The following is a 288,358-nucleotide window of genomic DNA, read 5'->3' as shown; positions in this document are numbered from 1 at the left end:
GGCAGTGCCACCAAGAAGAAAAACAACATGAACTACGTGTACGGTTTCAAGCATTTTAAAAGCCACATTAGAAGCAGAAAAGAAACTGGTGAAATTGAATTTCATAATCCACTTTATTTAGTTCACTCTTTGTAAACGTGATTCATAAAACGTGATCCATAAAAAAAAAAATTGAGATAGTTTCCACTCTTTGTTTGCTTTATGATGCTGTCATCGAGCCTGGTGTGCACTTCCCACTTGTCAGCGGTTCCCAGATCAGATTAGTTACACTCCCATTGCTCAGTGGCAGTGGCCAAGCATAGCAAGTGTCTCAGGTTGGACAATGTGGCTCCATTGCATGTCTCTCTTAGGAAGGGTGTTAGGTTGTGAAAGGCAATGCTGTTTCCCTTTCCTTTGCGGCGAGACGGTGTAGGGAGGCTGTCTATACACCCTCCTGACATTGTAACTTCAGTCTGTATTATTTCTCCCTCTAGAATAAACTGTCAAATCAACAAGGTCCGTGGAAGTGAGGTGATTAGAATAGTAATGTGAAGAAAAAGCCAAGCCATACATGAATCAAATATTGCAGGTTTGTTTCTTCTTACTTATCTTTAAATGGCAGGACAGGTAATTTTTAACTTAGAAAACGAGAAGGGGTTTTTATGCATTTTTTTAATTATACCACATGGTGAGCAATCCATGATAGTGATTCTAAAATTGAATTACTGAAGGAGGCATCCAATTCCACCTGAATTATAATATGCCAATCTGTTTGCCTCTGCTCCTTTAAAATAACATTTTTTTTTAGTTTTATAGGTTTATATTTCTCCCAGGCACACATGTAGCATAAAAATTCATTAAGATATTTGACAGGCAGAAACCACAACATTCAGTGATGGATTTCCCAAGTTCAAGTCCCAAAACTTAACATTTGCTGTGAGCAGCATTGAGCCAGCTACTTTTCTATTTTGGCCTCAGTTTCTACTTCTCTGTAATAGGGATATCTATTCTGGGTTATAGTAAGACATACATAAGACATGTTGGAATTTGGCTTAGTGTTCATTTTATAATCAGTGCCTAGTTAATGGCAAGTTTTCTATTAATAAGTATAAAGATAATGATAAAGCAAGCTGTTGAGTGGAGCTTACCTTCAACATTTCTCAATCCACTAGGAAAGAAATTTCTGTGTAGAACCACAAGTTATTATGCATACCACTAAATGATACCATATTCAGAAATGTCCCACTAAATTGTTCATAAAAATCCATAGACTCAAAGCAACCTGGCCAGAAAGTGTTTCTTTTCTTTTGTCTTTTTGTCTCTTAATTCCTACACTGTGGCCTGATTCCCCTGGTGGCTGAAATTAGCGCTCTAATTTCCATATTATCTCTTTTATATTACAGATGAATAATGTGCTAGAATAAAGAAGGGGATCTTAGGGAGAATTACCAAAGAGGGAAAAAAATGTATTAAGTTTCTTTATGAACAGCCTTTTACATTCTGCATGAACTTTAACAGTGGAAGGAGCATGTGTCCCTACCCATTCAGCACAGGGACAAATCAACAGTTCTTCCTCTGAGAGACAGCCTTAGACAACCAGCTGGCATTGTCATCCTCTGCTCACTGCCTACTGTAAATCATGTGGTTTGAGTACAATGGTTTCTGCTCACAGATGGTTTGGCTTCCACAGTGGAATCAATAATAACAGGTAGACATATCGAATGCTGCCTGAGGGGGCAGGTATTGTGCTGTGAATTTCATATACATTAAGTCATTCATTCAAGCTACTGAGAGGCAATACCAATTTAAAAACTGAAGCACAAACCCTTAGCAACTAGCCACAGATTATTAGTATGTGCTGGAGTCAAGATGGCCACACCCAATCATAGTGTCCCTGATAACGGAGGACCAACTCATTATCCACCAACACATCCATTAGCTCTACCTTTTAAACCTATTTTCAGGACCAATTATTTTCTCCATCTTCACCAGTATCCCACCCCCTTCTCTAGGGAGTTAAAATGGCTCCCAATGGGCATCTACTTGCATTTTGCAATCCCCCTCCCCCACAGCTACTCCACACAGTGGCCAAATCGAATTTTAAAATAGAAGCCCGACTTTCCTCTATTTCTGTGCCAGTGTAGAAAGCCTTCCACTGGCTTCTCCATCACTCTCCGGATAAATCCTAAGTCCTTCCTGAGGTTTCTGAGAACACACAGTTTGGGTGCTCTTTATCCCTGTTCCTTAACTCCCCCTCCTTCACACTCTTCTTGCTTTTCTGTAAGAAAGTTCCCGCATTTGACAGACTTTCCTCAATTCTTTATGTAGCTGTCTACGTGTGACACTCAGGCCTAAAGCTCAAAGGTATTCTGAGGAGGATTTTTTCCACATCGCTTAAGAGAAAGCTCACCACTGCTTTCCCTATATGTTCTTAACATTTATCTCTATTTCCAGGTGCTTTTTGTTTGTTTTGTTTTGTTTGTTTTATCATCACCCGCTATGCTGTCTTTTTCTCTACGTTCTTAGCCGAATGAAAGGCTCCATAAGGCACTTAGTGTCTTCTCTGTTGCTGTGATAAAACACTGACCAAAAGCAAGTTGGAGAAAGAAGGGTGTGTTTGACTTACAGGTAACAGTCCGCCATCAAGGAAAGCCATGGCAGAAACTGAAGCAGAGACCATGGAAGAAAGCTACTTGCTGGCTTGTTCCTCACAACCATCTCAGCTTGCTTTCCTGCACAACCCAAGACTACCTGCCCAGGGATGGCTCCCTCCACTGTGGTCTGGGCCCTCCCACATTAATCACCAAATCAAGCAAATGTCCCACAAACTTGCCCATAGGCCAATCTGATGGAGGCAGTTCCTCTGCTGAGGCTCCCTTTCCCCAGCTAATGCTAATCTGTATCAAAATGGCGAAACCTAACCCACACAGGTAGAGATCTTGACTCCTGTATTCACTGGGCCTCGAATATCACCTGAGACGTAATAGACAATTATTCAATAAAAGTTGTATTGAATAAAGAGATGAATAAATTAATTAGTGAGGAGACAAAAATAGTCTCCTTTAAGCACATGTTTCCCTCGAGCCCTCTTATTAATGTCAGGGAGGTAAAATTAGACATGGGATATAGCAGGAGTGTACAGAGAAACTACCGATGATTAGCACGAAAGCAGAAGATAATCTATGTTGTTGACTTTTTCCAGGCCTCCTGTTACTTCTCTACCTGTGATACTTTGTCAGTGTTGTTCTTATTTCTCTTAAATTAAAAAAAAAAATTAAGATCTTACACAAAAGACACTGTTCTAGGAACTTGGTTAAGGATGGTTTTGTGTGTTTACACTAATAATAATGGAAATACACTTCTTTGTGGTGTGTAGTCAGTATTTCTACACAATGGGATGTGAAGCAATTACTAAGCAGAGCCCATACATCCAGCACAGTAGCCTGTTCCCATAGCTATTTGGACAAATGAGGAAACAGGGTCCATTGAGTCTAGAGTTTATTTATAACCAACTTGCTCAAAACCCAAACCAGAACAAGAGCTTTGAAATAAATTGCTAGATTTTAAATAGAAGAGAGAGATTTCCAAGAAGAATATGGAATATTACAAACACTGTAAGAAAACAACACATGAGAAATTAGTATGTTTTAACAAAGGAAATTACTAACAGTATTTACTTCCAGTTTATGGAATTACAAATCACCCTAACCCTATCCCTAACCCTAACCCCCTAACCCTAACCCTAACCTCACTTTTTGTCTAAATTTATCAGCCTCAGTTTAGCTCTGCTTCAGGAAGAAAACAATCCCAAACTTCTTTGTCTTTCATCTTCATGTCCACATGTGGCTGGCTGCAGCTCTCCTCCAAGGACTTTTCTTTCTTCTCCATGTGCATACCACTTCCGTCCAGTTTCATTTGTCTCAGCAAGCCTTAGGCCAACTTCCTTGGGAAGGAAATGTTGACCTTTTAAAGGACAGTCCTCAAATATTTAAACAGTCTACCCAAATTGTTATATGCAATGGAGGTGTGTGTGTGTGTGTGTGTGTGTGTGTGTGTGTGTGTGTGTGTGTATTATTTGCTAGAAAATGAGTATCTAAGATATGGGGTTTTATTTTTCTTTAGTCATAAATGCATGTACCTGGAAATAGTAGAAAACTTGACTTTTAGTGACAAAAAACAAAGATGTATTTTTTTCACAAAATAATAAATATGAGGGTAAATGGCCTTAGGCCTTATTTAGTCACTCAGTCATGTTAGAGTCCAACTTTTTATTTCTTTTCTTGTTCTCCCCCTAGTTTTTACAGCTCATCGTCACAGAGACTGCCACTGCCATGGATGTAATTTATACATGGAAGGAAAGAAGAAAGTATGGCAGCCCTAATGGTTGACCAAGATGACAAAGGTCTCCCATGAGTTCCTCATGAGACTGGCCCTGTCCCTCAAGGAGCTTAGGAAACAAGATCATTATACTTGGAGTAGGACACTCATGCACTGACCTTTCTACAGCTTGACATACAGGGTTTTAAATAAAGTCTTTGTTATATTGGAAACCAGAAGTCAGGGACTATGGAACCACTATGTGCATGCCTCAGAAGCCAGGAGAGTGCGTCCCAATTAGTGAGCCTGGTGGGCATTTTACTGGATCTAGAAAAAATAAAATTGTGCTTCAGTGTGGGAAGTAGAGTTTTAACCAGGGTGTTGTGTGTCAGGGAGTCAGTCTCTGAGGGCATATGGTCAGATGTGGATAAAATGGTTTCCATTTATTGACTCTGTATTATAGGTCAAATGATTTTACTCTAATCATTTCAACTAATTTCTTCACAGCTCTGATGTGACCAATACTATTGTTCCCCCATTTGATGAAGAGGCTGACACTTTCAGAGATTCAGTAACCTGGTCAAAGTCACTTGGCCCATGAATAGTGGAGCTAGGACTGAAGCTGATTTACACTTCAGTGTCCCAGAATCAGATCTGGGAGCCCACACCTTCTGCTTTCTTCATTTATACCACAGTTCTTGCTCCAATCTCTCCTACGATGATCCCCAGGAAGTCCCTTTGTGACCATGGACATAACTCAAAGGGTCCTTTGGAGTAGAATGCACATATGGACAGGAACTATGAAGGGCCAGGAAGTAGGAATACCAAATGCTTCTTCCTGTTTCTGTATCTCAAGTTGGATCAGAACCCTGTTCCTGCCTCTAGTTAATTTACATAATCTGACCAAAGCAGGGAAGCCCATAGCAAACTGGGTTATAACTCACCCACTTCTAGAAGGATGAGCTTATCAAGGCCACTTCCCAGAAACATCTCTCAAAAGCTGGCCAGCTTCTTAGAAACTATTGCCTGAAATACTAATAAATACTGGAAACCCACATAATTTTACACTAGTTTTAAGTGGGATGCAAGGTGGGGAGGGGGGGGACTTCTAGAATCTAATCTAATACAGTTTATCATAATGTAACTTTTTACTCACTTTGGAGTGTGGCCATTTTCCTTACCTTCCACTTCATCAATACCCCCCCCAAAAAAAATTGCTTATATACAAATATAAGGTCTTCATCAGTCCTACTTTTTAAATGGCACTGGAGAAAATCTATAAAATGATAAATACAAGAATATTCTCATCTGTACTTCCAAATTCTAAATGATTCCATGCTCCTTAAATTTATCTTAGTGTTGTGTGGGTCAGTGTTGCTTTTTTTAAATATAACATAACACCTTTACTCTTTGATAATTTCATACATGTATACAATGTATTTTGATCACCTTCATCCCTCTCCTCCTCCATCTTCTCCTCCCCCACCTCCTCCTCTTCTTTAAAAAAAAAAAAAAAAGTTCAGGGTCCAATATGCCAATATTCTCAAGGGTATGGGGCCATCCATTAGAGCACAGTCAACCTGTCAGGACCACACCCTTAAAGGAAATTGGGGTGAGTGCTTCTTAACTGGTCACTGCTGTGTGGATGAATCACTCATTATGCCAGGATATGCAAAACATCCCCAGATACATGGTGTTCTTTCACACTAATAGCATTCCCTAAGCTTTCTTAAAAATCAGCTGTTAAATGTTCACCTTCATTTCCAAGTATGCATCCCAGAGGCAATTTCCCCCTTCTGAGTCCCCTTACTGTCTTGAGAAGCACAGGTTCAGACAATACAGTTAGAAAAAAAAAATCAGTTTTCCATTCACAGGAGATCGATCAATTTTAATATCTGTAAAATGAAGAAATAATAGCATTTATGCTATTGCATGGATGAAATGAAATATAAGAAGGTGCATGAACCATTCCAGGTGAATCTGCTGAGTGATACCAAACACAGCCCTGTAGCTTCCTTTGTTGACAAGTGCTTAGGCAGAATTTTAATTGTTTCTCTTTGTGCACCATGCCAATCTTGTTTTTAGTCATCCAAGAAGGCAGTAAACTTGAAGCAGTGCTCTCAGAAACCAAGACAGCTTGTCAATAAAGGGCTTGCTATGTGATCTAGTCAGGGTTCTGCTGCTGTGATAAAACACCATGATCGGAAGCAATTCGGGAAGAACATGTTTATATCAGCTTTCAGTTAGAATCTATCATGAAGGGAAGTCAGGGCAGGGGCTCAAGCAGGATGTGAATGCAGGAACCGAAGCAGAGGCCATGGGGGAATCTTGTTCTCCACGCTTTTGTTCAGCTTACTTTATACAACCCAGCACCACCTGCCCAGAGTTGGCACTACCCCACAGTGAGCTGTGCGCCTTACATCAACCATCAATCAAGAAAATGCCCCCACAGGCTTGCCTGCCAGCCTATCTGATGGAAGCATATTCTCAGTTGAGAGTATCTCTTCTCAGATGACTCTAACTTGTGTCAAGTGGACAGTGACAAAAACAAAACAAAACATCTTAAGTATCACACTATGCAAACAGGAGGGCCTGTCTGGGAACCCACTTTAAAAGGCAGATATGATGTCATGCTCTTATAATCCCAGCACTGAGAAGGTGTGGACAAGAGTATCCTTGGTTTCCTTGGCAGGCCAGCCTAGCCTGAGCATCAACAAGCCCTGAGTTCCAGTGAGAAACACTGTCTCAAAAATACAAAGTGGATAGCTCCTGAAGAAAGGCATTCAGTGTTGATCGCTGGCCTCTGTGCACAGGTGCATTGCATGCATGAAAACATACCACCTTTGCTCACAGACACCTGCAAGCAAACTCAGTATAGATAAATGGTTGTTAAAATGAAATACTAGAAAAAGAACTCAAGAGATAAAACAAACAAACAAAAAGCAGGAGCAATAAAATTTACAGATAATGGTTTTACAGAATCCCCCAAAGTTCCTCAATTTATAGACTTGTGGATTAGAAAATGAATTCAGTCTGGAAAGGGAATTTTTGAATGAACAGAAGAGTGAGCCACATTGCAAAAGGAACCACACTTTCAGACTCTGAATCTTAAGTGAGTCTAACTATGCTCAAAGACATCTTTATTAATCAAAATGGGAACCACAACCAACAACATATTTTTGCCAATGAGAAGCAAGTTTGTTTGTTCCTGTAGTGCAAAAGTTGTGTTTTGGGACTTGACAAACTCTTGGAAAGCATTTTGTGCGTCCTGCTGGCAGTGGAAGCATTTTCTCTGCCAGAAGTTGGCGGGATGCATGAAGAAGGGGAAGAAGGTTGGCGAGAGGCCAGGTGAATGTGGTGGATTAGGCAGAACTTCACAGAACAACATGTTCAACCTCTGAAGTACTAGCTTTGTGACATGCTACTGGGCGTTGTGGAATGGAACTGTGCCATTCCTATTGGTCAATGACAACAGCAGGCCTTGTAGTTTCTGATATGTCCCATGAAGTTGCTAAGTACACTTCTTCAGGGGTAATGGTTTCATAAGATTCAGAAAGCTGTACTGACTCAGGTCAGAAGCAAACCACTAAATAATGACCATGACCTTTGGGAGGGCAGGTCTGGCTTTGGAGAGTGCATTGGGCCTTCTTTTTCACCCAACCAATAAGCTAGTCATAACTGGTTGCTGTAGACAATCCACTTCCAGTTACATGTCACAAGCCAATCAAGAAACAGTTCCTTGTAGTTGGGCAGAATAAGATGATGGTGACAGCTCAAAGCAACATGTTTTAAAAAAAAAAAAAAAAAAAAAAAAAGATCCAATTCATTAGATATCCACTTATCAAGGTTTTTTCACCCTTTCAATTTACCCCAAATGTCAGGGAGTTGAGTGGTTCACATTGAGTCCTTTAGCAATTTCTCATGTAGATGTAAAAGACCGGCTTTCCCATGACTGGTATGAGAGAAGGCTGCAATCAATGGTGGAGCAGGTCTTTGCCCAGAGTGGTTTGGAAAATGTGTTTTTTTTTTTTTTTTTTTTAAATCTTAAATCTCATTTTTTAAATTCTCTTTGAGAAATGGAGGCTACCAGGGTGGAGGGTGGAATGACTTGGGAATGAGTGAGATTGGGGTGCATGATAAAATCTCCAAAGAGTCAATAAAAAGTGTGTTATAAAGAAAGAAGAGCAGCTTTCACAATTGTTCTGTTTGGAGAGTTGCTGTGAGCTGCCCTGGACAGCACTCTGTCCCTCATTGTCAAGGCTTTGTCCCCTTTGAAAGCGTTCTTGAATCACCAGTGCACTGTGCATTCCTTAGCAGTTCTTGGACCAAAAGTGTTGTTGATGCTTCAAGTTGTCTTAATTGCTTTGTTATTCACTTTGAATTTGAATAAGAAAAGAAACTGGAGCAAGCAAGATGGTTCAGTGGGTAAAAACTCGCCATGCAAGCCTAAGTTCCTGAGTTCAGTGGGGCCTACACAAAGCAGGAAAGAAAGAACTGATTCCATAAAGCCCTTTGATTTCCATATGCATGCCCACTACACATATCACACACACACACACACACACACACACACACACACACACACACACACACACACAAATAGACGGAGCTGAACTAATAACCAAAGAAGAAAGCATATGAACATGTACAAATTATAATTACAATAAACTTACAAATTTTAAAAAATCACTTGAATTTTTTCCCTATCATAATTTCAATAACATAAAAGAAACAGCATGTAATGCCATTATCAAAAAAACATAAGGCAAGAAATGGGCATTAAAATAATGTATGATCTAGTCACACTTATTAAGTATGTACTCCAATATCAAACAGCAAATTTCAACAACATAAAAAAACACAATTACTTTTGTACCAGCCTATCATTATGTTTCTTATAACTGTGACAGGATTTGTTTTACCTCAAGGTTTCAGAGTTTTAGCTTAGAGTCCTAAGTCTAATGACTTCTAGGTTCCTGATCAGACAGAATAGTACAGTGATGAGAGCAGAGAATGTGGCAATAGCTATTCACCTCAAAGGTAGGAAAGATGAAGAAAAAGAACCAGAGAAGTGTGCAGGACAAGATGTAGCCCCCAAGAGAACACCCCAAGAAATCTACCTCTTGGAGACAGGCCCCCACCTCCTAACATTTGCATAATCTTACAAAATAGTACTAATGGGTACAGATCAAGTCTTTAATGCATGAGCCTTTTTGAGACATGTATTTCTCATCGGTGTCATACCATCTGCCTCTGACCACATCTATGTCATAATGCAAACGTGAATTCAGCTCCTCTCTGATAATGCTATAGTCTCAGTCATTTCATCACTGGTCAGGTACCAAGATCAGAGGCTTCCTGAGATCCAAGGCTCTTTTAAAGAGTCTGTGAGCCCATACAGAACGAAGGACTTACACATTCCCCAAATACAGTGGCAGTGAGCAAACATTTCCATCCCAAATGGGTGAATAACAAAGTAAAGACAGAATCAACCCATGCCTGAAATCCATCGGATATAAGAAATCTTGTAGCTTCTTGTCTAGATCTATGGTGGCATGATGTGCACTCCAAAGAGCTTGAGCATTCCCACCCCTATGACTACACCAAATGAAGCCTAGATGCCCTCACTCTTGATTTGACTTTGCTGGCTACATGCAGTATTCCTCAGCAGATGTTGCATATTTCTGGAAACTTTGCATTCCTTGTCTTGTTCATTTAGTCTGTGGCTTGGCCCCTGCAATAGCTTCATGCATTGTCTTCCCAAGAGCTGCCTTTGGGGAACTTGGCACTTTGACAAGTTGTCTGGCTTCCCAGGCCTTCTTTGGAGGTGTGAGTGGAAACCTCCATAACCTTGTGACTCTTGCATGCTACATGCCTCCAAAACCAGCATAGAATGGATGACAGGAAGATTTGTACCAATTTACATGGTCGTCGGACCCTCTTAGACCACCTGCAATGATCTGGTCAATGGAGTAACAATGGCCCAGGTGGCCTTGTGGGAGTGCCCCAAAGGTACTTCCTTCTGTAGGGAAACCAGCTGCATTTACTCTTCCATATCCTAGACCACCACAGGTATTGTCTAATTCCTAATGTGCCATCAAGGTGAGTACTTGACTTCTTTCCTAGTTACTCTAAGCTCTGACAACCACACATCCGCATTCACAGCTTGACCCATGCTCCTTTTCTCAGAAAACGGAAAACTTTTCAGATTTTTCTGTTCTGCTTTTCCTTCCCAGTTCATATTAAAACCAACCACCAGTAACTGTCATATCCTGAAGGCTGGGCAGCTCTGAATTTTCCTGCCAGTTGAGTTGGTCATCTTTAAACTTTGACTTCCTCAGAGCCTTGGGCATGAACAAAATGTAACCAGATTCTTTGTAGAGCATGAATGGTCTGTAGTCCAACTCCTGAGAAAGTTCTCATTTCCAGATAAGTCCCCATGAGTATACTGTGGTGTCTAGTGGCACTCCAGTATCGAACCTGACTGGGGAGGCAAGAGAGTAAAGAAAAGAATAGACAGATGGACACATGGACTCACAGAAACCTTAGTGCCCCAGAAACTCAGAGAGTTTAGTATTTAGAGTTGAACAGAGCTGTGAGGTTAGTGCATAAGCTAAATGGAGATGTATATATATGGAGGCAGGGTTTCTGATATACAGCCAGAGCAGTAGAACGGTTCAGCTAATCTTGGTAGGAGCAGTGTCTGGGAGAGCAGTCTTCAGGCCATAGATATGTGAAGAGAGAAAGCTATGGTGGACGTTTTCTAGATACTCAGTCAATGCTCTTCCTCAGTCCCTCAGGAAGTCTTTGTCTGATATCAGAGCCCAGGCAGGCTATGGGATCCTTGCCTTGGCTGTGCCCATATCAATAGCATGTATTCACTCAGGACTTTGCTTTTGTCTACTCCCTACTGTTTGGTCTGCTGTCAGCATTCTTGTCATGTTCCATTCTTCTGAGCTCCCACCACAATCAGTCATTAGTCTAATCCAGCTTGATTCTTCAATCAGCTTTAAAATTCCCCCTGAAAACAGTCTTAAAGGTTTAAGGATACACATGGCCAGATTTAGTCACAACAATGAGCTTGCTCTTCTGATACCAATTTTCTATGTTAGCTATTTTCTCATCACTGACAGATACCTAAAGAAAATAATGTGTAGGTAAGGATTACTTTACTCACAGCTTCAGAGATTTCACTACACAGCCCTTAGCTCATTGACCTAGGCCCAATGCAGCAGCATGAGTCAGGGAATACTTACCTCATGGTATATAGCAAAGAAAGGGGGGAGGGGAGTGGAGAAAGAGGGAGGAAAGGGGGAAGAGGGAGGGAGGAAGAGAGGCAGGGAGTGAGGAAGGAAGAGAGAGAGGAGGAAGGATGTGAGACAGCACACACAGGATCAGATACAGACCTCCAAACATCATGCTGTCAATGACCTACTCTGATACTTCTGCTCGACTCTGTCTCCTAACATCTCCAATGAGTTCTTAAATAGCTCTACCAGCTTGGGATCAAGTCTTTATAGGTCTGTTTAATTTTATGTGTATGAGCACTTTTGCTCACATGTTTATATGTGTACCATATGTATACCTGGTACCTGTGGAGGCCAAAAGAGGACACTGGATACCATGGAATTACATATGATTGTGGGTACTGGGAACTGAACCTGGGTCCTTTGCCAGAGTATCAAGTGCTCTTAACTGCTGAACCATCTCTTCAGCCCCAAGGGACCAACTTATTAATGCACTCGCCTTTGTGAAGGGAATACTTTATGTCCAAACCATAGCACCACATAATCCAAGGCATCCATTCAATCGCTTAAATTCTACAAAACATCTATGATGAACGCAACTGACCCATAGCATTAAAGTGGCTTTTGGTTAGTGTAGCCTATAGCATTCCTACAAGTGTTGTGACAACTGTGCACAGTAATGTAAAGTTACATCGCTGCTCCCAAGTCAGCAACAGCCTGGAAGCAAAATGTGCCTTTCCTTTAATATTCACGTCTGTAGACTCACAGACATTCTTTGTCATTAGACTTAACTAAAATCGGCGTGTTGAAGCCTTTATAGAAGTTCACCTGCTTTCCCAAAGGAAAATGAAGAGGGATAAGCACACAGCTATCTTAAGATCTTCATCCCCTCATATATTTATAGTGTTTTTTGAGAACTGTCTTTGATAGCAATATTAACTGGCATGGCTGCATCACTGTAAGTGAGGAACATTTTAAGGTCAGTCAGTTCAGAACTAGAAAAGTATATCTGTAAATAAACTGTTTAAAGTGAGTTCACCCTAACACTTGTACTCAATTCTTTTCAACTAGAACTTCTCTTTTCAATCTTTAATGTGGTTGCTAACTCAGTATAGACATAGTTTTTTAAAAAAAAAAAAAAAACATTTTTGATAACACTGATTTATCGTTGGATTTCAGTTTTGTACAAAATGTCTGATTTCAGAAGAAATTTGTTTCCTAAAGTAGAAAAACTGATTCTGTGTGATACTCCCTGCTCCCTCCAAGCTCCAGATCCCTTGCAAAGCTCTCCAGCAGAGCTCTGACTCTCTGGCTTGTGCTCAGCTTTAACTGGCAGAAGAGACCTCATGGCTAGAGGGCCAGGTGTGACAATAAATACCAAGATAAAATGGGGACTGGAGAGGTGCCTCAGTGAGCATGAGCATTTGCAAGCACGAGGACTGCAGTTCAGACCCCATCAACCACATAAGAAGGCAGACAGCTTGTGTATGCCTGCTACCCCAGAACCAAGCTGCTTTTAGGAAGATCATTGGAACTTACAGGCTACCCTTGCTGGCAAGGCAGATCTCCCGAGAAAATTGGGAGCATGGGGAGAGGGCAGAGGGAGTTAGGAGAAAGAGAAGGGGAGAAGAGGAGAGGAGAAGAGCAGGAAGATTGAGTCAGGCAAAGGACAGAGGAGAGCAAGAAAAGAGATACCATAATAGATGGAGCCATTATAGGTTTAAAGAAAAATCTGGCACTAGGGAAATGTCCAGAGATCTACAAGGACGACCCCAACTAACAATCTAAGCAATAGTGGAGAGGCTACCTTAAATGCCCTTCTCCAGTTATGAGATTGATGACTACCTTAGATGCTACCCTAGAGCCTTTATCCAGTAGCTGATGGAAGCAGAAGCAGACACCCACAGCTAAATACTAGCTGAACTCCTGGAATCCAGTTGCAAACAGGGAGCAGTGATGAGCTAAGGGGTCAAGACCAGGCTGGAGAAACATACAGAAACTGCTGACCTGGACAAGAGGGAGTTCATGGACTCCAGTCTGATAGCTGGGAAACCAGCATAGGACTGACCCAGCACCCCTGAATGTGGGTGTTAGTTAGGAGGACTGGGCAGTCTATGGGGCCTCTGGTGGTGGATCAGTATGTATCTCTAATATATAAATAGACTTTGGGAGCCCATTCCACATAGAGGGATACTCTCTCAGCCTAGACATATGGCAGAGGCCCTAGGCCCTGCTCCAAATGATATGATGGACTTTGAAGATCTCCCCCTCCCCACCATGGAAGGCTTCACCATCCCTGGGGAGCAGAAAGGAGATAGAATGGGGGTTGGGAGGGGGACAGGAGAAGAAGGGAGGGTGAGGGAACTGGGATTGACATGTAGAACAAGCTTGTTTCAAATTTAAATAAAAATATATTATCATAAAAAAGAAACCTCTTTTTCATTTGACAATACCCCAGCTCCATACACTTTGTTGCAGCTACATAAAATTGGCAAAGAAAGTATCAGAAGAGGAGCAAACAGACAGGAAATGTGCAGGTGGTACTTCTTCCCCTGGCTCCCACATTGCATGGTCATGGCAGTCTTGCTTGGCAACATTCCTAAAGCTAAAACTGTGCCTAGTAACTAGTCAGTTTCCAAGGCCCATTTCATGTCCTCATAGTTCAGTATTGTGTTTCTACTCTTACAAGCCTTGGAGCATTACACCATCCCTTTAGGTTGCCCCAAACCCTGAAGTACATGTTAAATACTCAAAATTAGCCAGCTATAGGATGTCATCCATTTTTTGCTGTAATGGTAAAAAATACATTCAGCTCTTGAAAAATCACTGTAAAATCACTCCATACCTTTGCCATCAGGTCAACAATAGCCCCAAGAGCTGGCACAGAGGTTCGAAGGCTTGGGGTGAAATCTGAGCATGATCATTTATACAGCACATGGTCTTTTATTTATTGTTTTTTGAGACAGGAGTTCTCTGTGTAGCGTTGGAGCCTGTCCTGGAACTCATTCTGTAGAGCAGGCTGGCCTTAAACTCAAGAGGGTGGGTCCTCTTGCCTCCCAAGTGCTGGGATTAAAGGTATGCACCACCACCACCCGGGGCATCATGTGGTCGTAAAACAAGTTCTTAACTTCTCTGCCTCTCAGTGAATAATAGTACTAACTGCCTCTTGGTGTAATTTAAAGATTAAAATAGTTTAGAAGGCAGCCTAGCACACTGTAAAGTTTTCATATATTGATGGTTCTTAAGTAAATCTTTATGTAGACTGTACTATTTTTAAATGATTATTTGTCCATACACAGGAAATATATATCCTGAGTCCTGTGTATACATGTTCCTACAGAACTAGAAGAGGGGTAAGATCCCCTGGAAGAGGATGGATGTTGGGAACTGAACCTGGGTCATTGGCAAAATTATTAAGTACTCTTAATCACTGAGTCATCTCTCCAGCCCCAACATGTAATAGTAATATATACTAAACGTGTTTTTTTTTTCTTTATGGGAAATTTATCTAAAGTGGTAAATGGGAACCATTTTGATGCTTCCATTCATCAGCATCTGTTATTGAAAAAAGGCGTGCTAGAATAACTTCCTCTAGATATGATTTTCAATGTCATTGTTCCAAAATCTACCTACAATGGTATACTGAATTATAACTGGTGAAAACAAGTTCACTGGTGATTAAAATGGTGTCGGAGTGAATTTAGAAATTGGTGTCCAGTTATTTTAGAAAACTTTAATTCAGGGAGTATTTGCATGGGAGGAATTCATTACCAGAACATGGAGACTCCCATAGAAATGAGTGTAGAGAGAAGTGCTTGAAAAGAACCTTGGCCTCAGTCAACAGAAACAGACAATCCTGCTTCCCATCTTCAGCCTCCCATTGACACTTCCACTTGATTCTAGGAGGCACAAGGAACCCAACTGTCCAGTCCATAAAGTACAGCTTCCCAGGGATCAGAACAGGGTGCAGGAGGCAGAGGGAATCCTCTGTTTTTCCTATGTTCCCATTTCTATTTTCTTCTGAAGTTCACCATAAGCTTTGATTGTCATCTTATAGAATTTTATGACACTATAATCATGAAAATATAGAAAATGTTACTGTCCAGTATAAGACTGATATTAACAAACATTAACCCTATCAAAACCATGGTAGGTATATAAAATACTTTGTGATGGATTCTGCTCCTGGAGATGATGCTGCTGACGATGACGGTGAACACAACAATAATACTAACCTATGCCACGGGCTTTACACACACACTTTCCACAAACTTTCTTTATTCTTTTTTTTTTTTTTGCATTTATTTCATTAATTTTTTTAACAAAAGTTTATTACAATGTACAACAGGCTCCGAGATAACACTTCATTCTAGCTGTAGGTGGCAAAGATGTTATGGCAGGGAATCCAGATGTTTAAATAGGAATGGAAGAGGGTCACCATCATCTCAGATATGAGGAACAGTTTACTTTTTGCCAGATTTCTTAATTCCACCTGTGGCCAGGGTTCCCTTCCCCGCGGCCTTGGCTTTTAGCTCCTCAAGTTTCTTCTGCTCCTCTTTTTGTTTGTGCTTGAAAGCTTTATTTTCCTCATCCATCTCCTTGGCCTGCTTCTTGGGCAATTTCTGGGGCTTCTTTTTGCCACCTTCTTGGCCCGACATGGTGCCCACAGACAGCCCCTTCCCAAAACCAAACTTTCTCGTTCTTCCCAGAAGGAAAGGCACAATATTTCACTTTATATGTACACATAAAAAGAGGATGTGGCCAGCTAAGAAACACCAAACAACTTGACAAAGCTCACACAGCCAAAGTAATGGTCTCTCAGCAAAACTGCACCACTGTTCAACCAGGCAACTCAAAAGTGAGCTTAAATCCAAAGCACTCACAAATAATAGAATGCTAATGTTAGAGGCACAGACCAGTGAAAAGAAAAACAGAGCAAAAATAAAATGTAGTAATGATGATGAAAGTCCCCCATCCCCATAAATATATGCTATTGTTTATACATATACGTACATACATTTGCTACTGAAGTAATTTTAGTTTCACAAAAATGTTACAGGGATACTATTTTCACATATCTGTCACCCTGCTTTCTCTATATGAGAATCTCTTGCATGACTATAATGTATCACTATTAAACCTAGATTTCAGTTAGATGTCCCCATTTTTTCATTAATATAAACACAAGCATACACATATAGATGATTTACACACACACACACACACACACACACACACACACACACCTCTACCCACAAAGCTCTTGGCACAAATTCCTAAAACCCTTTAACTTTTTAACTTTCCTGCATGGCAGCTTTCTAACACCCTCTTAGAGGGAGATGCCAGGGAATCCTTTGTTCTGATCATTTGGTCTTGATCTCCTATTTCCCAGGGTAGAGTTCCTTCATAATATTTTGTGTGGTGAGAGCTTCTGGCACAGAACTAGCTCTCTTGAAATTTCCTTCATGATATGAGCACCTTTTGTTCGAATGAAGTTACTCTGAGTGGATTGCAGACTGGGTTTTAATTACCAGAAAGAACAAGGCATGGTGTTAAGTGGAGCTTGAATACTTCCTTTAACCCTTTCACTAAAGAAAGGTGTCCAATGGAAGCAGACTTAAATTTGATCATGTTCATATGATGAATCCCCCATAAGAACTCTTAACCACTATGTAGTATTCATAGCTTCCAGGTTTTTGGTCACATCCATATAGTGGGAGGGTTGTGTACCCTAACTCCCTGGAAGCAGAATTTCTTGAACTCAAGAAGTTTCTAGAACTCATCCCTTGTAGCTCTTCATCAAACTGTTGATCTTCATCCTTTACTGCGTACATTATGGGAGTCAAAAAAGTGTAAGTAAAATATTTCCCTGAATTATGTGAGATACCAAAAATGATGGAAACATAGTTTGTAGGAAGTATGGTACAGTCTCAGGACACTGGACAAGAACACAGACTCTGTAAGTATCTCCTGGTGGATAGCATCAGAATTGAATGAATTAAAGAAGACCTAGCAAGTATCCACTAAGAACTGTTAGGTGGAAAACCAGTTCTCATGCATCCAGCTTCAACACTGCTTCCAGTTATGTGTCTAATAAACACAAGTAAATAATCAAAAATTGGAAAAGGTATAAATACAGATGTTTTTCACACAAAAGATAACTGTTTATGAACACTGCAAGTTTAAGCCTCCTTTTAGTTATGTGGAGCCATGTCTGTGTATGGCACTCCAGGTCTGGGCCCTGAGACTTTGGACATGCCTCCTTCAAGCCCTTCCTCCCTATTCCTACAATGCAAACAATAGCCCAAGGAAAAGTAGAATAGTTGCCTAGGCCTCTGAATAACCCAATGGAACCCAATGAAACCCAAGTTGGGATTGGGAATCTGTACCATTCTCACAAGAACTGTTATAAGAAGTAAAAGGCTTTTTTCCACTTATTGACTGTTTTATATATTTACATACATACACACACACACACACACACACACACACACACACACACACACACCATACAGCAACCAGACCTGCTATTTAGAAAAACTCTTGCATTTTGTTCAGATGGTGATGATGTAACATGTTAAATTGTGGTATTTTTTAATCCTACGTTTATTTAATGTGCGTGTGTGCGTGCGTGTGCGTGTGCGTGTGTGTGTGTGTGTGTGTGTGTGTGTGTAGAAAAGTCTGTAAAAGCAGACTTTTGGGAAATGATAAAAAGATGATCTAATAAGAGTCTATACTAAATGTCTACTTGACACCTTTAAAGCAGGGCTAGGGGAATGGCTCATTTGGTAATGTGCTTGCGTTGCAAGCAAAAGGACTTGAGCTGGGACTACAGAACCCATGTGAAGATATCACATGCAATGGTTCACACCCATAATTACAATCTCATTTCTGGGACATAGAAATAAGAAAGGTGCTGGAGCTTGCTGGATAGACAATCCATCCTAATTGGTGAGCTCCAGGCTGATGAGAGGTCATGTCTCAAAGGAGGTTGGTGTCATGTGTCATTCCTGTGGATGACATATGAGGTTGTCCTCTGATCCCTACATCCTCCTATACACACACACCACAGAGAGAGAGTCTGATCCTAGTCAGACAATGTAAAAAAAAAAAACTTCAAAGTAATATGAAAAAGACAGCCCAATAGAAAAATAGGAGATAATTGTGAATAATTAAGTCATAGGCAAATAAAATAAAAATAAATTTATTAGCATATGCAAAACATAGAAAAAGAGATATAGTATACATAACCTGCCACCAGAACTTTTACAGTATCAACTTTTTGTCCTGGTAACTTGAGATTTAAAAAAATATAAACCGATTAAAAACCAAGGTCATTACTGAAAAACATAAGTTCCCTTTGCTCCCTGCCTAGTGTAATTGGTTCCCAGATTTATCTTTGGGCAATAACAGTCACTTTCCTATATGTACATCCCATTCTCTTTTTATTTGTGTTTATATGTAAACATTGTAAGGTTTTAAAAACTTGCTTGGTTAATGGTTTTTCAAAACATAAGGATAGAAGAGCAAGAACCTGGACTTCAATCCAAGAGAGCCTGACTTCAGAGGAACACTTTTCAATCCTGAGTGATGACATGTCATTTCCTAAGACAAAGAGGGCTCAGTGACTCTCAGACCCAGACTGTTACCTCAGCACCCAAAGCTCTGGGGCTTTCTTGACTGTGTAGTGGAATGAGAGGCAGAACAGAGCATAGGTGAACCTTGGCCTCTGACAGCCTGCAGTGTTGCCCTTGTGAAAAACCCTTCAAACAAAATCCAACCCTTAAGATCTGTAAAGACTATGCTTAAACCTGCAACTAATCACAGGCAGGACATAAATTCAGATGGGAAGATCAAGAATTTGGCTTCAATAGATGGTGGTCAGAAGCAGAGCAGCTAAGCTGTCCCTGAGACTCCCGTCTTGCTGGGTGCTGACTGGGGGACTCTGGAGTTTTGTGAATTTATAGACATGTGGGATGAGCAATCCAACTGGCTTAAAGAACCAACATTATTTTCCTCCTGAAATTAATGATTTCTGGCTCCCAAAGTCTTCCCTCTACTCCCTCCTTTTACATCAAGACCAAATAGAAATATATTTTCCCAATCTCATCTACCCAGTTTCTCTTCCTGCAAGGTGGCGGCTAACATGTCGTCTTCATCCAGTGGTAATGACCAGAGCAGAGTGAGTGACAGCCATAATCCCGCCCATTTCTACTGTTTCTCAGTAGTGGGAGAGTGACCATTGGTGTAGGTGTGGACTGTATCAGACTTATAATGAGAAAACAGTAATAATTGCAGAGAACACTACCCAGTAGGACTTTCCTTGGGCCTGGCAAACAGAGGCTTGACTGAGAGAGAGAGGTTCATAGGTGAAAATGGCTTACACAGAGGTTAAAGAACTCGATATAAAAAAAGAAAAAGAAAACAGACAAAAGTCCTAAGAGTATAGTAAAGCGCTTCAGCTTCCATAACCCACCACAATTGTGTCAGCTTAGCTGGGTCAATTAGCTGCCTACTCCATCTTCCTCTGTTGTTAATAATGGGCAATATCCTCTCCCCTGAATGAAGGAATATGAGGGATCTGTGGTTATAGTAAGCTATCATTAAAAGCACATGAATTCCTAAAAGCCTCTGAAAATAAATTAGTCTTCACATTACCATCTGCAACCATTTCACCTTAGCCAGTGATCCCATTAGCCCCTGTGCACTCCAAATAGGAGTGGGCTTGGATATTACTTAAGGAGAGATCTCCAAGGGCAATCAAGTGGTTACAGAGATCAAAATGAGAAATTCCAAAGGTGGCATCGTTACTTCTCTCATCACTCCAGAGCCTGGACCCCTGAGCTCTGAGCCAGCTCTCAAAAGTAAAGACACACTGTACAGGACAACCATCAAGGCTTCAGGATGACTGGAAACCAGCGAGCCAGCACAGTTTGAGGCCAGTGGGAAACTACTTCAGTTCTCTATAGCTCTCTGCTGCCTGATGAATCTCCATAGGTTGGGATAGGCTGGATTTCTCAACCATCATCATTTCAGACTTCATTGTACCCTCTGGGATATTGGTTGGATGATGTCCCCTCAAAGTTCATGTCCCCCTTAGAATGTGATTTTATTTGGTAACAGAATCCTCACCAGAGTAGGATGGGTCCTTAAACCACAATGACTAAGTAGGACACACTGTTATAACAGAGGCAGAGAGTGATTCCAGGCTCTACCAGCCAAAGCATCCCAGGATTGCTGCCACACTGTGAGCTTAGAAGCAGACAGAACTAAGCCTCTGTGTGAACTCCTGAAGAGGAAACAGCCCATTCACATCTTCACTGAGATTTCTGGATTCCTACAGAGAACTTGCTCAAAGGCAGTAACAGTATTTGCTGTGTTTTCTTACCACAGTCTGAGAGGAAACACACACACACACACACACACACACACACACACACACACACACACACACCAACCATTTGGATATGGAAACTATATATTTGGCTTCTGTGTTGCCACATTCTTGGACCCCATACTTTTTCTGACCACTCATCAGCCTGGGCCTTAAAATGATAGAGGGCCTTCAGGCTTGTGCTAAGTATCTTTGACTCACACTGGCTTCCTCTAGGTGGTCTCATTCATTCTCATTACTTTCTTTATACCCCATCACTTCCACACATCACTGTTACAGTAGTTACAGTAACAACATTTCAGATCTCTCCCTTAGTCCTGGTCTGCTAGACCCACAGTGAGATCTCCTGAGTAGTGTTTTCTACAAACTTTATTGTTTTCTTTCCATCATAAGTCTGATACCCTCCATACTTACATCAGTGGAATGGTGGCTCTTCACCACCTAGAAAGTGTAGAGTATTGTCAAGATGTAGCTCCTTCTTTGACTTTATTGCTTCACTTTCTCAAAGTGCCTGAAACGCATGTATACTAAATCATGTGTTTCTCCCAATCTCGTACTTTTCTAGTGTACATACACACCTCCCCCTCAAGTGTGTGTGTGTTCGTGTGTTCTGTTGCCATAACAAAATACCTGAGATTGAATATATTATTTTGAAGAATACAGGTTTATTTGACTCAGAGTTTTGGAGATTGGAAGTCCCAAGAGGATAGTATTGACTCTAATAAGCTCCCCATCCCACCCAGACAGCTGCATTATTTTGGAGATGACATCTTGATGGAAGTCAACAAGTAAAGAAGAGATATTATTGGAAAGCAGGTACCGAGTTTGAGGAGGAATCAGATATAATCTCCCCATAGCCTCACCCTTCAAGGTCCCACTCCATAGTAGCACTGTCATCACACAGAAGACCAAACTTCCAACCCAAGAGCATTTGGTGGACACACAGACAGATTGTACCCATCTGAATCATATGAATCGTAGCAGTGTCTGAGTGAGCTTTCTCTAATACCAGGTGATAGGAGATGTCAGTCTATAAATATGTTTTTCTTACTGGTTAATGAATAAAGCACTGTTGGCCAATAGGGAAGCAAGATAGGTGGGACTGGGAGAGATGGAGGATTGTGGGAAAGGTAGGACAGAGTCTTGATGTGATCTCAGGAACAGAGAATGCACAGCGTTCTTGGTAAGATAAGGCCATGTAGAAATAGTTATATTTGTAATTATGGGTTAATAATTTAGACAGAACTAGCCAATAAGAAATGCCAATAGTAACAGGCCAACAGTTTCATAATCAATACAGTGTCTCTGTGCATTATTTGGGGCTGTGTGGACCAGGCTGGTGAGAAAGTGCTCGTAACAACCAGGTGAAGAAAGCATTTTCTTGGAAGATAGAGATAAGCGACTTAGGTTTTATGAACCAGTGATTGCCACAACTTCTCTAGCCTGCATTTCTAGTATAGAAGAAGTTCTATAAAATGCATAAACCAACAAATATGGATGCATCCACTTGCTAGTTTCCTGACCCATGCTGTAAAAGAATGCCCCCTCACTAGAGGCAATGCCCGTTACAGCAGCCAGAAACCTGTTCTTGCCATCCTTCCTCCCACAATCCCTTGTGATTTCCCCAGTATAGTTTAAGATGTTTCCTGCACAAGCATGAGCCATTAGATTCTTTACCTTAACAGGGTTTCCATGAATAAAGCTAAAGGGGAGTCATCAGGTACCTGTGTAGGAATGACATTCCTGCATACAGCAACCAGACCTGTTATTTTAAATTGTGGCATTTTTTTTTTAATCCTACATTTATTTAAAGCCATGGCAGCTTGGGATGGGGATATAACTAAGTCAGCAAAGTGTTTGCTGTACAAACATGAAGAAGACACACAAAGGAAGGACAGCCAGCCAGTGTTTTGGTCCTTGCGATCCCAAGGCTACAGAGACAGACCCCTGGACCTCATTGGCCAGCCAGGCCAACCTATTTGAGAGTTCCAAGCCAATGAGAGATCATCTTGCATCCATCCAGAGGTTGACATCAGGCTTCTACACACACACACACACACACACACACACACAGAGAGAGAGAGAGAGAGAGAGAGAGAGAGAGAGAGAGAGAGAGGCACGCATGTGAACCTTCATGCATACATTTGTGCATGTGAGCACACACATACACAAATATGGAAGCTGTCATATTGTTTCATTTGTCATGACTTAAAAGGCATCCCAGAGATTGTTTTATTCTGCCATTGAGGCCATAGCTTCCTGAACACTAAACAGCACTAGACAGTTGCAACTGTACAGCATTATTGAGAAAAATCACTCACAAAGACATGGAAATACTGGCTATCATCTGTCCATGATGAGCTAATTTGTCCACTGTGCTTGCTTCAATGCATATTTTCACTGTAATGATGAAATTTAATGCCTATCCTCATTAGATCTTGGAATCACATCAAAATTATGTGTGTTGAGCCTGACAGAGTGGCAAATTCTATTTGAGTTCATTTCTTCTATGTTAAATGTTATACATATGGTGTTTTTAAGAAAGACTGATTTTATATATTTGGAAGGTTGTATAGTGTCCAAGAAAGAGCTTTGAATAGGAACTGGGAGAGTCAGCTTCCACCCCTGCCTCTGCCATTAACTAGGCTGTTGGCCCTATGGTTACCCTCCTGCATCTGTTCTTCACCCAGAATAATGAGAGTAACAGTGTGCTCCTTGGAACCTGGAAGGATTGTTATGAAACTCCAGAAAGATAATATGTGGGAAAGACCTGAAATAGCATTGGAAAAGTTATAGTGCTAGGCAAAGGCAAGGAGTAATTATTGCTATAATTGTTTCACACGATCTGTCTTAGCCTGTTTGTACTGCTATAACAAACTACCATTAATTGGGTGGCTTAGTAACAACAGGAATGTATTTCTCACAGTTCTAGAAGCTGAGCAGCCCAGGGTCAAAGTGGTGTGTGTGTGTGTGTGTGTGTGTGTGTGTGTGTGTGTGTGTGTGTGTGTGTGTGGTTTTTGTTCTTTGGGCTTTTTTGATTTTGTTTGTTTGTTTTGTTTTGTTTTGTTTTCTGAGACAGGGTTTTTCTTTGTAGCTTGAAGCCTGTCCTGGAATAAGCTCTGTAGACCAGGCTGGCCTCGAACTCACAAAGATCTGCCTGCCTCTGCTTCCCGAGTGCTGGGATTAAAGGCATGTGCCACCAACACCCGGCTCTGTGTGTGTGTGTGTGTGTGTGTGTGTGTGTGTGTGTGTGTGTGTATGTATGTATGTATGTGTACATAGTCATAATTTTGGAAGAAATGGGAGGGGGGAAAGAAGGGTGGGAATGACATAAATACAGTACTCATGTTTAAAACTGTAAAAAAATAAAAATTTCAAATATTAAAGTGTCAACTTCACAGAAGAAGCTAAAAGAATTTTTATATGATTTCTATAAAGTCATACTTAGCTTCAACTCTTAAGCTGACACAGACCTACAGTCACCTGGGAAGAACAAACCTCAGTTGATGAACTGCCTCCACCATATTGGCCTGTGGTCATGGCTATGGAACATTTTCTTGATTGGTAATTGATATAGGAGGGCCCACAGGGGGAACCCCCATAGTGGTTAACACCATTCCCAGACAGTCGGCTTTGACTATGCAAGTTGAGCATGACCCTGAAGCAAGCCAGTAAGTAATGTTCCTTCATGGTCTTTGCTTCTGTTCCTGCTTCCAGATTCCCACCGTGAATACCTGCCTTGAATCCCTTCCTTGGCTTCTCTGGAAGATGGACCCATAAGCTCAAATAGATGTTTTCTTCCCAGAATTGCTTTTTGTCATGGCATGTACTACAGCAACAGAAAAGCAAAGTAGACCATATATGGGACATGGATGAATTATATATGGAGAAAAAAAGTGTAAAGGGTACAATGTATTGGTTTATGAAAACAGATTTTTTTAAATATAATTACTTCAAAATAAAATTTAAAACATCCCATCCTTTTTGTGTCTCCGGTAGGTGGAAGCAGATTGCTTACTCAAGATACAGTAATAAGCTTTCTTTTTAAAGTGGGGTGTGACTCCTGCTCTACAATTTCCTGATATGATGGGTTACTTACAAAGTGCCACTTCTATCAGAACAAAGGAGAGAAAAAGGTTGGTCTCATATTTTAAAGGGATCTGGGTTTTGCTATAAGAAAAATTTCTATTTACTATTGAAAAAAAGGAACCTGTCATTGAATCTTCAGAGTGAATTTATAACATGATGTGTGGAATAAGGAAAGAGGCTCACAAAGTTGAACACCGATTTCTTGAAATCTGTGTATCAGGTAAGACAGTGGTTGGGCATGTCCAAAATCAGTTTTCCTTCATCCTGATAAAATTACATTTAAATGCCTTTTTAGTTTTCTGTGTTTAAAATTCTAAAAAAAAAAATAGATGGAAGAGGGAAAATATCTATAAAAACTACCCCTCTGCCCCAGAACATGAAATAATATGATGTGATGATGTGAGTGTTTAGGTCACAATCTGCCACAGCCTGTAATGTCTCTTGAAGCAGAGATGGAAGGATGCATTGACATTCTTGCAGACAAAGCACGGAAGAGTTTTAATATTGCAAAGCTTGTTTGAGATAATCTAGTCTGGGGTAAAGAAATAGGTTTCTATCTCAGATGTCACTTCCAATGTATTGATTGAGTTGCTTGGATGGCTGGACTAGAAGAGATTTAAAAGGCACATCTATGCTGAACACAGTAGTGTGTTGTAATAGATTGCCAGAGTCTGGGCTGGCCATGGCAAGGGAACATGATAAGCAAGGCAAAAATTTGCTGTCCCTGCTCTCTTCCAACTCAGAGATCTACAAGAGAGATGCAAGATGCAGATAATTGAAACTGATTCAGGAGTCTAATAAATCCCAGCTGTGAGACTATCCTTCCATGTCCCATACCTATCAATGCCTGTTCCCTACCAGGTTCACCAAACTCAAAAAACACACCTTCACTCCCCATCATTATCATGTTGTGCATTGTTTGAATCTATATTACATACACACCAGACCCACTGAGGCTCTGCAACAATGGACACTCTTCAGTTATAATGTGTTTGAAACCCTGCCTCCCGCAACCCAGTTTTCTTCTTCCAAGTACTCATTTGGGAAAAGATGGCTCATGATGGATTTGGTGAAAGGAATTATTTGAATAGAAAATCTAATTAAATTGCCTCAACTTGATTGCTGATTTTCAGTCAAGTTTCCCACTTGTTTGTTTTAATTTTGGCTGTCAATCAAAAAAGATTTTATCTTCTTAGGTCACAAGCCCAATACTCGGTCCTTTATATCATTCGTATGTCCTTATATTCCTTCCAATCTCCTTTTGCAAATCCTGACAGTTAATATTAGTTATGTCTTTTTGTTTTTCAGATGAAGACAAACTTCTTCAAAGATTAAAAAAAATTAACTAAGGAAAGGACATTGTGTTTGCAGGAGTTTTGATCTCACTGTGACAGTCTGAGACTGTAAATAAAGTTTACCTTGAGTCGAGGGGCAGAACTATAGTTTAACTGACCAGAACTGGCCATAGAGAAGGCAGCTATTTGGACAGAGAAGATGAACAGAAAGGAAAAGGTAAGGACTTAAATTTGCATATGTTGGTTTTGGGAAGAGTACAGTGAAGAGAAACCTCTGGCCAAAAGGCAAAGTCAGCTGGCTGCTTCCCTGCTTCTCTGATCTAGCAGGTTTTCACCCCCACATCTGACTTCCAAGTCTTTGTTGGTAAACAGAATGATAGAGACTTAGTTTAAACCTACATATCAGAGCCAGGGCTGTGGGACCAGAAGAGTGGCCAGTGGAGCTCTGACTTTGCAGCCATAGGCCACAGATGATAATTAAAATATCAGTAGACTCATGTGCAGTCGCTAAGCCAAAAAAAAAAAAAAATCAAAATCAGTAACATTTTATATGGGTGCTAAAATTCTTAAGGGTAATAGCAGAATCCATATTTAAACAGGAAAAGTGGAAGCCATGTCTCAAAATATTTGCCCAAATTTTGCATCTTTAAATAATCCCAAGTCCTTGTTATTTATCCTGTACTCTGAGTTGGCTGAGGCGCTCATGAAGATTAGCCTCCACTCAAGACAGCAGCCATGACAGACGTAGTATCTTCAAGGTTAAACATACTTCTGTTGAGAAAGGAGGGAATTCTATAAGCTAAAGAGACTTTATTGGGCCAGATCATCAAGGAAAAACTCTTGCTGAGCTACTCTGGTGACCTGAATTTGATCCCTGGAATCCATGGAAAGGTAGAGGGAGAAAACAGACTTTACACAGCTGTCCTCTGACTTTCACACATAGGCTATGGTGTGCGCCCACACACATCACACACTAATGATAATGAAAATAATAATAATACATTGAATTATTCCTTAAAAGAGAATTTTATGAATGGAGTATGAACCTCTGAAAGTACTGTACAAAAAATTGAGAGAAGGGAGAAAAAGAAATGGGTAGGTGGATGAACAGGGGCATTTCAGTTATTAGTGTATGAAAAAAAAATGTATTTCCAGAGATTTGCAAAAATGACAGATATAAAGGGCAAGAAAATGAACCTGAGGTTTCTTAGCAAGAATTTGACCCACAGGAGGTTTTAGCCTGATACAATCACCTCATGTTTAGAGAACATGAAATTCTCACCACTGAACTTCAGATATCACTGAAGGTGAGACACACAGAGTTTCCCTATTTAGAAAAGAAAATACAAAATACCCAGTAAAATTTGAATTGCACACAATCCTGAAATAATAGGTGCCCAGTGTGATACTTGGTACATGCTTTCATAGAAACATTATTCATAATTTGTCTGGCATTCAGATTTCACTGTGGACCCTACATTTTATCTGATAACCTTAGGGTTGGCAAAGGAAAGGAAAAAGGATCTGAGTAGAAATGATTACATCTAACATTCCTAATAGCTCATTATCATAGAACCAGATCCAGACCACCTAACCTCCAGTCTAGTGCACCTCCCGCTTTCCATTTGCCACACTGATTTCTTTTCTTCTGTCTTCTCTTCGTTTCCATTTCTTGGCCTTCAGATTTTTGTGGTGTCAAACACTAGCTCTCCATGTGTCCTTACCATTCTTCGAGTTGATGTGCCAACCTCAAGTACATTGTGACATTATCATTCCTGCCCCACCAACCACATTCATACACTCTTGTGGACCAAGAGAAAACAAAATTGCCAGGTTGTAGAAATAGGGAGAAGAGAGAGCTTCTTCAGTCACATCCTCAAATATACAACACCATGCCACTGCTGGAAGAATATATCCCTAAGCTTTGAAACCGGGGATGAAATCACCATTCATTAAAAACAAATGAGCTGGGCATGGTGGTGCATGCTTGCCATCCCAGCACTTGGGAGGTGAAATCAGGAGGAACAAGGACTTATCAGTGGCCATCCTCACTAATGTAATGAGTCCAGTGCCGAGCTGAGACACATGAGACTCTGACTCAAACAAATAATAGACACATTCGGAGCTGGGGAGCTAGCTCAGTCTATTAAGTGCCTGCTGTGCAAGTGTGAGGGAAAAAACTTGATCACCGGCACTCCCCTAAAAAGCTGAACTGGATTCAGATACTCAAATCTATAATCCCACAGCTGGAGATATGGGACAGAAGGATCCCAAGGGTTGGCTGGCCAGCCACTATAGTTAAATTGGTAAACACTATGTTTAGTGAGAGACTATCTGAAAAGAAAATAATAATGACGATGAGGTGGAAAGTGACAGAGGAGGATAGCAGACATCAACCTATGGTGCTCTACACAGGTACACAAACACGTTCACACACACGAGTGCATCACCACTACCTCACGCCGATGCACTAAATAAATATATGCAAGTGACATATTTAAATGTGTTTAGATCTCATCCTTGGTCGATTATAGAAATCCTCAGGGTTTGTCAGGAAAGCTGCCTCCTTACGAGCAGTGAGTAAATACCAAAATTAAGTATTTAAAGTTGGCTTGCAATGCACCTCAGTGCAGAGCCAATAAATTAATAAAACTTGATACATTTTCAGATCCCTTGAGGGGAAGCGTGCAGCTAGCAAGAAGACAGATTCACAGCAGCATCACAAACAGTGCAAGCTAATTTTTCCATCCTGCATGGAAAGGCCCAGGTGATTTTTCATTGCCAACCCCCACACCCATACCTCTTAAAATATATATATGGTTCTTCAAATATATTTCTTTAGAGATTTTCATGTCATTCTTTTTTTTTAATTGCTTTTGAGAAATTTCAACTTGCAAGCAAGAAGTGCAGATGGCTTATCTTATTTAGTCAAGTGTTTTCTGTGTGTTCAGTAATCAGTGGGGTACGCTTATCCTGATGTTGGGCAGGGAATTGCATACCCAACTCTTATTACCATTCATAAATTATTGTTCCCATTTGCACCATCCTGGAAATGGACCCCAATGGGCTTTCTATAGCCTGTGTGTTCCTGAGGTTGGTGGTGTTAGGAATCTCACCAGAAATCTGGAAAAGGCCAATTAAAAGGCAAATCCTCTCTTCTTGTTCCACTAACCCTGACCAAAGCAACTGAACAGAAGGAGATAAATGTGAATTAGTTTCTATGTTTTGCATAAACATTGCAAATTTTAAAATACATCTTACTGCTGCATGTAACATAATACCCCCAAGAGAGTTCTGTTTACAAATCATTTAAAGACACACTCAGCTCACCCTCATAATTATAATGACCTGTGGTATTGTTTCATTGGGGGAGTCCTGCTTGTTGAGGTTTGAATCAGTACAGAATTGGGTGGGAGCATGGAAATCATCCTATTTTTTTTTTTTAAGAGTACAGATTAGACACTTGATATGGGTAACTGTAGTCAGATCAGGGTTGAAACTCACTCATTTAAAAACAAACAAAAATAAAAATTGTTGCTATATAGTTACTCATGATCCATGATCCAGAGGGAGTCTCTTCAGAAGAGAGGAACCACCACACAGAGGCTCAGGTAAGTGCTCAGGAGGGTGTGTGTATTCAATGCTAGCTTCTGTTTATTGATGTTCTGGGCATTCAAGATTGAATGGGTGCCATCCCTACCCTCCAGGGGCTTCCAATTCAACAAGACAGCTTTAAAGGCATTTAAAAGATGATGTTGCCCAGAGGACAGTAGATCCTTTAGTAATGTGGTCACAGATAGTTCAGCTTTGTTTGCTTCTCATTTTTAAAACTTCAAGCACTGATTTAAATTATTAGAGGAAACATTTCCATTTATTCCCTTTGCTCTATTTATAATCACTGTTCCTTTCTTTCTTTCTTCTTTTCTTTCTTTTCTTCCCACAAAGCTTTCTTTCTGAACAGTCTCTATGAAAACAGCAACCACAAAATAACTTATCCACATAATAATATGCAATAACTAGCTAAATAAAAATACTCTAGCTCTAAAAGAAAAAAAGAAAGAAAAAGACAGAAAAAAATTGTCACACATGGAGGAAAACAAACAAAAATTTCAGTGTTAGCAGCAAACTGTCCTTCTATTGACCTAAAATATGCCATAGACTGGTGAGCAGTTTGTTTATTTGTATAGGTCTATTTTATCTTCATTAGAGACGTTGATGGAGCTTTTGATGTCGCAAAAACACAATGTAGAATGAATCAAACGTCATTTCCACACTCCTGTGTGCAGTGTGGAACTTGAGGCTTTTTACGGTTCAGCCCACCAGTGACCAAGCATTTCCCATTATTATTAACATCATCTCTTCCCAATTTCCCTCCCAGTCTGATACCTCATTCTGATTAATGAACTAGTAGCAGGGACTATTCTAAAAAGAAAAATAAAAATCTGTTTTTGCTTAGAGTACCTATTTAGTTTCAAGAAAACAAATAGTCGCACATATTAAGGAATATGGTGTTTTAGAAACAAAGAGAACAGCCAAGATTACAGGAAAGTTAACTGTTCCCTGGGGAGAAACCCTAGTGTTTAAACTGTTTCATCAGCAACAACTCGGAAATTGTTTTAATAGTGTTTTGAACATCTTATTCTTCTAAAAATAATACCCAACACACAGTGGGTAAGAAATCTAGGCTATACAATGGCGTTTATAAGGTGTGCTTATTTCCATGCCGGTTAAAGCCTTTAGCAGGAAGGCACGGAAGCAGCCTAAAACTGCCATTGTATTGTTGACAGCAGTGAAAACTCTTCAGTCAAGAAACATTCCCCTTTAAGTCCTAAGTTATTGGGCAAAACCCACATCAGAAAGCCTGTTTAGTAGCAGCCAACGGAACATCCCACAGGAGACACAGCCGAAGCCTTCTTACTTGTATAAGGACAAATGTGTGGCTATGGGATTGGCTTTCTATTCCCAGGTAAAAACACATCATTCCTTTCTGTTTTTATAATCTAGGCCTCCATTAAAAAATGGAAGCCCCTAAATATTCGGGAGGAGATGTTCTCCTTACATTCTAAAATCCAGCCTTCCCCTGTGGGACTTGCAGGGAGCCATGAGGAAGAAAGAACTACCCAGCTTTTTTTTTTTTTTTTTTTTTTTTTTTAGAGGCATCAAAAAATTTAATTATGATCATTTTAGTGTGAGAGAAAAGCCTTCTCATAAATTTAAAAAAGAAAAAGAAAATAAGTTGCAGCCACTGAGTGCAGGCTGCCACCAACAGACTGACTGACTATCTTGAAGGAACTTCCAGATTGGCAAAGCATGAAATCTTCACACTGATTCCAGTCTTCCTCCGAGATGCCACCGCCACCACCGTGGAATCTGAGTCTCCCTTCCATGATCTAAACTACCTTCTGTCTTTCCTCGGGATGGTTAATTTGCCTTGGTAAAGCCTGTTTGAACCGGCCTGTGTTTGGAGGCAGAAGTTCTTGGGTAAAACGTCATTATTTATGTGCAAGAAAGGAAACATTGTCTTAGATTAATTAGAATACAGTCTGAAAAGGATTTAAAACAACAACAACAACAACAGCGAAAACAGAAATCGTCAGGGAAAGAGGAAGAGAAGAAAAGGGTTCAAATACAGATCTGATTGTCTGCAGAAAGCCTGCAGCTTCTTTTGTGCCTGACTGAACCATGCCAGGAGCCCTCTTGAATCTCTACAAGAATACAGTTTCAGATCATCTGCATTCAGGGCCAGAGTCATGGCCCTGGAACCGATAATTGCCTCTGACAGGATTTAATTACCTTCTCTAGGACCTTTTCTCTGTTTGATTGGAGACCACCCCCTGCCTCCGATCAAATCAGACAGTAATAACACGCTGAAGCGCAGCAGCCAATCACGAGTCAAGTCTGAACAGTGACCTTGCTGAGCCGAAGCTGATTGGTGGTGTCAGCCTTGTCAACGGTGTCAGTGAACCATCAGACAAGAAAGAGCGAGGGGGGAGCACAGGAGAGCCTGGGAGATAAGAGACCCGCATTAACGCTAATGGAGGCTGTCAGCATTCAAGGCTCCAAGCCGCCTTGCTTGCGGCCTTGCACACACAAAAAAACAAAAATATTGAAGAACTCACACAAGTCTAAAATATTCAGAAGGGAACGAACGCGTTCGTTTCTCCAGTGTGGGGAAATCTAGTCAAGGTATAATTCACATGCAATTCAGATAAAATGACAGATACAGGCACAGTGTGTGACAGAATAATTTTTGTGAAAAGGGAAAAAAAGGTCCCACCAAACAGTTAGATGTATTTGGGAGCTGGTACGGAGCCAGGGTAGGGGAAACTACAGAACATTTTCATTTTTAACTCTAGGACAGAGATGTGGGTGTTTTAAGATGCATTACAAAATTCTGCCTTTAACACCAACCTTAGTTGCTGTATTATTTATGAGTTTTAGTGTGAGATACAAGCCTACCCATAATCTTAAGGAGGGTGAATGCATTCATTAAATGGCCAATCTTTATGTACATATCATTTTAAGATCGTGTATAGTCATGGATAATTCTAATGATTTGTATATATGTATATAGTTCCACCAAGACAACTATTCCTTTTGTAAATCTGGTTAATCCCAGAAAAACACCACCAAGATATCTGTCAGCTCAAATAGACAGAAACTGTTACCAAGCAGCTGAAGTTGGAGGAAGACATTGCATGATTAGGTCTGCACTAATTTAGAGTTTGATTTAATCATTACATTTTTATGTAAATAAAATCATCTTCCTTGTTACATTTATTTTATTTCTGACTACTTTACCTCTGTACAAATACAGCAAGAACTATGAAAACAAATTTACAGGCTTGTGTTTGATTTTTCTTAGAGACTCGAATTCATCTACATTCAGTAGAAATGAAATGTTTACTACTTGTGTGCATCTTTTTTTTTAATATATAAATCTTTTAAGAAAGTTTGGTCCCATCCAATTCTCTCAAAGGGGGTGGGCTTTGTTTTGACTTTGTACTTTAACCAAATGAAGTGGTACTTTAGAAAAATACTGTCAAGCCCCTTAAATGTAAGGCTACCTCTACACTGGTACATTTCTTTGTGTTTTTTCCCTCTTCATGGTAGAATTCCATGGAAACAGCTACTGTGGAAGTTAATTTAGTAGATTTTTTTTAAATCCCTCTTTTATTCTGCCCACCAAGAAAGACATATTTAAATAAAGAATTTCCTTTGCATCTGTGAGTCTCCTCTGTTGTAGCCATGAATGTAAAAGACAGTTTAATTAATGTATAAATAAATCATGTTTTTATACTGGATGCAAGTGTGCAATGGATTTGTTAAGATGCGATGATTATTTTTACTTTTGAGAGCTCTTTTGGAGCAATTCGGAGGGATACAGTGCCACCTTGAAAATGTTCTTTCTTTTCTGGATCTTTTGATTGAAGGTCATCTAGGGGGGAAATATCCCAAACAGGAAATCAGAAACTTTAGAGTCTGGTTCCAGCTCAACCATCGGCAAACTGTCCATGTTGGGTCAAGTTTCTTTGTTTGTATGAGTGTTGCCCTTCTAGGCTTTTTATAACATGCAATTAGAATGAGGTCACCCAAAGAATTGAAAGTATGTACAGTGCCAGCGGCATCACCATGGAAGCCCTCTGACAGTTGTGTTTCTCAGAACCTGTCAGTTGTGAACTTCAAGGCCTCTGCTCCATCAGTCTCATCATGCCACACACTCACACACCACTGGTCAGACCCAAACACACTTGACCAGTATATAAAAGTAGATAACACTTGTCACTCTGGCTGTCGACACTAGAGCCAAACATGCAAATCCCTTAGCTCTTTCTAATCCCTGCATCTTGCCACTTGCCATTAATAAGTTGTGTTCAGATAGGAGCTGAACTGTTACAGCAACAGTATGACAAACTTTTCATTTGTAGACTCTACATATAACCTGTAATGTTAGCCATGTTACATGGGACAAACACTTTCTAAAAACAGGGTCAAACTCAACCTAACTCACATATGATGATTATAATAGATTTCTATGATTTATGTTATTATAATAAAATTAAGTAATAGTCATTTGGGGCCAGAATCTTCAACTCCCAAATATATAGAACTCTGAAAATATAGACAAATTTGGAACTACTTTAGAATTGTTAAAGAGAGAAAATCACACAAGTATGCATTGAAGGCGGCGTTTGAACAGTGATGGACCTGAGCGTTGGTGGCGCACACCTTTAATCCCAGCACTCAGGAGGCAGAGACAGGTGGATCTCTGTGAGTTTGAGGCCAACCTGGTCTACAGGGCTAGTTCCAGAACAGCCTCCAAAGCTACAGAGAAACCCTGTTAGACAAAATACAAACCATTTTTTTTTTTAATCAACATAAAACAGACAATCAACCCTCCTGTCACCTTCATTTATGTTCCCATCTTTTATTTAGGAAAACAAGGAAACAAAATGCTTCTGGCCCTCTGAATTGAACATACTACCAAAAGCTGAGAAATTCAAGAAAAGCCAGGCACCCAGTCTCTGTTGCTGTTTGTCATGATCCTTGCATAACCCAAGTTGCCCAACAGAGTGACTCTAATTGCAAATCCAATCACTCTTTGACTGAGGCTCAGAAATCAATTCCCAGTAAAAATATGACACTCGGTCACTCAAAACAATAGAATAGTCAATATCTTGCCATCAGCAGCCTGGTTAGAACCTATTTCAATACAATAAAAATTCAATTCTTTAACTGGGCCAGGCAGATCTTTCCTATCCTTTGTAGCCCTGCCTACCATTCCCAGTAATCAAAACCATGATGGAAAGTTAAATAAAATCATGAGGATGCCAAGACTTATAGGGAGAATTTCATTCAAACACTTCTAAGTTCAGACTTCTGATCTTTCCCTTAATTTGTATTGATTGTCCGGTTCCCTTGTATCCTTGAGGCTTGGCAATTTAAATTTAGACATAGTTCATTGAAGTGAGAGAGAGAGAGTAATATGGAGCGGAGGGAGGCAGGAGGTGTGTGTGGAGGGATGGGGAGATGGGAAGGCCCTGTATTCAATCAGACAGTCTAGAATCTGAGCAAAGATGGTAGAATCCTGGTTTGTTGTACTTAAAATGAAAGTTGCAACGCTGTTTTCCAGTAAAAACTCCACAGACATCATTTTTCTCTACCAGCAAAAGGAAAAGCAGAACTCAGATGGCAAACTGAAAAACAAAACTAGGAGCATGGAAAATGGTTCAGTGGGTAAGAATGCTTGATCTGTAAGCATGAGGATCTGAGTTTGAATCCCCAGTACTCACAGAAAAAGTCGGCATGGCTGTAAGGGCTTGTAATCTCAGCACACACACCCCCAGGAGGTGAAAGGGAGACATGTGGATCCCCAGAGCGTGCTGGCCTAGCCAAGATGAAAACACAAAAATCAAAGCAAGGAAAACCGGTGAACTTTTGGTTCACTGTGAGAGACCCTGTCTGTTCTAGCTTCATTGTGGTCACGCATGGCCATTCCCACCTGTGCCCACACTGTTTTGCTTGCAGTGCACAGACACAAAGAAAACAAAAACGTCTAGGCAATTGGTTAGATGGATAGTCTTGAAGCATTGGATGGTTCTAAGATTGAAATTTCTTGTACTGATTTTTATTTCTTACTGATTTGCCCAATCAAGATATCTAACTGATGAAAATTTCCATTTTCTTTCTCAGCCTGCACTCTAAGGTATTAAGACATGACTCAAACATTTCAGCTTGAACTTTACCCATTACATACAAAATACCCAAGGTTTATGTCCTTCAGTCACAGAGATTTTGTTGTTATTGTAACAACATTAGAGTTTCCTGTGTGCTTGATAAGGGGTGTGTCTAGAAAGAATACATCTGATTAAGTGCACTGTTTATTTACTTTCAGACCCACACTTTAAAAAGACCTGCATACAAAAGGCTCAGAAATGCTTCCAAAATGAAAAACTCCAGTCAAGTGATTACTTAGCTGGCAAAATGGATATTTCAAGTTGCATAGACAGCTAATTGTGGCCTGCCTCAGGAATGACAGGTCTATAATTTTTAGTTTTGTGTGCATTGAAAGCCAGTCACCTTGACACTCAGTAGTCCATTATCCACTGGCCACCAACCATATGATGATGATCAAGGAGTGACAGGCACTTTCCATTATGGGTGATGAAACATGCCGTGTTTTATTTGGATAAAGCTGCCCTAATTAAAAAAGAGAGAGCCAGGTGCCTACCCTTCCCCATGAGCAACAAGCATCCTGGAACACCTTTCGTTACAAAGGAAGGACTTCTTTGTCCCGCATAATAGCAACCATCAGTTATTCTGGGTGTTGGTTGCCAACATCCGTTAACATGTCAGGATCCAGGCCTTTTAAATATAAATTTTGCCTCTTAATGTCAAGAACTCTCTCCCATTAAATTATATTATATTGAAACTTGAAACCTGGTTAAAGCCTGTGTTTTAATACCTTCTTTTCTTATACATGTGAATGTGTGGTGTACAAATGTGTACGTGTTTGTGCATATGTGTGTATGTAGGGAGCACATTTACATCCATGTGCATGTAGAGGCCACAGATCAACATGAGGCATCATCTTCTGAAAATAATCAACCCTTCTCTCACTGAACATGGGACTTACTGATTTCACTAGTCTGGTTGGCTAATTGGGCCCCAGAAATACATCTGTGTATGTCTCCACAACATTGGGATTACAAGCCTGTGTCACCATGCCCTGTCCAGCTTTTAAGATGGATTCTGGGGATCAGACAAGCACTTTACCAAAGAATGCAGCTCCTCAGCTGCCATCTTTAAAATAAAAAAAGTTATTATTTTAATTGTTCTGAGTACTCATGAAGTAGTGGGATATGATTAAACAAGAGCCAGGAGATGGAATCATAACTTCAGTTGTCAATGAATTGACTTGCTTCAACTTTGAATATTCAGATCATCTTACAGTGCCTCCAGTCATTACCCCAAAAAGGATGAGCCAGACATTTCATTTTCTTCTGCCCCCACTTGCTTCTGTTTCTATATACATATTAAAATTATAGCCATACATTTTTCTGACCAGGAGTGGCACACTAACAATTTTGTTATTTGTCCAGAAGAATGGTGAGGATGCATTCAGCTGCAAACAATGCTACTCAACTGTAGTGTGAATGGAAAGGATTGTTGTCTGTTTCACCCAGAAGGAAACTGGAGGGCATGCATTTCCGGACTCTGTACCAGTGCTACTGAAAACTGAGTCCTTGCAGTCTACAGGGTGAAGGACACTTACTGTCAGCCACTGATCATCAGTCAATGTACCAGCCCCAGCAGAAAAGTTTCCCAAAAATATCCCTGAAAGAAGGAAAGTGATTAGGAAGTAAAACTCACCCATAGTTCTTGTGACAAACTAAGTGATGGCCACCATATCTTAGTCATAGTTTCCAGAACCCATGAATGCCACCTTATATGGCAAAAGGACTTGACTGGTGTCATTCTGCTAAGGATCTTGTGGTGGATAGAGTCTTCTGGAAATACCTCAAGGCCCTAAATAGAATGGCAAGTGTCCTGATAAGAGAGAAACAGTGGGAGGTTGAGCACGTGAGAGAAATAAAGGGGACAATGCTCAAACCAGGAAGCTAGTCTGACAGAAGGAAGGACTCAGGCTAAAAACGCAGGCAGTTCCCAACACCCTGTCACAGGTGGTTACCACCAAGATCCTTGCAGATTTTAAATTTAAAAACCGAGGAGGAAAGTTCAGGCTGGAAAGGGCAAGGACTCTGATTCCCCCATGTTAGCTGCCTAAAAGAACTGTTGTCCAGGCCCTCCACTCTAGCCCTGTAGGACTTATTTGAAGCATCCAGTCTCCAGAGCTGTTAGAGAATAAAACTGCCTCTCTGAGGGGTTAAATTACTCAAATTTTTTATAATAGATGCACAAGAGCTAATATACAACCTCCAGGAACCCTCGCTTACTTCAGATTGGCCAGCTCTATCAGTCACATATCCACTTGCAAGAGAAGCTGGCACACAAAACATGTGTGCCACATAAGATAGCCCTGACTGTAGTAGAACTACTCTGATTTGGCTGAGCAGGTTGCTGGCCTAAGGGGCATTGACAATAAGTGAAGTCAGCCATATGGAAGTTCTAAAAAGTCAATGAACTCTGCAGTCCCTTCCCTTTTGAAACTATGTCCAGTTACAATTCTGCTCAGTAACTAGTCAAATTTCTCTGTCTTTGTGGTCTAACCATTGGTCATCTTTTCAACCTATCTCCATAAGTCTCCAAGAACCCAGCCTTGCCAATCTTTTAGAAAGCTTTCTTCCTCAATCATTTCCCCAATGTGCTTCACTTTCCATGAAAATCACCTCCTCTCATCCTCACTCCATTCTTTCCTATGAATTCATTTTAAAAAGCCATTTCTCAACAGTGTTTTTCCAGCCTGCTCGGGCAATCCTGGGAATACTCATTTAGTATATTTCATGTAACACTCACCAGACTGCAAACTACCTGCTTGGTGGTGTTTTGTCACTCAGCTGAGGCGAAGCCTGGTTGCAATCACAAAAAAGACATCCTCAGAAAGAGGCTAGGCTGGGAAATGAGGTCAGCCCTGATGATGTGTGGGAAGCCCAACACCAGGAAGGCAACACCACCTCCCACGTGATGTGCTATGTGAACACGGATGCTGTCTTGTGTGAAGCCCAACTCTTGACTTCAGTCACCTCCTTTGCCATCATTTTAATCACAGTCCCTAACAGGAAAGCTACTTATTACACTAAGAAAAAGTGTTAGAACTCAGATATGTTGAAAGACTGTCCTAAGAGAAGTGAAAGTGGTGTTGAAGACAGCTCCCTCCACCATAAGTCAAAGCTGCGCTGTCCTGATGGCTATTCTTCACAGCAGGGCCAGACACAAAGTACTTGCCATGGAGATAATTATATTTATTAAACAACAACAGCAAATTAGACAGCAAAGCTGTGCAAGTATATGACAGACATTTTGTCCATAGAACGACCAGACTCATCAAATCACCGAGGAGTATTTCTTGAAATTTGTTCCAAAATCACTTTCAGCATTTGTTTAAACAATATTCTTTCCTTCTTTTTCTTTAGACAGTCTTGGTATAGACTCATGGATGGCCTGGAATTTGTAGTATAGACCAGGCAGACCTGGAACTCTGACATCACCTGCCTCTGCTTTCTAAGTGCTGGGACTAAAGGTGTGCCCCACCATGACTGTCTTAGTAGTATTCTTGAGTTCAATCTTTTACACACACACTTCTTTTCTTAGGGAAAAAACATTCTAGAGGTTTTAGCCAACAAAAGTTCAGTAATTGTTGCAATTACTGAATAAAAAGTAAATTATTACTTTTTTAGCACGTCAGAATTATTTTGTTCTTATTTGTTTGAGTCTAGTCCCTTTACAACTTCACAAACACTGATTCTTCTGTGCACATTAATGCAAGGTTTTCCACACATCTACCAATTATATATTGCATCCACCCAGCAATTCTTTATCTATTCTTTCACACATCTATATAACATACTGTTCACAGCACAGGACATTGGGCATTTGGAGGGTGTGTATTTCATCTAATTTCTCACAAATAATGAACTAATCCTATTGGTTTTAATGGTATTCTCAGGTCCACATTTTGACATAAATTATTTATTCTACTAATTTAATGGCAAACAGTCACCAAGGTGAACTTAAGGCAATAATTTCACAAGTATATTGGGTACAGGTTAATTATTTAGGTGCCTCAAACAGCCTTGCAATAATGAACTCTCCTGGGTAGAGCCCATAAAATACATTCCTTAGCTTTAAAAAGGAGTGAGGTTGGGGGTTGCGGGGGGATGCTTTCAAATTTCTTATGCTGAGGTTTATGGAACTTTCTGAATTATACTGAAATTTTAGGGAAAAGCAGGGAAATGCTTGTGTAAAATAAAACTAAAGGGTTTATTAAAGTGTTTAACCAAAATAAAGGCCAGGAGAATGAGTTTATAAACTAGTGTGTTTATAAAATCTTTAAAAAGAGTCCTAAAAATTAGTAGTTGATATCTTAAGTCATAAATTTGTGAGGCTTGAAATACTAAACTAACAAATTTTAGGGCATGATTTGTCATGTAAAGGGACCTTAAATTCATCCATTTGTAATATATGGACTTAATATCTATAGTAGATTGCACTCAGTTCAAACCATTCATTCATTACAGTAGATTACAGGGCTAAAAATACCCATTCTTATGGAACAATGACTTCCAACCACCGTGAATTGGCACTCCCTGGTATACTGTGTGTTTTCCATAAGAATGTGCCAAAGTTTAGTCTCTTTGAAAACTATATTTACTACAAAGTAGGATGCATACCATAAAACCAAATAAGGAAATAGGCACTCACACACTGTAGCATCCTGTAGGACAAAAACTGGAAGAGCAGCTCAGTTAGAGCTGCTAAGAAAGTTATACATTTTCTGCAAAGCTTTCAATATCAGCTTTCTGCATGTGCATATCAAGACTTTATGATTCTATCTGAAGCAACAGGAAGCTGAAAGGCTTCCCAGTCAATAGTTTGATGTTGTATGTCAACTGCTCTCCTAGGCTCCACCCCAAATCCCTGAAGTTGGAGCTGAGGAGGTGATTTAGTGAGTAAAGTGCTTGTCACTCAAGAATGAGAACTCGAGTTCATATCCCCAAAACCTATGCAAAGCCAGGTGTGGTAGCATGCACTGTAATCCCAGGCTCCTAAGGCAATATGGGAGTCTGAGACAGGAACACATCAGGAATCTCCCTAGCAAGCTATTCTGAAGTACACAGCGGCAAAGAGCAGAGACCAGGACTCAGAGAAAGTGGAAAAGAACTAACACCGGTTCTGCTCTCACCCGTACAAGGGTACCATGGCACCCACACTCATATTCATGTACTTATGAACATACACACACACACAAACACACACACATAGACACACACACACACACACACACACACACACACACACACACACACCACAAATTAGCTAGTCAGTGAAGTCCCCAGAGTTGAGACCCACTGCAATTTGAAGAGTCAGGACTATGGCTACAGTATTTAGGAAAGAGTTAATATTTTAAGTCCTACAGTTCTGTGACCTACGCTACCGTGATTTCCAGAACTTTCACATAAAGATTTTATAAATACACTTCAATTCTCTTCTTGCCCCAGAAGTTTCAGTATTTTTTAGGAAGTTGTTTCAAATGGATATGTACAAGGTGTATGCAGTCAAGAAGGAGGGGGTCATATTCCATTTGGGTTTACAAGTGGAGCATCCCAGCAATTGGTGTTTCATAAAATAACTGAAAATAATGAAGAAAATAATATAATCTCTGGAGATGATTGATTTCTTTTAAGAAGAGTTGAAAATAATAAATGGGGAGTCACTCAGCTCCCCTGAGAAGGAGGGGGATGTTCAATATGCTGAGGAAGATTTTAGCAATTCCATGGAGAGATGGCTCTGTAGCTATGAGCTCTTGCAGGGGCCTGAGTTCAGTTTCCAGCACCCACATGGGGCAGCTCATGACTGTAACGCTAGTTCCAGAGGATCCTGATGCCCTCTTCTGGCTTCCACTGACATGCATACACATATGGTGTATGCATACAGACACACACAGAGGCGTAATATTTTTCCTAACTTTAAATTCAGTTATCTTTTCCCTTCCCCATAAATTGTTTTAAAATCATTTTTGATGCATGCTGTTAAAGATCCAATGCCCCATCTCTCAGGAATCCACATCATTCCCACCTCTGCTTTCTTATGAAAATAATTAGAAATAGATTTCACTGTCTTCTGGATATTTCACTCTTGTCTATTGAGAATAAGATAAACAATGTATGAGACATAAACTATTCTATAAACCATGTCAGTATAAACCCCGATACATCAGCTTCCATCTCTTGCCCAATGGTCTTCAGGGAGTCTTTCTGGTTCTCCTACTCCAGTGACATCATTAATTTCTTTATTGTCCTTTTGTTCCACTTAATACTTAGAAGGAACCTAAGTTCTCCAAAGCCCTCTTTGGAGAGCCCAGCAGACAGCAGAGCCTCCACCCTTTCCACACACAGCCAAAAAAGACGGCTTTTTTTTTTTTTTTTTTAACAAGTCTGCAGCATTCTCATTTGTGAAGAGCATCAGTTGTGCAGCCTGTCTAGAAAAGTGCAGGTTTCACACAGTTGCATCTCATGTGAGTATGTTGTTCACAGGCAAGCTCGTATTTGTCAGGGTGAGGAGAGGGTTAAGTGAAATGAACCGTCATCTCAGAGCTCTGGGTTCCTGAAGCTCTTACCATGACTTGCTATAGAATTAACTACTTAAGATGCCATATTTAATCTTTCTTCCCCCAAAGCAGCACCAATTTCACCTCTTGGTACTTTAAGTGCCATTAAGTGAGTGGCAGGATCACACACGGTTTTAGCATTCTTGCAGCTTTGGATCTGAGATGAATACAATGCTTGATGAGCAATTACTGTTTTCAGAAAATAAAGCCAGCCCAGCTTCTCTATCAGTTTAGAAATCTAGTTTCAGCTTGGGTGATCAGACAAAATGCCTCCAAATGTTCTGCTCTTTGCCTTGTGCAGACTATTCAGACCCTGTAAAGTAGCAGTATTAATGTTTTCATTGAGGTACTCTACTTAACAATATGATAGGAGAAGAAAGGTCATCTGAACTATAGATGTGTACATTTCCTTGGAATGAAATGAAATAATTTCTATTTTCAGACTAAAAAAATATCTTTAGCATGATTTTTTCCTGAGAAATTATTTGCCATTATGGATACTGACCATCCATGTACAAACAATGATCTTGAACTTCTAAAAGTAAATGACTGATATATAGTTTTTGGCTCAGTGTGTAAAGAGATTAGAAGACTTCACACCATCCTAAAAAGTTAAAGATTTATAATGAAAAATCAAGTCTTCCTGGGTCTTATCAATTCAGAGAAGTAAGGTCACAGGACAAACCTCCAACTCATATAAGCATGTGACAGAGGATATTACCTCTCAGAGAAGCAGAAAGCTCCGTGAGATCAAGGCTGGTGAAGAAACCCTGAGCCATACACAATGAGTCAAATATTGGAGCCTCACTGCAGACAAGTCTGAAGAATTAAAGCTCCGATAAGAAGACAGAGGAGGACCATTGCACTTCTGTGGAAAGATTGGCTGCATTTTGTGACTATAACAAGTTACCTCAGACAACAACTTAGGGAAGAAGGATTTCATGTGGACTCATGGTTTCAGGAGTATTACTTTGTAGTTACTCAGCACTATGGCTGCTGGGACAATGTGTTTGGGCAGAACACCATGATAAAGAGCACTGCAGCACAAACATGAGGCAGAGAGAGCAAGACAGAGGGGAAGGGTTGAGGCCAAGTCATACCCACTGACCTATATTCTCCATAGGAGCCTTGCCTCCCAACAGGATAATCAGCTATGAATTCGTCAGCAGACAAGGGATGGAAATACACAATTCCAGGCTTCTCCAACCATATTTTTCAAGGATTAATTAGGAAACATTTGGGAAATTCATCTTAGATTATTGATATATTAAGCCTGCCTCCATGTATGGGCTTATAGATCTATAAGTATAATATACAAGTATACTTGCATGTAAGTAAAATGAACCAAAGTCAACAATGATCTGAGACAGGAAGGAGGAACCAAGACCATTTTGTTATTAGAAAGTGAACTGTTTGTTGTCAGAAGTCATTCTGGTGTGAATTTCCATTCATTTTTAAATTAATTTTTGTAAATGAACCACTAAAAATAATTAATAAAAACAAAACCAATAGTCTGAGGAAGAAGGGAAATGAAACCATATGGCAGAACTTGCGTACAGTTCACCCCAATATACACTGTGCTGTTTGGACCTTGTACCTCTATACACCCCCTTCCTTTACAGGGGAGCCTTCCTCCAGTATTTCATCAGAGTAACCAACCCAGGATATGAGACATATAAAGTATTCAATTAAAATCACAGAATGTAGAAAATTACAGAATGCAAAATAGGAGCCATGAGCAAAGATAAGATACAGGAAACAGGCAGATATGAATCCAACTGCCAGTAATCATGTGAAATATCAACAATCCAAAGATATCAACAAAATGTAATTAGAAAAGTATGTCATACCCACCTATATGTTATCTATAAGAAGTCTAATTTCAGCCAGGTGGTAGTGGTGCATGCCTTTAATCCCAGCACTCAGAATGCACAGGCAAGAGGATCTCTGAGTTGGAGGCCAGCCTGGTCTACAGAAAAAGAAAAAGAAGGAAGGAAGGAAGGAAGGAAGGAAGGAAGGAAGGAAGGAAGGAAGAAAGAAAGAAAGAAAGATGATATCTAATTTCAATTAATTAAAAACGGCTTTAAAGTAAATGGACAAAGGACAGTATACTCTGGTAACACTAATAAAAAGAAAAAAATCTAGAATATTATACTAATTTCAGAGACTGGAGGAAGATGTGAACGGATAGGCACAGAATTTGGGAGGCCTTGAAACTTCCTTGTATGATACTACATACAGTGACCTGCTAGAAATTCATCAAAACCCATTAAGAATACAGCATGAAAGAGTAGATCTTGATGTGAGCTGTGGACTTTAGGGTGACAGTGTACATTCACTAAGCACAACATATGAGCCACTGTGGTGTGGGTTGTTGCTAAAGACCAGCTACGTGTGTGTTTGAAAATAGTTATAGGATCTCTCTTCTCTCACTCAATTTAACCCTGAACTTAAAACTAAAAAAAAAAAAAAATCACATTAATTTTAAGAAAACATTTAAAGATGGAGCTCCCATTCCCTGCCTAGCATTCCCCATTGCATTAGGCACTCACACATCTGCCAGATCATATTTTTGCTTTTTTATCCCAAAAAAAATCAGATGAAATACCTGTCGTATGCACTTGGGAGATACTGATTTCCTCCTTCAAGAGTAAGGCGTAATTTCCAGGTGTTCCTCCAGTTACATCTTGATTAATGCTGCATACATTATTCATGTTGACAAAAGAAGGATTAGATGTTTTATTTCAAGATTTTTTTTTCCCCACAGACCTCTTTTTTAATATTTCAGGGGTATATGATTCAAGTATCCCCTTTCTCTTTTCAGGGTACCTGATATGCCTCCTACAGTACTCATGATCCTCAGCCACTTCAAGTGCAACATCACATGCCAAGACCTGTTCGGTGCCATAAATTTTAATTTTTTGATTATCTGTTTAAGCATAATCTGTATTTCATTAGTATTATTATTTCTCCCCAGAGAAAGAGACAGGCATCTCACATCTGTTTCTCATAGTCTGATCAAAACAATGAAGATAAACCATATGCACAAAAGACAGTATACTCTTTCAAAATATTTTCTACTACGCTCTTGTCAGTTCAAGCGCTCTTTTGTTAAAATTAGCGTTCTGTCTTTTATCCTCTCAATCACAGAGGGAGTGGTGGAAAAATACAGCGAATGAGCATTACTTCCTATTTTCCATACATTGCACACTGTTTGTCTACTGTCAGGAAACAGGTTAGGGAAAAGGTCCAGTGATTCTGATAGTGTTCAGCAGAGTTCTTTCAACCGAAAGTTAAAGGCTTTAAACTATAAAGCAGAAACATTATTACACAGAAACTTAAGAAGAGAAGCTGAATAGAAATCCTAACAGCATCCTGGGCCTAAACACAAGAGAAATGTGAATTCAGGCTAGCTTTTTTGCTTTTGTTTTTTATTTTAAATGAACTGAAACACATTTAATTCCCCATGAGAAATGTGACATGTGTGGTGTTCATGTGTACTTTAAAATCATAGCTTGTAAAATTAAAAAATAAAAGGGAGGAAGTTGGTTTTCTTTTTGATCTCCTCAGGAACTATAGTTTGGCCACAAAGCACCAGCCTGGGGAACCATCTAAGAGTTCTATTATGGAAGAAAAGATGAGCAAAAGCAGTCTTAATGGCTGAACAGTAGACATTGTCTGGATCTTTGCTTGGGGGACTCAGGAAATTAAGAGAAAATGATGAAGAGCAGTTGGTGGCATTTGGGTTTGTTTGATTCAGTTTGTCTTGCTTTGTTAAGAGGGCCTTGATCTGTCAGCTAAGACAATAGTCAGCATAATAGTAGGAGTCAAACAGTTTCATCCATCCATTCATTCAACAAAATACTTATTTGAAGAAATGATAATTAAGCTGAAATCTACAAGATTAGCCCAGGTAAGGGGGAGAGTAAAAAAAACACCACCTGGGTACTAAATAGTGTGAAGGCTCTACAACAGTAAAAGGTTTTGAGGAAAAGACAAGTTGATGCAATTTAATTTAGATAGATAGATAGATAGATAGATAGATAGATAGATAGATGGATGGATGGATTGTTGATAGATGATTGATAGATTCTATATATTCAATATAGATTCTTATTCTGAAAAAAAATAGTACATTGCTGAAAATAGTTTCTACTAAAATCTCATCCATTCAAATTTTTTTCATTGAACTTTAAATTTTGGTGATGTAGACATTTTATTAATGTATTAATAAAATTATTAGCCTATTAATCTTTGTCTTTGAGTAATAGATGGGTCCAAACAGGTTCTCAAAGGGAATGATAACCTTTTTTTGTCTCGTAAAGAACTTGTGGAAAAATATATCTTTTCCTTACAGACATTGTTCCATGTCATAACCAAAGAAAATAGAGGAAATGAATAGAGATAAGACACTAACATTCTACAGTGCACAGGACAATTTCTTTCCTCACTGACAATAAGGAATCCTTCCTAAAATATCTATAATGCCAAGGCCAAGAAACCCAGACTTCAGGGAGGCAACCAAACATACAGGGAACTAGATTAAGGGCCTCTTGTGGTGGTTTAGTTAAGGATGGGCCTTAGGCTGTTGGTGATGAAATGAAAAAGAAGTAGATGGAATGAGTGTGGGTTCTGAGGAGAGACTGACAGAGCAGGATTTTTTTGGGAATTCTTACATTAGGTTATTCAAATCACTGCAAAGCTGAAATAATTTTAAAAACATTTTATAATAATCAAAGGGCTAGCAAACATGTGAGAACTATAGTTGACTAATGTATGAAAAAAAGATGGCAACTCGGAGACACAAGCCAAACACTTTAGGTTATTTTTGCTCAGTATTCACCCACCCAGAAAGTACTCTGAGATGAATTTTGCCTTTAATGTCAATGAGATGTTTTGACACTAAAATCAGAGCTCAAATTTTGGCAGTAGTGACAACACTAAAAATCCTTCTCTACTTTGGCCTCAACCCAGCAGGGTTACATTGCAGAACATAGGTAAGGTAGAGCTCTCTGACTTGCTCAGACAAATCTGGTTTACAGTAATTTGACCCAGAAAAACTGCAAGCCTAGAAAGTGGATTAGAATGATCTTTAATTGTTAACACGTAGAAGCCTACCTAAAAAAAGGTAACACTCTCTAATTTTTTTTCTGAAAATATTTTAATACAACATAAGACCAAATCTTATTAAATACATGAAAAAAAAAAGATAAAACAAAACAAGATAGATGCTGCTAGCAGCATAGATAATGACATATATAAAAGCTGATAGAAATAGACCAACCAGTACAACCAGTATTCTACATCATGGACAGCTGGATCACAGGATGTAAATCAACTACATCTGGAAGTTGAAGATGAATCCTAGTCATTTCAAGAAGGAGCATAAAGACTTTTGCTGTTTTATTCAGACAGAATCTCTCCATGTAGCTCAGGCTGACCTTGCACTCATGATTTTCCCATCGCAGCCTCCTAAATTCTAAGTTCCTGTGCATAAGCCAACATCCCAAAAACCAGAGACTCTAGGGATATGAAAAAAAGAAAAGTAAAAACAAAAAGCAGATATAAGACCTAACTACAAATCCAAGAGGAAACACACCAATATCAAAGCTGAGAGTTCAGTGAATGGCTAACAGAGTTGAAAGGATAATTAATGAGTGAGAAGAAATTCCTTAGAAAGAAGCAAGAAAAGACAAAAGGATAGAATATTCTGAAAAGTTGTACCATAGAGTAGACAGAAAGATTAAATATATATTTAACTTTAGCCTCAGGGATTAATAGAAAAGAGATAATACAGAGATAATACATTTGAAGATAGAAAATGATGATTCATTTTCAAATCTGCTGAAACAAATCAACCCACATATACTGAGACCTGAACTAACCCTAGGATAATGCATGAAAACACTTCACAGCTAGACACATAACCAAAGACAAAAAAGAAAATCCAAATGTCAGAAGAATGTCAGCCATTCCCCAGGAGGAAGAAAACCAGGGAAGAAGAGGGAGCCAGAAGTCCAAGCCTGCAAAGATTATGCAGCTGCACTAGGATATGCTGAAACCCCTTGGCAAATAAGGGTCAAGACCAAAAACCTAAGGAATTTTTTTTTAAACTAAGAGAATGCTACAAGTTAGATTAAATGTCTCTTCTAAATGCTCTCCTGACACTTGAACTCTACTACACAGTGTCACAGCCATCTATTGAATTAATGAACTGTAAACATTTTTAAAGCCAGCATAATGTTTTTATTTGTTATCCATCAGACAGTACTTATGTATAGTACTATACTATAAAAAAATCCAGCTGGGATTTTGACAGTGATGGTGTTGAATTTATAAATTGCTATAAGGAGAAATAGCATCATAATACTGAGTGTCCTCAAGTTCAAGTATAAGAACATGGCATATCTGTCCATTCATCACAGGATATAGCCCAAACTGGCCTTCAGATTGAATTTGGCTCTCAACAGCCTCCACCTCCCAGGTGCTGGGATTGCAAGTTTATAATACCATATGTGTTTTAATCATTGTTGTGTATGGAACCCAAGGCTGTACATGCTAAGCAATAACTATATACCAACAACAAGTCCCCAACCACTTACAGCCTCCTTAATGTCCTTTCTTCACTGTGGGGTTTAAAAAAGTGTTTTAAATGTTTTCATTACATTATTTCCAACCTTTTCTTCCCCATGTATGTTATGCATCATATTGATAAATTGTATGTTTTTTAATTCACTGAGAATCTGGGTCTGAAGTTGGTTCTCACATTTCAAACCCAAGCATGTTTGTTGCAAAGTGTCGTCCAGTACATGCTATCTGGGATGCTCTGCTCCACACCCAAGTGAAGTTCTTGAAAAGATGCTCAAATCATTGGTGTCAGAAGAAGCAGGGAGACACAGTTCCACACCATTACCCTCAGCAACTGCAGAAGCTCTTTTAATCTTTTAAGTACCTCAGTGTAGATAAAGATTAATCCTTGGTCTTGGCATAGAAATGAATTTCAGGATGAATCAAAAGTACACAGGGGAAGGTATGGGCTTCTCAAAAGAAAGTCACAAATGTCTTAGAAATACATGTACAGTATACTCCCCAGAGCTGGAATTAGAGGAGGTTTTGAGTCTCCTGACACTGATGCTAGGAACCAAACTTGGGGTCTCTGCATGTGCAGTACGTGCCTAGTGTCAGGGGCCATAAAGATGGCCCTTCCTCAACTTGCTTCAAGGTCAGAGGGGTCAAAACTGTCCTTAGGAAATCAAAAGACTTAAAAAGGTCTAAGGCTTGGCTGCTGCAGGGTGTTTTGTTCTTGGTAGCAGATGTCTTATCTAAATAACAACAGACTTGAGCTGAGGTGTGTTTACTCCTGATCCTCAAGTCTAGATAACAGGTGTGGTTACCAAATGCTTGGAGGATTAAGGGAAGAAAGTCTGTTTGCTTCTTATACATGATAACAGAAGTCTACTGCCTTTCCCCCATTTCCTCCCCCTACCCTTCCCTCCCCACTCCCCACCCGCCCGCACCCCCGCTTTGGTTGGAGTATTTAAGAAGGTTGAAGAATAAACTTGGGGTATTCAGTATTCACTGGATTGCTCTCCTTATTCTACACTGTGTTTCTGTCTTTTTCTTGGCACCTTTACCTGCCCTTTCTCAATCCACACTCCCTCTCTCTGGTACAAACAAACGGGGCTGGATCCAACTGAAGGCCCACAAAGACTGGTTCCCACACCTGATCTTGAATCCTCAGAACTTTGGTAAAAAGCCAGGTGTGGCTGTGGGTACCTCTAAACCACAGAGCTTGGGAGACAGAAATGCTAGATCTCTGAAGGTCATTGGCCAGTCAGCCTAGATAAAATCAATGAGCTCTGGGTTTGGTGAGAGATCCTGTTTCAAAAAATAAGGTTGAGAACAATTGACGATATACCAGATGTTGACCTCTGGCCTCCATATGTGTACACATATACATGTACACCAAGCACACATGTATATATACACCTGCAATAGCTAGCAAACCACACATGCTCACACACAGACGTACACACACAAACATGCATGCACACACATATGTGCACGCATGCACACATGTGCGCATGCACACACACACAGGGGTAGGGGACTAACACAATACATATAATTAAAAATAAAAAGGATGTGTGGTTGGTGTTAGGCCACTGGGCAGTGGTAAAGTGCTCATCATGAAAGCCCAAGGACCTGAGTTGATCCCCAATCCCCCTGTTAAAAGGTGGAACAGTGGTGCTTATGATTCCAGTGCAGGGGAAGAAAAGAAAAGTGGATCTTTGGGACTCAGTGACCAGCCAATCTTCAAGCTTCAAGTCAGCCGAGACAGGCTCCATTTCAATAAATGAAGGTGCTAGGTATGGTGATGTGTACCTTTAATCCCAGCATCCAGGAGGCAAAGGCAGGAAGACCTCTGTGAGGCCAGGCCAGTCTATATAGCAAGTTTCATGCCAGCAAGAGCTATATATTGAGATCCCATCTCAAAACAAAAACTCAAGGTGGACAGAACTGAGGAATGATGCTTGAGTTTGATCTCTGGCCTCCACATGCATGTATCCACACATTCGTGATCCTCTATATGTACTCCCATACATGCATGTACACCAACTGTGGTAGAATAGAGTGGAGAAACATTGGCAAAGGCAGAAGAGGCTGGCTAAGGAAGATTTCTTAGAATGAACTTTGGATGGGTGGATGAGGAGAAGCAACCAAGAAGCCAAACAGGAGGTTTATTCTAAGTGTCCCCAAAAGCCGCTAACTTGGCATAACTGAGGGATAGGAGTTGGGCTGGTGTGGCTCAAGCTGGAAAAACAGAGGGAGATAGGGCTGGGAAGATGACTCAGTGAGTAAAGCACTTGCCATGCAAGTATGCGGGTGGGGGGGGGAGTACAACTCTCAGAAGCCACGTAAAAGCCAGACACAGTTGCAAGTGTGTATAATGCTAGTGTATATGAGTACATGTAATGCTAGTGTATATAATTATATATAATGTTAGTGTATACATGTATATATAATGCAGGTGTATGTAAGTATATATATATATAGTGGTGTATATAAGCATATATAATGCTGGTATATGTAAGTATATATGATAATAGTGTATATAAATATAGATGATAACAGTGTATATAACTATAGATAACGTTAGTGTATATAAGCATATATAATGCTGGTATATGTAAGTATATATGATAATAGTGTATATAAATATAGATGATAACAGTGTATATAACTATAGATAACGTTAGTGTATATAAGCATATATAATGCTAGTGTATGTAACTATATATGCTAGTGTATATAAATATATATATGTATGTGTATATATATTATATATATATATATGTATTTATACATATATATCGTGTTCCTACAGGGAAATGGGAAGCAGAGACAGGAGGATCCCAGAAGTTTGCAGGCCAAGTGGCCTGATGTACACAGTAGAAAAACAACAAAGCAAAATGTGAGGACCAACAACCAAGGTTGCCATCTGATTTCCTACTCCACTAAGATCCAAGAGTAAAAAAAGGTCAGCAGACAGTAAGAAGGATCTGGATGACATGGGATATCATAGTGAGGAATTTGGGCATTTCCCTGTTCTGTTTAAGAAACCACTGCTTCCCATGGGACCCTGAGATATTCTGGTCAAAGCCTTAAGATTGTCCCAGTAGTCAGAGGCAAGGGTACTGAGGAAAAGGTTCAGCTGATGGTGGGCCAGGTTAGAATTAGTCTGGCTGTTAATGAAGATTTGCATTGATTTAGTTGTTGATCTGTTTTTGATTTGAATTTTTTGAGAAATAGTCTCATGTAGACTAGGCTGGCCTTGAACTCGTGATGTAGCCAAAGATTTTCATTTTCACAAAAATACAGGTATGCATTCTGATACTTCTACCTCTGTCTTCAAGGGCTGGAATTACAGGAATGAAACCCCAACTAGTCAGACTGACTCTTAATGGACTGGGTCTCCAGTCTGAAGGCAAAACTGAAAATAAGTCTAGTTAGCATCGCTTTAGAGTAGACAGAAGCTGCATGGATGGGATGACATCATCAGGACCACCTCCATTACCGCCATCTCTCAGTAATGACCAGCAACCACCTACTTTTATATCAGCACCATTCTGGAGCCTCATCACCTTCTGTCACAGTGGCAGCTGTACCCTGGCTAGTTTTATGTCAGCTTGACACAAGCTAGAGGTCATCTGAGAGGAGGGAACCTCAATTAAGAAAATGCCTCCATAAAATCAGGCTATAGAGAGGCCTGAAGGGCATTTTCCTTTTTTTTTTTTTTTTTTTTTTTTTTTTTGCTTGCATTATGTTTTGTTTTTCAAGACAGGGTTTTTCTGCATTGCCCTGGCTGTCCTAGAACTAGCTCTGTAGACCATACTGGCCTCAAATTCAGATATTTGCCTGCCTCTGCTTCCTGAGGCTGGGATTAAAGGCATCACTGTCCAGTGCATTTTCTTAATTAATAATTGAGAGTGGGCCCAGCCCATTTTGGGTAGTGCCACTCCTGGGCTGGTGGTCCTGGGTGCTATAAAAAAACAGATAGTGCAAGCCATAGAGAGCAATCCAGAAAGCAGCACCCCCTGCTTTCTGGTCTCTACCCCTGCTTCTAGGTTTTTGCCGTGTTTGAGTTCCTGTACTGACTTCCTTTGATGATGAACAGTGATGTGGAAGTATGAGCAGAATGAATCCTTTCCTCCCCCAAGTTGTTTTTGGTCATGTGTTTCATCACAGCAGCAGTAACCCAGACTTAAAACAGGTAGATGGTATGGTGTTCAACAGGTGGTACAGCCATACAAGATAACATCAGCTAAGTATTAGTCCTAGTTTGAGATATTTGAAATATGCTAGATGTAGAACGCATGAAAATGTCTGGTCATGAGAATGACATGTTCAATCTAGGACTGACCTGGCAGCTTTTTTCAGGATGAGCTAGAGTGTAGAGGGACGCACTGGAGTAGAGGGAACACTAGAGGGAAGGCAAGCAACAGCAGGAGATTCTAGGGCAAGCCCGAGAAACACTTAATTCCGCTAACTACCAGGTATGTTACAAAAGTTAACCATATTGCAGTGGAGGAAGGTTGTGAAATCTCTTCCCTCCTTGACATGGAATTGTTGGAACTTTGTTTTGGTATGGAGTGTAGCCAGGGAATAGATCACTGTCTCATACATGTCCTGGGCGTAAAGAACAATGCAACTGTCCTGCTTTCTATTTCTTTAAAAAGGAATCTTCAAACTCTGAGATATGGAGTGGGCTGGATTGAAAGTGAGCCCCTGCAGGCAGACCATCCCATGATAGAATCTTCCCACAAATCTTTGCTTTGATGGCTAACCTGGGAGGCAAAAAAGACTCATGGGTCACAGAAAGAGTATTCGCAATCCCTGACAAATCCAGAGAAGTATTTTCCTAGCTTGCCTGCCTGTTGTTTCTCTTGGGAGCTAGGCACTCGGGGAGCTAGGTACCTTTTCTTTGTTTGCAGTGATCATTTTAGTGAGTTGAATTATTTTCATCCATAGGCAGATCTTTCGGAAAGAAGCATGTCTTCAGCTTTGGCGATGAGTCTCCTTTGGAGACTTAATTCCCCCTGTCTTTTGTTTGCAGGGGATACTTTCAATGCCTCTTGCATTTCCAGAGAGGAGATATTGCCTGAGCTTCCCCTTAAAAATGTGTTGTTTTCAATAAAGAAAATGCTCCAACAATCATGAGACTTTGCATTACCACTTCATGAGGTATATGTTTGGATCTTTGGAATTTTAAAGGTGTCTCTTGTGCCAAACAAATCTTATTTAATGCTTATGAATGTCAGAGGACACTTTACATTCAATTTATTTTCTAGTTTCAAATACAATCAGGGCGTAAAACTCTTCAAACCAAAGCTTCTGCAAACTTGAAAAAAATTTTAGCTCCCGTTTGATGTCCAAATAAAACAATTTTTACTTTGTGGTTTATTAACACCTTATCATATTAGGTTTAACCATGTGAAGTTAACATTTTCTAGATTAGAAACAGATATTGACAGTCTATATTCACATCCAATCCACAAGTTTCTTATGATGTTGACTTCAGATAAAAAATGATTCATATTGATTATTAAATATTATTTTCTCCCCCAATTAAAGCTTACAGAAATAGACCAGGCAGAGTGGTACATGCCTTGAGATCCAACACTCAGGAGGCCAAACCTGGCAAATCTCTGAGTTTGAGGCCAGCATGTTCTCTTCTAAGTCTCAAGTTCCACACTAGCTTGACAGAACAGTAAGCTAGTAACCAACCAAGCTAGTAACCAACTAACCAACCAACCAGACAAACAAACAAAACAACAAAAAGCTTAAAGAAACAGAATGAGAGACACGTGCCTGCCATAGTCCTAGAGTAAATGTAACCTCCTACATAAACTTAAAAAAGATATATTCTCATTTATAGCATTTGAGAGTCAGTTTTGTGTCCTGTCATTCCTAGGTTGACAGAATAGAAACTATTGATCAACATTATCAGAAGAATTTTCTGTAGTGGGTACTCACTTTGGTGTCCTGTATAAATTGCTGGAGTAGCAGAGTACCTTTCCCTTGGACCTAATAATTGTCATTGTCAAATGTGTCAGTTTTGTTAAATGGAAACCTTGCTGAAAAGGTTGAAAGTCCCCCATCGGACAAACTACCTTTCCCATCATTCTTTCCTGAATTAAAATTTCCCATAATCCCCAACATATTGAGGTTAAATAAGGATCAGGATAAACAAATAGGCCGAATAGATGTTTGTTCAGGGAGAAATAACTTACAACCTAGACAGATGAACACCAGCAATTTCCATCGGATGCTCTCCTGTCTGAGTCCCTCCAGCAAGAGCTTTTCCCAGCTCTTCCTCCTACCTCCTTCCACAGGTCACTTCTGCCCATGGCTCCACCCCCCAACGGGTGTGGTCAGTGCCACAGAAGGACTATCTCACTACACCAACAGAAGAAAAGCCACCAATTATATTCTTACTCCCTTTCTTTAACAAGCAGGTATTCTTAATTTAGCATGTGTCATATTTAAGTGCTAAATCTTGAGGGTGTCACATGATGTGATGGAGTATAGATTATCCTAACTGCTCTGGGAAATGCTATTTTCAAAAAATCTGGGAATAATTTTCACAACTGGCCCACTTCTGACACTGAAGTATCTGTGGTCCTCACCCCCCCCCATACACACACAAACACACAAACACACACACACATGACTAGTGTTTCCCTTGCATATTTCTCACTAACGTCCTTAAATATTGTGGTGCTGAGAGCTGGAGTTTTTCTAGAAGCAGCAGGCTACATAGGCTTTCTTTTATCAAACTCTTAACAGCAGATGGAGCATCAGCACCCCAGCACAGCATAGCTGCTCTCACTCTCACCACTACAATGCCAGGCAGTGGAAGGGAAGAAGCGGATACGTGAGTTTATTTACTTATAAAGTTGACATAAGTCATTTATTCCAGGTTCTCCAAACGTGCTCTTTTTGATCAATAAAGGTTTTCTTTTTTCTGGTCAGAAAACCTGTATGCTTCCTGTTGTTACCTAAGGGTCTCAGTTACAGAGGAGAAAGAGGCGGGGAGTCATCTAGAGAAGAGGAATGGAGTAAAGGGAGTGTTGTGGAGGAGAGACAAACTTCTAGAGAAATCCTTATGCCTGGTGAGTACATGTGAGTACTGCCAACCAGCACTGTCCTTATGTGGCTGCTTCAAAGCTGGATGCTGAGGCCACACTGCCCAAGTTAAATTCCTGGATGCTGTTGAGCTCTTAGCTAAGTGGCTTGCCTCTGGGCCCCAAGACACTTGTCAAACTGTGTTTAAAATGGCACTGTGTGGGGTCAGGATGGTATCACAGGTGAAGCACTCTAGCACTGGTTTAGATTAATTATTGACCAATGTCAAGTACAAAAGCGGCAGTCGTACTTCAGTCATTTCTAGCCATCACAGCAAGGCTTTCAGAGACGTTGAAACAAAGTCTCTTCTTGGTAACATCTTCAGAAAAGAGCTCTGAAGACTTAGGAGTTCTGGTGAAGTCAAAGGAATACTCTAACGGAATCACACAGTGACTTAGTGATGACTGCAAAACCACCTTGTCTCACCTCAGAGCCAGGTATGGCAGGTTCTGGTTTTAGCTTTGTGAACCTCAACTCTTCTCAAGGCCTAGTTTTCTGACCTTTAAGATTATCATAGAATAGACAATAATGACTACAAAGCAGCTAGGTACATCATAGGCATTCTATAAAAAGCACTTCTTTCAATTAAGAAGGGCCAGATGATGTAATACAGAATCCCGGAGAGATTAATATACAACAGGATGCATCCAGCAAACTCTCACACTTCCTCTGAAATCAAAATTAGAAAGAAAACTTTATACATAAAGTAACATGTGAAAATTTATTTGAGTTTTTTTTTGTCATCCTTAATTTTTTAAATTTTCATAATTCCAAGAATATGAACATTAAGTTCATATTAAATTTTAAAAGAACCTGCCCCTAGGCTGGGGATATAGCTCAATGGTAGAATACTTGCCTGGCATGCAGAAGGCCTTGGGGGGTCAATCTGGGATATATTGCAGGAAGTTGGGTATCTATCCCCAACTACAGCCCTATAATGGTCTTCTCTATTGAGCTCTTTCTATGCATCTCAGAGGTGAGTCTTCTGCCAAGCCTGAACCAGGAACACTAGTACTCTGAAGATCTCAAACACCACCAATTTACAAAACAAAAGCAACAACTGAGTTTTAGCTAGATAAAACTAAGTTATCCATGAAAATATATTGGAGATATTCTGTAGTTAATTACTAATAAATATTTTTTGGGGTCCAAGTACTGTTCAAAGTATTTCACATGCATTATGTCATATGTTTCCTCAAAGTGTGACCAGTGCTACTGTTCAGGAAGCTGTCATTAACCAGATAGAGTTTTTTTTTCACATTGTAATTTTTGAACATAATTTACCTCATATTTAAAATCCATTCCCTCAGTTTCACAAGTTCAAACTTCAAGTGTTCAATAGTGACTGCTATAATGATTACCTCAAAGAGCTGGACATAGACCATTGTCACAGAGAGTTTATTTAAGCAGTGAGTCTTTAGAGTTTTAAGATTTATGTGTATGTGTGTGTGTGTGTGTAAGAGCGCGCGTGTGTTCACATGACTGAGGATGATCATGGTGGTCAAAGGTGTTAGATCTTCCTGGAGCTAGAGTTGCAGCAAGTTGGGAGCCACCAAAGAAGGGTGCCGGGGAAACAAACTCAAGTCCACTTCAAAAGCAGAACCCACATGGAACCACTGAGCAACTTTCTCATTCCTACTTCTTGGAGTTTAAGTAATTATCTACCATCACCACCATTGATCTGGACTCAAACATTGGGAATATTACTCTCAACATCTCCTCTTACCAGAGACAGAATGCCTCAGTATCCACAGAGATGTTCTTTCAAGTGTCGAATTTTCTTCTTAAGACGATGGGGAGCTTGGTGAGTTACATATATCAGGATGACTTTGTTGGCCAGCTTCCATGACTGTGAGCCAATAGCTAAGACCATTTAATAGAGGAAGTCTTTATTTTGGCTCATAGGTTGAGAGGTTTTAGCCTGTGAATAAGCTGTTGTCCCTGATAGTCAGAACCCTGCGATGAGGCAATACATCACAGTGAGGAGGTCCAGCAGATCAAGCTGCTGTCCTACAATCCCTTTCCTAGATGCTGGGAACCATCTAGAGCACCCAATTAAGCCCCACCTCCTACAGCTTCTAACATTTAGTGGTACTGCACATTTAACACATTAGCCTTTGCAGGACACTCCAGTCCCAAACTCTAGCACTGATAAAACACTCATTCCAAGCAGCAACAATATTGTTAACTTTGAACATTTTCATGTCATTTCTTGTATTTTTCACATTTGTACACACACATTATAATTGTCACATTTATGTAATTGAGTACTTAATTTTTAAAACTTACTCTCATTGAAATTTAAATGTATTAGTTAAAAATATGTTAATAGAGTTATACCCTGAGTGAAGTTTTAAATTTGTAGAAGTAAAAACAGTGAAAATGAAATATTTTCATTTTCATAAAATATATTCTCCTATAGAGGAGAAAGAAAGGAGATGGAGAGGGAGAAAGAGACAGAGAGAATCAGTACTAGGGAGTACTAGGGTGTCAACCACAGTCTATTATCAAACGTGTGTTGATTGCTCTAATTGCAATCATTTGTGGGAAAGTGAAGAGAAAATTCCTTTCTCACAAGGTGAGATGATGATATTCATTCACACAGTATCAAATACAAACTACCATGCACTTACACTTCAACATGCAGACAACAAGCACTTGAGAAAGGAAGTGATTTTCAAAGGACATGCTTCCAGAAAGGGTGCACACATGTCTGTTAAAAGTTCAGGGGAAAGGAGAACAGCAGCTGGGTCGTGTGCCTTTGATCCCAGAACTTGAGAGGCAGAGCCAGTGAGTTTGAGGCCAGTGAGTTTGTCTACATAGCAAGTTCCAGGCCAGCCAGGAGTATAGAGTGAGACCCTGTCTAAAGTAATAAGGAAATAATACTAATAATAAAGAAAAAAAGACTACTTAGGACAAAGGAGCATCATGTGTAATAAAGGGGGAAAGTGGATGAGACCTGGAGGACAATAAGAACTGAAAGACCAAAAAAAAAAAAAAAAAGTAATGTTAATGATGGACTGACCTGGAAACCAATATCTGTTCCTTGGAATTTGCTAACTTCCTCTCACAAGGCCCTGAGATAAGAAGAATTCACACTGCCCCTCCTTTCCTGTGAGTCAACAGGTGGTAAATAGGGTCCTTAGGAAACAAAGAGATAGCTGCAACTCCGGTGTGCCCAGAGAAAAATTAATTAGCACACCCTGAGGCCCTAAAGTCTGTTGACCCTAATAGCAGACCATCCGGCCTCCAAGGGTCACGTACTCAATGGACAGAGGGTCCCACCCCCTCCCTAAGCTTGTGGGTTTGCCTTTAAAAACACCTGGGCCCAGGGGAGGGGGCTTCTCTCTGGCCTGCGTGCTGGAGGAGCCTGTTTGCGCAAACGTTCATTAAAGCCTCTTGTGTTTTGCAGCAACTGGACTGGACATTGAGTTCTTGGGGTATGGACCGAACCTGGAAGACTCCTCATTCTGGGGGTCTTACAGAATGTCAGCATGCTTCGGGCTGGAAAAGAACTTCCGGGAACCTCGGGGAACACGGATGCACTGGTGCCACTGCCGGTCTAGAGGGTGGAGTCAACTCTCACACTGGAGAGAGGTGGAAAGCTGCCCCTTTTCATGTCACTTAGGACACAAAGAGCAATGAGGAACCAGAGAGTGTCACAGGACTGCAATGCTCTAGACGCTATCAAACATGAGGTCAAACCAACGCCACAGTGTCCCTCTGCAACCCTCATCCCTTTCACTAGGCCTAATGTCCAGGCTTTGAGTTATCTCTTCCCCCAGATGTACTCAAAGTTCCTGGATGGATATATATGGCACTGCCTAACCCACTTGTCCTAAATCTGAATGCCTTCCTCAGGCCCGGTTACTGTAGCCATGCACAGTCCCTCTAAACAAAGATGGGTGGTGTGAAAATCCAGGAACCAGGAATGGGGTGTTTGGACTGTCACAGCTGGTGCCACCTGCAGTGTAGAAGGGGACATATTTTTTGTTGTGGCATCTTCAGTGGGGCATGGTCTTAAAATCAAGTACACTGTGGAGACTCTGAAGCCTACTGTCTGGGTATAGACAGCAATCCAACCACCTGGCCTCACTCCTTCCTTATTTAAGAAGTAAGTATTAACAAGGGGATGAGGACACCTGAGTCAATAAACTGCCTGCTGCATAAGCATGAGGACCTGAATTGGTGTCCCAAAATCTATGTAAAAAAGATGATCGTGGAGAAGTCTATAATACCAATGCCAGGAAGGTACAGAGATAAGAGGATCCATAGCGCTCCCTAGACTGACTGAATCTAACTGAATCAGAGAGCTCTAGTTCAGTGAGAGACCTCTGGGACCCCCTCCTGAATACAGTGGAGGGTAATAAGGGAAGAGATTTAACTCTAATCTCTCATGTGTGGGTTCTCATGCCCAAGCTCGTGCATGTTTGCACTTGCATGTGTGTACACACACACATACACACACACACAAACACATGCAATATTAAGTAGGAGGCTTATACCCTCATTGCAATGACTTGTTTGCATGTCCCTCAGTTTTATCTATATTATTAACTAGAAATTTCTATGACCATGTAGAGCAAAATGGTACAAGAAAACGTGTTGTGATTGAGTCTGGGCGACTAGAGTAGCTTCAGATCTTGGTTTATTGAAGAATATAGTAGTATAGTATAGAAGTATACTGTAGTATAGTATAGTATAGAAGAAAGTAGTATAGACTACTTTTTTAAGATGCTTGTTGTTGACCGAAGGTAGAAAGATTCAGAGTGGGATTCTGAGATACAAATGATGGAAAGGAAAGGAACAGACACTAGAGAGACTAAGAACTGATGCATCAAGATCAAGTCAGTCAAATAGAAATCTCAGAGAGGAGGTATAATGATCTTCTGAGATACACTCGTGATTCAACTCTGTGGAAATTCTATTTTTCAAAAAAGTCCATTGCTTCAGGCAAGTGCTTCTTTTCATTTCTTTATCTTTAGTCTCATATTCTGTGCACGAAGGTTTTGCCTGTATGTGTGTATTAGCACCACAGGCTTTCTGGGAGCCCTTGGAGGTCAGAAGAGAGTGCTTGATCCTCTGTGACAATATCTGAAACAACTCAAAAGTATGTCCCAGTCTCAACCTGTACCCGCAGTTATGCTGGCTGTGAGCTGCCATCATGTGCTGAGAATGGAACCCAGATCCTCTGCTAGAGCAGCAAGTGTTTTTGAGCACTGAGCCAAGCCACTAGACCTGGGAAACTGGTTCTCAAAGAGGACATTTAGCTGTATCTTCCATATGTTTGATTATGAACATGGGGGGTTACATTTTTCAAAAGAGTAAATAAGGACTGGAGAGATGGCTTTACAGTTAAGAGCCCTGACTGCTCCCCCCAGAGGCCAGGCCACTCATCCAGATAACTTGGGTTCAATTCCCATCACCCACACAACAGCTCACAACTATCTGTAACTCCACTTCCAGGATACGTGACAAAACACCAATGCACATAAGATAAAAGTAATTTTTTAACTGGCAGTGGTAGTGCACACTCTTAATCCCAGCACCCAGGAGCAGAGGCAGGTGAATCTCTGTAAATTCAAGCCCAGCCTGGTCTACAGGCTGAGTTGCAGGATAGCCAAAGCATTACAGAGAAACCCTGTACTGAAAAACAAAACAAACAATAGTAAATAGAGAATGATGTAGAAATCCCACTTCTGTGTATAAATACCCAAAAAGAATGGAAAACAGAAACTTCCATGGGTATATATGCCCATGTTCACAGCAACATTATCCACAATAACCAATGGAATCAGCTCAAAAGTCCAATGACAGATCAATAGGCATAAACTAAACAGTGAGCAAACATTCAGTGGAATGAAAACTAAGTTAGTATTAACGTAATTGGAAGACTAAGTTAGTATTAACGTAATTGGAAGAAATCATGTTAAGTGAAATAAGCCAAGTACAGGGAGATGAATATCACATGCTTTCCATGTATGCACTTATATGAGGTAGCCAGAAGAGTCAAACTCAGAGATGGAAAATGAAGTGATGGTACCAGGGGGTGGTAGTAGGAAGAAAAGAGAAGGAATTGTTCAATGAGTATAGAGCAGTGATTCTCAACCTGTGGATCTCGACCTTCAGTGGGTCAAGCGACCTTTTCACAGGAGTCACCTAAGACCATCAGAAAACACAGATATTTTTACCTTATGGTTTATAACAGTAGCAAAACTGCAGTTATTAAGTAGCAACAAAAATAATTTCATGGTTAGGAGCCAACCACAAGTTGGGGAACTGTATTAAAGAGCAGTAGCATTAGGAGGGTGGAGAACTAATGGCAGAGAACTTCATGACCTTGTTTGAGAGATTGACAATGGTAAATGTTTTGTAATATGAATGCACTTGGTGCCACTTAATTATGCTCTTAAAATTGCTGAGAAAAAATGAAAACTATATAATTTTTTTAACTTTTGGGAATTTCATACACATGTCTATGCTATGATTTTATATTCTTCCCACTTAACCCTGCCAACTCTTCCTGGGTTCCTTATAAATCTCTCTTCCGACTTCATGGTTTTGCTCTTTTTTTTTTTTTTTTTTTTTTTTTCCCACTGCATCCAAATAAAGCTACCCTTTTGAGCTTGAGTGCAAGCATCCACTGGAGCAAGGTTGTTCTGGTTTGTCTCTGTTGTTGTGATAAAACATGGACAAACAAACAAACAGGAGAAGGAAAGGTTTATCTGGTTTCTAGGTTCCATCAGTGAAGAAAGCCAAAGCAAAAACTTCAGGTGGGAGCTTGAAGCAGAAACCATGAAGGATTGATTCTTGCTATTCTGCTCTCTTTGTGTCGTATAGTGTTCTTATACAACCCAGGGCCCCTACCTAGGGATGGCACTTGGAACAGTGTGCTGGACTCTCTTACATCAAGTAGCAATTAAAAAAAATGGCCCACAGACATTTCTACTAGTCAACCTGATGAAAAACATTCCTCAACTGAAGTGCCTATTTCCCCAGTGATTTAAATGGACAACTAAGATTAGTCATCATAACAGTTAATCAATCCAACAGCAACCACAATACTGAGGATAACTGACTTTCTCTCCCCGAATAGTCCTGGACCTTCAGTAATCCTCAATTCGGGGTGGGGGCTCTTGTGCCCCTTCCCTCTCTGGGTTAGAATTTGACTGAATTGATTGTGTTCACATCAGATCTTGTGCAGGCAACTATAACTTATGGTTCATGAGTGCAAATGTCATAGCCACACACACTGTTTTACTCCAGTCCTTCTCAATCTCTGGCTCTTGTTATCATTCTGCCCCCTCTTCCGTGATGTTCCATAAGCCTTGTGGGGGGTGGTGTGTGATATAGATGTCCCTTATATGATTAAGCACTCTGCAGACTTACTCTCCACACTTTGGCCAGTTGTCTCTATAGTAAGTACTGTCTATTGCACAAAGATACCTCTCTGATGAGATCTGAATCATAACATGTACTTACTTATTATTGTAATGCAATAAAAAGACTAAGACTTCCACCAGAATACAACAGGCAGAGGCCAGAGAGGATGCTGCATACCCTACAATGCTAGGCTGTCCCCAGCAAAGACCTTCAGTTATGATGAGGGTGAGGGGGGGTGGGGGGGACAAAAAACATAAGAGACTGGACAGTATATTTGTCCTTGAACTTTTCACTGGTCTTCCATACTCAAGACAACTTGTAGATTAGTCAAACTATGCTCAGAAGAAGAATAAAAAAAAATGAGAAAGGACGAAAACAATGATGTTCCCAAACAGAATTTTGCAATTTTCAATTTACATGCACACATACATACATACACTCACTGCTCTGCATGAGTGCAGAGATCGTTTTCAGTTCAGTTTACCTTTTGTGGTAAACAAAGCCTAGAGCTATGTTAGAGACCATCTTGGCATGAATTTTTCATGTTTGCTGTGGTTTTAATTCTATTACATATATATTTGAGGAACTGATAATGAACTTTCTAAGCAAGGATACGATGTTTCAGTATGTTCTCAGTCTAAATACACATGATATGATTTAATAAGGTACAAATTCTTAGAAGATTATGAACTTTTTAATGGTTATCTTTTCTATGAAAAAGACAGCACCTTGGAGATCCAAGTTCCTGTACTTAAATTGTACCCTGATAAAAAGCTGAGACAACATTGTGTGAAAGATGAAGACAAAGATTCAGCAGAAAGACATGCTGCTACCACTGTCATTGTCACCACCAAATCACCAGCAGCAAGATGCCCTCCTTTTCTAAGGCCTTTATTTCTCTTTTTAATAGTGCAGAGAAGTCTCAATGATATAGAACCATTCCTTCACAGCTTACATGGTTGTTAAAAATAGGACAATAATTATTGTTAAATAACCACAGCAAATAAAAACTTGAATGAACACTGGCAATAAAGAAAAACTACCCTTAGCATTTGCTGTCCCATGGGGTCACTGAATGAAAGACCATTTGACTCAGTCAGATAAACTTCTGATCCATAACAAAAGCCTGTGATTATTACTATTTACAAGAAATAGAGCATATTCTTTGGTAGGAAATTCTTCAAGTAAGTGTGTGTGTGTGTGTGTGTGTGTGTGTGTGTGTGTGTGTGTATCCACAGCATTTGATGTAGGTTAAACACAAATAATAAGGACTTTTTTTTTTTTTAAAGAAACAATGACCCAGAAGAAAGGGGTTAAGGAGGAAGGAGCCTAATGGCTCTCAAGATCCAATAAATCTTGAAGACTATTTCAATAACTTACTAGCACCATCAGCAGCCAAGTCATATATTTTACTTGCAATTTGTTTTCAAAACTACAATAACTATGGAAATTACTGAAACAAATGCCATCAGAGTGGAATCTTAACACCTTTTCCCCAGCTACAGTCTTTGTCGCTACTGAATGGGGTTGATAGAGTTGAGAAATCCAGGAACTGGAAATACTCTCCTGCTGGAGATTCTCCAGAGCTGCTGCTGCTGCTGCTGCTGTTGGTCATGGCAACAGTATTGATGGCATGTTTTTCTACCAAATCTTTCTCTGCAACTCTCAGAAACACTGTAGAGCCTCAGGGTAGACAGTGTGTTTCTCTTCTATTTGCTTTATAGCCTGGTAGGGCCTTAGTACAGGAGCTTGCATGTCCAGGATCCACTCAAGACTTGAATAAGAGGCAGCCTGACCCCTACAATCTTTAGATAGTTTATCTATCATAGTGATTAAACAGTGACCAGATTATTTAAAGGGGCAGTTCAAGAATTAAAAAGCTCCTTGCTCTCAAAGCAGAAAGCATAGAAATCCTTTCCCCTTCTAAAACCTATCCTCCAAAAGTTTCTGATGCATGTGGGTGGGAGGGAGGGAGTATGATGTGAGGCTTGAGAATGCTAAGTCTGTGTTGTTTCACTGAGCTAAACATATAGTCCTGCACTATTAGATGATACTGTGTATGTGACTAAGGTTCAAGAAGAAAGAACACAAACCAAGCCCCGTACAAAAACAGCCAGTATCACACTGTAAGAAGAACATGGGAGGTAAGCTATATAAGGGTACAATCATTTAGAGAAATGTAATACTTCACTTTAAGCCTTCTTAATTGATACTATATTGTTACTTTCTGTAAACTCCCTGTTGTTGACCTTAGCCAGGGTCAGAGTCTATTATTCAAAAACTAGGGGATCTTATATAATAAAAAGCCTTCTCTATTAATCCCTTCACAATTAAATGCCACTTCAGAGGTGGACTATTTAATTAATATCACCATCAAGAGGCTGCTACTTTCATTCATTAATTTCTAGGCACACCTTCCTGGCTCTGAAGAAGGCTAACCTTCCATGGTAAACAACTATAACCACTTTATCAAGCTTCACTCCATTGCTGCAAAATAGACATGAGCATAAGAAAACAGCTGGGGCAGAGAAAGGCTGCTTGGTTGATCACAGATGGCAATGGAGAGTGTAAGGCTACTAAAAACATACCCAGAAGTTTTCATTCCCTGGGCCAGGCTGGAGCTATTAAATCACATAAAAATACCAGGAAAGATAAGCTACATGAACCAGTGATTGCTAAGCTAAGTACTTGGGTGAGTTCAAAGAGCCCTTAGGGCCTGTTGTTTATTTGGAAAAACTGGGGGTAGGGGATAAGGGATGGGGAGCTGTGAGAGAATGACACAAATAGAAGCCTAGCTACACATTAGTTGATGATCGTCTCTTAACCAGTCATGTCTGAAGAATTTACATCTTGAGGGTGCATAAGTTCATATATGCTTGTGTTGGAGCACATGTATTTTTTTTATCATTCTTTAGTCTTTAAAAAGCTTCATCGTATACATATATACGTACATGCTATCTTTTCAAAAGGCTTCAGTCTATACATGTACACATTTTACATAAAATTTATTTTCTAAAACATATTGTCAGTAAATCATTGCAACACCCCACATAAAAAGAATTTTGACATAAAAAAGCACATGAAAGCAACAACATGAGCTGAAAACAAAGCAATTGCTACAATGCATTGAGTATAACATTGCTTTGTCAAAAATAAAAATATTGAATCATGGAGTGAGAATGTAGATTGGTCATTCTAGGAGTATTCATTCCTTTTTCTGGAACTTATTAGTTGATTTCTCCAAGATGCTAAAAGGTTCCAGAAGATATTTTTAATGTAACTGAGTAATTATCTCCCACAGTCTTTCACTAATGAAGCCCTTAGTAATGAAGAAAAAAAAAAATCAAAGGAAGGAAGGAAAGAAGGAAGAAAGGAAGGAGTACATGCCAGTGATTCCAGTCACTGATATTTTTCAGGATTGAATTTTGACGGTGTAGTGTTTAAATGCAAATTTTCACATATTTTAAATCTCTCTGTAGGTCTGGTTTCTTATCCTCTTTTCAACTTGGTTCTCTCACAGAAGCCAGTGTCCTTGATGACAGACATGCCCCTGGCTGTTCTTCCCGACCACCGGCTGTGTGGTGAGAACTCTTTGGCCTTGCTTTTCTTCACATCTGTCAAAGTGCACTAGGTGCAGAAGACTAAGAGCACAGCCCGCATCCTGGTGCCACAGAGACTGTCCCCAGAATCTCAAGAAAACTTCTAGAGAGATCCAGTTTTCATAAGGCATTTCAGTAATAGGAGATGCACTTCATCTTTAAGATGTTATATTAAAAACACCTTTACAAGACCCAGCTAAAAAGAGAAATCATACAAAGAATTAGAGCCCAGACTGGATTTTATTATCCAGTGTACATAAACCACTATGAAAACCCAAGCACAAAAAACCACACATATTCTTTTCAGAATTTCAAATATCCTAAAACCTTTGCCTTGGAATCCTCTGGCGGTCAAACCCCTTGTGGCCTAAGCATTTTATGCCATTGTGCAGGAAATTCTGTGTGTGGAGATTCTTGTAGGAATTAGTCGCCCACACTTAGTCGCCCACTCCCTGTGAGCAAAGAGATAATTAGGAAGGTCATCAAATCACCTTTCCATGGATTAATTTAGGAACTGTTAGCTCCTTGCTCTTTTTTGTGTGGTTTATTTGTTTTTATTTAGAACTTGCTTCGGAATTCTAATATATTCTCTTTTTGCTACAGCAAGTTGTTTGTTGTTGTTTTTTAAACTTATGCTCCATTATGATAACCCTCAGAAGAAGATACATTTTCACCTCTTGGTACAATGCTGCTGAGCTGAGCAAGGCACATAACTCCATCTATCATCTGCGTTCCCTCTGCTTTAGGTGTCACATTGGCATAAAAATCATAGCCCTGGCTCCAATTTTTCCAGCTGTCCCTGCTGCCCTGTGATCTTTTGGTACACATTTTCTAGCCTGTTTAAAAAGGCAAGCTTCTATCCCCCTTCTTTGATTGTGTTTAGGCAGTTTGCCAGTCCAAGACATGGATTACTATGAACAGAGCCACAGACTTTTTTGAACGAGAGTCATTTATGTGCAGTTAGTAGCATAAACCAGGCAAGAAATAAAGCAGCCAGTCCCTGCCTTTGTCTAGCATCTGGGTAGGTTTTGATTTTGATTTTACTCAGAGTAAGAACAAAGCAGCCACTGACTTTTCCCCCAAACTCAGACCTTGCAGAGTGACTTTTAATGACTTCAGGAACCACTAGTCTTCAGACAACTGGAGCATTTTTTCCCCTTTACTTTTAGTCTCTTTCCTTTTATGACATTTTATGATTATATGTTATGGTACAGTTCTATTTTTGTTCTTCATGTTTTTCTGAGTTCTTGAAGTTGAGAAGGCATTCACCCCCCCCACCCTCCCACCTCCCCCTCCCGCCCCAATCATTTGGTCACCATCAAGTGTGTTTTTATGGTTTGGGGATAATGTGGAGGGAAGCTTTAAGCTCTGTGCCAATCCCAAACATGGCATTCCCTATTGAATGAGCCAATTCCATCTCCCAAGTCTGAATAATTTAGAGGAGACGTGATGTCATTGTCTACTTAGAGATAAATGGAAAGGAGTCTGGGTGTAGAATTTTGGAGTGGTCTTTGTAATGATAGTAATTAAAAGGAACATTACCTCATATATTTAAACTTTTTTTCTGCAAACCATGTGCTTTTCTCATTTTTGCACAGTTTTACTCAGAGAGGGTTCGTATTTCTGTTTCATTATTTTTGAAACGCTGTTTAATGACACTGGTTTAACACTTTCTCACAGTTCATTGCTTCAGTTTTCATCGAATTATAGTTCTTGTTACACTAGACACTTTCATCACCAATTTCCATATGCCTCAAAGCCATGCAAGGACCGGTTTGCCAACAATGGATTCAGATACCAGATCACAAGAGCGGCAGAGTACGATTTTCTCTTTAGCTTGTTCTTTCTTTCCTTTCATTTTCTTAGAAGTATGTCTTAATTGTACTAAGTTTCATTGTGACATTTCCATACATTCATATAATGTACTTTGATCACATTCATTCCCTCTATTACCTTTTCTTATCTTTAATGCCTTAATCTTTTCCAAAACCAAAAGTTTAGAAATCACAGACTATCCAAACCCTTGGAGCCCAGCATCAGATATTTGTGTTCAACTAGATTAATCTGTGCCTTTGGTGAAGGTTTAAGTTTACTGCAGACTGGAATTCTGATACACAAATATTATGATAAATTCAGCCCTAGCCACATATACATTTATTGTCTTCATATCCCGCCTATGGAAAACTAACAGCCATGCAATTTACCAAACAAAATCTCTAGCTTCTAAAGAATCCTAAAATTCCCACCTCTCCTAAATTCTACAGCTTTCCCATGATATTGTATTCACCAATGAAGTTCATGTTTTCACACAATGACACAGATTAAGGCCGATTACAGCTCTAAGTTTGCATATGAGTGTTATATCAACTATTAGTGATACAAATTCATTATCAGTGAGTTGATACTTTTCAACAAACTGTACTTCTCTTGTCTTTGAATCTGAATAGCACAAACAATGATGAACCTATGGTAACTAGAAAAATGTTAAATCCTTAATTTGTTTTTTTTTTTTTTCAAATATCACTAATGTAGCAAAAACAATATACAAAGAAAAAGCCAGGGAATTGGTGTGATTTATGCTAATCTGACAACTAAATGCAAACATTTGTTCTTTAAGTATCAATTCCAGAAACCTGATTATCAGAGTGCTATTAAATTCTGGAGGGGAATCTCATGAGGAAGTCTCTTTGGTGATCATGTATGTAGTGTCCCAGAATGGAATATAACTCTTGAGTGTGTTGATCTCAGATATGCATTGTACTTCTAATGAAAGATTTAGTCTGTACAGGCACAGAAAAATGCTTAATGACATGGGGGAAATGTATACACTGTTTTACTTAACATATCTTTGTATTGAGTTATATATAATACCTTCATATTAATTTTTGTGTGAAGGATTTCCAAGTGGGTTATACAACTATAATTGCTGTGGCTACCCAGCATTATCTAACCTTTTAAAAAAGTATTAATTAATCTAATCCTTATAATAACTCTATGAGGCAGGGTCTTTCTACAAAAACAGAAAACAAGACACAAAGGATTTATGCGACTTGGCCAAGTCACAGGGGCAGTGCTAGGTGTAGATGAGTTCAAACTCTGCCCTCCTAATTCCCAACTGTCCTCTAAGTTTGAAAAATATGCTTGACTAGAAACCTATTTAACAAAAATGTTCATAGTAGTTATTTCTGAGTGAATTAATTTTAATTTAGATTTCTATTTTCTGTTCTGTATTTCCTCAGGATAATTAAGTACTTTAAAAAGGAAAAATAGTGTGTGTGTGTGTGTGTGTGTGTGTTTGTGTGTGTGTGTGTAAGTCCCTTCTGTACTAACTAAAGAATGTATGTTTTAATGTAGTGCTGTGCTGTGACTTAAAACAAAATGAAACAAAACAAAAACTACTTTCTAGTAAATATTGCTTTAATTTGATGCAGCTGGTAAAGTCACATGCCCCAGATCTTGGCTTTTTAACCATTGCCTTAAGTAGAAATCTTACTGGGCTTATAGTTCACTGTGGGGAATCTAGGGAACAAAAGAAGAAACAAATGGAAGTTTCAGAACACACAAATACCGAGAAAGTAGTAAAGTTGGAAAATATTGTTGTCATTGCATTAGTCCTAAATGACTATATTAATTTTTGTTCATTTTTTCTTAGCAGTATGAGCCTCTAAGGAGGAATGGAGTAACATAGCTTGAAGCAAGGACTCCAGCAACTGCACTATTATTCTTACAATAGATTTTTTTTTCAAGACTAATAGGGTCCACATGGAACAAGAGAATAATATTGTTATTTGTAGCCACACTGTCTATATTTCAGCCCTCCTGAAACCATATCTGTTTCATTGAACACTTCTTCACGGGGATTTAGTGTGTGTGTGTGTGTGTGTGTGTGTGTGTGTGTGTGTGTGATACATGTTCAGGTTCCTGCAGTATCTGGTCCCAAAGAGGGCACAGAAGATGAGGTTATAAGTGGTTGTGAACCATCTGACATGGTTACTGAAAACTGAACTTGGGTCCTCTGGAAGAGCAGTGTGTACTTTTACCTGACGAGCCACCTCTGAAGCTCTTTGAAGATTTCAATTTTGAAAAAAAAAAAAAAAACAAAACAAAAAACTTGAATTTGTTAATAACCCCTTAGAATTTTTTGTGTAGTACTGAACGTAAATGAATTAGTTTTGATAAAACCAGACATGGCACTGTTGCACCTATGAAAGTTTTAAAAGAAAAACAGAACTGCATTTGCCTTTCCAGTTATATTTCACAGGGGAAGAGAACAAGTTAGTCAAAACTGAATGGACAGCACTGAATATTTTAAAGCTTGTAAACAAATATCATTTTATGCAACCATTGCACTTAGTGCTGGGGTTCTTCCTGAAATACAACATTCCAAAAGGCACATATGAAATGTAGGGAAGATGGCTAGAAGACACAGTAAGTCTGGATGGGAATGGAATGAGGGGATTAAGGATGATCTCATTGGGTAGAGATCAATGGCTGTGGCTGGGACCACATGCCTGCAGCTTGATTGTCAAGACTGTAGTAAACTTTTATTATCATCATCATCATCATCATCATCATCACCGTCACCATCATCATTATTAAAATGTATTCAAATTTCTTGGATGCATTCTTGCTTTCCGATGTTTTATCTTCTCCATAATAACTCTTTAAAAAGCTGGCATCACTTTCAAAACAATGGCTGCAGAATCCCCCTGTTGGCCTCAGTATGCTCACTCTAGCTTCCTAAAATCCATTCTCCACACTGAGAAAGAGTGACCTTTATAGAACACCAATGTCACCATGTTACCACTTTTTCTATTTAAGATCTTTAAACAGTTTCTGGTTGCCCCCAGGATAAAGTCAAACATTTTGAACAAGGCCTCAGCTATGACCTTCAGATGTCTTTAGCTTGGCCCTGCAGTTCTGGCCACCAATTCTATCAGTTCCAAATCCCTCTCCCAGTGCACAAAACATCACCTTCAGTACCTGGTCACCCCGGCTTCTCTTTTCTGTAATATCATTATGTTCTTTTCTTCCACAGGGAGACTTCACTTAACCCCATGAGACTGTAGAGAGTTAGTCCTTAGTATCTATGGATTCTGCACACTCAGGGTCAATCAAATATAGATATAAATATTCAAAAAGCAATTGCATCTACATAAAGACACACAGCGCTTTTCCTTTTGTCATTGTTCCCAACATTACTAACAACTATTTACATAGTTTGGGGCGGGGTTTTTTTTTTTGCTGAGGGGGCCGTTATATAGGTAGGACAATGCCATTTTATATAAAGTACTTGGCAGATTCAGATTATAGTATTCAAGAGGAAGAGGAGGGGAGCAACTACTTGTGGATATTGAGTAACTACTGTATTTTGTAATGGATGAAAAAAACTTCTCCTTTGGGAGTGAGTAGATCATCAGCATGGTGTAAGAACTGTGTCTGGGACTGGAGATATAGCTCAATGTTTAAGAGTACTGGCTGTTCTTGCAAAGGACCTAGGATCTAAGTTTGATTCTTAGTACACACATGGGAGTTCATAACTTTCTGTAATTCCATTTCCAGGGGAACCAATTCTTCGTTCCATGTTCCTTGGTTACTCCATGCATGAGGTGCGCAGGCACATATGCAAACAAAACACCCATACGTTACGAGTAGTTTTCCAGCCAGCCTGGTCCCATAGCTGCACCAGCCCCAAATAACACACAGATGCTGTATTAGATATAAAGCTGCTGGCCTGTTACTAGCATTTCTTATTGGCTAGCTCTGTCTTAAATATTAACCATTTCTATCAATCTAAGTATTTCCATGTGGTCTTATCTTACTGGAGAGAAGGTTCAGAGTTCTGCTCTCTTGGTCCTACATGTTGAATCTCTTCCTACCTCTCCCTGAATTCTCCTTGTCTCCTAGTCCCACCTATCTTGCTTTCCTATTGGCCAGCAGGGCTTTATTCATTAACCAATAAGGGAAATATATTTGCAGAATGACATCTCCCATCATCCATATGCACTCATTTAATAAATAAATAATTAATACCCTTAGAAAAAGACCTGTGCTGGGCCCAATATAAAGCTTTGGAAGTGTTAGTTGATGGGCCAGCACAATGGCTTAGTGGAGAAAGATGCTTGCCATCAAATCTACGCACCTGAATTTAATCTTCTGCCTCCACATGGATGAGGAGAGAACTGTTAAAACTCAGCCAGTTCTCTGACCACACATGTAACATAGCATTATACCCACTCACTCACATATATATACATGTAGTAAATAAATAATTCTAAGAAAAAATAATTATATATATTCTGGTTGAGTAACTGAACTGTCATGTTAATAAGATAGTGGGGAAATTTTTAGATTCTGTTATTCTCCTAAATTCAGTCTTTAAAGTTGTATCTATTTATTTATTTATATCATGAATTATAATTGGTCTTAATAATAAAATCCCCCGAGTTATCAGGGTAAAGTGCTAAAAGATCAGAGAAGTAAAGGAGCCAGCCACTAGGGAGACTTTTTTTTTTTTTTACCTCTACTGAATCCTCAGACCAAAAGGGGATAAGATCTTGTTTGACTGAACACTGATTCTCCGAAATCTCAAACTGAATGCCAGGAGTTCCTGTTTCCTCCTGCCTTATATTCCTCTTTCTGCCCAGGGATATCACTCTTGTTTCTACCTTCCTAGTGCAGGAATCAAAGGTGTGAGCTTTCTTTTTTGGACTGATTTGATCTCATGTAGCTCAGGGTGGCCTTGAAATAACAGATTTGTTTGCCTCTGTCTCCCAAGTCCTGGGATTAAAGGTGTGAACCACTACTGCCTGGCCTCTATGGCTGACTAGTGTAGCTAGCTCTGTACTCTGGTCTTCAGGCAAGCTTTATTTATTACAGCACAAACAAAATATCACTGCCTTTATTTAATTTTTTTCTGAGAAGGAAAATTATGCTACCTTGTCAAATCGAATTACCTATCTTGAAAAAAACCTCATAGCTATTATTTACCAGATTATATGGTTTTTAGACATTACTCATCTTGTAAGATTATTTTAGCTCTACTTCAGTGAAACTGTATTCCTTCCCCATGATAAGCCTTTCCCAATTAGCTCTAAATTCTACAGCTTTTCCAAAATTGGAGCCATGACATGTGGATAGACTTAGTATAGTACATAAAAACTGATATAAAAAATTATGAGAAACTGTTAAGCTGGATATTAAAACTGAAAACAAACCACACATGCTCAGCATCTATTAAATGTCCCCATTGCAACACTTAGATATAGCCTCATATTCACAAGACTGTAGGTTCAACCCCTGACACCACAAGATAACTAATTATTGTAGAAATATTTGTATAGCTCATTATTATTAAATATAATGTGAATATATGCTATATTATATAATAATATAAATATAATATTCATAGCTACCATATGTAATAGTAAATATAATAGTTTGTCTGATACATGCTAGACATCATTTACTAAAAATGGCAAAAATTAATGTTTTGTACAATTTTAAGATGTTTAAATCTTCCTTGCTTGTTATTACTTCTGCTGCCAGAAGAGCTAAAATCAAATTTACCTTTTCTAGTATACTCATTATGAAACTTACTTCATGAAGTAAAATTTCATCTGTTCTAGTATATCTTCAATCTTTCTCAGCCATGGATATTTTGTTAACCAAAAAGAAATTTTAAACAAAACAAACCTCCAAATTATTCTTATATTTATTTTGAATGTGTCACAAAAAAGATATAGCCAAGAATTGGATTAGTCATATGGGTTTCTTTTGAGAATGTATCTCGACAAACAATCTTTGTAAATATTTAGCACCAGTTTTGCTCAAGTCTCTTTTTATTTTGATATCCTGCCTTATTTAAAAAGAAAAACCTTCAAATGGACAGTCTTCAGTTTCTCACTGAGAAAATAACTTTGTAAAATAGTCTGATATTTCTAGAGACATTTGCAAAACCCTTTAAACTGAACTATTTTTGCTACTTTGAAAGTTCTGATTCCTTTCAAAGCCAGCCTTATGACATCACTTCCTTTCTTGCTGATCTGGCATGGATTTTTCTTCATTGTGTATTTGACTTATTCATTGATGCTTTCTTTCCTTTGTTTTTTTCATTTATTGACTCAGGTAGTCATTTAACAACTATTTCCAAGTGTCTATGTGCACAGTACATAACTGTGGAGGGTAGAGAGAAATATAAGGCATAATTCAGGATACGATAAAAATACCTGGAACAATTTTAAAAAGTGAGATCCATGGGGGTAGAGAGAAATATAAGGCATAGTTCAGGATACGATAAAAATACCTGGAACAATTTTAAAAAGTGAGATCCATGGGGATTCAGGATTTTTAAAAAGTAGTTTATTGGCTGAGTATTTATTTTTATTTTATCCCAGTGGTAGTGATACAGAGCTCTCTCATTTCTAGTGATGTTCATCCTAGACTTGGATGGAAAATGTCTATTAAAAACGTAGTCAGCTTAAAGACAAAAGGAGAGAATATAGCTGTAGTTTTCCTTCATGAGATTTATATAATTTCATGGAAATTATCCAAAGGCATATGATCATTTAATGATTTTATTCCTTTAAAAGAACCACAGGACAGCCCAGGTTTTATTGATAGTTTTAATGATTTTATTCCTGTAAAAGAACCTCAGGACAACCCAGGTTTTATTGATTCCTGTTTCAGAGCCTTTCTTAGGAGGCTGAGCACTTAGTCAAAAAGTACTGGACTTTCTGGGGAGGCATCATTTGCCTCCACCCAATGTTCTCCTGTGTTTCTCTCATTTTCTTTCCTAAGTGCATTCTGAAAAGGTATTTTTTCAGGGTTTTATAGTGAGCATCAGGAAATGGATGTGGTCGGCACCTAGGTGTTTTAAAGTAAGTGTTCAGGGTATGTACCTATATATTTGTGGATAATATCTCAAAATATAAGTTCAAGTCCACATAATTAGAATTACCTGAAAAGTGACTTCCTCTTTCTCCTGGTTTATTTAAATTTGCTTACATTTCTCCAGCTTTTTTGTTTTAGCAGCTCAAAGGAAATCAAAATTTCCAACCCACATACAAATTGCTCATTGTTGGATAATTGGTCTATAAGCAGGTACCCAGTAAGTTTGACTTCTTATATTGAAAATTTTCAGTTTTAAATATTATTTCCCTCAGTTTCCCTTATGGAATAAAATGAGGCAAACTCCCACTAACTTTGTAAAGAAACACACATTTGATTTTTAATCACATTAACTGTCCTGTAAAATGTGCCAGTAAAGCACAACACACTGTTTTTTACAGCCTGTGTGCCCATGTTTAGATTCTAAACCGTGTTCAAACTAGTTTGACTGTTTCAATGGACTGCAGTGTAAGTAGTAGTGGTGCACAGTGATATCAGTCCAAATAGCCTTAGAATTCCAACTATTTACATGAGAGGAGTGCTAACACCCCTGGATACAAAAAACAATACCTTAAAACAACAACAACAACAAACAACATGGTTCCAGTCAGTGTTCATGGTTGGGCTGAAAAACAGGAAAACAAAGCAAAATATAAAAGTGGCCCTTCAGCTCACCTTTGGCACCCTTTAATGTCAGTGTCACTTGCTGTGACTTGTGCTGGCCAAGGGAAGGTACTGTCCTTTCCTCTCAGCACATCAGACAAGCACTGGCACTCAGGGCATGCCGTACAATAAAAGGACATCAGTGAGCACATTCCCTCTTCATTTCTGCCCGAGCAGAAGAGATGGGTTACTTAAAATTCAAGAGTCAGGAAAGTCCATTGTAAAAGGGAAATATTTTCAAGCGAATTCCGTTTGATTTTTTTTTTTTTTTTTTAATAGGGCCTCCTTCCACCCTCTCTCCCTTCCCGACCCTGGAAACCAATTAGTCTCAGCGCAGAGGCGACAGAGCAGGTTGAAATGGCTCCTTTTTAATTTTAGGGGAAATAATTTCAGCCAGGCCGTCTAGTCGGTTGCCACAGAGTATACTAAGCACACGTTTCTTTCTCGTGCACACATATGGGAGTTGCCTTCGGAGAATGCAGATTTTTTTCCCCCCAATATGACTCCTAGAAAGGAATTAGATCTGGTCGCCTTCCAAATCCTTCAGCTCTGACAGTGGCATAACTTCACAAGGCCACTCATCTTTCAGACAACCACGCCAAACAAGCTTTCTAAAAAGCCTTCTGTCCCAGTATTTCAGAGGTTTTCCTCATCCTTACTCGGACCCCCTTTTGCATACAATTCCTAGTGTTCCACCTCCCTTATCCCCAACCCGGGTTTCCAAAGTAGCAGAAAAAATTGGAGTAACTTCGATTTTAAACTGGTGTTTGAAGTGTAGGTTTTTGGGAGAGGGAAAATGTGATGTAAATGGGTGGTGGGGGGGGGAGGAAATAATTAAAGCCTTTGCCTCTCTTCGCTTTCTTATCCCAGTCTGTCTTAATTCTTGAAGGTCAAAAACCTTTGTCTTTGGATTGGCCTTTTCTTTCTCTGGAGCAACATTGCAGAGCCAAAGATGTGTGTGTGTGTGTGTGTGTGTGTGTGTGTGTGTGTGTGTGCGCGCGCGTGCGGTTTTGAGAAGCTTGAGGAGAGGGGAACCTTGATACCCCCACAAGAAAGCCTCAGATCAGCATTGGAGGGACCCGGGGTCGTCTCCCTCTGTGGGATCCTTGTGCTCCAGCCTTTCCTCTTGCCCCTCCAACGAGTTCTGTGCCTTGGAGCTGTGCCAGGACCTCTGACAGAGCCTGGCAGGTTCACGAGTAGGGGGCGGGGGTTTGGTGTTCTCTTTACAGAAGACGCCCATCTGGGGGGGGGCTCCCCTATTTTCCTGGCGCTCCGTGGCCCGCCCCCATCTCCCTGACCCCTATCATTTTAAAGCTGATCACACATGGTGATGAACTTGCATCTCAGCTTCCTGCCGCCTGCTTGACCCAGGAGCACCAGCAGCCTGCGGGCCTCGCCCTCCGCTCTCCCTCCTCTCCTGGAAACCCCGCGGCCTCAGGGCGCGGGTGGGGGGTTCGAGTGGGCCGGAACTATCGCCGGAGCGTGCAGGGCGCGGGGTCCCGGCGGGGAGCTCAGAGAGAGCAGCGCTTGGGCGGCCCAGCTTCCTGGAGCTGTGCTCCTTTGACCCCAGTGGCAGTCCCTGTCACTGCACCGCTCGAGCTCCCTTCGCTCGCCGCGCCCTCGCTGCCTCTCCTCGCCCCCTCGCTCGCTCTCTCCCCACATCGAGGCTGCTCTGGTCCTCTCCATCCCCCCCCCCCCCCGCAGCGACCTCGCGCCCCGATCGCACCGCGCCGCCGCGCCACCTCCCCCCTACCCCCAGGCCCTGGATCGGCGGCGGGGACCTCCGGGGTCGAAGGTTCTGGCCCGCCCGCGCCCCTCGCCCCTGCCGCCCCCAGCACAGTTCCCAGCCGGCTCGGGTGGCTCGGCGATGGCTCGCCCGCACACGGGGCGCTGAAGGCATCCCGGAGACCCGGAGCACAGCCCGGGAAAGGTAATCCGCCCGGGGAAGGGAGGCGGAGGGCGGGGGAGGGGGGAGGAGGCGGCCGGCGGCCGGTGCCGGGCGCGAGAGGAAGGGAAAAAAAATACACACACAAAGCGGAGCCCGGGTGAGAGGTGCCTTGTCAGAGGCGCGTGCGAGGGCGCGGGGGCTGCGCAGCGCGGCGGCCCCGCCGACCCTGAGGTTGGCCGAGTAAGCACTCGAGGACCCGGGGAGGGCAGATTTGCAACCCCCACAGCTAGAACGAATTTCTTTCCATAGCTGTCCTCCCTCCCACTCCCCATCTTGCTCCCTGTTCTCCCTTCCGCCTAGCCCTCCGCCACCGACCTCTCGGGGTCCCCACCTCCCAGTCCCCTCCTTCGCCCCGGTTTCTCGGGACGGGGGAGGGGGAAAGGGTGTCCGGGAAAGCCCGCGGCCGAAGCCCCAAGGCGGGGATGGGGGTGGGGCCGGGGAGTCCGAGATCTGTTTACTAGAAAGTGCCGGGGTCGTGCGCTGCCGCTGCCGCTGCCCCGGCCTAGGCCGGCGTGCATTGTGTCGGCCCGAGCCCGGTGCGCCCGCGGCGGCCCCGGGCCAGGTGCAGTGGCCGGACGGCTCGGTGCAGCTTTGTGCTCCGGGCGCCCGCGCGCGCAGCGCTCCCGCGCGGAGCTCTCAGGCGGTCCCCGCTCCCCGACCTCACTCGGGTCTCGGCGATCGCAGCCTGCAGAGCTAGGGGGCTGGGAGGCGGGGTACGGTAGCGTGGAAAAGTAACCCTGTCCGCCCAATTTCTTTTCTACCTAAGCAAGAGTTAGGTTTTTCTTTCTTTTTAATTTTTTTTTCTATTTACATTTACATGTGGCAAGGTTGTCTTTAAAAAATCTTTCAAATTCCGGGCTTTTGCGGCCTAGGAGGTGAAAGGAACATTTTTTTTTTTTTAACCGAAGGTTCCAGAGGGCGTTGAAATCCCCCAGTAAGAAAAATAGCGTGGAAAGATGATCAGTGGGGTTGATTTATAGCGCACTCCCCCCAACACACGAGGAATTAAGAGCGAATACGGGTCATGAAAAATGTGTAATTGATTTGTGATGGTACAGACACTAACAGGTCAGGGTGGGGAAAAACAAACATAACTTTAACTGGAAAGGAAAGAGGGGGCAAGGCTGTGGCTTCCACACCCCCTCCAGCTTGATGGCCGGGTCCCTTCGCTTTCCAGTCTTTCCGGGGAAGGTGTCTGGCAGCTCCGGGACACAGAGCCAGGGAGAGGCTGTTCGTGGTGCAGACCCGGGCTGTTGTGTGCTCGGAGACGCCAGCGCGCTCGGGAGGCTTGCGTCCCAGACCAAGGGGCTATGTTGCCCCACCGAGGATGGCGCGGCGTCACAGCCCGTGTTCTACGGCGGACCTCAGTAGGTCCCCGGCTGTGAGAGAGGAAGATGGAGTAAGATGCTTAGCCGATCCTAGGGCAGCGATCTAGGGTCCTTAGTGCGGCCGCCGGAGGCGCTGACTGTGGCAGCCGGGTACTCAGCGCCTGAGGAATGAAGAGGGAGTTATGGTCAGGAACAGGCAGTGAGAACTGACAGGGCAGGGCGTGTGTGTGTGTGTGTGTGTGTGTGTGTGTGTGTGTACGCGCGCGCGCGCGCGTGTATGTGCAGTAGCTGTAGCCCCCTCCCCATCTGCCCACCGTAGATTTAAAACAAACAAACCAATCCAAAGTAGAGAATTCTGCGCCCCCCTCTCGCCCCACCATATATAGACTCCACGCTTTGTGAGAGGCTCAGGAGAAAAGTCGTGCCCTCCCTCTCCGAAAGAATGTGCCAGCTGGGTGTCAGCAGTGCTGGAGACAAGTTCAGGTGTAAGTGTGATCGGAAGGGAGGGAGCTTAGTGGACAGAGGCACGTGGAACTTTGTCAGCATCTACAGAAAAATAAACTAGCAGAGCAACGGCGGGGAAGGCATGTGGACATCGCTCCCGCATGTGGGGATGAGTAACTGGAAATGGGCATAAAAGAGTAGAGGCATGAATTAAGAAGGTTCTGAATCCCTGAGGCAGAGGGAGGAGTGAATGAAATTTGGCGGGGTTGGGCTGGAGGCGAGCTCTAAAGTCCTTCCACCCAGTTGGTGGGGTGGCTGTCTTTCTGATTAAAGTGAGCATCCTTATTTAAACAAGGAAAGTGGAATCCAGGGTTCATTTCTCCTGGGCTTGGCTTGGGCGGCGCATGAGTGGAGAGGTCAGAAATTGTTGCTTCGAAAGTTTAGGTAAATCGGACTTCTGATGTCTAGGAGGTGGAGACAGTTATTTAAGCCTTCAGTTTTTAATCCCTTCCTTGCCAGCAGACTTTAAGAGGTTTTCCAAGTGGGTTACTGGAAAAGAAAATTTCCAGTCTTGCAGCTTAAGGGACAGAAGTGATTGCTGTCTAGGAAATGCTCAACAGCTCACGTGGGCTTTTTTTTTTTTTTTTTTAACTGAAACTCTAACACCAATGTGACTGCTTGGCAGTGACAGTCCTGTTTAGATTTTTCTTTAGGCATTTTGGCATCTTGTACTGGGTGCTTTTGTTTGTGGATAAAATGCATTGGAGTATAAAATTAAAAGAAGAAAGCTGCTCCCTTTAACTGTTGTGGGAAGAGGATGTGGTTGGGAGGGTTTTATAGCATGAAGATTTGAGGCAAGGTCATGCAGTTTCTTCGAAGGTTAAGATGGGGTTCCGAATCGTTCAGGTTTTCCCCCTAATCTCGTGAAGTGAAGTGGTTTTGTTCATGGCTTTTTCACGAAGAGCCTCCACCCCCCCCCCAAAAAAAAACCCTCAAATACACCAGTCTTGGGATATGTTCATTTTGAGGTGTGGGTGGAATTGAATATAGCATTTAAAAAAAAAAAAAAAAAAAAAAAAAAAGGCTTTTCTTGACTTGTCTGCAAAGGTACTGTGAAAGTTTTGAAGCTCTCTGCCTCAGTCTGACATTTCCTTCAAAGGACTGCAGATTAAAGACGATAGACCCGGCAGGTGCACTGTTTCGATAAAACATGTGAAAGGGAACAAGGCAAAGATGAATTTAAATGAGATGCCAGCCACCCATTTAGCCCTTCAGAATTGCAGGGGTCTGGGCTTGCTGATGGAGAGATATTGTTTGCCTTGCTGGAGGCAGATGTGCAAAGAGACATAGGTGTTTCCCGACAAAATGAAAACGTGTAGGGTGACTTTTGGATGAAGTGGACCCTTTAGAAGTGGGAATCTGTCATGTAAGTTCTGCCTCATCTTGGCTTCAACTTGAGAGGGTGCCATTCTAGCCTCTATTTAAGTCACTGTAAATACTCAGGGTGTCCTTTATTTCTGGCCTACACTCTCTTAGTTTAATTAGTAAGTTTTCTTTCCAAACATTTAGATTCTTTCTGGGCAAGGGGTACAGATAACTCACTCTGAGGTCGCAGTGGTCTAGACTTGAATTTGATTTCCGGTGCCTCAGAAATGTTCTGTACCTCACACAATAGACATTGATGGAAGGAAAATAAGGATTGCTAAATAATTTTTAAACCACTCTCTAATTTATGCAAACACTAAGTTCTCGTATTCTGAAAATGTGTATTTTCCCCCTCTGTGCTTTGATGGCTAACATTCTTTTTAATGACAGTCATTTCTGTAACAGGAAGATGTTTTCATTTGTATTTACTTTTCAGCACCACGCAATTATGCAGCCCTGAGCTTCAGTTGTGTCTCGGTACTTTGTGTCTCAAAAGAGAATTACAGCACTTAGAACAGGACTGCAATTTGAAGCAGGTGTTGTGTTTTACTGTTATGCAAAATAACAGTAAAATATAATTGTGTAGGAAATTAAGGAAACAGCTGCAAACTTAGTATGAAAACTGCTACATTATGATTCCTAAGCAGCTCTTTATAGATATCTTACAGCAGAGGAGCAGAGCAAGATTTGACTTAGCTAATCCTACTAGCCAGATCCCCTATCAACTGGTGCTTACCAGTGTCACACCCCCCATGAAGTCAGGAAGAAGAGAACCCAAGGAAACATTTTGGTAAAGATGCCAGAACACCAGGGGCTCCTTTCTTGGCTGTGGGAATGTTCTGGGAACACAGGTGGGGGGGGGTAACCTAGCTTGCTTTACTAATGTAAAAGACAAAACAATCATTTGAGTAGAACACTGTGGAATTTCTTAGCCCAGCAAGCATATGGAGGACTACAGGAGCCCCGGGTTGCAAAATAATAAAATAAATGGCCTATGGCAGGCCATCTGCCTTTTGTTCAATATTTTAAGGTGTTCCATGCCAAATTTCAACCTAGTCTTATTATTCTAAATATTTTTATTTGAGATAGCTAAGATTTCTGGAGCTTAATAGTGCACATGGCAAATATGAATTCTGAGCTAGGGTATTTAGAGAAGAGTATAGGTTAGCTGAGGGTTTGCCAAGGAGTGAGTGGTGCCTCCTATTTCCTCCAATTGATCATTGATTTCGACAGCTTCCATGCAATGGCTTGCTTCCCTCCATCTTTGAACATCTGCCACTAAAACAGATAGCTTCATTTCTCTACCTCATGTGGCAGCAAGGACATGAGACCAGCTAGCAAGAATTACATGGCACCAAGAATGAGGCCACAGATATAATAGCTGGCCTCCCTAAGTGCTCCCATCCGAAGGGAAGAGAGAGGTTAGGGTTAAAAAGTTGGGGACCAAACCTTTGAGCCTCTGGCTTTCCCTTGAGTGATTGGAGTACTGAAAGAAAATATGTCATAGCTAGCCAGAGAGAAGTTGGTATGTCTACTAGGCAATGTGTATTTAAGAGAGTGTCTGCAAGTGCATTCTGGTTTTAGGCTCCAGTGTCTGTTAACGAGCACAGAGCCTTGAGTTTGCATTTGTCATTTCGTCCTGTGGGTCATCAAACCATCAAGATTTCAAGTGATTGTATAATGTGATACCAATTTTGTAAGAACCAGATATTTCAATTAGCAGGGAAGGCTTGGTGGAGTCTTCTAGCACAAACCATTTATAGCTAGACACCATGGCAACTGTGGATTTGGCCCTTTTGCAATTCACGTTAAGTGCCATAATTATAATTAGAGAGGAATTCTTAGTTTGAACTCCATTGAGACGATTCACTAGCATCTAGTGATGCCATAAAGGGTATAGAGTCCACTCTGAGGGACATGCAGCAAGGAGTAGGCAACAGTTATATCCACGAGGAAAGAGTATCAGTTCAGATTTTTTTTCTCAGCCAGTAATTATATCTAAATTCCATTCTTAATGTGTTTTAGACCGGCCTTCCTCATTGTTCTTAATTTTTATAAATGTATATACACACACACATATATATGGCTTGTTTTGTTTTTTCTTCTAGAACGCACAAGAGTTGATGAGTAGATCCTTGGACTCAGAGGTTGGCTGAAACACACCATGCCTGCTTCCAGCTTTTGCTCCAGAGAGTTGTGAATTGCTCGTGCCTACAGGGAGGAAGGATGGCACATGGGATTCCTTCTCAAGGCAAAGTTACCATAACGGTGGATGAGTATAGCTCAAACCCCACCCAGGCATTCACACACTACAACATCAACCAGAGCAGATTCCAGCCGCCACATGTACATATGTAAGTATTTCTCTTGAATGTTAAAGAGAAAAAATTAATAATAATCAGGAAAAGAGAAGCAAAACGAAAGAAACTATTCCCTCTGCATTTGCTAGGGAGAGTGGAAGCCAATGATTTCCAAAACAGATGGGTGTCTGTGGTTTCAAATGTAGCATAGGAGAAACCCTTCGTATCTGCGTGACTATTCAAAATTTTACAGCACATTCAGCCACAAAAGTACACTAGGTCTTCAGAACCTCCGAAGGATTAGGATAAGTTGCTTATATTGTATCGATAAGAACTGAGAGGGTAAGCTATTTTCCCAATGCCACACAGTGAATTTTGGCAGGTGTCATCTTACTCTTACTTAGTTCAGTTTGTTTTACCATGTATTGTTTACTCCCGTGATGAAATATTTCTTTAAAATTTCTCCAATGTTTTCTTACACTTCACCCCACTAAGCTTTTACATTCATCTGGGAAATAAGCCTAATTGGGACTAATTGTCTAGCTATAGCTAAATACATCATCTCTCCTGTTGCCAGTGAAACGTTGGGCTGCATTGTGCAAGGCTTGAGCAATATGGGGAACGAAGGGTTAAAGAAGAGTGGGACACTTGGTCTCAGGAATTTAACTTTTCTTTCACTCCTGATACGAAGGAATACATGTCAAGCTTTAGGCTATTTAAGGAGGAAGTATAGGAGAAACCCAGAGGCAAGGACATCAAAGCACCTGGCCACACACCCACTTTCGTCTGGTCCTCTGCTGCAGAAGTGCCAGGCTTTCAGGGGAAGGGGCAGAAGGTCACCATCTCTCTTGTTTATTCAAGGCCTTGTGTCCATTCTTTATGAGGACCCTTCCAATGTCTAACACTGGTCTTTCATGGCAGGACTGAAACCCTTTGAACTCTGTTGTGTAGTTGAGAGGGAAAAAAGGTTAGGATTGAATTGAACTCAGGACATGCCTAAGTCACAGACTCTTCTAGTAATTGTTTTATGTTAATAAAAAATAGTAATAACACACACCTCTAATTCAGAAACATTAACTAAACAAAATGGTGTTTTCCTTGATTGCCTGTGTAAATAGTGGGATGGTGTTTTGTAAGATGTTCTAGAAAGCTACTAAAGTACCTGTGATGAGTTATATGCAAAGTAGGAAAACAAAAATAGCAAACTTGGAAAACAAGCAAACAAAAAAAACAAAAGAAAAGAAAGAAGGAAAAAAATCTTTGCAAATGGTTAGTGCTGAGCTGTTCCTGAGAACTTGCTGCTGGCTTTCCATGAGAATCTGCTCATGATTGTGAGGGACTGCTGACAGAGTACGAGACAGAAGTTTGTAGGGGAATGTGTCTTTGTTAATATGAGAGGTTTTCTGAACAATAAATATGTATATGCAACAAATACTCTTTATTGTTTCCATTTATTCCCTTCAAATCTGTTACAAAATTTGTGCATAGTAGCTTAGCATCCTTTTAGCTTGCTTTGGCAGGCTGTTATTTTTATTGTGGGATCTCAAAGAACTCTGTGGATCCTGTTTCCAGTGAGGCACAGTGAACGCTGTTCTGCCCAGATTCCTTGGGAAATGAGTGGAGCGCTCAGCCATCACTTGGCTACGCGGACATCCTCTTATTTGCTCTTACCCACAGGAGTCCACTGGCAAACAGAATGCTGAGATAGTTTCTAAATCACCTAAACTTATAATTGGTCTTAGATCTGGCTGTGAAAACTTTGAAGGGGCAAAGGGTGTGTGTGTGTGTGTGTGTGTGTGTGTGTGTGTGTGTGTGTGTGTCTTTCTCTTGGGGGAAAAAGAGGAAAGAAAACAACAAAACAAAAGAACTAACATGGGCAACAAAAAAGAGGTTTGTAATGGCAACCTAGACAGCTGTGCAGCCTGACACTGGACTCTGGCCTGGGAATGCCGGGCTCCTCCCAGGTGGCTCCTGTGTGGGTTTTCCCTTTCATCAATCAGCTTGGCTTCCTCTCACCTGAGAGCCCCTGGGCCCTTCTGTGTGAGTGCCTTTGAGCTAGCTATTTCCTACAGTTGTGACATTTTCTGCTCTGGTTATCATATGCTCTGGGCTAGTTTAGTTTCCTGCACCCTCAGGAAGCCTCTTATCTTCTGTCTTGTTACTTCTTTTCCAGTGTAGAACAATTGTCTGCTCCAGGTGACAGCCCTAGTTCCTTCATTTCTTTCGTCCATTTCACAGGGCCTCTATTATTTTCTTTTTCTTTCTTCCTTCTCTTTCCTTTCTCTCTTTCTTCCTTTCTTTCTTCCTTTTCTATTTATATCTAATCTATCATCTGTCTATCTGATCTATCATCTATTACTACGTTTTTGCTATTTGTGTCTAACACGTATCATCCATTATTATTTTTCTACCATCTACCTATCCACCTAGCATCTATTATATTTTATCTACTTATTTTATTATATAATTGTTTATTATTAATCTATATCTATATATCTAAATTTATTATATTAACCTATTTATATATCACTTCTATCTACTTATTGTCTGTTGATATTTTCTATCTGTATTATTATTTTATATATTAACTACCACTATTTTTCTGTCTATCATCTCACCATCTGTCTTTTGTCTACCTACTACTTGCCTCTCTGTCTGATCTACTGATTGGTTCATTACATTTGATTATGTGTTGATAGGATAAACCTGGGTCATTCTGGGTCATTCAGGAATGTAGCTCACCACTGCCTGAGTCTCACCTTGTCGTCTAAGAGCCTGCTGTTTCTTTGAAGGTTGATGGCCTAGCATTATGACTGCCCCTAGTATGTTGTAGGAGCTTGGGTATCTTCCTTGACTGCAACACGTTCTATTTTGATTGCATTAAAAACATTACCCCTTATCTAAATAGAAATTAAAGTAATGGTAAAGTATTTGTGAGATGTTGAGCCTAAAATTTCCTTTGACTTTTGGAAAAATTACAACATGCCATGTCAGTTTTGCTCCATCCCTATAGGGAGTTTGTATTTCCTACTTGAAGCATTACACATTTGTAACGAGTATGGGTTTTTCCGCCCACTGCCTGGTCTTGCCCTGCCGCCGCGCCAGCCCCAATGAACACACTGAGACTCTGTGTTTGATATAATCCTGTTGGCCAGTTACTAGTTTCTTATTGGCTAGCTCTATCTTAATTATTAACCCATTTCTATGTATTTCCACGTGGTCTTACCAGTGAGAGGCGGCTGGTGGTTCTAGTCTCTCCAGACTCTCCATGTTGACTCCTCCTTCCTACTTCCTCTTTCCTCCTTGTCTCCTAGTCCCTCCTATCTTCCTTTCCTATTGGCCAACAGTCTTTTTCATTAACCAGAATGAGAAACATATATACATAATGACATCTCCCATCACATTTATTTTGCTCTGCATTCCCCACCATTCACTTTCTTTCTCCACTTTCATCTAAGGCCTGTGGAGACCAGTGATAAATACTAGGCCCCTTTGTCTTCTTTGTATGAACTACTGGTAGCCCTGGGCATTGTTTCACCATAATTAAGGAATTTTTCCTTTCCCACTTAATGTGCTTAATCTCAGTTTAGCTTTGTGACCAGCTCTTCTCCAGGTACCCCTTCTGACCAACTTCCCTTCCCCAGACATCAGTTTATTCATAGGTAAATAATTGTACCAAATGACTGGTGTTGTCTTTAACCATGACTTACTAAAACTGCAAGTACAACAAAACTTTTTTGTAAGGTGCCAATGTGAGGGGCAAAAATAAGAGAGAGTCAGTTGCCATCATTATGAAGCTCATCTACTTTTGAGCTGGGTTCTCACCAGTTTAACGAGGTTTAGATTTAGTCCTTATCTATAAACCCCAACAAGATTGCTACCAGACTCTCTAAGAAACATCTCTTTGAATTTGCTTCTGACGTAGGGCTTTCTTTTCTTTCCTTTTTAAAAAAGTAATCCTTTCTGACTTTAGAAAAGGAAATCAAAGCACAGCTGGAGTTAGTAGACCAAAATTTAGCCTAGAATGTGAGTCCTTTCTTACTTAGATTCTTGATTATACTGGCAGATGAGATGATTGAAAACTAACAATTAACAGGTCTTCCTCTGTCCACAAAGCCCTTCATCTTTCTTGAACAGAAAGTTGAAAAAGTTGTATTTTTAATGATGATTAGAGAAGGCATTAAAAGAACCATTTTAGGTCTGAAAATGTCATAAAGACTTTGTGTGTTTTTAATGATGGGAAGCCTAATCACATACTCTGGTAAGGCATTTAGCTCAGTCGTGTTTAGTGCTGGAAACCCTGCTTTATGAGGAGCTCCCTGTTCTTTGCAAAACAGGATGGTTGGTCACAGTACTGACGTTAAATTTTTTTAAGGGTTGGCAATGGGGAACTTCAAATTCAAATCTGTCTCTTGTTCTGGCACTTTTCCTTGTTCACACCTTCAGTTACTAAGGCCCCAGAATTTTCTTTCTCCCTTGCTCTTTATCAGAAAGTGGTATCATATAGAGGTGGCCGGCACCAGTGGGATCCTATTTTCTTTTTTTCATCTCTAAGATGAGGTTGATAAAAGGTCGATAAAGTAAAGGGGTGCAGAAAATTCTGGTGGCACCCACTGTATACTCAGTGCCAGCTGTTGAGTGACACCCACTGTATATTCAGTGCCAGCTGTTGAGTGGCACCCACTGTTGACTCAGTGCCAGCTGTTGAGTGGCACCCACTGTATACTCAGTGCCAGCTGTTGAGTGACACCCACTGTATACTCAGTGCCAGCTGTTGAGTGGCACCCACTGTTGACTCAGTGCCAGCTGTTGAGTGGCACCCACTGTATACTCAGTGCCAGCTGTTGAGTGGCACCCACTGTATACTCAGTGCCAGTTGTTACCATGAGTGCTTGTTTCATTGATTCCAGATTTTCTTATTCCAAACCGCCTTCATCTAGTCACTGATCAGTTTTGTCTGGTCTTCTTCAAGGAATCATTGAAGGGCACCATGGAGGTTTTTCCTGGTGGGATTTGGGGCTGAATTTCCTGCATTGTCAGCATCAGCACGTGATTTTGTACCTGTCAAGATCGTAAACAGCCAGGAAGGTCTCTACACTTCTAGTTACCCCATGAGAGTAGTAGTTCCAAGTGAGTGGGAACCCTGTGACATGTAGCTAGCTGTTCAGTGAAGACCACCAAGGTTTTTCTCCTCTTGGGCTGGACCTGACTTCTGGGCCCCTATCAAGTCCTCAAGTTTCTCAACTGCTATCTGTGGTTAAAACAGATGTGTTAAATAGGATTGTCACAGAATACCTTGGCAGGAGCAGGAAGAAGTAACAGCTGAAAATGTGTGGTTGTACTTGTTACTGGCTTGTGGGAAACATTTGAGGTCTCAGTATTGCCATCTGTGAAGTGGAGCTTAATGTCCTAATGCTTGTTAACCCCAAATGAACCCCTTCCGTTGCCCATACCTGTATCAGAGGAGAAATCACACAGGACTGGAAGACAGTACTTGGTACACAGATGTAGTGACAACTGTGGCTTTGTACTAATGATGGGTACAGGGTTAAGATGCTTCTGAACTGCCTGGCCTTATAAAATGTGCCAGGCACAGCTTGTTCTTGTTCCACTGTTGCCTTGGGTAGCATTCGTCCTTGTTGCGTGGCCACTGATAATCAAAAAGGGATCTTCTGAGGTGCCTGATAATCATTTCATGACAAATTAATGCAGTTTTTATAGATGTTTCATTTGCTCTGAAGTTTCATTCCTCCCCTATTCAAGAATGTGGTAGGAAGCACATTAATTTTAGGATTATATTAGGGTATCCAGAGTTCAGAAAAGAAGGAGAGAGAGGTGTGCTGTGAAATGCCCCTCACATGCATGCGTTTGACAACTTGGCTGCAGCTCATGGTGCTCTTTGGGGGTTGTGGATCCTGTGGGATGTGGAGCCTAACTGAAGCAAGTCTGTCACTGGAGATGGAACCTGAGATTTGTAGTTTAGACCATCGTGTACTGCCCTTCTTCCTGATCCCCAATAGGCAGAGATGTGATCAGGCTCTAACATTGTCATGCCCTTCCCCAATCATAGTAGATTGAATCTCATCAAACCATGAGCCAGAACAAATCTTCCCTCTTCTAAGTTGCTTCTTGTCAAATATTTGGTTGTGAGAACAATCAGAGTAACTAATACAATTATTATATAAAAATGATACTTGCTTATGTATATAAAAATGTGGGAAGGACAAAAAACCAGTTTACAAATGATCACTAAGTTAATCACTTGGTGTCAATTATTGGGTAGTGACCTTTATGTTTTACTTATGTATGGTTGGAATTAATTTTATAAAAATGTGGTATTTTTATGCTAATTTTTCTAAAGAATGATAAATCATCTCCCTGTCTTGTGTTAAAAGCTTACTTCAATGTGCATCTCCTTCCATTGGGTCTCACTTAGCGTCCTAGGGTGACACTCTCTTCTAGTTTATGATGCAGTCAAGGAGTAAGCCAAAGGGTGTTCAACTTGTTCCTGTGTAGGAGGATGTTAATCCTTCCTATACCTATCAACAAAAGACTTTAAAAACTTTTTTTTTGCTCTGTGTGTGTGTGTGGGGGGGGGGTGTCAGAGGATAACCTTTAAGAGCTGGTGTTCTCTTTCCATCTTATTCAGAGGGTCTCTGATTTTTCATTCTCCACTGGTCCATGAGCTTCTATGAAAATTTCCTGTCTGCTGAACTTACATGTTCCCCTTGATATGGGTTCCAGAGGTTGAGCTGCTGCTGTTGGGCTTGTGTGACAAGGCAGACATTTTCCCAAGTTGAGCCATCTCATTTACCTAGTAAGGAAACATTTTTAAGAAGGCAGCAGTAAGTATAGTATCAGCAGCTTGCTGTCATGAACACTTGGATTCTGGTCCTGTTGGGGTCACTGATTAACCCTGACCTTTAGGGAGCTCTCTGAACTCTGGGCTGCTCACTAGCTACCAGGCTCTAAGGGCTTGAATAGCCTCTTTTTTTTTTTTTTTTTTTTTTTTTTTTTTTTTGGATTTGTGTTTCTTGCCCCTGCTCCTCTTTTTTGGTCTATTTGAAGTTAAGAACATAAACCCCACACCATTAGTGATATTCTGTGGGGAAAGATTATTAGTGAGACTTTGTAGAGATGCTGTATGGGAAGAGAGAAGTGAGCTTGAACTCTCACATGGCAGGAAAATAGCATCAGTGAACGAATTAATGTCTGGGGTTCAGCAAAATTTCTAACAAGGTAGATGTTTATTCTTTACTGCAGAGATGGACTGTGTTAATACTTCGTACAAAAATCTAAACATACACTTCTTTCAGAAAAACACACTCTCTTTCTTATTACAGATTTATCACTGGTCTGCACATTAGCATGACCATAATTTACAAAGGTATTTTCAATCTGAAGTTTGCCTTGGAGATACTGAATGGCTCTTTTTTTAGTTTGTACTCGAACAAAAACAGTGCCTTTCTTTTCCTTCCCTCTCTTGTTTCTTTTAAAACATACATCCTTTCTCCATACACACCCTCAGGATACCACCACCTTGTGGTCTTTGACAGTTGGGCTTCATTTTCAAGCTAACTTTCCCCCTACTTTGCAGATCTCTTTGTTTGCATTCAAGCATTAAAGAGACAATCTAAGATTAGGTATTTTGTTTATAAGGACTTATTCTTAGAAACCTCACTGAATGATTGTATAACTGGGTAGAAATGTTTTGTCTTTCTTTGGCTACTGGGCTATCAGGAAGGGAAAATAATTTAACAAATAAAACACATTATATCCAAGATTAGATCTGGATTTTTGTATTTGTGTGTATGTGCATATATTTGTGACTATACACATGCAAGTGTTGTTATGTGTGTGCTGGTTCATGCAAGTGTGTGTGCTTGTCTGTGGAGGCCAGAAAAGAACCATGGTTTTGGCTGCCATCATCCGAAACAGTGCCCTCTTCCTTTGACACAGGCCTCTTATTGACCTGACATTTACCAATTAGGCTAAAGTGGTTGACCAGTGAGTCCTAGGAATCCTCCAGTCTCTGTCCTCCCCCCCCTTCCCCCCCCCCCAGTGCTGGGATTACAAGCCTGCATCTCCATCCCTGGAATTTTTACAAGGGTTCTGGGGATCAAATCTAAGCCCTTATGCACACGAGGTAAGGTAAGGTGTTTTGCCACTGAGCCATCCCACTGGCCCTGAATTTGTTAGTTGTATTGTTTTTGTGAGGCAGGCTTGCCATGTGTCTCCCAGACTGACCCTATATTTCCCAGCCTTCTGCTTTAGTCTCAAATTCCAAAGTGCTGAGTGGTACAGTATGTCTGGATTTTTTTCTACATTTTGGAGATAGAGAAAGATGATAAAGGAGACTATCCACAGTTAGTGGACAGACAGGTCCTGCTACTTGAAAGATCTCAGGCCAGCCCCTTCATAGGCGTTCTCTCAACTTCTTTGGCTGAGGTACTCTGATTCAGTGAGAGATGAAGTTAGTATTTATAAGATGGATTTAGCTTTAATTCTGAGATCTTTAGAATATACAAAGGTGAGATTTTAAGATGTATAAGGGGTGCTAATAGCACTCACTTGGAGACAAGATATCCTACCATATCTTGTCTTATACACTGTGTGCCATTCTGAACTGCTTCCTGTAAGAGGCAAAGCTTGTTGTCTCTGTGAGCATGTTTCCCCCTTCTCAGGATTCCCTAGCTCTCTCCTTTGCATGCTGTTTGCCCCTTTTGACTTACATAGCATACTGGTGTGTTTAGGTGCTACCATATCATCATAGACACTTTGTAGACTACCATGCCAGCCTGGCTCTCTCTCTTTTAATGTGAAAAGAACACTTCCAGTGTATATCTGTGGTGCAGTACCAACTAGCGATTTGTTGGTCCTTGCAGTATTTGGGTTCACATATTTGTACTGTTTTGCTCTAGAGATTTTTTTTTCTTTCAGTTTCTACCATTGACAACGAAATGTTGAAATACATATGTATATGAGAAAATGCATTTTTGCAGGGTTTTCAGCTTTTCCTTTCTTACTGTAAATCATAAATATATGCTGTTCTAGTTTATAGTTAATGTTCTGTCTCATTTGGTGTTACATGCTTAAAAGAGTTGAACAAAGGCAAGATGGCTCAGAGGATAAAGGTGCTTGCCACCAAACCACAAGCCTGCTCTGCTATGGCATGGATGCACCCTGTCCCACCCACACTAAATAAATAAATAAGATGTAAGAAGAGATGCAAACTAGCATGAACATTCAATAAGCAAGCATGAGCTTAAAGATCTCAGTGAGAGCATTATTAATGTTCCTGGGTTGGCTTCCTTAACAGACAGCAGGACTCTAGCTTGTAACATGGCCTCTGCTCAAACCCATTTATTTCTTGTGCAGTCAGCCCATGAAACCTTGCAGCTCAAAGATTTGATAATTCTTGGATGAGGCACATGCCTTTTTCGGTCTTGCTGTGGGCTATTTTGGCATTGACACTGACTGGCTTAGAGAGTGGTTTATTCGAGTTTGGTTTTAGAAGTATCACAGTCCTAAGATTCAGGCCTTTCACGTGTTGTGCACATAGTTTAAAATAAAGCTGAAATCAAGAAAAATTAACTTCACTAGCTAAGCAGCCTTACCACGGTTTTCTAATTCTCTGGAAGATTTAGCCTTCGGCTATGTGACATAGACATTTTACCAACTCTGTATAACTCTTGAATTAAAAAAAAAAAAAATTTAAAATCCCCATTTTTGTTTTAGTTGGATTTGCTCTAACATTTAGAGATAAAAGGAAGCCACCACACCATAGTGTGTGTGTGTGTGTGTTTGTGAATGGCAGTATGAGTGAATGTCTGCATTTGTGTGGAGGCTACAGGTCATCTCTACCTTATTTTTGGCAAAGGCAGTCTCTCCCTATACCTGAGACTGAGTGTTTAGACTGGCTGGCCACTCAACTCCAGAGATCTGCCTCAGACATGTGTTGCTGTGCCCACATGGGGAATGTGGCTCAGAGTTCAGATCCACCAGTTTGAGAGGCATATACACTGAGCCATCTATCCACCCTGCATTTTATTTTATAATTACAGAATTCCCCACTGCTCTTACTACCTTGTATTTAACATGTTCTACTTTTAAAAACTTACTCAGTGTTTATTTGTCATGCTTAGATAAATGTCGTGTATGATGTTTAAACATTTGTGTTTCTTCAAGATTTATAAGTGAAATCTAACCTCCAAATCATAACATTAGGGGGTGGAACCCATTGTCGGTGATTTGTTCTTGAGGGTAGAATTTGTAAAATTTGGATCTAAGAGATGCCCTTGCTCTTCCATATGAGGTTGTAGTAGAAAGGTGCTCATCTCTGAGTTGGGACATGGGCCTTCATCAAACATATAGCCTGCCTTGCCCTTGAATTTCCTAGAGAATACAGCAGGTGTATCCAAACATCAGAGCTCTTGTTGGCTACTGGGATGCACTGGCCTTGGCTTTCATAATGGGAAAGAATCAGCATCCATGAACTGCGGTCAGCAAGGAGATGAGACAAAACAGTGCCATGGCTCTCTTGAGTTCACAGCATGACCCAACATACCTGTGAGTCTACAAATGGCCAGGACAGCAATTTTTGGTGGTTGACCTATTTTGATCTCTGAAATGGAATGATTTTTTTTAAAAAATGCCATTTTAGGTGATTCAAAACTTCACATTTGGATTTCATTTCTTTGGAAGTGTATTTGATACATGGTGACCTATGAACTGGCTTTTGAGAAACGTAAGAAGATTTGAAGCTGTTGTGTCCTTAGTTCACGATGTGTTGTATCCAGGAGATGTTGGGGCCCCAGCTCTGATTTCTGCTAGTTAACTGGTTTTCACCTTGTGCTTTAACCTTATGCTGTGGGCATGGCTGGTAGCACTCAATGCTATTTTGAGCTTACAAACCTAGGAAAGAAAAGAATGGGGAGAGGTGAATGTTTGGTGAGACTGGACAAGGAAGAGTTAGTTCTTAAAGAATGTTAATTCCTAACTCTTCTGTACTGCAAGTCTGTCTTCCTATGTGAGACAGGAAGGCAGAGGTGTCCTGCTCTGTGCAAACCCCTGAATCCCAGAGGGAAACAATAATCCCCCGGAGACGGTCTGTTCCACCCCTTGGCCCTTGATGATTGGTCAGGGGTGGCTCCACTCCTACATCTCCATCCCACCAGGATGTTAATGGCCATGGCACGCTTCACTGTTTATCTTGGAATTTGATACCATCATCTTGGCAACCAAACTGGGACCTTTATTGCTTGGATTGTTTGTCATTTGCTGTTAATTATCTGTTTCCATAAATTCTTCACTTTGAGAAAAAAGAGAATGTTTTGAAATATTTCCTCCAGCATGTAAGCAGGGCTTCATTTTCTGTGGACAAAAGAGAGAGCAGAGCCCTTTGGTAACTCAGTGCTCTGGTTTTTTCCCTACAGGCTCATCTAGATCCTGCTAATTCAACCAGGATTTGTGCTGAAAGAGCCTTTGCAAACTCTGCGTTAGCGAGAGGAACCCTGATAGAGGGGGGTGGGGGGGAATAAAAGAACAATTTAACTTTACAGAAGGGCTGAGCTTTGGTTCCAGACTCTTTATATACCAGAACTCTGTTTTGTATGTGCTGGGGTCACTTCCCTTCAGCTGTTCACCGTTCGTGAAGGTTGAAGCTGAACAGCTCAGGGTGAGAGAGGCTTCTGCTTACCTGCCTTTATGGGGTGTTTATTTTGTCAAGTGTGGAATGAAAATGAGTTTTCTGGCTATTAGTGCACATTAGTGGTGAGCTCATGCTCACGGGGAGTGCTCGCCACATTATAAACACCAAGCATACAGGGCAATGCGGTTTCCTGAGGTGCTGGAGCCCAAGCTGCAGGAGCCATGCAGGACTCCTTATCCTAATAAAAGGCTAAGTAGTGGGGGTGTGGGAAAGGGAGCTTGAGTGCTTTTCTTTTTTTTTTTTTTTTTAAACAGTGGGTAGCTTAGGAATGGTGTGTGTGATTGTTGCAAAGCAGAAACATGGGCACAATTAATAGTGTTCGTAAAAATGAAAACATTCGAGTTATTAGAACAAAGTATAGCCAGACTTTAGCCTACCCCTTGCTTGTTCCCTTACATGTGTTCTTCATGTGTATTCTCTGCTACTGAAGACTCAGCTTTATAGAGATCTTTTTACAAATTTTCAAGAGTGGAGGAAGCATGGAGAGAGGGTGTGTATGTGTGTGTGTGTGTGTTTATGGTCACATGGCACTGTTGTGTAGGTCAGAGAACAACTTATGGGAGTCAGTTCTCTCCTTCTACCATGTGGATCCTGGGGGATTGAACTCTGGTCCTTAGGCTTTATAGTAAGTGCCTTCACTTACTGAGTCATCTAAGCCTGCTGTGAGAATCTTAGTGTGCCTCCTTGCCCCTCCCCCACAAATAAGGAGTAACAGGAGCAACAAAATGAGTAAGAACATGTTTGACCAAGCCTGGGACCTGAGTTTGATCTTCCAGCACCTATGTGTGTGCATGCATGTATGCATGCTTGTATGTGTTTGTGTGTGTGTTCATATGCACACCTATACCCACAGATCAATGTATTTTTTTTTTTTTTCTCAAGTATTGCTGAGCAGGTGTGGTGGCTTGTTCCTTTAAGGCCAGCTCTCTGGAGGCAAAGGCAGGTTGATCACTGAGTTAAAGGCCAGCCAGGGCAACAACCCTGTATTTAAAAGAAACCTAGCATTAGGACATAGAGACAAATGAATGGATCTTCAGAGGGAACAAGGTAGCCTGGTTAAATTAAAGTTCAGTTCAGTGAAACACTTTATTTCAAGTCAAGGAGGTGGCCTGCACATGCGTGCTTATGGCTACTAACCCCTCCCTCAATCATGTACATGTAACACACACATTATTTAAAGCAATACATAAAAAATTATAATGTATGTATATATATGTACACACACACACACACACATATATATACACACATTGGTTTTAGAATTCATTAAAATCCTTTTAAAGTAGGTAATGCTGAGGTTCTGTTAGATGATACATAGTTACTAGCAGAGTGTCTAGTATAAATGTAACTTGTATGTGGTTATTGTTATTAATAATGTTATCATGATTGCTTCAGCACACAAACCTAGGTAAGTAGGAGGACACAGTCTGTCATCCCCCATGGCCTTCTTCATGCTGTTACATTTATTGTGTTGAGACATTTTTTAGGGTTGTATCTTCTCCCAAGAGATCCTGAACCAGGAGAGAGGGAGTAAATCTTGTTGAATTTACTGATGGACATGAATACAATCAATACCTTCAACACTTGAACCACTAGCCGTGTGTGTGTGTGTGTGTGTGTGTGTGTGTGTGTGTGTGTGTGTGTGTGTGTGTGTATGGGGGGGTATGTAATTCTCACTGTGTGCCTGTCACTGGATTTGTGGAACTGCTTGGGTAAAGAGGTTCTTCTCAAATTCCTAAGCATTCAAGATCAAGGTCTTGTCCCTGATGTCAAGCAGGGTTTCTAAGCATTTTACTTTCATTATCCTTTTACTTGCTTTGTGTGTTCCTTTTTTTTTTTTTTTTTTTTTAAAGTATCACATATGAAAAACTCTAGGATTGAATAAGTATTCAACAATAGTGAGTTAGCAACTGTTTATTAGGATAGGAGATTGGGGGATAGTGGGAATTGGGGAACAAACACCTTCTGATTGCTCTGGGGGAGGCTGGGAAAAGGATTTAACACTTGAGATTTTTTAGAAGCCATTAAAAGTCTGCCGGGATCAGATTACTTGGCTGCACATCTGAAACATGAGACTCTTGCCCTAAACCGTGCAATTGAGTTAAGCTCAGAATCCAGGGCCTCCCTGTAAGCCTGGCCTCTGGGTGAGCCACATTCTTGATCACAAAATGATTTCCTTTGAGAAGAGCAAGACTACAGAGAGGTTTTCATGGCCAATTTAGTCTGTATGTTGGTGCCAGGCAGACATTTGGCAACAGTTAGTGCCAGCTTTGGTGAGATGTCCACCGACATTTCCCAAGGTCTTCAAAGCTGTCTGGATTTGGTGTTGACATTGAAGGAAAGCTGCGTTGGAACTCCAGTTTCTAGACATTCTTCCTCTATTTCTGCTTCTTTAACTGGAGGTGCAGCAAACTGGTCCTCTGCTCCCATTTGCAGGGCTATGAATGAGCCTGGGGTGCACCTACAACTTTCCACTTTGGCCACCTTTCTAGTATTTAGTTTTTCCCTCTATTTCTTAGATACTTGGAGTGAAGGTTGAGCTGCCATACCTTGTTTGGGTGATAATGAAGATCAAAGCCAGGGCTTAATGTGTACTAAGCAAGAGGTCTACCACCAGAGCAATTTGGCCAACCCTTTTGTCACTTTTTAGGGAACCCTCTACCCTGTCTAGCACCCAGAATGCTGGCAAGTGACACATAAGGCTTTCCCCGTAATTGCACATAACAAAAGTATATTTTCTTTTTTAAAGATTTATTTTGTGTGTGTGTGTGTGTGTGTGTGTGTGTGTGTGTGTGTGTGTGTGTGTGTGTGTCCTCTACAGGAGGACATGGGATCCCTTGCTGCTGGAGTTATAGGAAGTTCTAAATTGTCTGCCATGGATCCTCAGACCAAGCTTGAGTCCTCTGGAAGAGCAGGAAACTCTTTCTAAGCACCAAACCAACTATCTCCAAAGTGGATTTTCCAGTTTGAACTGCCTGCCTCCCACTAGGCTATAATCTGATGATAGCAACTCACTCCATTGATTTTAAGTTTTTGCTTTTTGTTATTTGTATCCCATTTCATGGTCTTAATTGGAGTCTAGACACTCTTCAGATTCCTGTCAAATGAAGTTGGGTTTTCAGGGACTCAAAGGCCTAGTATGTGCTCCTCCAAAAAGTCCCTGCCACCTTGTAATGTCCAGTCACTTTGAGGCCATGTATTTATACTTGACAGTGTACTTGTCTATAAAAGGTAACATGTAATTCTCTCACGTGGTATTTTGGGTGCACCTGAAATATACTCAATATTTGCAGAGTCCCTGCACTAATGTTACTATCTTTTCTACCTTTGGTTTACTCTGGTTTTGATAAGTTTATTTCTAACAAGAAAAGAATATTGAAAATTCACTTTCAACTAGACCAGTAGTTCTTAATCTTCCTAATGGTTCAGCCCTTTAATACAGTCCCTCATGTTGTGGTGGCCCCCAACCTATATAAATATTTTTGTTGTAACTTTGTAACTGTAATTTTGCTACTGTTATAAATAATAATAGAAATATATGATTGCAGGAATCTCAAATGCAACCCCAAAGAGGTGGCTGACCCACAGGTTGAAAACAACTGGTCTAGAACCTAAAGACTTGAGGTTCCTGTGTTATTTTGTAACTTTAAAGAGGAGGCTTTGGAAAGCAACTCCGTTGTTGCTGGTGTATTGATCCTGTTGGAACTCAGTGACTGTGGACTGAGGGCTAGAAGTATGAGATTAATTTAGATCCATTTCAGCCTGCTTCCTAGGTTCTGACTAACAACAATCTGTCATAACGGGAGTCATGTATTTTGTTTAAGGCAAGCCACTTTTATTCTGGATTTTTGTGTTTTTAACAGCTCTGCTGTATTTTTTATTTTGTTTTGTTTTTGAAATAGTACACTCATTCTTTTGTCTCACAACTTTTCTTAGTAAGTTAGTAAACTAATGGATTTCAGTATGACATTTCCATACATATATGCAATTATACTTTGTTCTTTTTCATGTTCCTACCTCCCTTTCCCTGCCTCGTTGGTTCCTTTCTACATCCTTAAAAATATCAAATGTGGATATGGTGGACACACCTTTAATCCCAGCTTTCAGGAGGCAGAGGCAGGCCTAGACAGAGACTGGTCTCTGTGAGTTCAAGGCCAGTTAATGTACAAAAAGAAAAACAAAATGAACAACAACAGAAACTCTTGTAGAGCCACTGTTTTGACAGAGTCTGTGATTTGGGTTAGATGCAGATAAAACTCTGATTACAACTTTGGTGTCCTAGCAACTGGAAAGTCTTTAGGAAATGGACGTTAAGGAAAACCAAATAAAAGTCAGTAGAAATCTAAGTATGAGCCCCTAAACTGTAGACTCCTGTAGTACTGGATGGTGAGAAGAAGAAAAATCCCCAGGGGCAAAAAAAAAAAAAAAAAAAAAAAAAAAAAACAACAACAACAACAACAAAACCCTGTTACAACATCTAGGCCTGAAAAGGAGTTTCACCTGGGGTAGAGATACTCATAGAAGAGAGAAAATAAGAAAGTATAAGCCCTTTGGGTGTAGGAAGTATTTAATATAGGTGACCTACTCCAGGTTTTCTCCTCAGCCTTTCCTGAGGCTGTGGCTGCCTCCAATGGGTTATGAAATTAGCCTTTCTGGAGATGCCCTTTGGCTAAAGGCCTAATTGAGTCTCTGGACTTACAAGCAGGGTTAGGGTTGGTGCAGCTTTCTGCCCTGCAGGTAGAAGCCCTTTGATGGACTTGCCTGTTTGAAAAGCGCCTATAACAACTGACAGTGACATTATTTGGGTAAGGCAGGGTTTAGTAATTGAGGAGTCAGTCCTCTTTAGTATATGGCGGTCTCTAAAATAGAGAAGACACCAAAATCCACATGTGCAATTTAAACCAGCCTGTATTGGGCATTATAAATATGCACTGGATGCCAAGTAGAAAATACCGGAACACTCTCTCAGGATGCTGTTAGGGCCAAGCGGAATCTCATTAGGGACAGCTTCAAAGATCAGTTCCTTGTGTCCATAAAAACAAGTGTAAATTATCTGGTGCGTGCCTGCTGTTAGTGGCCGCCGTGTTGCATTATGCATGATCTGAGATTGCAGAGGGGGTGGGGCCGCTAGGACTTCCGCAATAGATGATTTCTCCACTTTTTTTTTTTTGGGTGCTGATTCTACATTTTGGAAATTTATTGGTGTGTTTCAGCTAATGGAGGATAATGCCATATATAACTGGGTGTCTCCAGTTTTGATGAATTGGAGGCAGTTCAGAGAGGCATGGTAAGGTCTGGATTGCTTATATGAACCACCAATCTGCTCAGATTTATGTATCTTGTTTGCTCACATGTGGAATCGGGTGAGGGCGTAGGAAGGCGGTCCTGGTACACGGAATGTGGTGAGTTTATTTCCCTTGTGCCCTCTCACTGTCTCTGTCTCTCTGTCTGTCTCTTTTAAAGTGAGAGGGTTCAGGAATTTAAGGAAATGTAGTTAAGTTTACACAAAAGGCATATAGTTTTGAAATAGATTTTGAGGTCTAGAAGTAGATTTTCAACTTTATTGCTCAAGGAGTTAGAGAATCAAAAGAATTTAGTGTTTGGCAACATGGACTGTAGCAAGTTTGAGTCATGTTCTGTCAGAGTAAGTATGTGGTGCGGTTCTAGGTATGGGCAGCTAAATGGTAGACTCTAGAATACCAGAGCGTCAGAAGAAGAAAAGGAAGAAAAATCCGCCCCCAGAAGAAACTGTTAAATGTGTATATGTTTCCCAGAAGATGGAGTGACTTTGTTTTGTTTTGTTTTCTTAACTCAGTTATTGTTTATCTATTGAACCTGTTGTGTGCGGTTTGGTGAAGTTAACTTTTCCATTTTCTCATCTGTAAGTAAGGAGAAATAGTTATATTTCTCTAGAGACAGTGGGAAAGCTAAATGAGTTGATTTATATATCACAACTATATTTCCTGGGGTGTAATAACGCTCACAGAAGTGTTTATTTATCTGGATGTTACCACTGATAGCCTCTTAGGAGGTATCAGGTTTCCCTGGTGACCAGGAATGTACTGGTGTGCTATAGCAGTGTGACCAGGGATCTATAGATGTGCACCTGTATAGCCTAATCCCAGCGCGGGTGGGGGAACTCCCTACAGGAAAGAAGAACAAAAGAACAGCTTTACTCATTGTCACATGACTTAACCCCATGCACATTCTAGCACCAGTTACTTTTGGTTTTGAATTTACAACTTGGCAAAAATCTCCACTGATAGTCCTAAATATCAATAGTTCCCTATCTAGAGTAGGAGTTATCTGAGGATAGGATAGATGTTGGTTCATCTTGGATCCCCTCTAGTGCCCTGAACCCACCATTAATAATGCATCTCCTACCTGTCACTTGAGTCTTCATTGCTATTTCCTCTATTCTTTGGCTCATAGCCATTTTTTTCTGACCCCCCCCCACCTGTGCTGAGAATTGCTCCCATATTAATAAGCTCATTTAAGCACTCCTTAATCACTTTCCTTGCTTGCTTTAATTTCTTCCTTATAGTTTTCCCCTTCCATTTCAGGTCACTTGCTCATCAGTATGTTAAGAATGGCTTATTGGCATCTCTCATATGGGACATTAAGTGGCCGGGCTCCATTTGGATGCTGCAGTCCTTTGCCACAACATGAGAAAGAGGAATTGTTTGGCTCCTTGTAGGAGTGATATTGAAAGTGTTACAGTTGATCAGTTGATAAGTACTTATTGAAAGTAGCATGGAGAGCAAAGGTCACAGCTATTTCGTTTATCTATCCCCAGTGCATAAGATAGCACCTAGTACACCAATAAACTGTTATTGATAAATGAATGGGTTTAACAGCAGAATTATGTAGAATCCTAAGCCACCCAGTTTTTGTCAAATATGCTAAAATCATCCATTATTAATACTATAGTACTAGAATATTAAGGTTAGGGGACACACACACACACGCACGCACGCACACACACACACACACACACACACACACACACGGAGAGAGAGAGAGGCAGAGACAGAGAGAGAATTTTACCTGCAGCTTGTTAACAGCTCAGAGAGGTAGAGGGACCCACAGCGAATTGCTGATTTTTAGTACGGTATGTCCCTTTATGACGCTTAATGGGCTTTTGATCCCTGGGGAACCCATACTTAGAGGCAGACCATATATGCTGATTGAGTCAGAGAATCAAGGGAGAATTTCTTTAAGAACACATCTAAAATAAGCCTTTTAAAGGCATCAGACTTAAATCCACTCAATTGCCTTTCTATGTTATTTCCGAAGTCTCTCCTGCAGTCATGTACTCCTAAACCTGAAGGAAGATAGAGAAGGAAGGTGCCCTGTAGGAGGTACCACCCAATGGAAAACTACTTTTTAAATAAGTAGCCATTTTTCTACACTGGAAGAGCATGCTTTGTTTTCATTTTAGAACATTTCCTCCTGTTCCTGCCACTTTGTACCCCTTTCTCCCTCTCTAGTCTGGCAGAATATTCTGGCCCTGTGGGTTCTATAAACCACTGCCATTTCTTATACTGAGATTGTGCACACTTGGATGCCAATTGCATTTTTGCTTGGATGTGGGAGTTGAGGAGTGTGAAGCCATATGCCATGGGCTTGGATGATGACTTACATTCCAAACAAGTTAGTTGCTTTCAGGCCCACTTCTTGTACTGTGTGGAAATGAGCAAACCTGTGTGTTTCTAGGTCTTACTGTTTGGAGGCATGAAGGTAGAAGATTGAATATGTCAACCCAGTACATTTTATGAAGTACCTTGCACGCAGTTTTGAGCCCTGTGTAGGGTAGCATATCCAATATCAAGGGTAACTGGAAAGGACCTTCTCTCTTGAGATATTCCCAAATGTTATTTGAAGTGATGTCTGTACCCGGAAAGTCGTTGCTCAGGAAACTTCTTCTGTCTATAGCTGGTGTTGGCATTCCTTGTAGATTATTGAAATGTTCTTCCTGATTAGGGTTTGAAAAATCCTGTGGCCACAAGTCACTCTCTCTCTAGGGAGTATTTTTAGAAACACGTATAATTTCCTTCTTAAAAATGTGTTGTGGCAAGCTAGGCAGTGGTAGCACAAGCCTTTAATCCCAGCATTCAGGAGGCAGAGGCAGTCGGATCTCTGTGAGTTCGAGGCCAGCCTGGTCTACAGAGTGAGTTCCAGAACAGCCAGAGGAACCCTGGCTCAAAGAAAAATGTATTGTGGTAGGTGGGAGACATCACATGAAGCTTTTTCATGTTAGTTGAGCCCAAGTTGACTCGATAATGGGCCTTTTTGCCTTGGATGCTGAAGGTCTGAGCCAGATGTTGAGAATATGGGTGCTGTGGCTGGTAGCTGGGCATTGGTTTGCTGGCTATGGGAGAAGGAGTAATCCAATTGCAGATGTTCTGTTTTAAGACCTGGCATCATAGGAAATGGGTGGTTTCTGCCAGCCCCCGTGCTCTTTTGGAAAAGTCAGAGGTAGCATGTGGTGGTGACTTTCACATGTAGTTGAAATGGTTGGACATTCCATTCAGTTTGTTGAACTTTATAACAGAAAAATTATAAAAGCTCTCAGTTTTCAGTGATGGTTGAAAATACTATCCAAGGAATGTTCAAGACCCAATTTACTAGAGAGAGCTATTAGAATTTTAGAATATGAGGCATCCAACCACTGAATATATTTGTCACAGCTGTCTTTATTTCACTGTAGGAATTATACATACAAGTATGTGTACGTGTACACTTGCACAGCCACCCAGAGAAGTGAAGGTTTCAGATAAGACACACAAGTAAATGCTTACTGAACAATCTCTTGAGATCTAAAAAAAAAAAATAAAATCAGCATGGGACAGCAGGTTGAACACCTCAGCCAGCGATCGCTCACATAGTTGACCTTTTTTATTGAGGGCAGTAGGAAGCCACCTTATCAAGCACATTGGGCCAGCCCCGATTCACCTTACCATCATTGTCATTTCTCTTTCTGAAAGGTCCTCAGCCAGACTGTTTTCTTTTTGTTCTACACCTAATGGTAGTGGTTGGGGAAAACATGCTGTTTGCATGACTATGGGTCTGCTCTATAAATACGCAAATTCAGGCCTTTGTTTTAAATGTAATCAGCAGGATTGCATTTGCATTGCGTGTAAGTGAATCACATAAGTGAAATTACATCGCCTGCATCTCATTTGGTATCATAAAATGTTATGGGATACAGGCTGTTTTTCTCCAACTAAAGTGTCTGGAGTTAGTATGAGGGTGCTCGCTTTCATTTTCCTTTGTGACCAAATTTGTGGCTTTCTTCAGAGCTGCGGTAGTATTTTCTCTTATGTTGGTTAGGAGAGACATTCTCATTGGTGTCTTCTGGAATGAGCTAAGATATTGGTTCAGTAGGGGGTAAATGGGAGTTTTAAGACTATCTCATGTCGTGTAGCAAGTGATTGCTAATCACTTTCTGTTGTTAGTGACAACTGCTTACTAAGAGTAAATGCCAGTCAGTGTTGGTTGGGAGTATAAAGCAATTTGAAGCTCTTCAGGCAGTTGGCTAACAGAAAGTAGTTTACATGATTAAAAAAAAAAAATATCCAATGTGAGTCAATTACTATGTTCTTAGTGAACACTTTAAAATATATGTTTTTATTGGTTGTTTAAAAGATATCCTTAAGGCATATGATTCAGAAGGAAAAGTCCCACTAATAAGTGAGTATGTCTTCTTTCCTCTCCCTACCTCCTGTTTCCCACCCTTCCCCTTTCAGATGTGGTCTTTTATACAGATAGTTCAGGTTGGCTTCACACTAGCTGTCCTCCTGCCTCAGCTGCCCTTGAGCTGACACCACTGGCATGTGTTTTGAAGGTTTTGTAATTCATGGATTTTAAAGGTGGGAGTCAGTTGAAAGCAAGGTGTGATGTTACTTAGGTAATCTGTTTAAGTATGGTTACTCACAAAACCTCTTCATTAGAGATGTCACTGATTAAAAGCCACCCAGTCTCTACAGCTGAGCCTGAAGAACATTTCAAAAGAAAAGCTAGCCAGCTACAGTGGGTTCCAACCAAAGTAGAGACACTTGGGAGCAAGGGCCATCTTTGGGTTGGAAGAGGTGTTGAAAACATACTTCATGTGTGTCGAACAGTAGAGGGAACTAGGAAGGGTCTGATGTGGAGAGTGAACACTACACTGTTAAAGTATGGTAGCTTTGATTTACTTTTCCTGTCAGAAGAGAAGACTTAAGAATCTCATGTGAAAAAAAAAATCAGCTTTCACCTTCAGTTATTCTCAACAAGACTTAGAAGGTGAGTCAGTTTCCCATTCTTAAGTAGTTTTGAAAAAACTATTCTGGAGAAATGCATTTTATATTGAAGAGGAAGACTGAGTAAAATGTCTTTTTAATTAGTACACTCTTAATTGAAACATAACATGCAAATAGAAAAGTGTCCAAGTTAAATGCCTTCTAGGCAATAAATTCCTACAAAGCAAACTTTTTGTGTGACCAGTTTTGGGTATATATTTAAGGATCATTTTGTTTGTTCTAGTCAGTGAAAATAATATTATAAAGTCATAAGAATTTAAATATTGTTGCTGTCTACATTTTTCTAATTCACAGAATTTGTAAAGACATCTGTTCAATTGCCAACTGGTTCATAAAAAGAGATAACTGTAGGCTTTGAGGTCCCAGTGCTTCCTATAAAATCCCCTAGAGTGGACCTGCTGGGGTGTAGTGTTACCTGACTAAGTACTGTGACTTTTATTTCAGCCTGTCTCCAAGGCGTCCTTTTCATTTGTAGTCACTTACAATTTCCTGAGCATTGCTCACTCTGAGTTGAAAAAAATTTTTTCTCTGGATAGTGTTTCCAAATTGATGGCCTTCTTGAGTTAAAACATTTCTTTTTAGTCTAGCTTTACAGATATCTTTATTTTATATTCCATTCATCACCATTTTCTCATTGAAAAAAATTAACCATGCTTATCCCTCTTCAAATGAGCAGCTGCGCTTTGAAACCAGATCCATCTCTGGGCTGTAATTGGCCCAGTGGCGGAGCCCAGGTTTGCTCCCTCTGGAAAGAGTTGCTTCTGACTGTGCAGCATTCTTATGCTGTCTTCTTTCTTCTTCTTCTTTTTTCCTTCAAAATTTGGAGTCTTCTCAAGCCATGAAATAAAAAGAAAGAAGAAAGGAAAGAAGGAGGGAGAGAAAGAGAAGGGGATTAAAGAAAGAGAAAAAAGGGCCCACTGCAGTATTTGAATACCTGGGGGGCAAGGCACCCCTTTCCCTTCGACCTCAGAGAGGACAACTTGAGACCCAGGCAGGGAGAAGGAAATGGAGCCCCTCTCCCTGGAATCCAGTTAAAGCCCCCACAGAAACCAACAAATCAGCAAGAATTGCAATGCAGTGAACAACTGTTTAAGGTCCTGGTCTCTTCCCAGCTGTAAACCCTGAATTTTCTAGGGATCTCACCAGAAACACACTTACAAGAGGAAAGCATGTACTTTCCTGTGTAGCCCTTATGACTGCTGGTTTCACCACATTAAATTATTATTCTAGCCAAGGCATCTCCAAAACTACCTCACTAGTCAAAAGAGGGGTAAGGAGGAGGGGAAAGGGTTTCTTAGCAACTTTCCGACATGTAACTTTGAGAGCCACCAAAGTGGTGTATATGACTGATGCTTAGCTATTATTTTTGATTGTTCCTTGAGGAGCCAGCATCCACACTTGTATGTCTTACTTTCCACAACTCACATTAAGAAGCTCACATTCCACTCTGCTGTATTATCTGGCTAGTACTGAAATTCTTCTTGGTGTAAATGCCACAAATCCCCATGTGGCTTGAATTGAGCTCCTGAAAAGTCTAGGGGAACTCCTCTGGCCTCTGAGAGAAGTAGTGTGCAATTATGTCTCTGTAGCATCACAGCTGACAGAACCAGGCTTTCTCTGTTTTAAAGTAAACTTAACCAGAATAAATACAGTATGTCCCACATACACCCATGCTGTGTATGTTTGTATTTTTTCTGTTGGGTGTTGCCATTCCTACAGTACTCATGCAACTAAGAGAGCAGAAGCCAGCTCTGTGATAGAACAGGTTTTTAAGAGCAGGTTCATGGGCACATAGAGACTTTCTCTATGTTCCTCAACCCTAGAATCATTTTCGTTCATATTCACTCAAACTGCCTTGGTCCTGGCAAGGCCCTTACAACTCCAGTTCAATATGCCCAAGGAATAAATCTCATGAGTGAGTTTTCTCACTTCACTTTCCCCCTCTGGGGACAAGGGTCTTTAGACTCACCCGGCTAAATGCCTTGGATTGGATCCATAGTGGAAAGTTTTCATTTGCATATTGCCATAGCAACTTTCCCCTTGTTCACAAAGGTACTGGACTGACTACTGGAAAGCTGATCTGGAAGTTGACCCTGATGATGCTCTATAAATGATAAATAGGGTCTATTAGCTTAGAGATAGAGATAATTGCATATTTTGCTGTTAAGAGCACCAAGACAAATAATTTGAAATGCTCACTGATAGGTTATTTAATGAGTACTCATTTCTGAAGAAAGCAGGAAACTAATCACCATAGTAGACTATCTGGCTATGTATATTACACCTCATAGCTACAAAACAGTACTTTCAAGGGAACATGAATTATAGCATTGTTTATTGTATTGGAAACTAATAATTTGTCTTGATCTAGGAGCTGATTTTGGGCTATCAGCAGCCATGAAATAAAAATACTCTTAGAAGTCTAAATGGATGTTATACAGAATGTGCATTATCTGGAAGAAAAAGTTGGAGTTGTTATCTCTAGTTAAGATACATGTTCAAAAAACTTACCTTAGCCTTGTAAATAGAATGATAAATATAACAAGGTAACCATTCCAGTTTTGGTTGGCATTTGCTTGTTTGGTAGAGTCCTTCTTTTATCCATTCACTCATTGAAATATTTATTGAATTCCTGCTATGTTGACAGACAGACGAGTTACAAGTCTGGAGCTTTTTAACAAATTGGAATGGGAATCTCCTACGTTCACTATGGACAGAGTCATTCACTGCACTGCCCTCATACAAGATTTGCCATTGCCTAGAGTTTCGAACTAACACCTAATATTTTGGTTTGTCTTTCTTCATGTTATAATTTTATGCTTGTAAAACACTGCCACTTCTCTGGCTCCTTCAGGACATCTTAAATTTTTGAACTACAGGGCATACATATACACAGTCTAAGTCAGAATAAGGGAACAGCTAAAATGAGGCAGACTAATTAAGAAGCAGATCCCACAGAGGTAGTGTTTTGATGGTGACGATGAAATTTCCACCCCTTTTTGCGCTTAGCCATGTGCTAGTTACCCTAATAAAATAAAATGCTATCATGATTGTCCCCACCTAGCTGGTACTTCCTTTTTTTAGACAAGGAAATTAAGTAAAAGGGGGCTGTAAAGAGCTACCTGGATTTCGTAGTTCTGCAGTGAAACAAAGTATATTGAGTCTATGGGTTATGGGTGCTGCTAGCTCCTTAAGGAGTCCTTGGCATAGATTAAAGATGTAGATTTTGACTGTTTTCTTTTCCAATGTGATTCTCATGATAAAACCACTCGGAACTGAGGTCACACAGAAACGTGAAGGAAATGTAATCCAGATCCACAACCAGAACTTTGGAATGATTCCACTGATGGAGGCACTGGAGAAAAACATGACCTAGGATGACTTCTTCACTATGAAACACAGATATGGAGGGACTCGGGAGGAGGCATGGAGAAAAGCACATTGAATGTAGAACCAAGTAACTTAGGCCTCTTCCCTAGTATAGGCTAGAGCCAGTGGTCTCCAAGGCTCCTTCCACTTTCAGGCATTCTGAGATATCAGGACAGAGTTACTGAGATTTCCTTATGTTAGGTGCTGGACTTTAAAACGCTGCAGGGACTGCCTGAGAATACAGAACAGAAGCCCTGGTGGGAGCGTCATAACCCTAAGTCATGGAATCAAAGAACAGCTACTTCAAACTATTAGTTTATTCAGCCAAACACCCAAACCCAGTAGAATGAAATATGTAGAAAAAGGGAAATATTTTTTCCCAAGCTTGAGATAGTCTTATAAATCTGTGCAGGAAATTTCTCAAGGGCCAATCTGTTACAGAGACATTAGAAATGTGAGGACTGGGCTCTATGGAGGATTGGAATGAAGGACTTGAGATTCGGTGGGAGCATGTCAAAGGTATTTCTGCTTTGGTTCATAAACATATTTGCCACAAAACTATGATCACTGGCCCAAGCAACTTTCAGGGAGCTCCTGCTGTTGGTATTGCTGTTGGTTCACTTTTAATTCCAATACCTGACCCCCATTTTATTTAGCGTGAGAGGTAGAATGGGCCTGGCTGCTTGGTTCTAGAACCCTGAATTAGTTGGTATGGCTTTGATAGCTTGTATTGGGTTTGGAGTATGGATCATGGCTGTAACTGGTTTGAGAAATAGTTTCTGTAGGGAAGATGAAGAAAAGCCCACCATGTACAAAATAATATAGCTGGGTAAAGAACAGGTTGCTGGGGTGGGTTTGGAACAGATGAGGACTCTTCTGTCGTAGAAACTGGCATCTGGGAAATGGGAGGAGACACACTAGTGCAGAATGGCCTTGCTGTGGAACCCTGGAGACTGCCTATGGGGATCGCTGTGAGCTGCCATCTTGAGAGGAGAAGAGGTCACATGGATCTGTGGAATCTTAGAACCCGGGAAACTGAGGACCCTGGGTTCTCTCGAGAAACAGAACCAGTAGAATGAATATTTATTACAAAGAAATATACTAGACTGGCTTGTGAGATATGGGGTGGGTAGCCCAACAATGGCTGTCTGCACACTGGAGAAGCTGACCTTGGGATTTCTCAGTAAGTGAGGCTGGATGCCTCAGCAGTCCCAGCCTGGCACTAGGAGTCCTGCAGAAATTCTGGAGGGCCTCTGGTCTGTAGCCCATGTTGGAAGGCTGAAGAAGCTGGGGTCTGATGGCAGCAAAGTTTGGCAGAGCAGCAGTAGGGTAGATGTGCTCACCAGCAAGAAATGAAAAAGGACAAGGACACACCCCCTGCTCTTCCCTTGCTTCTTCTGTATATCTAGTTGCTGTCAGAAGGTGGAAAGAGTCTTCCTTGTTCAGTTAATCCTGGAAATACCCTCACAGACCATGCCAGATATAATCAAGTGACTAACATTAACCACCATGCTGTGTGTGCAGTGGGTGGCCGGACTCATGAGCACATGCTGGGGCTCCAGGCAGAAGCTTTAAAATCTGAGCCTTTCCTTAAAGGAACAAGGCAAGGACAAACTGACTGTAGTGGAGTCTCACAAATTAGTAACCAACGCCGAAGCCCCTTTTCTAAATGGAAGTGAGGCCAATAGGGAGAGAGGTTGGAGTGGCTTATCCCCCTCACTGTGTGAAGCTTGGATTAGGACTTTTTGAATGCTGCCTACTGTCAAAATTCAGATCAGGAGCCTGGCCTTGAACTGAGTTTAGGGGGCCAGGCTGCCACACTTAGGGTAGGGGATTGATACAGGTTTGTAAATGGAGGCCCTGCTTGCAGTTGGGATGATCAGAGGCCACAGAGAAGGTTCTAAACTGAGGCCATCTAAGGATAACTTGGGGAGGGTGTGCCTTTTCTTCCTCATCCTTTGTCATCTATATAAGATGAAGAATGAACTCTGGTCTTAATTGCTTAATCTCTAGGTCCTTGATGTTATGTTTACAGTCATTTGCTTTCCTAAATTTCCCATGCAGGTTGAGGTGCTGACTGCTTCCTTCTTGCACTGTAGGCTTTTGTTACTGTCTGTACTAACCCTGAAGAACCTTATTCTTTATGGTGTACCTGTTTAATGTCCTGAAGGTGTCTGGCATTCTAGATGCCACATTTAATACCCAAAGAACTTTTACAAAATTATTTATTTGTATTTTATGTACATTGGTGTTTTGCTAGCACAATGCGTCTGTGTGTGTAGGATCCTTTGAAACAGAAGTTACAGACAGTTGGGAGCTGCCATGTGGGTGCTGGGAATTGACTCCCAGTCCTCTGGAAGAACAGCCAGTGCTCTTCACTGCTGAACCATCTCTCCAGCTCTGCACCCTCCCCCCAAAGAACTTTTTGAAGTAACTGTTTAACCCTTCAGTCATGGGGCTCGAATCAGAATTGTCATAGCTTTTCTTGTGACATGGTCCATCCTTTTCCATGAGATCATTCAGACTTTGAACTTAAGTCATGTAGTTCCAGATGCTCATGCTGGTGGTATCAAGAACAATGAAGATTTTTTTTTTTTTTTAAGTTTCAGCTGCCTTGCCTGAAAATTTTAAAATGCTGTCATCTTTTTTGCTTAACTTTCAATTGCTTAAAGTAGTAATCTAGGAGTGTTTGCTTGTTTTAACTATGGAAAAAACAAATGGAGCTTACCTTTTGTTCTGTTTTCCACATTACCAATGGCAAATGGAAAGATTTTGCCTTGAATTTTGATCTTAAAATGAGGATCATGCCTGATAGCACCAGAACTGAGTGAGCCTTGATAATGGCCAGCCTTATATATAATGTGAAGATAAACAATTTCACTGTTGTTTTCTCTACCAAACTCTTATCCTTCTGCCTTCTTTTCACCCCTGAAAGAAAATAAATGAATGTGATGTATTACTTGAAACATGGAATTTTTTATGGTGTACTTGGTTGCCAGTGGTGTTGAGTAGTGATAGAACAGTGACTTCAGAAATAAATAGAAGTAGAGGAGAAAAGAAGTCATTCACATCTGGGCGCTGAATATGGGCTGCAAAGGTGGGAGGTGCTTACCATTCTCCCTGTTCCCACCGTGGGTGGCCAGAGCTGCCAAGAGCATGATTTTATTCATCTTGGAGGAGTTGCTATAATTGTTAACCAGAACTACTTGCATATGGAGCTCACATATCGATGAATGCATGGTCTGTTGGCATTTGAAGAATATAGCCATGGTGTTTCTCACCTCAGAACTTAAGTTGTATACATAACTGGTTCCTCCAGTGGCCTGGCTCACGACCATGGGCATCCTCCAGCATCAGGACTGTACACAGAAAATTGTGTCTGGGCTTCATAGCTTAAATGCCTTGTGGGGAATTCAGCAGAGAGAAGTGGTTAAGAATATTGTGACAAAACCAATGGCTATAATACCCTGCAGCTAGTGCCAATGTTTACAAGGATCCTCTGGGAACATTCAGCATGCTGATGTTATAATGATGGAAGTGGGCCAGAAACACACACAGAAGAAAGGCCAGAATATAACATGTTGAGCACATAATGATCCCAGTTATGGTTAAAAACAAAAACAAAAACAAAAAAATAAAAAAACCAAAACAAAACATAGAAGAAGGAGGAAACGGAAAGATACCAAAATGTTACTAATAGCTATTTCTGGATGAAAGAATTATGGGTCCTTTCTTGCTTTTATACATGTGCACTCTTAATTTTATGAAAGTTAATTCTCTCTAAGTTTAGTAAGTCTGCATTTTTTAAAATTAAAGGAGCAAGCCTTCTTAAAAAAATAGTAAAACATAATTTCCCATATTTTGGGAAAGCTCTCCTTTGTGGACAGGGACATTCACTCATCCCTGGCCTTTCTTCTTTCTCAGGTGACCCCGATTGACTGGATTAACACATTATTGTGTGTAAAATAGCACCCATTTGACAGGAGCTTGAGGTGCCCTAGAAGACTTGACAGTTTTAATAGTACTGGGTGAATAATGAGTGTAAGGGGCTGACTTAGGAGTTACAAGGAAGCCTGATTCCCTGTGAGGGCATGGGTGCTTTGTCAGTCTGTTTATATCAAGACTGTATGTGGAGCAGTTCATTATGGAGAGTGTTCAGGTTCTGTCACCCTGCTTAAATTAGGGCAATCCTGAGGCAGAGATAGCAGAGAAACAGTAGTACTGTAATTAGTGACACGCTGCCTCATGCTCAGTGTCTTCGTTTCTTCTTCACAGTGTCCTTTAGGAAGCAAATGTTTTTTACCTAATTGCCAGTTCCAACTGGAAGTAGGTTTAGCTCTTGCCTGCATTTCAGAGGTCGTCAGTGTGTGTGCATTTGGAATTCAAGCCTGGGCCCGTTTGTCTCCAGAACCTACTGTGCTCATGAAGTTTTGTCAGAAGTCTAGTAAAATTCATGCAAGAATTTATATTAAACGGTTTGCTTTTATTTCAAATGAAATAAGAGATGGAAGTCGGTGACATCTGGACCAGTAAAAACACCTGACAGAAGATAGAAAGTTTTAGTTTTTAAAGTATCTTCTGTTTGGCATTATCAACGTTGTCAAAACTAGAATTTCAGAAGTTTATTAGGTACTTACAAGTAATTTATTTGAAATCTGAAGAAAACTGGTATTTCTCCCACTGAGCATTGGGTTGCTTGGAGGAAGGAATGCGTCAGGGAGGCAGTGTAATGGCAAATAATTCCAGGTGTCAGACAGACTGCTTATATTGAGGCTTCATGCTTTATGGGGGTTCTGACCTTTGGGAAGTTATTTAACTTCATAGCCCAGTATCTCTCATCTGTAAAATGGGATTAATATACCTACCTCATAGGCTTCATGCAATGAATATATGAGGTAATACTCATAAGGTGTCTGGCATGGTGCCTGGCCCATGGTTACAGCTCTCGGTGATGGTGGCTATTATTTTTATTACTGGAGTTGAGAAACTTGGAGCCTGCGCTCAGTTCTACTGTTGACTTTGGCTTTAAGAAATTCACTCAGCCCTCTGGGCCTTAGCTTCCCTGTAGAATAGTAACAGCGTTCTAGAAGGTAAAGATGGGACAGAATTTTGCACGAGGAAGTGATTTCGAAGTGGGTGGGGCTCCACTGAGAATGTGGTAAACATTCTGAGCAGCAGATAGCATAGAGGGGGCGAATCCTTAGTTCTTCCAGGGTTTAAGTCATTATTCTGGCTCTGCCATGGGAGTGCAGTCTGCACCGAACAAGTCAGTGAGTTATAAGCAGTCCCCTGGGTAGGGAAGCTTTCACCCAGAAGTACTGCAATGCCATTCACCCATCTGCTTGATTTGTGGCCTCTCACCAAGGAGGAGCCAGCCCATCTCAGACTGAGCCTGATAGGAGGACTTAATGCATCTTTCCCCAGGCTGTGCCTTCTGGTTAATAGGGGGGAGTCTCCTGACAGGGCTGCTGCTGTCCACACCTCCTCTCAGGGGTGCCTTGCAAGCTGTGTAAGCATGAGGTGGGGTGGGAGGACACCAGGCAGCCACAGTGACTGTGTGTCTGTGTGTAAGCTTGTCTGTGCTCCTGAAATGAAGGGGTTGCCGTCTTTGCTGCCCCCTGAGTTGTCACCAGTAATCAGCAAAGCTTTTCCTTGATAAGCTTGCATCAGAATTCCTGGCTCTTTTTGCTGTTTCCATAGAGTGGGTATTGACTGGTTGTAACCATTCAAGAGTCAGAGCAAACAGAGGGAAATTATATTCTATTCCCACTGCACCTGTGGCCAGACTCTCAGTGTGCTTCTGGCATGGCGATGCAAGAATGAGAAAGACAGTGAGTCCTGTGGAATCAAAGGCTCACTCTTGCTGGGGGACTGCAGTCCTCTCAGAGACTTCTTTCTCGGTTCTCTGCAAGTCTTAGATTCCCATGGGACTTCCATTGTCTCCACAGAAGAGCCCAGGCACTAACCAAACTCCGTCTCAGTCTCAGCAGAGTCTGATTCCCCACATTGTACGTTTGGGAACATCACCTGGTACAATGACTTCTTTTTCATTTTCTTGAAAACTGTTCTGAAGCCTGGTAGGGGAGCCACCATGTATTACCTTGCTAAGACAATAGCAGCAGGAAGTATGCAGACTCAAGCAACATGTCCCTTTAGCTACCCCTCCCCAAAAGATGATTTAAAGCATACAGTGAGCCGCAGAATTTGCAAGACCAACTTTCTCATGGGAAAGAGAAAAATTATTGCAATGCCCTTTAGTTAAGTACACTCACTTTAGCCTTTGTGGATGGTGGCAGTCGCGTGCTCACCTCTTCATGAGGAAGAAAGCTTGAAACTATCACAAGGCAGAATCCAGAGATGCTTCTGGGAGAGTAGCTGATACTGCAGCACAGGCAGTTCCTGGTGAGGGTAGCTTTGTTTTTTTTTTTCTTTCTTCCTAGGAGAGTATGTTCCTACAAAAAAAGGCAGAATGGACTAAGCCCTTTGCATCTTACTCCCTAGTGCTTTAGTAGCAATAGCTGGCATTTCCGAGTCTTAGCAGGGCTGTGGAGAGTACAAGCTATTTGTCTGAATGCACACGTGACAAGTGTGCATCTTGTGCAGTTTAGCATTCACACAAGTACAGAATGAAGGGAAAAGGGAAGTGCTGCTCAGTTATGCAAACAGGGTGGATGAAGATTTCCTAGTAAGTCTTCAGCAAATGTTGACACAGAACTGAGGATTAAGTGAAGTTTGTTTCTCTGGCCAAAGTATCCCAAGCAGTGATTGATTTGGAGTAGAACAGCAAAGATTTGGATGTGAATCCTCATGAGACCAATAAAGTCTGGGAATGACATATGACCAGGCATGGGAAGAAAGCAGATCTTCCCGAGAGTAAAACCAGGGTCTCTCAGGGTTTGTGTGCTCTTTTAATGTGTACACATGTGTGTGTACACATGTGAGCTGGCTTTTGACTTCTATTGTTTGATCTGTATAAACTTTGACCTGTCCTTTGGGTTCAGGAAGTTTCGCTTGAGCATTTCTATTGCTTATAAAGTTTGAATTTAAAAAAACCTACTTTCCCCCTGAAAGGTGCTGAATTAATTGGGTGAGCAGTCTGACTGTAGTAACGATTGGGGCTCAGCTTTTGTGAAAACTGGTATTTGGACAGTCCATTCTGACTGGGCTCTAGTACTCTTGGTGCCGTAGTGAAGATGAGATGCAAGCTATGATAACTGTAGGGAAAAGTCACCTTGCAAATGTGTTCAGTGGAGCACTCTTCTTTGTAAACTTGAGCTTAAGATCTCATCTCCTCTTACCTTTCCATTTTCCCCTTCCAAATTTAAAGACTGTTCCTTTTATGTCAAAGAGACTCCACTGTGGTTCTCCGCTGATTAGCAAATTTTCTGGAGCAGGTCAAAGAAAAGGATCCCTCTTTAGTATAGACCTCCTCATCTCCAAGTAATCTCCTTCGTTCATATTTCCCATGGAAGAACCTCACTTAGCAATGATAGATAAATGAGTGGCTGTGACAGAAATCTCCCATTCTCAGTTTTGTTAGCAAAATTAGGTGTGGGCCTTTTTGCCTGCATGGTCTCAAGGCAGAAAGCAAGAGGGTGAGTTGGAGTGCTAGGAATGGATCCTAGGTTCTCTGGAAGAGCAGCAAGTGCCTTTAAGTACTAAGACTTCTCTCCAGCCCAACAGATATCCAAAGAAAGAGATGGCAGCCCTATTTGCTAATAACTAGGCCTACTTATCATTAGTGCTTATTTACCCAGTGTCTGGGACTTTTGTACATTGTTAATTTCAATCTTCTGAAAACTTTGGGGACACGTTTTTATGTTCTTCAAAGTTTAGTAGTGGTCAAACATGAATCTAGGTGGTTTGATTTGGACCCTGGCCTGTCCAAATTTGTGTGCTTATTTATACTCTGCTATACAGTAGAGTTGCTTGGTGGTATAGAGGAAAATGTAAGGCTTTGAGGCAGTCATGCCTTGAACACAGTGTTCAAGCCTCTGATGCTGTCTGGCCTAGTAGAGACTTGCCTTATTCTTTGGGCTGCTCTAAACCTGTGGCATTTACAGACCACTGAAAGCAACGTAGATGTTTGCCTGTAGAAGCAAATAAGCAGCACTCAGAAGAGGGTCAGCTGGCTCTTGCTCTAATTTTCTGTGTACTTGTAGACCCACTTAATATTTTTTATTCCATATGAGACTGTATAGCTTTCGGGTCTCCATCCCCTATCCTCATCCAATTTACCGTAAGAGTTTGGCCGCATTCATTTTACATCTCTATATAGAAAGTACCACAGGCTATTTCTATCATCTTGAACCCTGACTTTTCATTTAGGAGTTTATACATAAAACATAATCAACATGCCAGAAATTATGTGTGTGTGCGTGTGTGTGTGTGTGCGTGCGTGCGTGCGTGCGTGCGTGCGTGCGTGTGTGTGTGTGTGTGTGTGTGTGTGTGTGTGTGTGTGTAGGAGAAAAAGCAAAGTGATTAAGAGTTCCCTACAGGTGACATTCAAGTCACTTAGAGGATCAAGAACTTGCCTGTGCACCATGGCTCTACCCCTCCCTACTAAAGGGATTAACCTTGTCAACGCCTCAGTTCTTCTGTCTGTAAACTGGGAATGATAATAAGGCTTGCCTCTAAGGCTGAGCACTGTAAACTGGGAGTGATAATAAGGCTTGCCTCTAAGGTTGAGCACAGGCACAGCTACTGCACTGGTATAGTTCCTGTGTGCTCCCCTCAAACTACGTGCATCGTAATCTTGACCCCAAAGCAATGGTGTTTAGAGATGGCACCCTTGCCTACTGATGGGTTAGCAAGACTGTCATCTTTATAGTGATTCTTCACCCAGAGAGTGAGTTTATCCCAAAAGCAAGTTTGGTCACCTCTTTCTTGGTCATTCTTCTCCTCTCACACTCTTGCTTTCTGCCTTGGGACCCTCATCTACGTTCTCTCCAAACTTTTCTCATTTCGCTTAGGAAGGCAGCATATAAATGGCCAAGTCTCATTGCTTTTTAGAGTGTTTTCTTTTCTGTGAGTGAGTGTGTGTGTGTGTGTGTGTGTGTGTGTGTGTGTGAGAGAGACTAATTCTCTAAAGGTCCAGATAGTAAATATTTTAGGCTTTACAGGCCATATGGTATTTGTTGGAACTATAAAACTCTGCCCTAGTGTATTGAAAGCAGTCATAGACAATAGTTAAACAAATGACTGTGGTTATTTGCCAGTAAAATGTTACAGAAAACAGGCATGGGGCTGGATTTCGCCTATGGGTTAAGGTTTGTAACCACTAGACTAATTGAAAAGAGTAGGGAGGACTGACTGCCCAGCATTCTTGTTGGTAGGCCTTCTCAGTGTCCTGCAACAGGAAAACCGAGGCAGAGCCTGGGCAGTGCTAGCAGAAGTTGTAATGTAACATACTAGGTGGCATTGCCTGTGGTATTGTTAGAAGTCAGTTGGGTACTGGGGTTCCAGTCAGACCTACAATGGGGTCTTTTCTCAACACAGTAGATAGCTGACTGGCCCTAAGCCTTCTCTCCACCTTTTCTAACTTGGATCTAATAAGTCACAACACTCTCATGGAGAAGTATGTGCTGTGTAGAACTCTACGTTGGTAGCACACCCCCCCCACACACACACACACAGAGTAAGGAGGTGATCTCCTTGGGTTGTGTGGGTAGATGTCATTTTTGCCACTAATCACTTAGCCATTGCAGCTAGGGGTAAAAATATAGGATAAAAGTCTTTATCATCTCAAGACAGCCTCCAGAGATGTAACTATTAAATGTAAAAAATCATTACATTGGATTATAAAGTAATTAAATGTTAGAACCGTATTAAAGGGTCTTAGAATGGCTCACTTATCTTGAAACATACTTACATGATTTCCCATATTTAGGTAAAAATTGTGTTTTTGCCTTAAGCATGACTAGTTTTGTGACACTATCAACTAATCATAGTTGGGAAAAGAAACCAACAATGACCATTAAAACCTAGTTGACGTGACCCTGCTCTTTTTTTCAAGTGCATTGCATAGTGTTCGGCATCTAAATAAATACTGCCATTCACTGTTCATTGACATCGTCAGGGTGACATTGTCAATGTTCTGTGTTCAGATTATGGTAAGGGCTGTGAGACAGAGCTGCAGGAGACTGCTTAGTCAGCTGCTTATACAGACTCCATGATGGTATGTATGAGCATGAGTGTGATGGGTCTAAGTATGATGTCATCACCCCCCTCCCCCCATTGCCTTCCCTTTGTGTTCTCAGCCCTTCTTTCCCTTTTGATTCAGCTTGTCTCTACCACCACACACATAGGGTTCTGAGCCGGCCTTTCCCTTTTTGCTCTCCCCCTCTCTTCCCTTGGGGAGCCATATCAACTTTCCTAAAATGAAGAGACCATTTGAGGTGTGAGGCCCCAGCCTCACAGTTTGGCTCTCTATGGCTCAGCCTCCCTCCAGTTTTACTTGGGCTTCACACTGTCGCAGGGACACTCTTCCAGCCACACCAGCTTATGCATGAGACCCTAACAGGCTAGGTAACTCCATACTCCCTGGACAATGGTTATCTCTACCTGAGCTCTAAAGTTCTATGTTTATTTTTATCCAAAGTCAAATTCCAACTTTGGGCCTTCTTGGGTCTCATCTTTCTGAGTCCTTAAACTAGACAGGAGCACCCACCCCCTGCCCCGTGCACATAACATTGTCACACTCGCTCGCTGCCCTGTGTTCTGAGCCCATTGTAATGCCCATCCCTACTACCCACACACAGACTGTGCCACCCGTGTTCTCTTTTACCCCACACACTACAAAGACCTCCGTTATAATTCTTGCCTGTGGTTTCCCAAAGCCACAGGGCACATCTCAGTGCTGCCACTTACAGCTACCTCCACCACACCTTATACAACCCATGGGCTATAGGAGATACTCAGTGAGTCCTTGTGAAATAACCAAATGACCAAGGTGCTTGCCAATAGGATTTTTTTTAACAGTGAATTTGCAGATGAGTGCAGAGTCCTTAAAGATTCTGGGCCCTCATAGCACCCTGCATGGTTCCTGGCACATAGATTAAATAAGTGGTTAGGACATGGTGTTGGATGACTTAGCTGACCAGCTGGCTGCATGGAAGAATGTGGACCCTCAGGAAAGTGTCATATGTCCCCTTTTCACAAGTGTAGGGCCGTTATCCAGAATTTTAAGCTAATCAGTATGGCTGTCACATTACAGTAGAGTGAGGCATTTGACCCCGAACAATGTGTTTCCAGCCCGTTACTTATACTTAATGCTGTGCCATCTGAGAGACTTCAGGGCTGATACAGTAGCCAGCCTGATAGGATGCAGACACCTCGAATGTCACCACACTTGTAGGACCGTGAATTCACATCTCGTGCAGTGCTCTATGATTTAAATTGTTACCACTTAATATTCACTGAACGTCTGCACTGTACTTTTGTACTCAGAAAAAAATAGAAGCGGCATGCACTCGTGCAGTGGGCTTTGTTCGCTATAATTAGTTGGTGATAGAACAGTGTTGATACAGCGGTTCAGCAGTTACAGGGAAGCAGTGCCCTCCGAGCAAATGAGAATGTATTTATATACCTGGTTCTGTTCTGCACTCTCCAGCTCTGTGGCAGTTCTGGGGTGTGGTGGCCATGCCAGGAAAGCTTCATCAGCTCATAATTTCAGGAAAAAAAGAGAACAGCTCATTTTGGAAGCACGTTAGTTAGATTGGACTTCTTTTCCTTTTGTTTTGTGTGATCTCTACAATTCTGGCCCTTTTGTTCCCTTTTGCAGCAGAAGCTCCTCGAAGCTAGGCTTGGAGACTGAAGTTGCCATTTCATTGCCCTTCTATAAAGGCTCCATAGTTCTGAGTGGGTCTGGGCTGCGGTTAACTTTGACAGGGAAGCAGAATGTGAAGTTGAAACAAGGAAGATGTTTTAAGAGACCTTAGCACCCAGGCATGATGACACTTGGCCTACAATCCTAGCAGTAGGGAGGAAGAGGAAAGAGGTTTAAGATTCAGCATTAGCTTTGCCTAGAGACACATTTAAGGCAGGTCTGGATCACAGTAGACGCTGTTTGAGAAAGAGACAGACAGACAGGCAGACAGATGGGCAAGGGGTAGAAGATGCTGAATTATTTTGGAACTCTAACTGTGGGAGCTGGCCCTCTTTTTATACACAGGGAAGGTGGGAGAAACTGCCCAGGCTCTCACAGGACAGACATTGTAAGAGCAAGCATTCCTGGTCAGGGTTCGTTTTAAGACTTATCAGCGGAATCAACCCCTCTCCAGAGACCCACATTGAAAATCTCAAGTTTGTGCTTGAGACTTAAAATCTTTGCAAATGAAGGCCACTAATGTCCAGTAATATTTTAAAAATCAAACTTTTATGTTGTTCCTTCCCTTGGTGCATTATAATATGCATGTTAAGATTCTGAGAGACTTGTTATGATGGTAAATTTCATTAGAATTGAGTGTCTCTTTAAATATTGTCTGACAGAATTTAGGGGATTAAATTACTGGCATTTTATCATTAATATTTTTATTATATTTTATTTAGTTAGTTATTTAGTTATTGAGTGTGTGTGTGTGTGTGTATGTGTGTGTGTGTGTGTGTAGGATGTGTGTACATGTGAAGTTCAGAGGACAGCTGTCAGGACTTGGTTCTCTCCTACAATATGTGTGGGTCCCATGAATTGAATTCTAGTTGTCAGGCCTAGCAGCCAGCCACCTTCAACCGAGTCATCTCACTGACCCACATTTTATGATTTTTAAAATCCCTATATATTCCTCGAGTTTGGACAGCTTCCAGAACTAAGTGGACGAGAAGAGAAGTGAATTGTGAGCTCCAAAACCTGGATGTTAGTTCTGGTTCTGATTCCTCAGGGGAATGTGAGTCACTTTACACCCATCAGTGTTTCCCAAAGCGTGAGATACATTATTGTCAGTGTTGGGGGAGATGTGGATAAACCTTAGATAAATGTTTAATTTATTTTAATGTGCAATAGAAAAATATGACAAGTGTGACATCATAAATAATACCCTTCAGATACAAACTAAAAAGTAAATTTCTGTGAGAACTGTAAGACCCTTAAAAAATTAACAATAAAAATGTAGAAGGCATGTGAAGTGGATGCTTGAAAAAGATATAGGCTTGGTTAAGTTGAGTTTTTTTTTTTTTTCCTGGTATAAAAGCTCTATAATTCTTAGCCTAGCCCTTATTTGTTTGCTTTTAAATTATTTTTATGTGTATGGGTGTTTTATTTGTATGTATACTTGGGCTCTATGTGCATGCCTGGTGTTCAAGGAGGCCAGAAGAGGGCATCTGGAGCCCCTAGAACTAGAGTTACAAGTGACTGTGCATGAGCTGCCATGTGGGTGCTGGGAATTGAACCTGGGTCCTCTAGAAGAGCAGCCAGTGCTCTTAACTGCTGAGCCATTTTTCCAGCCCCAACCCTTATGTTTTTTTATTGTTGTGCTTGCAGGTTTTGTATTTGTCTTTATCAAGCAGAATGTCTAGCTCTGGTGGCGTAACAGCACACCTATAATCTTGCTTTCACGGTATCTGAAATATTTTATGTTAAAAATGAAAACTTTAATGCCATATCGGATGGCTTTTGTTGATAAAATCAGCACATTTCATAAGCATGACATGATGGACTTGCAGTGGAACAGGAGATGACAAATAAATGGAGATCCTGTCAAAGTGCTTGATAAGGATGACACTCTACTCTCACACTGATGAGAGCTAATTGTGTTTGCAAGGGTCATATTGTGCTCAAGGTGTAAAAGAATAAATCTATACCACATGGTAAGGACTTTTTCTAAAGATTTATCAATGAAGCTTGCAGTACTGTATGAATTAGTTATTAGGAAAAAAACAGATATGGCCAGAAGAAGACTATAATGAAAGCAGTGGTGTCATGATATTGTTGGGGTAGGGTGGTTTAAAAAAAAAAAAAAAAAAAGCCAAACAAACAAAAACAAACCCCACCAATGTGTCAGGATGAAATAATGGAATACTTCATTTGCTTGAATGTATAGCATTTGGTTAAGCCTCAGAAATAACATTTGAGCCTTGGCATAGGTAAGGGCTGGAGAGCTGCTCAACATGTAAGAGCATTTGCTCCTCTTATAGAGGACCTTGGTTCTGTTCCCAGCACCTATATGGTGGTTCACAGCTACCTGTCACTCTAGCTCCTGGGGATTTGACTTCTTCTACTGGCCTCAGGGGGCACCAGACAGACATGTGGTGGGTGCACAAACATATACAAAGGCAAAACACTCGTGCAAGTGAAACATGACAAAACAAAATGGAGAATCAACTGGAAATGAGTTTGAGATGATCACTTGGACCACCCTGTGGTCTGGCCTAGCACTCATTCTTCAGGAATGCCTCCTTGCTATGTCAACTCACACAGACCTTGAATTTGACATATAAACGGAGGGTTTCCAACCCTGGGGTTTGTACCCCAGGACAGGCTCACCAGGGTTCGGAGGTCACTAGGTTCCCTGGCACTCACAGGGAAACTGGATAAACTGGCCACTCAACCAGAGTAAGGAATACAGGGCATCACAGAAGATGTTGAAGTTGTTTTCAAATATTAGGAGAACTGTTTGGTGGAAAAACAACTAGATTCTTAACTCTGTTATTATTTCAGAATGCAGAATGAGGACCAAAAAGCAGGGACATAAGGAAATAAGTTTTCAGAGTGGGTTCTGTGTCCATTATTGTGTTCCATGCTGTGTGTGAGAGAAATCATTTCATTTTTGTATGTGTGGGCATTGTGTGTACTTATTGTATCATACTATGTATGGTAGTAGGCACTACTGTATTCCTTTTTTCTAGATGAAGGAACCAAGCAAAGGAAACCACTTACTGTGATTTGCTACAATGTGTGGTTTGAATCTAAAATGTCCCACAGGCCATTTGCTCTGGTCAAGGTTAGGTTGCTAGCCTGTGGTGCCGTGGAGAAGTGGTGAGTCTCCAGGAGGTGCAGCCTAGCCGCAGGAAGTGAGACCAAGGGAGGCATATCCCTGAAGCAGTGAGGCCTTGTGCCCTTCTCTCTGTCACTGTTAGTCACCATGATCAGCTTTGGTCTCTGCTGTGATGTTTGGACTCGACACATGGCCAAAGCAACTGAAACCCCTGCAATTGTGAGTTCAAGGAAGCTTTCCCCATTTAAAGGTACTTATCCCAGATACCTTGTGTCTCTCTGAGAATTGGCTGACACGTACTCTCATTCCTGTGAAGTGGGATTCAGAGCTCTGTAGTCTGGCTCTGTAGCCATGCTTACTTTACCCTTGGTATTTTACTTGGGTCTTCAGAGCATGCGCCGTGTGCACGCCCTGTACTGGACAGTTTATATTTTCACAGCAGCACAGCAAATGAGACACTGTTTCTCTCCTTTTAGAGATGGGAAGAAACAAAGCTCAAAGGAATTAAGAAACTCACTGAAAGCGAATGACTCAGTTAGAATTGCAATTCAGTGGCATCCCTGAGCCTCGCTTGCTTTCCCCAGAGATGCAGAATCTGGAGCTAAAAATCTTTTGCGGGGGGGGGGGGGGGGTTAAATATTTTTTTATTCTTTGAACATTCCATAGTTTATACCATGTATATTGTATATATCCATCCAACACTACTTCTCTAGTGCCTTCACCCCTCCCCCTCTCTGCTTACTATCCTTTTTTATTTTTAATTTTTGTTATTAAGAACCCCCAGAGTCCAATTAGTGCTTCCCACATGCACATAGGTGTACGGTCTTTCACTGAAACATAGCAACCTACCAGTGGCCACATCCCCAAAGGAAGGTGGCTCTTTCTTCTTCAGTAGCCATAAATTGCCAGGAGCTCCTCCAGTAGAGTAAGGTCTCTACCATCCATGCTAGAACTTTAACTGGTTTGATCTTAGGCAGGTCTTGTGTGGTTAGTCATAGTTGCTGTGAGGTAATGTGTGCGACAGCCATATCATGTCGGAAGTCAGCATTTCACAGCTCTACACCATCTGCCTGTTCTTAAATTCTTTAAGCTCCCTCTAGCTTGAAGTTCCCTGAGCCTTGGCCGGTAAGGGCTCCAAAGATTTGACCCATCCACAGTTGAGCCCTGAGTTATCTACACTCAGCACACTGACCAGTAATGAGTCCCTGCGTTAACTGCCATCCACTGCAAAAGGAGCTTTGAATGAGCAAAGTTAAGAGCAGTGCATATCTACCGGTAGAATTACTGTTGTCTGGCTGAATGGAACCAAAACTATCTAATGAATAGAACTTCAGCAACCCCTGGCACTGGGAGGAAAGGGGGCTTGAGAGCTCCCTTTCCTGGCAAACTTTGGGATGGAAATTTATGTTAGGAAGGGAATGGGCAGAGGGTATTTAAGCATCTTAGAAAGTATTGAACTAGACACTTCTGTAAGGTTTTGCCCTGCTTTGGGGGTTTGTGATCTGTGTTTTGTTTTGTTTTGTTTTTTCATCTCTTCACATCATCTTATTTTCCCCTGGGACTACTCAGAAGTATGTGCAAATCTTACTCTAATATTTGAATCTGGCCTTGGGGCTTTGATGGCCTTGGTAAAATACTCACTTCCTAAGATACTTGACAGGATGCTCTAGGGAAAATGTTGGGTCATCTGAAAAGTCAGTAGTGAGAGCAGTAAGTGACAGAGGTATTGAGTACAGAGGAAATCGGAGTGTGATTCTTTGCACAGGTGAATGGGTGGATCTGCCTCCAGCAGAGTTCCCCTTGGACGTTCTTTGTAGCAAAAGCTTCTGTCTGTCTTGACTTGCATTTTCAAGGAATTTATCAGATGCCCAGTTGGGAAGTACTAGCTTACCAAAGGGTTGTCTCAACCTTAAGTATCTCCACTGAAAGTTACCTACTGTCCCAGACATCTTATTGTCAATTTTGGAGTTCGTGGGTGGAGATGCCTTCCATCCACTGACTCCCAGGTGGTATTTACCAAGCTGTCCTAGGGTGTGTCTCTGGCGTGGTGCCCTGTTGTCTTCTGCAGCCATCTTGTGCTTTGAACTTTACCTTGTAGGGAAGGACCTGGATGTCTCAAGGTCAGAGTGTGTGTATTCATTTTGTATTTGTTTTGATCTTTCCCACTACCCCAACCCCTTTCTTCAGTAATTCTTACATGTATCTCCCAAATATATGCCGTTTTTCTTTGGTAATATCATGCCCATAACATCCATGGGCGAGGTGTCTCTGCATGTCTGTCTGATTTGGCCTCTTCATCTCATTCTGGCACAAATTGGAGGTGAAGAATTTTCTCTCTTTTTCTTGTCTCCACCCGAATTTTTATTACCTTGGATTCCATGCATTAATCCTGGGCATGTACATGTTTCTCTGAGGATGTGGGAGGGTGCAGAAGAAGGTTGAAGTGACTTAAAAAGTGAGTGGCATTTCCTATAATTTCACCAAGTTCCCTGTCCAACATGTAGTTAAGCCTGGGGAAACATTCTGTACAGTGTTCTGATTGGGTGTTGTCGTGTTTGCAAATTCATAGACTAAAGGTGTCTGTCCACAATGGCATGTGCTACTTTCTGTATACCTAGTTCAAAATGATGACTTTGATGACCCTCTGGTATACTGAAGTGGACTTTCAAGTTTTTTTTTGGTGCAGTAGCCTTGCCTGTATCTTGGCAGAATCACAGAGTAGGGCTGTGTCTATGCTGTAATCAGTGTCTGGATAAACCCTGGAAAAGAAAGATAATGTGCACACCCGTGCACACTCAACAACATCTAACTTGTTCTTATTTTTAATGGTCCAGTAATAAAGTCTCCTTCAAATGTGAGTGGATTGGGTCTGAATGCAGCAGTCTCATTAGAGCGAGCAGCTGAATTTTCTGTCTAGGAGCCATACCTGTCCCTTTTAGGGGGGTTACATAGGCAGTTACTGAGTGGAACATTCACCAATTCCCTAGGAGAGCTACTTTCAGCAGACAGGAAATGTTGATAAGGGGGGGACTACCAAGCCTGAGTGGAATGGTTTCAGTGAGGGAAAGAAGACTTTCCAATGTTAAAAGAGAAAGCATCCTTGAATATATAAAAAGGTCTCACAGGCTAACTGTCGAGATCACTGGGTTAGTGAACTTTCTCTGTCATAGCAGCATATTCACTTAACCGCCTTTGCAGGAAAAATACAGCCTTTCTGGATTTATTTTGTTGAATTTTGTTTGGGGGTTCTAATTAGACTGGCTTCGATTGATAACTGTGTCCCAGCTTCTGACGCCCTCGCACTCACCTTTCTTTTTATTCACCTTTCTTTTTCTTCACTTTGCTCCTTTGACAAAGATGAAAAGATTATGCTCACATGGAAGAAATTTAAGGACTCTTCAGGCTGCATACGAATGTCTTTATTTCCTTACTGCAATTACCTTGTTAACTAGATTGTTTCTTTTAAGACGACTGAGAGAAAAAGACATTAAATAAACCCTGCAGAGACATTCTGCATCAGAAGTTTGCATGTGTTTTCCCGTGTTCTCTGATGCTTGCCAACAATCAAGGGTGGGGTTGTGACATAAAACATGGGGTTCCTTATTTAATGTTTTACACTCCAGCCCCCACAATGCCTAGTTGCTTCTCTGGTGACCTTCTCTTTGCCTTTATAACTGCTGCTTTCTTTCTGTGGTCCAACAATAAGTGCACATAGCTACAAAGAAATGAAAGGAAGCAGTTGTCGGAGAGTTGATACAGTTAAACCATCCTTATCATGGGGACAGACCTCTTAAATAATTAAAAATGTATGCTCTGAGAGTCAGATTTGCATTTCTTTACCAAGTTTATTTAGCACACTTTGTTACACTCAATTAAACAAAAATGTTCTGTTTCATTTTCTTTGCTTCAGGTTGATCACTTTGCCTTTTGTTTCTTATGACCCTCATGTAATTTCACAGTGCTTAGGTCTCTGAAACTATACATGTATTAATGCATACACAGATCCATTAGAAGTCATACTATCTGTACCAAAGAGAATCTTTGCCCAAGGTATCTGAGTGTCCCTTGTAACCTAAGGTGTAACCTTGGCTACAGGAAATTCCTGGAGGTAAAGATGAATCTGACAAAGTTCTCCTAGTATTTTATTAAAGGCCTGTTAGGTGGCATCCTTTTGCCTCCCCATAACTTGGTCAGTAAACCTCCTAGCAAAAATTTGAAGACTCGGGTGTTGAATGAGTGTGGAAATGATACTGAATGTCAAGTGCTGTCTCCACATCTCAGTTGTCAGAGCTTGTGTGGGCTGCTCTTTGAATATTAGTTCATCGCTTTAGCTATGCATGTTTAAGAAGGAATAATTGAGAAATCTACTTCCTAATGAGTGGTAGGATCAGTTGAAACATGGTGAGAGAGAAAAGGCTTCCTTTTGCTTCCTCAGTTAGAGCTCGATGTCCCAAAACTTCAGTATTAATCACTACCAATCACTTAGGCCTTTTCTGACTCCTTTTAATTTTCCTACAAGGTAAGTAACACATTTTGAGTTTTCCTAGTGGGACTGTACATGAGGGATGCTGCTTCTTCACATCCCCCAGGTGTCCCTTTCTACCTTGGGTCCTTCTATCCTTATGTTGGATTGTTTGGGCGTGTGCACGATGACAGTCGATATGTATGTGTGATGAGTATCATGAGGGTTCTAACATATTTAACTGTTACGGGATCTGTTATGTCTACTTTAGGGTCGACCCCATCCCATATGACACTCCAAAACCAGCGGGCCACACGCGGTTTGTCTGCATCTCAGACACACACTCCAGAACAGATGGTATCCAGATGCCTTATGGGGACATCCTTCTCCACACAGGCGATTTCACCGAGCTGGGACTGCCCTCAGAGGTTAAGAAGTTTAATGACTGGTTAGGTAAGGAATGATTGCGTTCTGGCGGCCCCAATTAACCTCCCCCGGTCTGAGTGTCACTCACTGCGTCCTAATTGAATTACAGCACTTGGAAGCCAGCTCAGCCGTTTCTTGTATGATATGCTGTGGTGTCTAGCTTTAATCCAATTTTGTTAATTAAAGATGAATTTTTAGATATTCAATTTTACTGTGCATCCTGTCAGTGCCTGGCCTCAGCAGCTCTGGGCAAAGAGATGGGGAGCTTTGAAACCAATCTCATCTCCCTCATCTTGCTTTAATGAGGACATTCATTGGCATACACAAGGCCTAGAATCACATTTTTAATTCATTGGCTCTAGTCTTTCCAAGGTGTTATGATCAAAGATGTACAAGTGATCTAGCAGTAAGAGAGTAAGGGACAGAGAGGATGTGAAAGTCCCTCTAGGAAGCGCAGTCCCTGCTTAGCTCTCTACTGCCTAGAAGCAGCTTCCCTCAGTGTCCTGCATGCTGGACAGGACTCCTGTCCTGACATAAAATTCCAGAAACAGAACATTAGACTTTCCTGAAACAGAACATTGGACTTTCCTGAGCATGGGGGATGGACCCATAGATTGGTTATTCAACCAAACACTGGGTCCTGGGAGGGTAGCTGCTAGATATTAGCCTTGCAAGGCCACCCTGGAGGTATTCATACCTGTAAGAGAAGAGAGGACTAGGGGCTGGGGTGCAACTCAGTGGTAGAGTACTCTCCTACTACATGTTCGTCTTCAAGTTGTTGAGGTCAATTCCAGTACTAGAAAGGAAATAAAATAAAAATCAAAGAGGGGCAAAGCATTTCTGAAGGCACTAAAGAATTGCATATTTATAAGCAAAAAACCATTCCAGTAGAATGATGTTATGAATGCTATGTGGGCCAATGAAAATGACTCAGGAGATTTAGGCAGAAACTTTATTATCAAACTAAAGCAAGGTATGGGGAAGTTTTAAGTTGTTGATTAGAGATGATGAAAGATGTGTGTTAATTGACAAGTAATGCTCAGTAAAATGGTTAAAATATATTAAGAATAAGCAATAACCTTAGCAATGAATGATTTTGCTTTTTCTTGTGTTCAAGCATGCCTAGCAATTTGTACATAGTTGTCATATAGTACAAATCTCCATCATTCTTGGCTACTTTAATTTGGTACTTTTGGTGAGACTAAACATTTTAGTGTAATTTCCATATTTATTCCTTTGAGGGACAACATAACATATTGGTTATATTTTCATTTGGTAAGACATATATTTACAAACAAACATTTAAATAGCGGTATTGCCTTTGGCAGCAAGGACTGAAATGTACATTTTCTGATGTATATGTCTTTTTGTTTCCATTGACTTATTTCTAAGGATAAAAGATTACTTATGAGTTAAAGTTTCAAGCCAACGCTCCACAGGTCCATGTTTCTGCTGCTGACTTGCTCATTCTTATTTAAAGCAGACATATTTTAGAAGTCATTTAGCATAGTTATCTCATTTTTATAGATGACAGAGATGCAAAGAAGTTAAGAGGATTTTTAGTCTCATTGTGGCAGTTGGGTGTAATCCAAATTGTTTCACTTTTTTTTTTTTGCCTTGGTAAATTTTTCTTTCAAGTATCATCTCTTCATTTTAGCTACACTTTTAAAGTGTGTGTGTGTGTGTGTGTGTGTGTGTGTGTGTGAGAGAGAGAGAGAGAGAGAGAGGGAGAGAGAGAGAGAGAGAATGAATGAATGTGATGGCCTCTGTTCATGGTCAGGGGTGTCAAATTCACTGGAGAAGGAAGTACAGGATTTTGTGAACCATCTAGCTTGGGTTCTAAGAACCACCGGCCCTCTCTGCAAGAGTAGTATGTACTTCTAACCACTGAGCCATCTCTCCAGCCCCCATTTTAGCCACTCTTATCAATATTCTCTTTGCAGCTAAAGTTAGGTGTGGACTATTCTTTTTTTTGTTGTTGTTTGTGTTTGTTTGTTTGTTTGTTTTTCCCTAGAAGGGCACAGCCTGGGGGAGGTGTTCACAGAAATACAGACAGATTAGATCCTGGTTATAACCTTGTGGAGCTACTGACCTTGGGTGTCTGAGTTCACCCCTTTTCCCCTTGGTCTCCCTCTGCAGAACCAAGGATTAATCCTACCTGTCTTTCTGGATTGCTGTGTAGATTAATCAGTAAATGATTGCTGGTAGTGAGTTTTGTGGACCATTAATAATGGAATGGGGAATGTGGTAAGTGAAACATCAACAGATAATTAAAGGGTAAAAACAAGAAGAGGTCAAAGGAGTTATTTAGTAGATTAGAAATAAACACTTGGTGATTTTTATAAGGCAAAGTACTCCATAAATGGAAATGTGCCGTAACTAAGGAAATAAAATGATAAGGAAACCAAAAGCTTAAGTCCAGCTGCACGTCAGTTCCTTTCCCCACTCATCCCTCTAACCCCCACCCTGATCTAGTGAGGCAGGAGGGAGAGGCCTCAGTAAGGGCTGTAGAACAAGAGACCAACGGGAGCCCATGGGAAATGGGTAGAGAAGCTGGGTTCCCATAGAGAAGGCTGAGAATAGCTCACTGTTACCAGGGCAACTCAGGGTGCTCAGAGGGTGAGAGATGGTGTGTGATTACTCTGCCACTTGGCTCAGGCAGGAACCTCTCCCCTGGAAAGGGCGCTTTCAGCCCTTTCTGCCAGGTAAAGGTCAAGGTGATTAGGGCCTTTGCTACAATAGGACATTCAACTCTCACCAGTTTGGGTCATACAAGTCTAGTGACCTCTGACTGATTTTTGCAAACAACATTGCCTTCTCTCATGCTCCATTTCTCTATCGTTGGGTTAACCTGGTTCAGTGATAGACCAGACACTCTACACCTGTTTGCTAATCTTATTTCCATTTTACAGATGACTTCTCCAAAGTCATTCAGTAGATAAGAAAATTCAGAGGAGCTAGTGAGATGACTTAGCAGGTGAGGCCACTTTGCCATAGGTGAGACTACCTTGCCACCAAGCGTGGTGACCTCGGTTCTTTTTCTAGGTCCCACACAGTAAAGGGAGAGAGTTGTCACCTGACTTCCACATGTGCACCCTGGCATATGCATGTACACACACATGTACACCATAAATAAATGTAATAATAAAGCTCCAGAGGTGCCAAGTGATCTATACAAGCCTACTCATTGGATAAATATGGGGCTATGTGACTACTAAGTGTGATTTAAAGAGTTGTTCATGGTAGACCAGGCTGTCCCTGAACTTGCTACATAGCTGATACTGGCATCAAATTGCTGATCCCCCCCCTGCCTCAGCCTTCCAAATGCAGGAATTGCAAGGCATTTTGTGCCTTTCTAGGACAACCAAAATTTTTGTTGTTGTTTCAAGTCTGGTTTTATTTGCTTCTCTGTCAGGTTCATTGTGCGTATCATATTTGTACTCCAGTGACCTGACGGTTCCATGTAACTTTTACATATACACATGAATAGTTTAAATGCCAGCATTTACAGTAATTTGATAAAGTCTTCATAGCCACTCAGTCATAGCCACTCATGGGCTTATGAGCTTGGGAAAAGCTATAACTTAATCACTTAGAAGTTGAGTAACTGTTTGGCCAGATGCTACTATGCACATATTTGAAAGATGGGCGTCAATCCTGCTCATCTTGATTATCAACCTTGACCCACCAGCCACAAAATCTAAGAATTCCCAATGAGCTCCCTGTTGGTTCAGAGGTGGCAGGCCCTCATTATTATGTCCATATGTCACAGGGCAGGGGTAACACAGAGTTATTAATTTGGAGTAATTTATGAAATGAGCTACTGTGGTCCTCAAGATGGAGCTGAAGCTAGTAACAGCCCAAGGATGGAAAAGTGAGATAGCTCGTTGAAGTTATAAGCAGTGGAGGACACCTAGTTTTATATTTACTGTCTTTAATAAATTGTTTAACTTCCTGACTCTTGGGACCCTTTTTTGGTGAGATGGGCAATAATAAAAATATTACTTCATGGTTGTTGTGTGGTGTCTTGGGGTTCCTATTGCTGTGATGAAACACCATGACCAAAAGCAAGCTGGGAGGGAAGGGTTTATTTGGCTTACATTTCCATCATTGAGGGAAGTCAGGACAGGAGGGAAGTCAAACCAGGGCAGGAACCTGGAGGCAGGAGCTGATGCAGAGGCCGTGAAAGGATACTGTTTACTGTCTTGATTAGTCTGCTTTCTTTTAGAACTCTAAGACCACAAGCCCAAGCAAGGATGGAACCACCCACATGGGCTGGGTCCTCTGCCATCAATGGATAATTAAGAAAAGGCCCTACAGTAGGATCTTATGGAAGCATTTTCTCAGCTGAGGTTGCCTCTTTTCAGATAACTCTAGTGTGTGTGTCAAGTTAACATAAGACTAGCCAGTACATGAGAATATACTCCTTGATTCAGCTTATCACATTCTGGTGTGACAGTGTGATGGTTAGTGTTGTTACCTTGACAGAATCTAGAATCACCAGGGAGACATGCCACTGGGCAAGCCCTTGGGGGTTATCTCCACTGCCTTAATGGATGAGGGAAGACCCACCCATCGGGCAGCACCATTTCCTGTCTGGGACCCTGGAATAGTTAAAAAGAGAAAGAGAACAGAATAGCAACGAGCATCCATTGCCTTTTGCTTCCTGATTGTGGACGCAATGCTTCAGGCTCCTGCTGCTTTTGCTTCTCCTCTGTGACGAACTGTACTCCTCATGTATAAGACAGAATACACCCTTCTCCCTTAAGTTGCTTTTGTCAGAGTATTTTAGAACAGCCACAGAAAAGAAACTAAGACTGCTTTCCACAGTTACTGCAGAGGAAGCTAAAAGAACATGCAGCATAAGCTTCAAGATGCAGAAACTCAAAGTGGCTGATGCATGTGTGTAAGAGAGCTCGGAGTGAAACCTCCCTCTCCACAGAGTCTTCAGACTGGTAGAGCCCTTAGACACGTCCCTATTCAATAAAAGGAGAAACTGGAGAAATAAAATGTATTGCCGAGTGTCATCCAATAAATTGCCAAGTTGGGATTAGAATTTGGAAGTGGCAGGCTGTACTAACATGTCTTATCTGTGAGGAGTAAGTTCTGCATGCCTACTCCCATTCATGTATCATTCCAATGCAATTCTCTGAGTAACCTGTTGGGTAGTAAGAACTAAGTTATCCTTAACTAGTTAAGTGCATACATCTAGGAAATGACCTCAGGTTTTGATCTGAATCCATCAGACTCCAAGGTCCAGTTAGCTGGTCACCCTCCCTCTGCTATCTTTACAGAGAAAAGTGCCTCTCACCCTACCTAGCTGCTGTCTTCTAGGGAACCACTCCACGTTTAGAAGGACAAGTGGTTTCTAGGGCCAGGGAATGAATGTAGAATCGTGGGACAGAGACATAGAGGCCTCTTTCTTCCTTAGTTTATAAAAGAAAGAGTGATAGTTAAATAATATATTGTATTTTATTCTGGAAGTGTTGCAAGGATGTGAGGAGCAGGCAGATACTGCCCAGCTGAGCTAGGACCCTGCCACCCAAACACGACATTTCCTTTTTCCACTCTAGCCAAAAAATGGATCCCCAGTCACAGCTTTGAATTGAAATTGTTAACAACAAAGTAACTGTCACTTAAAATGTGATTATTTTTATTGCTTTTTCTTAACTTCTGAACATCAGTGGCTCCTAATACCACCTTCCCTGGAGGCACACTTTATGAGGTTCCTTTTCGTGGTGCTGTCGGCCATGTTTTCTCCCTACCAGTGCCTGTGTGTCTATGCTCGTCACTGTTGACTTGATTTCAGCTGTGCTGGCTTCTCTCTTTCAGAATACAACTGGAAGGCCTCTTGATTATTGTATACGTGCTGGTAGACTCTGTACCAATGGTCTTCAAGGGGTTCTTATGTGATTGCTTATCCCCTTCCTCATAGTTAATGACTCTCACATCGAGTTTCTTCCCACTTCTCACAGGCATCATGCCCCTTCCCACCTCTTTCCATTTGTAAACCCTATTCCTGCTTATTTATAGAACAAGCCTTTTAGGAGAGCTCACTCATCCCTCATGATGGTCCAGTAGTTGCTTCCTGACTTAACACAGTGGCTAGACATGTGTACAGTCCATCCCAAGTGGAATCAGAGTCATTTGCCTGTGTTTCACTCTGCTGGACAATGCTGTACACTTAATGAGGACTCTTCAAACACCCAGTGTACACAGATATTTCTTGAACTGCTGAATTAATAAACATAAAGTATAAGACTTTTTCTGTCTTGTACTTTGCCCCAAGCATTAAAATCACAAAATCGTGCTTCCAGCCTTTGTCTTCTCCTCTTCTCTGTTCCTTTTCTCCTAAAACCTTTTCTAGTATCCAGTTCCTTGTTGCTAGTGACTGGCATACTATGCAGAATTATGTAAGAAGTATTTGCTTCTGCTGCTGTTTGCCTTCTAGCACAAAGAGTTGGGAATACAAAGGTTTTGTGGTCTATTCTTACAGCTGAAAGTTCATACATAATAATTGAGTCAGTCAGAGTGCTCCTTTGACATAGCCCCGATCCCATGGATTCTTAAATAGGGCTTTTCTTTGGTTTGGATTATCACTGAATACTTCTGAGCTCCAGTTTCTCTAGGGCCAAGAAGGAGAATGCAAATGCTTCCAGGACAGTCTTGGGAATGTTCTGTTTGTAGCAGCATCGTGCGAGGGATGGTTTTAACTGTGTGACTGTAACCAGCATTCCAGACGTACACAACAAATCAACTTTGCCCCATTCCAAAAACCATGTTCCCTTTCCTGTGACCTTCCTGTTAGTACAACAGGAAAAGCCTTCACAGCCTTAGATGTTGCCTTCATATATATCTTGTCTGTGTTCACATAGTTCAGAAAACTGAGATCATGGTAGAAAGGAAACAAAATACCTGTGGAGAGATGTAACCATGTGGATTTTATTATGAATCCTTGTGGAATGTTTTCTTTTCCTGCTCTCCTTCTAACACACACACACACACACACACACACACACACACACACACACACACACACACATCTAACTTCTGCAGAAAACACCAGTGCTCTTCTGTAGCTGTTTCTTAACAAAATATGAAGAACTTTCACAACAATCAAGATGCCCTGAATATTTCCCCAAAGAATACTTTGATTGTACGATACATACATGTATGTTAATTTTAGAAGTCCAAATGTGTGAACATGCACAGAGTTGAAAATACACATGTAGCTTCATTCCCATCTCCAGAGTGATTAATATTTGATAAGCACCATCTTGGAAATGTTTCTACTTTCATTTCTGTTTTGAACACCCTTAGTAACAAGACATCTACATTCTCTGAGGATTTTAATGACAATTAAAAAAAAAAACATTTAACAGAGCTGTACATGTTAATTTGCAACTTTAAAAAAAATGTAGCCTGCCATGCTTTGTGTTAGTGTGGCACTCTGCCCAATGAATGCACTGTCATTTTCTAGTTCCATCTCTACCCCTGGATACCTAATATATTCCCCTTCTTTTATTATCTTGGGCACTGCCCTGGTGAGCCTCCTTCTTGCTCTGTCTTTGTAAACATCATTAATTACATCTGTAGGGTTTATTCCTAGATGTAGAATGGCTCCTTCAACTGACACATATTATTAAGAATGATGTTTGTGTTATGTGTTACTGAGTTTCCCCTGTGAAGACTGCTGTGTCTCTTTAATACTCTTGGTAGTATTCGAGAATCTGCGGCAGGTACTTTTGAGTGCTTTTAGGAAGTGATTACACACTCTTTGTTTCTAATTTTGAAAGCTTAGGTGGTTGTAGTTGGAATTTACTTTGGGCTGCAACCAGCTCCCAAATAAAGACATGGAGACTTAGTAATAAGTATGAATGCTCAGCCTTACGTTAGGCTTGTCTCCCTAGCTCTCTTAATTTAACTGATTCTATTCATCTACATTTTGCATTGGCGGCTTTTGAAACTCTCTTTCATTCTGTGTGTCCTACTTTTCTGATTCCTTCGTGTCTGGCTGGCTGGCCGGCCCCTGTCAAGCCCTTGTGTCTCTTTTTCTTTCTTCCTTCAAACCTAAATTCCTCCTCCAACTTACTCTCCATGCCCAGAAATTACACCTATACCACCTGCTCACTATTGGCCATTCAACTTTTTATTTATTAGACAATCAGGTAGGTGCCTCAGGCAAGCAAGATAAAACATATCTTTATATAATTAAGCAAATGCAACACATCTTTACATAGTTAAACACATACTGTGCATCTTTATATAGTTGAACAAATATTCCTTGTTTTTAAAATGTAAAAAAAATGATACAGAAAAAATACTGAGATTGACAGTACATCCTATATCCCACATGTAACTGCTCTGAACAGAAGCTGTGCATACTGTGTTGTGGCATGTGTGCATATATGCCTTGTCATATAAAAAGACAGTATGCTATCAAGAGCAGTGTGAGTACTGAGTGCAGTTTGCCTATGTTTAAATTCTCCTTTAACCTTGTTAATCTTGTCATCTTCAATCCATTCATCTGTAAAAGGAGAAATAGTACTAGTTAGCAAAGCTGTACACAAAGATTGTTATGAGATTAAGATAAAGCATACCCAACATATTGAGGTAATGTACTAGCTTGCCTTCTATTGCTGCGATCAAATATTCTTTCCAAATGCAACTTGAGGGCAAAGCATTTTTGGCTTGTACTTCCATGCCACAATCAGGACAAACCTAGAGGCAGGAACTGACACAGGCTTGCTCTCCATGCTCTGCCTGCTTCTTTATACAACCTAGAACCCTCCCTTCTGAGGGATGGTGCCATCTGCATTGGCCTGAGTCCTCCCACATCAATCACTAGCTAAGAAAATGCCTCATAGACTTACCTACAGGCCAGTCTGATGGAGGAGGAGGAGGCATTTTCTCAATTGAAGTTCCCTCTTCCCAGATAACTCAAGCTGTACCAACTTGACAAACAAACCAGCACAGGTAGAGGATGGTGAAGAAATATAATCTGCCCCTTTGCTGTTTTCCAAAATGTGCTTCATATCCTTCCTACCTGATTGGTACATCTTTCTTGTTCCTTGCGAGGGCATAAAGGGGAGGGACTTGAGGACAACAGGATATCTGGAAAGGTGACCATGTTATGGTCCCTTGTGCCACACTGGCTACTGGCTCACTTCCCCTCTGTAGGACAGAGAAACAATGAGTACTGTGGTCTTGCCTGCCCATCAGAGACCTGCCACCACCTGCTTTGTAAGCATGTCAGACCAAACACACATGGCATCTCAGGTTCTGGTTGATTTCTGACCCTCTCGAAGAGGGGTCTCCTCTCCGTCTCCTGTCATTTGTCATTCCTTTTCTTTTTCTCATCGTTTGCTCTCCCCTCCAGGGTCCCCTAAACCTCCTTCCAGAATGTTCCTTACAATTCCAGCACACCAGACTTCAGCCAGCTTCCCAGGGACAGGGTTCAACTTATGTTTACAATCTTCATATAATACTTTGGAGGAATGACATGATTGTTTAAGGCTTTTGATTATTATTAAACAGCTAAAATTGTTAGGAAGTAGAATTGGTGAACTGAGCAGGTTGCATTCTGCCACTTTGAGGAAAAAGTGGCTCAGTGAGGTCTGCTCACTAGGGAGGCACTTGGCATATCCCAAAGAGGAGAGCCCAAAATGGATGAGTTGTGCAGCCCTGAAACAGTATTCAGTCACATTAGCTTTTTGGCCACTGACTAGTTAAACCTAATAGAGAAGAAAAGGGAGGCAGCTGTAAGATGGGACATGAGTAGTTTTTCCTAGGAACCTAGGCCAGAATCTGTTAGGGGCAGTTTTCCTGCCAGCATGGTCCCAAAGCCGCGTCAGCCCCAAATAACATGCAGAGACTCTGAATTAGATACACATCTCCCATCAAGAGTCCCATGAAACTAGATTCCCTGTTCCTTACGTGAGGTGTTTAATATTTACAACACTCCTCAAATATAGTATTGACCATGTTATTCTTTTCACTTTTTGAGTCATATTTGGTTTTTCTAGTTACCCTCCTAGAATGATAATTTATTATTTCAAGCAATCTTGCCTTTTATTGTGTGTGTGTCTGTGTCTGTCTGTCTGTCTACATGGCTCTGCACATATGTGCACATGCTGTGGAGGTTAGAAGCTGACACTGACTGCTTTTCTCAATCACTATTCAGTGAAGCAGTGTCTCACTTAACCTGGAGCTCACAAGTTCTGGTTAGCTTGTCCTGGAGTTTCCCCATCTCCAAGGCCCCAGAGCCACTATGCCTGCCCAATTTTATATGGGTTCTTGGGATCTGAATTCCAGTTCTCATTCTTGAACAGTGCCATAGATTTGTTTCCTGTTATTGTGGAAAACACACACACACACACACACACACACACACACTAAATAAATAAATAAAAACAAAAAACAAAACAAAAACCCTGATGAAAACAATATAGAACGAGTTTATTCGGTTCATAGTTCCAGGTTACAGCTCATCACTGGGGGAGAGTTGAGGTGGCAGCAACTTTAAACTCCTAGCCATATCACACCCACAGCCAGTGAATTAATGAGTACATACTTCTACTCTGCTCGATTTCTCCATTCTTAACAATCCAGGATCCTCTGCCCAGGAAATGGCGCCACCCATAGTAGGCTAGGTCTTCTCATTCATCAAGACCACCCTACATAACCTTACACACAGGCACTAGTCTGTTTACACAACCCCTCATTGACACTCCCTTCCCAGATGACTCTAGATTCTATCAAATAGTAATTACGACTAACATACTTGGCAAGTACTTTATCCACTGAGCTAGCTGGTCAGGCTGGTTTTGTTGTTGTTGTTGTTTTTGTTTTGTTTTGTTTTCATGGTCTGTAAATCTAGTATTTCATCAGGTTCTCATGATTAGCCTATGTAGTTTATCCTGTGGCCATCATTTACCTTATATTCCTGTCTGTAATAGTATCAGATTAGACTGTTTTGTTGATTCACACTTATTATCTACTTGTCTGTATTATCTAACTTGTCTTTATGAGTCTTTGTTTTAGAAATGAATAAGTTTATGCTTTGTCTAATTCAAATATAGGTACATTTTCTCAGTAAAGACAAAATTAAAGTGTGGTTCAGATTGGGTACAGCATTAAGTTAAATTCCTTGGAAAGAAACTGAAGCCAAACACCTTCTCAAATGAGCAGTTTGTGTTTCATCCCATTAGATGGGATCCTTGGTGAACCAAGGGCATGGTGACAGGCCTTCTATGATCCATGTGAACCTGTCCTTCTGTGTTATGGGTAGCCATTTTCTTAAATTACATTAATTTAATTCCTGTAATTTATATGACAGCTTTTATACAAAGAACCCAAAGTACCTTTGAATGTATTAGCTCATTAATGCTCTATAATAGTCCAGGGAGGTTGATGTGAGCAGACAATATTAGCTCTGTCTTACTGTCAGATGGATGGAGATTCAGAGAGGTGGGAGGACAGCCTGGGGTCACATGGCAGCCAGTGTAAGAGCTGAACAAGAGCAAGTTACTGGACTTCTCTTTCTGTGTCTAGCTCTGGAGTCTAAAGTTAAATGCATTGTCCCTTTTTGAGTACTGTACTCCACAGGCTAAAGACATACATATACTCCTTACTACATCAGCTTAAGAGCAAGCGCTAGGTTGAAGTTTTCCCTGGAAAGGATGAGGTATTAAAGCATTTTACTGTTTTTAAATTGTGTTGTTAAAATAAAAAGGAAACTCCTTAAAGCCACAAACTTTTCCAAACCCAACCAACTTTTCCAAACCAGAAAAGTGGAGTCCCCTTCCATCTAGAGTCTCAATCGTAGAGCATTGTCTTTCTATCAGGAACATGTAGGGATAGTCCAGGCATGGTGACACAGACATGTATTGACAACACTCAGGAGGTGGAGACAGGATTGTGAATTTGAGGCCATCCTGGGCTACAAAGTAAGACCTTGTTAAGGAAAAGGTGGAGGGCAGAATAAGAGAAGGAATAAATGAAAGGATGCGCTGGGCATGGGGCCAGAGTCTCTTGTTCCAGAACTCAAGACACAGGAGGATCATGGTGAGTTCTGGGTGGCATGGAAAAATCTGTTCAAAAAAATAAGCAAATAAAAAATAAAATAACACAAAGAATACTTAATCTTCAGAAAGGTTTTTGCAGGCATTCTAAAGGGGGAGGTGTGGGAGGAGTTGGGGGAGGGGTAAATGGATATTGTACAACATTCTCAAAAGAACTCATAAATTTTAAAGAAGACTGAAGTTTGTCTTGTCCTCCAGCCTTTGTGCGTGCCAGCACCATGCCTAAAGCAGTACTCAGAAACCTGAATGGTAAATATTTGCTCATGTTGGTCCCACTACCTGAATGTCATTTTCATCGTCTTTCTCCTCAGAGCTCTTGTTCATTCTTTCAAGCCTAATTCAAAAGTTCTCTCTGTTATAAAACTCTCCCTGGCCTTCCTAGGTATTCTTTCCCCCATCCTCTGTTCGGATCTCAGGTGAGCACAACTTTGAGGTCTTCTGGGCTCCTCTCTCAGTTGAGTCACTAGTGAGGTCTTTGGGAATTAATAGCCTTTCCATAAATGTCTATTTTTCTTCACCCTCTTCTTATACTTGCCTGAATGGAGTGTGTGGCTTGCCTTTACTACCTCTTCTCTGTGTGAAGGAGAGGGAATCACAGAATTAGATGAAGTTTAAGGACCATCCTTGGGAGATGTTCCATGCAAATATCTGCGATGACTGTCATTTACTTGTTAGCATTCCATCTTATCATTGTCCTACATCAGAGACATCCAGATGCATTTCCAGAATGTGATGAAGTTCTTAGATGGGAACTGAAATCTCACATCCTTTGGTTTGGCTTTGAACTTGCTGATGCTGCATAGATCACTTCCATTTTAATCCCCCTACCTTCCTTCCCCAGTCTGCCTATTGTTTCCAGGAATCTTGATTCCAGCTGTCCCTTGGGTTTTTGAATGACATTTCTCTGGCCTTTCTAGCTCTGTAGACACTCAGCTCTGCTTCTAGGATATCCACTCACTGATTCTTGTCATTTCCCCTCCCAACCTTTGACTGATAAATTTTCATTATTGGTTTTACGTGAACCTCTTCAGGGTTTCACGCTGCCTGACCCCTGTGGTCACTTAGTGATTACATGCGCCAGCTGAGGTAATTCATTCACTTTGTTTTGGTGTGAACATGTCCCATGGGGCTTGTAACTGTTGTAATCACTTGACCCTGGTGACTGGTAAATGCTTTAAACACAGTTATTTTAAATTTATAATTGTTTTCATTAAAAATCCCTTCTAGTAACATAACTGACCTTGCTGTCAGCATGGCGTTATGTGCAGGAGGAAGAAATGAAAATATTATGATGCACATAATACAGTGGTCATCAGAGATGTTTTGCAAATCATTAGCTTATTCTACACATTCTCACTTGGAGTCCTGCAAGGCAGATGAAAGGGAAGGACATAATTACAGCACTCTCCCTGTAATTCAATATGACTATTCCCACATGCAGGCCAGGCTAGCAGCCCGGGGACTGAAAGTGGCATGGATTCTGAGGTAAAGTACCAGAAGAGCCTCATGAGGTCAGGCTCATTGCCTGTGTAGACAGTACTTCTCACTAGTGAGTATGCCTGATGAATGATTTTTTTTTTTAAAAAATCCACATTGTTTTACTTCTCAATTTGAAATATTTCCAAGGGATGATCTTGTAAATTGCAAGAATACTACAGTCAACTCCCATGTGTGCTCCACATGGATTCCCCAGTGTTTTGGTACATTTATTTCTCTCTCACCCTCTCTTGTCTCAATTTCTGAATCTTCCTGTTATAAACAGACATCATGACTATACATACTTCCGTGTTAATTTGCATGAACTTGTTATATCGATCAAAGTCAAGACATACGAATTAATACAATCCCATTATCTCATTTGCACACCTTTTCCAAATATTGATGACTGTATTGCTAATGCTGGTGTGTGTGTGTGTGTGTGTGAGAGAGAGAGAGAACACATCTGTGCTGTGTACTATGTATGTGGAGGTCAGAGGACAGTGGTCCTTGTCTTCCACATTGAGACAGGACCTGTCTAGTTCACTGCTGTGCACTCCAGGGGAGCACACCATGAGTGTCTGAAGCTTCTGCTTTTCCATCTCACCACAGGACACTGGGATTCAAGATGAGCACTGCCATGCCCCATTTCTCTTTGGTTCTGAGGATGTTAACTTGGGTCCTCGTACTTCCTTATCTACTGAACCAACATCCCAGCTCCAATACTGTTCTTTATAGTAACTTTGGTTTTTATTTGCTGTGTCAGAATCCAGTTCAGAATCATGCATTGCAGTTGGCTCTAGAAATCCAACTAAATCAAAATATTGTTTCTCACCTTTTCTTATGGAAAAGACTGTTATAACAGAAAACTTGATCTATGCATTTGTTTTATAGTTTGAAATAGTAGGTTTAAGTATTTCTGGGTAGTAAATGACAAAGATGCTGTGGTTATTTTATGAATATACTTGTGTCGTTTGAACCTCCTAAATACGAAGTAATTCTTGGTCAGTAACTACAGTGGGCGCAATTTTGAGAGGTGACTGTTCTGGGTCTAATGCACAGTGTCTATGCTCCCAATTCTGCACTCTCTAGGTACAGGAAGGATGAGGGTGGGACTCAAGGCTCTGAAGACTAGGGCCAGGTATGATGGAAAGAGGCTATCCTTGTCTCATTCCTGGCTTTTGCTTTGCACTGGGCAAAGATTAGAAAACATGGATGTATTTCAGTTACCTATGTTTTTTGTCTTCCAAAGATGCTTCCTGATATCTCAATTATAAAGTTTGTGAAAATTAGTAACAAAATGTTACACAAAGTTGGAAAGAAGGCTGCCAGACTTCTTGCTGTATGTTAAATTGTGAAAATCAAAAGTCCTTGACAGTGTGTCTGGTGGTTCTGTAATCCTGAACACTCAGATACAGTGTGTGTTCCTGGCCTGGCTAAGTCTGTCCTTGTGGAAATTCGAAGATAATCTAGAGTTGTGAATCAAAAAGACAATACAAAGAAAGTCTCTCTCTCTCTCTCTCTCTCTCTCTCTCTCTCTCTCTCTCTCTCTTCTTTAAAAATAAAACTTTATTGCAGAGAACTTGCAGACAAAAAAAAAATCAGAGCAAGGTTAGCCCGACCCCAAGTCTACACATTTTAATGAATTTCTGTCCAATTAGAACAGCCATGCAAAAGCTCTAGAGCTTCACTCTGGATCTTACAGGTTTATTGAGAATCCCTGAGGAACATTCCCACTTACACTCAAATAGGGGAGAATTTGGTTCAGAACACACAGCTACATTCATATATTTCTTTTTTTTTTTTTTCCTTTTTGTTCTATGAGCAAGCAAAGGAAGCAGAGCAGAGGTAGTTTTGCACATTAGTTTAAAATGCTCTACTGTCTTTCTAATGTTATTCCTGGTCAGAGATGCTGTGGTCTAGAAATTGCCTTTGTACAAAGTGTGAAGGGTCATTATCCCTGGGGCCCTGTGAACCAGTGCTTAGTTCATGGCAGACCGTACCACTAATGCCATGGTGCGCCGAGAACTCTAGTCTTCTCTGTTAATAATGTGTCCCCAGTGAATATGCATTTTGTTTGCTGGTCCGTGACACCACATTTTTTACTGCCTCTGTTTGGTGAATGTTTTTATGCTGGCATTTGCTTTTCTCATCTTACTACCATTTGCGTGTCATTTTCATGTACAGTGTTTTGAAGCAAGGGATATTTAAAGGCATTCTGTTGTTTGTTTTTTTTTTTTTGTTTGTTTTTTTTTAAAGCATTTTAGTAGCCTATAAAGTATGTAAATTTAAAACTATATGAATTTCCTCAATCAAGATGTCTCTAATTTTAGATATTTAGGAGACATTTTGTATGCATCATTTTGGGGAAAAAATAATTGTTGATACTAGTCATATTGCTTGCATGTCTCAACTTTGTTTACATTTGCAGTTTGTATTGGAACAATATTTGCTGCATCCGGGATAAATAATTAAGCAGCTATCACATGCATTATTGATCTACCAGATTTAGATGTTGTTGTGACAAATTTCATATGCATTATGAAACTAAAGCAAACTTTTTCTCTAAGGGTTTTTAAAACTCTGCTCAAATTACAGAATTAGGGAAAAAACTGACCAACCAACCAAAGAACAAACAAATAAAAAACTCCGTTTTTATGTTTTTTTGCCTTTTCATTTCAGAATGCAGTTATATAAGTAAGCTGTGCTGTCTTTCTTCTCCTGGTTGTGTGCATGAATCTCATTTAGCTTTTGTGATTCTCTTCTGGGTTTGGAAATGGGGTAGACAGTTACTCTCTCTTGTTTTGTGGAGATGGCTATAAAGCAGAGGACCTCTGAGCTTGGATTCCTCTATAAAATACCAAGGGTAAAATGGTCTTTGTCCTAGTTTCTGACTCCATTAATGGCATTCCTCATTTGTTTTGGGTTCAGAGTACACTGAGCACTGTGCACGCACTTCCCCCTGTCACTTGAATTTGCAGCTGGTAGCAGTCAACCCATGGCTTAGAGCAGTAGTCTTTGTGGCGGTGATGGTATGGGTAATAATGGCAGTTCACTTTCAGGAACTGAAGTTTAACTAGTCTAAACTTTAGATAGAACAGGAAACCCACAAATAATAACCACATAAATAACAGGATTTTTAACCTGAAGCATGCAGAGGTATGTGCTGTGGAATGTAACTCTCACCTGGGAATGTACATATAGTTTTTAAAGTTCATTCCTGTCTTCCTAGGGCATATCATGTTTGCCATTTTGCTCTTTGGGTTTATTTCTTGGTTAATGGGGCTGCAAAGATGCCCATGAAACAATCAGACCATGGAATCCTATGTTTTTAAGATTTTAAAGTCATTACAACCATATTACATTACTATGCAACCAAGTACATCTAGTATAAGCCAGCTTGGAAAGAATTGGAAATGGTCTGAGGCAACTGTATAAGGAATGTCCGTGCACAGGTGAATACTAAGAGAGAATTCTGATTGTCAACAGTTTGAACATTGTTATTGGACACTGGGACTGTTTCAGAAGGTCTACTGACTCTCATCTAATAGTGTATATTAGATCCAAAATGACCACTTGTATACAGTCTTTATAGCTTTTCTCTATGCACTCTTCATTGCTGGCCATTATCACCTTAGTTTATAGATGTAAGCTTTTAACTTGGCCTTACCTGGGGTGCAGTTCTACGATGATGAACATGATTTTACTGCTCACAAGTCATGTGTATGAGCATGTCTTTGATTCTCATTACCAGACACAATGTAGCTCAGACTAAAACTCCATAGTGTAAGGTGTCAAGATGGAGCTTGTGGGCTGGTGACATGGCTTAGTGTGTAAATCTTTATTTCCTGCCATGCCTGATGACCTGAATTCTATCCCTGGGTCCCACATGCCAGAACGAAAAAATTGACTTCCAAAAGTTGTTCAGTTGCCCTCTGACACACACACACGGGGACACACACACGGGGACACACACACACACACACGGGGACACACACACACACACACACACACACTTTCCTCTTCACAGATAAATAAATGAAAAAGAAAAGAGAGTACCATGCATATTAAGGAGGGTCATGCCTCTCAGTCATACCTCAGATATGGTTGTCCTTGGGCACATGTGCAGACTTCCACTCCTGGAACAGGAGGAAGGAACAAGAAACTTGTTGTGGATGTCCTTGTCTTCCTTTCTTATTTCATATTTTTATCAGAGATGGAGATTCAGGACCGAGATTGCCCCTGCCCTTCAGAGGTCTTTCCTTTCTCATTAATAATCTTTCCATCACCCATAGAGTGTGAAAAACCTACCGACTGGGCAAGGGCACACCCCATGCATACAGGTTCATCTTCCAGCAGGGTTCCTGTCACTTCAGACTTGTAAAATCTGGAGTTTCTGCTGTAGCTGCTTCATTGAACATCAAACATGCAGTGCATAGCATCCATCTTCAAAATTGAGCAGCACACCTTGGTTCTACTTTAGCCTATGCATGTATTTGACTCCATCCTTTTAGGGAAAAATGGTGCTTATAGTATTAGGAAAATATGCCTGGTATTCATAATACTGTTTTCTTATGCTCCAGTGTTGAACCCTACTTCCCCAGGCAGCAGGAATAATGCTTTTGGGGTTGAAGATGAGCTATCTGAAAGAGAAGGTAGGAGGGTGGGCAGAAGGGGGTGGGTCACGGCAGCTCAAGAAGTGAGGAGGGGGCATGCACTGCAAATTTTAGTATAATGCATAATGTTGAAAGACATTTTATCCTATCATAAAGATTAGTAGGCTGTGTAATTCAATTTAAAATTGGTCGGCGTGTCCTGACTATTATAAAGCTCTTCTTTTTTGTTTTATCACCATTGCATTATTTCATGTCGTTGAAATCATACAGAATCTCCTTCCGTGGTCCCACCTCTTGGAGAAATTGTTGATGAACGTTAGAGATTACCTTAAAATGAGTTAAGAAAATGCTTGCTCAATTGAATGCCTCCTTTTTGTTTTGTTTTGTTTTGTTTTGTTTTGTTGTTGTTGTTGTTGTTTTTCCCCCTTTTCTCTCTCCTTTAAATGTAAAATGAATTTCTTCTGAGCAAGCAACCATTAAGAGTGAATTTTTTTAAAGGCATTTGCAGGACACAGGGCTTGGTTTTCAGAATTCCAGCGTTAGCACTCATCTCCAGTATTGTTAGCATTACTATGCTATTGGAAATCCAAATGCAGTAACTTATGTTAATGCAAAACTGACAGACCCACGTCTGGTGGCAATTACCCATACTTGGGGATTAATAAATGTGCTTTGGATTGCTATCTTGATTTTCTTTATTGCAAGAAAAATGGTCTGCTTCCTAGGCCGTGCTTCATGCTTCTTACTAGCATCCTTGATGACTTGTTAGCCAACTGCTTTGGAGCCAGTGTTTCATGAGCTCTTCTCAGTTAAGCATTCTTATTAGAGAAATGCCAAACCCATCTCCCCCCACCTACCTTAAATGAAATTCAGCAAGCAGTGGTGATGAGACTGGATGCAACAGAAGAGGGTTTGGAAATAGGAGCAGACACTACTTTCTCTTCACATTCTCACAACCTTTCCTTTTCTAGTAGGGAGAGATCTGAACCCACTTTTTCATGCCTGTAGATGACTTCAGAGAAATATTGCGGAGTCCATCCCATTGGCTAACTGCCTCACTTTGTTGAGAAGTAGCCTCATCTGCATCCAGACTCAGTAGAAGAGATGTTGTGATTGATTAGCAATACGCACCATGCTATAGGACAGGGGCGCGATTACTCACATACTATGCCTTTACTATGTCTGGTTTAATGTCATTCATCTTAGGTCATATGATGTTAATGATCTCTGACTGGAATAGATAAAAGTTGACAAGCTGAAAAGGTATGTCTGCTTTTTTAATTTTTTTTCTACTTCTTCTCAGAAGGTTCCTGAAGTAGCTGCAAATTTGGCTTAGCGAGATTGTTAAATCTCCTTGACACAGTAATGCATTCATGCACATCGTGTCCCATGTCTATTGGAGGTTCTCAGCATGTCTGTGAGGTAAATCAAGACTAGTGAATAAATAAGGCTGCCAAGAAGATGAGAAAAATAATACAGCTTCTCTGACAGAATATAGGTAGCAAATTAACTCTGGTTTATGATCCTAAATATTTAGGTAATTAAGGTTGTAACCAGTCTGATGGGGATTGGCTTTGGAAGCGCTTTGAATCTCTATTTAGTCAGGCAACCATAGAGCTGGAGAAACTAGTCAGTTTAATTTACCCTGTTAGACTTTCCACATTTTGCACAGCTCAGTATTCTGTGGTTTCTTGCTACAATTCCCTAAACTTTTCTATTCATTATGATCTCTTAGGCAGGTGGTTCAAAATTCTGACTTCTTAAGACTAGTTTCGATTTGTTAAATCACACTCTCTCCTCTGGAGTCCTAAAAATTGGAGCTGCAATGGGATTTCCCTTGCTAGTTCATGTGGCTTGATCATGGCCATGTGATCTTTCAAGCTGTGGATGAATTCTGCATCCTCTCCTTGTTATTAACCAGGCTGTTCTCTTCTGTACTCTTCTTTGTGACCTCTGGGGACTTCACTTACCTTGTCTGTAAAACAGGCAGAAGTCATTGCTTTAAAAGTTTGTTACTGAGATTAATCAGTATACTCTGCAAAGAGTTTTGGGTGGTGCCTGGTGGAGGGTAGGTGTTGTATATGTTGGCTCTTAACTTCATAATTGCCATCCTCATTTGATTTCATTTACAGGGACTCAATATCTTGCCAAAGGTAGAATATCAAACCAGAATCTAACCAGGCTTTTGCAGTGAAGGCTAGAAGATCGACAAGAAAGTGTTTGATTGAAATACTATTAACTGAGTATATGGAAGTGTAAGTCAGGTAGGAAGCTTTTGACATAAGCAATAAGAGATTAATTGTCCCACATAACAAATCTGCAAAGAAGCATTTTTTGAGGATCTGGCAAACCAGGGTTTTGGTGTTATACGGAAATCAGGTTATTTCTTTCCATTTTTTTCTCACCAGTCCTCATGTGTTGACTTTGTACCAAAGGATGGAGACTGGCTGACAAATTTCCACATAGCCTAACATGAAAGGAGTTTGGTGAAGGAAAAGCTATTCACTTTCATTGGTTTCATTGTGTAGGTGATGGGTATCTTCAGAACCCTTGAGTAGACTTCCCCTGTGTCTCCTTGAACAACACATGTACTCTGTAGACAACCACTGATGACTGAGGTAGACGTAATAACTAATCAAGATCCACAAGCCAGGATCTAACCCCAATTCTACCTTTCCTGACTATGTGGATTCCTAGAGAAAGATGCAAACATGGTCAAAACTGGGAGGGCTGTGATGTGATGGATTCTAGTAGCCTGTGACCAGTGTGTTTCATTTGTCTATAAATGCCTTTGGGTAACATCTTCAAGAAAGTACCTGCTCTTTTCCTAAAATGAAGCCCATTTGGTGTAACTTCCTGTGATTTATTATCCTGGCATGGCCTAGCTTGGCCATTGCAGCCTTGGGTGACATTTTAAAATGCATACCTGATTACCTTGTTCTGTCTTTTTTAAAAAAGCATTTATTTATTTGGGGATGCATGCTTGTGTGTGTATGCCATGCACATGGAGGATAGAGGACATGCTCTGAGAATTGGTTCTCTCCAAGTGGATTCCAAAGATGAAACTCATATTGTCAGGCTTGGCAGCAAGAGCCTTTTACCAGCTGAGCCCTTCCTATCTTACTCTTGCTTTCCTTTCTATCTTTTCTTCCTTTATTCTGTTTCACCTCTTTTCAGTACCATAGACAATCCATAGGACAATCTCCTGATGGACAGTGGGTGAGGTTTTTCCAATACAAATGTGTCCAGAGGGCAGGTAGTGAGGTTGGCCTCTAAAGATCCCAAAGGCAGAACCCATCTTTGAGTATCATTAGATGGCTTTCTTATTGGAGATGCTTAACCCTTCTTTTGCCAATCTGATATTGTCATGCTGAGATTCCTGAAGACAACTTAGGAGGCATCCTTTTAATAATTCAAGTTAATTTCTTTGTTGCCATCACTGATCATCAAGTGATAGAAAGACAGGTTTGTTTGAAACCAGAACCCATTGGTACAGGGTGGTAAGCATCTTTTGTCACGCTTGCTGAGAGAGAAAGAGAGAGAGAGAGAGAGAGAGAGAGAGAGAGAGAGAGAGAGAGAGAGAGAGAGAGAGAGAGCTGTCTCAGCTCTCCTCACTGCTCCCTTCCAGCTGTTTGAGCCCATCCCCTTTGGAAGTGAACTGTACAGCACTGACTGGATGGATGACTCCCTCTGCCTATGAATTAAAATGACCACAGGGCTAGAGGCTTTTCTTCCAGCCCTTCCCCAGGGCACTTTTAGCCACAGATCTTATCTAATCGCTACAAGAAAGTGGAAGTGCAGATAGAGAATGTTTTCCCTTAAGGTCATGGCCCACTCAGGTCTGGAAAATCAGAATCTCCTCAACTGGAGACTGGAATCTGACCTAAAAGGAGCAAGGGGGAAACAAAGATTCCTTACGTAATTCTGCAGACCAGAAGATTTAGGAGGAACTGGATAAAGAGGCTGTGGATGGAGATCTATACAATGCTAAACAGTTTGTACAGTTCAGCTCCTAGGGTAGTGCTTTCTCAACTGTGTTCCAAGGACTTTAAGAGAGAGGAATTGGTATGGACCTCAGGCCAGAACCTCACCCATTTTCCCATCTGCAACCTCTTTCAACCACAGCAAACTATTTTTAATTTTTTCTTTAAGTTTCCTACTGAATTTTTCGTTGAACAAAATTTTCCCAGAATTTTTCCCAGAATCCTCTCTTGTGCTCCACCATCCTAACGAAAGTGATCTGGGGCAAAACACAGGCTTGAGCAACCTCTAAGTTCTATTACTATGTTGTCTTTGAACTAAGAGAAGAGTTCCATCAAGCCCCCCCCCCCCAGTGTCTGGGCTTTCAGGAAGTGGCTGTGGGAAGTCTCTGATGGACAAGTGGAATGACTGGACACGAACCCTGAGCCAGGGGATAGCCCTGGAGCTCATGAGGACCCAGTGTCAGCACTGGCCTCACAGGGCCTGACAGTGCTGCACATCAGATGTCCTCTTACTTCACCCCGTGTTGTGACAGCCTCAAAGGTAGAACTTAGGAAATGAAGTGCTGTTCAAGTGGGCAACAACTAACTTTCAGGGCATGCACGCGGCTCAGCCTCACCTTGAGTATCTTGCTTCCTCACAGTTGTCTCAATAATAGAGCCTTACTGCGCTGTTCTCGCTAAGGCAGAAAGCAGAATAAACACATTTTTAGAAATAAGTTTGAATATAAGGGCAGGCTTTTGAAATCCAGCTGACGAACCATAGAGGAGTGTTTTTATGAAAACAGATCTTAAAGAAGCTTAAATGCCTGAGGTACTGTTTTAACATCTCTTCTGTATGTGGATGGTGTGCTTCCTGCCCCACTGCGTTATGCCACACAGGACTAGGGGCACCGGTATTTTGTGAATCTGCTAAGAGGATGAGCAGACAAAAGAAAGTATGTTGATTGATTTCCTTCACAGGGCTCTTACTTGATTGTCAAATCTCAGTAATTTCCCATATACTGGTTCATATAACTTGATGACTTCTTTCCGGGCATGGGCACAAACCTCTCATATATAAGAGGATCTGTTTATTTCTCTGTGTCTGTTTGCCCCACCTGAGCATAAGTCCAATGAGGACAGACATACTTTGTCATTTTCCTTAACATTCTTCCTAGCCATCACTAAACACACTACCTGTCAAATCCTAAAGCCCCAGGGAATGTTAGTTGAATGCTGTAGCAAGATTGAGATTGTTCCTTAAACATGAAGAGACCCTGTTTAATTATAAAATTTCATCTTGACTTTCACAAGGGTCTGGGGTCTCATGGTATTTAATGGGATCTAGTTAGGTTTCCTTTCTAAAAAGTGGCTAGATTTGAAAAGTAGGTGTATACCTGACTTTGCAAGAGCCTTTGCATAAACTAAATAGAAACAAGAACAAGGGAAGTAGGTAGGGGTAAGGAGTTGGGTGCTACTGAACAAAAATTCCTGCTTGGGCTTGGATCCCAGCACCCAGGTAAGAGTCAAGCATGGAGGAGCATGGCTGCAATCCTAGTGCTCTCAGGTAGAGCTGTGTGACTCCGAGGTTTCCAAGCCCATCAGTCTAGCCAACCAGTGAGCTCAAGCTTCATTGAGAGACTCTGTCTCAAAAAATATGATGAGAGTGTCACAGGAACACAGCAGTGTTACCCTGTTACCCTTCACACGCAGGGAAGCAACATACCTGTACATTGGAACATAAACAGAGCCACAAAAAGGAAGCAAAAGGAGACTTCAATCACAAAATGAGAGCATCTGAGAATTAGAGTTGAAAATGAAATGGTTCTCAACAGAATTAAAAAGCAAGAAATAGTCTAATGCAAAGTACTGATCTCCAGTCACACTGGAGGTTTTGAATGGCTTTGAGATAAGTGTTAAAATGTCAAGTGTTTAAGTTAGAGACTGCAAATAGAAACCCTTTTCTTCCTTCAGAGTACCTGATTGTCTAACACACTAAAGGAATTCAGTTTAAAATAAAAATAAACGTTTATGATCAAAACACATTGTATGAAACTTGAAAATCTCCAAGAATGAATAAAAATAAATAATTAAATGTAGCTTATTTTCTGGCCTCCATTTCCAACATTTAAGAGCCCATAATCTTGGCCATTGTTCAAGGAGGAAATTCAGTTCTTTATGAGGAGAATAATCTCAGTTTAACAACACTAAAGGCTGGTGTGTTAGAACCATGTGGAAATGAAACTATCATCACAGTAAGATACACGTTATAAGATAACAATCTAGGAGTATTTATCCTCCCAAACTTTGACAAACCACTTTGTTCTTCAAGGGGAAGTAAGGGTGCCTTATTGGTTGAGTGTAATTGAATGTAGTTCATTAGCTATTGATACATAAAAGAAAAAATTGAGATGCTAATATCCTAGCATTGATATTCTAGATTTTATTAAGGATGTTTCATTAATTGTACTAGAAAAAGAAGTAAAATTTGGAAGAACTGTGGCTGCATCAGGGAGGAAGTTTCTGATACTTTACCTCATTCTGATCTAAACTCACATTAAAATGGCTAAGCAGATGCCTTCTATGAAAGAAAATGTCTATGAACTATAGTAGAAGGGATTCAAAGAGAATGGTGGAGTAGTCAGTCAAACTATCAGTACTGTGACTCAGACTTGGGAGAAGGAGATTAAAGGAGGAGACTTACTTTAGTTCCTGATTTCCAAGGTTTCAGTCCATTATCTTACAGCTCTGTCACCTTGAGTGTGAGCCAGGTACAATGTCAGGGCAGTAAGAGCATTTAGAGGAGGAAGATTGTTCAACTCATGGTGTCCTGGGAGCAGAAGACAAGAAAGGAAGCAGTAGGGACAAGATATAGCTTTCCAGGACAAATCCCAGGGAGCCTCTCCCAACTATGTCCTATCTCTCAATAATAGCACCTTACTGTGACTCCATTAAGAGATTAACCCATTTATCAGGTCAGTGACTAGAGGAGCCAATCATTTACCAAAGGCCCACCAGTTGGCAACCAAGTCTCTAATGTCTGAGCCTTTGGGAGATAACTTAGATTCAAATAAAAATGAATAGAATATCTCAAGAATGAAATCTGAGAAATCAGTATAGGAGAGGACAATTTGTTCTGTATGCCTTGTATATTATTTCATGTTATCTACAGAAAGTGATGGATTTCAAATTTAGGAATTCACCTTTATGGTTCTAGAATGATCATATTCTTCAGAAAAGCCTCTCAGTTCATCCCAACTGAAATCTTCTGATCTGTAACGCAAGCCACAAGAATTGTCTCGAACTCAAACTTCCCCCTACCCCTGTGTGACTCAGTGGAGGAGGGGAGGATTGGTCTTCAGAATTAGGCATCCCCTGCTGTAACTGGTTAAACTTAGTGGAGCCGTGTAGTCTTGGAAGGTTTCAGTTTCCCATTCCATGGAAGGAAGGACTGATCGCTGAGATCTCTGCATGTTTGGAATTCAGTCAGCCTGGTCTCAGAGAAGAGGTCAGCAGCGCCCTGCTGCCTTAAGTTTTCTGTTGGAAGCAAAAGGAGAGAGCTGGGCCTGCACATAAATTAGCACAAATTCTTTCATCTGACCCAGTGGCTTGGGGGCCTGAGAAGATGCGTACACATGTCCTGGATGGGCCCAGGCAGTGGGTCATTTATAAAGAGTGGCCTCTACAAACCCAGCTGTCAAAACAGCAGTGATTTGCCTGAGAGGCCTAGAGGTGAAAACATCCAGATGAAGAGATGCAGTGAAGATAGACAACTCCCCTCAAATGATAATGGCTACCCTATTTACTCAATCTATTGATCCCAAATCAGAGGATGGGAACAGAGGCATTTGTTCATCTGTTCACTTGTTCACTCATTCAAGAAAGTCCAGTCAACCACCCTGATTCTCTTGGCTTCCCTTTTACCCCCAAAAAGGTCCACCTGATAACACACTTTCAAAATCAGATTTAGCTGACGAGATGGCTGCAACAGCAAAGAACTTGTTGTGCAAGCATGAGGACCTTGGTTTAGATCCCCAGCACCCACGGAAAAGCTGTGGCAGCATGTGGTGTCCTTGTGATCCTATCATTACTGGGAGTGGCAGGAATGGAGGACAGATAATGTGAGCTTCCTGGTCAGGCAGCCTATCCAGGCAGTGATCTGTGAATTGAATGAGAGACGTGGATCCAATAAATAAATAAGTTGGAAAGCAACAGAGGCAGACACTGGTTGTTGACTTCTGACTTCCACTAGTGTATGCATATATACAAAATGGCTGTGGATACATATAAACATGTACACACCTGCCACATACACAAAGGTTTACCTGGGTGTGGCGGCACAAGTGCAATCCTTGCACCTGGCAGGCTGAAGGAGGAAGGTGATGTCTTAAAGGCCAGCCTGATCTACATGCTGAGACCGTTTCAAGTAAAAAAAAAGAAGGGTTTTGTTTCTGTGTCACAAATGAATTGTATTTCTCAGGATTACACACACACACACACACACACACACACAAATTGGTGGCATTCTAGAGTGAAGTATAAGTAGTATTTTTAATAATTTAAGGCCATGTTGAGTATAAAATTGAGGTACAAACGTGTTGTATCCAGATGATTCCTAGTCAGGATAGAATTATTCTTTACTTATTCATTCTTCCTTCACTTGATAGATAGTTACTGAGGCCTTCTGGGAATACAGAAACCTCCAAGTCCATAGTGAGTGGGTTTTCGTACAGCAATACTTATTCCGTGAAATGAAAGCTCCTGAGTTGAGAGTTCAAAAGATGAGTCGAGGAATGGCTGGTCATGGCCAAATCAGGGTAAAGGCCTCCTCATGTGAATTTGGGAGGGACAGTTTGGCCCATCACCGAAAGGAGCCAAAATCTGGGAGACTGTCATACTTCCTAAGGAGAGCATGTAGGGAGAGGGTAGAGATGCATGTAGTAAGGGGCAGAACGTGTTATGTGTTGTGAGAAACAATTTAAGGCAAAGGCAGGGTGCATTCATTTCAGAACGAGCACCACCCTGTTTTGTGTTCATTGAACTGGATCAGTGGGAGCTGCACTCAGTAGACCGCACACCTACAATACTTACATTCCTTAAAATACTGTGAATTATGTAAAGAAGAGATTTAAAGAACACCTTCTCTCTTATGCATCCTACTTAGGACAAGGCATGGGTTCCAGAAGACACCATGGGAACTTTCCTCTTTAGCTGTTGCTTAAGCTGTTGGCAGCTGGGTCCCCAAGATGCTAGGAAACAATGAGAACCAAAGAAAACAGGGACCTTACAGAGCTCTACAAACTCCATGTCTAGAAACACTGGGCCTTGGGAGACATGACAAACTTTTCTAGAAATACTCTACTGCTTATGAATACCCATTGTGTAACTTCGGAAGGGAGCCGTAGCACAGACTGCATCTAAGGAACAGTGTGCCAATGGAACCAAAGTTCATTGGTGGACGTCTCCTTATTAACTCTGATTGCATGCAGTTCCTACTTGTAAGTAATTGGTGCAATTGAGAGATGAGGCAGAGAAACCCTGGGAGAGGAAATAAATGCAGTCTCCATCTTCCCTATCTTACCACTGTCACCATTGATCAAAATAAGCTCTCCTGCGGGGTTTCCTTGTGAATTTTATCCTTGCAGTGCTTCATTACAATTTTGAGTTACAAAAGGGGAAAAGTCAATTTTATTGGACCCTAAATTTTACTCAAAGCAACTTCCTGTCCAGAGTGCAAATTATTAAAATTGACGTAGGATGTGTGTGCGAGGTAATATCCCCTTTTGTAGGCCTCTCTCTAAATTTCAAGATACTCTGCAGAGTGGATTAGATTTACAGGGTGTGGGGACTCTGAAAAGAAAATAGAATTGTGTATTGATGCCTTCAGAAATATTATTTGATGGCAATAAAATATTCCCCGAAATTCCCTTCAGAGGGGAGAAAATGGAGTTTGTTTTCCATAATTGCATTTTCCAGCATTTGCTCTCACACTTTCCAATATAAGCCAATTGCAACCTGTGATTTGGTTTTGCTTATTGGCAAAAGTACCATGTAAATTGATCTGTGATGCATTTAAAGAAGATGCCTTGAAAGTTTGGAAATTGAGATGGCTTTTTCTGATTAGATTTCAAGAGTATTAGGGTTCATTTCTATATTTTAGTCTAATGTAATATTAGCCAAATATGTTCTTTTTCAATTTAGTTTTAATCAAGTTCTAGAAGACCATTTTCATCTTGCCCCAGTGGTGCTGTTAAGGAAGAGATTTTATTTCTGCTGTCAGCTCTCCACTCTGACTTCTGCAGCCCAGCCCCAAGGAAGCCCTGTGTTGAAACCCCACATTCACAGGCTCCGGTGTTATTTGCACACACAAGAACAGCAATGATTTCAAAAGGATTTTTTAAATTTCTATTTGCGAGGTTAAGGAGGAGGGAATTTAAAAGGCCTCTAAAATAGTTATTTCTCTTAAAAGATATGGCCTTTATGCCTTGTGTTATTTTTATTTAATTTGGTCTTCACCATGCTTAATGATGTAAAATGCAAACACACGGGATTTGCATTTGTTCCCCTAATTATTCAGTAGAATAATTGCCACTTATTTTATAATCATCGCTGGGAGGAACACCTTCCTCTTACTCGCTTTTGAAAGGCTTTGTGAGGGAAAAGATCCAACATATTTGTCAGCTCATCATAGAGCCTTGTCATAGGCACTTCTCTGTTAATAAAGAAATTTACTGAGCACCATCTTAAAGGAAGGAAGAGGAGAGACTGGCTGCTTGTCTCAAATGAAGTTACAACGCAAAACGAAATGTAGCACAGAATCATAAGACTAGTCGTTATCTTTTGTGTCGGGAATTGTATCCAATCTTTGCTGATTTGGTTAATTTCCATGCTCACTTTGTAGGGTAGATTCCATCATTTTCCTTCTGATGGGTAATATTAGGGTAAATAGCATGCTTTCAATTTGAAGGAAATAAGCGATGGCACTGGGCACTTGATCTGGGGTCTGTGTGTTGCGACGCCTGTCCTATTCCCTCCATGCCTTACATTCATATTCTCCACCCTCCTTCGGGATATAAACACACAAACAGCCACTGAGATGATGTCTGACAATGTCTTTACCAGTTTGTCTTGTTGCTGTCTTATGAAATCGTGATTTGGATCCACCTTTCTTTAGTGGAAGGAAATAGCTTGAAGGGTCTTTAGAAGACATCCCATTCAAATCAGATTTGTTGCATGCTGTTCTGTTCTAAATTGTTCTAAACCAGGCAAGGCCCTTGCCTGCAAGGAAACAATTGGATAAAATAAACAGTGGAATACACTGCCTTTGACTGCTGTTGTCCAGACAGATGGTGGCTTATAGGATTGAGTGATTCTCAGTCAGACAGATAACACTATAGCCAGGAAACACAATAGCTTCACATGTACCACATAACATGTTGGTCTGAGTGGCAACTTAGAGATACTCAGTTGAGAAGAAGGAGGTGTTGGCCATTATGTTTATTACCTCATGGTGTCTGCACATACATATGAGCGTGTGTGTGTGCGTGCGTGTGTGTAAATCATGTTGTAACAGAGTTATGGCTGAGATAGGAATGCATATAAACAAGAAATTGCTGGGGATACAAACAGCATCTCTGAGATGTCTTCATGGTCTCTGAAATACAGTGAGCACTAATGGCTGCACGCTTATAGTTTTCTGCTTCTCAGTTCTGCCACTATTTGTTGGTGAATTGGTGGCTCAGATCAAGACAGCATCTTGGGGCAGTAGGGTGATGGGGTAGACTTCTGTGTCTTTTGGGTGGAACAATGCCTGTGGTATCTCTGGTACCTTAGCAGTCTCATTGTGAAGGAGGCTGAAGATGAGGGGGCTTTTCTGCTGACTTTGTACGCTCCCATAATTCCTGCAGTGGACTGTCAGGCCTTCTCTCAGCATTCCTTCATTCTCCTGGGATTCTAGCTCGGCCCTGACATTATTGTAATCTAGTTTTCTGTGTTTAATATTTCTTAGACTTGGTTTCCCATTGCAAGCATGGAAGAAACCCTAATGCATGAGTTTCAGAGGAGAAGGTAGCAGTGTGAACCTGCTGTGTGGCTCCATCAGCAAGTGTGAGTATTCACGCGAGAGCTGTCAGGACTTGTGGAAATTAATGGAGCCTGACCGGGGACAGACTGAGGTCAGAGGCAGAGCTTGCCCTCACTGAATGTTTCTGGTGGCTTTGCAGCTGAGGCAAGTAAGAGCCAATGTGGAGCCAAGAGGGATTCTTAGAGGTCTGTACATCCATTTAACGTGTAGGCAATGGACACCAGGAGCCAGTCTTTTCTAGGCACAAGGTGGCCTCTCTCCTTGAAGCTCATAGTGCTCCCTTCTTCCTTCAGGCTGGACTTAGCCTTCATTGCAATCCTCACCCATCCGGAAATCACCAAGCGAGGAACTGAGAGGAGAGGTCTCCCTAGGCAGCCCCCCGAGCCTCGTTCCTCCCCGAGCCTCGTTCCTTCAGCCTCCTAGCCACTGCTGTTCTTTTATTCTCCTTTCATCCTCCTCTAGAATCTTCTGCTTGATCAGTTTTGTGGCTTGAGTTTTCCTGACTCATTCATCAGTAGGATAGTCTTAAGGGCTTTGAACACTTTCTGTGGTACTCCTGGAACCAGCATATTAAAAAGATAGTACTAATTCTAATCGGGGAGACTTTCCTCTTCTTCTCTGTCTTCAAAGTGTCACAGGGTCTCTCACACAACTGCTGTCGGGGACTGGTGTTCTGAAATATCCCATCCCTGTCACTGCTGCAGGAGTGCTGAAGGTTTCAGGGATGTTGTCCGATTGCAGCCCATCAGTATCTCTCATTGGGTTTAGAAACAATCCAGTGATGATTGTAGTATATTTAGTATTAGTTGGGTCCTTCTTGATCCTACAAAGTGAGGATGCTACCCAGCACGTTAAAACAAAGGTGAGTCTGGACGCTGTGCTTCGGAGTCTGCTTTCCCTGGCCCCTGGGAGCCATAGCATGCCCTCCTATTCTGACCTCACCTCTCTGTTTCATCTCTTCTTGCCACGGAGTAAGCTTTACTTACTGGCAGTCTTATGACACTGATAGCCTTGGTTTCTTCACACGTTTTCAAAATCTCTAATTTAGGAGAATGGAGAGGGGTGTACATAGGAATCAGAGATCTTAAACGTTGCTGCAGAACTAGGCTTTCTTTTACAGATGAAGCCTAGAGAGCCATGTTGGCTTTGGATGCTTTCTGTGTTGTGCGCTTCTCCATGGCTTTAGCAGACAAAATTAAGAGACACAATCAATTAGCCTTATTTACCAGTTTCTTGATTTAAAATATAGGCCATGGGGAAGGTGGTTTTGTCATTAGCCACGAACTAATGAACCATTTTGGTAGCCCCATTTTCCATAATCCCTACCCAGGAAGAATGAAAAGTGTCAGGCACGCCCATGTGGAAGGCAGATGCCCTGGAAAAGCGAATTGTTGGAATACCTTCTGTAATGATATATAGCAGAAAAATAGGCTGCAGTTATATGATACTTAATTTGGGGGCACATTAAAGGAGTGGAACAAGCTACCCTGGGAATCCTATTTATCCAGAGCAGCACTTGTATATGGTCATTTAAAAATGATGCTCCAGTGTACTGTTTCTGACTACTATCTATTAATTTCCCAGCTACTTCAGTTCACAGGACTAGCCTGTCCCTCCCCAGCGCCTATAGGTGTCCATTTTATCACCTTGGACTTCTTTTCTCCTGTCCAAGCTTTGTCCTACTTCTCATAATAAAGCCAGCACATTAATTCTGGGACCTCACATAAAGTTTCCCTTCTTTCTCATTGCCTTCCATGCCCTTCCCTCCCCTCCCTTCTCCCCTCCTTCTTCCCTTCCTTTCTCCCCTCCCCCTTCCCTTCCCTTCTCCTGTCCCCCTCACTTCCCTTCCCTTCTCCTCCCCTCTCCTCCTTCCTCCCCTTCCCTCCCCTTCTCTTCCTGTGAAGGCTCTCAGCTTCTCCTGGGAGATAGTGGGCAAGAAAGTTATGCCCCACAGCTGCAGTAGAGTTTAGGGAATGCCTCAAGTGAGCCAAGATATGTGTTGTCATAGCACGAGGCTGACACTGCTCCTTGTGTCTCATGCAAGAGAATCCCATGACATAGCCAGAGAAACATCTAGAATGGAGAATTCTATTTCATGGTACAAATGAAAAGGGATGCACAGTCTAGAACTAGAGAAAAGATCACCATGGTTAAGGAGGTGACACAGGGTCTCACATGTCCTAGGAGCCTTAGCCAGATGTTTTCAGGTTCTAACAAACTGGGCCTTATATGATGAACATTTTAGCTTGGAAGGGAAGATCTAGATTCTAGTCCCACTTGTGCTATGCTTGTACATGGCAACTGCATGGTAAAGAGCAGCAAACAGCAGCATCTTCCTAGTACCAGGTTTCTGTATCCATAAAATGGAGTTGGGGGAATCGCATTGTTATTTTTTTTTTAATTTTTTAAAATTTTAAAATCATTCTTAAAAAGCTTTTTTCAAGTGTAGCCTTTCCTCATATTGCAAGTTCAAAGAACACAGAGCTGTTCTGGTAAACCTGGGAGCAAGTCCCTCCCCTCAGCCCTATGCTTTTTCTTTTCTTTTTTCTTTTGGTGTTTTTCAAAACAGGATTTCTCTGTGTAGCTTTGGAGCCTGTCCTGGAACTCACTCTGTAGACCAGGCTGGCCTCAAACGAGAGAGAGAGAGAGAGAGAGAGAGAGAGAGAGAGAGAGAGAGAGAGAGAGAGAGAGAGAGAGAGAAGATCTGCCTATCTCTGCCTCCTGAGTGCTTGGATTAAAGTGCCAAGGCACACCAGTCTGAGGTCTCCTTAGAGCTAGAGCAAGATGTAGAAGAAAATCACATTCTCCTGCCTCCATGTTATGACTGGCTGGAGACACTGAGTCCAGAGATGCTGTGAGCAAGGACATGGTCCTTTGTTTACTTTAGAATGAGGACCTACACCTGACATGCACATAGCTAAAGATGTCTGCTTGCACTGGGTGCTGCTGATACCTTGTTCTTTGCTACACACACATACACACACACACACACACACACACACACACACACACACACACACACACAAAGGGCACCCACTGGGCTCTAGGAAGAAACCAGAGACATTTCATGGGAGTAGAAACTGACAAGAGGAATGGAATCTGGACAGCCTTCATATTACTCCTTTGTGAACAATAGACCAAGACAGGGGCTCCTGGACAAGAGGAGTCACATGTTTAGATGATTCTGTGGAAGGTCTGCCTTATACCACTGGCCACAAGCTGGAGGCTACCATGCTTCCTATCTTTACCTTTATCCCTGTTGCCTTGTTGGTTCTGATAACACTCATATTGACAGATTCTGCAGAATTTCCAGAGGTTTCTTTTCCATTGTCTGTTACGATTCTTTGAGGGTAATAGTGTTGTGTGTGGCATCAGGGAGTGATGAGATCTGTGAATGAAATAATTGCTTCTTGGATAGCAGTGTGTGTGTGTGTGTGGGGAGGGTATTCTCCATCATCATTACAAAGCACAGCCCGGCTAATGTCTTCTGGATGACCAAAGTGTCAGAAATTGCTTAGGATCCTGTTTAATCCCTCTAAAGATTTTCTGTCACACTATCACTTTTTCCTACTTGTATTTGAAGAAAGTATAGTTTGAAAGGTGTGGACTGGAACTTAGCTCATAGATGAGATGTTGAAGTCATAATAGGACACTTTATGAAAACTTAAACTTGGAAGAAAAATATAGCATTGAGTCACATTTTGCCATAGTCTGGTATGCCAAGCCTACTTTCTAGAATCTAAGAAGCTTTTGCCAACCCTTGAACATGCTCATTCATTGTTTCACTAAGTAGATGTGAATTTTGTGCTTGCCCTTGGGAAGTATTAAACTGAGTTCTCTGAGTCAAACAAGCAACCACAGCCACAGTCCACACCTTAAGTCAAAAGGGAGATGGGTCATGGATAAGAAGCAAAACTAAAAACTGGATCACCAATAGTGACTATGTTTATTCTGACATGCATGTGCTGCTGAAGGTTTAAATCCTGCTGCTGTTGCAGTCATTACCCTGAGAACAAAAGGCAGTTGTCCAAGGTCGTAGAGCCTGCAGAGCCCCAGCTCTAACCCCATGCTCCTCTGCAGTCTATGTAGTACTGGTTAAAAATGAATCTTAAGAATAGAAATTTGAAAAGCATGGTATGACAGTATATCTGAAGATGAACTGAGGATGAAGAAGGGTGTCATAGAGTTGGACCGGATGCAAAGACATCTGGGGGTGAAGAGAGGTGGCACTGGAAAGGAGAGAAGGGAATCTGGAGAGTACAGCATCAGCAACCTAGGGGGTGGATATTTGCAGACAGTGATATCCTTGTGGTCAGATCAGCCCAGGTAAGAACTAAGAAGATTTGCTTTGTTCCTTGGGCTGTTATTAGGGATGTTCCGGGAAAGATTTTGGAGGATAATAAAAACAGAAGTCAAATTGCCTTGGGTTGTGGGTTATTCAGTGTAAAACTACAGTGGCCCATCAGGCAATGCCAGTGTGGGCCAAGCAGTAGCAACAGTATGAGTGGAAAGATTTGTAGAGTTGTGAGCATTGCTGAATTTTTATTTTCTGGGAGGGGTGGGAAGCTCTGAAATGTGTGTGTGTGTGAGAGAGAGAGACAGAGAGAGGCAGAAAGAGAAAGAGATCTGCTATCTTAATATTAGTTCACTTTTTTAAAAAGTAAGATTCAGTTAAGAACTAAACTTAACATGTCTATAGGTTGAATTTATCATATCTGGATTCCTTCCAGAAGTTTCAAAGCCAAATTCTGAAGCATCGTGATCCACTTAGGATCATGCATGCAGCAGGCATACCTGTTTACATGCCAGTGGTTGCTTATTCTTACTTAATCAGGATGGGTAAGTATGAATTCACAATAAAAGAAGGTCCCATAAATAAAGAACTGATGCTCAAGAGGGAAGATATTTGAAGACCAAGGCAAGGTGTATGTGGGCATGGGAGGAGCTAGATTAAGAATCCAGTGGTTAGAAATATAAGTTGTAACCAAGCTGAAATAATAGAAAAGTGAAGACTAAGAAACAAAGAGACCCTTTCTCCTCCTTTGTCCATTTGGTTGGACATCCCGGAAGTTGATGAGAAACCCAGAAAAATATTATGGTGTTTGCTTTGGAGGATAGCAGGTGACAGGAGTGTGAGGCTCTTCAGACTGTGTAGCAGCTGTGAGGGGCATTTGTCCTTTATATCATCACTATCTGTTTCTTATGGAAGGACAGACTCTCACTCTGTAGCCCAGGGTGACCTGGAACTACGTAGCCCAGGCTGCCATTGAATTTGTGGCAATCCTCCAGACCTGGCCTCCTAAATTCTGGGATGACAGGCATGAATTAACCTGCTTAGCCTGTGAGTCTCTATAATGGGACAGAACATGCTGTCTCTGATCACATATCTGCTCACACAGAGTATTTAGCTGTCCCCTGAGTTGATGGCTGGGTTCCCATATTTCATTCATTTGATACCATTGTGGCATGGTTGCTATCCCTCTGACTTACTTGTACTGTTATTTATTAAAAGTGTTCTGACAGTTATGCATATATTTTATTACATGCATGTTATATATATATATATATATATATAATATGCAATTTTGTTAAATATGTATGAAAATAATGCTACAAATCACACACTAGCTTCCCAACTATGCATTTAAAAAATACAACATGTTCTTAACATTTTTATTGAGGGTTCCTCTCCATTCCACTTATAATAATCCTGTCTTTCATTCCTAGGACACACAGTCTAATTCCATTGGGTAGTTCTTTGGGTCCCATAGTGCAGGGATTTCGTCTGCATTAAGAAAGTAGAATATGGTCTTGCTTTTTATTCAAGTGGGTCGGCCTAGATGGCCTGATCTGAATAAAATGGATAAAGGCAGGCACCTCTTTGTCTGACAATTTGAAAGTGATGCTATTTGAATACCAAGAAGCTTGAAGCTTGACTGCCTAGCCTTCCAAATTAATCTAGTCTTGTGGGGGAAAAAAAGAAAGAAAGAAAATGCCATCAAGTAACAGGAGATTTGTCAGCTGCCCTGCTTACACTTTTCATATAAAACAGAAAGGTTGGCAGATTATAGATGAAAGGTCAGCTCAGCAAAAAAGAAAATCTGTCAGACAATCTCATAACACAGGTAACCCAGGGCAGAACTTGGAAACTGCTATTGGATTCTCTGAGTGAGATGAGTTTGTTGGCGGAGTGTAAATATCATTGCTGTTTCTCCTGCTGTTCATTTCTGTGCTTCTTCTAGGGTCTCTGAAACCTGACTTAGAAGATGCTGAAGATGCTTGCTTTCCCCCATGATGTTTTTACTTCATAGAAGTTTCATCTTTTATTTTTTCTTGTTTTCAACAGTTGAAGCAGGGGTGTGGTGAGGGGAGTACTTCTTTTACCTAATGCCTTACTCTCTCGATCCTTCTGAACCAAGTATCGAAAACGAGGGCATAGGGTGACTGCGACTCCTCTTGTGAAAGTGGTGGCGACTACCGAATGAGTTTCCAGTGAGCCCATCATCACCAACAGAGGTGATAGAGGGCCACAGTGTGGACTGAACCCATTCAGGCAGTACTTGCCTGGGACAGATGGATGTCCATGAAAACATTTTTAGCCTGTTCTGACTTGAAGAACCTAGGAGAATCTGTGAGTGCATTATCCAACCACAGAGCTGTGATAGAAGAGTTGTGGGGCCTCATAATTTCAGTATAGGCAGTGCTGGGAATTTGAGGCCCTGTTAATCCATCTTTCATCTGTGCTTCAAGTGTAGGGATCGAGCAAAATAGCAGCGCCATTCTAAGGTGTTTGCAACACACATCACTCTCCTAATTGCCCGACTTGCATGAGCATGCCTCTGAGAGTGGCTTCCCACTTCTGCTGCGCTCTTCTGTACAGCCTTGCAAATAACTGAGGCCAGAGGTGTGTCACACAGCAGTGTGGATGGGTCATGAGGTTTACATTAACTCCTAGCTTCCATCATTTTCTATCACGGTTTTCACCCTTCCCTTGAGCCTCCCCACTACATGCCATACATGTAATCCTATTACCTGCATAAAATACAAACCAAGAGCTGAAGAAACATGGATATGTTATAAAATGTCACCACTATCTTAGAGAACACTGTGCTAGCAGCTGCCTGTGCTTCTGGATTCTAGCATGGCGAGGCCTCTACAGTACTGTCTTGACAGATTACTCTGCCAAAGTACAACTACCAATGGCAAAAATTATTACCACTCCCAGGAAAAAGAAACTCCCACTAAGCTTTCTTAATCAAATTATCAACTCTGGCTTGCTGGTAAGGATCAATTCTTACAAGAGTTCTCTATTTCCTACTCAGGGTAACCTTAATTTTTCCCAGAATAGCAGACAACATTAATTTTGCATCGGACCCAGGAGTCAAGGCAGAATTATATGTGCCACTGTACCACCCTTTCTTCCACTCCAAAGCAGAATAAAATGAGCAACAGCCCAATGGCTAGTTTTGAGGGATGAGTAAAGGCAGAGCAGCAAAAAATAGCATTAATCTCAGGATGGGGATGGCTGCCTGGTTCTATCTCCCCTTGGAATTTTGGTTCTTATAGCATCACAGTGAGTTATTAATATGTATGACCTGTACTTTATTCAAACATTATAAATCTATGCAGAAGTCTGGTGTTTGGGTTTTCCTTTATAGCTTTCATTCTTCTTCCCAGAATTATCTCATTTCGATCGGGAAACTTTTGCATAAAAAGCGCACACCGAGAACTCACATTTCCATAGCATAAATATTAAAAGGGGGTTAAGCTTTACAGTTTCCTCTCCCATCCCAATGGGAGGAAAGTTGCCCTTCCAATCATGGGCCCTTAATAATGTTCTGTTTACTCAGAAGCCAGAAGGTAAATGTAAAATTAGACTTGCAATCCGACATTCCCGGTTCCTTAGGATGCACTGTAGAATGCCTGGCTGTGCCACTTCTTTTGTTTGAGGGGTGCACTGAAATCTAGCATTTGTGCATGTTGTTAAAAAACACTTGGTTGTCTTATTTTCTGAGAACCAGACTGAGTCCAAGCCTTCCTTCTCTTTAGGATCATGGTCAATCTTTAAAAAAACAAACAAACAAAAACCCTACTGGATAATTGTTGTGTAGATTCATCAAGGTGGATTTGTAAATTCTAGACAGGAATGGAGCTGGAAAGCTTGACACTTTCTTAGTGATTGTTTTGCTCTTTATAGCTTCCTAGCTGTGGCTTATTGTCATTTCGGTAGCATAAAAAAGTAGCCATAAATTTTGATTTACATGGAAATGGAAAGAAATGTATGATCATTTCATTCGAGTGAGCCGTCTGCTAATCACAGTCTTGGCTGTTGTATTTTGTGATGGGAAATGAATGTGCTAATTGATGCTTTTTTTCTTCCCCTTCTTGTTATTACAGGAAACCTGCCATATGAATATAAAATTGTGATTGCTGGGAATCATGAACTGACATTTGATAAGGAATTCATGGCAGACCTCGTTAAACAGGACTACTACCGTTTCCCCTCTGTGTCCAAATTGAAACCAGAGGACTTTGACAATGTCCAGTCCCTCCTGACAAACAGTATTTACTTGCAAGATTCAGAGGTAACCGTGAAGGGATTCAGGATATACGGTGCACCTTGGTAAGTGTTCGCTCCAACAGGTTGGGAACCAAGAAACCATGCCTGGGACTTAATTGCTTTAAATGGAAATGGCTAGGATGGACAGGAAGGTTATTGCTTCAACAAAACAAGTCATTCAGTACTGCCGGAAATCACAGTTGTTTTCATCATCAGACTTTTTAGTTGATAAGAGGCTTTAGCAGAAACTTATGTAGTTATGTAATTGGGGCTCTATGTGTGTCTGTATAAGGTAGAAAGATTTGCAAAAGACCACCCTGTTGCTCTTGACAGATTTACCTACTCTGAACATTTCATGAGAATACTCCTCTTTTAGTCATACTGGAAGCTGTTGTGAAATGCCTTGCATATAGACAGGTTTCTCAAGTCTCTTTATGCATTGGACTGACCAGCTCTGTAGAGATAGCTTTCAAAACTCTAGTCTCAAAGACCCCTGATTCTCCTCACTTTAAGGGACAAAACAAATAAACAAACGAACAAAACCTTTATTTTTAAAGGGTCTACAGATGAGATAGATGTTGAGGCAGTTTGGAGATTGTTGATAGACAGCACAGTACTAGGAGTCTAGAACTGTGCTCTGAAATGCATGAATCAAGCATATGTTCTAGGAGCCTCATAGGAAGACTCTGGATCTTGGTTCTGCCGGTTTTAAAGAAGTTACTTCATGTTGAATGTTAGATTTTCTACCTTTAAAATGCTGAAAACCATTAGTATCCTTTATCCAGCCATCAAAAGATTTTGTAGGTGGCACTGAAGAGAGCCTGATAATTGGCTTAGGTAACAATTGCCATTTTTCTGCTTTTGACTTCATCACTGTGTTTTTGGGTAGATTTGGGCAAGTCACTCAGCCCAGAGCAATGTTCTCATCTCTAAAATGAGAATGTTGTACTAAAGTTATCTGACAATTCCAGGATTATCTGTGTGTATTGAACAGACCAACTAACTCCCCATCTGGGCTGGAAGAGCCCCCAAATCCTTTGCTACAAGCTGAGGAGAGGGCTGCGAGAGAAGTGGTGGAGTGGACTCCAATCGACTCTCCACTCAAAGGTTTGGTTTCTCTCTGAAAAAGAAAAATCGATCCCCCCCCCCCTTACTAATTGGTATTCATGACTGATAGGGGATGTGCGAAGTACATTTTTGTTTGCACTTCAACCTGACAAAGGCTGTTGGTTCCTCACTAACTGCCATAAGCTGGGCACTGTTCTAAGTCCATTGTTCCAAAACCATTGTTATATCAGCCTGTAGACTTTAGATACCACTACGATCCCTATTTAGCAAATAAGCAAACTGAAGCACAGAAGGTTAAAAGACCGCTTAGCAAACAACAGGTATTCTGCAAGTCTGACTATGGGAATATAGTGTGGCTAAGAGGCTGAGTGGTGATGGATGGTAGTGCTGATGGTAACGTGATAATTAGTGGTTATAATTTGTAGGCTCAGTTTAAATTCGGCTCTATTAAAATCCATCAATTTATTATTATGCATGAGAAGATGGCAGAGGGTAATAGGATAAATAGCAGACTTGAGTCCTGTTCAGCTGTGATCTGAACAATGGTCTCAGGGTAAAGCAGGGTATTGACATCAGAGGTTGTGCATATGGGGCAGGATGTGAGCACTTTTCACTTCCCAGTCCAGTTCTTAATGCAGTCTAATAGTTGAAGAATGACCTCTGATTGTCAGAGAAACTTGACGTGTTGGCTAAAATAATTTCTCCAAACTCTGGTGTTTTTGAATGATCTTCAGAAGGCACAGGACACTGGGCTGTTCATGAACAATCAGTGCTTTCAAAGACCCCAGATTGCTAATTACTGAAACAAAGACAGGGAAATTTTAAAAAGAAAAAGCATCCTCCATGGTTTAAGCTGATCCAAATCTGTTTAGGATAGAACTTAACTAAACAAAACTACAGCTGTGATGAATAAGGGGATGATTAGGATCCCACAGCAGACATTGAAGTAGCCCAAGATGTGGAAACAAATTGGTAACTGAAATGCCCAGTCTGGGTGGTTGGTTCATGTGGCAGACAAAGTTTATATCAGAACTAGATTACTATCATGTAAGATATTTTTACTCATTAAAAAAAATGAATTCGGTAATAGAGAAGGTGGTTGAAGCCAGGAACTAGGCAGCATTGATTTGTCTTTAAATGTCCTGAGGTAGTTTCAGGTAGTGTGTATGAGATTTCCAAAAATCTTGACCCCTTGTTCCTGCTGAACATTTCTTTATAAAGAAGGGAATCTGTAGATGGGATTTGTCTCATCCAGTGAAATGGGTGGTACTTTGCTTTTCTTATCAAGAATGCAGGTAGTGAACAGTAGATTTCATTTCACCCTGTCCTCCTGAAGCACCAGTTGTTTGAATGTCACTATGAACATGCTCTGTTTAAGGGGATATTCCTCTGGAACATAGACTTGGGGATTTCTGCCTGACAGTTTCTGTGCAGGGAGGACCGTGTTTCCCATTTCTACCACATACTCCCCGGAACCTTGGATGAATTCTTTTGTCTTTGCTTTGTTTGACTTTTTTTCGCTCCACGCCTCTGTTTTCTCATCTGTAAAATGAGCATCACTTCCCTCACATGGTTGTTTTCAACATAAACCTAATGTATCCACAGCCACAGTGTAGTGAAGTCTGCAAGCCTCGAGTAAGCATTTGAAATGCATAGCTGTCATCATGAGCAGCGATGCTTCCTGACCATTTTACAGGAGTCTCTGCAACAGGAGTCAGATGCCTGTGTTCTGACCTGGGCTCAGTCTCTGCTGCTTGGGTGATGCTAAATGACTCATGTGCTTTCTGAATTTAGGATACGAAACAGAAGAAATGATGTCTGTTCTAGGCTCTTTCACACTTCAACCACATACTTATTCATCAAACCTAGAATCTTCAAAGATAATACGTTTTGGTAGACATGGTTATTTTAATGGCTTACATAATTCTTAACCCCTTTTACTAGCAAAAATTTGGATAGAAGCAAAGCTTGAGTGAAATTACGTCACAGCTAGTACTTTTCTTATTTTAGGAGTTAAGATCTTACCATTATTATTGTATCCCTAAGATTTCCCTTCAGGCAAATGTCTCCTCACTAGACATTCCAAAATAACAGAAGCTAGTTAATTGGAGAAAATTTTAAATCCTGAATTGATGATACTGGTACTGGCTTTCACTCAAAAACAAAAATCTAAGCAAGATTCTTTACCCTCAGGATTTCCATTCTGCCCTCCATGGGTTTCTCACAAGTGGTTGCCATCAGGCCAAGGAAATTGCTCTAACTCTTGCATTTTAAACGTATGACATTGGAGCAGAGCTGATCTTTAGAAGACATGCTTAATCTATACAAGGTCTCTGCTTGCTTGCAGTATCACCCCCCCCCAATAAAATAAAATAGAATAGAGATCATTGTGTGCTCTAAATTCAGAAAAGGAATATTCCTCTGCCTTCATGGTTTGTTTATACACTGTCACAGATGAAAGCTTCCTAAAGACCAGCGAGAACACTGCTGTTTCCTGATTTACAACTTTGCAGGAATTTATACATCAAAAATAGCTGCCAATGCACCTCAGCATTCCCTAATGTTTGCAACTGTAATGTGCCATGCTGTCTACTACATCTCCAATGAAGATAACATCAATGTGATTCCATGGGTCTAAGAAAAATTCGTGTCCCAAACAGCAGAAGTTGTAAATGGGATGCCAGTCTGGTAGGAGAGGAGCTCCTTGGAAAGATGTCAAGTGCGAATGAGTTTTGCCGGGAGTTTTTTGGCCTTGGGTAACTTGGCAGGAACAGTTTTCTGTGTTCTATCTACAGTCCTTCACCAACTCCTTCCATGAATCTAAAGAAAAGCAATCAGGCATGCTCGTTAGATACTTTGCTATAGATTTCTTAACTTCTGCCATCTTTTCCTCTTGCCCTCTTTGGGAGACAGTCTAGGGGCTTGTGTTATAAGACAGCTGGAGCAGACTCCAGCTCTGAAAGCTCACAGGCTTCCCATGCCTAGTGTTCATGCTTAGCCTCCAAGATGGCCCTGTATTTCCTCTTTCTAGTAACCTCTGCAGCATCTTTCTCCAAGGCAAAGAATAATCAGAGGAGAAAAAAAAATCTAATTTGTCAAATACTAGCCAGTGTGGTAACTAATTGCTTATCTGTTCATACCATAGGGGAAGTAGGACTTTGAAATCATCTTCATGTTTTTGGTTGCTGCACCTGTAACCAGCCTTTGAATGCAAGTGGGTTTCAATTTAACTCACACACGAGACAGGCTGTGAAAACTAACTGGGTCTTCTTTATCTGATCTCAATTGCTCTTTTGATAGCAAGAGCCTGTTTCAAAGAAGAAACAAACCCACACTTACTGTGCCATCATCAGCAAGTCCTACTGCAAAAAGTAGACAGACCCTGCTCCTAGCGCATGTACTCGCACTAGAGCGGTTGTCTTGTTCCATGCTAGCCAGCACCTTGCTCTTCTTGCACAGAACTGTTCTCCCCTGGTGTTTAATGAACATGAGTGGGGCTTTCCTATGTCAAGAAATTTGATCTCTCAGCTGACCAAGGGGACAGTAACAAAGAGGTTTTGTTTTTGTTTGTTTGTTTGTTTGTTTGTTTTAATGTTAGAATGAACACTGGTGTAATTTGTCAGCTTTAATAATTGTGGAGGAAGTGCCTTAACTTCTACAGCTGGAAAATTAAATCAGGCCCAGGCTTGCTAGTTCTACAATGGCCAAAAGAGGAAAAGAGAGTCGCTGCCCTTCGTTTTTAGAAGCATAAGTAGGGATTCCCCCTCCCTCCTCTCTTCCCTTCATTTGGCATCATAAACATGTTGGGTTCATCCATTCATTTGGATGTAATTTCCTGAGCATTTCTCAAAGCCAGAGTTAAGTGTTGACTCCACTCTGTGGCATAGATAATTGTGTCTGCACACAGATCGCTGCAAGGTTGTTCGTGTTTCCTTGTTCTGATCTGGGCAGCCATGCTTCATGGTTACCCTGTCAGAAAAGCTTCAGATGTTTTCATTTCCAATTATAAGTTCCGTAATGCATCATGTATTTTGCTGACAGTCTTCAAGTTCTTGAAATAGCAAACAAATTAACAGCAGATATTGAGTGAGAGGATTAGAAAACCAATTGGCAACTCATGATAGAACTGAGATACAGGAATGAGTGGAATGGGCTCATTTATTTTATTTTCACAGTCATACTGTGCAATTAGCTTGGGGAAAGAAGGAAAGTAAGAAAAGAAGGAAGGAAAGGAGGGAGTGGGGAGGGGAACAATCTCCATGTACAGCAGGAAAGTCCTCTTGTGCTCAGATCAGATTATAATCACTATTGGTTCTTCACACTGTTCTCAGGGATCCCCAGCTTTTATTTAAGAGAGTTCCAAAAGATATTGGCACAGTGTGTGTGTGTCTGTGTGTGTTTCTGTGTCTGTGTGGTGTGTGTGTTAAACAAATATGCACTCTGTTTTTACACGATTCTGTTTTAAGGTCCAGGCTAACATTTCATTTTGCTTGGCTCCAGGCCCACAGGCACAAACCTATGGCCGTTCTGCCCTGGTCTAGAGTTACAGGGCTCTGTTTACATTATTGCCTGTTTCAGAATGCAGCTGACTGCTCTTAAAGCTACACAGGATCAGATTCACTTCTGGTTTTAACAACTGCCTTGTTTGTTTGAAAAAGGGAGAAAGCAAAACCGATTGGCTTTGCTTCCTACCTCCTATTGATAGCCAGATCGGCACAGTAAATACTGCCTCCAAGACCAGTTTATACAGAGTTTGTGTGTTGGGTCCAACTCCGACCTTTCTTTCCAGATGATCCATCCTCTGCAGTCTCTCCGTGTTGGAACAGTTATGTGATGTGAGGAGGGGGCTAGTAGCATTCCATTAGGCTTTGAATTGGCCGTGGTCACCATTTAAATCTTTGCTTGCACGTGACTGAGCCAGCAGCAGCTCGGCAAACAACACAGAAAGGCACACACTTGAAAGGTGATATTTCACTCAGAGATTGTACAAAGAATGTCTCATTTGGGCCACCTAGTAGTTCTCAAAGTCACATCATTACTCACAGGAGTTAATAAGACCCAAGGTTTTCAAGCACTGATATGTCAGGTGTTGGGCAGTTTAGTTGCTTTTGGACAGAGTCCAAGTTAGGGCAGCAGGTGACTTGCCCAAAGTCCCAGAGTCAGAGTGAGAAATAGGACCTGGATGCAGAATTCCTTTGCCAAGCTCTTTAAATTGGGATTAGTTCATCAAACACATCCATCTACTCCTCAGACTGAATCAACTCAGGCAGTGACCACTCCTTATCTTTGAAGACATGGCCATTTCCATTTCGTTGCAAAGAGGCCATCCATTAATCAAGGCCACATGACTCTCCAGGCACTCTGATGGGATTCAGTGTGCTTGTGGAGAGGGGCATAGGAGTACTGAGAAGTGAGGCATGATACGATGTCTTCTGCATAGTGTGCCTCAGAGACAGAGGGGTTTTTAAAAAGAAAAAAAATCTCTGTCTTCTGGTCTTTCTGCTTTGCTCCACACACACTACAGACCAAGGGCCAAAAGTCCATCCCATGTAGTGGCCCCTGTCCGACTCTTGAGCATCTGTAGCAAGAGGGGCCAGGCATATGCCTGCTGCTGGCTTGGAAGCAGTGCAGTCCAGTGGAAACCAGGTTGACATGGGTTACTGAAAATACCTGAACCATCTCATTGAGGTTTGGCTGAGCTGGTGGACAGCTGGGTGTTTTTCCATTCCTTGTGTTGTATTCATAGGCTCCTCTTTCTAATCCAGAATGGCTGCTGGTGGACAGAAGGGGATTCTAATGTGGCTTCAAGTTCCACAAACATAACAATAACCACTTAGCTTTGTTCTCTGTGCTTATTCTAGGCTAGCTCAGTCCAGACCTTCTGAAGCTCAGTCCATACCTAATGAATAAGCGAATGAGTGAACAAACAGTATGGCGGTAGCAGAGATAAGAACACAGATGATATAGCAGTTGTAACCAACAATATTTCCAGACAGGATTGTGAATGTATGGAATAAAAGATCAGAGGTAGAACAACAAAGAGAAACCAAACAGAGCTCCATGCTCCTTAGCCTGCAAGAACAGATCTGGATCCTTCCTTGGCCTTGGGGAAGGCAAAAAGGACAGCATGTCCCGAGGTGAACATGGTTTCATAAAAGCAAGGGAAGGAAGGGCGAACTTGGCTTAGGCCCCAAGGATTTTTACAGAAAGGCATCTTTGTGAGCCTTGTTATTCTTGCCTCTGATGCCTCATCCCATGCTGTGACTAGAGTGAGAACTTGCTAGTACCCTTGGAGGATGTTTCTCCAGGGCTGTGTTCAAGGAGGGCAGTGTGAAGATGAGCTTGTTGGGAATCTAATGAGTGACCTCTGAACCTCCTCTGGAGGAGTCACGAAGTCTGCTTGGTGGCTTCTGTATGTTAGAGCACCAAGATTCCTCACCATTGAGTTTTGATGCATTTGATAGATGCAGAGTTCTTTGTCTGTGCTCTGCACTATAAATGGAGGGTGAATTTTCCCAGTTTGTACCATTTAGTAAGCCTATTCAGGTCCCATGACAAGCTTAGTCCATCCATATCAGCCTGCCTGCCATTCTGCGTTTCCCCCTGTAGCTCAGATGTGTTCTTAGATCAGTCCAGGTGACTAGATGGGTTGCTTTAATGCTTCCGATGGTCCAAGATGAAGGTGACCTTCCTCAGATCTGAGGTTGCGCTCTCACTCTCCTCCCATTCTGCTGGTACTGCCTCTGCATAGCATCACCACAGGACTCCCTTCCCTCCTCTTCCGGCAGGTCTGCAAGCTGCCGGTTGTTTCACAATACAGTCTAAATAATCAAAGCGAGGCTATATTCTTTGCTTGACAGGAAGAAGTCCTCTGCTCCTCTAGGCAGCTCTGCAAGAGGGCTGTCAAAGCATGATGTCACTTATTATTGTCTCAAGGGTTCATTTGTAAGCCCGTGGGAAGCTTGGTAGAACCCAGGCTCAACCCTATTATATTCAAGGACATATCCTTGCCATTGATGATTTTGTTGAAACTGGGCTAAGCCCTACTTGTTGCCTCTCTCTTCTATTAAACCATCTGTCCTGCATGCTAACACTTCTGAAAAGAATTTCCCAGGAGGATGACATGCCCTGAGAACTTTGCTCCCTTTGTCAGACATGAGCAGGTGGCACCCGGTCTAGGAGGTCTAGGAGGGAGGCAGTTCTGTAACCTCATGCAGACTCTGGCTTTCAAAAGAGGCTGCCCCAGCAAACGTGAGTCTCAGTCTCACCACTTTGACTTTGATGAACGTATTATCCAGTCTCTCTGAGTCATAACTTCATCTGTCAAATGGGCATGGGCGTGCAAATAACTCTAGTATACATGCTCATACTGTGTTGCATGTATTTAAGCTTGGCCATATTGCTATAGATGTGCCATTGTCACTCCACTCTGGAAAACCAGAGGATTAGACATCAGAGAAGTTAAATAACTCACCTAATGACGCAAGCCTCAAAAATGACAGGGAATTCCAAAAATCAAACCCAGTCTATGTGGCCCTGTAGCTGTTTCTTTCTTTCTTTCTTTCTTTCTTTTTTTCTTTTTTTTTTTTTTTTTTTTTTCCTTTTACCAGTTGCGTAGTCTTCCTGGAGTTAATAAGACATTGTGTATGTTAGCCTCCTGGGACTCATTAAATGATAAATAAAGCATTATTTTCTTCCCTGAACAGTGGGTTTTCAGTTCTCCGATGGGTGGCATTGTTTATTTATTTGTGCATGGTCGTACTAAGGTAAAAGAGGCAGAAATGAAGTAAAAGGAAAATAATTACCCTTGTGTGTGTGTGAAAGAGAGAGAGAGAGAGAGAGAGAGCATGAATTGTCAGGACAACGGACAAAGGAAGAGAATTTTTGTCGTCTACTTACTCTGGCATGACAAGCTGCTTATGATCTGAGTAAGTGGAACCCATTTAGGAAGGGAACCATGTGTATTGCTGCATTTGGGTCAAAAGCATGGAAGAGTGAATAGATGACTATTAGATGAAGACAGATGGGACAGTTTTAAGGTAACTGAAATGGAGTTTCAATGTATGAGTAACATTTTGCAGTGTGTTCTTACCCAGGAAAGATAAAGGTAATGTTAGATAATGACTGTAAATTTAAAGTGGACTGTTCATGAGGGCTGTCCCAACTCAAGGCTAGTGGCAGATTTGCAAGCCTCTGAGTTAGCAGAATGTGTATAAATTCTGCACAAATCAGGGAAGATGGGCTGAACAACCTGCATCCACTCAGGACAGGATGGAAGACTGTTTAAATGCTAGAAAGGATCATCTGTTAAAATACAGACACAGTTACTGTGACTAACAATAGTCATTATGCCAATTGCATCAGAAAGAGGGACAGGCCATGAAAAGAGAAAGCCTCTGGTGTATGTATAAGGGCAGAGTATAAGGTTCTTCCTAGATGAGGGAGGAAAAAAACGGCCTGAGACAGTGTCTAAAATTGACTGGTTAATTTAGATACTGTAGGCACGATGGGTTCACTAGGTGGACCACAGAAGGAAAAAATATTGCTAACATTTCATTTGGATTTGCAATAAGTCGACACTGAAGACTGAGCAAGAGTAGTGTGCCTGCAAAGGGAGAGTCAGATCCAGATATATCCACTGAGTTTTCCTTACTTCCCAGTTCTGGTTACCCATTTCCTGGTTATAGTATGTGCAAAGGATGCTTATAAAACCAAACAGTTGGATGCTGCCAGGCTGAAGGCTGTTTGCCTCCTGATTTTGAGACACTGTATTCAAACTCTGGGCTCTGTCCATCTTACAGCTAACCTACTTCAGTGCTCTCACTTTCTCTCCCTGCCTCCCAGTGAGTGCTCCAGGAGTGATGGGAGTTAGCTTGGGACACCATGGTTCTAGGAGGAGGATAGCTGAGGACAGGGGAAAATGCTTTTATTTTCTTAACTAAAAAAATCAACCCCCAACTCATTAGCTACAATAAGGAGTTCTTGAACTCCTATGTGTAGTGTGTGTGCATGTGTGTGCATGTACCTGTGTTTGCACATGAGTGTGCGTATGGTCATGTATATGGTGTGTGTGTTCACATGTTGTTCTGGATGGGCATGCATATGGGTACCCTCAGCAGAGAGACTGGGCATCTTCCTTGATCTCTGTTGAAGTAAGATCTCTCACTGAGTCACTGTTCTCAGCTTCCTGAGTGCTGAGAGTAGAGAAGCTACCAAGCCTACTCAGCTTTTACATGAATTCTGGAGATCCAAACATCAGTCTTCATGCTTGCATAACAAATGCTGTGTCCACTGGGCCACAATGCCAGACCCTGGCCTCTGATTTTATTGAGAGTCAGGAATCAATAGAAAACTCCTTCTTGTTTTTATCTTTTCAGTACAAAATACAAGATGCTTAACCTGTTGGTGGCAAAAGCAGCTGGGCATGGGCCTTGAGGTTGTAAGTCACCTCTTGCTCTTTCTTTCCCTTTGGTGTTATTATTTAAGGGGAAACAAGTTTGTTTTGAAACACTTAGGTAGAGTTGTAGTTTTTTTTTTTTTTTTTTTTTTTTCTTATATCATTTAAAACAGCTGGTACATAAGCAGCCTTGGAGAATGAGGGCGGAAAGCTCAGCGGGAGGCTCTGCCTATAATGAAACAAACTAATACTGCGTTTCCCCCAAGCTGGAGCTGCAGACTAGATGTGTTTCTTGCTCAGATGCAAGTTTTCTTAAAATGAGGTGAGCCAGCAGTAAAAATAAAAACAGGAGGCCCACGAACATCTATTTCACATTGAATCTGACCATTACTCATTTACACTGCTGTTACTAGAGGGGAATTCTGTGTGGCAGCCTGCTTGTAGAGCAGCTTCAGAGACCTCAGAACAGTGAGGGACTCTGTAGTTCCCAGTTATCTTATAGTCTCATTGCCAGTGCTGCCCACTGCTAAATTCTGATGCCCAGTGGGGGATGCTTTTCAAGGTTACTTGTTAATAGGAATCACCTTCTGCAAAATTTGGATTCCTATCATGAAAAGCCTGAGAGACACTGGTTCGCTTCTTGGGATATGTGGAGGTATGGCTAGTCTGTAAAGTTCTGAGACTATTGATACCTATGAGTTTTCACTTTGAATTGGTTTTGTTCTGTTTTCACAATAAACAGAATAATGGGACTATTGATAAAGCAGAATAAAGTTCAACGGAGGATTTTTATTTCCTATGTCTTAATAAAACAGTGAACCAAATATTCTTGAGAATGACATCAGAAAATCTTTGTGTTTTGTACAGGAGTACAGAGCAAGAAAATAAAAAAGAAAATTGTCTAGGATGATGTGCAGTGACAGAGGTTTAGAAAGCTATTTCCAGCACTCATCTATCCTTTTATTTCGTGTGCAATGGAGGGCTTATGTGAAGGCCAGAGGAAAACTTATGGGGGTCCACTTTCTCTTTCTACCCTGTAGGTTCAGGGATGGAAGTCAGGTCCTCAGTGGAGGGCCCTCAACCTGCTCAGCCATTTCACCAACCCCAGAGATGTTTTGAATGTTTCTCTAGAACGTTCTCTATCTAGATGGTGAATGAGAAGCTACTACTACTACTGTTGCTATTAATACTGATTATTAATAATGATGATGATGATACTAAGTGGTGTCAGTAACCACCATAACAAACTTGGTTATTTTCTGGGATTTTATTCTTTGCTTTTGTTATAAATGATTTGTGCTGGATGTCTCTACAAATCTGCTCAGGTGATTGCAGTAGTAGCTATTGCTGCTACTGATGCTGTTATTGCCCCTTTAATATATCTGTTTACATGTGTAATTTGAATTTCTGCAAAGTGTCCTAGTTTTCTGTGTTGAGCTGGCATTATTCTACAGAAATTAACAGCCATGTTTGGTGTAGAAATACTACACTTATTATTTTTTGTTCTTTTCTGCAGTTTTGCAGGGGTAATTAATGCTATGTTTTAAACACATAAAGACTTATCTAGGGTTTGATTGCAGAAACTTTCTCTGAATAATGAGGAAAAAATAGATAGTCACAAGGATAAATGTCATAAAATATAGTAGGCATCTGGGTGCTCAATGATGATTTTCTCAGTGTTAAAAGTCGACAAATCCCAGTAAAACAACCCCCAGATTTACGTTGAATGTTTCTGGACATCGAGGAACCAGTCATTTATTGGGGAGCCAAATTAAGTCTGGCTTCTTTTAATTAGCAATTAGCATTTTTAAAGCTACATGCCTACCCCAATGTATAGAAGGATTCTGTCTAGCACAATACAAATGGCATGTGTCAGCAGAAAAGTCAAAAGCAGAAAGGGGCTTTCCTTACAGGGCAGCAGGGGTTTGTCATGAACGGCTCTCTTTTTCCCTCATGTTCCTTTCTCTAGGATTTTGGGTGGTCTTGCAGACTCAAAAAAAAGTTCATACTCTGTAGATGTAAGATGTGCATCTCTGGGTAATTTGGAGATGAACTGTGTTACCGTGTCTTTGCTCCGCTTGCTTATACAGTCTGGGGGCATTTGCTGGCCTGTGCTCCAGCCTACACTTCACAAATCACCTGTGTGGCAGGTCATTACAAAGGATGGGGGAGTTGGAAGTGTTTGTGCTAATCAACAAGTTCTGGGTTTTGCCCTGCTGAAATGGAAGCCTTCCCCCTAAAGCATCCAGAGCTATGCATCATACTGCTGCAAAATTGTGTTTCCCTTTTAAATCAGAGTCTCGTGAAAGCAAAACGTAGGTGATTCACAAGCTGGCTAATAAAAGCCAGACGTCTTTGGGGGCTTGCCTTTTCAATTCATTCCTAAATGTGATACCCTGGGAAGGGGGACCCTGGTCTGGCTTTACAGGATGTGACTTCAGTGGAGGAAAGTCTGGTGCCTACCTTCACTTATTTGTATTCTGGTGCTGTAATGTCCCCTTCTCTCATATGTCTTTGTTCTATTAATCTGTGAAACAGGGCTCAACTTGTGATTAGTCCTTGGAGCTTGTTTCTATTAATCAGTCTGCAAAACAGGTCCACTTGGATGCTTTTGTTTAAGAGCTTAACGTGTTCTTCTTGTCAAGCTGTGGTTCAGGCTGCAAGCTTCGCTTAAACAGAACTAGGCAGTGAGATTTGGTTTTTATATGCTGATTGCTTTGTCGGGGAAGAAAACACTGTGCGAAAAGACAACAGAAAAATACTATTGTAGAACTGCAGTATTAGATTCAGGAAGGGGACACGTTTGTAGAAGGCAGAATTTCTGTGACCTAACTCTGTTCCACAATAAACTGCACTGTAGAGTTGACCAGAACAGAAAATAAGCCCCAGAAATACTGTGTCAAGCAAGAGTTGCCTATTAATAATACTTTGTGCATCTGAAGTGTAATTCTCTTTTGATACTTAAGGCACACACATCGTCCTTTAGCCACAGCTCCAGGTGAATATGAGAAGACTCAATGCTGTTTGTGAGAATTTTACTTTCTTCTTTCCACCGCTCCCTTGTTTCAAACGATGCTGCCACAGCTTAAAATTACTTTACCTGTTACACAGGGGAAATTCTATCTCTCAATTTCCTTCATTATCAAGGGACAAGGACTGACCTACCTGTGGAGATCGAGTGGGTTAACAGAGTGATGGTTAGAAATTGCTTCGTAAAATGCTCATTATCCCCGTTGTAAAAATTCCCCTATCTTGGATGTGCAAAGGCTGCCGCTGCTGGGAAGGAATTCTGATGTGCAGCATTTCCCAGTGTCAGCCATGCTCTGGGAAAAAGACTTTTCCAGTAAAAATCTCAAGTATATTTAGCATTCATTACTTTGAAATGACTGCCCCCCCACCATCAAGTGTATGCGAGAAGATTCTGATTCTCAAATTAAATTTGTCATCAGTGATAAATTTAGTCCTGTAAGATACTTTAATAAGTGCTTCCGTGTGATTTATTGGTTGTGCTAGTTAACATGCTTATATTATGTCTTGTACAGAATTTAGCAGAGGCAATTTCTGACTAGACCCTCCTTGATTAAAATTTAAAAGTGAGAGTCTCATTTTTGTCACGACGGTAATTATTTAAGGGCTAAATTGGAAGGTAAGCACACTGTAGTCCTGTCATCATTTTAAAAATAAAGACAGAAAAGAGGAAGAGAGATGTCAAAATGTGATGGGGAAAGCATTGAAAAGATTCTACCTCTTTATGTTTGGACATCCTGTATTCCTTTGTGTGTATGCAGAATGTCTAGGCTGTTTTATTGGCTGGGGCTTAAGATGCAACCCTTGCATATATAATTGCTAATGAGTGTCAGGATTCAGCTGCTAATTTGAAAGGCTTTGTGGCTCTTTCACCCCAGACACTAGCAGCCTCATTAGGCACTGCTTTGTCCAGTCTGACCTTTGCTGGCCTGTGGATCTCAGCTAAATACCAACATTGCACCAGCACCCTCCCACTTGGAACAATCCAGACCATCTCCTTCAATGCAGCGCTTATCAGAAGCTGCTACTGACATAAACCTGGATGCCCTGTAGCTTGCCACATAATTAGGATTACCTTCCCCTAGAGAGGCCCTATTTACTTAAATCCATGGGGGTGTTCGGCAGATGGGAGATTTGAATTTTAGAGCAGTTAACACATTTCTCAATCCTCTCTCTCTCTCTCTCTCAATGCATTATAATAAAGCATTGCTTTAAAAATGTTTGTTCATGGCAACACGTGTGTTCAAACAACATGTATTCATGTTGTTTCTGTGGAACCAACATCCTTTTTCCTAGACAGAAGAAGTACAGAAAACACATTAATATCATAGATAAGAAAACCAAGAGAAAGAGCTAATGGTATCTTTTTCTTGGGGTTTTCATCTTCTTGAGCTCATCCTCCTCCAAATCAAACCATGCAGGATGCAGGTGGAAAGAACTTCATGTTTGTTTTTGTTTGTATAAATAGCCTGAGAAATAGAAGGGCTTGACTTGTCATATTTTGGTTTGCTATTACTGTTTATTGTTCAGTAATATTGCTTCTATATTCTTGCCATGTTGTTCTCAATTTTTAGAGGGAGGGGACTTGCTTTTGCTTAAACTTTTACCCAAGTAACTGCTGTGAAGCCATTGTTAGTTGGAGGGGACTTTTGAGATTTTGTGTAATTAATCCAAAAAATAAACTAACCAACCAAAAGTGTAGATAAGCTTTCTGCCCATCAGTTCAGTCTTCTAAGTCAAGTCTTCTTTTGAAGGGGTTTGAATTCTCCTTCCTTTTTAGAGAGAATCATAAAATTGGGGATGAGAAAGAACTCTCTGATGAAATCACTTCTTCCAGCCCCTTGGCCACTCTGATCTCCCTCCCTCTGGCATTGCCCCTAGTGTTCCATCCAGCTTCCAGTGTGATAATAAGATTGAGGAGGGTCCTTGTCCAGACCCCTCTAGAACAGGTCCCATAGTCCTTGACATGAGGATATACGTGTCAGCATGCATGGTAGCAATTTTTCTGCTCTGTGAAAGCCTGTGCATTCTTATGTACAGTCTCTTTTCTTACCCTCCCTTACTTCTCAAAGTTCAGGGACTTTCTTTCAGTCTTCCTTCCTTCCTTCCTTCCTTCCTTCCTTCCTTCCTTCCTTCCTTTCTTTCTGCATAGTTTTACTTCTGATTTTGTATTCAAAATTACAGCATTATTGGTGGGTGCCCTTATTATTAGTTGTGTGTCTAAGACTTAGATGGGCTTTGTAAATCCTTAGCTGTTTTTGTTGTGGTGGTGGTGGTAGTTGGTTGTTCCAGACAGGCTTTCTTTGTAGCTTTGGAGCCTGTCCTGGAACTCACTCTGTAGCCTCAAACTCACACGATTCGCCTGCCTCTGCCTTCAGAGTGCTGGGATTAAAGGCGTGTGCCACCAACATCAGGCTCCTTTACCATTTCTTCTAGCCTGGGACTAGCACTTCTAAGGATCTTCATTGGTGTTGAGACTTTGGGAGATTACAGGAGCAAAAGGAAAACTATTGTTTGGTGTTAGATAAATAGAATTAAAATAATCCAAGTTTTTAGTTAATGACAAACTGTCATGGCTGGTTTCTGCCTAACTGTTATCAGTTCCGTATTATTTTTCCATTTATGAGTAAAGAGAGCAAATATCCATTAGCCCTTACAATGCCAAAGAACTAGAACAGTGACATAATTTTATTTATTGGTATGTTTTCCTGGAGGTTCTCTTGTCCCTCTGCCCCAAGTGTACATTAATCTGTCTTCGTGTGTATGTGTGGGTGGGTGGGTGGGGGTTGTCTGTCTGTCTAAGCAACTTATAGTTATTGGTTTTGCAATTTTCAAAAGTGATATTTTTTAGTTTTCTTTCAGTTATGGAAGTCTAAACTCATAGCAGATTAAATCTTCCACAAATAACTGGGAAATTCTGGATAAAGCAGAAGATAAATACTTGTTGGGGCAGTGGCTATAGTTCAGTAGTGAAGCATTGCATAGCAATAATTATAATCACAAATAACTACCTCAAACGTTTGGGGAGCTTGGACCTTACAGGAAGCTGCTGTTACCATGGAGCACTCCATTTCTGTACTCTGAGCCCTGGCAGTAGCCATGGTTAAGTAAAGTTGTGATATGGCTAAAATTTCAACAGTATTTCTTCATTTTGGCAAGAGTAGCTATTTGGAAGAGCTAAGAGTAACCAGAACCACCAGAAAGTAAGGAAGATTCCTAGGGGCAAGAAAGCAAAAAGAAAGGCACCAATTCAGAGAATAACTATGATGCGCTGACCACTGACACGTGTGTGTATGGACAGACTGATAGCCATCTGATGGCTGGTTATGCGCTAATAGCTACCTTGGATGTAACAGAATTGGGAGTTTGGTTCTAATCAAGTTAATTATCTGCCATAGCAAAGTAATAGCAGATCTCCATGAGGGATACGTAAATATCCACCAGTGTTGGAGTTCTAGTAATTTTGAAACCGTATAAAAAGCTCAAAAAGAGACTACTAAAATAAGATTATCTTAAGTATATTAGAAAACAAGTGTTACCTAAAAAACACATTTTAAGTATAAAATACACTTTAAATACAAAGATACACTCTAAATGTAATACACAAATGGTTTGATGTAAATGGATGTGATTTCACAGGTTAGAACAAATGATTAGCATGAGAAGTCTGCATAGCTTTGTTAATATTAGGCAAAATAGATTAAGAAGGAAGAGCGTTGCCAAAAGTAAAAGGACATTCCTAAGGGCAGAAGGGAATCAGTTCCTTAGAAAGACACAATAATCTTTGAACCTTAAAAATATACAAAGTAAACAGTTCCATAATCATAGTAGGAGATTGTAACATTCTTCTCTAGCTAATTGATTTTTAAACTAGACACATCCCTTAAAGAGGAACTAGAGGCTCTGAACAGCAGGACTAACTATCCGAGCCAATCAGTATTTTTGGAAGACTTCACTCCATAACTACAGAATGTACATTCTCTTCAAATGTATATAGTACTTTTCCTATTATAATCCATGATGGACCATGAAACAAATTCCAGTATGTCTAAGGCTGAAATCATGAAATATCCTTTCATTGGAGACAGTGAATCTTAGAAATCAGTGGCAATAAGATCTACATACTACTCCACCCCAACAGTAGGAAAATAAATGGCACACTTCTAAATCAAAGGGGGAAAATAGACTATAAAATGCTAAGAACACACACGTGCGCGTGTGCGCACGTGTGTGTGTGTGTGTGTGTGTGTGTGTGTGTGTGTATTTCTCTAATTTAGATACTTTTTCAAATTTGATTATAACAAAATGCAGCACATTACAATATGTGGAATATAGGTAAAGGTTGACTTGCAAGAGAATGTCTTCATGTGTCTTGTTTTTAAAAATTGGCATATGCTGAGCTTACTGTATACTGTAAGTTTCATACAAGTATATAATGTACTTTGGGCACTGACTTGATTCCTTTTCTGCTGCTATGACAAACCACCATGACCAAGGCAACTTATAAAAGAAAGCATCTAATTAGCCTTACAGCTTTACAGGTTTAGAATCCATGATGGCAGAACAAAGGCATGGTGGCAGAAACAGCTGAGAGCTCCCATCTTAATACATAAGCAGGAGACAGAGAGCATGCTGGGATAGGCTTGTGCTTTTGAAACCTCAAAGGCCACCCCCAGTGACACACCTCTCTCAATAAGGTCACACCTCATAATCCTTTCCAAATAGTTCCACCAACTGAGTATTCAAACATGAGCCTATGGGGTTCATTCTCCTTCAATCCACCACAAGCTTATTTCCCCATATACCCCTCAATTTCCTCCCCCCTCCCCCCAGCCCTCCCATTTGTCCTCTTTCTTCCTCTGGATAGTTTTGTTTCTACTTTTTCTTTAAGTTTTAATTTTCTGTTGTTGTAATTATTGTTACTGGAGTGTGCACGCATAATGGCATAATGTGTGTAGGGGATGCTTGTGCCGTGAAACACATGTGAAGATCAGAGAAACTTTGTGGAGTCTGTTCACTCCTTCAACCTTACCTGGGTTGCAGGGATTGGACTCAGGCTTGCACAAATACCTTTACTTGGCGAGCCATCCTGCTAGCCCTGGCTTCTATGTTCATGTTATATATACATACATGATTTTATGTATCCATATAAAATGTAAGCTTCACAATTGAGAGGAAAAGATGTTCATCTTTCTGGGACTGACTTAGTTCACTTAATATGATGATCTCCATTTTCATCTATTTTGTATTCAAACAATCTAATATCATTATTTTTAGTGGTGGCTGAATAAAATTTCCTCATGCGTGTATACTGTATTTCCACACGGAATGTGGGCATCTCGATTGGTTCCATAAATTAGCTGTTATAAATATACTACACTAAGGATTGATGTGCAAATGACTCTGTGATACAGTGACTGGGAATTCTTTAACTAAATACCTGGGAGTGATATAACCAAGTCATAAGGTAGAGCTACTCTGGAGGCAGAGGCAGGTGGATCTCTGTGAGTTCCAGGCCAGCCTGATCTACACAGTGAGTTCCAGTACAGGCCTCAAAGCTACAGAGAGAAAACTTGACTCGAAAAACAAAAACAAAACAAAACAAACAAACAAACAAAAAAGTAGAAGAAGAAAAAACTAAAAAGGGAAGAGAGAACACACAAAATATGAAAATTCTGTGTCTCAATATAATAATTAAACTGAATTCATTTTTAAAAACCTTACAACATAAAAATGTAAGTCACAGTGTCTTTAATGATAAATTTCATCAAATATTCAAAGAAGAAGAAAGACCACTTTCCATGTTATTATGGTCAACATACCATCTAACAGAGAGCAAAACTATTGCAGAAAACTATATGATACCATGAGCAGACACTAAAATCCTTTATAAAACACTCACAGATCAAATCCAACAGCATTCAAAAAGGTAACATACTAGTTTCAATTTACCCCAGGAATAAAATATGGGTGTACCATTAGAAAGGGAAGAGGGAAGGAAGTCAGGAAGAGGAAAGAGGAGGTTGAGAGGGAGGCCGGAATGAAGGACAGAAAGAGAGCAAAAGAGGGAGTGGAGAGAGGAAAGGGAAGAAGGAAGGGGAAGGAATAAAAAGAACGAATCAGTCAATATAATTGATTTAATTGCATTAAAAATAAAGGAGGAGACTCAGGTGGTTATATCAGTAGATGAAGAAAACTCTTTGAATTCAACCCTTATTTATGGTTTAAAAACTCTTGGAAACAGGAGTGGGAAGAACAATTAACACCGTAGTTAATGCTAACTATTGGTTGCATTCACACTAAGATCAGGTGCACATTAAGGGACAGGACTGTACACAGTTCTATTCACTATTGTTATGAGCGTTTTAAACTTTCATGGAGCACAAACGAATTAATGAAAATTGTAAGTAAAGAAAACTAAACAGAATTAGGAAAAGTATACAAGACTAATAAAAATGTTTAACTATATAGTAGTATTTTTGTGTTGCTGAGGACCAAACCTGGGGCCTTTTAAAACAGAACCAAATGTATAAAATGCTTAGGAGCAAATATAACAAAAACTATAAAAAAATTTCCTAACTGAAAACTGAACAACTGGGCAGAAAATTTTGAAAACTTAAACAGATGAAGATATGTCATGCCGTGGATTACTGGGTTCTTGGACTTGTCTGTGGATTCAAGGTTTCAACTTGGTGTCTATTCTAGATTCTGTACTCAGTTCTAGATTGCCTTATTGATTGAGTTTTCAAGTATTGGAGAACAGCCCCTCAAGAACTGTTTCTTGAGACTAGAGATGGCTCTGCAGTTAAGAGGACCCAGATTTGGTTCCCAGCATCCACATGGTAGCTCATAACTCTCTGTAACTCAAGTTCCAAGGGACCCAACACTCCCTTCTGGCCTCGGCAAGCACCAGGCACACACACAGTGTACATACATACATATAAAACATTCATACAAGGAGGGAAAAGGCTAATCATATTATCCAGACATACATGCCTAGTACTTTCATACTTTGGTCTTACCAACCTTGAAAGGAAAAAGAAAAACTTGTGAGTCTGAAAGTGTCTCAATGGTAGAAATGTATTCTTAGAGTGTTTTGAGTTTTATTCTTGGGTTAATTTAGCTGTTAGTTTTTGAAAGCCTGTTCCATGCAGTGTCAAATAGTGCTAGATGCTGGAGACATGAACAACTGACCCTGGGGGACCTTGTAGGCCACTTACTAAAGAGACAAGCAAATGATTTATCAGCTGATTTTGTAAGGTCTCTCTGGAGACAGACACTGAGCAGCTGTTCTAGTTTTGGTGGGTGGCAGAGAACCTGGAAGAGAATATTTCAGGCATAGGGAGATGACACATACACACAGGAATAGTTCCAGTGGTAGCTTAGAGTTTGGGGTGTGCAGGCAATTGCCTTGCCCTGGAATATAGTATGTGGTGGGCTAAGAGTAGCTTCTCAGGGTCAAAGCGTTCTGTGGCATATTCTGGACTGCATCCTGTGGTTCTGGAGAAACTCATTTACTTTCCTATGGGAGAATGCTAGCTTTGGTGCATACTAAAATGAAGGTAGTGAGGAAGGAGATGAGGCCAAGATAGTAAATGCAAGTATTGCAGTTATCTGGGAGCAAGTGCAGTTTTTACCTCACTTGAGATCTGCTGGGACAGTAAAATTGAGATTTAGGACTGACGGGCTGAAAGTGGGTGACAAATTGAGGTTAGACTTCTGGCCTGGTGACTTGCATGAAATGATTCTTGCAACTTGATAATGAACCAGTAATTGTTTTCCAAAGAGACCCGTTGTGAAAGATGTTTATTTGCTCAGGCTGCAACTGGATACCTTCCATAGATAGCGCAGCTTGGGAGTTCCCCCCTGTCACTATCTAAGAGACTGAATTCATGAGGAATCCTAGAGATTGGAAACCTAGATGTGTAAAATGACAGGCAGAAAGCAGATGTGGTGAAACCAGAAAGAGGCAGCCACTGTCCTCGGTGACTGAGCACATGACTAATGAGGAACAAGGGGAACCTGGAAATAGAAATAAGCCATTAGGCCTCAGGTGGGAGCAATGGGATGTGGTGGTGTGGAGCACAGGGACCAGTGAATTAAAGTCTGTGGGTGATAGGAAGATATCGAACGTCTACTTCCAGATACTGTTAGATGCTCATTATAGGGTCTACTTTCTTGAAAGACCATCCTGGGCCAATGGTCTTGGGGATTATAAGAAGGGAGAAAATTTTCAGGGTTGCAGCTGTGACTCAGTAATAGAATGCTCACTGGTACATAAGCTCTGGGTTCAGCATGAGCCCTACAGATAAATAAATAGGGAAAATAAAAGGCAAATAAAAAGAAGAGCATTCTACAACCTCTTGTTTATAATTATGAACTGTCTATTTGGCTCCATTTCACTATGGACCATTCTTTTATACTTTAAGTGTGAAATGATAATTAAAAACTGTGAGAGAATATGCTACAAGCAGATAGAATAACAGGAGATGGATAAAAGCATTCAGGTACAAAACACAAATATACCCTCTCCTAAGCAAGCAAGAGTCTTTGAGCTGAGGTGGCTGCAGACTTTGCGTTTGATACTGCTTGGAAGACATGATTCAAGATAGGCGGAAACCACTTCCCATGGGCATCTCTGGGTACCTTCCCAGACACTGAAGGGAATCCTAGGGATTAGACCGTACTCTTTTCTTAGACATTTGCCTGTTTAATGCTGTCAGGTTCATAGGTACAGAGAGGGAAATAGAATGGCCTCCTGAGCAGTGGACACTAAGGGAAGGAGGAGCCATCTTAGTGATGATGGCAGCAGTGGCGGTAAACACCTTGCACTTGGAAGTTTACAGTGCTACATGCCTAAGCCCTGGGATGGACTGTACCTACCTTTCCACTTCATCCTTAGGCACCCCTCCTTAGGCACCTCTAACTGCTGTTCTAGGCTGTGGTCAAAAGGAATTAATTAACCTATTCGGAGAAACAGAATTAACTTGTACCTATCTATTGTACTTCAGCTACATCTCTGATTATGAGTTGCTTCTTTATTTAAAGAAGAAGGAGGAGGAGATAGAGAAGGGAAAGGAGGATAATATCCATTTATCCTTATTAGAGTGCTAGCTCTGAACACTAGATAAATTAGTATATCTAAATTTTCCAGTTCCATGCCTGTCGGTCAATGTTCAACAAATATTTACTATCATTTTATATCCTTAACCATCATTATTTTATACATTCTGAAATGTATCTTTTATGTGTATGAGTGGTTTGCTCATATGTGTATGTACATCACGGGGTGGGCCTAGTGCCCACAGAGGTCAAAGAAGGGATCACATCCTCTGGAACTGTAGTTATAGATGGTTGTGTGAGCCACCATGTGGGTGCCGGGAGTTGAACCTAGGTCACTTGTAAGAACAAGTGAGCCATGCGCTCATTTCTATATTTTTAATCCTTTTTAAAGGGGTTTTCCCTTCAGGGGAAGAAAAAAAGCACACAGGGCATGGGAAACAAGCACACACGTGTGTGGTCACTGAAAACCATACTTCTTTTTGTTCTACCGAAGGCTGTTAATGTGTAGGACCTACTATTGTATATTTATTCAGACATCAATCTTAATCAGTTCCTTTGCTGCTTTGGCGGTAAGGGCATTGTAATTCTATTTTTATCGGTTCCTTCCTGTGCCCCAGACATTCAAAATAGCATGAGTAAGGATCAAAAATATCTTAATGGGTTTGGTTCCCAGAGATATCAGTGACCAAAGGAAGAGTTTTGCAGGAATTTCTTCCTGAAATGATAAGGAGAGTAAGTAGAGAAAGAGAGGGAGGGTACCCTGTGCACAGGGCTGCAGAGCTACAAGGGGCAAAAAGCCACAATCGAGTATCAGTGTGATGTGAGGGACCCTGAAGGAGCAGAGCGTCCATGCTTCCTCTTTTCAGGTCTGTGCTAAGGTCTAGCATTGTGTGATAGTTGAGGATAATGCCACTGCTCATGAGGTAACCATCCTTTTGATAAACAGACTTCCTGGTAGGATTACATTGCTCAGACACATGCACAAACACAGTGCTCTCTGTGCTGTTAGCATTTCTGTTTAAATACTTTGCCCGGGCCTCTTTTCCTTTTTTATTTTCTCCTCTGTTCTTTCTATTTGCTACCTCTTCACACTCCTTTACTCTCCCCTTAGTTTCCCACTTCTCTGAGTAATGTTCTCTATTTAAACCCATCATCATTGGAAAGTAATCAAGTCTGGAACCAAGAGAAAAGGAAAAAGAAAATAGAATCATGCTATCACCATGCAATTCAGGGTTTCCCAAACTGTAGCGAATGAGCCATCAGTGAGTATGGCATAATCTTGGGCTGCACCTAGATGCACACTTGTTCTTGGGTAATTTGGCATTTTTACATGCATGTTGAAAAGTATATGGGTGTGCATAGCATACCACACTTTATAATTTCATGGATTATTGTCGCTTAGGGTGAGGATAAATTTATTTAAGTAATAAAACGGAATCCATCTGTAAAGAAATATTTAGTAAACATTAGTACAGGTGTTACACAGATGTGGCCAATGAATCATAGCTCCAGCACATCAGGACAGAAGCTAGAGACACATGGTAGTGCATGGCATCTTTTACTTCAGTGGGGTCTCAACAGGGAACTCAGAAGGATGGGGGTTATTGATTGGTCCATTCCAAGTCATCTCTGAAAAGCATCCACACCATCTCACCTCTGTTTTTTAGTAGATCCAGTGAATCTATCTCAGAGCTAAGAGTGGGAATGTATCTAACCTCCTCTCACCCACCCCCATCCAAAAATTTGCCACAGCTGTGTGGCTTGACGAAAGCCCAAGGCGTGAGCAATAACTCTGTGGCAGCAACTTGCCTTTTTAAACATTTAAACATGGATCGCAGGTGTGGGTGTTATTCTGGTGTGATGTACAGATGCAAGTAATTGCACACCAGTGTGTTTGTAGAATTGAAGCACATCTCAGCCTGAGCCCTTGGCCCTCAGCTTGAGGAGGAATAGATATGCTCCTCATGAAAGAAATTCTTTGTGCCAGTTCCGGGTCAGGGCCTTAAGGAGACACAGTCTGTCTGGAATGGACTATCTTGGATATTGGTTCAAAATGGCCACTGATGATGGAGTCTTGACTTGTAACTCATAGGCCCTGAGGCAGATGAACACAAAGGCTTTCTTAGAACAAAGGAGGGACTAGTGTTCCTGCTAACTGCTTTATCAAGTATAAAGTAAAAATGTTGAAGTGTGTACATAGACCTAAAGTACATGCTATACTGTTCTATACATTCTCAGAGTCTGTGTGCTCAAATTAACATAGTACCAAAGATGACTTTCCAATCTCACTAAATCCAGTCTTACAAAATTACAGACTCGGGAGTTCCTCCTTGCTTGCTTGGGTTTTAATGATTATGTTTTTCAAATGCTTTTTATCCTCCACACATTAGGTATTTGAGTCTGAAAAGCACTGTTTCTGTGGAAATTGAAAAAGCACTTTAATTGGGAGAGTGGGGGGAAGACCGCAGAGTGCCAGCTCAGTTAGAGGCTAAGCAGCTCTCAACAGCTGCATCCTCAGTGTTGATGGTTTGAATTCACTGGCCATACTGATCTTTGTTCTCTGCATTCTCACCTACTCCCTGCCCTTCTTCTCTTTCCTGCATGTCAAATCAGCATGGCCTCTGCCTGCAAGGCTCCCTCCCAGACTCCTTTTCCAGCGGGCTCTCAGTTTTGGAGTCTGGCTTTCCTAAGAGATCTTTTCTTGGGAAGGGCCATGTCCTGCAGGTCAGGCCATGATGGTGCCAGCTTTGCTGTGGCCCTGGCCTCTAGCACCAATACCTCCTGCTATCACTCTAGCCGCCCTGTTGCAGGAAGTTGTATCCATCAGTGGCTGTATCCACATTAGTTCTCCACATTAGTCATATTAATTTTTTTATTGAATTACCTGCCAGTCATACTTTACTCTCCTAGCTGGGTCTATATGTTTGGCCTAATGGACTAAAATTCCCAACTTGAAAGTAGTGATTCTGCTTAAAGTCCACGTGAAAAAATAATACTTTTCATTGCTATCACCCAAGAATAGTTTCCAGAACACCTTCTATGTCCTTACTTCAGAGAAAGGCCTTTGCTCTCATGAAGTTTGGCTTCCAGAAGGAATAAGTGTGATGACAAGAAAAAAATGTAAATAAGAACTTCAGATACTAGGAGCTACAGAGTGCCTTTTGGGAAGGCCCTGCAGTTCCTCCAAGCCTGGACGTAGCTTTCAAAGACAGCCAGTTCACTGAAGCCCATTACTCTTTTGTGCTGTTCCAAAGACCATCGGATAGAAATAGGCCTACATTTGGTTCTGAAGAAAGCTGTTTGCCATGATCAGTACTAAATTTATACAGAGAACAAAAGTCTTTGTGTGGGATCAGTACTGGGTGAAGTCTACCTCACTAATTTCAGCTGTTTCCAATTCCTGGCTTCACTAGCTGCACCTACACACTTTAAATGCAGCACTGGTCTGGACCATGTGAAATCATTTTCATTTGAAAAGGATTATTTTCAGTTTTGAGAACCTAACATATACCAGGATGTGGCCCGGATGGAACATCTCATCTCTACAACCCCGTAAGGAAGGCATCACTAAGCATCACTTTAAAGAACACATATGTAAGCTCTATCACAGGCATCAAGCCATGTAGCTAACTTGTGGGAGAAAATGACATCAGACTTGATCTCCTGAATGCCAACATTGACCTTTTGCCTGATTGGAACAGATCTTAGAACTGAAATAGTGACCCATGATCTCTCATGAGTGCTAGTATTGGCTTCTCAAACCTATGAATGACTTCAGAAGTTTTCCGTTAGAAACTATCACCCAGAAACAAAACCTGATAGGCTATGTCTATAATTTTATACAATTATAATCCATAAATGATGGAAAATGAGTGACTGGCCATAATTTAAAATATTCCTAGACGTTTCTCTGAGTTTGATCAGAGACTTTTCTGGTGTTGAGCAGGTCTCTGCCTAGTGGCAGAAAATTAACACTTGAGATGGCAACCGTCCATCCGATGATTGGAAATCACCAGACAGAATTACTGGGAGCCCTAAGCTTCAAAATGGTTTCATTTTGCATTAAGAAACTAAGGACAAGGCTGCGGCGATGCCTCAGTCTGTAAAGTGCTTTCCCTAGCATGTGGACCCCAGCTGATGCCTAACAATGCAATTTCACTTGCAATCCCAGCACCAGTGAGGTAGAGATAGGCCGGTCCCTGGGGCTTTGGTGAACAGCCAGTCTAGCCAACCAGAGCAATCTTAGGTTTAGAGAGAGGGAGAGAGACAAAGGCAGGGAGGGATGAAGAGGGAGATCTTGAGCCTATTCAAGAGGGTGCATGTGCACACACACACTTTACTGGTATTATCATGGCAATATGCAAAATAAAAAAATAAAAATAAAGGAGCACACTATATATATATATGCTGTCTTGTTGAACTGTCTAGCTCTATCAGAACTGTGGAAGCTGTCTTGCATTCTTTAATTATGTCCATAATTGGGCTTGAAGCTTCTTGATAACACAATGACAGTATTCATATGTGCTCTGCCTTTGAGAGTCCATGTGCTTAGGTTTGCATTGTAGTATCCTTTCATGACAAAACAGAAAAGGCAAAAACAAGATCTAAAAGTGAAGCAACTCCTGGCTCGGATGAAAGAGCAGCTCACAGAGTCTAAATGCTTATATCATTTACTTGCAGCAAGTGCTCATATAGTTTATGTATGTGTCAATGTAACTAATCCAATGTTGTTGGATTTTACTGTATTCCAATTTGTAGTCTAATAGCTTAAATAATTCTCTTTGATTTTTTTTTTTTTTTTGGTCTGTTTAGATACTGAATGGGTAAATTCTTTTCAACTCAGCCATTCTCTGAGAGACATTTTCTAAAATTTCACTGCTATGGGGAGCAGATGATGGTTTCTCCTTCTCCCCCCTCCTCCTCTACCTCCTCCTCCTCCCATATCCTCTTCTTTCTCCCCTCCCAATTTAGGGGTGATCTTATACTGGTCAGTACTTCTATGCTGTAAGTCAAAGACAGCTTATCATAAACTCTCTTGAATAAGTGGACTAGAATGTGGCTCATATTTGAAACACTTTAAGGTGCATATGGCTTTACAGGGGGCCTTACTGGGCTGAAATGTGACCAATACACTCTCTTCCTTTCCATTTCAATCCTCTATTTCTTACAGATTGGCTCCATGCTTTGACGTTCAACTGTCTCCTCAGCCGTTCAAAATGACTGCCATGGTTGTGAGGGAAGAAGGCTGATGAAAACTTGTCAGAACTGGAGATGGCTTGTTTAGCTGACTTGAGTCTTTGTAGTCACCCTGCACAGAATGGACAGAGCCATAGAGAAAAAATATACTATTAAACGGCTCTACCTTACACAGGAATTCCGCTTTGCTGGGCCTAAGTACAGTCATCTGACCCACAGGGAAACGGGCTGTTGGAGAGACAAGATGGAGGAATGAATATGGCAGAAATATAACCACCATGAGCTGTTAACTAAACTTGAAAAAAAAAAAATGGTTGTCTTCTTTTGAAGATCCTTTTTCTTTGTTTGACTTTTAAGACAGGACTCTCAGTTCTGTAGGCAAAGCCAGCCTGGAACTTTGTATGTGACCCAGGCTGACCTCAAACTTCCACCAATCCTACTGTCTTATGTTCAAGTCCTGGGATGGTGGTGGAGCTCATGTTTTAGACCATAATCTCCATGGTGTGTTGCTTGCTTTATGATAACTGATAATTCAGCTTTGCCCTGGCAGAGAAGTCTTTCTTGGCAATCTATATAAGGAACTGGTTGAGATTTCTAATCTTGGTCCCTTGTTTTACAAATTTACCATAAAAATGGAGAGATTCAATCCAAAGTCCCCCCAATTATTCCTGACTGTTCTCCCCCCCCCACCCCGCCTTTTTTAAGATCACAGTTTCTTTGGAAAAGCCAGCCTTTCTTTTCTCCCACCATGAGTAGTTTTTTCCCCCAACTGTACAACTTTTTTCTTTCCAGATTTAAAAGCTCTCCTATGAGCCTCTTTAGACCTTTTATTAAACTTTCCATTCATCACATGACTCCTAGAGGGGAGAATGCCCTTTCCATACTCTGCCATGTGGTAATAAGTGCATCTATTTACTTCAGTTTCCATCAATTGAAAATACTACAGTGGCTTTTTCTTAAATCAGTTGTGGATGCTGGAGGGGTGGGAACGAGACTTGTTTTCAAGTACTTGGACGTTAGTAAACTTTTCTTGGGAATCCAGTCTAGGAAAATAGATTGCTGTCCAGAAATAGAAGCAGAATTTTTTTTTTCTAAATGAAGGAAGTCATTGTTTAAAATAATACTTAAATGTCTTTAAAGAGACTAATTGTCCCCTTCCTTTTTAAAGTATTTCTGAACCCATTCCTGGTCAAGTCTACAGACTGGTGTCGAGGATTGGTGTCTTGGGATGGATGAGTATAAACTAGTGCTTATAGAATTTTGGGATTTTGTTTCTTTTCCTCTTGTTGTTTTCAGATTGTTTGTCTAAAGGAATACTTCTCTCTTTGGTTGCTCCTCTGTGACAGGAAAACCTAAAAAAAAAAAAACAGTTAAAATGAAGAGGCAACGGGCAGTGGTAGTACATGCCTTTAATCCCAGCACTCGGGAGGCAGAGGCAGGCAGATCTTTGTGAGTTCAAGGCCAGTATGGTCTATCAATCCAGTTCCAGGACATCCAAGGCTATGCAGAGAAACCCTGTCTCAAAAAAACAAAAACAAACAAACAAAAAAAAAAGATGAAAGGCATTCTAGGGGAACTCTCAGTTTTATTTTCTTCATGCTTACAAGAGCCCAGGCAACATCTGCAAGCTCCTTAATACAGATCTCCCCTGCTCTCCCTCCTGGCCAGGCTTCCCAAGACTGCACCCCAAGGAGGCATAACAAGTTGCTGGCTTACAATCAATGGTTTGAGCAAATGAATTTACGAAGGATAGTGAGTTCCCAGTATCAACACCTGAATGTTTGCACAGGATAATCTCCAAGAATGTAACGAGTTTCCAATTGTGATAGAAAATACATGCTGTTTACCTTCAGAATCTAAAATAAGGTGTGTGAGGGGGAGAGGGGAATTACAGAGATTAAATTGTTATGATAAGTTTTGCTTAAATGCTTGGGGCCAGGAGAACATTCACTCTGCATGAAGATTTAGTCACTGCAGTCAACTTCCAGGGAATATCTACTTCTTCGGGCCCTATCACTGTATGCTAGCCTTGGGATGCTGGCTTCTGAACTGTGAGTTCTCTTTCTTAATTACCGAATAAGTCATGGTACCCATGATGCATTTGTGTGTTCCAGAAATAAGAGCACCCTTTTCATACCACCAAAGACAACATCTGCTCTCAATTTCACTGTGGCACAAAGAAGTTCTCATGGAGACTTGTTCTCTGCTACCTGTGTTACAACACTGTATCTTTGGGGGTTTCTCTTTTAGCTATTTTTTTTTAATTGTATCAAAATATAAATAACATCCAGTTTACTCTGATAGCTGTTTTTTGGTGGACATTAGTGATACTGCCTACATTTACATAACAGTGTGATGCTGGACACCTTTCACCTCCAGAGCTCAAACTAAAATTCTCTGTCTGTTAAGCAATAACTCCTGTTTCCTCTAAGTCTATGTCTGGCAAGCTTGTCCTACTGACTGCTCATGTGAGTTTGGTGGACCTAGACAACTCATACAAATGAAATTAGATCACTAAAGAAAACCTGAGTCTATTCAAATATAACAAAGTTTACATAAGCAAGAAAATGGCTCTAGAACCAGGCAATACTCTCCCCCACCTTCTACCCCCCCTTTACAATGTGTCCACCAATACTTATAGCTTGAGAAACAGAACAAGGCAGCTGGACATTTGCCTCACTTAGGTTTCATCTGGCAGCCTACAGTTTGGGATTGGCCAAGGAGTTATCTGATGGGAGATGTCATTCTGTATATGTTTCTCATACTGGTTAATAATAAAGCATTGTTGGCCAATAGGAAAGGAAGATAGGAGGGACTAGGAGACAAGGAGGAAATAGGAAGTAGGAAGGAGGAGTCAAGATGGAGAGTCTGGAGAGAGCTGGATGCCAGCCACCTCCCCGGTAAGAGAAGGCCATGTGAAAATACATAGATCAACAGAAATGGGTTAATAATTAAGGCAGAGCTAGCCGATAAGAAACAAGTAACCGGGCCAACAACATTGTATCAAATACAGAGTCTCTGTGTATTATTTGGGGCTGGCGCAGCGGCGGGACAAGACCAGGCGGCGGCAGGCGGAAAAACCGTACTCGTTACAGTTATCTGCTGTGATTGGCTGAGGTTTAGCCACTGAGATGCAGGAGTCTACTCTTTGATTGCCTTACAAACTGATTGCACCACAAGCCAGATTGTCATTTCCACTTTTTATGGAGGCTTCTTAGAGCCAAAACTTTATTATTCAAATTCAAAGGCTAGTTACAGCCAAATCCATTTCAGTTCAAGCATGCAATCTTCATTCTTTTGTTTTCGGCATATTTCACTTAGCACGATGCCTTCGAGGTATGCAGCCTGTCTCAAAATTTCCTTTCTTTTGAGGGCTGAATGTTCTTCTATTGTATGCATGTATATATGTTACCTATTCCAGTTATTCATATACCACATTTTGTTTATCCACTCATCTGCAGATGGGTGTAGGGTTGTTTCTATATGGATTCTAAGTACTGCTGGTGTGAGCACCTCTGTAAAAGTCCCTGCCTCTACTTCCTGCTGTGCTATTTAGTAATTTTACGTTTAACTTGTTAAGGAATTAATACTGTCATACCGTCTGACCATCAATCTCTCAAGGTGGTTTCAGCAGAAATCATTGCTACCTCACACTGTTCCCAATAATACAACTCTGGGACTTTTAATTGTTGTCACAAGACATCTTTTTCCATGGAGGGTTAAGGAGAGGGAACAAACATCACACTTGACCTAGTGGCCAAGGGATGTCAAAACTCACTATAAGAGGATATTATAGCCTAACAGAAAAAAAGGATCATTTAAAGAAAATATGGTACCATCTGAACTTAAACAAAACACACTCCAAGCAAAGTGTAAAACTCCCATCTGTCCAGTACTACAGTTTTGGGTGCACCTGGTCTGATGTGTACCATTGTTAACAGTTGTGTTCATGGTGTCTACAGACTGTGACAGATGCTAGACAGACTCTCAGACAAAGCATCCTTGTTGCTGTTTGGCTCCAGATATTTCCATCCAGGTCTTTTTAATTTCTGGGAAAATGAATGTTGGTTTGGATTTCTGACACTTCCCACCTCTGAGTAAAACTAATTATGATTCTTTGTATAGTCTGTTTAGAACTTCCAAAGAGAGACAAGAGTGTCATAGTGGGCTTGTTGCCCAACTCCGACTTACAGATGGAGAGTGTGTGGGAGAAGAGGGGTCAGGAGGTGTGGTGGTTTGATTAAGAATGGCCTCCATAGGCTCATAGGTTGAATGCTTAGGGAATGGCACTGTTTGAAAGAATGAGGAATGGCCTTACTGGAGGAAGTACGTCACTGCAAATGGGCTTCAGGTTTTCAAAAGTCCAAACAAGTTAGGCCCTGTGGGCCCTGTGTCTTTTTCTTCTTGCTGCCTGCAGATCTGGGTGTAAAACTCTCTGCTACTTCTCAGCACCATGTTTGCCTGTGTGCCAAGCCATTCCTCCAGCCATGACAGAGGACTAAACCTCTGACACTGTATATAAGTCACAACCGAATGCTTTCTCTTATAAAAGTTGCCATGGTCATGGTGTCTCTTCGCAGCAATAGAACACTGACTGAGACAGGAGGGCATCCTTTCTGGTTTCTGGTAACTGATACTCGAAGCCATCCTTGGTGTTCTATGGCACCAGGGAGAATGCTTCAGTGTAAAAATGCTAGGGATTTGAAAACTACTGTGTTGAGTACTTCTTGGTCTTCCTATCAGGGTGCCTCCTCGTGCTGAGACCCAGAAGCCCTGTCTGTCATGGCTCCTTCTTTAGGAAGACCAGAACATTTACAGCTGCTACAAAACCTCAAGAGAACCCTTGTTCCACAAGCCACACTTTGGGTTTTATAGTCTATGCTGGGATGTTTGAGGGTTTTCTTATTGTAAAATTAGGGTTGTCATAGGGACATCTGTTGCAAACCAGATATTTCATGACTCCATAAAAATCTTACTTAGGAAAACTAGGTTTATTTATGAATGACATGTTAGCACTAATCACAGAAAGTTTCTCAACGAGGATGGAAAAGCATCTTTGGTAGATGGCTTGTGGATAAATTTAAATCTCTGGGGATTAAACCAAACTTATTTTATCTTCCTAGCTGTGCAAAATCATCACTAAGAATCTTAAGTCCGGGTCTTCCAGTGTCTCCTGGTGGAGTCAACACTGTTTTATTGGCCCTGTTTGCCTAGCTTTGGGCATGTACTTCTAAATATGGTCTCAGACTTGACCCAAGTGCTTATTGTCATTGCCTGGACCCTTCCAAGAATCCCAACCTTTGTCAGTGGGATGGAATGCCTTACTTTATGATTTTTATGCCCACTAACCTGTTAGAATAATGGGCTTTGAAGCTCCAGGTGTTTGGTTTGGCTGTGAGCATATTCCTGGGATCAGCACTGTCAGTTGGCACCTGATGGGAGCCGTCTTTCTGCCTCTTTCCTGCAAAATGAAATTGAAATCCAATTAACTTAGAAGCTAGGTTGGGAGGGATGTGGCTAGTTGTAAGATTTTTTATTTTGTTTTTAAGATGCTTCTTTTTTAACTATTTGTTTCATTTCAAGCCCATTCTGCGCTGCATTGTAGGATGGTGGGCATGGCTGTGGCCATCTATCTACCCGTGCACACTGTGGGACTGTTGGAAATCCTGCAGGAAGCCAGGACAGCATGTGTTGTGGGTTTTCTTGTGACCCTCTGGCATATAGAAAACATTTGTTTTCCTTCCTGTCTATTTGTTCTTGGAACTGTAAATTTTCAGCATGGTGATATCCCTTTATGTTTACTTAGGTATTTGACACATGCAGTTCTATTACAGGAATGTGCACACACATGTGCATACATACACTGTAGGGGAGAGATTCATATAAATGATTTCGTCTCTTCTGCTTAACAGCCCTAATCGTATGTGGAAAGTGACCAGGACACCTGTTGCCCGGTTATGATCAGACTGATTTTGCTGGCTGAATTCCAGCTTCCTCTGTCACTGTCACCTGTTTGCTCCTCTTAACTGAGAGCCATCTAGCAGGCAAGGGTGCATGCTCTCTTCACACCTCCTTCAGCTGAGCCCATCTGTCTAAGCCTCCTCAAACAGTAGTCTTCTGTGGATGACTTTCTCTAGATTTATTTCCATTCTTTCCTCATTATTGTAGGAGACTAAAGGAATTACTCTGTCTCTCCCATTCATATTAGGACAGACCTTCCACAGACAGTATAAAGCAGAGCTAAAGTTTTTAATTCTTGAAAGCTGCAAGGTACAAGTTTTGCGTTCATGAAGTAATGATACAGTATCCAGACCGATGTCATGCTTAGATTAGCCTGAAGGCGCTGAGTTGAAAGCCCTCCTGACTGAAAAACATCAGTGGGCCAGTGTTGCGGAGGAGGCTGGCTGGTGAGTGAAGGGGAGTGTTGCGTGTACCCAGGGGCGGTTCCATGCCTGCCAGGCCTGTCCAGGTGAGGAACCAGCCTCTGTGGGTGAGAACGCCTGTACTCATCTTGTCAGGCCAAGCTGAGTGGCAGAAGGATGGGTTCCTTCGGGGAATTGCTGTGCTTAATTGGTTTACATTGTTGATGAAGCACAAAGGCATGACTTCTGATTGCCTCCTATCCCATATGGGGAGGAAGGCGGGCGGTGTGGGTTGAAGCAGTCCCTGGCATTGGAAATAACAAAAAGACAAAGCTGCTGGAGTCATTTAAGGACTTATATGTAGCTTTTAAAGTGTGAATGGGAAAACTAGTTTGATATTTCAAATGTATACTTGAATAATAAAAACAAAGTCTTATGACCAAAACTTATTCCTGGAGGCAGCCTAATTAGCATTTTGAGAAGATTGTTGCTGAACTCTTGGACTGCCTTTGGCAATACCAAGTTCTCTTGGTGGACTGACTGACCATGGGTCAGAATCCCCTCCTACTTTGGGAGTTGGGGGTGGGCACAAGGCTGGGGAACCCCCCCCCCATTTGTTGTAAGCACCACCAGTCAGGTCAGTCTTGGCTCTGACTCACCTGCCACTGTAGCACTAAGTAATGACATGTCAAATGGCCAGTATGGAAACAAGGTACAAAGTGCTTGGGACACCTGGGAAATTTCATTTACACAGAATGTCAGGCCATAGTCTGCCGTGTAAATACTAGAGGCTTTAGACTATCCTGATATGCAATAATGTTTGGTGCGAAATTAAATCAGTGTCTAGTGAAAATCTAGTTAAGATTTACATGTGTGGGTTATAGTCAGCCCTTCTACCCCTGTTTAGGAAGCCCTGTGCTTCTCCAGCTTTTGCTGTCACTAGTACCAGGAAGAGGCTCCAGTTTTGCTGAATTGGAGCCTGTCATTTTGTCCTTTCTTACATGGAGGCTTTTGTTTGCTTATCTGTTTAAGACTGTTTTGCTATGTATCCCCGGCTGTCCAAGATCTTGTGATCCCTCCTTTCTCACCTTCCCAAATTCTGATGTTACAGGCTTATATCACGCTGCCTAGACCAGCACAGATTTTTTTTTTTTTTTTCAGGAAGAGAAAACAGAGTCATCTGGTTGCCAACTTTTCTGTTGTTTTTCAGAAATCAAATTAGGAAATTTTAACACCCCTCCCATTTTCTAAATGTGGTCCTGAGTTTCCAAGACCATCGTTATTCTCAGCAATAACATGCAACTTGTAAAACAAACAAACCAAAACAAAGCTGTATAATCTTGCCTCTCTCCAGTCAGTGCCCTGCCCCCATCCAAACTGCTGAGAGAAAGCATTTGCCTTCAGTTCCTGCTCTCCAGCCCTGTGCATTGTTAAACAGATGCGGTGTTTATACACATCATGGTTATGGCTATAGCCCTGCTATTGTTGAAGAATGTTAGACAGCCATTTATCACTCTGAGCCAGTAAAACCATTGTAAAAATGTCCGACTAGTTAAATGAAGCTTCGATTTAATGAGGCTGTAAGAATGAACCAGGGTTGGTCATATTGTAAATAAGATCCTGGAGCAGTGTCTTAGGAAGGAAGATGCAGAATCCTTTGTTTTCAGAAGCAACAATGGTCTTGCGAAGGGTTAAAAAAAAAAAAAAAAGAAGCCCCTCTGCTTTAAATACATCTTTTGAAGTTGTCATTAATTCAAAGCAGCACCTGAAACATAAACACATGTGCCACAGAGGTGACAAGATTGGGGTGAACTCTTTCTTAATGGCTTTGTGTGCCCCAGGAGCACCAAGAGTCCAGAAACCACGGTGTGGAGTCCAGGGGAGGAGTAAGCCAGCACCAGAGATAACCAGCCTTGCAGTGAAGTGGGCCTGGAAGGACATTTGCCTCTGACAGGCCGCTGGGAAATGGAAGAATGTCTCCTCAGCTTGTATTGAGCAGTGTCCAGTGAATCTGCTCTGTTCAAACCACGGAGAAAAGCTGTGGGAAATGATCTCAAATGTTGGTGCAGTCAACTTTCCACTCTGGAAGGAAAACCAGTCAGTTATTTTCTTAATGTTTAAGATTCAACTCCTACACAGCCAGCGGTGGGGCGATGGGGCTTGGCCATTTGGTTACAGCACACGATTTTCAAAAATAACCAGTCTTGAAATTGCCCCATTGGAGAGGAATCCGATTGCCCCACAAATAAGATAAAGTGGTCCCAATTCTTATTTTGCTAGAGCCCCCCCCCACCAAGCCTCAATTCAACAAGATCATTTCTGACAAAAAAACTAAATTAAAGGATGCCTTGCGGAGCCAGTGATAGCAGAGAGGAAGCAAGCTCAGTTACCTCTGCACTTTCACCAGTATCTTCCCAAACCTGATGTGGAGGTCTGTCCACTTCAGCTTGGACTCTAAGCTCCTTTTCCCAGTGAAAGATCCCAGGGAAGTTGGTAAAGTACTTGTCTACCATATACAAAGCATGGGCTCCACCTCAGCACCACATAACACTAAGCATCCTGGTGAATGACTATAAACTCTACTTTTGGGAGGTGAATGCAGAGGCAGGAAGATAAGGAGTTGAAGGTCATTTTCCACTACAGAAACAGTTTGAGGCTAGTTCAGCTTGCATAAATCCTCCTCCAAATTGTTTCCCTAACAAAGGTGGTTTTAAAATAAAATTGCTTCTCCTATTTCAATTGTATGTTTCCAAAAGACTTTATTTTAGCTTCTGACAGTTTAACCATTTGTATTTATTCAGTGAGGGAGGAAACAATTGGAAGTGGTCGATCCTCTTTCCTTCAAGTCTCTAGCACCATGTCTGCCTGCACACCACCATGTTGAACCATGATGATAATGGACTAAACCTCTGAAACTGTAAGCCACTTCAATTAAATATCTTCCTTTCTAAGAGTTGCCATGGCCATGGTGTCCCTTCACGCAAAAGAAACCCTAAGTAAGACACCTGTAAACATCAATAGCACATAACTCCAACATATGTTTTTGCAGGGAATGTATGCTGACTTGTTTACATTTGTACAAGGTGTCATATGTGCCAGGCATCCTCTGGCAGGTCATTCCCTTTCAGTCTCTAACTTTGATTGTTCATGTTCCTGTACTTTCTGCCTGCACGCCTCTAACACACACACACACACACACACACACACACACGCGCGCGCGGTTACTCTTCCCTACATTCATCTTGTATGGTGTTCTTATACTTTACTTTTTTGTAGAGTTACATAAAATAATATTGGACCAGAAACTTAGCAATTGTCCCTAAGCTCTTTAATCTTGACATCCATTTGAAAAGCCTCATATGGCTAGGCAGGCATGTTGCTAGAGACATACTAAGGTTCATCATCATCACAGGGTTTGTTCCTGGAGACAAAGCAGTCAGTCATACTCATTCTGCCACTCAATAGACTGTGATTCTCAAACTTTAGTGTGTCCAGTATGTACCAGCAGGGACTGTGATGACTGCATTTGACTGGGGCCCACATATCTTCATTTATTATGCCAGAACCATAAGAGAAGCACTGGTCTGGGGCAAAAGGAAGCTCTGCAAACATTACAACTGCCCTTCCAGCAGGAACTGCAAAGATCAGGGTCACAGAATGCTGCAGGAAAAAGGGAAGTGTTTGCGCAACAAAAATGGATTAGTAGAGGGCCATATATATAAAGCCAAGGATAAGCCAGACCTTGAAGGATGACTGGACCGTGGTGAAACCTAAGTAGTGCTAGAGCCAAGGTCTCATGGAAAGCAGATCAAGGGGGTTGAAGGTAGAGGGTAAAGGACACAAAGTCAGTAAATAGAGAGTGTGGCTTCAGGGCAGATCCTGTGTTCTATCCCCAGAAAGCGTAGTTCATTTATTGATAGTGAAAAGTCCTTGCATATTTTACAGTAGAGATATGTAACAATGATATTTCTGTTTCCTCCCCTTGCTGACCAGAGTAAAGTCCGGATAGTTCTGCATGGCATTCCATGAGCAATAAAGCACACCAAATGAGAAGAGGCAGGCAATGTGCTTATTTGCTGGCTCCTTTTAGCTCCCTATGTTCCTTTCAGGCAGACTATAATTGATGTATTTCTGTTCTCATTTAAGAAGTCAAGGCTAAAGATTTGCCCACCATTGCATGGAGGGACTGGATCGAGGGCGTAGGGTTGCCTCCTCTAGACCTACAACTGGATTTCCCACTGCAGGATGTCACTCAGCAAGATTAATCAAATCAGGCACTTGAAAAATGCCTTCTATCTTTAAATTATAGGGTTTCTTGTGAGTCCCACACAGACATCACTTATGTAAGCGTCTCTTACTTATTGAATTGTATATGAAATGATGAAGGGATGCGAATATTTACAGTGCAACTTCTAACGTAAAAAAATAGTATCTCTCTTAGAGGGATGATGGTCATAATGAGACTCATGATACAATTCTTAGTAAAAGACATTTCCAGTCCTAACAGTTAATGTTCCCTAATAGCAAAACCCCTCAATCAGACTGGAAACATGAGAGGATACTGAATGTGGAAGCCATGGTCTTCATCCGGAGAGGCCCACTTCCTCGTTCTGAGCTTTCTACCAATCCACACATGGGGCAGATTATCAGTGAAAGTTCTGGGGCCTTATGGTCAAGATCCCTAGGCATGAGAGATCTAAGCTGTGTCACACGTGCTCCATCCAACCCTCAAACATCATAAAAGTAGCCTAAAGGTATAAAAGCTTTAAAAAACAAAAAACTCAAATGGAGAAAGGAGTGAGCTGTACCTTCCCATTGAATTTTAGAGCTGGAAAATGAGTGGCAGCTTGGTCAAGGTCACCATCTCCTTCTGTGCTTCCCTCTTTTATTTATTTTTGTAGATGTAGGGATTTTAGGGTATGTATGTTCATATTAGTATGTGTGGATACTTTTACTTTTTGAGACAGTCTGTTAATGAACATGAAGTTCGTCTGTTTATTTAGGCTACCTGGCAAGTGAGCATCAAACAACCACCTGTCTCCATCCCGGAGCACTGATGTTACAGGCTCATGACCATCAGTTCAGCTTTTTATTGTGAATGCTAAGGACTTTTTGCTTGCATGGCAGGCACTTTACTGACTAACCCAGCCTTCCAGCCACTTCTTAACAGCGGAAGAATCAGAGGCCCAGAGAGGGGATGCTATTTGACTAGGACACTTCTCAATCTGCTTAATAGTGGACACTAGATGGTTCTTCCCACCACACCAGACTACTGGTGCTCTGTTTCATAGTATTGTGTTGCCCATTCACTGAGATAAGTTCATGGGAATTATAAATGCAAAACTCAAAAACTCTGGGAAGCCAGAGTCTAGAGTACCAGGTTCAGTTCTAAGTTATTTTACCAGCTTCCAGATCATGAGCTCCATCCTCTTTCAGATTGTTGTATCTTCAGAAAGGAAGTGGCAAGTGTCCTCCATTTTCCTTTCTGCAGAGTTTCTGTGAGGGTGCAATGCTGCATTTTATGTGAAAGTGTGTGGCAAATTAGAGAGCTGATTAAAACATGCCATTGAAGCTGGTCTTAAAAGCTGGGTGAATAATAGACTCCAAAGCAGTTCTTATCTGTAGCTGTTGTTCTCTGTGTATCTTTTTATTAAGTGTCTTTAAAATACCCGGGAGTAATCCTATCAATCATGTAATGGGTGTAGGATTTGGACTCAGAGCTATCCACTGACAAATCTCAGCTCCTCTGTTTGTACAGTATTCATGCTTTTATCTAATCAATAATGCATCCAACATATAGTTAGAGAAAATACGTGAATTACTTCACAGTACCTGGACCTTAAGAATGACTTGATATCTCTTAGTATCTATTGTTCTAATACTGCTTCACTCCCCACAGACATTATTCATCTGGGTTAGTGGGGTCCCCTGAGTACAAAGACAAGGCTGTTCTGTTAACCTCAGCAACTTCAGATCCGGTGTAACCTAACAGAAAGAGATGTTCACTTTGTGGTTTAGAATTCGGTAACTACTATGTTTTAAGAGAAAAATAATAGACCCTTCCTTTGCTTCTAATGTTCTGTGATTGCGACTCATGAATAAAACTGACAATAAATAGATAGCAAGCAAAAAAAAGCACACGTTTGTTTTGTTTTCAGGTTTTGTTTGTTTGTTTGTTTGGTTGGTTGGTTGGTTGGTTTCTCTGTATTCTTTTGGAGCCTGTCTTGGAACAAGCTCTGTTCGAGGCTGACCTCAAACTCACAGAGATCTGCCTGCCACTGCCTCCCTAAGTGCTGGGATTAAAGGTGTGTGCCACCACTGCCTGGCTATTTTCAGTATTTTTAACTTAATGGTGTTAAGGATTTCATGGGAAGAATGACAGCCTAAAGAAGCAGTTAAGCTTTATAGGATTACATACTATTTTAACAAAAGCAATCAAGTAACTAGAGGAACAGAAACCACGTGGGCACCTAGGACCCATACACTGTGGAAAAGTACATACATCTAGGAAAGCCATGGAGAATCTAAAGGACAGGAGTTATTTTACTAGAGACTGCATGTATGAGTTACCTTTGAACCTTTCTCTGAACCTCTGGGTCTGAGAGTTGTTCTCTTCATCTTGGTGTGGGGTAGGGGGTAAGAGGGGAGAGGAGAACGCTTTCCCTATATACTTTTATTCCCAGTTGCCTTTAACAATCTCACACTGTGCTGGTATATTATGGGAATGGCATGTTCTATACTTTTTCACTATACACATACAGCAGAAGCTTATGGCTGTGGTATTCTGATCCATATAACTTGCAACTCTTCTACGTATGTTCATTCACTGACTCATTCAAGGAACATTGCCTGGGCACCTACTGTGTGCCACACACACTCTCTAGTCCTTAATTAAGGAATATAATTAACAAGTGTGTTTGGCTACCTTCAGATCTAGTTGAGGAGGCTGAAACAGATGACTAAAACAAGAATAGAAGTGTGGATAAAAGGGGGCTCATAGAGCAGAGATTGGAAAAATAGAATGTGCTCTTCTGGGTTATTGACAAAAGTTAGCCTTTTGAATTTTATCTTTAAGAGTTTTGCCTAAAACATCTGTTCATTGTAGATCAAAGTGTACTTATAGCATTAAGGCTGTTGTAAGAATGAATTGATAACGGTGTAAGAGTAGTACACCTCGTGATGTTCCTTGGATGCCATAGAGTGTTAAGAAACCTGGGCCCAGCCCAGAGATGAAGTACGGACACCCTGGCATCTGTGTTTCCTGGATCCTTAGCTATTCCCACTACTGGCTCAAGACAGAGATCCCAGAACACTCTGGAAGTTGTTAATTTCCCTGTTGGATGGCTTTTCTGGCCATCATGGCTCCCTAGCAAGAGGGTCGCTCCTTTAGAAGGGTTAATGGGAGTCAAGAACTTTAGAAGGGTTAACGGGAGTCAAGAAGTTCTGAAGCCTTCGACAGAAATCCCTGCCCTATTGTAAAAAGGATGTCCATGTGACTTGACTCGTTCTGCTCCCACAAGTCATGTTCATTCACTTCTGAAAACCACCCCAGTTTAGTAAATGCTAACCACAGACAGGCTTCCCTCATCATAGCTCTGGGCCTCCCTTCAAAGACTTTGTGCTGGGCTTCAGGTCTACAAACACCTTTGTTAGAAGCAGTTTTTCTTGCCAGCCTGGTCCCAGAGCTGCATCAGCCCCAAATAATACACAGAGACACTGTATTAGATATAAAGGTGTTGGCCAGTTACTAGTATTTCTTATTGGCTAGCTCTGTCTTAAATATTAACCCATTTCTATCAATCTAAGTGTTTCCACATGTTCTTATCTTGCCAGAGAAAGGGTCTGGACCTCTTCTCTCTTAAGTCTCTATATTTTGAATCTCCCTACCACACACCTTGACAATGTATACAAAATTTATGCCTTTGATGTTGAGCGTGCATTTCTCTTTTGAGGGTCTAGGGCTTTCCATATTCTTCCTGGAAGCGCTTTAGGTAGGGGTAGTCTCGTATTCCTTCTTCCCCCATACCCAGGACAGCAGTGCTATCAGCTTGTGAGAAAACACTTTATAAGTCAAGATGCATTTTGGAGCAAACCCCATCAGCTGTCAGTACTGGGCAAAGCCAGCCTCTCCCTTTGCCTCCTTGCTTCTGCCTCACTGCCCAACCCCTCTCGGCTGTGGCACCCACTTTTATGTGCCCTCCATGCCTGCTTTCCTTATCAGCTATCAACATCCCTCGGGGCTGTCTCTTGTCAGTCGAATTTCTGCTTGCTGCTGCTTCTTGACACACTGCACTTTATCAACCACACACTGCTTGGCTCCTATTACCAGTGATCTCAGCATCACTAATAAACAGCAACACCGAGGCCATATTTTCCAGTCTCTGTCAGGATGCTGCTTTCCTGGGTGAAATAAAAGTCCTATTAACATGCTCCTCTTCATTGCCTCTGACAGGTTGATTAATTAGGCCTCCTCTTTAGATGACCTCCGCACTGACACAACAAGGAGGTGAATAGAAAATGAATGGTTTGCCCACATAATGGGCTAGTCTGGGTTTGGGTTTTTATCATATCGAACTGTCGGAACTTTCAGAGTTGAATGGAGTTTGCCCTGTGTACGTCCAGCGTCAGCAGCAGCTTCGGAGGAGGGCAGCTTCTGGCCAGCCACACAGTCCCATGCAGACAGACACACCCAGGCAAGGGAAGCCCACCTGGCAAGCAGCCCTCGGCTTGCTGAGAACGACCCTCTCAGTTCATGCTGCTCAGTTCATAAAGCACAAATCTAATGTTCTTTGAACGTTATCAAATCAAATGACCTTTGTTTTCAACAGCTTTCTTCTCCTCCCTCCCTCGCCGCCTGCTAGAAAACACAGTATGTTAACTTAGTGGCGCTGCCTCCCCGAAGGCTAATGCAAACCATTACAGAGGAGAACCGTGTTAAATTTCCACATTTTCATTATGACTACCTGTTTTCAGGGAATCAGTATCTTAGACATGAACAATCATTTCAGACTGAGGCTCAGCATTGGGGGGCAGGGAGGGGGGAGGATAGGTGGCTGGTGGTTTTGGCAGCAAATAGGGTTCTTGCTTTTCATTATAGGCATCTGGAGTTTGAGGGGTGGGAGAGGGCACTCATTGGCTGCTTTTGCTGGTCGGCCCCTTCCATGTGAGGGAGAGACATGGAAAACCATTAGCCAGATTGAAATATCTAAGGGGCTCCCTAATTGTTCTGTGGAGCAGGCTTTGTAGATGTTCAAAGTCCTGCCTCTAAGAAAGAAGGCAACAGCCAGTCAGTGCATGGGGACAGCAGCAACTAGGTCCACACCTCAAAGAACAAAAACAAACAAACAAACAAACAAATGTGCCAGGAGATCTGGAGGGGTGATCAGTTGCTTGTATCACTTTCTCTTTTGTTTTGTAGCTCTAACTTCCTCTTAAGATTACTCTTGGTGCCTAGCACTGTCAAAAGCATGCCATTCCATCAGTATCATCCCAGAAGGAGAGTTCTTGTGATCTGAGATGAGCTGCCAAGCTGAGATCTAGCACAGAATTTAGTGCTCACTGGGAGGATTGCCCAATGGATCAGCTATTGAGAGGAAAGATGTAGAGAGAGAATTCACTAATCTGCTTTAACACATCCATTTGGGGAGGTGCGTGCACGCATCTCTCTCTGTCTGTCTCTCATGCTCATGCTTGTGTGCTCACGAATGTGGAGGCTCGAAGTTGATGTCACTCTCTTTCTCTATCTCTTTTCATCTTATTTTTTGAGTCAGTGTCCCTTACTGAATGTAGAGGATTAGAAAAATCTAGCTGGCCAGCAAGCGCCAGGATCGTGCCTTCACCACCCCTTACAGGCTAATACAGTCGTGGCTGGCTTTTAATGTGGGTGCTATGGATCAAATTCAAATTCACACAGCAAGTAGTTTACTGACTGACTGACCCATCTCTCTGATGTCCCTCTCCCATATATATATATATATTTGAAATTACTATAGTCAGAATAGAACTCACAGACTTTGACCTTGACTTCAAAGCTACTCATCTTGTATTAGTCAAAACTTGAGCAAGGTCTGCAACTGTTTGCCACCATCTAAGGGAAATACTGGGTGGCCCACAGAGAACAGACAGAACAGGAATCTCAGAAAGGCACATAGCCACATTGCTATTCAAGGTAATGTTAGAGACACTGGAAGGAATGAGCAGTTGATTACTTAAAGGTTATAGGACCTCGAAAAGGTGTTTGTTTATTCTTATAACATCTAATAGTCAAAAGGGCGAGCATCCTAAGTGCCATCAATAGATGAGTGACTGAACCAATTACACGTGTCAGCAATGGAATACTGAGTAGCTTTAAAACAGAAGAAAGTACTAACATGGCAAGGCAAAGGTGAACTTTAAGTGGAATCAAGAAAAGTCAGAATAAATGCCAGCATCACTCCACTCTGTGATATGCTGGAGAGATGGAATTCATAGCAAGAGCAAGCAGCATTATGGCTGCTCCTGGCTGGCTGCAGGGTGAGTAGAGTGGTTGATGGCTATGACACAGTAGTTAGAGAAGAAGAATTTGTGGAACTTAGTGATGATGGTGGTTGTACAACAATATGGAGTGCACCTATCTTTATCATATCTATTTATTGGTTGGGACACGTGAATGTGAATGCCTGTGAATGTGAAAGGGCAACTGGAGGAAGTTTAACTATTCTTTCCACTGTGTGGGTCCCGGTGATCAAACTCAGGTAAACATGCTTAGCGGCTAGTGTCCCTCACCCACTAAGCCATCCTAAAAGCCTTGTGAATATATTTTTAATTAATGTTTATTTAAATTAAAACCAATCTTATTTTACATACTAATAATCCCAGTTCCCTCTCCCTTCCATCCCCTTCATTCCCCCATCAACTCCATGCTACTGCCACCCCCCCCCCCATCCACTCCTCAGGAAGAGTGAAGCCTCCCATGGAGGATCATCAGAGTCTGTTAACATCATCTGGGGCAGGACCTAGAGTCTCCCTCATTGTGAATATATTTTAATGCCAGTGAACTATCCACTTGAAAGTGATTTGGTGGTACATTGTATGTTTAAATTGTATTTTATGTAATAAAAACAAATCATTCATCAGTGATAGTCAGGACTAAAATTCAGGTCCCCTGAGTTCAGAGGTCTAGTGGAAAGCCCTTTAGTCTGTGAGTCAGCATGTATGGGATCCAAAAGCATGGAGTTAATCGTAGGTCACTGATAACTGCACCAGCCTTTTGTGCCTTGTCTCCTCTCAGTACTGTGAGAGAGCTGAACATTGCACTGGTTCAGCCTTGTGCACTTGGAGCCTTTTTCCACTAGAATTTGCCAGTGGATACTGCAGTTTGGTCAGCCTGTCTCTTGCTCTATGTTTTGTCTTTATCACAGGTTGTCAGGCAGGGCCTGAATACCCAGGGAAGAGTTAAAAGAAAGGAAAAAGCCCGAAGGGACTGTTTAGTTCCCCCAAACTTAATTTCACAATTCTCAAAGAGGGAAAAAAAATTAATGGAGTTGCTATTGAGAAATTGCCCTGTGTCTTATTCTCTCATCCCAAAGTAGGTGATCACTGACTCCCAGGAACCCCTGACAGAAGCCAGAGGATGTGGTAGAACCTATTAACAAGTCATTGCTGGAGCCAATGTCCACACAATTGTAGGGATTTAAGAATGTGATGCTCTGTTTGGGAATAAAAGCCAGAGTCAGTCTCCTGTGTCCTGTAGGAGCTAAGGATCAGCCACTTTGCTTGCCTGCCTTCCTCCCTCTCCCCCTTCCCTTCCTTCCTCCCTCCTTCCCTTCCTCCTTTTTTCTTTTTGATGACAGTCTCTGACTGGCTTGCCTGGAACTCACCAAGCAGGTTTGGCTGGCTGGTCTGTGGGACATTCCCCCAGTATTGGGATTACACAAGCCCACACCACCATAGGTGGCTTTTTCACATTGGACCTATGGCTAAACACTGTCCTCTTGCATTGCAAACACTTTACTGATAGTGCTGTCTCATTAACCCCTGGCACAAATATGTTTAAAGCAAACTAAATTAAGCAAGGGGGAAATCTTCACCTTCAGACAGCACAGCACAGCCCCCAATTACAGATGAAGTAAAACAGGGTGAAAAAGACCATCAAAAATGTCTTCTTCTAATGAGTATTTGTTCTTGTTTATTTAGGATCACAGTGAATGTATATTCTCTCTCCTGTCACAGCCGTGAGATGAGTTCATTTGGAATGTGCATTGAAAATGAATTCAGTTGTGATGGAGTTAAGTTTCTTTAGGAACAAAAAAAAAGTGTCATTTCAAAGGAAGAAAAAAAAAAAAGGAAAAACCAAAACAACAAAAAACCAAACAAGGTTGATGTTATGCTACAAATCTCCAAACTAACTCAGAAAGCACTGCTGATTTGGAGTGGTTTTTGACTCCTTCAGAAAGGCAAATGTGTTTGATATGTCTGAAGCACTTTGTGAAACAAGGTAACGAGGAGAGCAATCAAAATTGACAGCTCTGCCCAGGACATGACTCAAGGCTGTTTTCATCTCTTCCCAGTGCAGGTGGAATAGAGTGCTTTTTTGTTCTCTGTCTGGCATATCTCTCTCTCTCTCTCTCTCTCTCTCTCTCTCTCTCTCTCTCTCTCTCTCTCCCTCTCCCTCTCCCTCTCCCTCTCCCTCTCCCTCTCCCTCTCCCTCTCTCTCTCTCTCTCCTTAAGGAGTAGACTGTTTGCCAACTCAGCAGGTCAGTCCTGTATGCTTGGTGTTTCTCTTCACCTGTGGAGAACCATTTGCTTTCTTTACCTGACTTAGAACTTAAAAGTTTTGGTCAGATTGCCTTGAAAATAATTTTCCCTCCTTTAACAAGAACACACGCACGCGTGTGCATGCACACAATTATGCTTCAATGCTAGTGCATTTCTCAGAAGCCCTTGTGCTCCTCCTGAGTTTGGGTTCATCTGTTTATCAAGTGTGGACTGGACAAGTGCACTTGGGAACATCAGTAGCAGGGTGCAGCACAAGACTCATCCATCCCTGTTACAGATACTTTGTTGTATAGTTAAGCAGTCTCCTTGTGATGTGAGATGCCAACCATTCAGACTTCAGGGAGGCAGGAACCCATCAAGCTAGATACTAGTTACTCTCTGAGATACAGAGGGACACTACCCCCAGCTGTCTTTAGAATGTTATGTGTTCCCTAGCTTTAGTTTACAGCACTGGGCTTGAACCAAGGTCTACCTGGCTGCACTTCACTTACATCCTCTCCTCCCTCCTGGATGCCTTTACATTGTCTTTCCCACATTCCGCCCTTCCTTTTCTTTCTTATAAATAGGAATGGGGAGGGGGGAGGAAGGATGCTGGAGAGATGGCTCAGAGATTAAGAGCTGCCTGCTCTTCCAGAGGTCCTGAGTTCAATTCCCAGAAACCACATAGTGGCTCACAGCCATCTATAATGAGATCTGGTACTGTCTTCTGTCATGTATGCATACATGGAGATGGAATGTTGAATACATAATAAATACATACATAGGAATTTTTATGTAAGGACCATTATGAGGCAGGGCCCTGATCTAAAGTCAGACAAGCCAGAGCCTAGCTTGTGGCTACTGGGAGGCCTCAACTGTTTCAGTGGTCACAGTGAACCCCAGCATGGGAGCATATTGCCTGGTACCTGAAAGGGAGGGAGCCATAGCTGTCAGTAGATGCTCTATGCTCTTAGTTTACTGTCTTCTTATAAATACTCTTTCTAATCCATCACTTCCCACAAAGGCTGCAGCAGAGTAGATAAAGGAAGGGTGCTGAGAAGGACCAGTACCTATGTGTCTGCAAACAGAGAGACTGGACATATTAATGTTGCATCTGAAAAATTGCTCTGATGATTGACCTGTGTACTGTGTCAGGATAAAGCTAATGGCAATACTTGTATAAAATAATAATAAAGAAATGTCACTTTCCATGTGGTATTTGCTAGCACTTTCCCAAAGAGAGTCGGCCATTTAGCCTTGGTCTAACACAGTGACGTGTGTGGTGTGGCTGAATGGATGTGCGGGGACTGGATTGACACACTCAAGGTGCTGCTGTCACATGCCTTCATGCTGTGTTTGTTATCTTACTGGAGCACAAAAGTTGTGAGATTTGGGGCTCTCTCCTCACCGGCTACTCTAGCACATTGCTTCGTACCAAGTGGGCACATGTTTCTCTATTGTCTTTGCAGACTATCACGGGCGGTCTTTAAGCTTGTGTGGGTTCTGTTTGACAGGTGCCTCACACAGTGGGTTTTAATCGCTTGTAGTTCAGTTCTGCGCTCTGTGAAATAGCCTCTAAGGATTTGTGGCCTGAAGTTTCCCTTTCCATATTTTTCTTTCCTACGGGTCTCAGAATTTTTATTTATCTTAATTTGTAGGTTGTTCATTTACTTATTTACTTTGAGGTACTGTCTCATGTAGTCCAAACTGGCTTCAAACTCATGATGTGACCATAGATGACCTTGAACATATGATACAGGCATGTAACCTGGCTTCAGAATTTCTCCTTTAATTGCCATATTTGAGGAGCCTTCTCTGTTCTTGTAAAGATTCTTTCCACTTCCTTTCACAAGTTCCCAATAATTCTTACATCTCTACTTAAACCATGTGTCTTGACTATATATGAAATGCTCCCCTGTGCTCTGAGCCAGTTTTCCAGTGAGCTAGGTCTCGTCAAACATAACTATTTATTCCATATCTCCTTGGTACCAGACACTAAGTTAGTCTGTAAGGATAAGCAGGAGGCAAGATGGGGCTTCTGCTATGTGTAAAGTCGGAGCTAATCTGGGAGGAGCCACTCAGAGTTGAGTGACAGTTCCAAGGGGTTTGTAGGGACCAAGGAACACCCAGGGCTGAGCTCAGAGGCTGGACTTGCCTTGGAAATGGAGAAGTGTATATAAGGAACCAAAAGTAGAAAAAGAATACAGGTTCTGCTGGAAAGTATTTGGGAGCCACAGCTTGAGAACTAGACCCTGCTTTTATAATCGGTGTTGGATTCAAGGACACAGTAGGAGAGGAATCCAGGGCCAAACCACAGAATCACAGATCTGCTGCCAGGCTGCCAGGATAGGGGCATCGTTTGGAGGCAAAATTAAGGCACAACCACAAGGTTGTAGCCAATTGTAAGCATTTTATGTGTTACAGATGTTTTTGAGAGTGGCTGGCTTGTGGAAGGGAATTGTGGCAAGCACAGAATAAAAACATGATCTCTCACTTGCCCTTTTCTGAGTTTGCACATGGAACAGATGCTCTTCATTGTCTTATGCTTAGCCCAGAATAATGAAAGTAGAGGGAGATTAGAAGAATAAACTGCTACTTCGGGCTCTGCAGCCCTGGAAAGTGTGTGTTGCCAGTAATAACTCCTGGGAACTATTTGGTCAGTAAACGCTTCAGCTATAATTAAAAGGTCATTTTCTTGGTTTTAATTTCTTTTAATTAATTAAAAAACATGTCATCTGGGTATGGGGAGGTATAGTCCCTTCCTAGAAAAGAGAAAATAATGATTCCCAAAACTCAGACTCAGTATTTCCCAGGGAGAGTTCTGGAGCCCACCAGTCCTCCTGGAGTGGATTGGTGGGGCACTACCCCCCACTGTGTCCCCTTGGAGATCCTCAAGGGTGGGAATGCACCAAAGGCTCTTAGAAATCCTGCAGTAAAGAAACCTTTTAACTAAGTCCTTCACCTGTCTATTTGACTACAACACACTATTGTGAACACAAGATGTAATACCATTCCACGGAATGCACATTTTGGGAAACATGGTAGCAGTGAGGTGGTTGTTGTTGTTGTTGAGACAAGTTCTCACTCTGTAGCCCATGAAGACCTGAGGCAGTCCTCCTGCCTCAACCTCTTGAATGCTGGGATCATGGGCTACCTACATCTCTAGGTGACTCTGAGCTGAAAGGTCTTACAGGCACACTCATCCAGAGGTCAAGGAAGAAAGACTCAATCAGTGATTGGCATGCAGTCCCTACTCAGCCAACTTATTGAGTTAAATCATTTACCAGTGGACCCACTGATAGTGGCAGCATTGGGCTTACAATCAGATGGTCAGGACCTATCTTGGGTTGGCTCCATTAGCCTTGTTGCTTTGAATAAGGGGTCAATTCTAATGCACCTCTTTCATCTGAAAAATGGTGACAGTGCTGTCTGTCCTACTGTGGCCCTGGTAACTATCAATCATTTGGAGGTACAGTCTAGAACAGGGCTGTGGGTCTACCCCCACCCCACACACACACCGTGGAGAGCCAGGAAATTGCTGTCTTGGACTTTGTAGACCTTGTGGGTTCTTCTTTCTATGTTCCCCTCTGCTGCTATAGCATGGAAGCAGCAGCCACAGACAGCATAGAAAGGAACAGTTTGTTTGTCTCCCAGTAAAGCTTTGCTTACAAAAACAGTCAGCAAACAGGTCTGGCCTGTGGGTCGCCGTGTGCTGACCTCTGTTCTAGATATGGAAATGTCTTTAGCGAGTGTATCATGCCTAACTCTATGGAACTACTACAACACAGAAGTCCATTTGTCCCCAAGGAAACTGAGGCACAGAGATGTTAGTCAGGCAGTGCTTTTACCTACTGAGCTGAGCTCTGGCCCATGTGACATCACATGGCCTATGTTAGCAAAGAGCACTTCCCACTAAAGAAATGCCCTTGGGCTGCCAGAGGCAATGCAAGATAAGCTTGTATCACAGAAGTTGAGTGTCCCCTCATTGTGTCCACCCCCTCCTCTGTGCCCTGCTTCACCTTCTCCACACTCAACAATGGCTAGGATTTCTGAGGCACCATAATTCAAAGGAGTCACCTTTATTTTTTTGGAAACCAAAATATACCTGTACTCTATTGAACACTACAGTGACACTGTGATTTCAAACTGTGAGATGCAGACCAGATGGACTTAATCAGAAACATCTCAGCCTAGTTCTAACATATGCAGACTATTTTTTAATAAAAAATAACCCTGTGCACATTTACCTTTGCATTTTTTCTTCCTAAGTGGAGTAAAACTAGCCCTAGAGTCAAGTTTGAAATTATTTTCATAATTTTGGGTAATTAAGACACTTCCCAGATCTCATTAGCAAAAGCCCAAAATAGAATAATTGCCATATAATTAGTGATCGGTGAACCTTTAGAGGTTTGGAGGTCTGTTCTTTTCTGAGTCTGGAAGTTCTGGGGCCTAACCCTGCTTTATCTAAACCAGGACCTTTTACATTTAGATACTAGCTCTCATTCAACTTAGTCCCGCCTGTCTTGAGCCCGCATGTCCTGGTCATGGTTTGTATATATTTAACAGTGTTTAACTTCTACTCAGTGTCTCCAGTCTGCTACAGGAATACAGAAAGAAGGTGCCTTCTAAGTGTATCCCACCTGAGTGGGTAGACAGGGCTGCATGGAAGTACCTCATTGGAGAGAGAAGGCAGATCTGTTGGAGTTAGGGCATCTGTTTCCCGGGACTTAAAGTGCTTTGGGAAGAGGAGTACTCATCCTTGTTGATCTCAGTAATTCTAAGAAACCCTATAAAGAGGATGGCAATTGGTACCGTCTTTGAGCTTTAGCTCAAAGTGTCTTTAGACACTGGAAGGGACTGGAACTTAGCAGAGTCAGTAAACTGCTTCAGTTGCTTGCTGATCAGAGTACTGCTTCTAGTAGATACAGAAATCCAGGCATGTCATCCCAGTGCTGGGAGGTGGAGACAGATTTGATGGCCAGCACCTCTGCCAAGTTGATGAGCCCCTGGTCCCACCCAATAAGAGAACCTGTCTCCAAAAAGAAAGAAGTCTTCTGAGGAAGGGTACTTCCTAACCTCTGACCTGCACACACAGACACACACACACACCACACCAAGAAGAGGAAGAGGAGAAGGGGAGGAGGAGGAAGCATAGAGAATTGCTAATACCTCTAAGGTCATAGTGTTATATGTGGGTTGAAAACAAAAAACAAAACAAGTCTCCTGCCCTCTGTCCACGCTTTTCCATCTTGATATAGGAGACCATGACACAAGTTTTCTTGCATGTCTGATTTTATTTCAAGGAAAGGAGGAGGAAGCACACAGTGGTGGTATACACCATTAATCCCAGTACTTGAGAGGCAGAGGTAGGCAAGTCTGTGTGAGTTCAAGGCCAGCCAGGTCTATGTAGAGACCCTGTCTCAAAATGGGGTGAGGTGACTTTGAGTTTGCGCATCTCTAAAATGAAAGCTTGGCCAACTGATTGTTTTTTGTTTTGTTTGTTTTTGGCCAGTAACAATTTTTTTTTTTTTTTTTTTTTTTTTTTGGCTGTTTCTTCATAGGTAACATGAGATTATCATCCTACCTTGCAGGGCTTCCATAGGTATTAAAGACTACAGGTGTAGAGGTGCCCAATAGGTTAGATAGATAACAACCAAAAGCCATTATATCCTCTAGAATGAATCAATTTTGTGTCACTTGATGTTCTTTTCAAGTCTGTCTCCTTTTTTTTAGAACATCAGCTCAGGGAGAATAAGAGCAGTTTCCTGACCATTTATTTCCAATACATAGTAGGCTCAATACTTTTATTCTCTTAACACCTAAATAGCCCTCCATGGGAGTCAAGCACTGGCCAAAGCATGTAGCATATTTTAACCAAGTTTGCAGTCATGGGTTAAAATAGAGGAAAAGTAAGAAGCAGCCCCCAGGATTTGTACTACTGTGTAGTTACCTTACTCACTGCTATGACAAAATATCTGAGTAAGGAAAGCAAGGTTTGGCCCAGAGTTACAGAGCATAGTCCATCAGAACAGGGAAGTCGAGGCTATGGTAGCAAATGCATAAGGCAGCTTAGTCACAGTGCTTTCGCAGTCAGGAGGTGGATGAATTCCCACACTTGGCTAGCCTTCTGCTTCCTACATTCAGGGTAGCTCTCCTCAGTTACGTAGCTCTAGAAACAGCTGCTCATACCCAGCCAGAGGTGTGACTCAAAATCTCAGATGACAGTCAAGATGAACCACCACATTCTGCTCACCCACCCATTAAGTTATGAAATTAAGCCTTGGCTACCTGCTGCAGAGTTCTTGTCCACTGCCATGGGCTATCACCAGTTGGAAAGAGGTGGGTGGACCAAGTTCCTATCACATTAAGTTCTCATCTCCCACAAACTCCTACTCCCAAGTTCTGGGGTCAAATCACCCTCAGCAGCTCAGAATTCATCTTGCTTACTCCCTTGGTCTCAACTGTTGTGAGGTATCAAGTCAAGATGTCAGCTGAGCCCCAGGCCTAAGTTTCAGGACAGAATCTAGAAGTGTATTAAATGAAGAGATGCAGGTGCATTGCAGTCATCAGCATGGGAAGCTTGGTAAAGCATTGGCTGAGAGCAATGCCAGCTGATACCATGATAGGGCAATATGGGTTCTTGCTCCTCTGCAAGGGAAGCTGGCTTGGAAACAGGCTGCCACCTTTGAGTTGCTCTCATGCCTTTCCAGGGTTAGGAGTTGATGGGGAAAAGAGAAACTTTGAGACCTTACTTGAAAGTCAGGGACAAAACAAGGAACTCCATATTTCAGTGAGGTAGTTTGGGACACTTGCAAAGTGTGCAATGAATTTAATAGAATCCTAGAACAGCTTGAACAAACAAGGGAAGGAACATATTAAAGCAAACAGAGGCAGTAAAAAGAAAATTCATTCTGAGTTGTGGGTGGGTAACTCCATGTTTAGGCCCTAGTTTTTTATTGCATACCAACACTGTGAGCCCAGCTACTCTGTGGTAGGCTTAGGGATGACAATATCCATTAAAGTTAATTTCCTAGTAAAGGCCACTTCAATCTGATTGTTTTGGGTTTTTTTTTTTTTTAATTTGTTTCACTACTAGTTTTCTTCAGCTTAAATAGAAGATGCTCTATGTACCTCCTGCAGCCAACCTAGGCAATTTCAGAGAGGTAGATGGTACCTATTAGAACCTTGACAAAGCCAAAGTGACGGTCAAACACCCCTGGGGCAGATGATGATGTTTCTCTGGGGTACCTAGATGGTCTAGTTTGGATGTGTAGGCACTCATCTTTACTAGGTGGTCTACTGCTTCTCAACTAAGGCCCAACATACATTAGCATTCCAGGAAACAAACAAACAAACCTGTGATCCCCTACACAGTGTCCATAGTAACTATTAGAATGAGGTCTGGCTTTTCAAAATGCATGTGCCTGTTCTGTTGCCTGGAGAATTGACACAGACAGGCTAAAACATCAAAGCAGGGGATAAGAATCCCCACAGTTATACTAGCAGCAAGTGCAAGTTTACAGAAATGTCTAGGTATTCAAAATGTTTTACAGTGCAAACTTTGTAAGGTGGGTACTGTTGTTATCCATATTTGTATAAATAAGCAGGAAGCTTATCCTCAGAAGTGTAAAGCAAACTAACAGCCAGCATCTGAATAAAGGAAGGAGGCTCTGATGCCAGCTCACACCCATAGGAACAGTGATTCTCAGGCTGGTCCCAGGACCTGTAGCATCCTGCCAGATAAGCTACATCCCCAGCCCTGAAATACCCCTAACACCTAGTTAATATGATGTGGGGGTATCCTGGGGTCCAGCTGTTATCTTGACTTGATAGTTAAGAACACTACAAGGAGTCATCCAGTATCACCTTAGACTGGGTAAAATGCAGCATCACAGCCCCAGATGCAGACCTCTGAACCCGAGAATGGACCTTTCAAGTGACTCTAACCACACTAACTTTTGCAAATGACTGACTGCAACATGTAGATTTTCTCCAGAATTTCTTCTGGCCTCGTGTAAGCATTACCAAGTGTTTGGGGTACAGCAGGTACTGTGGGCAACAGGGCAAACAGGTTTAGAGCTTCAAGCTTAAGAAATGAGACACACCTAAAAAGGAGGATGATTTATACACTGAGTTCTGTTATCTCGGGTTGGTAGATTATGCTGTCATTAATAGAAACAACTTGCTGAACTCCAGCACTCAGTCCATTGGTGGAAAGGTGAAGGGACAGCCACATGGAAGTTTAGTGACCACACCAGAGGCAAGTGAGGTAGAAAATGCTGGTCTCCTGTGCTGTGTTGTGAGTGTGTTTCTGATCTCTTCTTGGAAGCAGAACCAGAAGATTCCCTTACTATTTATTGTGGACTTGCACACTCCAGAGTGCATTCTTAGAAAGAGCTGGGAGTAATGGGAGCTCAGATTCCCTTAGCCCAGTGTCTGTCACCTTCTTGGACTCAAAGCTTCCTGCCCTTCACCTTTATAGTACTTCAGAAACCATGTTTTTTCCCCTCTTTCTTGCTGTGGTTTGCTTAAGCAGAACCAACAGAAGCAGCATAGATTTGGAATTCACATTAGGTATTTTTCCAAATGTGTAACCACTGTGATTAAATTTCACTGCCACTGGTTCAATTTTCTACTTAAGGTGGAGGCAGCAAATCCCTTTAGAATTCCCCACTTGTTGAAAAATGTTTGAAGTCACCAGTTTTGACATCGTTCATGGAAAGACTTCAAGAATTCACCTTTTATAACACATGTCCATTACCTGCATTCAGTCCTTTCTCATCCCCTAATAGTTTACTTTTGTTGTTGTTATCGTTTCTACATGTTATACTGTACCCACATATACATTTGTTTTCACATATATCAGTGGCTAAATTCTGCATATAAGGGACAACATGTATTCTTCTTTCTGAGATCGTGTGAGCTATAGAAGAATATACAAAACTAACTGTTCTTTCTAGTTCTGAATCTGTTATGGATTTTTCACTTTTGGTGATGGATAAGTGCTAAAAATACATTTGCTAGTGTAAATGTAATGTCCAGTATGAAGCCCCACAGCTTCAGAACGACTATTTTAACCAGAAATTCATTGAGATGCATAGACTTCAGGTCTGTTTAATTTGGGATTGTGTGGATTTTTTAATTTGAAATTTTTTATAATAAAGTTCATAACGTTAAGTTTTTTTATTTTCAATAAAAGGCTTAAAGAAGAAGGTGTTTAGGGTCTGGAAGTATAGCTCAATTGGCAGCAAGTTCATCTAACACACAGGAGGCCCTGAGTGTGATCGCTAGCATGGTATAAGCATAGCCTGGTGGTACATTTGAGATACACAGGAAGGAATACTGAAGATCCAAAGTCACCTTCAGATACATAGTGAGTTCAAGGCTAGCATGGATTACGTGAAACCCCATCTCAAAAAGAAAAGAAGGAGAAGAAATTGTTTGACTAGGTAGTCTGTGGCCATTCACACTGAGAGTGTGGTTCACCAGAAAGGAAGGGTGAGTGGAGAGAGCCAGGACACTGAAACAAAATAACCCAGAAAACAAAATTTTATAGAGAACAGACTTCTGTCCTCCTCTCCAAAAACACAGTACCAACCACAAAGTCAGTAGAAATTTATTCCATACAAAATTAGTAACTTCAGAAACCCACAGATAAGCTCCCCTGAGGAGTTTGCTCAAAAATCATCCTAACTCTGACTTAACTCCTGATTCTCATCTACTCTGGTGGCCTTCAAGGTTCCATGGAAGCACTGCTAACAGGGAAACAATGCCCCGACCCTGTGCTCTAGATACAAATGGCCGTGTGGGACCAGCTTTTTTGAGTCAAGTAGATGATTCCCACCAAGACCCATAACCACCCCATTATTTCTCAGAATTAGCTGAGGGGCTTAAAGAGACTCCAGTATTCAAAGCACCATGAAGGAGACTGAAATGGCCATGAGTGACAACAGAGTGGAAATGTGATGTCACTGAGATTTTTCTGTGTTCTGGACATTGGCCAGGTATACTTGACAGGTATTTGTCTAATTACTTTTAGAGGTAGGTTGTGTTCTCTCCATACACTCTGAAAACCAATGATGTGTGAAGAATTCTGTTTTCAAACAAAACTTTCTCATATTAATATAAAAATGATAAGCTTTTAAATAAATACCCCACCATCTTCTGGAAAGCATCATGGTTCGGGGTCATAAATCACAGTGGTAATGAACTCGGGTGATCCCAGCATGGAATCTTAGCCCGGATGGTAAACACAGCACAGCTGGAGAAATCCAACCTGCCTCTTTTTCTACTACACACCTACCACTCATCACCATAGCAACTGATCTGGGATGGTAACAGGGACAGGTGAGAAAGGGGGAAGCCCTGCATCCCACCCCCTCACCACCTCCAGTGGAAGCTGGATGTCCCAGAGGCATCTCCATCTCCTTTCCCCATCTCCATGCCAATCCCATGCTCTCGTCCCTTTCATCTCCCACAAAACAGTACTATCCTGGGAGGCAGAGCAATGATGCGCCTCTAAGATAGGCATATCCCAATCCTCAAAGCCTGTGAACATCACCTCCCTTGACAAAGGAGATTTTTCAGATGTGGTTCAGTTAGGTGCCTGGACACAGGTGGTGCATCCTGGATTATTTGAGTGAGCCCCTTGTAGTCACAAGGTCCTGATAAGGGGGAGGCAAAGGGGCCAAAATAAGAAATAGGGCTGTGAGCACAAGGTAAGAGTGAGGCTGGACTAGGAGCCCCCATTCCTTTTTCTAGAAGTAAAGGGAAGAAAGTGACTTCTCCCTTCAAGCCCCCAGAAACAGTCTGCTCTGGGATTACCTCAGTATCAGTCCTATGTGACTTAGTTGAGCTCCTGCCTTTAAGGACTGTCGGATACGAAACATAACAGCAATAGAAAGCAAATTCCCCAGGACAAAGTCAGCCTGCATCTCCTCCAGAACCCTTGTCATTCCCTGGTGCAAAAGGAGAAGACTTTTAACTCTTGGGAAAATTCCAGATTTAGCTTGGGACATGAGGAGAGGCCACTCTGAGGAAAAAAAAAAGGTTGAGAGGGTCCACCTGGAGCAGGCTGTGCCTGCACATTGTACTATATTTCTTAGACTAAGGCTGAAAGACATTATTCCTCACTGGGATTTATTTTGGCATGGAGGGTAAGCGTTGACCCCAGTTTGACCTTGGGAACCTTTCATCTCTTGTTGCCTCCATTTTCTCCTCTGTAAAGTGAGACTTAGAGTCTACTCTACTAAATGAGTTCCTGTGCTAGGAACAGGACTCACCCCCCTGCCAGAGTTACATAAACACCACCGAGTAAGAACAGACATTATTTGAAAAGCAGGGCAGGGCTTATAGAGTCCTAATTCTCTGGACCACATTCAGATAGATCAGGTTGAGCAGGTTTCTTTCTGCAGAGCTCCTCAGGAGCTCCTCTGCAGTGACTTTCTACATACAGCCTGGAGCTGAAGATGCTGTGCTTCTCACACTTAACCATAGAATCCTTCTAGATCTAGAACAATCTCAGTAGATCAGACACAATGTGTTAGTGTGGCAGGTGTTGCCATGGGGTAGTGCACCAAGAAACCTCTTCCCTCACCCTACCATGTTTGTCCTGCCAGGTTCCTCGATCCACCACTGATGCAAACACTGGGGACATGTGTGCCACAGGTACAGGGAGGCGCCTGTCCTGGTTTCTAGACCTGAAAGTTGAAGTCCGTTTCCCACCTTTGCTTTATTCTAGCGTAATTCTTGCCATGGCACGTGGGTTGCCATCTAAGCCAACCTGCTCCTTGGAGCTAGAGTGGGAACCTGGAGTCTATTGCTGAATTACATTTAACTCCCAACCAGGCAAATTTGCAGTAACTTCATATCATTCTCCACTTGTGGCAGGGGCAGTGGGTTCATCTTCAACACTGTCAGCTTGTGAGAACATAACTGAGGGTTTATGTATCAGAATGATTGATATATTCCTCAAAGCGGTTTTCAGGAGGAAAAAAAAAAAAGAGACATGATTCCTAGAGTAAAGGGACAGCATAGCTGAGTTGTATTCATTCCAAGGACCCAAAGAAAAAACCCCAATGCCATGGTGTTGTTACTTCACAGAGGAAAGCCTCATGTAAACATTGAAAAATCTCATTTCTGGAGAATTTCATTCCAAGAATTCAGACCTTGCTCAAATAAAGATACCTTTCAGAATTTAAATACAGCACATTCAGTTAAGCCCTGGTGTTTTGGTTTTGAAAGCTGTAAAGAAGTAAACTAAAGCCCTGTTTATTTTAAGCAGACACCTCTAGAAAACCCTGGAAAATATTCTATTTGTAATACAGAGAGACTATTTTCATGCCAACTGGCTTAGAAATCAGAATGAATAGGCCTGAGTATCAGAAAACGCAAACATTTCTGGTTGCAAGATTCCTTTGGTCCATCAGTAGCTCTAAAATGCCTCAAACCAATTGACCCGGTTTTGCTTTTGGCTAATGAAAGGCTACCCAGAAATTGATAAGGTGTGCTTAATTTTCTGAATAGATTGGAACTGAGTGAATGGCACAATGGGATTTAAAAAATCAGTGAAATCTGAAATGAAAGCTTCCATGAGTGATGCTTCTGAGTAGAAAAATAGTAAGCTTAAATAATTTTCTGTTTAAATTATTTCAGTATGACACTATATAGAACATTTATAATTTCGTCATCCTTTAAGGCATTAAAAATGAAAATTAAACCTTGGTTGAGTAAATTGAATGCCTTCAAGATATTCTAGAAACCGAAAGTAAGTAACCCAGAGCTAGTAGAGGGTAGAGGAGGGAGCAGACAGGCTGTGATGTACCATGCTGTTTTTCTAAACTTTACAGTAACAGCAGCAACAGTAAAACCAACAGGTGTTATGTTCTTACCATGAGTCAAACATTCTGTCAGGAAGTCTCTGTGAGTTATTTGTATCAATGAAGTCGACACTAAAATTACTTCCATCTTGTGGATGGGGAAACTGAGGCTTTGGAAGACATAGCAATTTGCCAAAGCTCACACTTGTGGAAGTATTACAGCTGGTTCAGGCTCGGGTTCAGAGCCATAATCAAGGGCTCCCGGATCGCTCCTGCAGCCCAGAACTGAGCCAACAGTGAGCAAGTCAGTGTCAGGGACTCAAGGAAACCCAGCTTTGTGACACTCTGCCTTGTTCTGATACTAAACCGAGAGAGTTTGGGAATGTAAAGCAAAGCTGACATCCTGATGCTCGTGGCCCTTTTTGACTCCTTCACTTCATCTCTGTCCCTTGATTAGCTTAGGAGAGTGTAGGCCTGTCTCTATCAGGTGTCCACCATACCTCATAAGTGTGATTGTTTTTACTCACAGCTGTTTTCCTGGATGGCCCTCCATTCTCTTTTCAGATCTTTCTTAATACAGGACCTGAGGTGTAGCAGGCATTCAGGAGTTGTATGAGAAGCTAGGGAAAGCACATGTCTGCATCCATGCAGGCCATATATAGATTTGGGCACTCTATGCAATGTGCTGGGGGCTGGTATTTCAAGCCACATTGTGTTCTAAAAATTTCTTGTGTTACCACCTCACTGTAATTTATACTTGTGTAGACGTTTACTGCATATTCCAATAATGGTAATTTTCTTGACCATTCCTTTTAATGCAGTCTGAATGATGTAATTGCTTCCAGTATTTTTCTCTTATAAATAATATTTGTAGTGAACAGCTTTATGCACAGCGTTTTTATTTGATCTTGGATTATTTCATTAGAATATAATTTCTGAATAGAGATCATTGCATCATAGTGTAAGTCATGTGTAAGGCCTGTGATGCACTGTCCATTCTATTTTTTCCTTTTTCTATGATTTGTTATTATTAATGTGACTATCCATGTGTGTGCAGGAACTACTTTTATACGAGTGCCTGTGGCAGCCAGAAGAGGGCTTTGGGTCCCCTAGAGCTACAGTTATAAGCAGTTGTGAGCCACATGACATGAGTGCTAAGAACTAAACTCAGGTCCTTTAGAGGAGCAGCAAGCCTTCTCACCACTGAGCTATTTCTCCATTCCCCTCTGTAAAATTTAAATAAAACAGGAAACACATAATGTAAAATATATTTGGGGTAGCCATTTTAAAAAAGAAAAAAGTAAAATTTATCTTAGTAAGTTTCATTTAACCAAGGTATCTACAATATTATATTTTAATATGTATTTGCTATAAAGGTTCTTAGAAAATTGTACATTCATTTTTTTCTATGAAGCATTCAAAATATATCATCTGTTTCACAGTTAGCATATCTCATTTGAGACTAACCTCACACTTAAGTGCCCAGTAACCGTTGGTGGCTGTCATATTAGGCAGCATGAGCCTATGATATTTACACATATGTATGTACATATATAGTGTATTATCTGATGTCTTTAAAAGCCCAGCCTTCCTATAGCTTGCCCTGTCCTACCCTCTAATTAAGTGTATTATCTGGATCACTCTCTTTAACACTTTTGCTAAGTATCCTGGTATTTTTTGTTTTTTCATTATTGAGAATATCTTCTTGATATCTGTTTCAAGTCACTCATTTTACTGGGTCTTAGGGGATGCAAAGGTGGATCAGAGATGGCTTACAATCTGCTGGGGAAGAGAGACATAACAGCACTTTGACAGGATGCTTTAAAGAGTGAAGGTGAACACACGTACACACCCCCGAGATCATGTAAAATATGATAGAGTTCACAAATGAGGACTAAACAAAAGGCCAGGGGGATTAGAGAAAGCTTCTTGAGGAAAATATAATTATGACTGGAGCCTTGAGGGTGCAGTAAAATTTTAATGGGCGGAGAGAAAGGAGACGGTTTTGCCTGTAACTATCTTGTTATCCCAACCAGATGGCAGGTTGGTGAAGGCTGGGACGCTGACTCTCTTTGTGCTTAGATCTCCCCAGAGCGCCTTGCCAGAGTTTCACAGTGGAAGGTGCTTGTAATGTTTGTTGAGCTCAATTAATAATACATGGTTGGCTGGCACTGGGGGAGGGAGACACCCGGCCTACGTGCCTGCCTTCACCTCTGAATGGAAAGGGCCAGCTAAGCTTTTCACTCATTCCTCGGACTGTGTAGTCGTGGCTTCCTCACTTCAGTAAATCACTCTGGACTGAAACTAGTTCTTTAGAGCCAAAATGGTAGATAAATGGGGGCCAACGCTTTAGCTTCCACCTGACCTATTTGTCACTTACTCCAATTCCTCTGAGCTCCCAAGCAGCATAAATAGGGCACAAGGACAAACGGCGACCTGGGAATTGGAAGGCACTTCATCCGAAGGAGCTTTTGTTTTATTTGTGACTGGCTTAGACTGGCATTTGCTTGACAACCTGGCAAGTTTCACAGGAATTGTTACCCCTGTTTCATGATTCAGGAAATGGGAATTCAGTGGGGTCACTTGCTCAAGTGGCTTTGAAGAGTCAAAACTAGAAATTTCAACTTCTGATACCCAAGCCTGTGTTTTTCTATTATTAACCAAAGTTGGCCCACCTGTGTCAAAGGGCCCACTGCTTTGTGATGTGTCTCCTTGGCTTTTCCTAAGTTTGAGAAGTAAGGAAGACATAAAGTTCCTGGTGATATAAAGAATGTACAGGAGAGAATAAAAGCTAAAGGCGTGGAGATGCTAACACTTAGATGACGCCAACCTACACATATTACATAGATTATCATATTTTATCCTCACAACTGATCTGTGGGCTATATATTATCTTATCCATTGTACAGGCTGAAAAACAGATCAGCTATGGGAATGAACCCAGTCATTCTGCTAAGTAGAAAGCAATGCAAATTTGGACTCAGGCCTGACTTTCAGACCATCTAACACAGTTAAGCCTGCTTAGTGCAACAGAACTATGTTAAGCTTAAGTTTGGTGCATTGATTTCTCTGAAATCAGCACCTTGTTCTCATCTCTGGGCTATTGTAAACTGAAAATTGTGAGTATTCTTAGTAACCAGAGAAGTATTCCATGGCTCTATGATGGCTTTTATTGACGTTGGAGATGTACCCCACCAACACAGTGGTTGATGGCATTCAGGGCAGCTTGGTGTCTTAGGTTAATTGAATGAATAAATGGATGACTTCTGCTCCAAAGGTTCCTTCCTGTCCCACAAACGGTACAAGGAGCAGAGTGAAGGAGGCCGGTCCTTTGCCTCATATCCATCAATTCCACCACCTCCTGGAAGTCCAAAGTAAAGCTTTTAACATCTCCAAATTCCCCATCTACATTCCACCTCCGTATAACTATATGGAGATACTTACAGAGATTTTTCTTTCTCTAATGGTTATCTCCATTATTCATGGAGCTACTTGTGCAGAATAACTTTTTCCTCCCTAAATGGTATGTATGTGGTCATTATTTATAAAAGTAAGAAATAATAAAAAAAAGGAGAAAATCACTCCTAATGCCCTTACCCTAAGAAAACTATTTGGCATTGTGATCTGGGATTTTTCTAAGGTTTTTTTTTTTTTTTTTTTTTTTGTATTTATACTGATTATTAAAAGATGATATTTTGGATTTCCACTGACCATCAAGAAATACACATTTTCTCATGAAGTCAGAAACTCTTGCTCTTTGTGCTTGTAGCATGGCTGCAGGTAAGGGGGGGAGGGGAAGCACAGGTGTTCTCTGCCCAGTGCCCAAGTACTTGGCAATCTTCCCACCTCTTTTCTCTGTCCTGTTCGTTCTGCACCTTAGCACCAGCCAGGCATGTGACACATACTGCCCTGGCTCGGTCTCTTCTGAGAGATGGCTTTTGTGTTTCCTGATGCTCCATCCACCTGCACGTTAAGAGTGTCTGCAGGGAAAGGTGACTGCCCTGGCAGTCCCACCTAGTATTCCCCAGGTCGCTTCTCATTTAGGAACTGATCCACTTTGGGAACCACTAGGCTATTTTTCAAGACATTCAGACTTGCCTAGAGGCTCTCTGAAATCAGATTGCTTAGAAAGGGACAGCACAGGACACCTTTATATCTGAAATAACTATTTTTTTTTCTTAATGAAAGCTGTCTTCGCCTATTACCCAGTTTGCCAGAACATGGCACAAAACAGACACCCAATGAGAAGATGCCCACTGCGCTTCCAACCCTAACTGCGCACTACACAAAGAAAATGACTGGAATTCACCCTCTGTGTTTCTGTATGGCCAAGCTTAGTGTTGGGTATGCACCCGGCATTCTGAAATCTTAAGTAAACAATGACTCCCGAGTTCCCAAACAATGAGCTATCATTCAGCCACAAAAGGAGTGGATTTCTGACACGTGGTAGGTTATAAAAACATTATGCTAAGAGAAATAAGTCAGACACAGTTAGTTACTAATATGAGATTTCCACTAATATGAGAGTATCCCAGTTGATAGAGATGGAAAATGTAAGAGTGTTTACCAGGGGTTAGAGAAGTGACCCAGTAGGGGGTTATCATTGGCTGATGTGTACAGAGTTTGAGGGTGGAGAGCAGTAACGGTCACTCAGCATTGTGAATATACTTCATAGAACCCACTTATACACAATATGATTCAATGTAAATTTTGCATTGTGTGTATTTTACCACAATAATATATTGTCCTTTTTTTTTTTTTTCCTGTTTAAAAGATAAAATGCTGCTTTGTTTTAGTTCTCTCTAGCAGTTCAGATACTCTTCTTGTGATGAGTTTGTGATAGATGGCATTCTGTAGAATCTTCCCTTCTTGAGCGAGTTGTAAATGCTGTCTCACTGGGCTGCTCAGTTCAGAGCTCTTTTTTGTGACAGCGCCAGTCAGAGCAGGGAGCACCTTTATTCTAACTGAAGGTACCTTTGATTTTCTTGGCTGCAAAATAATACTCCCGCAAGCATCAGGCCATGACCAACTCCTCTCCTGCCCACAAGAATACCAGCTGCCTTGCTAAAATCTTCCCTGTGCCCTGTCAGGCTCTTGTGGTGTGGTGGGTGACATTTTCTTCTCAGTCATATGGAGGGAGAATTAAAGATATGAAGGGGCTGAAAAGACTTTTCCTACTACACTGGTGTGTGTGTGTGTGTGTGTGTGTGTGTCTGTGTGTGTGTGTCTGTGTCTGTGTGTATGCATACTTTTGTGTGGGTGGGTACACATGTCTGCTCTGGAGGATGGAAGAGCATATCAGGTGTCCTACTCTGTTGCTCTCTGACCAACAAGCCCTAATGATCTATCTTTGTCCCCGGACCACTCAGCTTGGGGATTTCAGGAATGCACACCTGGCTTTAAAGGCAGGGCTAGGGCCCTGAACTCAGGTCCTCACCCTTGTGTGGCAGGCTCTCTTACCCACTGAACCATCTGCCCACTTTGCTCTTTCTGCTCAGAACTTGTTTGTAAGAGTAAAGGCCAGAATGCTTTGGAGGGCTGTGCAGACAGTGGAACATTATTTTTAATAATTCATAGCAGACCATGTTTGAAAACAGGTCATAATGTCTTGCTCAACTCACACTGCCTCCTTTCCAGTAGGGGAAGGAAATGGGAACAGAGGAGTGCTTCTGACACTTGCTCCTTGTTAGTTACAAGGCAGGGGCACAGTTGGCGTGTTGAAAAAGACCACAGTGTCTGATCCGTCGGCCTAAGAGGCCCCACCTGTAGGTCGTGGGGCTCAGGGGACAACCTGGTACAATTTCATCCTTTTGCATACACAGCACACAGACCACATCAGTCACCCAGGACTGCCCTTTATCAAAACAGTGTCTTTTCATCCCAAGCACCTTATAATGAAAGGTGACACTACAAAGTCCTAGTGAAGAGCTGGGACAAGACAGCTGTTGAAAGAAAAGCCTGCAATGCCCTTCGGAGGCAGCTGAACCGCTCTTCTTGCCAGGCAGGCTGCCCAAGCAGCTGCACAGGGTAGAAAGCTCGAAGTTGCTTTTTCCCTCTCTCTGCTGTCAGTGGTGTGTGTGTCTGTGTCTGTGTCTCTGTGTCTGTCTGTGTGTCTGTGACTGTGTCTGATTCTGTTTCTGTGTCTGTGTCCGTGATTCAAGTCAGTCTATGGGCCAAAGAAAGACATCTTTTTAATTGCAGCAGCAAGTAACTTGCAGGCTGGCCAAAGGAAGGGTGTATGTAGGAGAGAGGAGGGCTTTTCAGAATCCAGAGGTAAGGGGGAAAAAGGGAGGTAGCAGGAGTGGAGGAGAAGGGGACAGGTGTCTGCCTTTCATCTGGATATTCAGGATGACACATCTGGTGCCAGGGAAACTGCTCTTCTAACTGACAGGGAAGCTTGGCAAACAGGGGAGGGCTCAGCCATCAGGTGAGCTAGAGACCAAGAATTATCATGACAGCTTCATGGCATGTGGAGTGCTGGGTGATTTTCACCAGCGGTGCTTAAATTAGCTTCCCTTGGACCTGGTATGACGTGCAATCAGAGAGGGACGGTTAGTGGAGGGACAGCCAGGACTGAAGATGGCTGTGGTTCTGAAGGACCATGGTATAGGAAAGAAAGTGTGTAAACTGGCCCCAGGTTTCTGATTTTTATTTAATGGAGGTGCCACTCATTAGTAACCTCTCAGTCAGTTCCTCCAGAGAACCTCTCTGAGTCCTCTATTATAAATATTCCAAGGAACCTGAATATCCCTGACTCTGAACTTCCTCAATTGGAGATCTTGCCAAAATCTAATCACCTGTGCCAGCCAGCTAAGCAGCCTTGACTAACCATCTGCCCTTCGCATTTGCGTTTCACTCAGTGCAACCAGTGCCTCTCTGAAAAATCTTCCACTCAAACGCAGACCGGAAAAGTGGCTTTTAATAAGTCATCAGGCGGAAGAAATCAGGCTGTCCAGCCATCTCGTAACGCTTGCTGGATCACTGGGGACCTCTAAAGCATTCTGGAGCAGGGGTCCTATGATTTGTTGAGTACTTGGCTAAAAATCCTAGAAAGAAGAAAGAGCCTGAGCAATTCTTTGTGTGCACACATGTTTACACATGTAAATACACATACAAACAGATTTATTGCTAATAATTAAATAGAAACTACAAAATAGCCCCCCCAGCCAGTGTCCTGACAAAGTTTTTACATACAGTTGTTTTATCTTTGTTGGAAGACAACTATTTTTATCTCAAAGATGAGGGAAGCTGAAACTTGGAGAAGGCAAGGAAGTGATTGGCATGTGTGGGACTTGAACATGGGTCTGTTTGACTCCATAATCCAAGCTCTTAACCTCTGCCTCTTAAACAAGAATGGCTGCCTTTTATAGAGCCTCCCAGTTCTCCTGACTATAACAAGGTCAGCCTGCAGGGTCCCACAGCTGGGTGTTAGAGGAACCATTGACCTCCCCTTCACAGCTTCTCAGGAAATGAAAGACACCCCAGGGCTTCTGAGCCTTGCTGAAGTACTCAAGAGACCCTTCCCATAAGAACCCATCTTTGTGGTACAGCCAGCCTAGTACTTGTTTGTTCATGGAAGATATATGGACACTGACCCACACCAGGGCTGGAAATCAGAGCAGCAACACCCCTGACCTCCAATTTTACTGTTTGCAAATCCTGCCTTGCCAGGGACAGGCCCCGCCCCTACCCTGAAGTTTGTGGAGGAGTAAATAGCCATTCTTTGTCCAGGCCTCCCAGGATTTATGGCCAGCAGCTCCTTCAGCCTGCACTGATGCTCTGTGTACTGCAAACACAGATGACCTTTGCAGCAATTTCATCTCAGCCTGCTTCCGTCTACAAGACCTGGTTGGGTTTTTTTTTTTTTTTTAATTGATGTTGCTTCCAACTAGTTCTGCCTATTAACTCTCTTGACTCCTGCTGCCCTAGGAAGTCCAGCCACACAGGCCAACATCCAAGGAATGACTGGTGTCTTGAAAGCATCCCCAGTTCCTGTCCATCTGAGTCTCAGGTCCAGTGGTTTCAGGCAGATGGAATTGCTCCCTTTCTTTCCAGACCTCTCTAATCCCTCCCCAGGAGGGGACGAGTCTCAAGCACAGATTGGCCTACCAGAGTTAAGGTGCTTTGTGAGCCCTCTTCTTACCAGTTGGTTCCCATGTGGTATTTGTTAGTCACAGCTAATTATGAAGTCCTTGGCCAAGGCACTAGACATTGTTCCTTGGATTCCTCCCCCCTCCCTTTCCTCCTTGCCCCCCGTTGCTACAGAACAAAACCCATTGTGGAGCTCGGGAGGTTGGCTATGCACATATTTTCCAGTGAAACCCTAACAGGCTCAGTGCTGGGATCTCATGTTTCAAACTGAACTGGGTAGAGCATTATTTGAGACAGAGCCTCTGTTTTGAACAGACTTTTCTCCCACAATGCACTGGGCCTCTTACAGGCAATTTGGACAATTCCCTGAGAATAATTTAGAGGTTACTCAGAACCTGGGTAATCTGGCACAGAATGTTATACTGTTATGAGCTTTATGCCATAGGAAGTGTGAGTGTGAGTGCCAGGTGTTGCCAGCTGCCCTGGTGGCATAGGTTAGAAAGGAAGAGCAAGACTGTGAAGACTGAGCTGCCCTTGGGTCTGTCTTCCCTGCTCCCTGGGCAGAGGGCCTCAGCACTAGCCTGCTCTGTGTACTGGGCCTCTGCAGAAAATGCCCACATCCTAAAAGCAGTCTTGAAGTCTATTACTGAATCCCCTCACTTCCCATTCCTCAGATGAAGAGAGGCCACCAAGGGTCCTTCCCGTACCTAAGGTCCACAGGAGCAAGTGAACTGAGAATAGAATTAGCACCCAGGTCTCCAGACATGGAGGTCCCATCTCTTTTCCCGTGCCAGGCTGGTTCTCTCCTTGGCTTACTGCCACTGTCTTATGGGAAGACCTCACATGCAGGAGACAGAGGAACTGTCAGACCCAGAATGGCCATATCACACTGTTTTCCCTAAGAGCCACCTTGAAATTGTGTGCCATCTTCTGGAATCACACAGTGTTCAGACTGGCAGGCTGATGCAGCAACCATTTATTTTTACATTGTATGTGTGAGACCCCCACATCAAAGTCATAATAGAAAATTTTTGTCACTATTGTTCAATGGAAAACCATAGCCTTTGGAGCTGGCCCATTTGGGGACATATGGTAGCTACAAATACTAGTTCTGGAACTGTAGACAAACTAATATCACTAATGTCATGCTTCTATCTAAATATAGAATGATAATACATGGTTAAGAAGTACTTCAAGGAATTAAAGCCAATAATCTTGAAAAAGACTCTCTATAAAAATACATCAGGGCCATGATAAATGTTCCTGTCACTGTAGCTTAACCACTCACTGTTATACACACATAGACTTGAGTTCAAATAAAAGCCAGACATGTTAAAACTTTGTCCTTAACTTGGACCCTTCTGCATTTTGTCACAAGTTTAACATCAACCAAATGCAGTTTGGCTTGTCTAGAGACCATGAGTTCAGGCTTGTCTTTCCCTGGAACTTATAAAACCAAGCACCTCCTGGGAACGGGATAGGTGTGACTATGGACTTCTAAGAGAACTTACCTGTGGGACATTGGAAGGTCTAAAAAAATTAACTCCTGTTACTTTGACTCTGAAAGTCCCTACGGGACTCAGAGCTGACAGTTCTCCAACAAAATCAGAGCCCCTTGCTATCCCCACAACTTGGGTGTGCTTGGGACTTTTTCAAACTCTTCTCTATTTCCCATCCAAATAAGAACCAAAGACCCAGAAGCTTGTTTTTAGGGTTTAGGAAAGCAGATGTTTTTGCTTATTTTTCTTTCTTCTCTCCTCTGCCAAAATGCTAAGTTTCCATTGGTTTCTGTAGTTGTTTTTCTGTTTTTTGTTTTAAGACAAATCTTGGGGGAGGGTCGTTGTAAAGGGAAGAAGGGTAGGCATTTCCAAGCTGGGGGCTTGTTTTTTAAAACTTGAATGAAACATGTAAGAACCTGATGATGGCCTGATGATGGACATGCTAGAGGGCAAGCGAGAACAAGACTGGTGGGTTCCTTTCTGGAAGAGTCTCAGGTATTCTTCCCGGGTCTGAGGCCCGGGGCTGCCTAGCTAAGCAGGACTAGGGCAGTGACTATTGCTGTTTCAAAGAATTCTGAAAGTTAACAGGTCAGGCTGTGTTGATGGAGCATGTGCTCCATACCAAGTGAGGCCCAGCACTACTCACGGGCCCTCCAGTTCCCAGCCTGCTAAAACATGGTCCACGGTGATTAGTTCCTATTTGGACTTTAACCAGTCAACGGGAGTTAGTATAACGCACAACACAAATTTGCCATCTAGGTGTGTTGGTCAGAAGTCTGACTCTAGTCCTGTGAACTAAAACGTAGCTGTGACACGGCTGCATTTCTTTTGAGAGTCTTCAGGCTATACTGAACCTGGCTCTGTAGACCAGACTGGCTTCTATCTCAGAAATCTGCCTACCTCTGCCTCTTAAATTCTGGATTAAAGGAATGTGCCATCACACCCCACCAACAATTCACTTTTTATGTTTACATTATCTAGCTTTTCAAAGTCACCCCTACTCCTAGCCACCTAGTACACACACACACACACACACACACACACACACACACACATCTTCAAAGGTGGCAACATCCAGTCAAGTCTTTTCTCATTGTTCTGCTCATGTCACCTCTACTGGCCTTGCTTCTACTGTTAGAGTCACACTAGACCACCCATCTATATAGTCCAGGATGTAATCCCTATTTTAAGGGATGTAATCCTTCAGTGACCCTTGCCTTGTAAAGAGATATAGTCACAGATTCTAGTATTAGAATATAGAACTTTAGCAGGGAGCACTATTACCCACAACAGATATGTGGGTCGTTTTTATATAGATACAGTACTAGAGCTTTCAGTTATTAGAAGTGGAACCTAACACAAGCTAATGAAAAGAAAGGGGTCTTGTTTCATATACTTGAAAGGAGAATTCACTTGGTCCAACACAGCTGAACCCCTGTGTCTAAGGACATCATCAAAGCCCTCTCTTTCTTGTCTTGGGTTACTTTGGTGGTCAGCTGATTCCCATGCAGAGACTGTCTAGAGGACAGCTGAGGTAGCTCCCAGCCAATTCCAGGGCTGCACAATTCTTGAGACTTGAAGATTCCAGAGAGGAAACATGACCTTCTCTTTATTAGTGATGACACTCAGCTGCCCAGCTTGGGCCATGTGTACACTTGTAAGTGAATCCCGAGTAAGTGGCAAATGCAAGTTACATCATCCAGGATCTGGAGTGGAGTAGGCCTTACCAGAAATGTATTATATCTGGGAGGGAGTAACTTACCTAAGAAAATACAAACTTGTCACCAGAAGAATGAAAGAGCTAGGTATGCCAAAACAGCAGGTGTCTACTCCATCATAATGTAGATTGATTCCTCAACCATGAAATGGAGATAGCATTTGGCTTCCAGCCAAGGCAAACTTGAAAAAACCCAGAAGTGGTTCGACTAAGGCAAGTAATTTAATTCAGGTAACATACAGGAAAAAGAATTGGCATTGTGGTTAAATTCACTGGTGTTGGTACCAGATTGCCTCGGTTTAGGTTCAAGTTATGTTTGGCTAGTTTTGTCATTTGTAAAACAGGGATGATAATCTCAGGAATGTTAAACCTTGTGAGGTTGAAGTATGTGAAAAAAAAAAAAAACTGCTTAGACCAGTACCATGACAATGTAAAAACATCTAATGAACAACATCTTCAGGGTTATTCCCATTTTATTATCACATTGTTAAGCATAAGCTCCAGGAAGATGGTGTAAGAACTTGGCAAGAGGGTAGGAAGTAAAATATTTTATTGGGTTCCTCTTCCTATCTGAAACCAGTCTTTTCTTCCTTGAACTTTCCATGTTCCCCACAGTGGGAGGTTGAGGTTGTCACCTGAAATGTGGCTTTTGACATAATGACAATGGCCATCTTTCTGACCCTGACCACCAAATGAATGTTCTGTCAATGTCTGTAAGTTAGAATTCTTGAGAATAATCCTGTACATTTGCCCAGTGATTGGCTTCAAATAAGAGCACAATCTACATTTGATCAACTGTGACTGGCAGTGGGTGGGTTAAGCTGGAAGGGGACCTTGAGCACTAGCAGAAAATTGACCAGTCTTTTGCAAGTGTGCTGAACAAATTGGAATTTCCCTATGGAACAAAGCAGTCATTTTCAAAGAATACTGTTCAGCTTGGATGTTTTGGATGAGTATAATGAGAAATGCTTTGTATAGAAGCATGTTAGGTCTGCAAGATTTATAGAGAAAACTGTTTGTTCTCTCACTAAGAAACAGGACATTTGTAAACAAGGTATGTTGCGGCCAAATCGACAGACAGACACCCCCATTCCTTTGCTTACATAACCTCGATCTTAGAGCCACATTCATGAAACAGAAGGTCAAGAAGATGCTCATAGGTGCTATGGGAAACAGATTCAAGGGGGACCAGGGATGTCCCCAGAATCTTCCCTTTGGTGGCAGGAAGAGCTTTAGTAACCCCTTTTGCTCTTCAGAGCCCACAGACTGTTCTCAGCAGCCTCCATCCAGACTCTTCAGGACATTGACATTTCGGCTAACAGAGAGTTTTCCTGTAGTCATGTGTCCTTTTTTCCAAGACCAGCAAGGACCTCTGCACTATACCTCTACAGTAGTGGGGAGAGTAAGGAAGTCCTAGTGGGGTTTCTTATCTCTGTAGCACTAAGGGGGGCTGGGAATGCTTTGGACCAGAGCTGGATATCTTGGGAAGCGCTGAGATTTGGGGGGAGAAAAGGCATTGTCACTGTTTTGTTAGAAGCCTGCTGGGAAAGTTTCCGCTGCCGAGGCTCCTGTGCCCCTTTCTAGTTACACAGGCTCCATGCCTGCTTTCAAATGGCTTGGTTTTGAAGCGGTCAACAGAAAAGCAACCTGCTGCCAGGGCCAACCATCAAAAGAGAAAAGAGAGCATTGCAAGCCGTGGGTGGATGTGCGTGAGAAATATGACAGTGCAGACGCTCGTTCTGGTGGCCTGACCTGTGTGCGTTTTTTCTCCCCCAAGGACCCCGTGGTTTAATGGATGGGGCTTTAACCTACCTAGAGGCCAGTCTCTGCTGGACAAATGGAACCTCATCCCTGAAGGCATCGACATACTCATGACACATGGGCCTCCTCTAGGTAAGTGGGGCAAAGGTTATCCTTTGTCATACAAAATGTTCCCCTCCCCCAGCATAATGAATAATACTTTGAGGACACAATAATTTGCCCTCAGGAAAAAAGATAAAGAAACAGTGAATGCAAAAAGGAAAGTCAATGTCTCTAAAGAAACCCAGAATGGTATTAAACTCGGCAGATCTGCTAGGCTTACAGGTGTTGGTGATTTTTTTTTTTTTTTTCATTTAATTTAGTTGAGTCAGGGAGAAAAAAAAAATCAAATGAACATAGAAAACCACAATCTTTTAAGCTTGGTAATTTATTTTAAGAACTGTGTTCCCTTCACAGTGAAGGAGTAGGATGGGACAGGAAGAAGACAGAGAGACCTACCAATCACAGGGGTTTGAATGGCAGCGAAAAGAAAGAAACGTGTTCAAAGGAACTCATTTTCCTTTAACATACAGCATTGGGCCTGTGGTATCTTTAAAGTTTTATCATTTGAGCTGATTATATGAGAAGGAAAGTTTTTTTTATTAAAGACGAAATATTTTCAATAAGGACTTGCCCTGCACATTACTTATGGATAGGTGTTCTTCAGGCATATTGCGATGGAATCCCGATTTATACTATCTCTGGTATCAAAGCCACCCCCCAGTGATGCAAACTGTTGGCCAGAAGATGACTGTTTGATTGAAGTAATTAGATCCCAATTATTCATGAGCTTGCTACAGAACATTTTCAACCAGGACCCACAACCCTGATCACAGCGCTCACTTGATATGAATAATGTCAGGACACTCTCTGTCCAGCTAAAGCATGCTCAGAAAATCCACACATTTCACTTAAATACAAATGTTGATATATATTGATTTATTTTTATGGGGCACCTCTTTAATATTTATTATTGTAATACCTTTGTATTAACAGTTTTCTGGCCATACTGAATTGAAGGGGAAGCAAGTGTTACATGTGGCCCTTACCTCTTCTATCGGCCTTTAGAACCATACATTTTTTATTACTCATTCCTGATGCATATTTAACTGTAAGGAGTAAGGTTTTTTCACCAGCCCACCTGGTCTTGTCCCGCCGCCGCGCCAGCCCCAATTAATACACTGAGACTGTATTTGATATAATGTTGTTGGCCAGGTACTAGTTTTTTATCGGCTAGCTGTCTTAAGTATTAACCCATTTCTGTTAATCTATGTATTTCCATATGGTCTTACCAGAGAGCCTGCTGGCGCCCTGCTCTCTACAGACTCTCCATCTTGCCTCCTCCTTACTAATTCCTCTTTCCTCCTTGTCTCCTAGTCCCACCTGTTTTGCTTTCCTATTGGCCAACAGTGCTTTATTCATTAACCAGTATGAGAAACATATTTACAGAATGACATCTCCCATCATTTAACCTTTGTAAATACCCCTGTTAAAAACCACTTGGTGCCGCTTTCCTTGGGGGGGGGGCTCCATGTTTCCTGAACAAATTAAAGGGAGAACAGGAGACTGAGGCCATGGGGCCACAAGTTAGCAAGGGGAGAGTGGGGAAGAGAGGCTAGTTCTGCTGTATACAGTATAATACACTTGGCTTCACCATGCACATGTCGCCCTCTGAAGCACTTCACCTCATCCTGTACTCTCCAAGACTGTATTTGCCAATGATCCTAATCAAATCGTTGTCAGTTTTTTCCTTATGTAGACTAATTTAATCATTAAATTGCTAACGAAATCTTTTGACTAGCATAACTTCTTACTCAGCAAGAGTGCCTTGCCTTGTAGGGGTAGCATTCTAGCAAGCTTGGTTCCTGTATCAGAGTAGCCTGGATGGGCACAGTTCCTTGAGGGGGTCTTGGATAGCTGCAGCCTAGTTGAGTGCAGTTCATAGTGAGGGTCTTGGGTAGCAAACAGCACAGAAGCATCCCCATCACTGGAACGTTCCTTAGACTGACTTCAAACAGAACGACCAGTTCGCAACCATTCATTTCGGCATGAAGCAAGTGGTAGTAACAGCTAAGTCTCAACTCTAGATTCTGCAGAATCCCAACATCCCAGTAACTCTTCGGCAGAGGCTACTGTTGCTCTTTTTTTTTTTTTTTTTTCCTAGTAAAAGTGAGATAAACCAGGCTGTCCATGTATCAGAGGGATGTCTACACCCAGAAGCTTCATAGGAAGTCCGCAAAGCTTTCACAATGTAAAGCCAACAAGCTTTAAGACTGGAATTCTTTGGCAAATAATGTGCTGGGGGGGGGGGGGTTGAATTCTTGAGTTCTCAATGTGAAGGAAACTATAGGTGCTATTTACTCTCTACTAGTATAGTCTCAGCAAAATGATACTTGAGGTGCTCATACACAGTAAACTTCCTTCTTTAAGAAAATGCATCTATGAGATAATAATGGTAATCACTGTGGAGTCACAATTTTTCGCTTTTCTTAATAGTTTTAAATGCCCCAGTTGGATTTTCTTAGGTACTCCAGTTTTAACTGGACATGCCCCACACCCCAGCTAGCCTGTCTTTACAGAGGCTAAATATTCATGCCTACTGCCTAGCCAAACAGAACAGAAATCTGTCCCTTCCTGCCCAGCGTTTTATAACAGTAGAAAGTACCGAATGTGGCTGTGGAATGGATTTCCACAGATTATGATGCAGCCTTTCATCCCACCTGCCTTCTTTAGACCCCATCCTGCTGAGGTGTATGGATTTCATTTTAGACCATAATCATCTGGATAGCTGACTTTTGCTGTAATTGATGTCAGTTTTTTTATAGATTTTCTGCATTAAGCACAGGACTAAGTGGCTTTTACTTTAAAACTAGTCAATTAGCCCAAGCTTGCTGGATGCCACCATGAGGTCATGTTGTCTGTTGCTAGAAAGGAGTGGAGAAACAACTGGGTATTCCAGAGCTCTGGTTCCCAGGAACCCCCAAGAGTTAAGAGTGACATCTCTAGGCAGGAAAAAGCAGCCTGTGGCCAGCTCCCAGGCAGCTCTTCGCATCCTCTCTCTGTGAACCATCATGGGAGCAAACTGGTGTATCTATGTATAAGAAACAATTTTGAAAAAGAGACAGAATGGAGGTGGAAAGAGCTATTATGGGGCTGCTGGGAATAGGTGTCATTGATCTCATGGAGAAGATCTGAAACCTGTGGCTGAATAAATCAAAGTTCTTGCAGGAAAAGAATGTTAATTAACTGGAAAGGGGGAAAAATGGGAACTAAAAAAAAAAAAAAAAAAAATTAATCAAGAATCCAAAGAAGACAAAGTGATGAGTGAAAGTTCCTTAAAAGCCATTGTGAGCTTTAATGGAGAGGCTAAGATTACAGATAGCACAATAAACCTTCTGTGAGTTATAGCTTCCTGAAAGTCCAAATGAAACCTTACCTGAAGAAGGAAAATTAAGAGTATTGATTGAATTCTGTCCTTAGGTTTCCGGGACTGGGTTCCAAAGGAGCTTCAAAGGGTTGGCTGTGTGGAGCTCTTAAACACGGTCCAGAGGCGAGTTCGGCCCAAGCTCCACGTGTTCGGTGGAATTCATGAAGGTAAGAACACAGGGGCGGAGTATGTGCCATTATTCATAATCTCTCAGTCTCCAGCAGGCAGCATCAGCTAGACAGAATAATAGGAACAGTGGTTCTTAAACTTTATCGCAAAGGAGCCCTTTTTCGAGATGAAACCGCATGAGAAAAGCTCGAGTGTATAAAGCTGACAAATAGTTTGTATTGCTGTCTTAAATAGAAAGAAGAGTAGGACTCCTAAATGGCTTAACATACCACAAAGCCTACACTGCCTCCCAGCTCCCAGGCAGCGCTGGAACCTAGGGCCTCCAAAGAGAAATAAATAATAGCAACTGCTGTAGCACCAATAAAGCCAGCTTTCCTTCTTAAGGGGATAGACAAGATGCCCTTGAGATTAGGCACTACCTAAAGCATCTATAGCCCCTGCGGGGTCTTATATGCCAAACACAGAAAGAGCCAGGAACACGAGATGTTCTCTGCAGGATTACTGTGGACATGCAAGGAACACTTGCAAACAGATGTGGAAGGAGCCTTCATGGCTTTGAATTCTGTCTGCTCTGCCTTTTTTCAAACAGATGTCACTGGGCTTTTGTAGATGAGCAGAGTATTCTGTCAGCTGATCTTGGGGTCTCAGAACCTATGAGACTGGCCCAGGCATGCATTTTTGTGTGCAGCAGAAACATTTATGAGGGCAGTCGCCATGTTTCCCAGCCCTTGTTCACTGTGGCTCTCTGGGGTTATTTATGGATGTCAGAGTCAAGTTGAAGTGTGTGAGGCTGTGTGCTTGGTGAGATAGAATGCAGTTTTCTCCACAGGCACAGAGACCTCCCGGTTAGGTGGGTAATAAAGAGCATATTGAAAAACCATCCTACTAAGGCCAGAGAAAATTCAGCTTGCTGCAAGTGCAGGCAGGCACCAGCTGAATGGCTGGAAAGCAGGGGTGTTCATAGCTCCTGGGCAGGAGACAGGCTGCAGTGTGGGGGTGGGGTGGACATCAGTCTGTTGTAGACCTCTCTAGGAGAAGGGGAGAACCTCAACAAGATGGGACTGCCTATCTAAACTCCATTTCCGGGGAGGGATTAGGAGTGATAGTATCTTGAAAACTAGTTTGAATTCCTGTGGAATTCCTTTGAATTTGCATTTCACCCTTTAAAAAAAAAAAGTTTAAGTCATTAATTACCTTAAACTCACCAGACAATTAGTCAATTCCACTGAAATCCCACAATAATAAACTTGCTTTAAAAGGAAGCGATCATATTCAAATAAACTTGTCTTGCTTTTATTCACTTAAGACAGCTAAAGAGGGCAGCGGGAGGGCAAATACCAGCCTCATGATGGAGAGAGATAACAAGACTTTATGACCCCGGAACCAAATAGTGCACATTTTAAATGCAGCTTTTTCTTTTCTTAAGAGATTTTTCCATTGACCCTCATTGAGCTCTCCGCAGGCTTCCTTGGAAAATTTTTAGCAAATGGAGCAGGGGGAGGGTGACAAGATTAAGAACTCTATCTGTAATTTTTGTGTGTCCTGGTCATTTTATTTCTTCACGGCTATATTTTTATACGCCTTGGAATCCAGTGTGAGCATAGAATTACAGACTCATTGCAGAAGTGGTAAGGTGTCTGAGGAAATGTGCAAACTTCCAAGAAGCCTAAAAATGCCAACATGTTAAAAATGGCAAAAGGAGTCTACATGGAAGGGTGTCATGACATCCCCTCAGCTCTCTCCGGTCGATCGATCATTTGTGCTGCAGGCAGGAATGCTTTCCCTCCTTGCACTGTTGGGGTACCTTTAGGAATCCAGGTCCTGCGCTGACATTCCTGCCTACCACAGTTGAAGAAGCCATGCTTTTGAGTGAAATGGAACTTAGCATTAATGCCACATAACTCAAGGTAGAATCAGTCATTTAGGAATAATCGTCATGGAGACAGAGCACTCATGAGGAAGAAGACATCCATACCTGAGCTTTTGCTCTCCTCCCCTGCCACAAAGCCCACTTGGAGCCCACTCTGCTCTTGAGCTGCTCGCTTCCTTCCTTGCAGTGCTGGTGCAGATTTTGAAATGAAAAGGATACTTTAAAAGTGGAGGGGTACTTTTCTTTATTCTCAGTCACACAGGTATCATGTCCTTCCCCTGACCAGTTCAGGGGGAGTTTAAGCAAAGGGGCACGGGGAAGAATCGCTCTTTGTTGAAGGGGAGAAATCTCCCCTTAGAAGGAAAACAGAGCAAAATCGGACAGAAGCTCCTCTAATTTCATCTCCCTGCCCTCTGATGATGATTTTGTCATGCTCCCTGCCTGACTGTCTCATGTTCAGCTGTTGTCATTTGTATATATTGCAGTAACTGTGACACTGTCTTCCTACAGGGTACGGCATCATGACCGACGGTTACACCACCTACATCAATGCCTCAACCTGTACAGTCAGCTTTCAACCGACCAACCCTCCAATTATATTTGACCTTCCAAACCCACAAGGCTCCTAAAGCTCTCAGCATCCTATTGGACTGTGAGGGATGGTCTACAAACTGCCATTTTTCTAATTATAAACTTACATTCTCTGACTTGTTTATTTTCAAATCCTGTGAGTTCTTTTTGTAAATTGTTGGAACAGGAAAAAAATGCTAGAGCTGTGCCGTCTCTTTTTTGCTTTTTAAGTGGGGTATCCATTTGAAATCAAAGGAACATTGTGAATTTGTAAAATGATTTCTGTTTGCTCAAAGGCCACGCCATTGTAAATTGTTAGTGTTTGCCAAAGGACAGCCAAGCTTTCTTTAAAAAAAAAAAAAAAAAGATTTTAAAAAGTCTTATTTGAATATGCTTTAAGCTGAGAGAAAAAAAGATTTAAAAAGAAAAAAAGAAAAGAAACACATAGGCAGTGTTTTGAAAACCACCCAGATTTGCACAACTCTTTGAGTACTGTTTGATGTGTTTTGTTGTTGTTTTCTTGGTGTTATTTCATTTTTATTTTACATATGTGGCCCTAATTTAGGGCAGTCTCCACAGAAGTAGGTCTGGAAAAACCTTAGCTTCACAATGGCTATAAAGAAGACTGTGTCCAACGTGGGGGAAGCACAACCCTCACTCGGGGGCTTAGCCAGAGAGGTTCATATCATGGTTATACAAACTCTAACTGTTCATTTCTTTCTTTTAAATTATTTGAGCTTTAAAAATATGGAAACAAGAATCTGTCAAGAGCCGATATTCGTGCAAGGGAAAAAGTGTGCAGACTCCCTTTCAATGTGGATTTATATATATATATATATATATATTATTATTTTTGCGCATTATGACTAAGTTAGGAGTTTAATATTGCCATGGACAGTACAACTGCAAAGCAATGCTGTGCAGCAGCGTATCAGAAGTCTGAAGGAAAGAACTGACCCATTCTTTCTCTGAACTCAAGGTCTTAAAGAGCTTGAGTTCAGTTTAGATACAGTAACAAGTGTGTATAGACTTCAGTGGATGCATTGGACGCAAACTAAAATAAGGCTTAGTCCTCCTTTCTATTTAAATGCCCTGCATTGTCTTCTCAACCCCCGACTCCCATTTTGCACTGTGTGTTGATGCAATCTTCGCTAGCACAAAATATTGTTGCTAATAATCTTTCTGTTCTCTCATTGTCAATGCCATTAAGCTCTATTCTATTTTATGTTACCTTAAAATTTAGGAAAGCAGTTGTTTTCTTTAAATTTATTGTGATATTCTATATCTAGCGGCCTTTATATGCAAATAAAATTGCAAGATTTTTAAATCTGTGCTGAGTGGTTGGGCTGCCTGGGGAAGGATGGAAGATTTGTCCTGGGGATAGGAGGATTTATTTACATACCATTTAAGTAATCCCCTCTGAACCATTAGAATAGTGGGGGGAGGGTCTGATTTTCAATAAATGTTTATGGCCCGCCAATCAATCACAGGCCGGCAGATACATCAATAAGCGATGACGGTACTGGCTCCTTGCAGCGCACCATCATCTGTCTTACCTTAGGTTTGAGAAGGAGCAGCTTTTGTCTTTAGCCATTACATCTGGGGGACAGAACTGTCAAAGCTATGACTGCTGTTTTGGGGTGTGTCAGTGGTAGTGAGTAGGGGAAGCCACAGAGGACAGGGTACCCCTCACTGAACATCCTCATTTGTCCTTATAAGTAGTCACCACCACCCCAAGCCACCGACTCCCCACCACACACACACACACACACACACACACACACACACACACACACACAAATACTGTTTTGTTTTTGTTTTAATGGTTCCACTCACATGTTATTTCAAAGAGGAGAGAGGGCTAGTGGTGGGATGTGGAAATTGTGTATATTTGCCTAGAACCATCGAAGAGAAGCAATCAGATCTTGCTATTATTGTTGCTTGTGGGGGTTTTGTTTGATGGCAGGTTTTTTTGTTGTTGTTTTTGTGTTTGTTTGTTGTTTTGATTTTCTGAAACAGTGTTTTACGTAGCCCAGGCTGGCATAAAAATCTCTGTAACAGGATGACCTGGAACACTCACTCCTCCTATCACCGGCTTCTAACTGCTGGGTTTACAAATGTACACAATCACGCCCAGCAGCAAAAACATCTTAAATCTGCACCGCATCTGTGAACTACTTTCTAGTCAATGCCTATGTAATTGCATTGCCATTCTGCCTATCCATTGTGGTTCCATTGAAGGAACTCTTGGTTTCAGCTCCAGCTGGGATGCTATTCTTAGAAGGACATCACAGATTCTCACAATCATCCATTTTAGTTTTATCCATTAGGCTTGCCACTTTCTCATCTGAGACTGTATAAAAGGTGCATGGGCTTCCCAGCCAGAGGAGTCTATGGCTATGATGGATGTGATGGAGTCCCGAGAGAAGGTGGAGAAGGTGGAAGTCCTCCCTGAATCTGCTGACTTGGTGTGAGGATTGTTGCCTTCCTGCTCCTTCCTAGGGGATAGAAAGAGAAGCTGCATACTGAACAGACATCTCACCCGGCAGCTAACCAGGACATGGGCTCGGACATCCCTAAAAGGCAAAGGAAGATCTCCAGGAGTCAGTGAATGATCCTGAAGACACATGTGCACGTAGGTTCCTTCGGAGCACATTTGGACACTAAGCAAAAACACTCGCCAAAAAAATTGCCTTCCACTGTGCACTAGGAGGAAGTGACACATTCTGCTGTAACTAGATCATTCGCCTGACCATGCACAGAGGTTCCTGCCACCAGCCCACACTCTGTGGGCATGAACTGCTTCCGGGGTGTCCATAATGACTGCCCTAAAGCCTTCTCTGCTGACCCTCTCATAACAACGAATCCTACAAAAAGGGTGGTTACAAATCTAGCACGTTCTGTTCCATTACCAGGCAATCTGCTGAATAGGTTTCATATTTTATCTTCTTCCTTGAACCCCAAGCACTCACAAGCCATGGTTTAGAGGAAAGCAACACCACTGACAATGGAATAGCTTCCCTAGGACAATGGAAGGTTCTAATCCATAGTGATGCCCATTCTGTTACTCTGCCTCTGGACCAGAAAAACTAATTGCTAAGAGCTAACAGGAACCTGGAGGACCTGGGGTATTACCTGTTCCCTGTATACGAGCTTGCTGAAGCTCTTTGATGTTGATGGCAACATCAAGATGAACCATTTCCTCGGGGCTTGAGGTCTAGGGCACTGCAGTGGTCTTGGAGCTTGTAAGCCAGCCCAAATCCTCTTGGGCTAACAAGAGTGCCTTCAGGGGGAAGCCATGTAATGTGACCTCTGACATGGAGCTCTCTGTCTGGTGTCTGGTAAACAGTGTGTGTTTATTCAGTTTGGTCACCCTGCCCCGACTCTAAATTCTGGCAGGATTCTGTCTGTTGACCCTCCACCCCATAGAGGTCCAGTGGCCTTGTGTCTGAGGAGCTGGGTTGGTGTTCATGCTTTGTATACTGTAACCATCTCCCTTTGTAAGAAATGTGAGCTTTTATGAGAAGCAGACCAGAGAGCCTGACTTTCTAGCTTAGATGCCACACCTTACAAAATCTCTTTTAATCTCTGATTAGATAGAAAGAGGGGCTTGAGTAATAAGTTACTAACATGACTCACATGGTCTGCCGTCTCTGGGGTATCTCTCTCCCCTTGAATCTCTCACCGTTTCCTTCCAGCTCTGTTTGTGAACGAGTTGCCCTTGTGTCACATTGTTTTGTCTTACAAAGATGATAGGAGCCTGCTGAAATCCCTTTCAGGGACAGGTCAGTGTTACTCTGACAGATGGCTGGCATTACATCTGCCTTCATCTCTACTGTGTAAGTAACTAAGGTTGTGAAGCAGGTCAGCTGGGAGGATTTGGGGTTTGTCGATTGCAGATAAAACACTTGCTATGTCCAAGAATGATGCCACCAATCTGCCCCCATGTCCCCTTAAAATATGTGGCTCTGGTGAACCTGGGATACCCCACCATTTGTTTGCTTCCCTGTGTCTTCTCCTGTCCTGTTCTCATTTATGCTGAACAGTGAACTGGGACATCCTGTAAACTGAGGCATTTTGCACACAGCTGTGTCTGGGTAGGGAGGCCCTTGGTTCAGAGGTCTTTGTGTGAGCTTTCATAGAAAGTTCCAGATTTATAGCTAGAAATCAGCCTTAAGATATAATGTTTTTTTTTCTCCTACTTTATAAACATTAGTGAAACGTGTGTGAGAGCTATAGAGCTCAGCTCTTCTGCAAATTCCCAATCATTTCCCTCCCTTTTTAAACATCTGCCTTACTTCTCCAGAAGAAGAAAACCAATCATTATCTCAGTTCAGTGAGAGGCCCTCACTACTTGGTATCTATGTACAGTTCACCTCTGCAGATCATACGAGGTTCACTGAGGGCTCCTGGCCTTCACCATGGTCACACAGCTAATCGAAGAAAGCGCCTCCATTGATATTGGACTCAGTGTTGAACTTGAATAATTTTCAACTTGACATTTGGACATAATCAGGATGGTGAGGTCAGCTTTGGATAGACATGATGTATGAGTATGATTTTGTAATAAAGGATCATTTAACAGTGAGGGACAAACTAGGTGATTCAAAAGAAACCTCAGAGAGGGCCCTCTGAATATTCCTGAGAGGATGAGCATTCCCTTGGTCCACCTAGTCTGCTTGTGGAAACTCTGAAAATACCCAATTCCTCTTGGTCAGGAGAGAGATGAATACATGGTGTCTGCCCTGTCTACATCAGAACACAGTTCGATCATATGCTGTGACGTTCACATGCATATGTGTGCAAGTTCCAAAACCTGCTGGATTCTCGTAAGGTGTTCACCCTGAAATATGCAGATGACATGCTTCTCTTCCCCCAACCCCAGATTCCTCTTTATAGGATGGGTATAGTAGATCCCTCACCACACACTTCTCAGACTTGAGACCTTCAGGGACCTGTGAGAAGTATTTGAATATTCAGCTCATCATAATTTTAAGATTTATTTTTAAAAGATAAAAATCCCACCATGTATCTTACTTTCTGGTATTCACAGTCCTTCAGAGTAGAAAGCTAATCCTTGAGACTGCGTGGCATGTTCGCGTGTAAAAACCCACTCTGGCAGCCTGAATTGAGCTTTTTTAATTCCGGCCCATCTTTGAACTGTCTGACAAAACACTGTGGTGGGTTTTCCCCGACTCCTGTTTCCTTCTAGGATAAGGAATGCCTTACAAGAGAAAAACCCTGAAGTAAAGGCTCGTTCCTATCCCAGAGCATCTGTACCTGGGTAATGGTGAGAAAGGAATGCATTCCCATTAGGAAGCCTGGCCACAGTGCCACCAAAAGCAGGAATAGACTAAACACACAGGGCAAGTGTGTCTCCGCCCCATGTTAATCAGCTTTGGTTTTTATGGAGCCACCGTTACCCTGAGGTGCATCTGAACACTCCAAGCCTGCTCATCAGGAGAAAGGGTCTCTGATTTCATGGTCCATTTCTGCCTCCGTGTTAGTGATGGAGACAGGTTGAGATTTTTCAGAAGAAGCTCCGAAAAAGCAGGTGTCTTGGGACGCAAATGCTCCTTCCATGCTTGGGCTCACCAACATGTACCTGCTGCGGTCCCCTGTCATGCTCTCCTGACAGCTTACTTAATTTTTCCAGGAGCTTGTATTTTCTAGTTGCTTCCCTCAGCTTCCTCATTCCTTTTGATGCTACATAGCTGCCCACCCATTGGTCAATCTGTCTCTCTTTGAGTGTCGCTTGTGTGCCTGTGAGCTGAGTCCAGAGGCCTTTCCTTCTATGTGTATTTCTAACTCCTCCATTCAAGGAGATGGTTTCTTAATGAATTCATCAGTTTGACAAACAATAGCTCAGCATATGAGATGAGCAAAATTAGTCACAGATGAAATCAACTAATATATACTGACCACTGTAAACCAGGTCATATGCTACTAAGGTTTATTTGTAATACCCAGGCTTGCTTCAGAAGAATCTTATAATTAGGTGAAGAGAATAAGCTATTGACACATGAAGGTGAACAGCAAGAAGGGAGTTGAATCACAGATCAAGACAATGAAAGAAAATCAGGGTTGGTCATACAGGCTTTTCAATTCCATGAGTGGCCATACTTATAAAGAAGTACAAGGTGAAGGTCCCAGCCTTAGACAGACATAAGCAGTTAACCCAAAGATGGGATTCTGTGATAGTGACAATGTCAGTCTTAATGCAGCTTCCTTCCAGGAGGAGAAAAGGCAACATGGCCAGTGGCAACTCCGAGTGTGTCACGTAGCTGGTTTGTTTTCTTAATTTACTCTATGAAATGGCTTTCTCTAATGGCATGCCATTGACAAAATGTACCATAATGTCCCCATCCATCACCTCCAAATGCTTTTGCATGCATCAGTTGTTGACTTGTTTTCTCCCTTTCAGCACATAAATGAGAGGAATGATTTATCCAAGGCCACCGGTTACTTTTATATGGAATCTGAAATAGCTCTCTGGAGAAATACTGCCCTGAGCGCTTCTGTCTTTGTGCTGCTCTGAGCTCCTACTACAAGGTGTCTTTGGCCAAGGATTGTACTGGTACCCTTCTGATGACTTCCTAGGAGAACTGGTCCAGGACTGGGACTCCTGGACCCGAGAGCTGACAATCGGTAAGTGTGACCATGAATGTGGAGTGTGGAAATCGGGGCATTGGCCTTCATTGTTATGGGTGAGCATTGATTGAAGCCTGCCTTCCCATCCACTGCCCCATCCCTGCCCCAAGAAGCTTTCCTGATGTCACATTCACCACATATACAAATGAGTGCATTTATTTTGTTCACTCCCCACCTGCTTCATTGACCTCTGTCTCCCCCATGGTGGGGATATCTAGCTTCTTGTCCTTCATAATTTTTCAAAGATCAATAGATACAAAATGAATGAATGATTGACTAATTCTTGCCAGCCAAGGGATCTTTGAAGGGGTCAGAGTATAGTACCTCTAAGCAGGACTTAGTACTGTTTCAGATATAAGAAGGAAACAGTTTACTAGAATTTTGTCTCTTCAGATGATGATAGTGGACATAAAAAGGTCAAAGCATCAAATGACAGATCTGCACCATTAAACACAACACTCCTGTCTGTAGCATTAATTTAGTGGAACAATCCTTAAAGTGCCGTATTTATCTTCTCAGTTCTTGTCTCAAAAATTTGTGAAATGTAACATGTACCGTTTCACCTGGAAATATTTGTTGAAATCAGCTATGTAAGAACATGAGAAATAAATATGCATCACAGATGGCTTTGCATTAAATGTATTTTGGTAGGTATGCATGCTTTCATCAATGATGTGATGCCCAATGTTATAACACATTCACCCCCTAATAAAACTGAAATAAAGTGTTCAGCAGGTAAGAACTTTCTTACAGTTTTCTAAAGGGCTGACCCTAGGACCAGGACACTAGTCCCAGTGGGAGCCATACACTAGTTTCATATTTTTAAGATATAGAAACTATGGCAGATTGGTATTACATTATTCTCTTGCATTTTTTATTTAATATGTTATCTTCACATGGTGTTGGGAGTAGCATACAGGAATAACAGCAATAAAGAAATACATCTTTTATTGAAAATAGTTTTTTATACAATATATTCTGATCAGTTTCCCCTCCCTCTTCTCCCATGCCTCCTCTCTTCCCAACCAGTCCAACTCCATGCCTTCTTTCTCTCTCCTTAGAAAACAAACAAGCAAATGAAAAGAAATTAATAACCAGAATAGAGAAAAAAAAACAGCAGAAAGAGCACAATAATTTTATGCACACTTAAAGACACACACACAACAATCCCATAAAAACACAGAATCAGAAAATATATAAACAAAAGTCCAGTGAGGTTTAAGAAAAAAGGCAAAAACAAATGCCCAAACAAAGAATTACAAGATAAAAAATCCCCCCAAATACTATTGAGTTCATTTTGTGTTGACCATCTACTATGGGACCTGGGCCTGTCCTTAAGTGTGGTTTGTATAACCAATGAAACTGTTGGGGAAAGCTAAGTTTTCTTTTGTGAAAGATTATCAATTGGATTGAGTTTAAAGATTATATGGAAACATGGACCTAGTGAAGTGGAGATGGGACTGGAGGGTGCCACAGAACCCATCTGGTATGAGTGTTCCTTGGTCATTTTCTTACACTAAATTGTGAATTCACAAATTTATCTCCTATGATACCAGGAGACATCCTTGAACAAAGGGGCAGGAGAACAGTCTGATTGTTTCATCAATATAAAATCTATTGGCTCTATTGGAGACTAGGAGGGTGGGACCGATCCCCACAATACTTGTGATGAGGTTTTCTAACACAGAGGCAGTGGCTGCTTTGTAAGGATACCCCTCTAAAGGAAAGCTTTCCCCAACAAATTCTGTCTCCAGCGAAGTGACAGTGTGTAGGTGATTCCAGCTGTCTGTGGATTCAGCAGTATCCTATTTATTGATATGAATATTTATACCCATGCCAGTTGGTTGTATAGCTTGGCTGGGATGCTGAGAACATCACCTACTGTTTTTTAAAGCTCAGCATTCTTAAGGCTATTTAAAGAACCCCTCCATCACCACCACTTTGGACCAAAGCTAAAAGCAATTCTACAGAAACACTCTCTCACATCCCCCTAAATAATTATTGCTGAGCTAAAGGCAACTCGGCACAGAGATGTGTATTATTAATACTATATTTCCTTTTCAATAAAGTTTTATAAAATTGTAATCATTCTTCAGTTGAACTCATGTGGCATCCCTGTAACTTGTTATAATTTGTTATTATATTCTTGTATTACTGACTTACTACTATTCACATTAAATCAAAGAGATGCTCATTCAAGGGACAAGGTTTGGAAGTGAAGGTGGCACACGAACATGCACTTCTTTGGGCTCTGTTGAGGTCAGTAATGCAAATCTAGCCCTACCGCATTGTGACAGATAAATAATATTTATCATGTCGCCATTTTATGCCAGGTATTCACTTAGTGAAAGATTCGGTTCAGTGTTAAGCCAAAGGTTCAGTCAGACTCTTATCCAGTAACCTTAACTAAGGTAGTCCAACCTGTACCAGGGCAAATGAGTTGGTTTTATACCAAGAGACCAGTGTGAAAATCAAGAGTGCTATTGCACTCTTGTATTACACAATCCGGACACCCTCCAATGATTTTTGCAGACCATGACATATATAACAGGAAAAACTCATAAGTTCCTTCAAAAAGATTTGATGATAAATATGTTTTGCTGGGAAAAGAGTATGTAGAAATTGATTTCAGGAAAAAGTTTGTGGTGGGTAGAGATAAAGTTTGTCTAATGCTAAATAGCAGAAATGGAAGTTTTATCTCTTTATGAATTCCTCAGGGTGGTATGTTAGAGCAAGTTAATGAGTGCACGCTCTATTTTTCAACCATTTCAAATACTGACATTAACATCAGTAAAGCCATGTTGGAGCACACCCAGATAAGGAATGCCAAAGGTCTGTACTACCTGAAAACTCTAAAGTGTGTGCACCCTCTCTTCCCAAAAGGCAGTCAGAACAACTCTCCATAAGTATATCTCAAATGTTAAGGGTACAGCCATAAGGTCAAGACTTTAAACATTCCTCTAGTATAGTTAGGAGTTTCGGATCGACCTGAGCTTTCTGGAATGTGTAAAAAGGTGAGGTGATAGGTGTGCAAGGTAGGTGTGCTTTATTAAATTATGCAGACTTAAATATGTATCTACATGTACATTTGGCAGGAATGTTCTCCTTAAAAGCAAAATTGTAAAGGTTAGAGATTATGACTTCAGTTATTATCCAGAAATTGTGCTATTTAGCTGGTGGTTCAACCTATTTATGCATTTACTTAAGATTGCATATGCAGTCATCAATGAAAATGGGGCCTCCCTACCTTTCCCCCATTGTCCATTTCCACATGAGTAACTATGTTAAACTGCCTGTAAGATGATAACATAATTCTGAAGATAAATGCAAAATTACCCTTACCAAGACAAGCAACACTCATTGCTCATTGCATTCTATTCTGGGCCATGCCTGCCAACTTTGCCAACATGGGGATTTGTAAGATAGCACTTTAAAAGGTGGCAAGAAGTGAGTCTTTGAAAAAAGGAATCCTTGTTGTTCTGGACTGAGTCTAAGTCTGGAAGAAAGGAGAAGCATCAACACTGTTTTCTTTACCTGTGCAAGTAGGCAATCCTTAGCTATTAAAGTAGATGGTTTGTGTGAGACATGGGAAAAAAAAATGAAGATACTGCATGAAAAGCCCACAACAAAGTTAACAAGAAACATCATCCTATATGTCCTGGACTTGAATTTAATATACACAGTGATTTGGTCCTCATAAAGTTGTTTATTTACAATTTTTAAAATATTTCCAAACAAGGGCAAAAAAAAAAAAAACATTCTTTACCTTGTCACATTACATTGTAGTATAAGGGTTGATGGTTTAATTAAATAGTTATAGAAGTGATGGGCACCAAGGTATGTCAGACTGAGTCTTTAATAAGTAATTACTGTTTGATGATTTATAAGATATATGATAGCACCCAAATTATCACATTTGGCCTAGGGCTCCTGGAAAGACAAAAACAAACAATAAAAAGATCCCCACCATATATCTGAATAAAATGAATCTAGACCAAACTGAAGAGACTCAACCCCCTAAGCCCATTGTGAGAAGGTAAGTATTTCTAGGTGGCTTGTACCATATTCAGCTAAGATACCTTTGTACATGTGAACGCCCAAAGACTTCTTTCTAATTTTGAAAGAAACTTTAAAACATCTCCCTGGCCAGGCAGTGGTGAGGCATGCCTTTAATCCCAGCACTTGGGAGGGAGAGGCAGGAGGGTCAAGGCCAGCCAGGACTATTACACAGAGAAATCTCGTCTTGGGGGGTCGGGAGGATCCCTCAAGAGACAAAAATTCCAATCAAACACAGGGAGCTTATGTTATAACAGGCACGATAAATAACAAAAATCAAGCAAGATCAGGAGGGGGAAGAGTCATGAATCTCTATGCACCTCAGTAGCCTAAGTAATTACTTACAGATTTCAATGAAAGGCATCCTGGCATTTGAATCCTTCAGCAGTTTATCTGGTTAGCTTCTTCCTACTCAATCAGTGACGCCCCGAGTCTAGTTACAGTAGCCAAGATCATGGGAGGCCTAGAACCTCCCTTCCTCAGTGGGGATGGAACAGGGCAAATTTAGGTCAAAGCAGTGAACAGTTGAGATCAAGTTTACAGTATGACCCTCACAATGATTATTCATTATTATTCTTCTCTGTGGCCTCAAAAAGTTTCAGTCCCACCACTTAACCATCATCAGCATGACTACTGGGATTGAAAGAAGACTGAGTGGGTGGAGGTAAATTGTTCTTTTAGAGAAGGAGGGCAAACTGCAATTCATAACCTTCGAGGTACAGCCATCATTAGTGCCATGCTGATCTGCAATAGGTCAAACTAAAGGAAAGAACTGGTCCAGTTAAGCTGTGGAGTGCCTCTGGCACAGGTGGACTTAGTACACATTAAAGATCACAGAAGACTGGTTTTAATTACATAGCTGAGCAGGTCACAGCATACATAGTTAAAAGAGTGGATCTGAGACAACTGTGGTGGCATATAGTTCACATTTTAAATATTATGTCTGAAAGAGATTTGGAACCAAACTGGCAGATTTGGTTCAGGGCAGGACTCCATTGCTTACCACCTGTGAGGAACTGATGAAATTACATAATTTTGTGAGCCTCGGTTCCTGCATTGCTAAAGTGGAGACATCAGTTGAGAAAATGGATGGAGAAGTCAGCACAGTGTAGAGAGCAAGTAGAGTAAAAGTATTGTTGACAAGGACATGACTGTATCAAGGACCTCAATGCCTCAGCTCCATAGGGGTAATGAAGCTTTCCCTGGTGAAGCTCAGAGGGACAACAAAGCCCTCCCCTGGTCTGCATGCAAGTTTTGACAGTGTGTGCTGAAAATGTCCACCTAGTGTTCTTCCCCAGGTGGTTATGGTCTAGAGACTGATCCTACCAAGATTGGCTAAACCCATCTCCTGCTTCAGCTGAATAGAATCCCTCTGCCTCCTTGTTTAGCTGTGTATAATAACCCTGCTTCCTTGTTCAGCTACATGCAATAACCCCACATCCTTATTCATCTGTATATAATGAACACACTGAGCGTCTCCCTCTGAAAGCACTCACCACCCGATCCAAGCTTCCCGTCTGTCATTTCTTCATTCCCTCTTCAGCCCAGTTAAATCAGTCCCTGGAGCCATGCAAGGACATGGCAGTACAGTGCTTGCACGTGTGAACACCCTTATCAAGACATGTCTCCACGTGTTTTATGAATGCCAGTTACTGCTCCACGAATTAATATCCCTTGAATCAGACAACAGCTTGAGGAACATAAGCGATTAGTGAAATCGTTAAAATAGACTATTATGGTTTCATCACCCAAGATGAGCTAATTAATAGCTAATATTAAAAATTCAATGCATAATTATTAAGTATAAGAAAAAATAAATAGGTGTCTTACATGATTTTTTATAGTTTGATAATTTCATACATGTATATAATGTGTCTTGACTACATCCACATCCATTCCTTCTACAATTCCTCCTCTATTGCCCCCTCTACTTTTCCTTCCCAAACATGTACTCTTGGTCTTAATCCTACTGGGTTCACTTAGTTCTATCTGTATGTTTATTGTAGAGGACAGTCTACTGTAATATGAGTAGCCTCTCAGGAGCCACACGCCAGGAGAAAACTGACTGTCTATGTACCAGCAGTCAGCAGTTTCAGTAGCTCCCCAGCTAGGGGTGGGACTTCATGAGGCGCTCCACTCTCCATGCTGGAATTGTGGTTGGCTTGAACTTGTGAAGCAAATTTTAATTCCAATCAGAAAGTGGTAAGTTACTTCCATACCATGTATGCCACCACTGCACCAGTGAGCATATCTTGCCATGTCAGCCATTATTATAGTTCACACAGTTCACAGCTCAGTAGCACCACTGATTACTTTTCTCTCCCAGAAGTACGCATAGAACTTTCCACCACTATGAAAAACAACCAGTTAGGAAGGAAGCTTTCAGGTTAGTACCAGCAAAACTTCTCTTATGAGTCATGTTCTATGACTCAGATATATGTTGTCTTCAGCAATTGGGTCTTACCATTACATTCTGAAGGGTAACCAAGAGCAATGGTAACTTGCTTTGCTTCGCTGTTGCTATGATAAACACCAGGACTAAGAGCAAGTTTGAGAGGAAAGGATTTGTTTTACCCCACAGGTTACAATTTATCATCCATGGAAGCCAAGGCAGGAGTTTAAGGTAAGAACCTGGAGGCAGGAACTGAAGCAGAGTCCATGGAAGACTGCTGTTTACTGACTTAGTCCCTTAACTCCCCCCAGCTACCTTTCTTATACAACCATAGACCGCTTGCCCAGGGACTGCCCTGCTCACATTAATCAAGACCCACATACATGTTCACATGCCAGTCTGATGGAGGCAATTCCTCAATTAAGGTTCCCTCATCACAGATAACTTTACTTTGTGTCATGTTGACATGCCAGTCTGATGGAGGCAATTCCTCAATTAAGGTTCCCTCATCACGGATAACTTTACTTTGTGTCATGTTGACAAGAACTAATCAACATAAATGGCAATAGACTATAAAGTTTGGGGTTGTATATCAGACACTGACCAATAACTTGAAAAGAGTTAACTCATATCGGGCATTAGGCTTTTTATTTAGTAGTCTATGTAATCTGGGAAAGGTATCATACCCCCACCCCCTAAACTTACAAAAGATCCTAAAGACTCTACCAGAAAACTCTTACAGCTCATAAATATATTCATCAAAATAGTAGGACACAAAATTAATACACAAAACTAAGCAGCTTTTTCTATGTGCCCAGGACAAACACACTGAGAACCAAATCAGAAATACAATCCCATTCACAATTATCTCAACAAATGAAAGGCCTTAGAAGAAATCTTAGAAAGTAAAATACTTACACAATTAAACTTTAAGAAACTGAAGGAAGAAATTGAAGAAGTTACCAAAAGATGCTCATGAATTGATAGGATTATTATTGTGAAAATGGCCATGCTACCAAAAGCAACCTACAGATTCAATGTGTAATCCCCATCAAAAATTCCAATGCAATTCTTCACATAAATTGAAAAAAAAAAGTCTTAAATTTTAAGTGGAAACACAAAAGACACAGGGTGGTCAAAACAATCATGAACAATAAAACCACTACAAGGTATCAACATCCCTGTTTCAGGCTCTATTAAAAAACGATAGTAATAATTAGAAAAAAAAGAGAAGAAGAATGGTACTAGCATAGAAACAAAGCCAATGGAATAGAGTTGAGGACCCACATATAAGCCCACATAACAGTTGTCTGATCTTTTAAAAGGAGGCCAAACATACACATTGAAAGAAGCACAGCATCTTTAACTAATAGTGCTAGTAAAGCTAGATGGTATATGTAGAAGAATAAAACTTGATTATCTTTCACCCTCACAAAACTCAACTCCAAATCTATCAAGGACTTCAACTTAAACTCTGATAGCCTAAATCTGATAGATGAGAGATTAGGGAATATGCTTGAGTTCATTGAGACAGAAAAGGACTTTCTGAATAGGACCTTGATAATGTAGGCATTAAGACCAACTGACAAATAGGACTTCATGCAACTAAAATGTTTCTGTAGAACAAAAGATACCATTATTTAGTCCATGAAATAAGCGGGAGGGGGGAAGCTTCACTAGCTAGATCTCTGATAGAGGGTTAGTGTCTAGACTATACAAAGACCAAAACAACCCAATTAAAAGTTAGAGTATAAAAACAATGTTCAGTGTACTTAGCCATCAGGGAAATATAAATTAAAACTACTTTGTGATTTCATTATGCCAGAATCAGAGCAGCCAAGATAAAAAAAAAAGCAAATGATGACAAATGCTGGCCAGGATGTGGGAAAGGGGAACACTTAACTGCTGGTGGGACTGCAAACTGGTACCATCACTATGGAAATCAGTGTGGCATTTCCTCAAAAAAGATAGAAATAGTTCTTTGCTCATGTGACCTAGTATACCACCCCCAGATCATATTCCTAAAGTACCATACTACAGAGATACTCGCTCTTCCATATCCATTGCTGCTCTATTCACAATAACCAGGAAATAGAAACAGATGCCCATCAACTAGTCAATGCATAATGAAAATGTAATATATACACGCCAGGTAATAGTATTCACTACTATGAAATTCATAGGTAAATGGATGGCACGGAGATAATTATTTTGAGAAAGTTAACCCATGCACAGATAGAGGCTGCATGTTCTTGCTTCTATGTGGGTGTTAGCTTTGAGTCTCTCTTTAGGTAGGTGAGTTTAAAATGAGAAACCCATAGAAGTCAGGAAACCTGTAAGGGGCCATGGAGGAACTTCAAGGAGGTTGAGATAGAATACTGGTGGTGTAATAAAGCAAAAGGACTAGAAGAATATGAAGGGTTACATAGGGTGGAGATGGGAGGGTGGGGGAAAGGAGGAAGCATGAAGGGCTACATAGGGTGAAGATAGGAGGGTGGGGGGAAGGAGGAAGTGTGAAGGGTTACATAGGGTGGAGATGGGAGGGTGGGGGAAAGGAGGAAGTATGAGGAAGATAGCTAACACTAAAGACCTTTAAAGGGCCATATGGAGCCCTACCTCTGTAGACACTGCCTAAAATATATGCATATATATATATATACAGAATTTTTTATTTAAGAGCTTTCAAGTGTTTGCCATCTATGTCCTCTGTATATGTGTGTGTGTGTTACTGCAGAAAATGCTCCAAAAAACTACTAAGAAAAAGTGAAAGAGCAGACTGCATACACAGAAAGCAGTGTTTAAAAATGGCACATAAAATGGGAAAGAGGATGGGGAAAAAGATGGGTCTCATTTGCAACATTTTTAATTTCTTGATGGCTCAGAAGTTAGGAACTTCTAGAGGACCTAATTTGATCCCTGGCACCCATGTGGCAGCTCACAACCATTTGTGACTCTGGTTCTAGGAAATCTTACACCCTCTACTGGTCTCCACAGGCACCAGGCATGTGTGTGGGAAACATATAGACAAAACACCCACACTTAAATTTTTGTTAATTCTATTTTTGAAAGCTAAAAATAGTGGTACACACCTCCAGTCCCAGTGCTTAGGAGGTAAAATCAGATCAAGAGTTCATGGCTATAGAGTAAGGTTGAGACTACCCTGGGAGAGTTTAATATTAGCTGATTACTATAGTGAGTATCATTTTCTTCATCACCACATGGAAAATGCTGTTTTCAGCATTACCATTTGTACATAAAGCACAGCATCACAATTACAGATATAAATCTGAACGTGAGCAGAACAATACAGTTCATAAAAGCTGGGGGTGGGAAAAGTAAAAGAGGTGTACATTAGGTTTGTTAATGTCTTCTGTCACGGAGAGTGAGGGGCTGGTGCTGCCACACCATCTTACCTTTTAAATTTTAAACACTGCTGAACACTCACCTAGGACCTGGGTGCTTTTTTTCTTTTGCATTTGTACCCTCTTGGAATTCGACTTTGCACGCATGTGCAAAGCAAAATGCCTACCTGTTTTCATTTTTGAAATAATTAGAAAAAAAGCATTCCAGCAGTGATTGGGATGGGGGTAACTTTATCATGTGTCTCTGAACTTAGAAAACACTTGGCACTTCCTTCAAAAAATTCAGTTTCCCCATCTCCTTGTTTTCAGCTAAAATGCCAAATTAGATGATACTTATTCCAGAAAAGCTTTGTGAAGCCATTTGCGAGGCTTACTTCGATAGCAACCATAAAATGTATAGTTAAGTCTGAGGACAAAGACTATGCAGATGAGAGGACTAGGCATTCGAAGGAAATTGTAGATACCCATAGCTGCTAAGGGTCAGGATGGGAATGTTTTTATCAGTTGGTGTTTGCTGCCAAAGAATGCCTGAATTAGTTCATACAGGACCTCCAAAGGGCTTCTGGGGGCAGGGAAGGGGGGAGGTCAAGCCCCTCCAGATAGTTTGCAAGGTTACATTGTCTGCAAATTAATGATTTCAGAAATATCCCTGCACAGGGGAGCCAGAGAACAAAGTTTGTATCTTAGTCCCCAAGGACTCTGATCTGTTGTGAATAGCCAATGCCCAAGATAGGAGGCTGGGTTAGAGATCTGAAATACAGAGCCCTGCTGGAGCACACTGATCCCTAAGAAGTGTCTCAGTGTGATGAATAAGAACTCTTCAAGCCAGTCAGGGAATGGAAATTTAAGAACCGGTGAGGTGAAAGATCAGGAAATTTATGACGATTATCTGCGGTTACACTGTAGAGTGTTTGAGGATGGCTTAAGTCAAAGAGGCCCCGCGCCTGTAAATCTTAAGGGTGATATTAATACCTCTGCAAGCATGTGTATACAACATTTCTGAAAAGATTGATTGCAAGGGCCAGTTCCCAGGAAAGACAAACAGGTAATTGGCATTTAATTAATAAGAATAAGTTCTATTAGATTAAGGATGTATAATCCTTGATTATGTATCTTCTTGTAGCTAGTGTGACAATCTACTCCTAGACTATTAAATTGGCGCTGTTTTTCTGAGAAGCCAAACTAAACCGTCTGTTCAGACTGTGTAAATAGGAATATGTTTGCATCTCAACCATGGGAACCAAGCAGCCCTTGGGAAACCACGAGTGGGTATTTTGTAATAGAAATTATGTTTGTTTTGTTTTTTTAATGAAGTACAGCAAAGCACTGTTAGATGTTCTCCATACGTCAGAAGCCAGAGGAGCTGACCTGAGAGCTGGAGGGCTGGCCTGGCCTGACCTGCGGTTGAGACCTAGGTCTGGCTTTGATTAACTGGGTACCAGTGAGCAAGTTGTTAAAGCTGTCTGAGGTTCAGGTTGTTGTTGTTGTTGTTTGCTTGTTTATTTCTAGAAATGGAGAAACAATACTAACTGGAATACTTTAATGCCCGTGCTCTGTTGTCAACCGCAGACACTGCTCAGAAATGTTCAGCCTGGGCTGGCAAAATGGCTTAGAGGGCAAAGTCACTTTCTGCCAAGCCTGATGACCTTAGTTGATCCCCAGGACCCACAGGGTAGAAGGAGAGAATTGCTTCTTGAGCTGTTCTCCAACCTCCACTTTCAAGCCACCCCGCACAAAATAAATAAATGGGACTTTCGAACAATATTACGCCTTTTCTCATCACTTGCTGTTTTGTAGCCTAGGATGATAATAGAAAATAATTTGAGACCAAAGTTAGAAGATTCATTGTGTGCTTTTAATGCTATAAAGATTCATCCAGGAGTCGATGGAGGTACCGTCAAAGGGATGGCATGTAAACTGTGAATGGGAGAGAAAAAGCCAGAAATGGAGTGACACAAGCCAGCCTCAACTTGGGGAAAAATAGCAAAGGCCACTTCTACATCTTTTCCTCCTTCCCCTCCCCACTCCTCTCCGCCCCTCCTAACCTTTCCCCCTCCTCCTCTCCCTCCTCCTCATTCTTCTGTTTTCATCTTTTTGAGACGGGCTCTTATTAATATATCCAGACTCTCTAGAAACCCAAAATTGTTCTCCTGCTTCAGTCTCTGAGGGCTGGGATCACAGGTGTGCACCAGTGTATAATTGCACTTTTTGTCTTTTTCTTTTTAGCATTTATTTACTTATTTTACATGTGTGGTGCTCTATCTGCATATATGATTTTATGCCAGAAGAGGACATCAGATCCCACTAGATGGTTGTAAACCATTTAGTTCTGGGAATTGAACTCAGGATCTCTGGAAGAGCAGCCAGTGCTCTTAACTGCTGAGTCATCTTTTTAGCCTCTAATTGCACTTTTTGAACCAACCATATAGCTTATATAATATTTAACTCCACAGGAAGCATCAACTTAAGTCTCAGAAGCATTCACAAAGAACATAGCAGAAAATTCTCATACCCCAGCATGAGGCAGAGTTTTTATCTGAGACACCACATAAATAATCGTGAAAGAAAAAGATAGGTTGACTAGATGCCCCTCAATTGAAGAATGGTTAATGAAGATGTGGCACATCTACACAATGGAATACTACTCTGCAGAAAAAAATAATGGTATCTTGAAATTCGCAGGTAAGTGGATGGCACTTGAAGAAACCATCCTGAATTAGGTAACCCAGTCACAAAAAGAGGAACACAGTATGTACTCACTCATATATGGATTTTAGATCTAGATAAAAGGATCACCAGCCTATAATTCACACCACCAGAGGAACTAGGATACAAGGTGTATTCTAAGAGATTCATATAAAGTCCCTCACAGAACCAGGAAGGGACAAGTCCCCCAGAGCACAGGGGAAGTGGGGGGGGGGGCAGCGAATGGAGAGAGAAGTAGGAAAAAATGAGGGGAGGAGAGGAAGGCATGTGCAACCAGGAGGACTGAGCCTGGTTAGGAATGGAAGACAGGGGAGAGAGAGAGAACATAAAAGAGGGAGCCACTATTGGTTTGAAGATAAAATTGAACACAAAGAAAGGTCTAGAGAACTACAAGACTGCCTCCAACTAACAATTTGAGCTTCCATGAAAAGGCTACCATAAATGCCCTTCCTGGAGAGTGAAATCAACAACTAACTTATCCATGGAGCCCTCAACTAATGCCTGTTGGAAACAGGAGCAAACGCCTGTACATAAACACTGAGTCGAACTAGAACTCAGATACAGATGGAGAGGACAAGACCAGGCAGCAGAAACACATACAGACAGCTTACCTGAACAAGGAGGAGCTAACGGGCCACCAGACTGATAGCTGGGAAGCGAGCATGGGACTGACTCAGGCCCCCCTGAATATGGGTCTCAGCCAGAAGGACTGAGCAGTCTAAGGGACCTCAGACAGTGGAGCCAGGATGTATCCCTGGTGCACAAAAGGACCTTGGGAACACAGACCCCATGGAGGAATAAATGCCTTAACCTAGAGACAGGAGAGAAGCCCTAGTCCCTACTTCACATGACCTGTCAGATCTACATGACCTGAACTGGATGGCATTCCCCTACATATGGAATTGGGGTGGGGGGATGGGAGGGGAGGGTGATTAGAGTGCATGTGAGAGGGTAAAAAGAGGGAAGGAGGGAGGGAGGGAGAGGGAATTGGGATCGACATGTAAAATAATAAATTAAAAAAAGAAAAAAGATAGGTTGAATTTGATTAAAATAAGAAACCTGCTACATTAAAGATATTCCTTGAGAAATAAAAAGACAACCTATGAACTAGGAAAAAATATTATCAAATAATGTGTCCAAAGGATATTGTAACTGTAATCTATAAGGCACTTTTAAAATTCAATCATGTTAAAATATGTAAAATACTAATAAGCACTTTACTGAAGAAGATAAATGGATTGTCAATAAGCAACAATAATGTTCAACATCATTAGTTTGAGGGAAATCCAAATTTAAATTCAAAACACAGTGAGATATCACCGTATGCCTGTTCAGATAGCTAAAAGACATCAATTAACCAGTTAATCAATTGGCAGAAAATGAAAAACTGACAACATCATGAGCATACAGCTATGGGATGTCTCATGTTTTCCTTATTATAACAGAAAAAAGTGAAGCCCCTGAAATACTTTGGTGGTTTCTTAACCATTTAAGTGAGTATTTGCAACACAGCCCAACAATCTCACTCTCGGGTATTTCTCCTAAAGAAACAAGGACTTTACTTCACACAGAAGCAAACATACAGACACAGTGTGTTCATTTATGTCGCCAGACAACAACACAAGTATGTTCGCCAGGTGAATGGATAAATAAACTATGATGTCCATATGATGGAATATTACTTGGAAATTAAAAGGAGAGAACTATTAACATATACAATAGCATGAGGTCACATCAAAGATGGTATCGTGAGTAAAGGAAGATGTCTCAAGTATCCTTTCTGTGATTCCATTTACAGAAAGACAGAACTCTGGTGATCAGTGGTCATCAGGGGTTATGGTGAGAGCAAAGGATGACTGCAAAGGTGCATCTCAGCTGAGTGCTTAAGGATGAAGGGACTGATCATCACAGAGGTCCCATACATCCACACATGTATTGAAGTCCAGGGAGCAACATCCCAATAAGGGGTTCAGTTAAGCTGTAAACTGAATTAAAAAAAAAAAAAAAAGAATCAAGCAGAAGGAATCAACGAATTTAAAAGCCAACTCCATTAAATTGTGATAAATCCTTGGGCTTTAGCTCTAAATTTATTTATTTTTTATTGGACATATTTATTGGACACTGCCTGTGTGTCCTGGTGATTTCAGATGTAGGAGACTAACTCATCGTAGTAAGCCCTGATGAGATCTAACATGATATGAATGTGTCAGATGGCAGAATGCTATGGTGAGCACGATGGAAAGTGGAAAGTTGTAGTGCTATGTTATACAGGGTGGTCATAAAGACCAGCTGGACTATAGTCACACAAAAAAAGAAGTGACAAACTATGTGGATGTCTTAAGGATAAACATTGTAGGTAGAGTTGGGAGGCTGGGGGATGGCTTAGTTGGTAAAGTGTTTGCTCTGTAAACAGCACCCACATAGAAAAGCTAGGTGTGACACAGGCACCCAGTCCAGGCCTGGGAGAGCACGGGTAGGTGAGTCCCTGATGTGTGCTGGCCAGACAGCCTAGCTGAATTGGTGAGCTCCCCTTTCAGTAAGAGACTGTCTCCAAAGACAAAGTGGGAAGTGACTGAACTAGGCAACCTGATGTTGGGCTCTGGCCTCCACAGCACTCCCCACCACATCTGCATGAGCATAAAGAAAAAGAATGCAGATAAAAGGTGCACGGTTAGCTGGAGCACAAGACCCTGAGCAAGCCTAATCAGCCTGTTGAAACCTAACAGCAAATCTCCAGAGAACCCTTTTAGAACTCCAGGTTTGGAGTTCTAAATACATTGTGAAACCACTGTATTGGTCAAGTTTCTCTGGGAAGATGGAAATATCAAAATACATGAGGGACGATTTATTAGATGGACTCACAAGGAGACTGGAGAGCCCCACGATGGCTGTCTGTAGGCTAGAAAGCCAGAACAATAAATAGCTGCTCATTCCAAAGAGCTGGAGGCCTCAGACTAAAAGAAAAGCCAATGATCCAGCCTAGTCCAAGGTCAAATCCCTGAAGTACCCCTAGGGAACCTCTGGTGAGGGTCCCTGCTCAAAGGCTGGGACACCTAGAATCTGGTAACCACAAATGACAGCAATAGAAAAACACCCACAGAAGAAGCCAGCATCTGGAGTAAACTTCCTGTTTTTTGACTATTCTTGTCCATCAAGGCCCTTCTTCTGGCTGGTACTGCTCACATTTAGGGTGGGTCCTCCACATCAATTAGCTAACTTACATGCCATCATCTCTGGAAACTCACAGACACACCCAGATTGACAAATTTCAAGGCATCATCACTCAGAGTAGTCAGGTAGACAGCTTCAATTAATCATAAAGATTTGGTTTAGTCTGAAGTCAAGAAAAAGGTAATGCTCTATATACAATGTCTTATCCAGGACCAACATGAATTATGGTATTAAGTGTTATGTGTTGGAGACTCATGTTAGCCTAGAAGGTAAAGCTAAGAACCACAGAGGTTGTGGCCAGCTTGTAGTGTGGGCTGAAGAATCAGATTGCTCCTTAACAAGAAAACAAAGGGAGGTAGAGGTAGGTACGATGGGGAAATAACACTCTGCCCCTGATGGTTCAAGGTTAACTGGAGAGAGAAAGAACTATAGATGGGAGGTCCCCAAGCTCAAGGGGTGAGTACTCTGAGCATCCATGGCTGGGAAGAACTGAGAGATAAGGCCTTCAGAATAGACAAGGTCTAAGGCAAGAAGATACTGGTACCCGGGTACAGATGGCAAGAAGGAGGATAGGATTGGAAAGAAAGTGAAAATGATTGCAGCCTGTTCATGTATCTTCAGCCCTGAGCATCTCTCTCTCTCTCTCTCTCTCTCTCTCTCTCTCTCTCTCTCTCTCTCTCTCTCTCCCTCTCCCTCTCCCTCTCCCTCTCCCTCTCCCTCTCCCTCTCCCTCTCCCTCCCCCCCCTCTCTCTGGGGACCATTTTTCTCTCCTCTGGGATAAACCTCTATGACTCTTCCTGGAGCTGATCTTGAAAGAAGGCAACCTTGGAATAAAGTGCTCGCCCACCTCCTTAGCCTCTCCTGTGCCTGCTCTTTCCTAGACTCCAGCTGAGAAAAGTCAAGGGAACATGTTTCTTTAAGAACCAATGGCCAGCAGGGACTGGCTTCCTGCCAATATGGAAAAGTAGAGAGAAACATTTAAAGCCCTGTTTGAAGGCTGTCTTTTTTTTTTTTTAATGACCTCAGATGGAGTGATTAATCAAGAAGAAATTCCGGGGAGAAGCTATCTTCCTTACCTACTTAAATCTCCCAGGTTAAGTTGTATTTTAAGCCCTGGATTATTTTTAGACAAGTTTGTCGCTGTTGCCTAACCCTATGTTAAAGCAATTATTGTCTGCAGGGGTCACAGAGAGTTCAGCAGAACTGGAAAATTCACAGTCTTTAGTATTGATGGGGTGAGCAGCCTGGTCAGGGTCTTTTCCTTAAAGAGACAGACCAATGAGAACAATCAATATGAACAAACCACACGTGGCTTCAAGAAAGGAAGCCCATTCTCTTTGTGACCTCTGGCAAAGACCCCGAAATCAAACAAACAAACAAAAGGCTGCCAATCCTTGCTTTTGATAGGCTAGTGCTCAGAGAAGTTTGTTGGCTTTGTTATTAGGGTCCAAGGGGAAAATGAAGGGGACAGACACTATGTGTTAGACTGTTGCTTATTAGCTGAAAAGTGAAGGGGACAGACCTACTATGTGTTGAACTGAGACTCATTAGGTGAAAAGTGGAAGGGGCAGACATACTATGTGTTGATCTGCTGCTTGCTAGCTGAAAAGCAGAGGGGACAAACCTATTACTGTATGTTGGGCTGAGGCTCATTAGCTGAAAAAGCAGAGGGGACAGACCTACTATGCGTTGACCTGCTGCTTATCAGCTACTCTAAGCAAGGTACCTTAGTCCTCACAGCTGCTCCTTTGGAACTCTGCACTGTGATAACATGTGCCTTACAGAAGAGGAAACTGAGGCTTGGGTAAGTAATTTGCTCAAGATTACACATACCTAGTATCCTAGTAACCACCAGAGGCAAATTAGAAGCCAAGTCACCCTGACTAGAAGATAAAGACCTCTTTACACCACACCCAGCATTACATTCATATAACCAAAGAGCAGGGGCTGGAGAGGAGGCTCAACAGAGGACCAGAGTTCAGTTCCCAGTGCCCACATGGCACCTCACAACTATCAGGGGACTCAACTCCTTCTTCAGACCTCTGGAGATACACACACACACACACACACACACACACACACACACACACTAAAATATATATTTTTCACAAGCCCCCCCAGCCCCCCCTACAAAAAAGGGGCCCCCGGGGGGTGGTACTCTTCTGAAGAGCAAGAAGCCCGCATTTCGCGCCTTTTCAGTTTGGCTTCTGAACTGAAATAATAAAATAATAAAAACTCACACTAAAGAACTAAATTGGCATTGTTATGACATTGAGCTCACATAGAATACACGTGGTTAAAATGCTTCAAGTACACAGCAATTATCCCATTTTACAGAGGCAGAGCTGAGGTGTGGATTCATTTTCCTCTTCCACAGGCAGTGCGTGGTGGCTAGGATTCAATTCTAGGCATCTGACGGTGAGCCTCAGGGACTGTGGTTCCACGGACCTAACTAAGTAATAAACCTCAACACCCACCACATGTTTCCTCTGTGGATGTGAACAGTGTGGAAGGAAGGGTGACAGGCTCTCACTGGAGACCAGTTTCTCTCTAGCCTGTGTCTCTCAGAACACTAGACAAAAAGCTCTGAGGCTGCCTTCCCAGGAAGGCCCTTTATAAAGGTAGTAAGAGGTATAGGACCCCACCACCACTCCTAAGGCTTCTTGAAGGCTTAGACAGTTCCTTTTCCTTCACTTCTGGGGCCGACAGCTCATCTGTGTCTTGACTGTTGTATTTTGCTTTAATTCCTTATTGTTCCAATTGTCTAGACTCCTTTTGTATCCAAAGTTTGCCATTTCTCCCATCCTGGGCTAGAGTCTATTTCTATATTACTTGAGCTTAGGGTTGCTGGTAGGTAGTAGTTACTTTTCTCATCACTGAAACAAAATACCCAACCAGAGCAACCTAAGGGAGGAAAATTGATTTGGGCTTATGGTTTCATTCTGTCTTTGTGGGATGGCATGGCAGAGCAGCCCACTCCCTGGCAGGAGGAGTTTGTGGCTGGTATTTCTCATGTTTGGGTGGGTGCAGAAGCAGAGAAGATGGCCAGGATAAACCCCCAGAGGCTCAAGATCTTCTTTGACTTGCCTGTTCTAGCTATGCCAAAATAGCATCAAGAGCTGGGTACGAAGAGTTCAAACCTCAGAGCCAGTGGAGGGCATTTCACATTCAATGCACAATGCATTGAGGGAATATTGCACTGAGACAGCCTTTATGAATAAACTGATATCCACAGAATATGAGCAACCCTATAGAAGAGAAGTGAGGTACCCAATGACTAGACAGCCCCTATCACCACACAGGCAATGATGTGGACGTCTTCATCTTTAGATCCAGCTGATACTTCCTCCTGGGCCTTCTATATAAATGAACAAAGGCAAAAAAAAAAAAAAAAAAAAAAAAAAAGCATAGCAACCTCCGTTCAAACCACAGATACAAGAAAAATAATTGCTTTAAGCTAATATTCTTTGAGGCGACTTGCTACACAGCAGAAGCTGACTGACCAGCCCCTTTAAGGTTAGGCATGGTACCTTTGATTGATCCACTTTGGAGGCTACCACAAGGCAATCAGTAGCAGTGATACTCTCTTAAACCCTGTTTCCATCATCATAAATTTCACTGATGAGTAGACTCACAATATTTAGGACTTGAATATGTAATATTTCTTTTTTATTATTGTTGTTTTTGTTCTTTTTTTTTTTTTTTTTTGAAACAAGGTTTCTCTGTGTAGCTTTGGAACATATCCTGGAACTCACTTTGTAGACCAGGCTGACTTCAGACTCACAGAGATCCACCTGCTTCTGCTTCCCAAGTGCAGGGATTAAAAGTGTGTGCCACCGCCACCTGGCATGACTCCACTAGTTCTGCCTACATTTCTGAAGAAAATAGTTGCAGGATTGGGTTGATGGCTGAGTGGGTAAAGTCCTTGATGCACAACAAGCCCGAGAACCTGAGTTTGGATTCTCCACACTGTGTAAGAGCAAAGCAATGGTACATGTCTGTAATCTCAGAACTAGATAGAGACAGGAGGATCCTTGAGGCTCACTGGACAGCTGGTCTAGCAGAATCAGTGAGCTGTAGAGACCCTGCTCCCAAAACTTAAGGCTGAGGGTGATGACAAAGACAATTGACATCATCCTTTGGCCTCCATGCACAATTGCATACATGTGCAATGTAATGTACATGATATTGGTAAATCTCCATGTGCTATTTGAGCTCACCAAGAAACCAGCGCTGGAAGCAGGGCTTCATCTCTGTCTGCATTTCAGGTGCAAGCATGTTTGTCTCAGTGACCTCCAAGACCCCTTGTCTTGGGGTGGGCTACACACCTAATTCTGGAAGGAACACCATAGCTCAAGAGTAAAACCACTGTGTCCTCGAGAACAGCTAAAAAGTAAACTATTTCCAAAAGATGTTCCTGTGTTTGTTCCATGATATAAAAGTACCCAGAATGGGAAAGAGAAGCTGGAAGTTTAGCCACGGGAAACTTAGCCATGGGGAGAAACTATATTGGGAACTCCAGCTGATCACTCTCTCCACTTGCTCAATTGGCTTGTACTCAATGTTGTAAGTGCCTTATGTGACCGTGTGATTTCTGTCCGCTGCTACCTGTTCTTTTTACTTGACAGGCTCACCTAGGGAACTCTGAGAACTCTCAGTCAGGACTCTTTCTATTGGGAACTTCAATTGTCCTAGAGGGTCTTCCCCAGTGGATTTCTGTTGGATTTTGAGTGCACATGTTTTGTCACCTACCTATCTACTTCTTACTTATTCTTTTATTTTGACTTGCTAGATATTTAATAAAGTCATTTATTCAAAACTCAAACTCTGGCTATTGTTCATCATTCTCTGAACTGGACAATAAATGCACACACATGAACACACACACACAGGAAAGAACAGAAAACTTAAAAGCAAGGGGGAAATCTAAATAAAATATTTGTTTGAACATTTGTGAAATATAATCCAACTAGTTGCCTACATTTCAATACTTTTCTACAAAATCTATTTGACAAGAATTGCTACATTAAATCAATGTTACAGATAGGTGATTTAAGGTTTATGAAGACATTAAGTGTCTCTGGGCATTGCGAATACCGAGGACCTAAGAACTCTGTATTTGGCCATTACGTTTTAATTTGATGCACTGGCACTTGCCTCAACTTTCCAGAAGTTCTATAAGTCAGAATAAAGACAACTAGTTTCCACAGAGAAGTCTTGAACAACATTCTAGACAAACAGAGAAATATAAGGGCACCAGTTCATGATGGGATATGTAAAGCAGATCTTTAAGGATTATCAAACTAATCCTTAATTAGTTAATTGAGAACAGTTATTATTTATTTTTTGAGACTCATTTTTACCCCAAATCTCATCTGAAGAAAGAAACCAGGGAATTCCAGAGTTTCTGCACACTAGATTCACAAACACAGCCAGCCAGTTTGACGAAAGCGGAGAAGAAGCTGAGTATAGAAGCTTAGCAGACCCCAAGACCTCTCATTCCAGTGACCTCGGAAGATCAGGCAGTTCCTAGTCCACCACTTTCAAACCTGAACATTGGTCAGTTGTGCCTGTGTGGATCTCTTTGGTTCTCTGGATGTCTGTCAAGTAGGTTTGTTTATTTGGGAATATACCTAATCTTAATTAACTTCCCCTGAATCCAGTGTAAATTGTTCAAGGGTTATGTTGAAGAAAGCGGTAGGCTTTCCTGATGGGAGGCCATGAGGATCATAAACTAAATCCATGAATCACTTCTCTGAGGCAACTGCTTGGTGGAAGGGCTCTGTTAAGAGCCAAGATTGCTCTTAATTTAATCTAGCATAGTTGGTTCTCTGGAGAGGTGCCAAGGGTTTGTTTATGGGGATGGGGAAGTAATCAATACACCATCAGGGAGACGATTTAAGTCATGTTCATCTTAAGGAAGACAGGTCTTCCAGAGCCAGGGAGGAAAAGAAAGAAAGAAGTAGAATGGGACATTTTCGTACTAACAGTAATAAACACTGATCTTTTTAAATAGATGCTTCCTTTCAGGGTTACTGCACCCTAACACAGAGGTTTGTTCATGTCATTTCAGCTTCCTGCACTTGTAGTCATTCATAAGGAAGCAGACAGTGAGTCCCTGGCATGACACCCTCCAAGCTGCTCACCCATTGCTAGCCACTCACACATCCCTATTGCACCCTAAAATGTCTATCCACCTCTGGGAACTCCTGTGAAGCCTTTGTTCACTCTGTTAGAAATGCCTTGGAGTAGATACACCCGACAGTTTAGACAACAGTTTCGAAAAGATAAAAAAAACAAACAAACAGAAAACAATTGAGGGTGTCACCTGTTTGTGTATGCTAAGTGTATTTGTTTCTACACTTCAAAAATACAACATTCAGGGGTGGGGTGATGGTTGGGGGTTAAGAGTGCTTACTGCTCTTGCACAAGACCCCATTCAGTTCCAAGCATCCAGGTTGGGAGGGTCACTCACCTATAACTTCAGCTCCAGCGGATCAGATGGCTTCTTCAGGACTGTGCAAGGTCCTACACCTGAATGCACAAACCCACACTTGTGCAAGCATATAGGCACATTATTTTAAAATGAAAATATATCCTTCAAAATGTAATGCTGGCAAATGTTTTAAAAATTAGTTTTAAAATGTAAAATAAGTAAGTCTCCCTGCCTCCTAGTGGATGTGACACATTTCCAGAGACCTTTCCAGAAGGCAGTTTCCTTGGGCCAAAGCTGTCTTCTAAGGTAGTATTCTGGACAGTGCTACTTTGCATCATTTGCATTTTCTATGCCCCTTAGATCTTGTTTTTTTGAGTCTGTAGGTTAGCTTTCAGCTTCCAGCTTTCAGCACCACCTAAAGCACCTTCTGTGAGAATTTATGTTGCTTCCAGGCTTTTTCAGTTTGTTTGTTTTGCTTGGTTTTGTCTTTTTCTTGTAAACCTTTAGAGCTTTTCTAAGACTTTGAGGAAAAGAGGACAAGGTGACAAACCAGATTCTTGCCCCCCAGATGCTTAATAGTTATCAGTAGAAGAGAAACCACTGCTGGTTTGCTCATGAGCATAGGAGCTGCAAGGAAAACTCAGGAAGGAAAGTGACTCTCCTTTGGGGAATGAAGGAGAGGATAGGAAAAGGTGCATGCGTACTTTCAGGTAACAAAGCAGAGACAGCCTGTGCCCTCATCCTGCTCTTCTAACAAAAGTTCCCCTTTACCCTTCCTTTCCCAAAACCTCAAAACAGCCTCCGGCAATAACCGCTGACCTTTCTCAGGCCTAAACCACACCCTCTCCCCACAGGCTGTTTGGACCCTTCCGTGGGAGAATAGCCAGTCTCCCTTGTCTGGCTCTCTTCTTTCCAGAGTTCAGGCGGGCTCTGGGGCTCCGTGCACCTGCCCCTGAATTGTGTGTGGCAGTTGCAGTCTGGGGGCTGAGTGACACAGCAGGTGGCGCCCGCCTGCAGACAATTCCATATTGCAATGGAGCATCGCCACCAAAGCTTATTATCTAGGGCAATAAAGTTTGGGATTAGGGGGATTCGGGATGATTGTGTGATTTTCCACAAAGCTTATCTTCTAATAGACCAGCTGCTTTATTAGGCTGCCCCCACCCACAGCAGGCCCTTCCCAAGGCATCCAGAGTCCCAGGCAGCAGAGGGGGACCTTAAAGGCAGTAGTGGGAGACAGCTGGGGGTATCATATCACCCTCAGTCTCCATCTGCGAGTGTTAAATTACAGGCGGCTTCCAGCTGGGCACACCCCAGATCCTACCTTCTTCCCACAAAGCCAGCCCAGGTCATTGTCATCCGGAGGCATCTGTCTAGGGCTGCCTCGCCCCTGCTGGTCCCTACCTCTGAACCCTGAAAGCCAAGCCTGAGAATTCACTTGCTTTCAAGATTGTCATTGTCACTGTTTGGGAGTGTAGAGGACTGGAGGGCTTTAGAGAAGGGGGCACCGTGGAAATTCTCTTTGCAAATGGCACTCTGCTGGAACTGTTCACGGTAAACAAGAGATTGTATGGGATTGTACAGACTATAGGGTTATACACAGGACCTCTAAGAAACTGTAAGCATAGCAAGTTCTGGCAGATGTGTCCCCAGACTAGAGGCTCATTAACTCTGGAGTAGTCGGGGTTCGGGGGTGAGGGGATTACTCCCACTGATTCCCGAATCCTGCTCAGTTGCTTTTCTGAGTAGTGTCCCATGGTGGGCAGCACTGAGGCCACCGTCAGTTCCTGGTCCCCTCTAAGAGGCTGTTTGGTCCCCACTCTCTGTTAGATATCACTGCAGAAGCATTGATGAGCATACTAAGAACCCTGCAGGACTTAAAAATATGCTTCAGGCTTAATGGATGCTTCAAAGGGTATGTTTTGCACATCGAACTTCGGTGGATTCTGTTGTACACAAAGCGCTTTTGTGTGGTGTTGAGTTCGGGAAAACTTGCCATAGAATTATGCCAGAGTTCCCACTTCAGCCACCATGATGCTATACTACAGAGTTGGTATTGTGCCTGTGTATTATTCAACAAAAAGTTACTGTAGGGTTGGCATAAAAAAGGTCTCTGTAAATAAATATGCCAAGCTTGATGACCCAATTTTGATCCCTGGCACTCACATGACAGAACACTGATTTCCATACATTGTCTTCTGGTTGCCACATTTGTGCTCTGTCAAGGGCATACCTATACACAAACAAATGCAAATAAATAATATGTAATTTTTTAGAAAGATAGTGTGTCTTAGACGCTCAAGCCATAACATGAGCTATTTACAATCTAAAGATGCCTGGCAGTGGTGGTGCACACCTTTAATCCCTGCATTTGGGAAGCAGAAACAGATCTCTGAGTTCAAGGCCAGCCTTATCTATAGAGCAAGTTCCAGAACAGCCAGGGCTACACAGAGAAACCCCACCTCAAAAAAACAAAAACAATAACAACAACAACAAAAAAAATCTAAAGCCACAAGTAGACCTGACACATGTGATGGAAACCTGGCCTTATGTGACAGGTAGCCATCAAGAGGCACACAATTATTATAAAAATTATCTTCAGGCCAGATACATAAGACATATGAAACATAAAGGAATTAAGTGTTTCAGTTTAAATACCATTCCCAACATAAATCTTTATGTATACTAAATGTGTGTAAATGCAAATATCCTAAAGTTCAAATCTAAAAATTTTCTGGCCTTGGCATTTTGAATAAAGAATACTCAACCAATATTGAGAAAAAGATGAGTTTGAAATTCATGTGTGTATGTGTGTGAGTAAGCTATGAAGCTAAACATGATAGGGTTCAAATCCATTTCCTTCCCTCTAAGTTATGTTGCCTTTTGCCCTCTATGTAGCATCTAGCACATGTGTTCTGAGGACTAGAAATAAGTGAGGGGCAAGTGAATGGTCAACATTTGGCAGGCACTCAGCAAGTATTGGTTGCTATTTTCATCATTATTATTGGCTTTGCTGTTGTTATTATTTGTGATCTGAAAACACATTTATTAGTATGGCCCACATAACAGCCCTAATGTAATCAGCAGAATTATAAACTTATAAATCTACCACACCTTTAGAATGCTTTATCTTATTAACGAATGTGAGGGCAAAATTAGGAACTGGAACAAGAGTATAAATTATCAAAGTGCATTTCATTTAGTTCTATCCATTTATTTAATGCCCAAAATTCTAAGAGCAGATAGGCATTGCTATAGCTGCTGAGAAAACAGAATGCAAGAATGTTTAACTCCTTGATTCTCTGGAACTCAAATTCTATTGGAGAAACAAAGAAAATGAAATGGCATTTAACCATGTTAAAACATGACTTCAAAGTTTAAGGCATCTGATGAAGAAAATATCCAATAAACAGGATGTAAATTGATTGGGATGGTGAAGAGGCACAGAGAGTCAAAGCAAGGAGGGTGTCAAAGACAGACTCTGACAGGACACAGGGTGAGAGAAGACCTGTGTGATGAGCCCCCCCCCTCAGGAAGATCCAGGCAGATAAACAGAACATGCAGTTTATAAACAAAGAAGCAGCAAAAAAGGCCTGTGTAGTTGGGGCAAAGCAGTGGAGAGGAGGGGAGTCCTGGCAGACTATCACATCTCCATGTACCAGGAGGACAGAAGGAGGCGTTGAGTCATTGACTCATCACAGGATCTGCTTACTGGGAATGCCCACAGGGCTACTGCGTTCACAACAATGTACTGGCATGAAGGGTCGTTACCAAATCAATCAACAGAAAGGCCATTAGTCGTCAAAACATGTACAAAGCCAGGGCAGTAGGAGACTTAAGCCACAAAGAGCCCTGCCCCCAAACACTAGAATACTATAAATGAGAAGCCAAGGAGGACCATGCTGACAACAGGCTGACATTGAATTGGGGCTCTATCAACATTGCATTCTCTGCCAGCTTATGGCCTTCAGGCTCCTGAACTAATGAACTAATTTTACAGGACAACTGTAAAATCTTTAAAACAGCATGACGATCATTTGAATTTGTGGCTATCTCTGCTGCTCCTTTTATTCTGTCTGTGCCTCAAGTATACATGTCACAAACTTTGCTTTAGTACCTTGTCTTTGAGAATTTGATTTTAATAGATTCACACAGGAAACCTGCTTAATAGGGAAGGAGATAAATAACTTGTCTTCTCTACTTGGCAAAGCTATTGGGAGTCATACGCAGTCATATACACCAGGTTCACAAATATGCCTTGTTATTTCGTGACAGATTCTTGTGTGGCTATTATGGTGTGAATCACAAAGAAATGTCAGTCATCAGGAAATCGGAAGTTCTGGCTCCAATTCTAACTAGTAACATAAACTCTGGATTAAGATTCATTTGATCATATGTGCATTCAGGAACACTTCCCATGGTTGAGAACCAAACTGGCTGCAGATTGGATACTTTCTAGTCCACATCAAAAGCTGCTCACAGTGCAGAATGAAGTCTTCTTTTGAAACAGGTGCAGTGATGCTTGTCTATTATATTAGTTCATTTTTGCTGGGACAAAATACTTGACAAGCTACAGGAGAAAGGGCTTCTTTGAGTTTATTGCTCAAGGGCTGCAGTTCTTCAAGGTGAAGAGGGAGGCAACAGGAACAGTAGTAGCTCGTCACCTTGCATCTGCAGTAGGAAGCGGAAAGCAACAGCTTCTCCGCAGGTCCGTCTTTTCTTTTTATTTCGTTCAGGTTTCTGGCAAAAAGATCCACCCCTCTCCCAGCTGACACTTGCAGAAGTCCACAAATGAGACAAAGGGATTCCCGGTAGAAGCACGTGCTTACGAAAGCCTCAACAAAACACTGGGCAAAGTGGACACTTAGTTCCAAAGAGACCACTGGACTCAGGATACACCTACAGGATCCTGGAACCCAGGCAATACTCCAAGACCTTATCAAGCAGACATTGTCTCCTACCCGTTTCTGACAAAAAGCTCCTAACCCAGCTCAGGCACGGACTTCCTGCTGTGAGAATTTGAACCCATCCAGGAGAGACTAATCCCTAAATAAGCCTGCCTTTTACTTTACTCTTTCTATCTGTCTGTCTATCTACCTACCTATCTATCTATCTATCTATCTATCTATCTATCTATCTATCTTACATCCAAACCACAGCCTCCCTCCTACTCCCTTTGCTCACTTATCTCTCCCTGCCATATGCCATACCCACCCCTTCAGTCCACCCCTCTTCCATAATCACTCAGAAAGGGGCAGGCCTCCCATGGGCATCACCAAAGCATGGCATATCAAGCTGCCTTAACTCAGGCACCTTCCTCTGTATTCAGGCTGGACAAGGCTATTCAGCATGAGCAATAGGCTCCCAAGAGCCAGCCAAAACACCAGGAACAGCCCTGCTCCTGTTGCCAGGAGTCCCACAAATAGACTAAGTTATACAACTTTCATATATATGCAGAGGGCCTAGTTCGGTCCCATGAAGGCTCCCTAGTTGTTGGTTAAGAGTCTGAGTTCCCATGAGTGTAGCAGGAATTTCTTGTCAGATTTTCTTTGTATCACCAACCCCTAAATAATGAATGACACAGAGACTTCTTATTAATTATGAAGCTTGACCCCTAATTTAGGCTTCTTCCTAGCTAGCTCTTATAACTTAAATTAACCTGCTTCTACTAATCTACATTCTGCCATGTGGCTTTTTACCTCTCCTGCATTCCATACATCCCACTCCTTCCACGTCTCACTGATCTCCTGCCACCAGATTCTGTTCCTGAGCTCCTCTCTGCCTGGAAGTCCCGCCAAGTCACTCCTGCCTACCTCTTGGCCATTCAACCAATCACAATGATACATCTTCACACAGTGTACAAATATCCCAGAACATTTCCCCCTTTTCGTAAAAATAAAAAGGAAAGGTTTTAACTCTAAGGTAGTAAAAATACATACAATAAGAATAATTATTAGGTGAGAATTACATTCACAATGTCCAGTACGTTTATGGTGGGCAAATTTGGAGATAATACTCTATTATCTATCCTATGTTGTTGAGTACAAAGTTTTATACCTAAACCACTTTTTATAATAACTTGTATTACCAACCTAAACAATATTTTTTTTAGACCTTAAAACATTTTCTTAAACAACTAGAGTTTTTATGTCTCTCAACCTTATAAACTTTACATCTTTCATGTTTCTTTTCTGAATTTGGTAACAGGGAAAACTGTAAAACTATAACTACTTTCCTTTTTTTAATTTGTATATTTCTTTCTTTATTTTATATAACCAAGTCCATTTAAATGAAAACAAACATTTATAGATAATATTTGGGAATTTGGGTGTCGTTCTTTCCAAACTACTTCCTGCTGGTAAGGGGAGCTGTCATGGGGGATTCTAAGAAGAAGCAGAAATCCTGGCTGTAGACTGTAAGGCTGCTTTGTCTAGCTGTTTTGAATGTAGGATTACCTAATACTCTGTTTCAGGTGGTCTGGCTTGATCAAACCACATTAGTCTGGAAGAAATCCACATATTTTCATTTTCTGTGGAAACAAAAGTAGAAATCCTTTCCTCAGTAACTTGTCCTTGAACTTAAATTTTGTAGTCAAATCATTTTTTTTAAATTTAATTTATTAGTTTACATGTCAATCCCAGTCCCCTCTCCCTCCCTCACTCCCTCCCTCCTTCCCTCTCTTTTACCCTCTCTGACCTCTCACATGCACCCTAACCACCCTCCCATCCCATCCCCCCACCCCAATTCCATATGTAGGGGAATGCCATCCAGTTCAGGTCATGTAGATCTGACAGGTCATGTGAAGTAGGGACTAGGGCTTCTCTCCTGTCTCTAGATTAAGGCACTTATCCCTCCATGGGGGATGTGTTCCCAAGGTCCTTTTGTGCACCAGGGATACATCCTGGCTCCACTGTCTGAGGTCCCTTAGACTGCTCAGTCCTTCTGGCTGAGACCCATATTCAGGGGGGCCTGAGTCAGTCTCATGCTGGCTTCCCAGCTATCAGTCTAGTGGCCTTTATCTCCTCCTTGTTCAGGTAAGCTGTCTCTATGTGTTTCTGCCGCCTTGTCTTATCCTCTCCCTCTACATCTGAGTTCTACTTCGACTCGGTGTTTATGTATGGGTGTTTGCTTCTGTTTCCAACAGACATTATTTGAGGGCTCAGTGGATAAGTTAGTTGTTGATCTCACTCTCCAGGAAGGGCATTTATGGTAGCCTTTCCACGGAAGCTTAAATTGTTAGTTGGCAGCAGTCTTGTAGTCCTCTAGACCTTTCTTTGGGTTCAATTTTATCTTCAAACCAATAGTGGCTCCCTCTTTCATGTTCTCTCTCTCTCTCTCTCTCTTGTCTTCTATTCCTAACTGGCCTCAATCTTCCTGGTCGCATGTGTTTTCCTTTCCTCCCCCTCGTTTTCTCCTACTTCTCTCTCCATTCACTAACCCCCCCCCCCCACTTCCCATGAGCTCTGGGGGACTTGTCCCTTCCCAGTTCTGTGAGGGACTTTATATGAATCTCTTAGAATACACCTTGTATCCTAGTTCCTCTGGTGGTGTGAATTATAGGCTGGTGATCCTTTGATCTAGGTCTAAAATCCATATATGAGTGATTACATACTGTGTTCCTCTTTTTGTGACTGGGTTACCTCATTCAGGATGGTTTCTTCAAGTGCCATCCACTTACCTGCGAATTTCAAGATACCATTATTTTTTTTCTGCAGAGTAGTATTCCATTGTGTAGAAGTGCCACATCTCCATTAATCATTCTTCAATTGAGGGGCATCTAGGTTGCTTCCAGGTTCTTGCTATTACAGATAGTGCTGCTATGAACATAGTTGAACAGGTGACTTTGTTGCATGGATGTGGATCATTTGGGTATATGCCTAAGAGGGGGATTGCTGGATCCTGTGGTAAACTAATTCCCATTTTCCTGAGGAACTGCCATACTGATCTCCAAAATGGCTGTATGAGTTTGCACTCCCACCAGCAGTAGAGGAGTTCCACTTTCTCCACATCCTCTCCAACATGAGTCATCATTGGTGTTTCTAATTTTAGCCATTCTGGCAGGAGTAAGATGGTATCTCAAAGTTGTTTTGATTTGCATTTCCCTGATAGCTAGGGATGTGGAGCATTTTCTTAAGTGTCTTTCAGCCTTTTTGATTTCCTCTATTGAGAATTCTTTCTTCAGTTCTGTACCCCATTTTTTAATAGGATTATTTGGTGTTTTGTTGACTAGTTTCTTGAGTTCTTTGTATATTTTGGAGATCAGCCCTTTGTCAGATATAGGATTGGTGAAAATCTTTTCCCAGTCTGTGGGCTGCCGTTTGGTCTTGTCTACTGTGTCCTTTGCCTTACAGAAGCTTCTAAGTTTGAAGAGGTCCCATTTATTAATTGTTTCTTTCCGTGTCTGTGCCCCTGGAGTTATGTTCAAGAAGCGGTCTCCTATACTAATTTGTTCAAGGGTACCTCCTACTTTCTCTTCTAAGAGGTTCAATGTGGCTGGATTGATGTTGAGGTCTTTGATCCATTTGGACTTCAGTTTTGTGCATGGCGACAGACATGGGTCTATCTGCACACCCTCATCCAATTGTGCCAGCACCATTTGTTGAAGATGCTGTCCTCGCCCCATTGTATATAATTTTAGCTGTTTTGTCGAAAATCAGGTGTTCATAGGTGTGTGGGTTAATATCAGGATTTTCAATTTGATTCCATTGGTCTACCTGTCTATTTTTATGCCAATACCAGGCTGTTTTCAGAACTATAGCTCTGTAGTAGAGCTTAAAGTCAGGAATGGTGATGCCTCCTGAAGTTCTTTTATTGTATAGGGTTGTTTTGGCTATCCTGGGTCTTTTGTTTTTCCATATAAAGTTGATTATTATCCTTTCAAGGTCGGTGAAGAATTGTGGTGGGATTTTAATGGGGATTGCATTGAATCTGTAGATTGCTTTTGGCAAGATTGCCATTTTTACTATGTTTATCCTACCTAACCAAGAGCATGGGAGATCTTTCCATTTTCTGGTATCTTCTTTAATTTCTTTCTTTAAAGCCACAAAGTTCTTATTATATAGGTCTTTTACTTGTTTGGTAAGCGATACGCCAAGATACTTTATGTTGCTTATGGCTATTGTAAAGGGTGATGTTTCTCTGATTTCTTTCTCTGTCTCTTTGTCGTCTGAAAAAAGTAGGGCTACTGATTTTTTTGAGTTTATCTTGTATCCTGCTAGTTTGCTGAAGGTGCTTATCAGCTGTAGGAGTTCCCTGGTAGAGTTTATTGGGTCGCTTATGTAAACTATCATATCATCCGCAAATAGAGACAGTTTGACTTCTTCCTTTCCAATTTGGATCCCCTTGATCTCCTTTTGTTGTCTTATAGCATTAGCTAGAACTTCTAGTATGATATTGAGGAGATATGGAGAGAGAGGGCAGCCTTGTCTTGTTCCTGATTTTAAAGGAATTGGCTTAAGTTTCTCTCCATTCAGTTTGATGTTGGCAGTTGGTTTGCTGTATATTGCTCTTATTATGTTTAGGTATGTTCCTGCTATCCCTGACCTCTCCAAGACCTTTATCATGAAAGGGTGTTGGATTTTGTCGAACGCTTTTTCTGCATCTAGGGAGATAATCATATGGTTTTTCTTTTTCAGTTTGTTTATATGGTGGATCACGTTGATAGATTTTCATATGTTAAACCATCCCTGCATTCCAGGGATGAAGCCTACTTGGTCATGGTGGATGATTTCTCTGATGTATGCTTGGATTTGGTTTGCCAGTATTTTATTGAGTATTTTTGCATCGATGTTCATCAGGGATATTGGTCTGTAGTTTTCTTTCTTAGTTGTGTCTTTGTGAGGCTTGGGTACCAAGGTTATTGTGGCCTCATAAAAAGAGTTTGGCAATGAACCTTCTGTTTCTATCTTGTGGAACAGTTTGAGGAGTAGTCATATTAGTTCTTTCTTGAATGTCTGGTAGAATTCTGCACTGAACCCATCTGGCCCTGGACTATTTTGGTTGGAAGGCTTTCGATGACTGCTTCTATTTCATTGCGGGTTATAGGTCTATTAAAGTTGTTTGTTCTTGATTCAGTTTTGGTAAGTGATAGTATAACTATCTAATTTCAACACCATTAGACACACAAGAAGGATATAATATTACCTGAGTAAACAGGAAGTGGAGAGTAAGCACCTTTCAAAACTACAGAAATGACAAAGACAGCTGGTTGCCTGGACAGTCACCCAAGGTTCCTCTACAATGTTAGGGCATCCATTTTAGGCCTCGCAGCCTAGAATATCTGACAGACTTTTCTTTAAAACAGGAAATTTTTACTTTTTTTTAATTTTTGGTTTTTTGAGACAGGGTTTCTCTGTGTAGTAGCCTGGCTGTCCTGGAGCTTAATTTGTAGACCAGGCTGGGCTCAACTTAAAGAGATCCTCTTGCCTCTGACTCCTGAGCACTGGGATTAAAAGTGCCACCAAGGCCGACTACAGGAAATTTCTATGGGATTCTATTACCATGTCTTGGCAAAGTTCAGCAGTCACCTTCTTTTGTGTCCTAATTTGTTTAGTCAGTAGTCAAGGCAAGGGAAGTTTCTAGACCAGTGGCTAACATTGCCTCAAACTAAAGCAAACTCCATATGGAGGTTCTTTGATGCCCATCATCTTTTCTGAAGTAGATTGGTGCTGCCAGGAACACATATATCTCACTGTCATAATAAGTCTTATGTTATTAAAACATCTTAAATGTCAAATTCTATAGACCTCCTAAGTTTTTGAAGACTATCTATCTAAAATATATCTGTTGGACCTTGAAAATATTCCTAACATGACTACAAGTTTGATTGTTATAGATGACTAACTACTAACTTGTATTTCTTAATTATCCTAAATAGTTTGTAATAATAGTTTTCAAGGACTAGAATTTACATTACATTTTAAAATGAGCTGCATAGGTACAATACCTTACAGTGTGTTGTGACAAAAATAACCTCAAATTTGTATCAATATACAAAATACCTTAAACAAGAATAGAAACATGTATAGAATATGCTTAAAAAAACAAAAAACATTAAATTAGTATCAATATACAAAAACCCATACCAATGTATAATATTTGAGATTAGTACTTGCTGTTTAATTTAAAGGTAGTTTCAATAATCAACCCTTTTCTCCTATCATTCCTATATTCCTACATCCCACCCTTTTCTTTGCAAAACGGATCCTGGAATCCAGCCTCTTTTGCTTAGTTTTTTTTTTTTTTCCCCTGAACATGTCCAATAAAAACTTGTAACTAACCCCCCCAAACAAAAATAAATATTCATAAATCATTGACCAACCAAAATGTGGGAATGATGTTCTTAAAATTACTTGCTAGTGTTGAAAGTGATGGCAGCTTTAGGGGATCCGGAGAAAATTGGGATAATGGTCAAGTCCTGGGAGGGCTAGCTGTTGTCCAGTCTCTGTATGATGAAAAAGCACAAGGCTTATCTGAAGTCCTAGATGGAGTAGTCTGTGAGGCTGGACCATCTCAGCTAGCAGCAGTTTTAAAGCTGTCCTGGATACAGATTAGTGAGGAAACTGCAACAGAGGCACTCTGACAGACTTGATCACCTGGGATACTTATCTTCATTGGTGTCTGGTCCTTTTTTTTTTTTTTTTTCCTAAGAACACACAAACTTTTAAAGGTAACATACATATTTGCATTAACACAAGTATGGAATGTGTATTATACACAAATCAGCTAAAGATGATTTTCTGTTCTATGTTTGATCAGTAAAAGGCATCTGTCAACTTTATAAGTCCATTTGGACTATATAACCAAACTGTAATATAAATCTCCATTCATGCCATATGAAAAATGGCAGGTAATAATAAGTCATGAGGACTCTATAGTCAACAAGATTTATCATGTCTCATCCAGTCTCAGAGCTGGTCTCAAGGTAGAGAGATCAGCATATACATCACCTATTTTGTATTCTTTTTTTCATATCTGTAGCCAAGATTTGCAGGAGGTCCCCCCATGTCAAATCTGATCATTACTTTTGAAGGGATCCATAGCTTTTTGTTTTCTATGGAAACAAAGGCATAACCTCTCCTACAACACAACACATTTCCTGACTGCACTCAGAAGTTAAGGCATCCTTAAACTATATAGGATGGTTTAATTTAGTGGGTTTTCTTTCCCCTATAATTCAATGTCTCTCAGCAGAATGCTTCACTCATCAGCATTCAAAAAATACAGAGTCAACAATGCACTCACTATACAGCATTCAGATGCCCATCCTTTCGTAGCTTATTCTTTTTACTCAACTTTACTCTTTTTTTAAAAGACTTTATTATTTTTAAACTATTCAATTTTTCTATGATTGTCTATACCCACTTTCTTTTATTTCTTCAGCACCTAAGCACATTTTCAAACATATTGTATATGTATAGAGTCTTTCTCAGTTCGGGCCTGACTTTTTGCATGCCTGCAGCTTTCTCTGAAGGCAGTGAGCCAAACCTTAAATGGCTACACTTAGCTGGTGTTGGTGGTTGGCTCCACCCTCTTTATGGTTCTCATGCCCTTGGCTACCAGCT

General features: G+C 41.4%; 1 protein-coding gene across 1 annotated transcript; it reads left to right on the top strand.

Annotated features, from left to right (window-relative positions):
- Positions 1-84,095: 84,095 nt before the first annotated feature.
- Positions 84,096-248,348, top strand: Mpped2 (metallophosphoesterase domain containing 2). The gene is made up of 6 exons (XM_051184034.1): positions 84,096-84,331; positions 129,318-129,499; positions 168,090-168,315; positions 241,003-241,118; positions 244,506-244,619; positions 246,962-248,348. The coding sequence occupies exons 1-6, from the start codon at positions 84,204-84,206 to the stop codon at positions 247,078-247,080; spliced, it is 885 nt and encodes a 294-aa protein (XP_051039991.1). The 5' UTR covers positions 84,096-84,203; the 3' UTR covers positions 247,081-248,348.
- Positions 248,349-288,358: the final 40,010 nt, after the last annotated feature.

The sequence above is a fragment of the Phodopus roborovskii genome, unplaced genomic scaffold, assembly GCF_943737965.1.
Source record: "Phodopus roborovskii unplaced genomic scaffold, PHOROB, whole genome shotgun sequence".
In the NCBI taxonomy this organism is placed as follows: Eukaryota; Metazoa; Chordata; class Mammalia; order Rodentia; family Cricetidae; genus Phodopus; species Phodopus roborovskii.
Note: the sequence above shows the minus strand (reverse complement) of the source record. Positions and strands in the feature narration are given on the sequence as shown.

Bases quoted from the DNA above. Each gene is read 5' to 3' on its own strand.
- Mpped2 (XM_051184034.1), top strand. From the start codon at position 84,204: ATGGCACATGGGATTCCTTCTCAAGGCAAAGTTACCATAACGGTGGAT. The intron at 84,332-129,317 runs GTAAGTATTTCT...TGTCTACTTTAG, and splicing joins CAGCCGCCACATGTACATAT to GGTCGACCCCATCCCATATG. The intron at 129,500-168,089 runs GTAAGGAATGAT...TTGTTATTACAG, and splicing joins GAAGTTTAATGACTGGTTAG to GAAACCTGCCATATGAATAT.